This window comes from Macaca nemestrina, chromosome 8, assembly GCF_043159975.1.
Source record: "Macaca nemestrina isolate mMacNem1 chromosome 8, mMacNem.hap1, whole genome shotgun sequence".
Classification (NCBI taxonomy): Eukaryota; Metazoa; Chordata; class Mammalia; order Primates; family Cercopithecidae; genus Macaca; species Macaca nemestrina.
The window spans coordinates 120,150,861-120,439,218 of NC_092132.1; the positions used below are offsets into that span (position 1 = coordinate 120,150,861).

Consider the following 288,358-nt stretch of genomic DNA (forward strand, 5'->3'; position numbering starts at 1 on the left):
TCACAATGAGAATCCTACCCTTCATTAGAATGGGTCATGTGCCTATGGTCCCCCTAAGCCTCCTGGCCTTGATAGAGTCTCAGCTTCACTATCTGCTTTGAGTCTCTATAATTAATCTCATTATATTCTTTATTGCCACTTAAAAACTACAAGAAGCCCAGGAATTTTGAGTACCCACTCATTTCCTTTACTGTAATTTTCCTAAGACTCTACATATCCTACATTCTGTTCTCATCACCTATCATTCTCACGACCAAAACCCTTCCAGTGTGCCTTCTAGAATTCATGACTGCTCAACACAAAGAAATGCATTCTCAAATTCTTCTCTCAACGTTCCTTTCATCTTCTTACTGTAAAGTTACTGCTTCTCTAAAGTCCTCCAAATTAGTAAAACCTCAGCTCCAATCCCTTATCCTTGATTTTACTACCCATCCCCCTTTTAATTCATCGTTTTAGCCATCCTCCTTGGGTCACTCACCCTCACGGTTGCAGTTCTGGCTCTGTGTAACACTCTCCAACCTCACTTCAGTATGACATCACGGGGCATTAAATATCCATTTAGATGATTCTCTTTGTATTCCAGCTTCACAGTTTCTTGAACTCCTCTTCTGTCATGGTTCAGTCCTTGGCAAACTTCTTCTTCTAGGCAATTGATTACATCCTGTCTCTTCTACATAAGGACATGGCTTCAGTGAAAACTCTTCTTTCTTGCCTGAACAATATTTCTCTCTTAGGAGATAATTTTCATCAGCATACAAGCATTAAACTCTCTGAAAGTCCACTCCCAACTCCAATTCCCTTCTATCTGCCACCCCATTTCTCTTCTCTAATGTATTCCAAAACTTGTATTAAGTGGTCTATACCTGAAATTTTTAACTTTTTCCATTTCCTCTTTTATTTTATCTAAACAGACTTACTGCTTCACTGAAAGTGCTCTCGTCAAGGTCATCAGTGACCTCCAAGTTGTTAAATTTAACAATCAATATGCAGTTCTGAACTTATTACACCTATGAGAACATTTGACCCACTTGACCATACTCTCATCCTTGCATACTTTCTTGTTAGCTTCTGAGACTTCATTCTTCTTGTTTTCCTCTTATCTCTTTGGTCTCTCCTACCGTCTGTTTGCTGGCTTCTCATTGTCTGGCCTTTTGTATAACCTTGGGTCCATCTCTAAACTTCTATTTCTCTTCTCTGTTAATACTTCCTCCCTTGGTGATCCAAATTCTGTCATGCATACTCTGATGATTCTCTAATTAATGTCTTGAGTCTAGACCTCTCTGCTAAACTCCAGAACTCCCAATTCATGTATCTAACAGCCTACTCAACACCTCCAGTAGGATATCTATAAAGTAAATTAATTTAAACATGTGCAAAAATGAACATGAACCCCTGGCCTTGTTCACTACCTTTCTGCAGCCCCTTGCAGCCTATCCCTCCCCTCATGTGCCTTAATTGTAATTAATTATTACAGCTCCTTGGACCAAAAATGTTGGCCTTCAAAATCACCTTATCTTTCCTCTTTCTCTCACATCCCACATCAAATATGTTAGAAAATCCTCTTGCATCTACTTTCAAAATATAACCCTGACTTAACCTTTCTGTTTTGCCACCTTGCCTGCTACTTCTCTGATCCAATTCACTATCGTCTCTTGCTTGGAATATTGTAATAGCTTTTTAACAAGTCTCCCTGTTTTCACACGCATCTCTCGTACAGTGTATTTTTATAAAAAGGAAGACATGATCATTTAAAAACTTTAGCTGGCAGTCACTCCTCTGTTCCTATCCTTGCCATGCTTTCCTTTGTAACTCAGAGTAGAGCCAGATAGGGTGGTTGACTCTCTCTGCACTCTAGTTTCTCAATTATTCTATGCTTCAGTTCCTACTACTCTGCACATCCATCATGCTATTGCATCTATTGGCCTCCGTATGTTTCTCAAACAAGACAAGCACGCTCCCAGGTCATGACCTGTGCATTTGCTGTTATATCCATTTGGAACACTCTTTACACACGGGTCTTCTCTCTGATCATGGGCTTCTCTCAGATCAGTGAGGCCATCCTTGACATTCTATTCAAATTGTCTCCATATCCCCACTCCATCTCCAGTTTCTCTTCCCTGCTTTAGTTTTCCGCATTCATTTACCAGCTTCTCATATACAATATAACTTACTTATAATTTTTGTTTATCTCTCTCTCTAGAAAAAGGGCACAGATTTGGGTCTTTTCTTTTCTTTACCCTAACCAAAGCATCAAAAATAGTGCTTAGCACATAGTAAGTAATCAATATGTATTAAATATATGTGTGCATGAATGAATGAATACGTGAATGCATGAATAAATGAATGAATAAGATATTATTTGGCAGTTTCAACTCAGGAGCCGGGATGTAAATGATGACTGATACCAAAGCCTATTATGAGTGGGTCTATACAGCAAAAATCTCCAGATAGATTCTCAGAATCAGTAGGGCAACTCATGAACATCAAATGAACACAAGTTTTTGGAGATAGCAGGAATTCATGAGAAGGCCTTTTGGAGGAAATGGTCCTGAGATGAACGTCTTCTCTATACAACAGGGAAGCACGAGAAGGACACAGTGTATTTCCTGTGAAGTCAAAAGAGAAGAACATTAACAGGATTACTCACAGAAGTTGCTCTGCAACCTCTAAGTTCGGGAACCTGATAAATATAAAGTGATTGTAGCTATTTTTCTGAGGAATAATACTTTAAGAGCATCTTTGTGAAATCACTTATCAGACAAAAAAGAAAAAGAAAAGAAACAGGCTAAGGCAGTAGCAGCCACCTGGAAGAAAATGAAGCGCCCTGTCTAAGGAGTCAAAGGACAGTAAGTTTAATGTTTCTAGTAGGATCCTCTGAAAAATCTAAGAAAGCACCCACAGGAAAGCAAACTCTAAATACCAGATAGACCCAAAGAGCCAAAGGACCCCAAACATCACACAAGCCAAGGGGAAAAACTTCCTCTCCCACTGACTTCTACTCCTTTCCCTGACTCTGACCCTGGTGGGCTCTGCACAATAAGAAGAGGGAAGAGGGAGCCCAGCCCAGTGGCTCACGCCTGTAATCTCAGCACTTCGGGAGGCTGAGGCGGGTGGATCACAAGGTCGGGAAATCAAAACCATCCTGGCTAACATGGCAAAACCTCATCTCTACTAAAAATACAAAAAATTAGCCGAGTGTGGTGGCACATGCCTATAGCCCCAGCTACTCAGGAGGCTGAGACAGGAGAATTGCTTGAACCCAGGAGGCGGAGGTTGCAGTGAGATGAGATCTCACCACTGCACTCCAGCATGGGCGACAGAGCAAGACTCCATCTCAAAAAAAAAATGTGGAGGAGGGAAGAGGGGGAAACACTCTGTGAAGAGAGAGTGGAGAAAAACTCCTAGAAACACACAAGTTAATGGAAACACCCACAACAGGACCCAAATTAAGAAGGACAAAGATAGAATGTAAGGTCAGGGTCAGAGTCTGAGTTTTCTTTGGGACTGCAAAAATGTCTGTATCAATTAAATCTTTTTTTGTGTGTGTGAATTTGTGACCATAAGATTTTAGCCAGGAGTGACCAGAGGAGTCCCGGGGACCTGATGCATATGCATTCAGAGACCAAGGTAGGGATAGAACCGTCCTGCTTAGCAGGTTTAAACATACACTGCGGAACACATAAATTTGCCTTCATGCGCAGACCTGTGTCAGGCTCATTCAACATTTATTATCAAATAATACAAACACTCAAGCAGAACATTTACTTCAGTACAAGATTATCCTTGAAAACAGCAATATTCATCCTCTAACTGTGGCCTTCTGACAGTCCTGTACTCTCATATCTCATTATCATCATGGAAATAAACAGAATTCATCAAGAATACCAGTTTAGCTCCCAGGTTACGGAGATATCACAGTCCTTTATTTTTGTCTCCTTTGTTATAATTTATACTACAATTTATACTTTAGGACATGAGAATAGAAAATTAACTGTGTATAGTCATTTTTGTAAAATAAATTTTAAGTAATTGACTGATGGGATAGTAAACAACAGTATGATGATGTATTCACGTTCAAGTATGTCATAATTAAATAAGTAGAACTGAAATACATATTCAAATTAAAAGACAATAATTGTGAGACTGAGATGAAAATAACAACTGAAGGCAACTTACAAGAGACACACCCTAAATATAAGAATATGAAATGGTTGCAAATTAAAGGATGGAAAGATTTATACTATGAAAACACTAACCAAAAGGAAGTTGGTGAACCTCAAAGTGATTTTTTACATCTAGAACTTTCCTAGAGTGAAAGAGGGGTAATCTATGATGATAAAAGGAAACTATAATCATTTAAAATTTATATACCCCTAAATGTATAGCCTGAAAATACAAAAAGGAAAAATTGGCAGAAATCAAAATAGAAATAGGCAGATATACAATAACAGTGGGAGATTTTAATACCTGCTTAGTAATTCATAGATCAAGCAGACAGTAAAAATACAAAAATATTTGAATAATATGACTAACAAACACTTTTTTTTAAATAAAAACAGACAAACATTTATGGAAATTGACAAAAATAAATGTAAAATTCATATAAGTATGCATGGGACAAAGAATAGCAAGGATAACTTTAAAGAACAAATTTGGGATACCTACAAAAGTTAGTATCAAAAATATTATAAAATATAATATGTAAGACAGTGTTACATTAGTGGACAGAGAACAATGAGATCGTTGAAAAACAATCAAGAGTCCAGAAAAAAAAAAAATAGCACATAGCTGGTCATCTGACTTATGATACAAAAGGCATTATGTGGAAGTGAGGAAAGGATATTATTTTTAGTCAATTATACTGGGTCAATTTATTATTCATGTGGAAAAATACATCTTAATTTCTACCTCACTCCATACACAAAATCAGTTCCAAGTGCATTGTAAATCTAACTGTAAAAAGTAAACCAATACAGGTAGTAGAATGTAACAAAGAAGGATATCTTAATGCCTTTCACCTAGGCGAACATCGGGCTACATTAAAGAAATTCTGTTTTACCACTGCATGTTCTCACTCATAAGTGGGAGTTGAACAATGAAAACACATGGACACAGGGAGGGGAACATTACATGCCTGGGCTTCTCAGTTTGGGGGTTGAGGGGCAAGGGTAGGGAGAGCATTAGTACAAATACCTAATGCATGCAGGGTTTAAAACCTAGATGATGCTTTGATAGGGCAGCAAACCCACCATGGCACATGTATACCTATGTAACAAACCTGCACGTTCTGCACATGTATCCCAAAACTTAAAGTAAAAAAAAAAAAAAAGAATTAAAAAAAAAAAGAAATTCTGTCTTACAAAAGGCATTACTAAGAGAGTAAAATGGCAAGTCACATAGTGGTAGAAGACACTTGTAATATCTACCCGATAAGTGATTCATCAAATATATAAAGATCCACTATAAACTAATGAGAGGAAGATATAAAACAAAATTGAAAGCAAAATGGCAAAGGGGCTGATCAATTCCTTCAAAAAGAAAATATCAAAATGGTGAAAAATTGTGTAAAAAGTTAGTAACAATGACGATAAAATAAATGTAACTTAAAACCAAATGAGATTTCACAACATAATCAGCAGAAATGCTTAAAAACAAACATTCCTTGTAGAAAGTGCTGAGAGGACAGGAAGTCCCTGAAAGGTACTGGTTTGAGAGTAAGTTGATGAATCACTTTAGAAACTGTTTTAAAGTATCCACTGAAATACAACTTATGCATACTCTCATTTTCCTAAGAATATACTCAACAGATACACATATGGGTCCCAAAAGACAAGATCAAGAATGACCACAGAATCATAATTTGCAAGTACCCAAAAACTGAAACAACACAAATTGTCCATTGACTGTAGTGGTGTGGATAAATAATCACTTGGCATAAGTTAACCTTCCAAACCGAATACTGAGAAAAAGGAATCAGGCACAGAAGAACACGTTTAGTATGAATTTGTTCATATACATTTCAAATGTATTGCATTGGAAATTAGGACACTGTTTTTCAGTAGGGTAGTGGCCAGCAGGGTGCATGAAGGTGTTTCGTGTATGTGGGTGGTATTCAGTCTCTCCTGACTGTAAGTTACAGGATATGGGCACTATATGAAATCGCATCAAGTTATTAGGTTGGTGCTACAGTAATTGAGGTTTTGTCTTTTAAAAAAATATATATCTATAATTTGTGAGATTTTTGTTTATATTTGAATAACATTACTTGTTTTAGAATATTTGTATTACAACAAAACAGAAACCTAAATAGTAAAACTAATAAATAGATAAAAGAGGAAAGAGTATATAACAACTTTTGTCATACAACTTGACTGGCTTACTTTTATTATTATTATTATTATTTTAATCAGAAGGAAAATCCATTGAGCTGTTCTCCTATATTTAATGATCCATCAACTTATTGTCCTACAGAGATTTTCATAAAAATCCTATTGATATAAATGATACTAATATAAGATATCATAATATATGATATATAATATCTGATATATAATAAATCATATATATTATATCAATAATTATATGATATAATTATTATATCATATAATAATATATGATATATTATTATATATCATATATCACATGTAATAAATGATATATTAATATAAATTATATTATCTATGACTTTGTAGAACATATTTTTTCCACTATTTGAACTTAAGCTTACTATAGATATGAGACATAATCTCAGATTGTACAATTTCTAACTGATATCAAGTTAGTAAAAGAAAAATATCTATATCTGGAATAATGTTTATCTGAACTTAAAGCATGTCAAGTTTCTTAGGATCCAATTAAAGTAAAAATACTCTTAGTAACATAATTGTTTAAAACTACTTATGCCTATAAATATTCTTTTATTTAAAAAGTTATTTTATTATAAATTTTCTATTCAAAAGAGTTTCACTTTACAAGTTTATAAAGTAAAATATTATTTTAAAAATAAAACCATATAAAAACTTTCCTATTTTTAACTTTATTTTTACTTTTGCATTTATTCATTTTTTTTATAATGAGATTCTCCTGGAGTAAAAGCACTGTTTCATAACTTGTCTTTTGTCACTGAACAATATGGCTTAGACAGTCACAGAAGAACAAATACTACATAATACTACTTAAATGAGGTGTCTAAAATAGTCAAACTCGTAGAAGCAGAAAATAGAATGATTGTTGCCATTGGCAGGGGGAGTCATTCTTCAGTAGGTATAAAGTTTCTATTATACAAGATAAATAAGTTATAGAGATTTGCTGTTCAACATAGTACCTATAGTTAACAATACAGTATTGTACACTTTAAATCTGGGAAGATCTCATGTTAAGTATTCTTACCAAAACACATCACACACACACACACACACACACACACACACACACACACACACACACACAAAAGGACACATTGAATTTGTTGAAGTGATGGACATGTTTAGTACCTTGGCTATGGTGATAGTATCATGGTGTATGCCTATATCCAAACTGATCAAGATGTATACATTAATTGTGTGTAATTTTGTGTATATCAATTATTCCTTAATAAGCTAAAAATATATTTAATTTTAAAAAAGAAACACAGCTAATACACTTTCCTTCTCAGTACATAACTCTACCTCTTTCTCTCCAACAATCGCACCAAATTCCTAGATACACTGAACCATATTTGTTTAACAGTAATTTAGAATTGAGGGAGCTTCAATTTCACTAATACAGTTCTTCAGGGAACATTCTTACGTATGAATTTTTAAACACTTGTGCAAGTATGTCTATGGAACAGATTTATAAAGAAAACTTTCAGGAATTTTGTTCAGGGTTTGTGCCCGTTAAGCTTTGGTGGGTAATACCAAACTGCTCTCTGGCTTAATTCCAATAGCCTATTTACCAGTGAAGATCATGAAGCTTCTAAAATGGGTCTCGATGGTCCCCGCATCTCAATATTCATATACTGTGTAATCCCCTTTCCGTGAGTGTGGACTAGATTTACTGACTCGCTTTTAACCAATAGAGTATCTCTGTGACAGAATGCTATAAAGAGACTGTGGCTTCCAAATTTCTCTCTCTCTCTCTCTCTCTCTTTCTCTCCACCCCCCTCTTCCCTCTCTCTCACACACACATATAGGCATACATACAGACATTCTCATTCTCTCTCCCCCCACCCCTCCCTTTTCTCACACAGACACATTACCTTTATGTCTCTCACCCTTACCCCCTCCTCTCTCTGTCTCTCTCACACACATTCTCTTTCCCTCCTTCCTCCTCTCTCTCACACACAGATGCATACATACACACATTTTCATTCTCTCTTTCCCTTTCTCTCTCTCCCCTTCCCATCTCTCTTCCTCTCTCTTTCTCTAACACAGACGTTCTCTTTCTCCCTCCTTCTCTCTCACACACACATTCTCTCTCTCCCCCCCCTTCTTCTCACTCATCTCTCTCTCCCCTCTCTCTCTCTCTCTCTCTCACACACACACACACACACACACACACACACACGCATTTTCTTTCTCTTTCATTGGCAGGAATCTCTCTCTTTCACACACACACATGCATAATCTCATTCTCATTCTCTCTCCTCTCCTTCTTGCTCACACATACACATACACATACTTACACACACGTTCATTCTCTCTTTCCCTCTCTACCCTTCCTATCTCTCCTTCTCTCTTGCTCACATTCTCTCTTGCCCCTCTCCTCTTTCACACGCACATTCTCTCTCTCTTTTTCTCACTTCTGTCTCTCCCTCCCTGTTTCACACACACACATAATCTAACTCTCACTCTCCCCTTCTCCTTCTCGCTCACACACATGCAAATACATATACACATTCTCATTCTCTCTCCCTTCTTCCCCATCTTTCCTCCTCTCTCTCTCACAAACACACATTGCCTTACCCTCTCCCTCCCTCTCTTCCCCTCTGTCTCTCTCTGCCTCTCTCTCTCTCACACACACATTCTCATTCTTTCTCTCTCTCACAGAGACGCATTCTCACTCTCTCTCTTTCTCATACACACACACACGCACACACACACACATTGTCTTTCTCACACACACACACAGACACAGACACACAAACACACATTCTCTTTCTCCCCTTCCTTCTCTCTTCCTTCTTCTCATGCTGGGGGAATCAAGATGGCTATATTGTGAGCTTTCCTATAGACAGGCCCATGTGGCATGGCACACCCAAGGAACTGAGACACTCAGTCCAGCCTTCCACAAGAAGCTGCAGCCTCACCAGCGCCAGGTGAGTGAGTTTAGAAATGGCTCCTCCAGACCCAGGAGAGTCCTGGGTGACTGCAGCCCCAGCCAACAGTTTGACTGTAACCTGATGAGAGGCCTTGAGTGAGGAATGCCCAGCCAAGCACCTCTCAGACTCCTGATCCACAGAAACAATGAGGTAATAAACATTTGTTGCTTAAAGCTGTTAATTTAGGGGTAATTTGTTACACAGTAAATTATAACCAGAACACCTTGGCAGTACTTAATTGTTTATCATTTATTTATATTTTTGCTAATCTAATGTAAATACTACCAATGTTGACATCTGTATTTGTGTATGTGTGTGTGTAAATTGTTTCAAATCTTTTGCTTATTTTTCTATTAACCTATTTATTCTTTCTTGTTTTTTTGTAGGATTCTAATGTATTTAAGATTAATGCTTTATTTTTCATAGATGGTGCAAATATTTTCTTTCCATCTGTTTAACCACACATAATTTATAATTCATGTGCAGTTGAGTTTGCTGATTATGTCTCTCGTCACGTTTAGATTTGTATTATAATTAGAAAAGCATTACAGTTCCAAGATATGTAATATTTGCATGTGTTTTCTTCTAAAATTTCAGAGACTTGTTCAGTATTTAGCTTCTTAACCCACCCGTAGTACATTATTTCTAGTGAGGTTATACAGAGAGCTAAATAAAACTTTCCAGATTGATAATCAATTGTCAAATATCAATGTGATATAGTCCATCCATTTTTATAAGTTGAATCATATAAAAACATGAATATTTCTGAACTCTATATTACATACCATCAATTTTCTTACTGTTTCCTGCAATAACCACACTGTTTAAATTGCTATAATTCTATAATATGCTTTGATAATTGTTGGGATTAGTTTCTTACGGGTCTTCCTGTCAAATGTTGTCTTAGTGTTTTGCAAATATTTTTTCCATAATGAATTTAAAGTAATCCTATACATTCCTCAGAAATTATATTTAGAGTTTAATTTTCAGATTAATTTTAACAAGCAGAATAATTTGGGGGAGAGTTTACTGCTTTCAAATACTGAATATTTCTTAACCAAGAACATAGTATAACTTTTTCTTTTTTTCAAGGCCTGTGTTATGACCTTCAATAGACTTCTATTTTCTAAATAAGTTTCACGAGTTTTCTTGTCAGGCCTAACCATAAGTATTTAATGAGCTTTGTGGCTGCTCTAAATGGACTCATTTTCCTATTACATTTTAAATTCGTCATTGCTGGTGTATAAGAAAGCCATTGATTTTTTAATATTGATTTATTTTATTCTGGCTACTTTCCTGGACTCTTATGAGTTCTTATAGTTTTTTAATTGATTATTGATGATTTTTTTTATTTTGGTGGACAATAACTTTATCTTTGTCATGTGTGTATATATATGTGTTTGCATATGTGTCTATATATATGTGTGTATGTGTATATACACACACACACACATATTTTACTTTTATTTCATTGCATGGTATAGCATCTCCAACAAACATCAATATTGACATGGTACTGGGATCCTTTTCTTATTTCTGATTTACTGCCGATTATCCTTGTATTAGCTTTCCTGATACCACTATAACATATTACCACAAACTGTGTAACTTAACCCACCACAACTGTATTTCCTTACAGTTCTGGAGGTCTGACGTCAGAATGTGATGTACAGGGCTATAATCAAAGTGTCTGCAGGGCTGGTTCCTTCTGAGGGGAACATGCTCTCCCTTCTGCAAGGGAGGATCTGTTCCTTGTCTCTATCAGCTGCTGTAACCACCTGCATTCCTTGGATCAAGGTTTCTTCTTCATAACGCTCCAACCTCTTGCTTGCTTCCATCATCACATTGCCTTCACCTCTGTCTAAATTCCTATCACCCAGATAATTCAGAACAATCTTTTACTCTCAAGGTTCTTAACTTAATCACATCTGCAAAGTCTCTTTTAACACGTAAAGTAACACATTCACAAGTTCCGGGAATTAAGACACTGTTGCGGGGAGGGGACATTGTTAAACTTACCACACTTAAAATATTTCATTATTATTTATGCAGTTTTCTTAAGGCTTCTGGTAGATTTTTTAAAGTCAGTTCCAAGAATGTATTTCTATAACTTGCTTACTAAGAGCTTCTTCCTTCTGAGTCAGTAACAAATATTGTAATGAATCAAATGATTTATTCATCCATATTGAGATGTTTACTCACTGTTCTCCTTTGTTAATGTACTAATTAAATTAATGCACATGTTTCATAATTTGAAATACTTTTGTACTCTCAGTGTACGCCTTTTGGGTATAATGTATTAATATTAGTCTGCTAACACATTCCTGAAATTAATTTGCTAATAGTTTATTTATAATTTTCATATCTGTATTCACTAGCTTTCTTGTCTGTGCTTTCTTTGTTAAATCTTGATATCAGAGTTATATTATCTCATAAAATTATTTGAAAAAATTCTATTTCTTTATGTCAGTCGAAAAACATTACATAACAAAGAAGTTATCTCTATAAAGGTACAGTCAGCCTCACCGAAAAACAGCCTGCGCCTGATTTCCCTTTATGGTGGGCAATAAACTCTCAATATTTCACCTGACACTATCAATATTTCTGCTATTCTTTAGGTGAACTTTTGTCATTTGTGTCACTAGCAAATAATTCTTACTAAGATGCTTAATTTATAACATAAACCATACTTACGTTTGATATGGTTTGGCTCTGTGTCATCACCCAAATCTCCTGTTGAATTTAATTCCCAGTGTTGGGAGAGGGACCCGGTGGGAGGTGGTGGTTGGATCATGGGGGCAGATTTCCCCCTTGCTGTTCTCGTGATAGTGAGTTCTCATGAGATCTGGTTGGTTAGAAGTGTGTAGCTCTTTCCTCTCTGCTCTCTCTCCTGTTCCACCATGGTAAGATGTGCCTGCATCTCCTTTGTCATCCACCATGACTTTAACTTTCTTGAGGCCTCCCCAGCCATGCTTCCTGTACAGCCTACAGAACTGTGAGTCAATTGGAATTCTTTTCTCCATAAATTACCCAGTTTCAGGTAGTTCTTTATATCAGTGTGAGAATGGACTAGTACAAGGTTGCCTCTATATCTAGAATGGTATTTATTTTCTCATTCCTGCCATTATTTGTTTGTATTTTTAACTGGTGAAAGTATCCAAGTTTGGCCACCTCTTTGATAATTTTAAAGAGTTTGCTTTTAATTGTCTTGATCATCTTTACTTTTTATTTCTGTTTGCAATTTAATTAGTTTCTGTGTTTATCTCTAGTAATTCCTTTTATTTTTCTTACTTTTTTCTTTTCTAGGTTTTTACTTCACATGCATAATTTATTAGCTTTATTTATTTATTTTAAAGTATATGCATTTTTATGCTATAACTTTGCAGCTCAGTACCATTTTGGCAAGATAATATAGCTCTTGAAAGATGCTGCCTTTAATGGCTTTTAGCATTAAGATAGTTGTTAATTTTAGTTTAGACTTTGTCTTTATACCACAATTTATTTAGAGAATCATTTCTGAAGTTTTACCTACAGAGCTGTATTAAACTTCTAATTTTATTACATTATATTCGGGGAATGTGGACTATATTAATTTTGCTTTAGGAATTAATTGGAATTTTTCTGCAGGCATAATTCTTGATCTATTTTTATATGTTCTATTTGTTCTTGAAAAGCTGTGTGTTCTCTATCTCTGCAGTGCCAAGTTCCTTTCTTTCTTTCATTGTATCTATTATACCACACATATTAATTATGTTCATAAATTTTAACATTAAACCTAAAGCATATATTAAAAGAAAAAAGTCTCAGATTAAATAAAAGGAATACTGTCTATAAGAAATGTTGAATTAAAAAGAAGTTGGAAACAGATGCCAGAGAGAGAAACAAAAAGAGACAGAAATGTATAGTATTAATACCATACTTATTAGAAGTATTAAAAATTATTTAAAAATTATTCAAAAAGCAATAGTATTTTATTGAGAAAATATATTCTATAATAAAGACATAAATTTTATAAATATTTGTGCATATATATGCTGAACATAATGCACAAATATATATAAATATACATATATATGTGTGTGTGTGTATGTATATATATATATAAAAATGTTGACAGTGTAAGGAAAGGTTAATGGAATTAGGAGACCTTAATGTATTTTCCTTAATTCTCAAAAAATCAAGATTAATAAATCATAAAAGATTTATCTGGAAAACTTTAACACTTCTTCAAGGCACACAAACAGACCAATTAGAAATGGAAGGAAATTTCCTCAATACTATCAACAGCATGTACAAAAAAATCTACAGTTAACACCATACTTAATGTTGAAAACAAATGAATCCCTAAAATTGACAATAAGGTAAGGATATTTACTCTCACTACTTTTATTTAGTATTGTATTAAAAGTCCCATAAAGTGCAATAAGACAAACAAAAGAAGTCATAAACTTTGTGGAAGAAAAGAAGGAAGAAAAGAAAACTTTTGCTTGCATTTGACCTAACTGCCTATGAAGAATATCTAAAGATTTACCAAAAACAATCCGCTAGAAGTAATAAATAAATTTAGCTATGTAATACATAAATTTAGCTATATATATTTATATATATAAATATATATAAATTAATGTATTCCTATTAGCAACAAGTAACTGAAAATGAAATTTCTTTTTTTTTTTTTTTTTTTTTTTTGAGACGGAGTCTCACGCTGTTGCCCAGGCTGGAGTGCAGTGGCGCGATCTCGGCTCACTGCAAGCTCCGCCTCCCGGGTTCCCGCCATTCTCCTGCCTCAGCCTCCTGAGTAGCTGGGACTACAGGCGCCCGCCACCGCGCCCGGCTAATTTTTTGTATTTTTAGTAGAGACATGAAATTTCTTAAATAGTATTCATGAGAAAACAAAAAGAAAATAATAAAATTGTGCAATATCTCTACAATAAAAGCTAGAAAGTATCACTGAGAGAAACTAAGCATATCTAAATAAATAAATGGAGCAAATATTCATTTTATAAATTATAAGACAATATGAAGGCATTCATTCTCCTAAAGCTGATTTATAGATTAAACACAATAACTATTAAATCTCAGCGAGATTTATGTTAAATGTTGGCAAGTTGATAAGATCAGAGAATAGCCAAAACATTTTGAAAAATAACAGATGCTGGCAAGGATGAAAGGAAAAGTGAACTCTTGTAGACTATTGGTGGGAATACACATTAGCATAGCCACTATGGAAAACAATATGGTGACTTCTCAAAAAACTAAAAATAGAACTACTATATGATCCAGCCATTCCACTACTGGGTAATTATCCAAAGCAAAGAAAAACAATATATCAAAGGAACACCTGCACCCACCTGTTTATTGCAGTACTATTCATAGAATAGACATAGAATCAACCTAAGTGTCCATCAGTAGATGAATGGATAAAGTAAATGTGGTATGTATACCCAATAGAATATTTGGCCACAAAAAACAAAAACAAAAACAAACAAAAAAAAAACAACGCTATGTTGTCATTTGCAGCAACATGGATGGAACTGGAGGTCACCATGTTACATGAAATACGCCAGGCACAGAAAGACAAATATCACACATTCTCACTCATATGTGGAAGCTCAAAAAGTTGATCTCATAGGGGTAAAGAGTGGAATAATAAGTTACCAGAGCCTGGGAAACATGTGGCAGGAAGGATGAAGAGGGATTAGTTAATGGGCACAAACATATAGTTAGATAGAATGAATAAGTTACAATGTTTGACAGCAGAATAGGGTGGCTATAGCTAATGACAATGTTTTGTATATATCAGAATATCCAGAAGGGAGGAATTGAAATGTTCTCAACACATAGAAATGATAAATATTCAAGATAACGGATACCCTAAATGCCCTGACTTGATCATTTCCTATTCTATGCATGCAACAAAATATCACATGTACATATTTATTGACAAATATTATGTGTCAATATTGTTTTAAAAAGAACAAAATTAGAGGGTTTTTATTAGTTACCTGATTTCAAGACTTACAATAAAATGCTTATAATTAACAATATGCTATTGGTGTAAACACAGACATCTAAATCAATGAAAAAAATACAAAAGTCCAGAATACACCTGTACATATATGATTGATTTCAACAAAGCCATCACCATAATTGAATAATTTTTCCAATAATCTTCAAATAATCTTTTCAATAAATGACATTGGGAGGACAGACATCCATACGAAAGAAAATGGGCCTTGATTTCCATTTCACATTGTAAATAAAAATTAGAACAAAGGAGAATGTATAAATTTTTGTATGGAAAGATTACTTTGACTCTATTTTTTGTAAATAGCACTAACCAAAAGTTAAAAAATAATAAGAAACAGAAATTCAGCAATATTAAATAATTTTGCTTTTCAAAAGATATCATTAAACTCATTTATCTATGTTCAAAAATTTTTGGCAAGGTCATCAAGTTCATTCAATGGGGAAATAGTAGAACATTTAAAAGATGGTGCTAGGTCAATTGAATTTCCACATGCAAAAGAATGAAGTGGGATCCCTAACTCCCACAACATATGCAAAAAGTAACTCAAAATGGATCAATGACCTAAATGTATGAGTTAAAAACCATAAATCTCATGGAAGAAAACATAATAATGTAAATATTTATAACATTGGATTTGCTATGAATTTTTTGCTTTGACACCAAAGGCTTAGGTAAGAAAGGAAAAATAGATAATTTGGACATAATCACAATTAAAACTTTTATGCATCAAAAGACATTATAAAGAAAGTGAGAAATGTCCTATAGAATGGGAGAAATATTTACAAACTATATATCTGATAAGAGTTTAATATCCAAAATATGTAAAGAACTACTATAATGCAATAACAAAAAACAAGCCACCCAATTTAAAAATGGGTAAAGGACTTCAGTAGACATTTCTTCCATAAAGATATACTAACGGCCAAGAATCATGTGAAGAGATGCACAGCATCACTAGTCTTTGAAAAATGCAAATCAAAATCACAATGAGTACCACTTCATACTCACTAGATGGGTATTATCCAAAAACAAAGTAAAGTAATGAGTGTTGGTGAAGACGTAAAGAAATTAGAACCCTCATACATTACAGATGGGGATGTAAAATGGTACAGCTACTATGGAAAACAGTTTGGTGATTCCTCAAAAAGCTAAACATAGAATTACATATGAGTTAGCGATTCCACTTTTAGGTATTTACCCAAAAGAATTAAAAACAAGGACTCAAACAGGTATAGTATCAAACAGGTATAGTACTTGAATGCCAGTGTTCCTTGCAGCATTAATTACAGTAGCCAAAAGACAGAAACAACCGAAATGTTGAATGGATAAGCAAAATGTGATATTTATATCCATGTTATGTAATATACATATATATCTCACATAATATGCATATAATTTAGCCATTAAAAAGAAAGAAAGTTCTCAAAGATACTACAACATGAATAAACTTTAAAAACATTTAAAAACAAAAAAATGCAATGAGATAAAAAGGGCTCATCTTTGTTTGTATTTAAGAGAGCATTGTTGTTGCTATTAACTGTTTATGTTTCCATTCATTTCTGTATGAATATTTTGACATGTGTGATATTACATGTAGCTAAGCAAAAGAACCAGATATCAAAGCACAAATATTGTATGATTGCACTGACATGAAATATCTAGAATAGACAAATTCACTGGGACAGAAAATAGATTAAAGTGTAGCAGGGACTGGGAGGAGGGAAGAATGTAGAGTTATTGCTTAATGTTTATAGAGTTTCTGTTTGGGGTGATAAAATGTTTTGGGAATGCGTAGTTCTGATGGTTGCTCAACATTGTGAATGTAATTAATGTCTCTGAATTGTGCACTTAAAAATGGTTACACTTTAAATCATAAATTTTAATTTAAATTATGCTATCCAACAAAATACTAAAATCTAGAATGTATGGTAGATTCTTACAACTCAATAATACCAAAACTAATAAATAAATAAGTAAATAGACAAAGAATTGAGCAGACATTTCACCAAAGATGATGTACAAATTGCCAATTAGCACATAAAAAGCTGCTCAATTCTATTAATCTTCAAGGAAGTGCAAATTGAAATCATTTCACACCTATTAGAATGACAAAAAAAAAAAAACAGGTGATACCAAGTGAAGACAATAATTTGAAGCATCTGGAACCCATTTATTTCTGATCGTGGTGTAAAATAGTACAACCACTTTCAGAAAGTTTGTCAATTTCTTATAAAATTGAACATCTACTTACCATATATCTCAGTAATCTCTCTCCTGGGTCTTTTCCCAAGAGAAATAAACACACATTTCACAGAAACATTTGTATGTAAATGTTCACAGCAGCTTTACTCATAATAGTAAACACTGAAAACAATTCAAACGTCCAGTAACAGGTGAACGTATTCCTAAACTGCTACATTCATAATATGGAACAATACTCAGAAATAAAAAGAAATGAGCTACTGATAAATGCACTAGCATGGATGGATACATCTGAAAATCTCTATGCTGAGGGAAAAAATTAGACATAAAATAGTACATACTGCATGATTTCATTTACATAAAATCCTAGAATAGGTGAAATTAATCTATTCTTATAGAATCTATTCAGCGGTTGACTGGAGCAGGGAATAGCAAGGATTGACTTGCTATCAGATGCCTAGGGCATCTGCGATGATGGAAATAGTCTCTACCTTGATTAGGAAATTGGCTAAATAGGCATATATCTGTGTCAGAACTCACTGAACTACATGTTTAAAATGTGCATTTTATTGTATGTAAATTATACCTTAGTTGATTAAAAATACATATCACTCAAATACATGAATTAAAGAAGAGTTATCTATAATTATAGTGTTAAGTATCACAATAATCATAAAGGAAAAGATTAATATGTTTGAGACATTTGAGCACAGAAATCTTTTAAATCACTGCAAGGCAAACTGAAACAGGAAAAGGAAAATGTGGCAAGAAACTTGTTTTATATACATACACACACACATATATGCCATATATATAAGCCATATATATATATAAAAAACCATATATATGACCATGTATATTCTAATAAGTTAATAAAAAGTTAAAACCCCCAAATCCAAAAGGCAAACTGTAATAAACAGGTAATTTCCAGAACAAGACAAAAAAACATGATAAAAATATGAAAAGTTATTCAACTTCACTGATGATAAGGATAACACAAACTAAAATCTCAATGATAATAATTGGTTTTTATAAATTTGGCAAACATTGGGAAATTCTGTAAGTTAGTATTAGCAGTACATAGAAAATAAAGTACTTTTATTCTCTTTCTTTTAAATATAAATTGATAATTTTAAGGGCTATTTGATGGGACAATGAAAATTTAAATTCTGTGAACCATTTTACCAGTATTTCCCTTCTAGCTATGAAGTTTAAGGAGATGCGTGTGTGTATGTTTGTGTATTTAGTACTGCCTATAAAAGAATAAAAATAATATTGAATATTAGTCAAGATGAACGCTGTGAATTGAAAAAAATCCTAGAAAAAAATGGCAAGCTACATATAATATCACATATGTCAAAATATTCATACAAAAATGAATGGAAACATAAACAGTTAATAGCAACAACAATGCTCTCTTAATAGAAACAAAGATGAGCTCTTTTTATCTCATAGCATTTTTTTTTGTTTTGTCTTGTTTTGTTTTGTTTTGTTTTGTTTTGTTTTGTTTTGTTTGTTTTTGAGACAGAATCTCGCTCTGTCGCCCAGGCTGGAGTGCAGTGGCACCATCTCTGCTCACTGCAACCTCCGTCTCCCGGGTTCAAGCGATTCTTCTGCCTCAGCTTCCCAAGTAGCTGGGACTACAGGCATCCACCACCACACCGGCTTTTTGTATTTTTAGTAGAGACGGCGTTTCACCATATTGGCCAGGCTGGTCTGGAATTCCCGACCTCAGGTTATCCACCCGCCTCGGCCTCCCAAAGTGCTGGGATTACAGGCATGAGCCACTGTGCCCGGCCTCTCATTGCATTTTTATACTGAAAAATAGTAGAGTGATATTTGGTACTAAAATATTGATTCAAATCAGTGCTTGCTGCTGTAAGTCAAAGTTTATTGTCCTTCTTTTAAAGATGAATAATATTCCTTCTAATACTTAATGTATTCTATTATAATGATACATCAGCATTTCAGGTAAGATATCAAAGCTAATGAAAATAAATTTCAAAAAAGTATCAACTATGAATTTACACCATTTTCATTTTTTCTAAATTTGATGAAATTATAATTATCTTTAAATTTATAGATTCTCTTATTCTCTTCTGAGAGGTACACATAAAAATATCCATGAAAATATACACATTTCTAAATATTCTCCATGATGGTACATATATTTATTTTTCAAAATTTATATTATTGATTTCTGACACAATACGGAGTTCTTTTATGAAATGTCATTGATATTTTCTTCATTGCTAATTCTTTATTCATAAAATTAGTCATCTTTTATCATTTGCTTTTCAAATTTATTTATTCCATAATACAGCCCAATTTCAAGATTTGAGGGATGATATTTCTTCCTTTGTTGTACATACCAGAAATAGTCAATTGGCATATAACCACCTTCCCCACCCTCTTCTCTGCCTCTTCTTGAACTGCAGAGAAAAGTATATTTCAAAGATTCGCCTCACCTTTAGCTAGGATTTTGCATGTGGATAGGTTTTAGCCAGTATGCTGGTGCAGATACTGCATAGGCTAAGAAAAGCAAGGACAACTTCTTGTTATTTTATTTTATTTGTTTGTTTATTTATTTATTTTTCTTTTTTTAGCAACCAAGGTCAACACGATGTTTATCTGTACTTGTGGCATACTCAGCATTTGCATCTGGTCACCAGCTTTTCCTGTATTAACAGGCAGTGCTATGGCAGCAGCTACAGTCTCCTGATTTCTGGATTGCAGCTGTAACAGTTGTCCTTAAATTCTTTAAAGTAGTGGTAGCCCCAGACTCCTATTCTTCTATGTCTTTTGGAAGTATTGAGTTTTCTGTATTAAATTCTTTTCTTTTAAATTCTCACAATACCTGGAATGATTTTTCCTTCACTAAACATTAACATCTAGAGTATTTCGTATCCAAAATAGTGGAGCATAGGCTGGGGTCAAAATAATACATAAAATATGTGATACTGGCTAAGAAAGTGATTGGAATATTTATGTGTGTTACCTTCTCCTGATACTTTTAAGAAAGTAGGTAAGAGAAAGTCAGGAAAGTGTACCTGTACAAGCAGTAGTGGAAGAAATACAGCTAATCAAAGGAGACTTTTCTTTCACCTAACTTGACTGACAGGCTAGAAATTTCAGGGCTTAGAAGTTTGGATCAGTTAAACAACAAGAATAAGAGAAGCTCCCATTGAACATCCTCTGTCAGAGACAAAATTGTGTTGTTCCTTGTGGTAGATGTATCTATTTCCCTGTGTCCTTTGTCATGTGATTTGATATCCCTCATGCTAAAGGTGGGCATGTTCTCCCATCATTTCCCCTTGGGCTTGGTAATGTGACCAGCTTTAGCCAATGAAATGTGGATAAAAGTGATAGTGGCCAAATTCGTAATTGCAAAAATATAGAATGAGCCCAAATGCTCATTAATCAATGAACAAATACAGAATCTGTGATTATATAAATGATGGAATACTACTTAGCCATGAAAAAGAATAAATTAATGGCATTCACAGCAACCTGGATGGCATCAAAGACTATTATTCTAAGTGAAGTAATTTAGGAATGGAAAATCAAATCTCATATGTTCTCACTCATAAGTAGAAGATAAGCTATGAAGATGTGAAGGCATAAAAATGATACCATGGACTTTGGGGACTTGGGAGGAAAGGGCGGGATGTGGGTGAAGGATAAAAGACTACAAATTGGGTTCAGTGTACACTGCTTGGGTGATGGGTGCACCAAAATCTTACAAATCATCACTGAAGAATTTACTCATGTAACCAAATACCACCTGTTCTCAAAAACCTATGGAAATAAAAATAAAAATAAAAATTAAAAAATAAAGACTGTGGTAGGGCCTGTAGGTGAAATGAAGATAAATAAGATATGTGCTATGAATCAAGCTGTGACTACAAATTCCTATAACTAGAAGACACAAAGGAATATATAATATATATATAATATTCTGCCAAAAAAAAGTGATAGTGGCTAGATCTGAGCATAAGCCTTGAGAAGCACAGCAAATTTTTGAGGCTGTCTTCTGCACGTTCCATTAGGGGAACCTCAGCTAACATGCTACCCAAAGAGAATGAAATAAACATGGCCTCAACCCCATAGCTTAGATTTAAGTCATCCAGCTGAATACAGCCTAGATCAGCTAAAGCTCAGCCAGTAATAGACACGTGAGTGAATGAACGCTTCCTGTTGTATGCCACTGAGATTTTGTGATTGCTGGCAACTAGAGACTGATTAACCTCCATACCTAAGCCTACTGCTTCACATTGCTTCACAAAAGCCATCATTCAACAGAGAAAGACACAGGTGAGTTAAGCAGAGAGAACAGTTAGTAAATGTGCTCAGAATCATGACCAGAAAAGATAATGGCCATTTTAACTTTCACATAAAAGTGTCTGGGGATAAACAGACCAAAACTCTAATAAGTTTTGAGGAAATTACTTTACCAATGCAACTACAAGCCTGGCCTTCAAAGCCATGTAATTATTACATGAATAAAGCAACCTGCTTATCTCCCAAAGGCATGTGCAGAAAGTAGGCTGGGAGGCCGGGCACAGGGGCTTACGCCTGGAATCCCAGCACTTTGGGAGGTCGAAGCGGGTGGATCACGAGGTCAGGAGATGGAGAGCATCCTGGCTAACACGGTGAAACCTCGTGTCTACTAAAAAAATACAAAAAATTAGCCGGGCGTGGTGGCGGGCGCCTGTAGTCCCAGCTACTCGGGAGGCTGAGGCAGGAGAATGGTGCAAACCCGGGAGGTGGAGCTTGCAGTAAGCCGAGATCGCGCCACTGCACTCCAGTCTGGGCGACAGAGCGAGACTCCGTCTCAAAAAGAAAAGAAAGAAAGTAGACTGGGAATGCTGGGCAGAACCCAGGAAGAGCATTTTCTCTAACACCAATTTCAGACATAGCCACAGATAATAATAGACAAGAATCCCCAAGAGGGCAAAGCTGAGAGCAATGAGGATTTTTGGACAAAGAAATTCCTCCCAGAAAGCACAACCAGCATTCAATCAAGGAATTTAGACCAAGGCAGAGGTTTTTCACCCTTCCTTGCCAGCAGAGTTTTTTCATTGCTGTAAACTATGAGTACTGACTGGGCATCACATCTCACACCTGTAATCCCAGTACTTTGGGAGGCCAAGGCAGGAGGATTGCTTGAACCTAGAAGTTCAAGGTGAGCCTAGGCCACATAGCAAGACCCCATTTCTTAAAAAAAAAAAAAAAAAAAGAAAAATTAACGAAGTTGGCCAGTCATAGTGGCATGCACAGTAGTCCTAGCTACTCAAGAGGCTGAGGCAAGAGGATTTTTGAAAACCTGTGACTACTCTGTGGTGTGCCTCTAATTCTTCCTTTTATTTATGGGGCGAGTTTAAAGCAACTATCTGTTGCATACTGGGTATGTGTGAGGAGTGGGAACAGATATAGTTTATATCCCATTAGTTAACCAGGAGCCAAACCTGGAGCGTATAGAAAGGATTGCACATTACTCAGAGATCCTAAATTTCTAGTTGCGTATTGTAGCTGAATGGAATTTGGGATAGTATCCTTAGGGAAGCGGTCAGTGAGGGAAAGAAGTTATCATCAAACGAAATTGTGTGGAAATAAGGTATACAAATCCATGTGACTTATCTGGAAACATATGCTTGACATTCATTTTCTCTTTCCCCCTTTGTATAGGATGGAACACCAGGCTATAGTTTCAGGAAGCCAGCCTTGACCTTGCAAAAAATAGCACCCCCTTCAGAATTGGTAAAGCAATGAGAAAGAATTGCCCAGAACTTCATGGAGCTGAGCCATTCACCCATCCTGGAACATCCACCTTCCTCTGGAATTGTTTTTTTAATGTATTTTCTTCTTGTTTAATCCACTAATTCTCTCTCTTTTCCTCTCTTTCTCTCTCTCTCATCTCTGTTTCTTTCCACAGCAACATAGACTATATATGATTATATATTTGAGTATATTTAATTTTAAAAGTACATACACAAATATTTAAAGAACTGCTCAATCAGAAAAAAATACACTTAATAAATAATTGTTCAACAATGGCCTTGATGTGCTATAATTTGTATTTCCACCAAATGAGTCCCAGTTACTTTTAATGTGTATTTTCCATGCTTGTTCACCTATTTCATTTTAAACTAAATGTATATTAAATTTCCCTCTAATGTTTTGATTTTCTAACAAAATGTTGGTCATGTTTAGATGTTATCAAAATCAATAATTTTTTCTTTTCTTATCATAAGTCAGAGCAATCTTAATCTTACGTTAGAATAATGGAACTCTTATTCCTAACACAAAGTTATGGCCTTTCTTCACTTTATTTTTGAAGCAGAACTTACAAACTGGTGTTTTCGATAATGCTAGAAATTTGGAAAAGTGAGTCTTAGATAAATATATAATAATCTTAAGTTTAAATGTGAACTTTATTTTTTGTATTCGTCTTTTCCTCCTTATTTCTTTTATAATTGTTTCTAGCTCAAGAAATCCTAAGTTACTTGCAGTTTCAGACCAAGATAGAGTAGATGGAAATTTCCCTACTCCTCCCTCTAATTACAACTAAAAATCCAGGACGTTCTACATAAAACAATCATAAGAGGACTCTCAAAGTTGGAGGAACAAAACCTACCATTTGAGACCCTTTTACTCAAGGAATTATATGAGTTTCTTGATTTTGCTTTTTGCTTCATATATCTCAGACTGTGTGATGGAGGAGCCAGCAATCTGGGAACAGCAACAATAACACACACAAAAAAACACCCCATGGAAAACCAGCTCTCTCAAGCCAAAGTACAGAAAAGAGGAAGGCTAGCAAAATGAAAAATTCTTAGATAATAGGTACCCCACTTCAGGCCAATACCACAAAAAAATAACAGCCCTGTCCCCACGCCCTTCAGCAAAGGCCATGCTGATAGCCAGGACTCCCATGACTAATCCCTTTTTCCCCAGTACCTCTCTCGCAGTAAATAGAACCACCAATAACCCACTTGCTCTAAAAACAATTTCCAGTATTTCAACAACCAAGTTCTGTCAGCTCTATTTCTCATACATCCTTCAACATGTCTCCTCTTCCAATACTGTTGCCACCACTAATACTCTCTTCCTTTAAATACAGAAGAAGCTTCATCGTTCTTTCTGCACTCTCCATTCACAATCTTACCCCAATCTAGTCTTCACTGCAGCCAGAGTAACCCTTCTAATGTGTGTCTGTTATCCCTCCACTAAAAATCCTCCAATGGCTTCCCTGTGCCCAAAATACAAAGGTCACACTTCTCTGTATTCCCTTTGCTATTTATTTGTCTAAATATAGAAAGAAATTAAACTTCTCTCTGAAATTTTTCATAAGCAAAAAAAAAAAAAAAAGAACTCTCATTTCTTATTTTTTAACCTCCATTAAAGCCATCAATATTATGAGATGCTGTATTCACACTTAGGCACACTTCAGGAACTGTAGAAACAGAGGAACAAGTCATACTCTCTGATGTAATTTGAATATGAAATCTACACACTTTCTTTTTCTCCAAAGAGCAACAAATTAAACCAAAGTATTTTCCAGACATCACTGGGGATCCAATCCCCCACACTCCACATATACATTTATTTAATCTGACGACTACGTTTGCCAGACCTCGGATATAGTAACATCCCTAAATAGTATGCTTTCAGAAACCATTTTCACCAGATGAGAAGAAATTTCACAGCATTCTAAAGCTTCATCCAGAGTTAACTTTTCACAAACTGTGTGTTTATTAACTCAGAAATTGTACATGTGAAGTTAGGCAATTGTTAACAAGTTGATGCTCTACTCTCTCTAAGCTTCCTTGTTACTCTTTAAGCAATTGCAATTCGGCAAGTAGAATATTAATTTCTATCCATGCAATCACCAAAAGTGAAAAATAAAAACTATTTCTCTATTTCTACAACATAGAATTATTACCATTACGTGCAACTCTAAACATGCTCTCAGGTCTTAAATTAAAAGAACATGTCTGTCTTAACATCTATAGCGGTAAAATAATTTGTTCAGGCTACTTGCTACTAATCTCTAGGTGGAAACTTCTTACTTAATAATTTAATTTTTCCTGTTCAATGACAGCAGTGTTCACCAACACGTACCTTACTTCCAAAGCTCACGGTATCCCATTTTCAAGGACTGAAATGAGTAGTCTTTCAAATATTTGATGAGCAGACAGAAGGAAACCCCCTTTTTTTCCTCTTGGTCAGTAAACAAACCCAGAGAGAATAGCTTTCCAGCATGTTGAAGATGCTCTGGCAGGTCATTAATCCCAGAAAAATCTCTCCAAACTTACTGATGCGTGGATTCCATTTTCAAATTTCTCATTAGTTCCTCTTTATGGATTAAATGCTGATGTTCACGAGTGAATGCACACAGCTTCAGCTGATGGATGTAATTGGGTTGTAATGGATTTTAGCTGCTGTTCCTTCTGATCTAGCCAATTTGAAATGCAGTATCAATGTATTCTCCCCATCTCTCGGTAGGGAATGAGAAATTGAAACCTACAAGATGAAATTTATCAACTTTCATAAAGTCAGCTTCAACCATCATAAAACTGTTAAACTTCTCATTATCATTCCACCGCAGTTATTTCTCGAACTCTGGTTTGGCAGTGAAAGTATTAAAGTGTATTTGGAAGAAGTAGAGTTGATCCTTCAAAATTCTGTGTGTCCTCAGCATTGATTTGGGTGCTATAAATATTACCAAGTGAAGATGACATTAACACAGCAAAATTTAACACCAGAAACATAAAATGACAAGAAAAGATTTAAAGGTTGCAAAACCTTCTGCAATTTTATATTTAAAGCATGATTTGCAGCTATACTAGGTTCGATAACAAAGATTACATGTTTCAGCATCTCACAAATTGCTACTAAGCTGTTCTTTTGGTGTATTTTGGTGTCTCTTGGTACTGAAACATCTAGTGATGAATGGAAGACATGGTTTGGGGAGAGCCCCAAAAAGTTGTAAGCTGTCATAGTCACCCTTCATTTTCTACACTGTCATATGTATGTGAGCTTTTTAAGTCACAACAGTATTTTTTTCTTTGGTTCTATATTCATGAGCACTGTCACAGCAATGTCTAGAATATAATTAACTTCAAATAGACTGAATTTTCCTTTTATTACTAACAGCATTAAGTTGAATATATGGGAAAATATCTATTTAAAATTTTCAGTGAAAGGTACCAAGGAAAAACAATTCTCCATTCCTAACAGCCTTTTAGATTAGTGCATAAATTCAAGGTTCTCATACAATTCTAAAGTTTACTCAATGCCAAGAACACTGTAAAACACCACTAGACATGTACACACCCTTTATATTTTATTCTACGGAGACAACTTACCACTGCTAAAATTAGAGAACACAGGATAGCTAAAATGATAGAGCAACATATATTATCTAGTTCTTGTAAATTGTGTCTGAATTTACACAACATTTTCTTTATATTACACATTTTACAAATATATAAGAGGGCAACTATACTTAGGACTCATAGAAGTTAGCCAGCTTAGGTAACATACTTAGGAGGAAATGAAAAGGATTAATGTCTTATTTGCTTTTCATGAATAATATTAAGCAGCACATACATTTCATTTAGCATCCTCAAATCACTTGACAAACATTAAGTAATTAATTAATTAAACAGAAGACCACGATGAGCTTAATTAGAACCCATCCTCTCCTCCCCCGCAAGGACACACAATGTTTCTTGGTTCAAGCAGGTTTTGAAATAACAAGAATAACCTTTCTTGTGATATTTGACTGCCAGTTTGAGCCCGGAAAGTACCTGGGTGCATGACAATTAGATGTTTTTAAAAAGGTCAGTTGGATTTTGTGTAACCTCCAAAATGAGAGGTTAATATTTTATCTCCTCCAACCCCCTGGAATTGCTTTTCATGCTCACACACACACACCAATAAACAACTGGCTTAATGTTCCAAACAAAAATTCTCCCTCCTACTTGAAAGACTATGCCCAGGACCAAATTTATGGCAAATGATATTGCATTAACATGCAACAAAACCTGCAAAGGAAGATATCATTTCAAAGAAAAAATGATTTTATTTACTCCTGTAAATTAATATTAAAATTAGCACTTACTATCTACAAAGATAATCTCTTTCTGACCCATAGGAGAAAAACTGACTCAGAGCAGTAACCAATTTTGTTTGTCTGCAAAGGCCTACCCATTGACACAAAGTAAAATTTAAGTTATATACCACTCATTGTTTTTATTTGTACCTGACCTAAAGATTTAAAATAGAATAATTTTTCTTAATGGGATGACTGTCATTTCAAACATAACCAAGTTCAGAGGGAAAAAAAAATGATACACGAATTTTCATGGCCATCGTACAAACCTTATATTGCGAACTTATATTGCAGACTGCCCTAATGTCATGTACACTCCTCAAGGTAACTCACTGAAGAAGTATAACAAGAAAGGTGACCCCAGTAACACTGTCTTCTCTTTGCTTTGGAACTTTCCTTCTTAGCAACAAAAGACTTTCAAAGAGAGGAAGGCACAGTGGGTCTATGACGCACTTAACAAATACTCTTCATTTCAATCATAATTCAAAGAAACTTTTGAAATTGTCTTTTTGAACAGTATTTGTACTACTAAAAAAATCTTAAATTCAATACTAAATACTCAGCAACTATTTTTCATTAAAAATAATATTAGGGATCACTGATGCCATTATTTATACGTGGTAAAAAGGTTTTGGGTATTTCTGAAAATCAACTCGCTTGCTCAAAAGGTGAAGATTTGCTATCCTTAGGTTGAAATAATTTTTTAAAGTGTGCTCATTACTCTGAGAACAATTTCAAAAAAGAGATTTCCAAAACAAAATATTGTGAATTTAGATAGGCTTACATTTTGGTAATTTTATTAAAAAGGAATCTAAATCATTTTAGAGAAATTTCATACACACCTTCTCTAATGTTGTCTTTCCTTAAGAAAAAAGTAATACAATTTTATCTCTCCAGCTGATCCTCTACATTTGGAAAATTGTTTCTATCGTATGTAATTCCCTTTTTTTATCTCCGAGATATTAAGATTTGTTTCACACATCTGGCTCCACACACAATGCTGCAGGTGAAGTAAAGGATCACTTACCTCAAATCTCATCATAGTGATACCTGCGTCATTTGGAGGAGATGAGGACAGACCTATTACCTTCCATCTTGAGCTTGAAACACAAAGCTAGTGTATTACATTCATTAGGTGGACAATGCAAGTCAGTTGTCTGATTTTTATGTATTTACAAAATAGATCTGGGATGGTTTGTTTTGGATTCCAAGATGCTTTCTGCATCTTTAAAAGTAACTATGCAAAAAATAAGGTCTTCTCTCTCGTAGAAAGTCTGGATGAAGCTGGAAGCCATTATCAGTAAACTAATGCAGGAACAGAAAACCAAACACCACATGTTCTCACTTACAAGTGGGTGCTGAATGATGAGAACACATGGACATGTTGGGTGAGCGGTACAACACACACTAGGGGCAGGGAGAGCATCAGGAAGATGAGCTAATGGATGCTGGCCTTAATACCTGAGTGATGGGTTGATCTGTGCAGCAAAGCGTCATGGCACTTACCTATGTAACAAGCCTGCACAACCTACACATGTACCCCGGAACTTAATATAAACGTTGATTTAAAAAAGGAAAGTCTACATCTACAATGATCTTTAAGAGAGATTCTAAAGCTAAGGTAAATAGAGACAGAAAGGTGATGGAGAGGCAGCAGGGTTTAGGGGGTTAAGTGATCAGATAAAGATGTTATAGTTTTTTCAGCAATTATATAAACTTCAAGTTACCACTATTATGGTAAGTTATTAGGAAAATTGTATAGTAGCACCAATAGCAAAGGAAAATAACAGGAAAACATTTCTTGGTATAGTTTGTTTGTTGTTTCATTTTTTTTAATTTATCAAATCTCCTTTACAAATAGACATGAGATTATTGAAGTAACAAAACAAAGGAAAAGATAGATGAACACATTCAAAAAGTTAGCAACGTCAAATGAGCATAATAAAGTGTATGCTTTTTTGTGACTTTTTATTGTTCTCCTGTCTTCTAAAGGGAGGTTGTTTCATGTTGGATACTTCTCTGTATTGTAACCTCTTTTTCTATTCTGAACCAGACCCAGTCAATCTCTGCACAATAGTATTTAGTATTTCCTGGGCATCCAGTGAATATTCATCAATGTGTATAGATTAAATTATTAGCTTGTGCTGCTGAGAATCAGGTTCTCATTCTTTTTTATTTTTCTCTACTGCTACCTCCCACATAATTTAAGAAATCCTAAACTAATTATCCAATTTCAGCCAATACAGAGTCTAAATTTCATAGCTTTATTATCTTTATTATAGGCTCTTCAGCTCCACTTCAAAGGCAGTTAAAAGATTGGCATCAACACTGAATTGTACAGCAAGGACACTTGGCACTAAACTCTTTTCAATGCTCCTCAGCAATGAACCTGATTTTCTTATCTGCCCAGATTATGCAAAATTAACCAACTCTTTGAAATAGCAGTGAGATATTGTTTCCTTTGGTTAAGAAAAATGATTCAAAGAAATAGAACTGATCTTTCAATATATTTAGAGAGTAAAAATGCAGGGAAAATCCAGAGGGATAACAGAATCCCTTGTTCTACTTCTCCTGCCTTTCTATTTGATTTATGGACAATCTCTTAAGTTTTTCTGGTGGGAAAAAAAAAAGAAATCTTATAGGAAGGAATGAGCAGAATCAATTTCAGCTTCCAAGAAACTCTCCAAAATAGCAGCACCAACAGTGAGAGCACTGCCTGGGAACTGCATTGGATAATTCAGTGTCTCAAAGCATATTTGCCACCATATATTTAGCTCGGTCCAATGATATATTACAGATTTTATTAACATCTGGCCAAATCCAGCATTTCACACCTTTCTAATAAATACCACTACTCTCAATGTCTCTCCCTCTCTCTCTCTTACACATGCAATTACATACATACACTCACTCACATATCAAATTCTGGTATTCTTCGTTTAGCCACAATCCTCATTCCCTGAACTTTTCTATATATATAGAATATATATTATATTATTTTCTTATTATATTCTGTATATAGAATATATACATTATATAATATATATAATGTAGATTTCAAAATAACAAAGAGCTGAGACCCTTTATGATTAGAAAAACATAAAAAAGGAGAACTCACCAAAAGAAGTGAGCGAAGGTACTTATTACAGGTGTTCTTAATTAGATTGTGTACTTTACTTCCAACCCCTTCAGATATGGCTGCTAGACAGTACCGAAATTCAAAGAAGGAGAGTGGAAGATTTTGTTCCAAATCCTCTACCCAGCACTGGGGAATATCAATGAACAACAAGAACAACAAAAAAATACCTGTTTTCCCTGGAGCTTTCACTGGGAGAGAAAATAAAAAATAAACAAAGAAAGTAAGCTAAATATTATCCTATGTTAGAATATAAAAGTTGAGGAAAGTAGAACTGAGTAAAAAGGATTGAGGATGCCAGGGACTGCTTCAAGAGAAAATGACAGTGAACATAATCCTGAAGAAAGTCAAGGAGCGAGCCACTGGATATTGGAAGGGAAGAGAATCGTAGGCATCATGGCTACCATGTTCAGCTATCACGCATGTTGTATTGCACAACCTGAACAACCTCACACAGCATTTCCACCAAATGGAGAGAGCAGCAACTGAAAAGTTCTGGAGTGGCAGCATGCCCAGTAGGTTCATGATAAAGGAAGATCATGGCAGCTGGAACAGAGAGAGCAAACGGTAGAATAGGGAGAAATACAGTGAGAAGGGGAATGGGAGTCTAAATGAGCCTGAGTTTCCCTATTATTATCCATTGTGATTGCTTTTATGTGAGTTCCTTATAGCTGGAAGCCATGTTTGACAACCAAAGTCTAACCAGAGGAAATCTTACACATCATAGCCTGTCTCCCTCTCTCTCTATATTTTTAGCTGATATGATTCAACAAGTTATTTTTTTTTATTATACTTTAAGTTCTAGGGTACATGTGCATAACGTGCAGGTTTGTTACATATGTATACTTGTGCAATGTTGCTGTGCTGCACCCATCAACTCCTCAGCACCCATCAACTCGTCATTTACATCAGGTATAACTCCCAGTGCAATCCCTCCTCCCTCCCCCCTCCCCGTGATAGGCCCCGGTGTGTGATGTTCCCCTTCCCGAGTCCAAGTGATCTCATTGTTCAGTTCCCACCTATGAGTGAGAACATGCGGTGTCTGTCTCAACATTTGACTAGTATACTAACTACAGAAGACCAGGAGGCAGCATGATGGCATGGCGTGAGTTCATGGGTTTGTATCAGATGAACAGTTTTGAATTCTGGCTCTATCACTTACTAGATGTGGGAATTTGGGTTTGTTTCTTAATTTGAGGTCAACTCAGTTCAGCAAAAGTGCATTGGTGCTTACTAATCTAATATGATGGGTCCCAAAATAAAAGGAACATGCTTGGAGCTTTAAGCCTCAAACAGCTTGTAGTCTAGATTGGAAACCTGCAGAACTTTTCATGTAAAGATCCAGATAGTAAATATTTTAGACTTAGTGGGACATTTAGTCTCTGTTGGAGCTACTTAATTCTTGCATTGTTAACACAAAAGTAGCCAAAGAAAATATTGAATGAATAACTATGGCTGTCGTCCAATAAAACTTAATTTACATAAATAGGCAGCAGGCCAGATTTTGCCCCCAGGCCATAGTTTTCAACCCCTGATCTACAGAAGCACTGACAAATATATGTAATGATGGAAGTGTCCTGTGTCTACATAACCAATAGCCACAACTGGCTGTTGAACTCTTGAAATGTGACTTAGTGTTATCAAAGTACCACATTTTTAATTTAATTCATTCAAATAGCCACATGATACTTTAATGAACCTTGTCTAAAGAAAAGAGAGGCATAGAAAAACACAAAGACTACTTACTATATGTTTAAAAATGCCAAAAGTCCCATTAACTCAAGTAAGAAGTAACTAGCACTGACTAGGAGTTTAACTAAAGGCTTCACAGACTAAGCGGCATTTGAAATGGATCTTGAGAAACAGGATGACTTTGCTTAAGCTTTTCAACCTTGCTTGTAAAATCAAAATACAAATAACCAAAGTTGTAACAGGAATTTTTCAAATTTATTTCTGTTTATAGCAATGAAATATAACCGAAAACTGAAAAGTGCTCTATTCTTACAGTCACTTGTTTGGCACTCCTCTGTTTTCCAATAGTACTGTGGAATCGGTACAGGCTTTAGGACCAGTAAGAGCCAATTTAAAACTTTGTTCTGCCTTTTACTTATCTCATGAGTTTGGATAAGTCCCTTTAACATTCTCAGCAGCAGTTTTCTCATCCTTAAAATGGAAAAGGTAATACCAATCTCTTAGGTCATTTGCAGAAATCAAAAATTATCCAATTATAACACTTAGGATAACGCTAAGAAATTGGGATTCAGTTACTAAGTTATCATTTAATTATTGATATGTCATCAACATCATTTCATTCTAATTTCACAATTCTGTGTAAGGAAGAGTGGGCATTACCATCTTTTTAAATAGGAGGGTTATTTGTGTAGACATGTAAAGGTATCTTGCCCAAGACAACATAGCTCATAAATGGTAGAACCAAACTTAGAAGGTTCAGAATCCCTTAAATTTATCCCAGTGCTTTCTCCACTCCCTGTTATTAACTCTCTTATCAAGACAAGAAATATTTGGAATGTCAGTTCTAGAATGAACCTGTCATCTCGATGAGTTACAAGAGATATTCAGGCTGATGTGGCTTTGTCCAACCAGTCAATTATATTTGCCAGTCAAATTACCTGCTTTCACACAAAATCTGTCTGGATTTCATTATTTAAATAGTTTTTACAAGATAATCTCCATCTGTGCTATAGTCTAGAGCAATGAATCTTGGTATTTAGAAGCATTAGGCAAAACAAGCCAAAACTGCTATAGATCTCTATATCTCAAGCTTTGCTTGACATGGGTTTGTGCTAAGTTCTGTCCTTTTATTTATTTATTTATTTATTTAGAGACTGAGTCTCGCTCTGTCACCCAGGCTGGAGTGCAGTGGTGCGATCTCGGCTCACTGCAACCTCCGCCCCTCAGGTTTAAGCAATTCTCTGCCTCAGCCTCTGGAGTAGCTGGGTTTACAGACATGTGCCACCACACCTGACTAATTGTTTGTATTTTTAGTAGAGATGGGGTTTCACCATCTTGACCAGGCTGGTCTTGAACTCCTGACCTTGTGATCCACCCGCCTCGGCCTCCCAAAGTGCTGGGATTATAGGCATGAGCCACCGCGCCCAGCCAAGTTCTGTCCTTTCTATCAGTTTATGTTTAATTTATATTTTCAAAGTGAAGCAATAAACTGCTTAAAATATAAGCAATTTCATTACATGACATCAAATAACCCCACCTGGCTTCCTAACACTCACAAACACAGACACTGAGCAACACAATATAGCCTTTCTTATTTCCCAATAGAAAAGTAATAAATGACATAAGTAAATACAAATACGTTTTTCCTTATATCAAAGCAGTACTTAGATTAATAACAATTAATTAACTGCATATGTTGAAAAGTGAGAAATGTTTGTGCTCAATTTACTCCATTTCCTCATTCTACACATTTTTAAATCTTCCTTGGCAAATAGGATTCTCCAGCTTCAACTCATTCTTTAGGAATTGTGTCACACTGGGTATTTGCAAAAGGAAAACTACTAGTTAGAATACCTAATGTTATATCTCACTGAAATGATAAACTGCAAGTGGAAGAAAACGCTACTAGGCTCAGAGACCAAACTAATTAGATTTGATTTTCTCTTTCCAAACCTGACACTAAAACTCCTTAATATTCCTGTGTCTGTCTGATGTTAGCCTGATGATGTCTCTTCATGGGATTTGAGGTTGGGACCCAACCCACCATGCTCCTGGAAGGAAAACTGATAAGGGAAAGGAAGTAACAAAAGGATATCTATTTCTTGGTTGGAGTTCCTTTCACCATTCACTGGAACTGGGTATCTTCCACGTGTTCTCACATCAACATCAGCATGCAATGAGCTTTCCATATTCAAAACTTTTAGACCATGGGTAGTTCTATACTGTTTTTCTAAATACTTCAGAGAATTTTAGAAATGTAGAACAGAAAAGGAGCATTGAAGAAATTGGGAAATGTTACTTATTTACCTACTTTCTTCTATTCATTCATTATTACAAATGGCTAAACTGAGATCCATAGACGTGAAGAGTCTTACCAAAAGCTTGATGCTAGTTAATAGCAGAATTGTGTTGAGCAACCATGTCTTAAAAGTTTCAATTCAGTACTTAACTCTATTGCACATATTGTTTCCTTTATATATAGGCATCTCCATGAATATACAATAGCTTTATTTACTTTTTAAGAAAAACAACAACAACAACAACAATGTTCTACATTCTCTTTGTGTAAGTCTCTTCCTATAAGCAATCCCATAAAACTCTTCCTATAAGTTTTAGGGAGTTGAACATGCAGACTTTATAAATTTCACAGTATTGTGAAATGAGTGAATAGTCACCATTGCCTTAGTGACTTCCAATAGATTTCCCTTCATGTATAACTACCTACCTCTTTTACACATTTAAATGTGTCAGTTGTTCCTAACCCAACTCCATATTGGCTTCCCTAAAGAATTCAGCTTTCAGTGATTTCACCTTCTAGTCAATCCTACATGTTTTACCCCTTAATAATATACCTGTATTGCACATATCGATCTTACAGTTGCCATACAGATTGTATTTAACCTTCACCCGGATGAGGAATGGGTCCATGACACATAGCTTCCTCTCGTGCCATGGTGGACTTAACTCCTTCTCAATAATATATAAATTTGAAGGACTGAATTACTACTTTGATGACTTTAAAGAATGACTGTGACTTTCTAAATTACCCTGCAGTACTCTCTGTGCCTGATTTATTAATTAGGAGTTGAATCTCAAAGTCTCCTCTAGGTTTGAAGGCTATTACTTCATTGGGATTCTTGCCCCCAAAATGCCTCACTACATTTAGCTGATCCAACAAGCTTCACAAACATTGATGTTTCATTCACTTCACAGTTTAGGGAGCTTTGTTTCTCTCTTAACGACTGAGAATAAAACTTTAAAGAAAAACAACTCCATGGGAAGTCTAACATTGCTTAGGAATGAATAATCTGTGACTGCCAGAAAATATTACTTGATTATCAGTTTGAATTTTCTTTTGCTTCTTACTTCATCCCATTAAGTATTTCTTTTATTCCCTTGGACCACCCCAGACTGTGGTTCTCCCTCCTGGCTGTCTCTATATCTTTCAAATATTTGGCAAGCTGCAGATTTTGATTGATCCACCCTTTTTGTCTTCTCTGCAAGTGCTAATGTCTATCTTCAATGGATTCTTGCCTATTGTTCTTTGAGATTAAATCAATGAAAATTACAAAAGCTGAAGAATTCTTAAACAAGATATTTTGCCCCTCCCTTTACCTTCTCACAAAGGATTTTTTTTTCATCTTATCACTTTCCTTCCAAAAGTAGCATATACCTTAATTAAATGATTACCATTCTTTGGAGGATTATGAATAAATCTTCATTTGTTTTCTTTATTAGCATTTGATCTGTTTTTGCTAATTGTGTAAATGTTCCCCATAGGCAGAAAAGCAATATAACTCAAATGAAGCAGGGCTTTCTGTTAAGGATAGTTAATTTGATTAAAATCACTGTCAATATGATGAATGGAGGCACTTTGGCACAAGTTGCCCAGTAACTTGAAATTGACAATATAATGTGTGTGTCATTAGGACTAGAACAATAAATTCAACAATGTATCATAGCATTGATCTGGGATACTCCTTAGTTTAGGATAGAATAATGATTCTCTGCATTTACATAATATTCATTCTTGGACTCAATGCTTATAAATAGACTTTATCATCTTGATGCTTAAATGATGTGGAAACTAGTGGACTTCATCAATGCTGAGGGAGTAAAATGGTAATTCAGGGATCTAGATTCAGGGCTTAGAGTGATAGAAATTGATTACCACTGGATGGCTAACATGATGTAGTTTATAAGGAAGATTTATAGCAAATATAAGTAAATGTTTATGGGAACCACTTAAAATGCAAACCAAGAAACTACAGACTTCCAATGATAGACTTTTTCTATGCCAACAGATGCTTACCAATATTCTCCAGTGGGTAAATGCCTGATTAACAAATTTTCTTGTGATAAAGGATAAGTAGGTGAAAGTAAATGTACCTAAGGATTAGATTAAGATTGCTATAAAAATAAGCATTTTTAAAGGCTAATTCTCATTAATTTAACCATTGTAGAAGATGGTGCAGCAATTCCTCAAAGAGCTAGAACCAGAAATACCATTTGACCCAGCAATCCCATTACTGGGTATGTACCCAAAGGAATATAAGTCATTCTATTACAAAGATACATGCATGTTTATGTTCACTACAGCATTCACAATAGCAAAGACATGGAATCAACACAAATGCCCATCAATGATGGACTGGATAAAGAAAATGTGGTACATAGGCATCATGGAATACTATGCAGCCATAAAAAGGATTGAGAGCATGTCCTTTGCAGTGACATGGATGAAACTGGAAGCCATCGTCCTCAGCAAACTAATGCAGGAACAGAAAACCAAACACTGCATGTTCTCACTTATAAGTAAGAGCTGCACAATGAGAACACATGAACACAGGGAGGTGAACAATACATACTCCCAAGACCCACTGGGGCTTGTCAGGGGATGGGGTTGGGGGAGAGAGAGCATTAGGAAAAATAGTTAATTCATGCTGGGCTTAATACCTAGGTGATAGGTTGACAGGTGCAGCAAAGCGCCAGGGCACTTGTTTACCTATGTAACAAACCTGCACATCCTACACATATACCCCAGAACTAAAAATAAAAATTGAAAGGAAAAAACAAAACAAAACAAAACAAAATACATTTTAAATTTTGTTCTGTATTTTTTGTGGTATTTATTGTGTTTTGTGTATTGCTTTTTATTTCAAAGTTGTGAAACAAGTTTTTTAACTGGGAAAAAGAAAGTAATTTATAAGGACAAAATCCATCAAGTGAAACATAAATAAAGGAGAGAGGGGCAAATAGAAAAAAACCTTTTGTGAAATATTTATTTACCTCATAGAAAAAGTCAATCAGTATAACCATGAAACAGAAGTAGCGGTAACTAAATAAATCTGTCCTATGTGAAGGAAAAACAATAATTGAAAGAAACATATACAAAATCTGACTACTTTTTTCTAAGTTTTGCTACAAGGAGCAAAGTGATCCTATAAAATAACAAGTTAATATAAATATGTATCAAATTATCATCAATCAATAGCTGCTCTGCTCTTCATTCAAACTCTCTCAATGTCTCTTAATTGTCTAGATTTCTCAGATTTTTATTTTAATTTCACTATATTCTGTTCATCACCTCTAGGATTTATCATTAAGACTCTGAAGAAATGACTACATATTTCTACTTTGACAAATCAACATGCGCAAATAAAGCATAGGCAATTTACTTTTTTAAAAACCTCACAAAAATGTAATTTTAAAAAAGAATCAATTCTATTGTAAACCAAGAAATTTGTTCCAGACTATAAATTCTTGAAGGTAAATGCGGTTTTTAACACATCTATAAATTATATACAAATGCAGAACAAGCATTCTCAAGGAAAAAAGTTTTAAAGTTCTTTGGGGAAAAAAAGAATAAAACAACCTAAATCAAAATCTCCTACGAGTCTTTCTTCTAATCACAGTTTCTACCAACAGTTACTTTATTTTCCTTCTTTTCCTTCAATGGAGTATTTTTAAAAAATGCTAAAGAACAAGAAAATGTTGTTTAGGATATATCAGGCCTGTCTTGTTAGTGTTAAGATTAATGTAAAAGAAAAGCCTATCACAGAAGAAAAGCAACAGACTCTTGAATGTAGGCAAAATAAGTGGAGAATCTTGAAATGCATAGACAAGGCTAACAGCAAATTAGAAAATTATAGCCAATTTTAGTAAGAGGGTAACCTTGAGGAAATGAAACAGTGACGCAAACACTTAAATGCCTATATTCTCAAGTAAACATATTTCATTACATCATATTCTAAGTTATATGTAATAAGAAGGCAAAAGATGTCGTAAATATGTTTCTATGCTATTTATTAAAGTTGTCTTTTATCTACTTACTGGTTTTAAACATTTTCCCACAATTTGAGATAGCTGTGTAATTTTCTTTAGAAAAAAAAAAAAGCATAACTGTTTAGAGCAGTTTTAGGTTTACAAGAAAATTTTGATCAAGGTGCAGAGATTTCCCATATACCCCCTCTCTCTATACATGCATAGCTTCCCCAGTCATCAATGTCTTCTACCAGAGTAGTACATTTGATATAACTGATCAGTCTATATTGACACATCATGATCACCCAAAGTTTATAATTCACATTAAGGTTCACTCTCAGTATTGTACATTCTATGAATTTGGACAAATGTGTAATGGCAAGTATTTACATTATTATAGTACTATACAGAGTGTTTTCACTGCCCTAAAAATCCTCTGCACTCTGCCTATCCATCCCTCCCTCTTCCAAACCCCCAGCCCTTAATAACCACTTAATCTTTTCACTGTCTACATAGCTTTGCCCTTTTCAGACGTCTTAAACTTGCAATCACACAGCATATAGCTTTTTCTGATAGTTTCTCTTCACTTAGTGAGATGCAATTAAGGTTCCTCCCTGTCTTTCATGGCTTAATGCCTTGTTTAGTTTTAGTGCTAAATAATATTCCATTGTCTCAATGTACCACAGTTTATTTATTCACATACTGAAGAGCATCCTGGTCGCTTCTAAGTTTCAGCAATTACAAGTAAAGCTGCTTAAACATCCATGTTCATGTTTTTGTGTAGAAATAATTTTCAACTCCTTTGGGTAAATACCAGGGAGTGTGATTACTGGATCATACCGTAAGAGTAGGTTTAGTTTTGTAAGAAACTATGCCAAACTGTCTGCCAAAGTGCCTTCACCATTTCACATTCCCACCAGAAATGAAAGAAAGTTCCTGTTAGTTTACATCCTAACCAGCATTTGGTACTGTCAGTGTCCTGGATTTTGGTCATTCTAATAGGTGTGTGTGTAGTGGCATTTCACTGGTGTTTTAGTTTGCATTCACCTGAAGATGTATGACTTGGTGCATCTTTTCCTATGCGTATTTGCCCTCTCTGTATCTTCTATGGTGAGATGAGATTTTCTTTTTAATTTAAAAACAAGCAAGAGTGAAAAAGCATATGTCCTCTTTTGATTTACTTAACACTATACATAGAAAGCATGACTGCTCCTACAGTGAAAATCAAGATATGTTTTGTTTGTTTGTTTTTCACTTGTTTTCTGAGACAGGAGTTGCGGTATAGGCTGGAGTAGAGTGCAGTAGTGTGATCATAGCTCACTACAGCCTCAGAATCTCGGGCTCAAGCACTCCTCCTGCTTCTGCTTCCTGAATAGCTGAGACTACAAGTGTGTGCTACCATACCCAGCTAACTTTTTCTTATCGTTTGTAGAGATGGGGTCTTGCTATGTTGTCCAGGCTGGCCTTGAACTCCTGGTCTCAAGCAATCCTCCTGCCTCAACCTCCCAAAATGCTGGGATTATACACATGAGCCATTGTACCCAGTCCAAGACATTGTTTACCCAGTAGCATTGTACTTCAATTTCACATAAAGTAGCAAGAAGAAAAAATAAAGTCTGATTTTATAGGTTTAATATTAAAAGGGTATCTTCGTGGAGGTCAATACTACAGATTGCATTAGGACTTTTTCCAGACTACAATGTTTTCAAGGTTGTTGAATGAATTTGGGGTGTTGTCATTTTTCTTAGTACACACATTTAATATGATCCTCATATGGAGAATTCAGAGACCCTAAGAACAAGAAAATGAGCTAACAGTGAATAGAGCAAGAGAAGGAATCATTTGACCTGGCTTCTACGTTTCTTTTCATTGTATCCCTTCTCCCTTGCCAATAGTCTTTCCCCACATTGCTCAAGCAAGTGAAGAGACCCGATGCCGGAATCACCTATGTTGTAGTCCTGTCCTCAGTCTGGGTCTCTATCCCTTTGCTCTGAATCTGCACCGTGAGGAAAAATTTCAGAACAACGACCTTTCCTTTCTTTCTTACCAACTCTTTTGCAGAAGCTTCTTGCTGTCAGTACACTTGCTCTCCTCTTTAGTTCAAATGTGCCCTTTACAAAAATATCTACTGACCCTGACCTTTGAAAAGAGCAAAAGGGGTTTTCAGCTACAGCTAACAGGGAGGAGATGAAAGCCTTGACAATCTCTATGGAACCCAAGGATACTAAAATTTCTCAAGGTGCATCCCCTCTCTCAGTTGGCCAAATCATTGTGCTTCTTAAATAACTAGAGCTAGTAAATCCACCATACAGGTGAAAAGGGAAAATAGTCCTCAAAGTGTAAATTATAGCCTATAAAGGGGGAAAGAAAACGTGTCATCTTTCAACCTAACTTTCCTTGGCAGAAATTGCCTTTAAGAATTCTCTTCAAATGAGTACTCAACTTCTGGCAGGCTTCTTGCGATGCAGTTTCCTTTGTTCAGGAATGATTATTTAAGCTTCCCAGTTTAGCTTCATAACACCGTTTTAATAATGCATTTTTTTATTTTTTATGTTCTTTCTTCTTATCTCAAAACAAGTTTTTCTCCCCAGTATAACCTTGCTTTCCGAGGAACTGAACTAGCTCCAATGCTGCATTTATGACTGCCTTAATGCCTAAACTATTTAAGCTTATTACACACACACTCACATACACACGAAGCCATATATAAATTTTAAAACATGTTTAACTGTACCTTTCAAGATCAATGCAAGACTTTTTATGGAATATTTAATTAGCAGCAATACAGCAAAAGAAACCTACTATCAGGAATTGGAAACCCACATACAAGGGGAGTCGCCCTTCCCTCCTTATTATCTTTTGTGTGTGTATTTTTAATTAACTATCCCCAGGTTCTGGTGATACTGCAGATGTTTAACACAATACCCATTCAGTGGAAATGCTTTATACTTATCACATCTTGAAGATGGACTTATCAGCTCTTTCTTTCAACCACATGTCTCAGATTAATATGCATTGTGAGAGAACATATTTGACAGGTTCAGAAGGGTTGAGCAGCAAAGAGATAACATTACGAATCATACTAGAATTAGTAAAAAGAGGTAGAGTAGCACCACTAAGTCCTACTCAATAGTTTAGTCTGAATGAGCATATGGGCTATTATCTCACAGGCACATAATAGGACAGGGAAAAAGATAACAGAGCTGTATTTTCCACTTGTTGCCACATATATTGTTTTATTCTAATCCCCATATCTCTTCATGACCTTCACAAGGATGTACTCTTTAGCTCCAGCGGGTCGAATGAACTTGGGTATTTTAGATGACTATTAATGAGACAGTAATCCTCTTTTTTGAGGGTGTATCTCCAATTCAAAAAATATACATAGATGCCCCATTTCACCTCCTGTTGGACAGGTGGCAAACCATTCTTCCTTTGGGTCTGTGATGTCTTTCTCACTTGATAGCTCCATCTGTCCCTGCCTGGGTGACAGCAGGATCATCACAAAGAGAGTAATGAAGTGGAGGGACTTCCACCCAATTACTGCCACTCCACGTGTGCCACCGTCCTCACCCCTCCTACTCGTGGACTGTGGGAGAAGTCTCCTGAGTCCACTTCCTCATATACATCATCCTCCCACCACTTCTTCTTCAAGCATCCACACTCTGCCCAGCTGTGGTCAGAGACATCAGGAGAAAAGTTGAGTGCATATTGCAAGAATAAAGCAGACAATAATAACAGCCTTGGTTGGTGGCATCTAGAGCCACCCAGCATCACTTGCAAAATTTTATTTTCCTCCAAAGCATCTTTGCCATTGGTGCTTGCCAAAGAGGGATGCTTCTGGGATTTTTATGTAAAGTTCAAAGTAAAAACAGAAATGCTTATTAGGACAGGAAATGTGGTTCTAGGGAAAGAGGAACATTGGCCACCTGCTGCATACACTAGAACTAAACCTTCGTGATCCATTTTGCTTCTGTTTGTTTGTTTGTTTGTTTGTTTGTTTTGAGAGACAGAGTTTTGCTTTTGTTGCCCAGGCTGGAGTGCAATGGCACAATCTAGGCTCACTGCAACCTCTGCCTCCCGGGTTCAAGCAATTCTCCTGCCTCAACCTCCTGAGTAGCTGGGACTACAGGCACACGCTACCATGCCCAGCTAATTTTTGTACTTTTAGCAGAGACGGGGTTTCACCATGTTGGCCAGGATGGTCTCGAACCCCTGACCTCAAATGATCCACCCATCTCAGCCTCCCAAAGTGCTGGGATTACAAGGTGTGAGCCACCGCACCTGGCCCTTGCTTTAGTTTTTAAGGTCCATGTTCCCTCTTGATTTCCAAATATCAGTTCTATTTCTAGATTGTTGTCTGCACTATTACTTTCCTTTATGGTATATTCTCTTCTCACTTAAGGACAGGTATTTTTCTATAAAAAGGGGACTACAAAATCTATTCTTGGTTTGTATGCTAAGAATGATGAACATGAGGAGGTAGAAAAAGAAGCAGGTAGATGCAGTCCATGAAACCCTTCATATAAGAAGTGTTTTCTTTTCTCCCTAAAGTGTTTGGTTTCAGTTAGACTTTTAACTTTGCCAAGCATGATGTACAGTCACGTGCCATATAATGATGTTTCAGTAATCAACAAACCACATATATAATGGTAGTCCTGCAAGATTATAATGGAGCTGAAAATCTCCTATTGCCTACTGACTTTGTAGTTGTCACATCATAACACAGCACATTTCTCACATGTTTGTGGCGAAACTGGTATAAGCAAATCTACTGCACTGGCTGTCCCTTAAAAGTCTAGCACATACAGTCTGGGCAAGGTGGCTTACGCCTGTAATCCCAGCACTTTGGGAAGCCGAGGCGGGAGGATCACAAGGTCAGGAGTTCAAGACCAGCCTGACCAACATGGTGAAACCCCGTCTCTACTAACAATACAAAAATTAGCCGGGCGTGGTGGTGCATGCCTGTAATCCCAGCTACTCAGGAGGCTGAGCCAGGAGAATTGCTTGAACCCAGGAGGTGGATATTGCAGTGAGCTGAGATCGCACCAGTACACTCCACCGTGGGCAACAATAGCAAAACTGTGTCTCAAAAAGAAAAAAAAAGTCTAGCACATACAGTCATGTGCAGCAGAGAGAGACTACTTGATGATGATAATAAATGACTATTGTCGGCTCATACATTTACTATGCCATACTTTTTATTGTGATTTTAGAGTGTACTTTTTGTACTTTTTTAAAGTTAACTGTGAAACGGCTTCAGGCAGGTCCTTCAAGAGGTATCCAGAAGAAGGCATTGTTATCCTAGGAGATGACCACTCTAAGCATGTTACTGCCCCTGAAGACCTCCCAGTGGGACAAGATATGGAGGCGGAAGACAGTGATATTGATGATCCTGATCCTGACCCCATGTAGGCCTAAGTTAATATGTGTGTTTATGTCTTAGTTTTTAAGAAAAAAGTTTAAAAAGTAAAAAATAAAAATAGAAAAAACTTACAGAATCAGGATATAAAGTAAGAAAATATTTTCATACGGCTGTATGTTTGTGTTTAAGCTAAATTTTGGTACGAAAAGTCGAAAAGTTTAAAAAAATAAAAAGTTCGCAAAATAAAAATGTTAATGTTGAGGTGAATTTGTTATTGAAGAAATAATTTTGTATACATTTTACAAATTTACTATAGTCTAAATGTGCAGTGTCAATAAGGCCCACAGTCATGCACAATAATGTCCTAGGGCTTCACATTCACTCGCTACTCACTGACTCATTCAGAGCCACTTCCAGTTCTGCATGCTAAATTCATGGCATGTGCCCTATACAGATGTATCATTTTTAAAAATCTTTGCTACTATATTTTTACTAGGCCTTTTCTATGTTTAGACCTACAAATACTCATCATTGTATTACAGTTGCCTACAATGTTCAGTACAGTGACATGCTGTACAGGTTTGTGGCCTAGGAGCAATAGGCTATATCATATAGCCTAGGTATGCAGTAGGCTGCACCATATAAATTTGTGTAAGTACACTCTAAGATGTTTGCACAACGATGAAATGGCCTAATGATGCGTTTGTCAGAACATATTCCTGTTGTTAAGCAGTGCATGACTGTACTTAGATGTGGATACAAAGATCGTTCTTGACTTAGAGGGCCCCCAGGCTAGCAGAGGAGAAATGTGTGAAATTCAATGCAGCCTGTGATCATTAGGTCTATTCAAAGTACAACGCAAGATTTGTAGTTGAAAACCAAATGAATAAATAGCTCATCATAACTAGTATGAATGCTATTTAAAGTAGGGAAACAGCACAAATTCAGACTCAGAGGTGTCAAAGAACATGGTATGTCTAGGACAAGGGATGACCAAAGCAAAGTTATAGGAGTAGATGGGCATTGAAGGAGCAAATAGCAAATGTCACAAGGTACTTTGGGGCCAGGTTTCAAAGTCCCTCATAGTACAGGCTGTGTAATTTTCACATTATCTTAAAGGAAACAAGAAGATCTTTTAAAGTGAAGCAGTTGGGTGTGTCCTAGGGGATACCAAGTCCCAAGTAGAGTTTATTTGAACCCTCCATGGAAACAATTGCATTCCTAATGGAATAACACAGGCAGAGTCACTCTTCACCTCCTTGAATGTCACACAAACCACAAGCCTGGGCCAATGGGGAAGAGTCAGTATTGAAAAGCTGCCTGAGGAGGGACAGGGGTGGAGCGGTGGGCAGGGAAGGGAAGAGTCACAGAACAAGAGCAAGCACCAAATATCAAAAGAACAGATAACCCTTTTTCAGCAAATCAGAGTGGTCTGGATGCCATAATGCATTGCACATGGTCACCTTTGGCCCGCCCCATACAACCTGGTATTCTCCTTATTTTCTTCTTACTTAGCTCACTTTCTCTGAGTAATGTCCATTCTCACAGCATCTCTGTAATCACTATTACACAGCCAACCTCTGTGGGCACTCAAGCAATGGCATGTGTTATGTACTTGACATGAAACCAAAGGAGATGTTGGCATGATGGGTAGGGGGTAAGCAGTCAAGAGAATTGACAACCAATGATGAAAAACCACGAACAGATTTCCTTAAATTAAAATTTAAAACTTTCAGGGGAATCTATCAGTATATTGGTGATAAGCTGTCTTCAGAATTAAAAGAGAGGAAGTGCCTACTTTGCTATTTTACTTTTTATTTTGAAAATGAACATGAGACCCCTAGTGGCTGCAAGACAGCCAGATGGTTTCCTCAGGTCAGTTGAAAACGTTCACATAAGGGAAAAGAGGAAGGCTAACTAGCGAGTTGGGAAGATTGTTACAAAATGATCCACATGTGAAGAATTTATCCAGCAATGACAAGTTGTGTGGAGATGATGTGAGACTGTCAGACACTACTATATCCTTCCCTTCAGTCTGGCTTATGTACCATTTGAAAGAGCACGCACATGGCTTGATAGGGATGCAGCCTTGAAATCAATTGACAGAGCGGGGAAAACATTAATAGCATCTGCAGCCACAGGACACTCTGCTGCAGTGAGATTTGTTGTAGGACAGAAATGACAGCTATAGAACAGCATCTTACTGATAGGGGCTTCGTGAGTATGGATAGGAAAAAAAAAAAAAGCAATGGAAGTGTTTGTAGCACAAGTTAGGGGTTTCGATGGAACAAACTGGGCTACCAATAAAGCATTATACAAGTAAAAATGGAGAGACTGGTGAAGTAGAGAAAGATGGAAGATGGAGATGGATGCAGTGTTGATCCTGAACGACATTCTTAGCCCAGTCTATCACACACCAGCCACAGCTTAGACTTCTCATGGTCCCATTTGAAACATCAGTCGATGTTGAATGCTAGGGTGACTTTGCAGAGATGGTATGATTGCACAGGTGAAATTCACAGAAACAAATGCTGTCCTTTGACTCATGCTGCCTGTATGTTCATAATAATATTAACAAAAATTGATCCCAAAATTACTGTCAAAATTTGTTTTGTTATTTTTGAGTACACCAACCGATTTTCAGTTGAATTGCTTCATTTATTTTAAACTTCAAGTTCACAGATCCTGAAATATTGATTTAATTGTTTTCAGATGAGGAAAGCTTTAATAGCAATATCAGGCAAAACCGTGGAAATTAATACAAGATATTTTTCTATCATGTTACAATCACATTTCAAAATAGCCTTGATTTAGTGCTTTCCTATATATATTTTTTGCCTCTGGAGACAGTTTGGATGCTAATTCAAATTTTTCATGGCAGGAAATGAAGTGTCTGGTCTGGTAAAGGAAGTCGTTCATCAGAGTTACAGTTTTTCCTGGTTGGAGATGTAAACGGAAACATCTAAATAGTTTAAGAAAACTGATCTTATGATATCCCTGGAAAAGATGTCACAACACTGACATAAACCATCACTTACTCCCACTTCCCACGACATCAGTACTTCAAGGTTAATGAATATAAATTCCAGTTTTACAAAGGATGTAAAACATGAATGTTTCCTTATTTTAATTCCTGAGGATGCCTGTATATTTGGAAAGAGGGGAAAGGCCTCATTAGGAGAAAACACAGCGCCTCTTTCAATTTCTTTCCTATTTCTATGATTTGAAAATTTTTTTCCCTTTCTTAATGTAGTTATATCCCATTTGGATAGCTCTGTGGGGTGTTGCTAGGTTAAATTTGTGACATCTCATTTATTGTTAAATCTTGTCCATTTCCAAGACAATTCTAAACACCATACGAGACAAAAAAAATTATAAGACTCTGTTTCCTATCTTCAGACAACTTACTCTAGAGTTAAGAGACAATATATATCAGTATTTTAAGATTTATCTGAGACTTTGGGTAAAAGATAACTTAAAATAAATGCAGCTTCTATGCTCTGGAGTCAGTCTTCTCATTGGGTTTCTTTGGGTTTGGAAGACTGTGGCTGTGCAACTTAGTTATCACAGTTGCAAATGATGTTCATAGTACAATATACATCATAGGGTTTTTGTGAATATTAAATTAGTAAGTGTACACAAAGTGATAAAAATGCTGCCTAAGGAGATACCGCTATTGTTCATTTACTTTTTTCAGTAAATATGTACTGAGTATCAATTTTTGCTACATATGCAGACAACATCACTAACACAATTTCCCCTTCCTCCTAGAAGTGACATTCTCCAGCAGGGAGGCGAACTGGGAAGATAACTGTGAATAAGGAGGTGTTAGAGTGTAGCAGGTGCTATGGTTGAAACAGGATAACGTGGTAGCAAATGGGTTGGGAGACAACTTGTCCTAGCTAGATTAGTCAAGGGAAGCTTCCTTACAGAGGAATTATTTAGACTAACCCCAATTATTCACAGAAGCCAGGTGTGTGATCCATAGGTAAGGTAGATAATTCAAAATAAAAGGAAACCATTGAGCCCTAGGGCAATCTGAAGAGGCTCCTTGGAGGAAGAAACTGTCCTCATACTATTCAAATTAGCAGAGAGAAGAAAAATGGTTTCTCCAGGCAAATAAGTCGCCACAGATGCAAAACTCAGATGTGGGAAACTCAAGGCATAAGATGCGCTAAATGGGTTTTAATATGTCTACCTGTCTGTAACAGATGGTTTATGCAGAAGAGTAGGGGGCAAGGTGAGGAGGTAAACTGACCCCAGATGGCAGAGGCCATTCAACCTCAGAACCTTCTTAAAATCACACATAGATTTATCTGCATATAATTTGAGTTATTGATGATTTATTATATAAATTAATTATTTGACTATTTCCTCAGTTCGTGATTGCCCCTAGAGCGGGGCACTTGTTAAGTATTCATTGACTTGAGTGATTGATTGTGATAGAAGCAGGAGGCAGGTAAGAGGGAGGACCCCTGGAGAATCTTTGACCCACCCCACATCAGATGCTTTTATGCAGATGAGGAACCTGCCCAGGGTCTTGTCTGCACATGTTCGCAATGGACTGTGGGGCCACCTGGGCACTGGGAGAATGGGGTGAAGCCAGGGGAAGCTTACACCTTGTGCAGGAGGGAGGAGTCTGGCGTTTTCAGTTCCTGTGCGGTGGCTTAGTATTCAATTTGTCAGGTGGGGGGCCTGATAGCAGGACCCCCTCTTGCTTTGCTGAGAGTGTTTTTTTTTTCTTTTTTCCTTTACACCCAATAAATTCTGCTCTCTTCACCCTTCAATGTCTCCACCTGCCTAATCTTTCTTCCTCGTGTGACAAGAACCCAGTTTTAGCTGAACTAAGGAGCAAACTTCTGCAACAGTTGGTTAGTCTGTTGGGTCGTTTATTTATTGCACAAGTCCTAGAGTAAAATATGCTGAATAAATGTTTGGGGAAGAAAAGAATAAAGGAATGAAGGAAAATAGCAGTGACAACACAATGGAAAGACTTGGAGGTGAGAAAAACATGAGGGAGAAATCAACAATACCATGCTTAAAATGGAAGGAGATGAAGACCAGTCAAAGATGAATGAGGTGTCAAGCCTCCGTGACAAATACAGACTAATAAGAAAATGCCAAGAGATTTGGTTTAAAGGAGGAAAAAGATGGGGAGGCCCATGTTGATGTGCATATGTCAAAGAAACACTGTGATGATCAAGCAGAACACACACACACATACACACAAACACACACACATACACACAAACACACACACATACACACAAACACACACACAAAGAATAGTTAATTGACTAACAGGGATCCAGGATAAACTGGTGCAATGAAACTTCCAAGAAGAGCTCTCTCAGTCATTTACTAACATAGATTCCATGGAGAATTAAAGTTAAGGAAATGCTTTCAGATTTGTCAATTAGGAGGCCACCATTGATTTTTTTTTTAATTTATTCATTATTATTATACTTTAAGTTGTAGGGTACATGTGCATAACGTGCAGGTTTGTTACATATGTATACTTGTGCCATGTTGCTGTGCTGCACCCATCAACTTGTCATTTACATCAGGTATAACTCCCAATGCAATCCCTCCCCCCTCCCCCCTCCCCATGATAGGCCCCGGTGTGTGATGTTCCCCTTCCTGAGTCCAAGTGATCTCATTGTTCAGTTCCCACCTATGAGTGAGAACATGCGGTGTTTGGTTTTCTGTTCTTGTGATAGTTTGCTAAGAATGATGGTTTCCAGCTGCATCCATGTCCCTACAAAGGACACAAACTCATCCTTTTTTGTGGCTGCATAGTATTCCATGGTGTATATGTGCCACATTTTCTTAATCCAATCTGTCACTGATGGACATTTGGGTTGATTCCAAGTCTTTGCTATTGTGAATAGTGCTGCAATAAACATACGTGTGCATGTGTCTTTACAGCAGCATAATTTATAATCCTTTGGGTATATACCCAGTAATGGGATGGCTGGGTCATATGGTACATCTAGTTCTAGATCCTTGAGGAATCGCCATACTGTTTTCCATAATGGTTGAACTAGTTTACAATCCCACCAACAGTGTAAAAGTGTTCCTATTTCTCCACATCCTCTCCAGCACCTGTTGTTTCCTGACTTTTTAATGATCGCCATTCTAACTGGTGTGAGATGGTATCTCATTGTGGTTTTGATTTGCATTTCTCTGATGGCCAGTGATGATGAGCATTTTTTCATGTGTCTGTTGGCTGTATGAATGTCTTCTTTTGAGAAATGTCTGTTCATATCCTTTGCCCACTTTTTGATGGGGTTGTTTGTTTTTTTCTTGTAAATTTGTTTGAGTTCTTTGTAGGTTCTGGATATTAGCCCTTTGTCAGATGAGTAGATTGCAAAAATTTTCTCCCATTCTGTAGGTTGCCTGTTCACTCTGATGGTAGTTTCTTTTGCTGTGCAGAAGCTCTTTAGTTTAATTAGATCCCATTTGTCAATTTTGGCTTTTGCTGCTGTTGCTTTTGGTGTTTTAGACATGAAGTCTTTGCCCATGCCTATGTCCTGAATGGTACTACCTAGGTTTTCCTCTAGGATTTTTATGGTATTAGGTCTAACATTTAAGTCTCTAATCCATCTTGAATTAATTACAAACTACCATCAGAGAATACTATAAACACCTCTACGCAAATAAACTGGAAAATCTAGAAGAAATGGATAATTTCCTGGACACTTACACTCTTCCAAGACTAAACCAGGAAGAAGTTGAATCCCTGAATAGACCAATAGCAGGCTCTGAAATTGAGGCAATAATTAATAGCCTACCAACCAAAAAAAGTCCAGGACCAGATGGATTCACAGCTGAATTCTACCAGAGGTACAAGGAGGAGTTGGTACCATTCCTTCTGAAACTATTCCAATCAATAGAAAAAGAGGGAATCCTCCCTAACTCATTTTATGAGGCCAACATCATCCTGATACCAAAGCCTGGCAGAGACACAACAAAAAAAGAGAATTTTAGACCCATATCCCTGATGAACATTGATGCAAAAATCCTCAATAAAGTACTGGCAAACCAGATTCAGCAACACATCAAAAAGCTTATCCACCATGATCAAGTGGGCTTCATCCCTGGGATGCAAGGCTGGTTCAACATTCGCAAATCAATAAACATAATCCAGCATATAAACAGAACCAAAGACAAGAACCACATGATTATCTCAATAGATGCAGAAAAGGCTTTTGACAAAATTCAACAGCCCTTCATGCTAAAAACGCTCAATAAATTTGGTATTGAAGGAACGTACCTCAAAATAATAACAGCTATTTATGACAAACCCACAGCCAATATCATACTGAATGGGCAAAAACTGGAAAAATTCCCTTTGAAAACTGGCACAAGACAGGGATGCCCTCTCTCACCACTCCTATTCAACATAGTGTTGGAAGTTCTGGCTAGGGCAATTAGGCAAGAGAAAGAAATCAAGGGTATTCAGTTAGGAAAAGAAGAAGTCAAATTGTCCCTGTTTGCAGATGACATGATTGTATATTTAGAAAACCCCATTGTCTCAGCCCAAAATCTCCTTAAGCTGATAAGCAACTTCAGCAAAGTCTCAGGATACAAAATTAATGTGCAAAAATCACAAGCATTCTTATACACCAGTAACAGACAAACAGAGAGCCAAATCAGGAATGAACTTCCATTCACAATTGCTTCAAAGAGAATAAAATACCTAGGAATCCAACTTACAAGGGATGTAAAGGACCTCTTCAAGGAGAACTACAAACCACTGCTCAGTGAAATAAAAGAGGACACAAACAAATGGAGGAACATACCATGTTCATGGATAGGAAGAATCAATATCGTGAAAATGGCCATACTGCCCAAGGTAATTTATAGATTCAATGCCATCCCCATCAAGCTACCAATGAGTTTCTTCACAGAATTGGAAAAAACTGCTTTAAAGTTCATATGGAACCAAAAAAGAGCCCGCATCTCCAAGACAATCCTAAGTCAAAAGAACAAAGCTGGAGGCATCACGCTACCTGACTTCAAACTATACCACAAGGCTACAGTAACCAAAACAGCATGGTACTGGTACCAAAACAGAGATATAGACCAATGGAACAGAACAGAGTCCTCAGAAATAATACCACACATCTACAGCCATCTGATCTTTGACAAACCTGAGAGAAACAAGAAATAGGGAAAGGATTCCCTATTTAATAAATGGTGCTGGGAAAATTGGCTAGCCATAAGTAGAAAGCTGAAACTGGATCCTTTCCTTACTCCTTACACCATTGATTTTTGAAGGGGCCATATCCAATGGAATGTTGGGGGATAGAAGCCAAGTTGTACCTTTGTTTTCTCATCCGTCATTTTCTTGAGTTTTCAAGAAATATCTGTCAATCAGTAGGCAAGAAGTCATAATGTTGGTACTTTGTATAAATGCTGAAAATAAATAATTAGGCCACATTTATAATTATTAAAATGCCAGATTCGGCCAGGCACGGTGGCTCATGCTTGTAATCCCAACACTTTGGGAGGTCAAGGTGGGTGGATCACCTGAGGTCAGGAGTTCAAGCCCAGCCTGGCTCACATGGTGAAACCCTGTCTCTACTAAAAATACAAAAATTATGTAGGTGGTGGCACATATCTGTAATCCCAGCTACTCTGGAGGCTGAGGCAGGAGAATTGCTTGAACCTGGGAGGCGGAGGTTGCAGTGAGCCGAGAGCGCACCACTGCACTCTAGCCTGGGCAACAAGAGTGTGAGACTCTATCAAAAAAAAAAAGCCAGATTCTGCTTTTTAAAAATAAAGCAATCAAAAGCATTTTGAAGACAACCAAAGTGTCACCTCCCCCACCAAATAATATTTTAAATTTACTTAATAATGTGTAACTATAGATATATGACAACTGCATTTCCTGACATCTCATGCTGGTGAAGTCAATACCTTGAAGAGTTTCTCCAAAAAACCGAATGAGTAAATAAATAGAGTTTTTTAAAGATAACTTTTATTTACTTTATCTTAAAAGACAAATTTAATAATAAATAAGAAAGAAAAGGACAAGGGTTTTAAAGGTCAAGTTAAGCATTTTTCTTTAACAAGGTTATTTTGACATTACTAAATGGAACAGCCACAGAACTTTGAGCAGCCCTATTAGATTAATGATAGCATCAACGGCAAGAACAAGTACTATTTGTTAAGCACCTTTCCCCCTCAATACTTTAATTCTGCTTGGGACAGAGAAAATAGAGAAGAAAAGAAAGCCTAATCTAACCCTGGTCATCATATATTTTCTCTTTTTCATTTTTTTTTAAATTCAGTAAGAATCAACAGCACAAAAATAGCCTTTTCCAGACAGTATCAAAAAAATCAATAATCAGTCTTGCCAGAAGAAATTCAACAACACTTTCAGTACTGTTACCCATTAAACAGACTCCATTGATAATTTTCAAACAACCATATGTCCAGTCTTTTATATACTCTGAAAGGAAATATCTTTATCATTGTATAAAGCTGCCTTGACCTACACATACCCTTAAGCCAAAAATAATCCTTTTCTTCTCTGACCTCCTTAAAATTTTATATTTCAAATGGAAAGTAAGAACTTCTGGATAAGCACGGAGGAGTGACTACATGAAAAATTTTTTCTGTGCTGTTTCCAGAAACTGTATTCAAATTAGAGTAAAGTTAACCCATAAGGACAAAGAGAAAGAAAGGGAGCTATCAGGGAACAGAGTTATCAACAAATTATTGGAAGGTGGGTGATACAAGGAGAAGCAAGTTGCATCCTGCAGCAAGAACTTGGAAAGACTCATATATTTTGATACTAGAAACCAAGGAAGGCCAGGTGGGGCATAGACAGAAAACTGAAAGTCCTCGAGGGAAGTGTTTACATATTGGCCTCTTCCCAGCAGTTCATTTTGTGGAAAATTGAATTCGAGAGCATCCAGATTTGAGCACACCTGGCACAGAGGAAAGGTCGGGGAGAGGCACCATTCTGGAAAGTTACTGTTTCATCCAACACCTCAATCTTCTTAATTTCACTCCATTGCAAGAATACCCTCTGTTAAACCAATATGCTCAAGTAAGAGGTTAGAATAGTCTTTTCTGGGAAAACTCAACAGCACCCAACAAAGACATAAATACTGACCATTGATGGTCCCTCAATGAAGCAGTCGGGTCCTCACACAGTTTCCTACAATGAAGCCCACTAGTCCTTCAGACCTACAAATATATACAAAAAAAAAATTCAAGTATCAATCCAGGGGATCTATGCCTTCTGCATATTAATCTCCACCTCACAGTCCACTGTCCAGGGAACTAAATCTGTGGTATAATACAATTTTTAAAAGCCAACAATATTATTTTCCAGATTAACAGGGTTTACTAAGGTTCCCGCATAATAAAAGATAAATGACCTCAGTCACATCAAAATGCAATTTCAGAAAGAAAAGAAAATCCAGAAGTCTTCCAGAAAAGAAATAAATCAAATAACATAAAAAGCATCAAGAGATGTAATGGCATTGGACTTCTCAAAAACATCACTCAAGTCTAGAAGATGATGGAAAAATTTCTTCAAATGGCTTTAAAACTATACTAGCAAATGCTACTAAATTGTCAAACATGAAGGCAGAACAAAACAAGTTCATATATGTAAGGTTTAAAAAAAATCTCCCTTTCTCCTTTCTTCAAGAACCTGGTGAGTGTGTGTTTCTAAAACAAGGGAGTAAATGAAGAAAAAAGATGATTTGGTAAATAGAGAATCCAAGAAAGAAGAGAGGTAAAGTCTAAGGACAAGAGCTGTGTTCAGTCAGGCTTGAGCATGAGTCCAGCGGACAGCAAGGAGAGAAGTCTCTGGAAAAGGACTCCATAAAAATGATGGAACGGTTTCCATACCTGAAGTGCTTCAGTGTTCAGAGATGAGTTAGGATGCTGTTGAGAAATATGGAAATGAAATGTAATCAGGGTATAATAAATCAACCAGTTACAATAAGATAAAACTTCAGGCCAATATCCCTGATAAACTGATAAACATCGATGTGAAAAATCCTCAATAAAATACTGGCAAACTGAATCCAGGGGCCATCAAAAAACTTATCCACCACGATCAAGTTGGCTTCATCCCTGAGATGCAAGGCTGGTTCAACATATGCAAATCAATAAGCGTAATCCATCACATAAACAGAACGAAGGACAAAAACTGAATGATTAACTCGATAGATGCAGAAAAGACCTTTGATAAAATTCAACATCCCTTCATGTTAAAAACTCTCAATAAACTAGGTATTGATGGAACATATCTCAAAACAATAAGAGCTATTTATGACAAACCCACAGTCAATATCATACTGAATGGGCAACAGCTGGAAGCATTCCCTTTGAAAACCGGCACAAGACAAGGATGCCCTCTGTGACCACTCCTATTCAACATAGTATTGGAAGTTCTGGCCAGGGCAATCAGGCAAGAGAAAGAAATAAAGCATATTCAAATAGGAAGAGAGGAAGTCAAATTGTCTTTGTTTGTAGATGACATGATTTTATATTCAGAAAACCCCAACATCCCAGGTCCCAAATTCTTTGAACCGATAAGCAACTTCAGCAAAGTCTCAGGATACAAAATGTATGTCAAAAATCACAAGCATTAATTTACACCAGCAATAGACAAGCAGACAGCCATATCATGAACTCCCATTCACAATCACTACACAGAGAATAAAATACCTAGGAATACAGCTAACCAGGGATGTGAAAGAACTCTTCAAGGAGAACTACAAACAACTGCTCAAGGAAATAAGAGAATGTCAACAAATGGAAAAACATTCCATCCTCATGGATAGGAAGAATCAATATTGTGAAAAAGGTCATACTGCACAAGGTAATTTATGGATTCAATGCTATTCCCATCAAACTACCATTGACGTTCTTCACAGAACTGGAATAAACGATTTTAAATTTCATATGAAATCAAAGGAGACCCCATATAGCCAAAACAATCCTAAGCAAAAAGAACAAAGCTGGAGGCATCACACTACTTGACTTCAAACTACACTATAAGGCTACATTAACCAAAACAGCATGGTACTGGTACCAAAACACATATAGCCCAATGGAGCAGAATAGAGACCTCAGACATAACACCATACATCTACGACCATCTGATCATCATCAACAAACCTGACAAAAACAAGCAATGAGGAAAGGATCTCCTATTCAGCAATTGGTTCTGGGAGAACTGGCTAGCCATATGCAGAAAACTGAAACTGGACCCCTTTCTTACACCTTATACAAAAATTAACCCAAGGTGGATTAAATACTTAAATGTAAACCCAAGACCATAAAAATCCTAGAAGAATACCTAATACCATTCAGGACATAGGCATGGACAAAGACCTCATGACAAAAATGCCGAAAGCAACTGCAACAAAAGCCAAAATTGACAAATGGGATCTAATTAAAGTAAAGAGCTTCTGCAAGGCAAAAGAAACTATCATCAGAGTGAAAAGGCAACCTACAGAATGGGAGAAAAATTTTGCAATCTACCCATCTGACAAAGGTCTAATATCCAGAATGTATAAGGAACTTAAATTTACAAGAAAAAAACACCCCCATCAAAATGGAAGTCTAGTAAGTAACTGTTCAACATGAAAAGGATGGTGGAGGCAGAAATGAACTTGGAAAGTATGTGTGAGTTGAAGATGCTTACTTTGTGACTGTGGAATAAAGGCAGCTGAAGCAATAGTAAAATATGGCAAGTGTGGACTGCAGGCAAGTGAATCTGTCTGTCTTAATGCTGGAAGGAAGGAAGGAGGGAAGGAAGGAAGGAAGGAAGGAAGGAAGGAAGGAAGGAAGGAAGGAAGGAAGGAAGGAAGGAAGGAAGGAAGGAAGGAAGGAAGGAAGGAGGGAGGGAGGGAGGGAGGGAGGGAGGGAGGGAAGGAAGGAGAGAGGAGTGGGGAGGGGAGGGGGAGGGGGAGAGGAGCAGGGAGGAGGAGGAGAGGAATTCTTGGCAATGCAGAAAATATCTAATAATTTGAAATGGGCCACAAGTCAGGGCTAAACTAGCAACATGGTGATGGCCTGGCACTGAGTACAGAGGGCTGTTTTCTTTTTCTTTTTCTTTTTTTTGTTTTTTTTTTTGAGACAGAGTCTCGCACTGTCACCCAGGCTGGAGTGCAGTGGCATGATCTCAGCTCACTGCAATCTCAGCCTCCCAGGTTCAAGAAATTCTCCTGCCTCAGCCTCCCGAGTGGCTGGAACAACAGGTGCACACCATCACACCTGGCTAATTTTTATATTTTTAGTAGAGACGGGTTTCACCATCTTGTCCAGGCTAGTCTTGAACTCCTTACCTCAAATGATCCACCCGCTTCAGCCTCCCGAAGTGCTGGGATTACAGGTGTAAGCCACCACACCCAACCAGAAGGCTGTTTCAGAAGACCAGAAAGAATTGGTCCCAACAATGGAAGGAGACAAGTGGTGGGAAGTAGTACATAGGCAGGGTTTATCAACACAAAATCAAGTCCAAAACCTCCATTTTGTTTTTAGACACTGATATCTAAATTCAGTTATATTTTGAAGAAATATATTTTTAAAATCTTTTTTAGATAAATTTTTTAAAGGTGGAAGGACCATGGTGTCTATCAAATTGAGGAACACATATTATTTATCAGTATATATATAGAAATAGGGTTTAATAAAGAAAAGTCAAGTATCTCATATGTATAAAACAGGGGCATTTAAAAGACATGCAACCAAAGCCATTCTCTAATAGATGGTGTCAAATTAGTTTTTCCCATTATGTTATTAGCCTAAGTGCTTCAATTCATCTACAAAATGAAGGGACATTTTTTCCCCAAGTAACCTCAAGTCAATCTTCTTTCCATAAGTTGATTATTCAACTGGAAATGATTTAGCAGTGATCTCACCATAGCTTAAATGTATTCCAATAAATGGCGTGCATGAACATTAGAAGATTGATATATTCATTACAATGAAAAGCATTAATTCCACAATATTTATTTAAATTTTTAAAAATCCTCAGTGGTACAAATGTAGATTAGTTGAAATAGGAAATTATGTCTAAAAATGCAATACACATTCTTGCCATAGATATCAGACCAAAGATTCAGACTAAAACATGACTTATTTTCTTTGTCAGAAATTACAAAATGTGCATTTTTTAGCAGATGCTAATTGTACCAATGGGATTTGTCCAAACCACTCTCATCTGGGATGTGTTTAATTCTTACTACATCAGCACATCTATTCTTCCTCTGAGGCTTAACTAGAAATGTACATAATAAACCTTATTTTTACCATTACGTGAAGTGTAGTGAATACATGGAGCTGTTAGTTCTTTCAGTATCTATCAGGGACATACTGTGTTACATTGCACTGTTATAAACGGTGTGGGCAGGTGCCATGTGGTTGAGAAAATAATCTGAACTGTCATGAAATGATTTTAGGGTAAGACAACATACAATGATAGAATGCCATTTGGGGTAGTAAATAATGATAATTAGGGACCAGGAAAGCACTCCATAAGTTACCAACTATACAGTAAATATAAAACATTTAAAATGAGTTAGAGAATGGAGAGACAAATATCAGGTTTAATGTTCAAGGGCAAGAACACTGTTAAGAAAACCCAAGGATACCCCTTGCTTACAAACCTCTGTGTGTTTTTCTGGGACCATGTACCCTTCAAGAATATTAATGACAGCATAGATTTACGTTATACTTTACACCTTTCAAGGCTCTTTCACATATGACTGATAAGTCAGGGAGTGTTTTATTATCACCACTGCCCATACAGAGGAACAAGACTCAGTAACATGAGGTGAGTTTTTAAACATGAAACAAAAGCAAAGCATCAGGCCTCCAGTGGCCAAGATTCCGCTCCTGGCTGTTCCATATCACAGCAAGACGTGTGGCCCAATGAGAGCATGTGCAGCAAAAGGAAAAGAAGAGGGGAACAGAGAGAAGGATTTTACAGCACCTGAGTTGTCAAATAGGCTCCTGGGATGATGGTGAAAATCATTTTGAAGAAATTATCCATCATTTATTCCTTTGGGTGGCAGGAATGCAGGGAGGGGAAAGGGTCATATAGTTGATTACTATGAAGGCATCGCCCTTCTGGGTGAGTGACAGTAGCCCGTTTTAATGCATTATTTGGCCTAAGCAGGCACCCTCCTGTGGGTTGTGTGGATAGAGAGCCCCCCATGTATAAAATGAAAGAAAAAGTTGTAAACAACAAAGATCAATTAGGGAGTTAATAACTTGTTTGTATTTATAGTGAAGATATGAAAAGCCAGTTCCCACATAGGGAATGGTTCAACTGCACAGAGAAAAAAACTGTACTGTAGACAGACTTCACAAAGTAGTCACATACACACCGATTACTCCCTCTAGATCTGACTTCTGTCCTAAGTAAAACTGTAAAATAATTTGCATTTATCCTCTTTCTAACGCCAGCCAAACTCATAGGGGGAAAAGTTCCTTTTTAAGAAAATAAAATCTCTATTTCAAGAAAGACATAATTTTAATTTTAAAATTAAAAATTTTAAAATTTAGTCAGTCTAGTGTCTGGGCATCTTCTCTCCTCTAAATTATCTTGTTTATCCCTCCTTTTGCCTTCTATTTGCAACGAAAAAGAGTAAATCCATAAAGAATGCTGATCTGCTAGGAAGAATACACTACAGTTCTCTCTCATGTAGCTTTTTTGAACCTGAGGACCCAAAGAGGAGATAAAACGCATTTTTTCATCAGTAAAAGTCATCAAAAATGTCTTGAAGACTCACAGGGAACAAATATCCATGGTAAGATGATCATATACAGTCACTTTCTGACCACCAGTAAGCTTTCAGGAGAAAGAAAACTCTGGAAAACTCAAGGATACAACTAGAGGTTAAGGAATCCACTCATTAGAATACACAGCATGTCATTTCTGCACAGTGGCGATGCTTTTCCTTCCGCTGCACAGATCCATCTCAGGAGCCCTCTTGGAGTTGTCAATATAGTCATTATCAATTATGTAATGCAGGGGGGAGCAAAGATTAGTATTTCAAAGCTAAGACATCCCATGATTTATAATCTTACATGTAACTGTCTACAGCAAGCATTGGGAACCTGTCATTAAAAGGCATTAACTTGAGAAAATTAGAGTTCTGTATTGATCACCAAACATGTATAGTTTATTGTGGAGTGATGCTTTAATTTATATTCCAAGCAAGACACTAGGTGAATACTATTTGTGTAGAGAGGACTTCATCCTGAAGCCATCTGGTTCCACAATGTGACAGGAGCTGTGGGCAAGCATCTTCTCTTAATATGTGTATTCCAGTGTAGTAGACAGGCAGAGAATGAACCCAACACCACTTGTGCAGGGCAGCCTGTGGTTAAGGCACAATTATTCACCAAAGAGATAAGAAGTCATTTTGTCTTGAACCTGCTGAACTTGGGCTAGTCAATGGCTGGATGGACAATCTAAAGGAAATATTACCTTTCTACAACCCCGTTTCTAGGTAGGTGGACTGCCTCTCTGCTCTTTGCCCCCGCTACCTTTCTAACAATTGACTTTCCTTAATAAAATTAGATAGCGGTTTCTATGTTACTTAGCCCAATTCCTGAGTTTCTGGAAGTGAACACTAGAGGATTGCAACTATGTGGTATGATTCCTGGGAGAATTGCATGTGAGGGCACATTATGTCAGATAATAAGACTGTCAGGACCAACCTTTAGAGAAAGCATCTGACAGTTCAGAACTGAACATGGGAGAAAGTAAAAGGGCTTTTTCAAGCATTGCCTAATAGTAAGTTGGGCAGAAACCTCACAGCATCTAGGAAACCATGAGCTAAAAATGGTTTTCAACCCTAGCTGCATATTATAATCATCTGGGGAGATTTTATAGAACATTGATGTCTGTGCCCCATCCCCTGAGATTTTAATTTAATTGGCCTGGGGTGGGAAGCCAGGGACTGAAAACCTTTTAAAGTTTCCTAAGTGATTCCAACATGCAGCCAATTTTGGGAGCCGCTGGTTTTAGCATGTTGGAGTATATGTAAGTAAATGTACGATAGAAAGAATAGAACACGTTGAAATAGCTAAGACGTGGTATAGACATCAAAATGGTATATATGGTAAAATTGAGGAGCGAATAGCAAAGTAGTATATAACAAAGAAATATGGATACAAAATTTTGGTTTTTACATCAGTCTTGGCTGGTTGGCCAAAGAGTCTTAGAGGAAACATGGTAGTATAAGAAAGCACCCATCTGCCTCTTCTACTTATTTTATGTCATTTTTTCAGAGACGAAGTTTCCCTTTGTTGCCCAAGCTGGTTTCAAACTCCTAGCCTCCAGCGATCCTCCTACCTCAGCTTCCCAAAGTACTGGGATTATAGTTGTGAGTCACCACACCTGGGCCCCTTCTCTAATATCCAAGTCTTAGCTATTTCAAGGAGTTCCATTCATTCTATCTTACATTTACTCACATATACTCCAACATGCTACAACCAAATGACACAAAAGCACCACTGTTACTTGGAAACCCAGCAGCTGAACTGTGTGGTGGACATCAGCTGAATTTAGTGGAAATCAGGCATGCCATCTCTGGCTATGAAACACAGAGAGGAGTACAGGATAAATGTAGGATCAGAAAATCAGATTTTGCAGCTTTGAGATTAGAACTGGAAAATCATTCCTCTAAAAAAAAAAAATCTTTGAGGAGCCAGTGGACCATGTCTATGTCCAATGTGTGTTTCACAGGAGCTGCAGGGAAAATGTTCACCGTGTCCCATCCAGCTTTTATCTGCACATTCAGACTTGGATGTAAACAAAAAGGAGAGGGTGATATTAGGAGAGCTTGTAGCTAGATACAGAGCAATGCGATAAAGGGAAATTAAAAGAGTGTTTTTAAAGGCTTAAAACCTCAAAGATAAGCATCTGACAAAGAGCATTCAAGGCAAAGAACAATAGATTAGAGAGGTAGCTTTGATAAATTTTCATGCTGTGGAAACAAGAAGAAAAAAGAAATAAAACATCTAGAAGGAGTCCAAAGACCTCTTTGCCTATGCATTATTAAAAACTAAAGAGAAATAAAAAACAACTACTCTTGACAAATATAATGATGACAGCTTTGATGTTTCTGTGCTAGTCAAGGATGAATGAAGAATACGTAGCTTCTAAATACAAATATATGTGTAAGCTGCGATAAAATTACATTATGCAGGGCCTTATCACTATCTCTAGATCTAAATGGAGTCTAGTTTAGATGTTAATAAATAATTCTGGATGGATTTCAGGATCCCTCCAAGCGTTACTTGTGGTTTAGTCGTTAATATCATATAGACTTGTTCCCAAGTAATTAAAAGCCTTTGAGATATCTAGTCTGAACAAATCTACCAAACTCTGAATCAGCTGAATTTTCACCTTCCACCTCTTAGCATGTTCAGCTAATAGAGAACCTCTAGCTCTTGCTAAGCTACGGAAAGCACACAAAAAAGCAAACTTTTCTTCACCTCCTCCCTTGCGATAGCAGTAATATGTTTTTTTTTCTAATCCAGAGCCTGTGGAGCCTTATTATCTGGGGGGGAAACGTAATGAAAGAAGGGAAAAGATGTGCCACATGGCCCCATCAAATAAGGCATTGGCTATTATTTCTGGTGATTAGATTAAAGAAATCTCAGAGCACCTCAAAGCAATTTATAGAAAAACACATTCATGTTTACCTGGGGAGAAGTGACTCAGGTTACAGCTTCCAGATTCCAGCCTTAGTGCCTTAAATCTAATTAATGGAGCATATTGCTTGGTATTAAGCTGCATCAAGCTAGGCTGTAATGAGATGTGGTATTGACAGTGACTTTTCTATTTCAACAGAGCAGTTCAGATGAAAGCACTTGTTTGAAAGGAAATGCACTTGGTCTGAATCCCCTTCTACTCCCTTTCCTTGGAACCAGATGTCTGTATTCTCAAGATCCACTCTCATTTTCTGTGTCCCTTCCCTTTGTCTTCATTGCCAAACAATTTTATAAGTGGGTACCAGTCCATCAGTCTAAGAGGGAAAGATCTCAGTCTGGATTCTGTTATTATTTTGAGGAGTTCCCTCTGATGTCTTAAACTCCATTTTTTAACAACCCCTCCAGCCTTTGCACTCCCACACTCAACAAAATAATAATAGCTGATACTTATTGGACATATTTTCAACCAGAATAAAATTGAGACCTTTATGTTTAGCATCTTTTATGCTTGTAAGACACCTTGATAGGATATAAGTCTCTTCATTTTACAAATGATGAAACAAAGGCCTGAGAAGTTAAATTATCTTGCCCAAGGTCACATAGCTATTGAATAATAGAGAGTGGCATTCAGGTTTTTTTTTTTTTTCAATCAATGCAAAGTTGTTCAGGACCTACTAAGTGCTAAGAAGAGAAGCACTACATTAGGAGTAAGAAACACAGCCATGAGAGGTAACCTCACGGAGATTTTGTTACAGTGAGCCAAAAAGGTAAATACGGATTAAAATGTTGGCAAATTGTGATGTCATTAAATATAGAATAAAGGGAAGCCTCCAAAGAAGGTGGTCAGGAAAGGCTGTGCTGCAGAGGGCACATACAGCCTGAGTTCCTAAGGACAGTCAGTCAGCTACAGGATGCATTGGGGAGGAGCAGAGTAGAGCTGGAACTTAGGGGAGCGGTGGTCCAAGCCCAAGTTCCTAACTATTGTACAACATTTACTGTTTGACCTTCTCCAGAACAATCTGAAGCATTCATTTCTCTCAGCTTATTCTAACCAACTCACTCACCTTCTACCACCATTTTAGATGTTCCTATATCTTCTACTCACATTTAATTATTTTCAGTCTAAGGAAAAGAGGTGTCACTTACCCCATTTCCAATTTGTTTCTCTAAGGGATGCACATAGCCATGTGGCTTTCCTGGAGCCTTGTTACTCTGGCTGATTTTCATCTTCTGTCTCTCCATCCTCTCCTTCCTCTTGATTCCTTTCTTGCAGTGCACAACATGCACATGTTTCTCAGACCTTAATACAGCTCTCAAACAGGCAACTCCTTCCAGCTCCAATCCTTGAAAACTATTATCTGCATTTTATCTCCCCATTTTCATTTTTCATTCACTCCATGGACCCTGTGAACTGTTTTAACCTCTTTCATTCCACTGAACAGAAGAGGTAGTGGAATGGAGATAACATGTTTTGAAGTCAAACAAATGGATTAGAAACCCAAGTCCATCTTTACTTGTGTGACTTTCAGGAAGATACGTTACCTTCCTAAAATTGAATTTATAGATCTATAAAATAAGAATGTGATATTAATATCAGTCTCATAGGTTATAGAAGATATTAAAAGAGACAATCCATACAAAGCACAGCACAGCATAGAAACTCAGCGAGAATTACATGAATGTTAGCCATTATTTAAACTGTACCAGCAAAATTCACTAAATGTTCAACTAATTGTTAAATCCAATGGAATGCTTTCAGACCTAGTCTCTACAGCTTCCTTTTGCTATCTGACGTTATTGAACATCTTAAAACTTACCTAAGCCTTGGCCACCATAACACCACTTTATCCTGATTCTCATAGTCAGAATATCCTGACTATTCTTTCTTGGTATGCTGCATTGGTACTTCTTCCTCTACTTCCTCTTGTTTCCTTGGACTACTTCCATTATCATTCTAGACCTCCCTTCTGGTCATTCACAGGGCCTCAGTTGCCATCTATATGTGAATGACTCTCAAACCTCACTTTCACCAGCCAGTTGCTCTGTGAGCTCTAAATGTATACATGTATTCAACTGTCTGCAGGACTTCACCTCCGTGTTCCATGGGTACTTCAGTGTCAACACTGAGAAAACCGTGTTTCTTCCTTGGGTTCCCTGACTCATATTCTATTACCAAGATCTACCATATTTCCCAATAAAAAAAAAATTGGAAATATCTTAGGTTACTTGCCTAGCAGATACAGGACAAGTACCCAGATCTCTTGCCTCCAAACCCAGGACTGTGACTCAGTGCACCATATTCAGCAGTGCACAGCATGTGCTTTCAACTAGTAATAGCTTGATATTATTATCCTGTGATGGTCAATTTATGTGCCAACTTGGCTAGCACAGAGTACACAGTTTTTGGTCAAATGTTAATCTAGATGTTTCTGTGAAGGTGTATTTTTTTTTTTTTAGATGTGATTAACATTTAAATTGGTAGACTTTGAGTAGATTACAGTGTAGGTGGGCCTCATCGAATAAGTTGAAGGGCTTAAGGGAAAGAACTGAGGTTCCCCAAGAAAGAAGGAATTCGCCTCTAGACTGTCTTCAGGCTGAAGCTGCAATAGCAAGTCTTCCCCAGGTGTCCAGCCTGCTGGTCGGCCCTGCAGATTTCAGACTTGTCAGTCCCCACAATCACATAAGCCAATTCCTCAAATCAATCAATCAACTAATCAATGAATCTTTTTCTCTCTCTTCCTCTGTCTCCTATTGTTTCTGTGTCTCTTCGGAATCATATTGGGTCTGTTTCTCTAGGGAAACATAGTCAATTGGTTTTGTTTCTCTGGGGAATCCTAATACATACATTATACGTGTGTATTCTATCATTAGAAACATATCATTAGCACTCCAACCACTTAATTTTCCTTTTGCATATCTGTATTATTTAATTTTGCATAAATAAACATCTTGTATATAAGTTGTCTACTTAGAGAAATGGTGTCTGAAAATATGTTAAATCTTGTATACAGTAGGTTCTTTAGTCTTTAGAAGAAAAGGTATCTTTCTGCTTTTCTCTCCCACTCACTTCTTCTCTGCATCAGCCTCCTAATGCACTAACCCTGCCAGCCTCCTACCCAACCCATCAACTAATGTCAGCTACATCACACACCTTAGTGTTTCACAAAGATTTGCAATCCAAGTATTTTAGGCTCCTTGGATAGAAAAACAAACTCAATTGCTATCTTGAGATCCAGGTGGCAGAAAAAAATTCAAAGGTAATAAATCACAATTTTGTGTCTTTTTTTCCCTCTTATACTTCTACTTGATTATGTCCTAAATTGATTAATTTACCATGTATCATTGCTCTCAAGTGATAACTTAAGGATTGCAAGAGCTTAGCATGTCACCAGCAATTTGGCTTCCTAGAAACAAGGGACAAAAACCTGATTTGAGAAGAAATCTCTGAGGGATTAATTAACTCAGCAAAGGCATTTACAGCACTGGGTAAAGACTGGATGGTGAAATGAAGGTTGGGTTCATTCCCTGTGTGCCACTGGCTAAAATATCCAGTTAATCTAACATATTAGACAAATACTATAGGATATAAAAAGAAGACAAAGATGTTATATTTGTTGTTGTTGTTGTTGTTGTTTTTCCCTGCAAAAATAAAATAAAATAAAATAAAATAAATGATGTCTCTCCTTCCTTTCTCTACCTGGCAAAGGTAATAGTTAAGAAGTGCCTGGCAAGTACCACAGTAGGGTTCATGTTAAGCTTCAACTTTAAGATGATGTTCAAGGATTCTACTCACACTTGCTGAACTGCCAGAAATTTTAATAAATACAAATGCTTTGGAATTCTAGTTTCTGGTTTAAATGGATTACAGTATTTACCTAGGTTAGCCAGGCGTCTGTCTCGAACAAGACTCTACAACTATTTACTCAAGTAATCGATCTTAGGAGCTTTAACTTCTCCACAGATTCCATGCCCTGCTCCTTTGAATGTCCAGGCTGCTGGAATTGATACACAGAGGGGAATAGAAGAAATTTTTCATATAAAAAGGTAAATAATATATTATCACTCATGTCTAGGGAGAGGAATATAAATTGGGTCCCCACAAAGGCCAATTCTTTCCTGTTTCTCTATTGGTTTTTTTTTTTTTTTTAAGAAAATGCCTTTACTCATTATTTGATAAATGGTAAAATATTTTAATTTACCTCCTACCAATATCCCTCCTGGTTTTATTTTGACAATCTATAAGATACCAAAAATTTTTAAAGAGTAACATAAAATCTTAACACTTCTGAAATATTGAACGATTTAGTAAAATGTATGTTTCCATAGTGCACACATTGGCCATGGAGACTCATAATGTTAGATTAAAAAGTTCATTTATTTTTACAGGAAAAATATCAATTAACTTTAAAAAAAATAATATGCATATATCTTTGTAAATAACACATATCCTGAGAGGAAGAGGATGCATGAGGGTTCTTTAAAAATCGACTCTGGGTGTAGTATGTTCTATAGCCAGAGGAATGGATGAAATAATCTTTTAATCTACCTTTATCATGCTAGAATTTTAAAACAAAGGAAAATATATTCCCATGACAGAAATGAACTTTTTTTAGTATAATGCTCACCAAAGGGAAGAAAGACATGTTCCAATGTTTTTTTTTCCCCCTTTTGTCTGGTACTACTTTATATTTCTCTCTCCAACAAAATATTATCTCTGTGGATGACAGATTTTCAATATCTTGCTCTTACCTATCTTTTCTTTCCATGAGTTATTGGGGTATAGGTTGTATTTGGTTACATAAATTCTTTAGTGGTGATTTGTGAGATTTTGGTTCACCCATTACCCGAGTAGTATACACTGTACCCTATTTGTAGTGCTATATCCCTCGCCCCCCTCTCACTCTTCCCTACAAGTCCCCAAAGTCCATAGTATCATTTTTATGACTTTGCATCCTCGTAGCTTAGCTCCCACATATCAGTGAGAACACATGATGCTTGGTTTTCCATTCTTGAGTTAACTTCACTTAGAATAATAGTCTCCAATCTCATCCAGGTCACTGCAAATGCTGTTAATTCATTCCTTTTCATGGCTGCTTGGTATTCCATCATGTATATATACCAGTTTCTTTATCTGCTCATTGACTGATGGGCATTTGGATTGGTTCCATGATTTTGCAATTGTAAATTGTGCTGCTATAAACATGCATGTGTAAGTATCTTTTTCTAATAATGACTCCTTTTCCTCTGGGTAGATACCCAGTAGTGGGACTGCTGGATCAAACTGTAGTTCTACTTTTAGTTCTTTAAGGAATCTCCATGCTGTTTTCCATAGTGGCTGTACTAGTATACATTCCCACCAGCAGTGTAGAAGTGTTCCCTGTTCATTGCATCCACACCAACATCTACTGTTTTTTGATTTTTTTATTATGGCCATTCTTGCATGAGTGACGTGGTATCCCATTGTGGCTTTGACTTGCGTTTCCCTGATCATTAGTGATGGTGAGCCATTTTTCATGTTTGTTGGCCATTTGTATATCTTCTATTGAGAATTGTCTATTCATGTCCTTAGCCCACTTTTGGATAGGATTGGTTTTTTCTTACTGTTTGAGTTCACTGTAGATTTTGAATATTAGTCCTTTGTCAGATGTATAAATTGTGAAGGTTTTCTCCCACTCTGTGGGTTGTCTGTTTATCCTGCTGACTGTTCCTTTTGCCGTGCAAGAGCGCTTTAGGTTACTTAGGTCCCAGCTATTTATCTTTGTTTTTATTGCATTTGCTTTTGGGTTCTTGGTCATGAAATCCTTGCCTAAGCCAATAAGCATTTTTCCAATATTATATTCTAGAATTTTTATATTCAGGTCTTAGGTTTAAGTTCTTAATCCATCCTGAGCTGATTTTTGAATAAGGTGAGAGATGAGGATCCAGTTTCATTCTCCTACATGTGGCTTGCCAATTATCCCAGCACCATTTGTTGAAAAGAGTGGGAGAACAGCACCATTCCCCACTTTATGTTTTTGTTTGCTTTGTCAAAGATCAGTTGGCTGTAAGTATTTGGGTTTATTTCTGGGTTCCCTATTCCATTCCATTGGTCTATGTGCCTATTTTTGTACCACTACAACGCTGTTTTGGTGACTATAGCCTTATAGTATAGTTTGAAATCAGATAGTGTGATGCCTTCAGATTTGTTCTTTTTGCTTAATCTTGCTTTGGCTATGTGGGTTCTCTTTTGGTGTTATATGAATTTTATAATTGTTTTTTCTAATTCTGTGAAAAATGATGGTGGTATTTTGATGGGGATTGCATTGAATTTGTAGATTGCTTTTTTGCAACATGGTCATTTTCATAATATTGATTCTACCCATCCATGAGCATGGAATATATTTCCATTTGTTCGTGTCATCTATGATTTCTTTCAGTAGTGTTTTGTAGTTTCCCTTGTAGAGGTCTTTTGATTCCTTGGTTTATTCCTAAGTATTTTATTTTATTTTTTGCAGCTATTGTAAAAGGGGTTTGTTCTTGATTTGATTCTCTGCTTGTTTGCTGCTGGTTTATAGAAGAGCTACTGATTTGTGTGCATTAATCTTTTATCTGGAAACTTTGCTGAACACTTTTATCAGTTCTAGGATCTTTCTGGAGGAATCCTTATGGTTTTCAAAGCAAATGAACATATCGTCAGCAAACAGTGACAGTTTGACTTCCTTTTTACCGATTTGGACGCCCTTTATTTCTTTCTCTTCTCTGACTGCTCTGGCTAGGACTCCCAGTATTATGCTGAAGAGGAGTGGTGAGAGTGGGCCTCCATTTCTCATTCCAATTCTCAGAGGAAATACTTTCAATTTTTCCCCATTCAGTATTATGTTGGCTGTGGGATTGTCATAGATGGCTTTCATTACATTAAGGTATGTCCCTTGTATGCCAAGTTTGCTGAGAGTTTTAATGACAAAGGATTCTGAATTTGGTTTAATGCTTTTTCTGCGTCTATTGAAATGATCATGTGATTTTTTTAAAAATTCTGTTTATGTGGTATATCACATTTACTGACTTGCATATGTTAAACAATCCCTGCATCCCTGGTATGAAACCCACTTGATCATGGTGGATAATCTTTTTGATATGTTGCTGAATTCAGGTAGCTAGCATTTTGTTAAGGATTTTAGCATCTATTTTCATCAAGGATATTGGCATGTAGTTTTCTTTTTTTGTTATGTTCTTTCCTGGTTTTGGTATTCAGGTGATCCTGGCTTCATAGAATCAATTAGGAAGGGTCTCCTCTTTCTCTATCTTGTGGAATAGTGTCAAAAGTATTGGTACCAATTCTTTGAATGTCTGGTAGAATTCTTCTATGACTCCGTCTGATCCTGGACTTTTTTTCCTGGTAATTTTTTAATTACCATTTCATTCTCACTGCTTGTTATTGGTCTGTTCAGGGTATCTAATTCTTCCTGATTTAAGCTGGGAGGGCTGTATTTTTTCAGGAATTTATCCATCTCCTCTAAGTTTTCTAGTTTATGTGTGTAAAGGTGATCATAGTAGCCTGGAATGATCTTTTGTATTTCAATAGTGTCAATTGTAATATCTCCTGTTTCGTTTCTTCGTGAGGTTATTTGGATTTTCTCTCTTCTTTTCTTGGTTAATGTTGCCAATGGTCTATCAATTTTCTTTTTGAAGAACCAGCTTTTTGTTTCATTTATTTTTTGTAACTTTTTTTGTTTCAATTATATTTAGTTCTGCTCTGATCTTGGTTATTTCCTTTCTTCTGCTGGGTTTGGGGTTGGTTTGCTCTTGTTTCTCTAGTTTCTTAAGGTGTGACCTTAGAGTGTCAGTTTAGGCACTTTCAGTCTTTTCTGATGTGGGCGTTTAGGGCTATGAATGTTCCTCTTAGTACCACCTTTGCTTTATCCCAGAGGTTTTCATAGGTTGTGTCATTACTGTCATTCAGTTTGAATAATTTTTAAATTTTCATCTTGATTTCCTTTTTGACCCAATGCTCATTCAGGTACAGTTTATTTAATTTCTGTGTATTTGCACTGTTTTGAAGGTTCCTTTTGGAGTTAATTTTCAGTTTTATTCCACTGTGGTCTGATAGAGTACTCGATATAATTTCAGTTTTCTTAAATTTATTGATGCTCATTTTATGGTCCATCATATGGTCTGTTTTGGAGAAAGTTCCATGTGCTCTTGGATAGAATGTGTATTCTGTGGTTGTTGGATGAAATGTTCTATACATATCTGTTAAATCCATTTGTTCCCAGGTATAGTTTAAATCCATTGTTTCTTTGTTGACTTCCTATCTTGATGACCTGTCTAATGCATTCAGTGGAGTATATTGAAGTCCCCCACTATTATTGCATTGCTGTCTATCTCATTTCTTAAGTCTGTTAGTAATTGTTTTGTAAATTTGGGAGCTCCAGTGATAGGTGCCTATATGTTTAGGATTGTGATATTTTCCTGTTGGACAAAGCCTTTTACCGTTACATAATGTCCCTCTTTGTCTCCTTTAACTGCTGTTGCTTTAAAGTTTGTTTTGTCTGATATAAGAATAGCTACCTCTGCTCACTTTTGGTGTCCATTTGCATGAAATGCCTTTTTCCACCCCTTTACTTTTAGTTTATGTGAGTGTTTATGTGCCAGGTGAATCTCCCAAAGGCAGCAGATAGATGGTTGATGAGTTCTTTTCCATTCAGCAGTTCTGTATCTTTTAAGTGGAGCATTTAGGCCATTTACATTCAATGTTTCTATTGAGATGTGAGGTGTCATTGCATTCATTGTGCTATTTGTTGCCTGTGTACTTTGGGTTTTGATTTTGGTGTTTGCTTTTTAAACTGTATTTTTGTTTTATAGGTCCTGTGTGATTTATGCTTTAAAGAGGCTCTATTTTGATGTGTTTCCAGGATTTTTTTTCAAGATTTAGAGCTCCTTTTAGCAGTCCTTGTAGTGGTACCTTGGTAATGGTGAATTCTTTCGGCATTTGTTTGTTTGAAAAAGACTGCATTTTTCCTTCATATATGATGCTTAGTTTCACTGGATACAAAAGTCTTGGCTGATGCTTGTTTTGTTTGAGAAAGATGAAGATAGAGTCCCAATTCCTTGTAGCTTGTAGGGTTTCTGCTGAGAAATCTGCTGTTAACTTGATAGGTTTTCTTCCATAGGTTACCTGATGCTTTTGTCTCACAGCTCTTACGATTCTTTCCATCAACTTAATTTTGGATAACCTGATGACAATGTGCCTAGGCAATGATCTTTTTTGCAATGAATTTCCCAGGTGTTCTTTGTGCTTCTTTTATTTGGATGTTTACGGCTCTAGCAAGGCTGCAGAAATTTTCCTAGATGATTCTTTCAAATATGTTTTCCAACATTTTAGAATTCTCTTCTTACTCAGGAACACCAATTATTCTTAGGTTTGGTAGTTTAACATAATCCCAGAAATCTTGGAGGCTTTGTTCATATTTTATTCTTTTTTGTCTTTGTTAGAGTGGGTTAATTTGAAGACTCTGTCTTTGAGCTCTGAATTTCTTTCATCTACTTGTTCAATTCTAGTGCTGAGACTTTCCAGAGCATTTTGCATTTCTAAAACTGTGTCCAAAGATTCTTGAATTTTTTTATTGTTTTTTCTTTAAGCTATCCATTTTCTTGAATATTTCTTCTTTCACTTCTTGTATCATTTTTTGTATTTCCTTGCACTGGGCTCCGCCTTTCTCTGGTCCCTCCTGATTAGCTCCGCCTTTCTCTGGTCCCTCCTGATTAGCTTAATAACTAACCTCCTGAATTCTTTTTCAAGTAAATCAGGAATTTCTTCTTGGTTTGGATCCATTGCTGGTGAATTAGTGTGATTTTTTGGGAGTGTTGATGAGCCTTGTTTTGTCATATTACCAGGGTTGGTTTTCTGGTTCCTTCTCATTTGGGTAGGCTTTGTCAGAGGGAAGGTCTAGGGCTGAAGGCTATTGTTCAGATTCTCTTGTCCCATGGGGTATTCCCTTGATGTAGTACTCTCCCCCTTCCCTATGGATATGACCTCCTATGAGCCAAACTGCAGTGATTGTTGTCTCACTTCAGGGTCTAGTCACCCAGCAAGTCTACCTAGCTCTGGGCTGGTACTGAGGGTTGTCTGCACAGAGTCCTGTGATGTGAACTGTCTATGGGTCTGAGCCATGGATACCAGCACCTGTTCCAGTGGAGGTGGTGGGGTGGGTACAATGGACTCTGTAAAGGTTCCTAGCTTTGGTGGTGTAATGCTCTGTTTTTGTGGTGACTGGCCCCCTGCCAGGAGGTATCACTTTCCAGAGAGTATCAACTGAGGTACTATGGGGAGGAACTAGTCAGAGGCGGGGCCTAGAACTCCCAAGATTATAAGCTCTTTGTCTTTCACTACCACGGTGGGTCGGGAAGGACCCTCAGGCGGGTCAGGGCTAGGTGTGTCTGAGCTCAGACTCTACTTGGGTGGGTCTTGCTGTGGCTGCTGTGGGGGATGGGGGTGATATTCTCAGGTCACTGGAGTTGTGTACCTAGGAGGATTGGGGCTTCCTCTGCTGAGTCATGCAGGTTGTCAGAGAAGTAGAGGAAAGCCAGAAGTCACAGGCCTCACCCAACTCCCACGGAAACCAAAGGGCCGGTGTCACTCCCACTGTGAACCCCACAAAAGCCCCCAGCCCATTTCCAGGCGGAGAATGATAGGGGCTAGAAAACCTGCCCCAGGCTATCCACCTCACCTCCCAGCTGCAAAAGAAAAGGGCTTGGTTTTCCCCCAACTGTGGAGTCTGCACACAGGCTTGGCACCCTTCCCCAAGTTCTGGCCAGGAGGCTTCTCACCCTGTTCAAATTGTTACAAAGTTCAGCTAGAGATTACCTTCTCCCTTTGGAGTTTTACCCCCTGCTCCTTTCCCAATAGATCCCTGTGGTGCCAGGCAGGAATGATCTGCTTGGGGAACCTAGCGAGCTCCCACGGCCTTTCTGCTGCTTCCTCTACCCCTGTATTTCGCTCGGCTCTCCAGATTGACTCAGCTCTAGGTAAAGTCAGAAACTTCTCCTGCAAAGAGATCTTCAGGTTCTCCACAGTAGGGGTTTGTGTTCGGGAGAGGAGGGTCTCCTTTTCCTACTTCTGCAAATTGGGCACTCACAGTATTTGGGGTGCCTCCCAGGTCCCACAGGAGCAGTCCACTTCCTTTAGAGGGTCTGTGGGTCCTCTCTGGATTGCTGGTTTGTTCTTGCAGTCGATCTGGAGCTGCAGTTCACAATATGAGTTCCTGCCAGCTGCTCAGTCCGAAGCTGCAATCTAGTCTTGATAATAACCACTTTTGATGATGGCTGCAGTGGTGAGACCCTAGAAATGAGACATGTTCCAACGTTGTTGCAATAAAATTAACATGTTTTGCTCTAACTTTAAAATCCTAATCTTTTATTAAAATTATGATTTAATTATTCATTAATTATAATACACAACATTTCAATAGTGCTAACGATAATAGAAAAATTTTAATTTATTTTCACCCTTTAAAATATTTCATTGTTCTTGCCATTTTCATCTACTTCCTAACGTCCCAGTGACTACAAAATGTCAGAAATTATTTGAGTTTAAAGGTAAAGATTCCTTCTTTCTTTTAAATAGTCCCTGAAGAACAATAAGAATTGTGTTTCTATTCATTCTCTTCGACTCTGTCTCTGTCTCCCTTTGTCTGTTTTTCTCTCACTCTTTCTTTCTCCGTCTCTCTTTCTCTCCAAAGAGTATTTACGGCTTATGAAGATTCAAGATATTAAATAATATGATAATACCCAACACTAGTAAAAAAACACACACATACACACGTACATTTTCCTAATAGCTTTGATATACATAAATAGCAAATTCATACAGACAGAGACATACAGAAAGAGTTTATGTTATCAAGTCATGATACCTCAACAACTGGAAAAAGTTCTCTGAGCTGCTAAAAAGCTACTTTTAATAAGATAAGAACTCTCTTGTGTATTTCTGCAGCTCACCCGGCCTTCAAGTGGAGCTCTCCATGGTAAATATGATTCCAAAGCTCAATCATTAATTCTATTTAGGCTTAATGTGTCATAAAGCTAAGGAAAGCAGGGCCATTTTTCTCTCTGCTGGGGCACAAAAAGTGTATTAACTATTCCAACTAGTACTATAGATGATTTATTAATACAATTTTGAAAAGTGAGACTGTCAGATCATATAAGCACATATTATAAACAGATGATCTCTCTGAAAAGTTCTCTTAGTCTTTCTCTTGCTTCTTGTCTTAGCTAAATGACTGACAATGTACTTCACTGCTAAGATTCTTCTCTCTCTCCCTCTCTCTCTCTCCTTCCAGCCCCCAAACACACATCATTCAAATAAGCCAGGGATGGTCAACAATATTCTCTCATATTTGAGACACTGGAACTGACTCTGAATATAAATTTGAAGCACCTGGAATAAAAGGGAGACATGTTTTTCCAAACACAGACCTAAAAATTACTGAGCCAACTGTGATATGGGTAAAAGAACATTGGTGTAGGAACCCAGTGAGCCAGATTCTAGATCAGGGTGCTGTGCAAATCACAAATGACCTTAGGCAAGTTACTTCACCTGTGTCCTTATCTTTAAAGGGGGGTTGGGGGAGGGCTAAGTGATCTCTAGGTTCTTTCCAGCTCTAACCTTCTGTAAACTTATGTTGTAACGGGAGTGAAACAGGACGAAATAACGCTAGCCTAGGCTCAACTCAACAGCATAGTCTTCTCCATGTAAATTATGTGGTACCTGAGAACATCTCGATAGTCAGTCAATTTCTTCTGAATGATACATCATGAGGCAAATTTATATTTATATTACCTAACCTTAAAATCCAGATACTGGGGCAATATCAGAAGGAGAGTGTGTGTGTGTGCACGCGCGCGTGTATGTGTGCAACCTCCCAGCAAAAATGTTTGCCCAGGGTTCTGTAGGGTTCTGAAATCATTCTGAAATCAGTTTTAGTGTCGCTAGTGTTTTAGAGTTCTGAATCCATTTGTATTACCTCTTTAAGACCTCCAATCCCTTCTTCAATTCCTCTTTACATACAAAGGAGTTGGGTGTTACTCCCACTGGAATTCTGAGAATTAAAATATAGAGACAATTTAATCATGTGATGGTGATTCAATTCCTAAGATATTTAACGTGTAATAAATATGGGTGAAATCAAAGGATAATTTTCAAAATCAGAGAGCTGTTTGTAATTGTACATCATGCCAAAAGTACACTCATCTGTTTCCTCACCAAATTATGCTCAATGAGAAATGTTTACTTTGTTCCCGACTAGAACTTTTTATAGGGAATATGCCCATTTATATCTCAGGCAAAAATCTCAGGTATAAAGCAGTTAAAGTGAAAGTCAGGAAAGCAGTGGTGAAAAGGAAACGGCAGAACCAAAGTTGATTTTATAAAAGTAGAAAAAGAGCACAAGTTATTTAACATATTTTTAAAAGTTATTTATTTTTAGCAAAAGTTGTAATGCTGCTTTATGTGCAAGAGATATTTCAGTTATCAAATTATATTCCATGATACCTATTAACACTTCCACCTGGGGCACTCTTTATAGGTATCCTCAGAACTAGGTACATATTATATTATGTTCCACATGTTCAAAATGCAAACAAGATAGTCATTTTCAATATGTCTAGGACCTCCTTCAATTATGACACAAGAACTACATTCAAATTTGGTTTTCTAAATTCAAATGCAAGTTTATGACTTTATTTTTTTCTTTAAAAAAAAGGCAATATTTATTTTTGACATTTGCACATTCATGCTTATTTCAGCATTATTCCCAATAACCAAGAGATGGAAGGAATACAAACCAATACAATACCAATGGATGAGACCAAGAAAATGCGATACACACAAGTGGAGGGACACCATTCTGTCTTAAAAAGGTAGGAGATCCTGTCCTACACTGCAACATAGGTGAACCTTGAGGACACTAGACCAAGTGAATTAAGCCAATCGCAAAAAGACAAATACTGGGCCAGACACCGTGGTTCATGCCATGTAATCCCAGTACTTTGGGAGGCTGAGGCAGGCAGATCACCTGAGGTCAGGTGTTTGAGATTAGCCTGGCCAACATGGTGAAACCCCATCTCTACTAAAAATACAAAAATGAGCCAGGTGGCACACACCTGTAATCCCAGCTTCTCAGGAGACTGAGGCAGAAGAATTTCTTAAACCAGAGAGGCAGAGGTTGCAGTGAGCTGAGATCGTGCCACCGCACTCCAGCCTGGCCTGGGTGACAGAGAGAGACTGTAAAAAAACAAAAACAAAACAAACAAATAAAACAATAACAACAAACAAGTAAAAAGACAAATACTGTATGATTACACCTATATCAGGTATCTAAAGTAGTCAGACTCACAGTAACAGTAATAGAATGTGGTCACCAGGGGATGTGGGGAAATGGGGTCAATTAGTAGTTGTTCAATGTCTATAGACAGTTGTTCAATATCTGTAGTTCAGTTTTGCAAGGGGAAAAATTTCTGGAGATCTGTTGTGCAACAATGCACATATAGTTTAACACTCCTGTACTGTATACTTAAAATGATTAAGATGGTAATTTTATGAGTTTTTAACACAATTTTTAAAATGTCGTAGGAGGGAAACATTAGCACCGTAATATTAGCACAGTAATTATGAGCACAGGTTTTGGATTCTGACAAACACAGCTTAAGTCTGAATTCAGTCTCATACTAGCCATGAGGCCAAGAAAGTCACCTAACCTGTCAGCCAGGTTTTCCATTTGGCAAAATGGAGATAAGAACTGTTTCTACCTCATGTAATGATTATAACATGTTACGTAAGTGTGAAACATGAAGCTCATGGCTAGGCACCTGGTTAGCACTCAATCAACAGTAAATGATGCGATTAGTAGTCTGGGAAGGTGAAGTATAACTGAAGGATTGGGGATGAAGCCTGGTAGCTTCCTGAAAGCTTATGGGATGGTGGAGATGAGGAGTATTTGAAAACTAGTTATATTTACATTATTGTTGAGCCTAGACCTTGGAATGAAAACCTTAACCTAATGTCAGTTAGAGAGCCAGCAGTGCTGCCCAAATCCATCTATGTTTCACTATCCAAGGTTAAAGGCTATATTTAAATTACTTATTACATTCATACCTGGTGTGGAATGAATTGTAAACTTCCCGAAATTAAAAACGTTAAAGTCCTAAACACCAGTACCTGTGAATGTGACTTTACTTGGAAATAGAGTCTTTGCAGATGATATAGTTAAAAAGAGGTTAGAATGGCTGCCAGTCCAACATGACCAAGCCCTTATAATAGGAGAAATGTGAACACAGACACAGGCCCATAGGAAGAATTCCACGTGAGGATGAAAGCAGAGACAGGTGATAGATCGATAGCCAAAGAGTGATAAAGAGTGCCAGCAAACCATAAGAAGCTAGGGGAGAGGCACGGAACAGATTTTCCTCACCACCCTCAAAAGGAACCTGTCAACGCATTCATCTTGGACTTTGAGCCCCCAGAATGTGATCTAATAAATTACTATTGTTTAAGTCACTCATGTTGCAGTACTTTGTCATGGCAGCCCTAGGAAACCAAAACAATGCCTGCATTTATTGTTTGCATGGTTTTTTGTTGTTGTTGTTTTTCATTCAAACATGAGAATGTGTCAAATGCTCAAAACGAAGCACAGAGCTGAGGGAGACTGATTTCACTAATTGGCTGAGCTTCAGTTGAAATGGAGGGATGTTCACTCTGTTGTCTGCGTCTTTTGCTGTTGTCCCTGTTGCTTTGGGTTCAGTCTATTAATTTGAGTTGATAGCATTGTGTCCTTGGGCTTTAACAAAGAAATCTGAATTAACTGCCCATTAGACAATAAATAGATACCCCTCCCTGCCCATTTACTATTCCCTCTTTCTCCCCTTCTCCCATTCTTTCTCCCTTTTGCAGTTTACCCTTCAAATTTGTTTCTACATCAACAAGATTTTGGCAATGTGCTTCAGGAGAACTCAGCCCGTGTCTCCAAGACAGCTAGTCAGTTTCTTAGACAGGCTGCCATTCTTGCCGAGGCCTCACATGAAAAATACAAAATGGGGTTATCAGAGGGGGCAGAAGGGGTGATGAAACTGATTGTAACTCTTAAGTCTTCTGGAATATGGAGGATGGGCTTCCTGAACCCCTCATATCTTCCCCCACCTCTTCCTGTTTCATAGAGTATAAGATAACAAGCCCCCAGGTCAGCCATATTGTGCTGTCTGTCATTTCCTCAGAGGCCTGATGGGTGATTCTGTAATAAGACCACTGCAGAGACTTCTTTAATCCCAAAGCAGAAAGTAGATAATGAAATGCATGTTTCTATCATTCTTTGTTCATATGAGGTTGTGAATAGTGAATTAATAGCTCCAAAGATCCCACTCATAATGAAGTAAAACTGGATAAGAATTGATTTGTATCTACTGCTATTGTGCTTAAATCACTATGTTTCTCTATTTGCTTTTCAGTCTCAGACAGGAGTAGTCCAGGAAACATAAAAATAAAAAATTTTAAAATGAGAAGGATTTCCCCCAAATGCCTTTGTTTCCAGGACATTTTCACATTGATACATCATTGTGAACAGATTTTGATGGGTTTTCAGAGCCTCCTTCACAGTCAGTCCTCTGTCCCCCCAAACAAAGAAAAATTCCACAAACCAATAATACAGTGCAATTCTCATCTAAACCTACTGGGTCAGCAAAATTGAACTGTAAATTTCCCTAAAACTACTTCTTGGGAGATTTCTAGTATTTCTGAATGGGCCAGAAATCAGTGAAAATGGCCTCTCTCTTGCCATGTTTTGGCATTTGGACTATAAGAAAAAGAAAACGTCACAGATTTATATGGCACTTTTCCCACCATCCTTCATCAAGTGCACTTGGCTCAGCACCTGATCACATGGGGCCTCTGGGGCTCCGCCTTCACACTTGTGAACCTCCAGCAAGCTAAGGGAACTGGGCTTTATTCTCCCCAAGTTCTTACAGCAACAGTGGACAGTGGAGGTAAATGTTCCCTCCTAAGAATAGGTAAACAGGAGGGTTACTGTGTCTCTTCTAAAGTTTTTCATCCCTTGAGAATCTTACTGGAATCACTTTCATGAAAAGAATAAGTGACCATGGTTAAGTTGCTCATTGGTATTTACTCTCAAAAGTGCAGACTAGAGAGATGGAGCAGGAGGGAGGATGTTTGCATAGCACAGCTATGGACTCCTTCCTCATCCGCACCATAAGGCATGTGGGAAAATGTTTTAGTGTGGGGTGCTTGTCTGTAGAACTGTTTTACTCTCTCTAAATCACTGTTTCAGCACGTTTCTGTTGGTGCTTTCTCTGGAGAAAGAAATTAGGTACCTGCAGAGAGAATGATGGGCTGGTGAGGCTACCCTCCAGGAAGTGACATGGTTGCCTGATTTCCAGGGCTTCTCCAGGCATCTAGTTGAGTCCACAGGTGGGTGGAGGATTGGAGAAAGAGCTTATGCTCACATACTTTGCCTGGAAGGTCCTGCTGTACTAACAGTCGAAGGCTCAGCAGTGAGTCTTAGAAAATTACTAGAAATGTCTCCAAAAAGTGGGAGGGAGTAGGGGGCCCACACATGGACTGGTATCTGGGCCTTCTTTGCCTTCACCTATGGGATACTCTTTTGGGCCAATCTATGAATGAAGTTTGATTCAAATATGTGATGACAGAATTTTACAAATTGTGTTCAATTGATATTTAATGGCCATCATATAGCGTGAAAAAGAGAAAAAAATCACTTCTATTTTATTAAAATACAATGTGAATTTGTTCAAATATTTAAATGTCTATGCTTTTGTACACATGCATATGCTAGTCTATTGCTTGAGAAAATAACTACCTGCATAAATGCCTGTATATGATTGGGCAATTTGCAATATGTGTTTCACAAAGTAGAAATGAAATCACTGCATCATTTCAAATATTTGAACAACATATGTTGATGTGTAAAGTGTGGTAGAAAAATGGGCTATTTTTACAGAAGTCCAAAAATATTGCTGTGATTATATGTGTTGCTACAGTTTCAATTTATTTTATAATATTATATGGTAAGTTTTGGTCTTCACATAAACATTTTCCTTGTTTATTTTGAAGGAGAAAAATCAAGTGAAAGGAACTCCTATTTTTAGCACCATGACTAACTAATTCAAAGCAGCTTAAAAGGCTGGAAAAATATATAAGACATCTTTTTAAATACATATTTGAGGAATAAGGCCTAAAGGAAAGAAAGCATATCTCAGAAGTCAAATAAAGATGATATTGAGAACCACATTATAAACAGGAAATTGATAATTCTGCTGGAATAGGGATGAAAGCAGAGCAGACTCAGGAACAAAGGGACTTGGGTTCTAGTTGCCAACCGTGTCAAGAGAAAAGGCCTTGAGACTGGTCAAAGTAAAGTAAGAACCGAAAATCCTCCCTACAAAGCCAAGCCTGAAGAGCTATGTTCTCAAGGAAAAAGTGAACTATATATTTTTTAAAAACATACCAGCACAAGAAATTATAAACAAGATTGCCTGACTTCACCTGGAGTTCAGGTGCAAAAACAATGACCACGAACTCCTCCAAGTAACCACAGGTCTGCCCTCACATGAGTTTAAGGTTTGTTTGAACAACTGTCAAAACTTCTTCCAAACCATGGTGTCCCTCTTCGTCATAAAAGTCTCTCAAATTTGAATCTCAAATCATTACATTATTCTACACACACTCATTTATTTTTCAAGTCATATATACATCCCTGGATTTTTTCAGGATTCCTTAAAGATTTTAGCTAGTGGCTTGTTTTCACTTTCTCTAACCCTGTCAGCCCTGCCCCAATCATAATTCTTTATGACTTCAAATAAAACATAGATAATCTTCAGTGCAAGTGCAGCAGTATAATTCCTTGGTGTTCTGTCCTTCAATGATCTTTTTCTTTCACCCAAGCTCAGCTGCACCATCCTGTGTTCTTACCATATGCCATGTTGGTGGTGAATGAATAAATGAGCAAACGCTCCCGAATTAACGCAAAGAATTTCAAATGTAACTCAGTTCATAGTTACACTAACTCAATATCATTTAGATTAATCTATAAATTCAATGCAATTCAGAATAAATTACCCATAAGGTTTGCCATGTAATTTGACCACCCATAAGCCAAGAATGGTCATGACACTATCATGACATGAATCCTGGAAATTTTGAAAAACAACAAGTCAGAAGATTAGGTTTAATCAAATATCAAATTATTATAAGACTAATAATTAAGACAATGTGGAATCACGACAGTTATACAGAAGTAGACTAATGAAGAAGAATAGGGAGCTTAGAACCAGACTCACACATATAAGCAAGCTTGATATATGAAAAGGGTGACAATACAGATCAGTGAAAAAATTCAACAAAACATGCTGAGACATTTGCTTATCCAGATAAAAAATGGATTCCTTTATTATACCATAATTGCTTGTAAAATAAAACTCTAACTGTAAAATGCAAAATTTTACATGAAATATTAGAGAATATCTTAATATGCTGGGGCTACAGAAGGAAATTGCCTCATTTCTTTTTCCTCTAAATTTCTCCACCTATTGACAGCAAATGAATTGCCTTTGAGCACCGCTGTTATTACCAAGCAAACTTTCTAGGTTCTTAACTCTAGACTCCTCTGCCTTCTCCTCTCATTCATTTTCTCCAATGACCAGTTTATGTATATACTTTACAGCAGAGAAACCTGACAAACACTAACTCAGTCAGGTAATCAAGGGAACATCAACAGTGACAGCTAATGTTGCTCATATGTACCCTTGATAATGATGCACTGTAAAGGGCACTTTACCTCTGTGACCTTCATCCCCAAAACACATAACCCCAGTCTAATCATTTAAAAAATCATCAAACAAATCCTAATTGAGGGCCATTCAACAAAATACCTGATCAGTACTCTATAAAATTGTCAAGGTCATTAAAAACAAGGAAAGTCTGAGAAACTGGCAAAACCAAGAGGTCTCTAGGAGACATGACAACCGAATGTAATTTGGTATTCTGGATGGAATCCTGAAACAGACAAAGGACAGAAGTTTAACCTGAAACAGAAAAGGGAGATAAGTTTAAAAGGAATGAAGGGATTTAATCAATAATGTGTCAATATCGGGTCATTAATTGTGACATACCATATTAATGTAAGACATTAACAATATCAGAAACTGGTGAGGTGTAAGGGAACTCTATTATCTTCACAATTTTTTTCTGTAAATCAGAAACTATTCTAAAATACAAGGTCTATTTAAAATAAACAACAACAACAAAAAACCCTCCAAAGTGATCATTGAATGTCTTGACAAAGGACCTGGAGAGAGGTCTCTGGGATCAGGTACAGCTCAAATGTCAAGCTCTTAGTGAGAATTTCCCTGATGATTTGATCTAACACAGTCTCCAGAGTTACTGGTTGCCACCGTATCTCATTTTCTTCTCTTCTCAGAACTTAGTACTGCCTGAAAACCTTGTTTATTTACCACTCTCAAATATTCTGTCTTGTAAAGTGGAATGTAAGCTCCATAAAATGAGGTCCCTTGTCTGATGGAGCTTTAATCCTGTAGTTTGAAGAGTGTCTGACACTTAGTAGCTATCCATTAGATATTAATTGGATAAATGAACTCTAAAATCATTTGAAATATTAAATTACATGCCCACACAAGTTGAAACCAAACCACTAACCATTTCATCCTATGTACCCATCCAGGAATATTGACTCCCAGCCACATATTTATTGTCATAGAACTTCAAACGTGGGCATGTCCTAAAATACCATGAAGTTTAGGATTCACATTTTGTAAATGGTATGTATAAATGAGAAACCGTGGACTTAAAAGTCTTTGACTTTAAATACATGAATACACTGTAATTTAACTAATCGTGAGACATGGAATTCGAAGTGTGTTACTAACCATAAACTAAAGGGGAGAGAAAACTGTTTATGCACTATTTATATTTCAGTGTCCACATCAGTATCATATACAAAGAATAAGGTGGGACAAGTCCTATAAGATTGAACTACACAAACTCTCTAAGCTCAGTTATATGATTCTTTCGCTATATTGCCTGATAGCGGGAAGAAAACTTTATAAATAAAATAATTTAACCACTTAAATTTATAAACAGTTTTGTTGTTAGAAATTGTGTTTGTGCACTTAAAGTAAAAAATGTGTTCTGTAAGAATTAAATTTTTTCATTTAAGCTTTGAAATGAATTCCCTAGCTTTGGGTTAATTTATTTCTACTCGACATACCAAATAGATTCTCTTTCTAGCAAAAAGAAGCAAGCAAGGAATAAACAAACAAAATGCAGACCACTGGGTCTGGTTCTCTCCTTGCAGATTTGCAAACTACAACAAATTCAAGTCCAGACAAAATACTGAGTCTTATTTTTCTTTTTTCAAAAGGAGAAAACGTAATATCCTCAAATATTTATTGAAGGCTATGAGCCAGCTACTGTTCTAAACACTTTATTGGTATTATTTAATTTACTCTTGACAGCTGCCCTGTGGAGCAGACTCTGTAAATTTCCTATTTAATAGGTAAGTAAATTAAGGCACAGAAAGTATAAGTAACTTGTTCCAAGTCACACATCTATTAAGTGGTAAAATGACTTTAGAACCAAACATTCTAATTCTAGAGAATAAGTGCTTAACCAGTATATGAATAACTTCTTTGGGCCTAGTACTACTTCTGTGATGAGAAAGCTACATGAGACAAAAATAGAGCCTTGCTGAGGTTTAAATGCGACCTTCTTTGCTTTCCCTCCACAAGCATGTCTCTCATCAATATAACTCTGAATGTATATTAACTTGATGAACAAAAGATAGTAGTGTTATAAACATGGATGGAAATGAGTAATTTGCCTCTGACAAATTTCTGTTGATCAGTCAAGATATTTTAAAAGAGATGTCTTCTTCCTCCAGTTCATCTTATGAGATATCACCATATGAATTGTCTTATGGCACAATTAATCAGGTCATCACCCTATTCAAATGGTACAGTTTCCTCAACTTGTTGAAAGACTATTGAACAGAGTGCAGGCTTCTTAGCTTAGGATCCACTACTCATCTACTTGCAAATTATGTTATAGGTAAACCAAACTGGTTGTCACTCTCCAAATCTGCTGTATACTGAATACTAGTACACTAGTTTTACTTATTAGAGCACATATTATTTTTATTATCATTTCAACTTAAAATTTAGATAAAATGCTTTGGATGGTAGATCCCTTAGTAGATATTTTTTCTTTTTTTCATCTCACAAGTAATTCATGTTTGTAGTGGAAAAAATAGAAAATACAAACAAAAAGTACAAAAAAAGAAAGGCATTATTAGGCCTATCACACAAAGAGAATTGCTGGGCACATGTTATTGTATATTTTACACTATGCATGTATGATGTCTAAATGTGCAAAAACCATAATCACACTACAAATGTGGTTTTGTAAACTATCTTTCTCAGATAACACATGAACATCTCCCCATATTGATAAATACAGATTGACATTATAAAGACTGAATATTTATCCAATCTTTTCCCTAAACATTTAGAAGGCTCACAGCTTTTGACTATTATAACAGCACTGCTATGAACATCCTTATACACACACCTTTCCATATGTGTTCAAATATTTCTTTAAGAGAAATAATTTCATGTGGAATGTTGATTGAACATGTATGAACATTTTAACCATATCTGAAACATTGTTAAAACTCTTTGGAAGAACTGCACTAAGTTAACACCCACTAACAGGTAAACTGCCCATTTGTTCCTCACTACCACTGAATATTAACTCTAAATTTAATATCTTGGTATTGAACAAATAGTCTCTTCTGGCCATTTTAATTTTGTCACAGTTGTTTAGCCACGTTAATATCACAAGTGCCTCTAATTATGAAGGACAACACCAGCATCAGATCCTTCAGCAATCTTTATACTCAAATCCAGACTTTAATTAACCCTGCTAGAAAAACCATTTGATTTCTTTTTTAAATCAAATAACAACAAAACCAAGCCATGAAGGCTTGCCTCACAGCCCATCTCATTTCAGTGAGACCGCATGGATTCTTTCCTTCTGTGTTCTCACACTTTTGTGCTTCTGAGACTTCTTGTTTTACATGACTCTCATCCTTGGAACTTGCTCAGTTGGAGGGAGAGTTATGATTAAAAGAAAACTTGGCCCCTCCACCTTGTTGGCTGTGTTCCTTTCCTGATGGTGTTTCTCTACCTACTTTAATGATCTGCTCTTAGCAGGTGGGAGAGGGCAAAGCTAAGCCACACCACTGTGGAATTCAGGGAGCAGGATCTGTCAATATAATTGGCACCCTATCTGTCAGCGGATCTCTTAGGACTGACAAGTAAGAGACACCTAATTACTGGGCACAATTTTGTCCTCGAAAGTAAGATAGGACTTAATAAACATGATATCCACAGGGTACACAGACAAAACCATTCTCCTGGTACCCTTCTAAGTATTTTCCTTCCTCCTGCCACTCATGCAGCCTGTAATAAAGTGACCTCTCAAACAAGGATGAATGATTTATCACGTTCTTCAAGTTTCTATAAGGTAGAGTTGCCCGTTATACCTATTTCTGAGTGTCAGTCTGAAGTCTAACTTTGAGGCCACTAACTGTGCACTCAGACTTTGTCTCTTGTCCTTGTGTTTCAAGGCATTTTTGAACTCATCCTTACTCCTAAGCTTCCTAAAACTCTAAAAGAGAAAAAAACAACAGAAAGTTCTGCGCAGCAGAGAAGTGGGCACCAATACATTTTCGCTATGTCTGTTATGTTAAAATAAAAAAAGTGTTGAAACAAGCAAAGCATTGGAAATTGAAATGCAAACAGGACTAAATGAATGAGATATGAAGCCAGATCTAAGGTCGACTTCCTAGCTACGTCATTTTGGAAAAGTTACTTATCTTTACAATGCAGTTTCTTCATTTGTGAAAAGAAATGATCGCAGACAAACATTAAATAAGAAACTAGATGGGGAAAAATTAATGTCTTAGAGTCTATATAGTCCTTTATTGTGGATTATTTTTGACTTCTGATGGTTGGTTCTGTTCTTCTCTTTAATATTATTTTTTTTTGTAGATTATACATTCACATGGTACAAAACGAAAAAGGTATAAAAGGAAGAGTAGAACGTAGAAATGATCTCTCCCAATCCTAAACTCTAGATTCCCAGTTTCCCCACTCTGGGTCGACAAATTTTATCACTATAGTTTACATTCCTACAGAGGTATTTCATGCATATGTAATTAACTCTGAATATATATGGGTATATATACATTTACTTTTTTATCTCATATTACACAAATATTAGGGTACCAGTGCACCCATTTGGACTTTTTAAACCATTAATATGGGAGCCTTTCCATATCACACCATGAGAACCTTGGCTCATTCCTTTATATATTGTTGCATAGTGCTCCATTGTAGGACATTCTATAATTTAATCACTTCCCATTAATGGATAATGGATATTTAGATTGTTTCTAAAATTTTGCTACTTCAAAAAAAATGCCCTGTATAATAAACACACACACGTATAAAAGTTTATATAGGCAAAGTATATATTTAAAATATATTTTTTTATTTTATTTTTTGAGACAGAGTCTTGCTCTGTTGCCCAGGCTGGTGTGCAGTGCCGTGATCTCGGCTCACTGCAACCTCTGCCTCCTGGATTCAAGTGATTTTCCTGCCTCAGCCTTCTGAGTAGCTGGGATTACAGGCATGCACCATCATGCCTGGCTAATTTTTGTATTTTTAGTAGAGATGGGGTTTCACCAATGTTGGTCAGGCTGGTCTCAAACTCCTGACCTCGGGTGATCCACCCACTTTGGCCTCCCAAAGTGCCAGGATTACAGGTGTGAGTCACTGTGCCTGGCCAAGATAATTTCTTAGAGGTAGAATTGCCCACTCAAAGGGGATTTTGTTATTTTCTGTCTATTTTAATAGCTGTTTTCAAATTGCTCCATTAAAGCAAACTAAATATGGCCTGAGAAGGACTCTGTACTTCTATATTGAGTCCTTGTGGACGAACTGCAACCTAACTTAATAGGTAGGCATGGTAGAAAACCTAACTTAGGAGTGTGCACCTATAAAAATAGTTAAGTCTTGGCCAAGCCCAGCAGCCATACTTCAACCACTCATATACTACTGAGTGTTCAAACTCTTCAAATAAGGCCAATGCTGAGCTGTAACCAATCCACTTATTTCTGTACCTCACTTCCCTTTTATCGTCTATAAATTTGTTCTGACCATGAGGTATCCCTGGAGTCTCCCTGAATCTGCTGTGATCCTGGGGGCTGCCCGATTCACAAATCGGTCATTGTTCAATTAAACTCCTTTAAATTTAATTCAGCTAAAGTTTTCCTTTTAACACACCCCACCCCACCGCCACACAGATTACAGCAACTTACATTCTTATCCAAAACATCTGAGAGTGCCTGCTCCCTCAACCCCTTGCCCACAGCAGTATGCATGCCAAACCACTGTGTGAAATCGGTATCTTTGTATAGTTTGGTTTATATTTCTCTTATTATGAGTGAAGTTGAGCATCTTCTCATATATTTGAGCCATTTTTTTTTTCTGTGAAACATCCTTTTATGTCTTTTGCTCACTGTTTTCCTACTGGGTTATTGGAATTTTTTATTAAAAGAGCAATGTTAAAAATATCAGTTTTTCCAAGTACGTTCTCTTCATCTGTCATTTGTCTTTTGCATTTTTCCTACTGTGGGTTTTACATGTAGATCATGATGGTGCTGCTGCCGCTGCTGCTGATCTAGTAGAGGTTATCAATCTTTTTCCTTATGGATTGGGGCTTTATTTTTCATATACAAATTTTTACATATATAGTTTATATGCAAATTTATCTTACATATATAAAATATTCCTATATATTTATCTACATGCAATTCTTCCATAGTACCTTCTAAAGACTTGATTTCAGTTTTTTACCTTAAATCTATGATCAATCTGTAAATTTTGTGGTATAAGTTGTGAGGTTAAGATCTTATTTTATTTCTACAGATAGCTACTCAGCTATCCTAGTACCATTAATGGAATTCTCCTGGGATCATTTGACTCCAGCAGTCATTTCTCATTCAGTACCAATACACATAGTTGTAATGTGGAAGTGTAAATGAAACACATGGAAAACACACAATGGTGTATTAAGCAATTGGCTGAGATTTTTGAGACCCAGGAAGTAGACCTGAATTTATCTGACTTGGTTGAATTTATCAAGTAGTTTTGTTTCTCTACATCCATTATCAGCCTCTTCCAATACAGTCATCTTCTCCCTGTCTGCATGGCAGGTTCTGCATGGCAGATTCAACCAACTGCAGATTGAAAATATCCAGGAAAAAAATGATTAAAAAACAATAATTCAACAAAAACACAAATTAAAAATAATATAATATAAAAATTATTTACACAGCATTTTAAATGGCATTAGGTATTAAGCAATGTAGGCTGGGCACGGTGGCTCACAATTGTATTCCCAGCACTTTGGGAGACCGAGGCAGGTGGATCATTTGAGAGTAGGAGTTCAGGACCAGCCTAGCCAACATGCTGAAACCTCATCTCTCTTAAAAATACAAAAATTAGCTGGGTGTGGTGGTTCATCCCTGTAATCCCAGCTACTTGGAAGGCTGAGGCAAGAGAATCGCTTGAGCCTGGGAGGTGGAGATTGTAGTGAGCCAAGATTGCACCGAGCCAAGATTGCACCACTACACTCCAGTCTGGCCAACAGACTGAGACTCTGTCAAAAAAAAAAAAAAAAACCCCAAAGGCAATCTAGACATGATTTAAAAGGCAATCTAGATATGATTTAAAATATATGGGATTATGTGCATACTTGCGTACTTTTATATAAGGGACTTAAACATCTACAGATTTTGGGTTGGAAGGGGAGGTTCTGGAACAAATTCCTTGCTGATATAGAGGGATGACTGTATATATATTTTACACACATTGCCAAATTGATCTTTCTAAAACACAAATGGATTATGTTTCTATTTAAAATTTGTCATTAGCTCCACAACACAAAGTCTAGATTCATAATATAGTATTCTCCTTCTTATATAAATGTTCTAGACACTTGTTAGATTATCCCCCAATATGCATTTTTCAGTTTAAATTTTATCAAACTTAATTATATACCATATTGTTCCAGGAAGAATATATGCTCCATGAGAGAAAGGACAGAAGCTTCACATAGCAGGTTTGCATATACAGTAGGTAGGTGTATTGTTAGTCTGTTTTCATGCTGTTAAAGACATACCTGAGACTAGGCAATTTACAAAAAAAAAAAGAGGTTTATTGGACTTATGGTTCCACATGGCTGGGGCAGCCTCACAATCATGGTAGAAGGCAAAGGGGAGCAAGTCACATCTTATGTGGATGGCAGCAGGCAAAAAAAGAGAGCTTGGGCAGGGCAACTCCTATTTTTAAAGCCATCAGAGCTCATGAGACCCATTCACTATCACGAGAACAGCACAGGAAAGACCTACCCCATAATTCCCCACTGGGTCCCTCCCATAACACCCGGTAATTATGGGAGCTACAGGGTGAGATTTGGGTGGGGACACAGAGCCAAACCATATCATTCAGCCTCTGGCCCCTCCCATATCTCATATCTTCACATTTCAAAATCAATCATGCCTTCCCAACAGTCCCCCAAAGTTTCAGCTCATTTCAGCATTAACTCAAAAGTCCATAGTCCAAAGTCTCATCTGAGACACGGCAGGTCCCTTCCACCCATGAGCCTGTAAAATCAAAAGCAAGTTACTTCCTAGATACAATGAGAGTACAGGCATTGGGTACGTACAGCCATTCGAAATGGGAGAAATTGGCCAAAGTGGAGGGGCTACAGGCCCCATTTAAGTCCAAAATCCAGCAGGGCAGTCACATTTTACAGATCCAAAATGATCTTCTTTGACTCCATGTCTCACATCCAGGTCATGCTGATGCAATGGGTAGGTTCCCATAGTCTTGGGCAGATCCACCCCTGTGGCTTTGCAGGGCACAGCCTCCTTTCCATCTGCCTTCATGGGCTGGTATTTTCTGCAGCATTTCCAGGTGCACAGTGCAAGCTGCCGGTGGATCCACCATTCTGGAGTCTGGAGAATGGTGGCCCTCTCGTCACAGCTCTACTAGGCAGTACCCCAGTAGGAGTCTGTGTGGGGGTGCCCACTCCACATTTCCCTTCTGCACTGCCCAAGCAGGGGTTCTCCATGAAAGCCCTGCCCCTGCGGCAAACTTCTGCCTGGACATCCAGGTGTTTCCATACTTCCTCTGAAATCCATACTTCCTCTGAAATCCCAAACCCCAAATCTTGACTTCCATGCACTGGCAGTCTCAACATGACATGGAAGCTGCCAAGGCTTAAGGCTTGCACTCTCTGAACCCTTGGCCCAAGCTCTATGTTGGCCACTTTCAACCATGACTGGAGTGGCTGGGACACCGGGCACCAAGTGCCTAGGCTGCACACAGCACAGGGATCCAGGACCCCATGCATGAAACCACTTTTTCCTCCTAGACCTCCAGGCCTGTGATGGGAGGGACTGCCATGAAGAGCCCCCAAATGCCTTGGAGACGTTTTCCCCATTGTACTGGGGATTAACATTAGGCTCCTCCTCATGCAAATTTCTGTGGTCAAGCTTAAATTTCTCCTCAGAAAATGGGATTTTCTTTCCTATTGCATTGCCAGGTTGCAAATTTTCCAAGTTATTATGTTCTGTTTCCTTTTTGAAACTGAATGTCTTTAACAGCACCCAACTTACCTCTTAAATGCTTTACTGCTTAGAAATTTCTCCCACCAGACACCCTAAATCATCTCTCTCAAGTTCAAAGTTCTACAAATCTCTAGGGCAGGGGCAAAATGCCACCAGTCTCTTTGCTAAAACATAACAAGAGTCACCTTTGCTCCAGTTCCCAACAAGTTCCTCATCTCCATCTGAGACCACCTGAGCCTGGATTACATAGTCCATATCATTATCAGCATTTTGGTCAAAGCCATTCAACAAGTCTCTAGGAATTTCCAAACTTTCCCACATTCTCCTTTCTTCTTCTGAGCCCTCCAAATTGTTCCAACTCCTGCCTGTTACCCAGTTCCAAAGTCACTTCCATATTTTCAGGTATCTTTTCAGCCGGTCCACACTCCCGTTACCAACTTACTGTACTAGTCAATTTTCATGTTCCTGACAAAGACATACCCAAGAGTAGGTAACTTACTAAAGAAAGAAGTTTATTGAACTTACATTTCCACATGGCTGGGGAGGCCTCACAATCATGGCAGAAGGCAAGGGGGAGCAAGTCACAGCTTATGTGACTTGGCAGCAAGCAAAAAAACAGAGCTTGGGCAGGGCAACTCCTATTTTTTAAACCATCAGATCTCGTGAGACCCATTCACTATCATGAGAACAGCACAGGAAAGACCTGCCCCATAATTTAATCATCTCCTACCAGGTCCTTCCCACAATACCTGGGAATTATGGGAGCTATGAGATTTGGGTAGAAACACAGAGCCAAACCATATCAGTAGGTATTAAAAGACACTTTGTTGAAGTAAAGTTAGTTTTTTTATAAACAACTCATCCAATGCCTTCTAGTGAGACTCTCAGAAAAATCTGTCTAAACATTAAGTTCTATAACTGCAGAAAGGATTTAGTAAGCACACCTGCCTCCTACCCATCTTAGGAGGAAGAATATTGGCTAAAATATGTAGAACCTTGTACTGTTAAGGTATCAGAATTTCCAAAATCATACACAGAGACTAAAAAGGAAAGGCTCGTCCCTTAGATTTAAACTTTTAATATAGCATACTTAGACTGATAACATTTCTCTGTCTCCCAGTGTTATACAACACTAACCAGAAAATTACTTTCAGATAAGATAGATATGCAAATATCCTCAATAGACATTATCAGTAGCCCAACCGTTTGCTGAATAACCACAGAAATGTAGCAACTACACGTCGGATGTTCCGCACTTAGAATCTGCACTTAACTTTCCAGACTGCTGCTTCCAGGCAATCTCCAAAGGATGGTACCCTGTATTCTGTCCATAGGTTTGCCAGACATCATTCTTTCTTTAGAAGAAGAGGTGAGGAATACAGAAACATTTCATCTTTTTTTTTAATCTGTGAACAGTTTTAACTGAATGACAGTAAACCACGGAAACCCGTTGCTCTAGGACAGATGGCCACATGGTCTCTGCCAGCACGCCCGAGAGCACATGTTATTGCCAAGGAACACAGGCTGCAGGGGAAGTTCATGTGCTGTGTTTCCAGCAACTCCCACTCAAAGAACTGTCACCTTTTTGGTCTATGTCTTAGTTTCCATTCTAGCCACAGCTGCCGGTTAGTGAATAACTTCACAATTCATCAAATTCACTTGATGTTCACCTCCTCCTAGTAAGATAGAAAATGCTCCAATGATTGAACTAATATTCTGTGTTTATTTCAATTTCCACCTGGCATCAGACTCAACTGACATATGTGGGAAAACCATCAGGCCAGAGGGGCTCCACGCAAGCTTGATTTTTGCCATAACAAAAACATGAAGTCAAATCATGGGTTTTCTAGAGGGAAAAGGGCAAGCGGAAAAGATGTGCAAAATTGTTGTGCTGCCTTCTTCATAATTTACCTTTAAAATGATGCTAAAACACAAAGTTTAAATCCTCCATATTTTTAGACATTAACTCTTCATTTTTATCAGATCACATTATTCCCATGGTTAAAACTCTTCAATAATTTCCCATTGGAATTAGAATAAAATGCAAAATCCTCACTGTGACTGCATTCCTCTAAATGGTTGACCTCATTTTGAGCCCTTCTTCCCCTGTTTTGTCTATCCTAGCAATGCTGGTTTTCATTCTTTTGCTCAAATATTCTAAAGGCATCTGGTGTTCCCTCTGCTTCCAGCACCTGCTCCTTGCCCTTCTGTAATTTTTCTTACAACTCAGAACTCAGCTCAAATGTAATTTCATCTTTCTTTGATGACCCTGTCTAAAACCATTTTTGTTCTCAGCCCCTACTTGGTCTCCACCTCTTTTTTCATATTTCATGCCACTAACGGCACTGGTCTCTCTCTCACACACACACAAACACACACACACACACACACACACATGAATGTAAGCTATACAAAAGCAAAAACCTTATCTTTCTTTTTAATAACAGCAATAGGCAGATAGTGGATATTCAATAAATATCAAATTAAGTCAATGCACCCAGTAACAAATTTTAATATTCCCTTTAAACAAACATTATTTCCAATAAATGGAAATGGATAAGCACAGGATAACGATACCTTTAAGAAGAAGTGAACTGCTAGGTACAAAAACACAGATCCTGATGGATGAAGCTAAAGCAGCCACGGCAGCACTGGGCCAAGTGGTTCCCTTCCCTTTTCACCTTCTTTTGCACTCCCTTTTGGAAAGCTCATAACCAAAAGACACGTGTGAGAAACAAAATGCAATACCTGAATTACATATTTTTAAAATGTGTTTAAAATATTAAAACTTAATTTTAAAATATGTCAGCATGTCATTGCTTTAAGAGTAAATAAAAACAACCCGTATTTCAAAACTCAGGAGACATTTCTATTCTAATAACAATCCTATCATGTTCCTATTGTAAAGCATTTCAAACCATAACCACTATTTTCAGTTCCAGGGCTGAAAATAGAGTTCTGTTCTTTCTAATGTTTCTGGTTTCCATGATTTCAAAAGTGGATTAGTGTTTTTCTCAAATTAAATGTAACAGGTCAGTGAGCCTTTAATGTAGTCCTGGAGATGCCAGAAAGAAAATAGAAATAGACACGTTATTAATGACTGAAAATTAGTTCACTCTGTCTGCGTGAGAAACTTCTCTCACACTTCAAACACTCAAACCCATCTTCACATCAGGGTGATAAACCATGGAGTGATTGCTGAAAACATTAGGAAGCATCACATCAACAAGCAGTTCATTGAAGAAGCCGCCACAATATTCTCCGTGGGTCCCTGATGATTTCTCTCCGGAATGGGGATGGTTAGTTTTAAAAAACACAGCATTCTGTCTTCCTTCCTCTCATATGTGTGTCTATGTATTGATGATGACCTCTTGGTACACACATGAATAAGGACTCAAAGAGATGGCAGAGTAAATCACCAAAAGAGTGCTGGATGTGAAATCGGGAGACACAGGTTCAAATTTGGCTCTACTAATGATTAGATGAGTAGCCCAGAATGAGTGATTTAACTGCGCTAAAACTAGTCTGTTTCTACAGATATATTATGAAGAGTTCTAAAGAAAATAAAATAAAAGTAAACTACCTAACATAGTCTTGTAAACATATTGTCAACAAGAGGCTCCTTTCTCTTTTTTCCCCCTTTCTTTCCATGTCTTCTTCAAAAAATAGATTCTATGGAGTTAATGTAAAATTGGGGATTTAAAACAATATGTGGAAAATGAATAGAATTTTAGAAATTGGTGTTGAACAGTTAGAGCTGTACTTCTTATAATTCAATTATCTGCTTTTACCTAAGTAGAAAATAAATGTCATATCTTAAAATTATAGTTGTTTTTTCTTACTTTTTTGTTCGTTTGTTTTTTGAGGCAGAGACTCACTCTATTGCCCAGGCTGGAGTGCAATGGCATGATCTCGGCTCACTGCAACCTCCGCCTCCTCCGTTCAAGCAATTCTCCTGCCTCAGCCTCCCGAGTAGCTGGGATTGCAGGTGCCCGCCTCCATGTCAGGCTAATTTTTGTAGTTTTAGGAGATATGAGGTTTCACCATGTTAGTCAGGCTGGTCTTGAACTCCTGCCTTCAGGTGATCTACCTGCCTCAGTCTCCAAAGTGCTGGGATTGCAGGTGTGAGCCACTGCACCCAGACTTTATTTATTTGCTTATTTATTGTTGAGACAATCTCGCTCTGTCACCCAAGTTGGAGTGCAGTGGTGTGATCTCAGCTCACTGCAACCTCTGCCTCCTGGGTTCAAGTGATTCTCCTGCCTCAGCCTCCCGAGTAGCTGGGATTACATGAAGCCTGGCTAATTTTTGTACTTTTAGTAAAGATGAGGTTTTGCCATGTTGGCCAGGCTTGTCTCAAACTCCTTACCTCAGGTGATCTGCCTTCCTTGGCCTCCCAAAGTGCTAGGATCACAGGCATTAGCCACCATGCCCAACCTTTTCTTACTTTTGGCTACATTTTTTTTCTTATAGCACATTTAGTACATTTCCAAAGAGTATAAGTGGGAATTTTTTCCAAAACTCTGATAATATTTATTTGTGGCCCTTTAGCCAGTTGAGGACACAATGAAAAGATGGCTGTCCATGAACCAGTGAATAGGCCCTCACCAGATGCTAAATTTGTTCGCATTTTGATCTTGGACTTCCCAGCTCTAGGACTATGAAAAATAAAAATCTGTTGTTTATAAGCAAAAAATAAAAATAAAAAATTAAATTCTCTATGTATTTTTACCTTTGTATTATTTCAGCAAATACTGAAAGAACATGACTGTAGGGCCCAAGCTGTATCACAATCTGGAGACCATAAGGTCCCTGTTCTTAACTAGATCCTGGTCCAGTCATAAAAAGGATTCATAGATCAACAGTTTCATCACAATGAGGTGAACATTATAAATAAAGGTATGCAACAGTGATATTGAAGAACATAGAGCATGTAACTTTGCTCAAGTGCAGAGGGGAAGATTTAGAAATCTTCCTGAGATGGAATGACTTTTGAGTTAGGGTTAGAAGATGGAAATAAACATCTAAAGCTCAGAAGAAAGGTAGAAGTTTGAAATACGTACTTGGAGTCCTCAGTGTTCTAGAGGCAAGAGTATGCATAAGGTTGCTCAAGATCAGTGCGTAGAAAGAGAAGAAAAATAACCCCGGGTTAGATTATTTGTTTATTAGGCAACTTTTCCTGTTGTAACAAATAACTCTAAGATACTTGTAACTCACAGAAAAAGGAACTTCTTTCTTGCTTACTCACTTTGTAATGAAGCCTGTGGTTGACCTGACTCTGTTGGTCATTACTGGGCTGGGCTGGTCTTGGTTGGGACCCACGTTTTTTGTTTCTGTTTTTGTTTTGTGACAGAATCTCACTCTGTTGCCCAGGCTGGAGTGCAGTGGCATGATCTTGGCTCACTGCAACCTCTGCCTCCCAGGCTCAAGCGATTCTCTTGCCTCAGCCTCCCAAGTAGCTGGGATTATAGGCGCCCACCACTGCGCCCAGCTAATTTTTGTATTTTTAGTAGAGATGGGATTTTACCACGTTGGCCAGGTTGGTCATCAACTCCTGACCTCAGGTTATCTGCTCGCCTCGGCCTCCCAAAGTGCTGGGATTACAGGCGTGAGCCACCGCACCCAGTCCCCAATGTATTTTCTCATTTCAGGACCCAGAGTAAAGAAGAATCCATAATCTTAAAAAGGCAAGGTTAGAAGGAAGACAGCCATAGTCAAATAACACAAACACAGTTAATCTGTTCAGATATGGCAAATGTCACAAAGGTATGTCACATGCTGAAAGTCACAGGGGCAGAGGGTAGTGAACACAAATAAGCAGGACAATCACACGCAATGGGTGAAAATATAAAATCCTGTAAAGAGGAGAATCACTGGAAACAATAACTCTTTTAAAAACATTTTCAAATCTACCTTTACTTATGCTTATTTTCATTTCTGAAACTTTCCTTTTAGTTTTGTTTATTAACAATTCTGATTAGCCCTGACAGTGAGCATAGTGCTTCTGATCTACTTTTAAAAAAATGGATGCATATTTGTACATACTTATGGGGTGCATGTGATGTTTGTTACATTCACAGAACATGTAATGATCATATCAGGGTATTTAAGATATTCATCATCTTGAGCATTTATCATTTCACTTGTCAGGAACATTTCAAGTTCTCTATTCTATTTTGAAATATACGAAATATTGTTAACTATAGTCGCCCTACTCTGTTATTGAACATTAGAACTTATTCCTTATATCTAACTGTATCTTTGTACCCATTGGCCAAACTCTCTTTATCTCCACAACACACACTCCCTTTCCAGCCTCTGGTAACTAACATTCTGTCTGCCTCCCCAAGACCAACTTTTTTAGCTCCCATATAGGAGTGAGAACAAGTGATATTTGTCTTTCTGTGCCTTGTCTATTTCACTTAACATAAGGACCTTCAGTTCCATTCATGTTGCTGCAAATGACAGGTTTTCATTCTTTTTTATGACTGAATAGTATTTTATTGGGTATATATACCATATTTCATTGATGTATTCATTCATTAATGGACACTTAGGTTGATTTCAAAGCTTTGTTATTGTGAATCATGCTGCAACAAACATAGAGGTGCAGATATTCCTTTGATATACTGATTTTCTTTCCTCTGGAATAAATACCCAGTGGTGGTATTGCCAACTCATACGGTAGTTCAATTTTTAGTTATTTGAAAAATCTCAATATCAATTTTCACAATGTCTGTGGTAATTTACCTTCTCACCAAAAGTATATAAAGTTCCCTTTTCTCTATATCCACACCAGCATCTATCACCAATCTACTTTTTAGTGTCTCATCCTTAAATACCAACAGACAACCAAGGATCATCAGACACTGAAGTCTAACACATTTTTTAAAAGCACAAACACAGATAAGAAAAAAGGAACTCAAAGGAAATAAAATGCCAGTATTAGAAAACTAAAAAAAATAAAAATAAAAAATAAAAAAATTAAAGAGAAGATACCCTATTTACAAAAGAATGGGTGGTTTACAGACAAGAAAAAAAAACATTCAGAAGAAAAAAAGAGCTCTTAAGAACAGGTGTTCTGTAAATATTTGCTGAAATAATCTGAAGGTAAAAGTATATATTAAACACAAAAATAAATATTATCACTACTTTGAAAAAATTCTCGTATGCACATGTTGTTAAATAATAAAAACTCTGGAATAGACGGATTTACCTCAACTTGATAAAGTACGTTTAGAAAAAAACTTGAAACTAAAATTATACTTAATGGATAAAGACTAAATGCTTTCCCCCTAAGTCTTAGAACAAGGAAAGGATGTCCACTCTCATCACTCTTAACAATGCTAAGAAGTTATAGCCAGCACAAGAAAGAATATAGAGAATAAAATCATATAGATAAGAAAGCAAGAAGTAAAATGGTTCGTCTTCTACATGACATGGTTTATGTAGAAAATGTTAAGGAATCTATGAAAGTATCCCACAAATAATAAGTGAGTTCCACAAGGTAACAAAATATATAAGACAGAAAAATCAACTTTATTCCTATATACTATCAGTAACCAAATATGTAAGACAGAAAAATCAACTTTATTCCTGTATACTATCAGAGAACACACAAACTCTGATATTAAATATACAATACTATTTAAAATCTCTCAAAAAATTTTATTTGGGTGTAAATCTAAGAGAACATTTACAGGGTTTACATGCTTAACACCACAAAATACTTATAAAAGAAATAAAGTAAAATCTAAATAAATGGAGATACATGCCATTTTCATCAATTGGAAGACTCAACATAGTAAAGATGTCAAATCTCCTGGAGTTGATTACAGGTTCAGTATAATTCCTACCAAGATCAAAGCAACATTTTTGCCTATATAGACATTATTATAAATTTACATATATGAAAGGCAAAAATAAACTAGAATATCTGAAACAAGATTGAAAAAGAAAAATAAAATGTGAGGAATCTGTCTACTTAATTTCAAGACATATTGTATAGTGACAGTGATCAGACTGTGGCATTGGCAGGGGGGTAGACATATAGATCAGTTGAATGCAGGAATAGATCCACACAATTGCTAAACCGAATTTTTGACAAAAGTAAAAGAGTAATTCAATGGAGGAAAGATAGTCTTTTCAGCAAATGGTGCCGCAGCAATTGGACCTCTGTTGGTGGGGAAAAATACTTGACCATTGTGTACTGTTCGTTGATGGTATTGTTGAATTCATTCATGTTAGTGATTTTCGTGTAACCATTCTATTCTATCAGTTGAAGGAGTATAATTATAGACTTCTCTTTTTCTTTTTTCAAGTCTATCCATTTTTCTTCACACATTTTGTAGCTCTGTTGTTGCAGGATTGTTATGTATTCATGGTGAGTTGACCCTTTAATCATTATATAATGTCCCTCTATATCTCCAGTCATTTTCTTTGTGCTGAAGCCTGCTCTGTCTGATATTAACATAGCCATTCCTACTTTTTGTTTGCATAAACCTTTTTTCATTTTTTTTTCATTCAACCCGTGTAGACCATTATATTTGAGGTGAATTTCCCATAGTCAGCATATAGTTGAATCATATTTTATAATGCACTGTTTATGTTTTTTAATTGGTATATTTAGACTATTTAAATTTAATGTAATTATTGACTGGTTAGGGCTTACAGCTGACATTTTAATTTTGTTTTCTGTTTGTTCTGTCTAGTTTTTGTTTCTCTGTTTAATTTTTCCTGCTTTCCTATAGGCTACTTGAAAATCTACCATGGTATTTAAGAGATGCTCTTTGAATAACTTTTTCATGATTACTCTGGGTATTACCTTATGCATACATAACTTATCACAGTCTATTGGTATCACAATTTCACCAGTTTCAGTGAAGTATAAAAAGCTGTTCCTGATTTACACTCCTTTACTCCCCCTAAATGTTTCTCCATATACATTTATAACCACATCAAACACTGTTATAATTTTCACTTCAACCATCAATCACAGAGAAAATTCAAGAGGAGAAGGAAAATGTATTTATTCATATATTTACTCTTTCTATTGCTCTTTTCTCATCTTGATCTTCCTTATCTTCTTTCTTTTACTATTTTCCTTCCTTTTCAGAAAATTTCTTTTAGCCATTCTTTTTAGGTGAGGCCTGTTGGTGACAAAATTTCTTAGTTTCCCTTCACATGAGAATGGCTTTATTTTTCTGTCATTTCTGAAGGATATTTTCACTGGATATAGGATTCTGGGTTGACAGTCCTTTACTTTCAGCACTTGAAAAATGTCACACTACTACTTTCTGGCCTCTGTGATTTCTAATGAGAAATAGGATAGGTTGTCACTTGAATGTTTTCCCCCCAGATAAGTAAGGTGTATTTCTCTTTAACCATTGTTTTTAAGATTATTTTTTTCTTTGTCTTTAGTTTTCTGAAGTTTGACATGATATGTTTTGATGTAAATTTATTTAGGTTTATCCTGTTTGGATTTGCTTAGTTTTTTGACTCTGCAGATTAATATCTTTTGCCACATTCGAGAAATTTTAGACACCATTTCTTTGAGTACTTTTCAACCCCAACTGTTTCTCTTCTCATTTCAGAGCTCTGATAAAATAAATATTAGATATTTTGTTATACTCCCATAGGTACCTGAGGCTGTGTTGTGGTGTGTGTGTGTGTTTTTTTTTTCCCAGTCTATTTTCTATTGTTCAGATGAGATTATTTCTGTTGTTCCATCTTCCAGTTCACTAGTTCTTTCCTCCATTCTGCTGCTGGGCACGTCCACTGGTATTTTTTCTTTTTAGGTATTATATTTTTAGTACTAAAATTATCATTTGGTTATTTTTTATATTTCCTTTTTTTTGGCTGAGACTTTGATTTTTTTCACTTATTTCAAGTGTATCTGTATTTGCTTGTAATGCATCTTTTATGATGACTACTTTAAAATCTTTGCTAGATAATTCTAACATCTTTTTCATGTCTGTGTTGGCATTCTTTGTTGTTGGTTCAGTCAGTTTGAAATCTTTCTGTTTTTGGTATAACAACCGATTTTTTAAAATTGAAATCTGGAGCTTTGGGGTACTATGTAATGAAACTGTGAGTCTTACTTAAATCTTCTGTTTTATCTTGCTTTCTCTGACATGGCTCTAATAAACAAGTGGTAGGCACTGCCTCACTACTGTCAGGTGCTTGCAGAAGTCCGGATTTCCTACTTAGCTTCCATTGACTTGGGGCAGAGGTAAGCACTTTGTTTAAGGTTACTGCTTCATAGAGTGGGAGTTCTAGTTCCTCAGGAGGCTTCTACTGCATGACAGTGAGGAGGAAGATGACTTTAGTACTATTTTGTGGTGTTAAAAACCCAGATTCTCCAGTAGTTCTCTCTGACATAATCCCAACAGTGATTGGGAGGGATACCTCATTACTGCTGGCAGTGGTGGGAATTTAGTTTCCCCATTTGGGCTCCACTGACATTATAAAAAGGTGAGGGTTTATTAACTGAGGATAAAAGTTCCAACTCAGACTTCTCTAATACAACCCAGATGAGTGATTAAGGTACCTCAGTTTACCCTGGTAAGGATGGAAGTCTAGGATCTTTATGAGCCCTTTACAGGTGGGGCAGGGATATAGACAGTTTTACTATGCGGTGTTTGCTGGAGTAGAGTTGTTATTGTCTAAAAGTTTTATATTTGGTAGTCTCCCCCCTTTCCTCATCCTTTGCCTATAGAAAGCAAGCTCTTGTTGAAGTTTTTTTTGTCTGTGATCATTGATATTTGCAGGTTGCTGATTTCTTCAGCCTTAAGTCTGGGATACAGAAGGTGAAAAGAAAGGACTCCTAGGGAATTTACCACCAAGTAATTCCTCAAGTTCCAAAGGATCCAAGCTCATCTGCTTTCTTCTCTCTACCTTTCAGAATTGTACTATGACATAATCCAGAGTGTTTAGTTCATACTTATTAGTTTGTTTTCGTGCTGCTGATAAAGACATGCCTGAGACTGGGTAATTTATAAGGAAAAAGAGGTTTAAAAGACTCACGGTTCCACATGACTGAAAATACCTCACAATCATGGTGGAAGGTGAAAGGCACATCTTACATGGCAGCAGGCAAGAGAGAAATGAGAGCCAAGTGAAAGAGATTTCCCCTTATAAACCATCAGATCTCATGAGACTTATTCACTACCATGAGAACAGTATGAGGGAAACTGCCCCCATGATTCAATTATCTCCCACCAGGTCCCTCCTACAACATGTGGGAATTATGGGAGCTACAATTCAAGATGAGATAGGGGTGGGGACACAGCCAAACTATATCATACATCTACTCCACCTTTTAAGAAGTAAAAGTCTCTGTTGAGTTTTTAATTTCAGTTATTATTATTTTTCTCTTCCAACATTTTTTATTCAGTTTCTCTAATTGTTAATATCTATTCCATTGTTGCATCTTTTTATCTATCTTATCTTTATAACATTTTTTATCCTGCACTTCGTATCTGCTGATGTCTTTCCATTATAGTTCATTTCCTCCTATGACTTGTAGTTTTTGAAAGAGTTTTTATCTTCAACTTGAATATATTTTTTCCTGTGTGTGTCCCTTTCCTTCTGTATTGCAGAAGCCCTAAAGAGCTGTTTTCTTTTGCTTCTGTTGGGCACCTTTGAGAATTCACTTGTCCAAGATCAGTATTTACATTTCTAATTTATCAGCTTAGAATTCATGCCTGTATACAGAGTGTGAATTGGTATTCCATACCTAGGCATGGCATAAGCTTTCAGTTTCAGTTCTTAATTGGATTTTTTTTTCCCAAAACACAAAGGAAAGACATGCTTCTTTGTTAATTCTTAGTACTTACGATGTTTTCCTACCTATTTGACAAACAGGGCAGCTCTTAAGGGGTCTCAGCTTTTTGCTGGTGTCTGGTTTCAGCAATTAGCCTCACAGCAGTGCCCACTCTCCTTTATACCCCTCTCCTTTATAGCCATATATCTTATTCTGAGTGGACATTAAAATCTCAGCCACTATTCGCTAAGACCTGTATCTATTTGCATGCCTTTGGGTCCAGCTTGATGTCTTTTATTAGTCTAGGTGTAAATTATTTCTGGTACCTCAAAATTACAGTAATGTGTGCTGAAGCCAGCTTGTATAGGCTGGCAAGAGTTAATGGTTAAATGTTCAGAAATTTATGAGCTACTATGAACATGCTGATTAAAACATGGATATATAAATGTTTTTCATGTTGGAGGTTCTGTGTTCAGAATGTCATGATGGTGAAATTAGAATCTTGTCCTTGATTTAACAAAACTAGAAATTACTTAGAAAATGATTTTACTTTTCATTGATTTAACAAAACTAGAAATTACTTAGAAAATGATTTTACTTTTCATTCAGGGCAATACCCTTCCACCCACCCACTTACCCCACCCCCAACCCCACTTAAGAGATGAGATAACTAAGGCTCACTGAGATCAAATGAGATCAAATGGCAAGAGCCCGTGTGAGGGTTTTCCCCACTCCTTATCGCAGAACTGCTCTATTTCATCCTGTGTTCTGCCAGTGCTTGTTTGGCTGAAAGATTATTTCCCCATTTTTCTTCTAAAAGAGCTCCAATGAAAGGATCTAGATGCCGAGCCTCTTGGTTCCAGGCGGCATGGTGTTGGAAGGCACCACCAACAGCTATCCAGGCACTGGTATCTCCCTTGAGGGTCTCTGGCTGGATCAATCAAAAAACCACCCCTGAAACACAGATTTCATTTCATGTTTCCCCACAGGACACCATTTGTCAAACAGCCCCCAGGCCAATGAGAGACCCCAGACTCCTGAGTCATTAAAGCTTTCCAGAGCCAAACAGATGTCACATTGAGCCTGTTTTATTTTTTCTCATTCTCTATCTTTACCCTTGCCTTTCTTTTTATTGCTTTGTCTTTGTACCTCTCTTCATTACATTGTCCCATTATTATTGCTTTACTAAAGCAATCATCATTGAAATGCCTATCCAAACATCCATTAACATGCTTTCTGAACATACTGTTTTCCAAACGCTGCATATTGTAAGGAAACAGATTTTTCATTATCAGCAAGAAATGTATCTGACCTAAAAACCAGAAAAGTCCATGGTTCAAGACATATGAAGAACTTACAGAAAATCAGAAAAAAAGAAATACTGTCAATTCACGGTACATTTGTTATCCTTACTATGGATCATCCTTAATAGCTTTAGATCAATACATAACTATGATGCTGATAAGATTTAGCTTTTAGGATGTTATGATGTTATGTGACCAGAGATTATTCAGGCTAACTCCCTTATTTGGTAAATGAGGAAATAAAACTACAAAAGCAAGCAACAAGTTCTTCTATTCTGAAACTCAGTGATCACGCCAATCCTCCATACTACCTTTAGATGTAATAAAATCTGCTTATAGCTTTAAGAATACAAGCTGAATTCACTTGAACATCACTTATGTGAAAAACAGCTTCAAAGATTGTGTTCAGTGGTCCAAAGACCCAGTAATAACCAAATATTGATATACTGGGAATATTTAACCCTCAGTTCATATCTCAAAATAAGTATTCCTTAATACCTACCATGATGCAACTTACATTGAAAAAATTAACAGTATAATTTCATAGTTATAAACACAGACTCTGGAGCCAGATTGCCTGGGTATGAATATTATTTTACTTCTTCAATACTTCTGTGACTTTGAGCAAGTCACTTATGCTCTGTGCTTGTTTCCTCATCTATAAAATCTGAATAGCAATAGTAACCACATGCAGGGTTGTTTTGAAGATCACATGAACTATACAGGTAGAATGCTTAGAAGAATTTCTGGAATCACATACTACGTAAAGATTAGCTATCATAAAAGATTTTTTTTTCTTTTTTTATTATTATTATTATTATACTTTGAGTTCTAGGGTACATGTGCATAACGTGCAGGTTTGTTACATATGTATACTTGTGCCATGTCGGTGTGCTGCAACCATCAACTCGTCAGCACCCATCAACTCATCATTTACATCAGGTATAACTCCCAATGCAATCCCTCCCCCTTCCCCCCTCCCCATGATAGGCCCCGGTGTGTGATGTTCTCCTCATCTCACACCAGTCAGAATGGCGATCATTAAAAAGTCAGGAAACAACAGGTGCTGGAGAGGATGTGGAGAAATAGGAACACTTTCACACTGTTGGTGGGATTGTAAATTAGTTCAACCATTATGGAAAACAGTATGGCGATTCCTCAAGGATCTAGAACTAGAGGTACCAAAAGATTATTTTTTAATTGACTGCAATTACTCCCTTCTCTATCCCCAATGCCCATTACAAAGTGACTGTACAGCAACTCTCTGAAACCCAACCTGGCCTTGCTATTTGCTTTGGCTAGCAGAAGTAATAACTTGCCAACTTTAAGCCTACCCCTGAAGTGGCTGTCTGTGCTTCTGCACTCTCTCAGAATTTTTCACCATAGAAACAGGCTAGGGAAAACCTTCAGGAGGTTGGGAGATGACACAGACCACAGCCAAGGCTCCCCAAACTGAGGCCCCAGAAAGACCAGATAAGATAGGCAAAACTGACATAAAACTGACTGCAGATGCATGAGGGAGCAACACTCACCTAGCTGAGCCCAGCCTAAATTACTAACCACAGAATGGTGAGCTAAACAAATGGCTCTTATTCATATTTTATTTATTTTTTAGAGACAGGGATGCCATCATAGCTTACTGCAGTCTGGAACCTCTGTCTGGGTTCAGGTGATCCTCCTGCCTCTGTCTCTAAAGTAGCTGGGACTACAGGGGTGCACCACCACTGTAGCTAATTTTTTTCTTTTTGTTTTTGTTACCAAGGCTGGTCTTCAGTTCCTGGCTTCAAGCAGTCTTCCAGCCTCAGGCTCTCCAAGTGTTTAGCTTACAGGTATAAGCCATCATTCATGGCCCCTCTTATTTTTAACTTTATGATAGTTTATTGTGCCACAATAGCAAACTGATATAAGTATTACTACTATAATATACATTTTAATGTTATCGAAAATTCTTTGATTCTTCTCTCAAGAAGATGGGGGAAGATGCTCCTTTAATGTTCCTCCAATCAAGAAGGAGGATCTGTGCCCCTTCCTTTTGAATCTGGGTGGGCTTGTGACTGAGTAAGAGAACACACCATTAGTGATGCTGTATGACCACCAGGTTAAAAAAAGACCAGGCAGTAGCCCCCCAATTCTCTCGGAACATGAACTCTAGGGGAAGTCAGACATCAAATAAGCTGCCTCACTATACTAAGGTCGTTGTGCTGGAGAGGTCACATATAAGTGTTCTGTTCAATGGCTCCAGCTGAGCTCCCAGATGACAGTCAGTATTGATTCCCAGTCATGTGATTAAGCCATCTCATGCATCCAGCCCAGGCATGGTAGCTCACACCTGCAATTCCAGCACTTTGGGAGGCTGAGGTGGAAGGACTGTTTGTGTTCAGGTGTTTGAGACTAGTCTGAGCAAGATGGTGAGACCCTGTCTCCACAAAAAATGAAAACTTAGCCAGATGTGGTGGCTCATGCCTGTGGTCCCAGTTACAGGGGCGACTGAGGTGAGAGAATCATTTGAGTCCAGGAAGTCAAGGCTACAGTGAGCGCTGTTTGCACCACTGTGCAGTGAGGCTCAAAGTTGGCAAGTTATTACCTCTGCTAGCCAAAGCAAGTAGAACAAGACCCTGACTCAAAAAAAAAAAAAAGACTTTAGATGACACCAGCCCCAACTGAAATCTGACTACAACTTCACAGGAGATGCCAAGTAAAAACTATCTGTCAAGTCTTTCTAGAATTCCTGACCCAGAAATCAGTCAGCAAAATTAAATGATTGCTTTAAGTTGCTAAGTTTTGGAGTAAGAATTTATGCAGCAACAGGAACCAGAACATCACTATGGTGTGACTGATTCCTATTAGAAAAATCAAGTGGTGTTTGGAGGATGTACTTTCCCATTAGAAAATTCAAAAATCAAAATGATCCCTCAAAATACTCAGAAATAAATGCAGGTTTATCAACAATACATGAAGCTGGAAAATTACCTGGTCCTTTACCCACAAGCTCACCATTCCCTGACAGTTCCTACTGCTAAATTCTAAGAAAGTTACTTTGAACAGCAGAAGGTACCTACTTCTTTTGAAAACAATCAAGATTTAGGATTATGAATACTCTTCCCCAAGGTAACTTGGAGCTGAAGACCTTGTAGTCATATAGAACTGGGTCCATATTGTCCTCTGATTTGTGCTTGTCTTTAAAGTTCTATATTTTACAGCAACAAACACATTTGGGTCCCATGGGCTAAAGTGGAAGTACTTTTTTTTTATTATACCCTCAAAGTGTTTGCCTTGTATTTCCATAGAAACCTGCCTGAAGAGTTCTCTTGGGAAGCAAGGATCCATGGAGTAGAAAATGAAACACTAAATGTCATGCAGAGACACACTGGTGTTTGCATTTTAAACTTCATCCAATTCAATAAAGCGTATGTCTGTAGGTCACTTTTTCATGACCGAGAAATATTGGTGACCAAACATCAGCATGTGAGGGTAGAGAAGTAAGGTCACTTGATATTTCCCTTGCTCTTTTTTTTTTTTTTTTTTTTTTTTTTTTCCTCTTGTGATGATGTTTCCAAATCTCTCACTAGGGAAAAAAAAATTCCAAAAGCACTTTACTAGAAAGACAGGTATATTCTTCATAGCAGGCAATGCTCTTGGGAATTTGCTCACTAACGGAACTAACTTTAGGCATGGGCATGTCATGTAGGTTTGGACCTATTAGCTTAAAGTAGATGGTGCAGAACATCCATGCTATATTCGGGCAGAGTTGGGGTTTAGCACAGGCTGTAACACTAATGTGCTACAAGATTTTGGAAAAGTCATTTACTAATATTATGCCCCATTTCCTCATCTATAAAATATATGAAATAATACTTATCTGGAGGGACCCGAATAATATTGTGTATGCAAAGCACCTAGTACAGTGTTTAGTGCAGAGTAATTGTTCACTAAATGCTTGTTTCAGAGCTGACATTTAAAACCAATGTCAGGTTTCTTATCAAGCTAGTTATCTGTGCAATTCTGGGTAAATTATTCACTCTGGACCTTAGTGTATCCATTGTTGAACAATAGTTTTTTAAAGAAAGCATTATCTAGTTTAAATGTAAAAATATGTAAAGCATTTTTTTAAAAATATAAGGTATACTACAAATGAGAAGAAGGTTAATGGTGATTGTGATCATAATTGTGAAAACTGTTTATAATAATGACATTTACTTGGTAATTATTTGTGAGTCTTCTACAGGACTCTCAGCAAGCATACCTTAAATGTCCTTTTGAAGGATGCCCTTACATATCATTGTTACTAAATTAAAAGTCCAAGCCAGGATCCATCCTGAACAAGAATACAGATGTAAAGTTTGTCATCATAAGCAACCCTCAACGCATATGGACTTGCACCCAGGCTTAACAAATGTATTTCATGTTTTGCCCTATTTACCTTTTTTTCCCTCCATACTCATTCTATACCCACACAAACTCGAATGTGCCCAAATTTCTCACAATGCTCTGAGGCTCATCTATCTGAAAGCTAGAGTCACCCTTGAAATTAGCATGTGACTGTCTAGGGGTGATGTAACTTAAGACATCGTGGCTCTTTGTTGGGGCGTGATGTTTGTGAGCAGAAGATCCCAAAATACACTGCACTAGCTGGGGAACTGGGGACTGAACTGGACTAAAGATGGTGAAAGTGGAAATGACATGTTTATAGGTTTTCGTGGGGAGGATAAAAGAGAGATTCGAGTTACTAAGGAATTTCTCTTCCTCAAATGTTCATCCTGCTTTAGGTGTCCCCGTACCAATAATGGCAGAACATTGAACCCCTCTACATCTTGCAACTTTTCTTCACTGTCTGAGCCTCTGATTTCTCATCTATAGGACAACTATAATTATACACAGTGGCGTGCTGGTAAATGTTTAACAACCAACTCTACGAGGAATAAAAAAAGCCTTGATTGTAACACTTTCCTATTTCTGTGGTGTATTATAAATAGACCCACAATGGCCAATTTGAAACCATAATGTGACATAATTGAACACAGAGTTGGGAAGAGATTTGCTCTAGTACATTGCATAATGTTTTCACTATACAAAAACAATAGCTTTAAATAACCTCAGAAGCATAGATATTAGTAAATATAGAAAAATAACTATGAATTAATAAGTTTGAGTTTTTACTACCATTTTAATATATTTCATTGTTTCTATAATTTAATTTTGAATAATGTCTGTATTTTACAACCAGCTCTCAGAACTTCTGAAAAATGTGACAAGCAGCTCTTGCTAGCTGGTATGACCCTGTTGCAGCACACTACTGATTTTATTTGCTTAAAAGGCTCTTTTGAGAATTATCATGTTACATTTTATATTTAAATCTTAAAGAAACCATATTTAAAGTGATTATATCTTTCAAATGTAACAATCTCAAATAACCTTACCAGTAATTCTGGTAAAAATTTATGGTACTCAGATGTCAATTGCCTTGTTAGTATAGTTAAGTCTAAATGCTTGCCATCTTATCAAATAATGGTAATACAAACTTCAACAGCTGAAGAAGTGACCGGAATATATAAAAGTGACGGCATCAACAGCAAAAGACAGTCTAGGGGAGGAATAAATCATGATGGTCCACATCTGTGCTCCTTTTACTCACCCAATGCATGTCTCTCAGGCCTCATGTGGAACCAAAAAAGGATGTAAATGAGCTGGCAGTTCTGTGGCCTGGCTGGTTAAAGACAGGTAAGACATAATTGTTTGTGACTGTGTTTTTTTTTCTTTGTTTGTTTTGTTTTTTCTATTGTGTCTGGAAAGGCTTCTAGAATCCCCTTTTTCAGGCAGGTGGATTGAAGAAACCTGTTATCACAAGAAAAAGAACAATGTAAGAAATGAACTAGATAAATAATTGGTAACCAGAAAGGATAAATAAGAAGTTGATAGGGAAAGAGGGTGAAAAGTATGGAAGGAGGAGGAGGAGAGAGAAAAGGAGAGACATTTCATTTACCGCCTGTTCTGAGGCTGAAGTCTAACCTAGCTTATTAAACACAGGAACCTGTTATAGAAATCAGGTTTCCAGGAAAATTCTTCTAAGCCAAATTGCTACCTCTTACCCAAGCAATGCCTTTCTGTCTGTATTTAAAAATAAGCAATAACAAAAATCCAAAGATAGGAAACAGTGAAAGACTTTTAGTGAATGTAAGAGATTCCTTTCATCCTTCTACTATTAATACTGAAAAGATCTTTCTTTGGACAGGCAGAGGCTTAAGAATAACATTACAATTTTATGTTTTTTAAGAAATGCACTAAGCACTTTAAGAAAAAAGACAAACTCTATGACAGTTGTTGTAAGCAAGTTTTTATAATAACACAGTATGTGTTGAGTGTTGCTGTCAATTTGCTTCTGTTTCTAACCACCCAGATACTTTCCCAAGTCTCAAAAAAACAAAGCCTTGAGTTGATGGGAACCGAAATATCTCAAACTAAGTCAGCCTGGTACAGCCACTTGATCCAGCCAGCTGAAATGCAGATGGAGGACTCTGAAGACAGGGGCAAGCAGTCACTTTTAACAGAAAATGTATACAACCAAGTCTGAAGGTTAGACAAATCAGAAAGACAGGTAATGGTAGAAAAGAGCAAGAAACAGGAGATCCACAAACAAAGTTTTAGAAACAAGAGAAAATCATGCTCTGGAAATAGGTAAGGGTGACTGTTCTTAATGTGGTATGTGTGTACCTACATGCACATATGTGCACACACACACATATTCAAAATGTAACAGTTGAGATCATCAATTGGTAGTGATCAATTAATGCACTTTTCCTTTAGATAATACAAGGAGGAGACTTTCTTCATTTCTTTAAATAACGAAAAGAGAAAACAATTCAAGTTGTTCACGCATCATTAGGATTTAAGTAGAACTCCACACAACTAAGAAATATGGGGGGTGAAATATGGTAGAAGCACAGTTTGCTATTACCACTAATTACTCTGTGGTATAGCTCCAATAATGTTCCTCTGCTTTTTAAAAACCTGTTTTCTTTTGAAATCTTAGAAAATAATTCAGTCAATAACTAACCCCATATACACACAGAGAATAATGGCAAAATCTATAGCACAAAAAGGACTGTGTTATGAGGGAGAAATGCACAATATAATTCTAAAGAGATGAAGAATTTATTTATCAAACATGTTAAAGGCACAGTGTCTCCACCTACTGTAGAGTAGGAGGATTCAAATCTTCAGTGTCTTGGTGTTTGGTCTTTTTCCTGTGAATTTTCTTCCTCTCTCTGAGTGTGTCCTTCAGAGGAAGGCGCCCCTGTGTACATTGCAGGAATGCCACACGCTTATCCTTTATTTGTTAATGGACATCAACAATAAAGCATGAGGTAATTCCTTCCTTTCTTCTCCCCCAGTTAGTTGATTTCTAAGTTATAATCCTCTCTTTTTCTTCTGTTTCTTCTGCAATTTTCTCTCTGTCTCATCTCTGTTTCTTTTACATTTTCACCTTTTATATTACTCTGTTTTTACTTTTCAGAAACTTGTAATTTGGTCCTAGATTTGCTACTCTGGTTAATATCAGAACATACTGAAGCCAAGAATCCTTGGTTTGGTGTCTGATTCTGGGTTTAGCATTCAATTTCTTCAAAGAGGAGGACAGTAGAAAAGACAAGTTTCCTTCTGAGTGCAAGAAAACCAAATTTAGCAGATAATCTCCCCAATAAGGTATGTTCGGTCAGCTATGAGTTGGACCCACTAATTACTGTAGTGTAATTCTGTTGTAACCCAGCTTGTTAGTGCATAGAGAAATGCTTCAGGGCAAATGATGCTTCCAAAAATATGGTAGCTACTTAACACACTAGCCAGAGTCTATCAGGTTTATTTTTCTCATAGCTCTGACATTTGCTGAGTGCACACAGCGCATTTGCTGCTGTCCAGGCAAGAATGCAGTATGACTCCAGCTTTGTGGGAATTTGCAAGGGTCTCAAGGGTCAGCCTCACCATACTCAGAAGTTGAATACAGAAAAGTACCTCAAGGGCAGATTCTCATCAGACTCATTCTCCTGAGTATGACATGCCATTTTCGTAACAGAAATACCACTCTTCAGTAGTGCCAGAGGAAGAAAATCTATGCAAATATTTCCAATATGCTGAATAAAGCTGAAGGCTCGGGGCAAACCACATTTGATGCAGGGTATTATTTAACCATTCCTGTCTCAATGGGCTACCATTTACAGAAGGAGTCATATCCAATAGCTTTTCGGATGGAGATGGGGCATCGTGGGGATAAATGAACTCGGAAGATATCAGAGTGACTTTTAAGAAGTCCAGGTTTTTTTAAGAAGCCCTGAGCGTGGAGCTAGCTTACCTAGATTTAAGTCCCAATGCTATCACTTGAATATTAGCTGTATGATTTTGAATAAATAGCTTATCCTTTCTCAACCTCAGTTTTCTCATCCATAGAGTAGGAATGATGTTTCCTACCTCACAGAGTTATTTCAAGGTCTGAGAGAAACGTGTGAAATAATCCACAATTTCCAAAGCACTTTTCATTTCCTTATTGTTACAGTAAGAAAATTTGAGACCACCTACTACAACAGACCCTTGAACAATACAGGGGTTAGGAGCACTAACCTCTCACGCAGTCAAAACTCTTTGTGTAACTTCTGACTCCCCCAAAAACTTAACTACTAATAGCCTAGTGTAGACTGGAAACCTAACCAATAACACAACCAATAACACAAACAATCACTGACACATATTTGATATGTTATATGTGTTATATATTGCATTCTCACAAAGAAGGTGGAGAAAAGAGAATGTTATTAAGAAAATTATAAGGAAAAGAATACTTACTATTCACTTAGTAGATGTGGATCATCATAAAATCTTCATTCCCATCATCCTTACGTTGTGCTCAGGAAGAGGAGAAAAGGGGGGAGTTTTTCTTGCTGTCTCAGGGTGCCAGAGTTGGAAGAGGTGAAGGAGGGGAGACAGGAGAGGCAGGCATACTCTGTGTAACTTCTACTGGAAAAAAAAATGTAGAATGGAATTAATGCAGTTTAAATTCATATTATTCAAGGATTAACTGTATATAGGTTTTTTTTTTTTTTTTTTTTTTTTTTTTTTTTTTTTTGGCTGCCAAAGGCATTTCTTGATATAAAGCATTGAGGAGAACCAACAAATTCAACAAATGACAGTGTAACCCTCCTCAAAAAATAAAATAAAATCAGTTAATCAAAACATGGCTATTTTTTATATCAATGGAAAGAACAACTGTTTTGCTTCATATTCCTTGGGCAATACCTATAATTTTACCATTACTATTGGCAGAAATTAAAGCCTTAAGCTAATGCTGTTACCCAGGAGTACTTGTAGATTACTCATCATTTACACTTTAACTTAAAAGAGCTTCAGATCCTGTACCAGAAAAAAATATTGGGTATTAAGGGTCAGAGCCCCATCTAAGGTGCAATGCAAAGAATCTACCAGGCCCCATTAAATGTCTTTCTCGGGGACTCAAACCTTTGTCCCAGAGAATAGCCTCAATGGTGAAAACCTGATAGACACAGGAATCTTGTTTGTGTCATGCTCAAAGTCCTACCAAAGGAGGTGACACTGTCACCTGGGACAGCTGAGAAAGCTCCTTCAATAATGACCTTAAAACTATTTTTAGCTGCATCAGTATGTTCCAGGTTAGCTAGTCCCTTTTACACACAGTTAAGAACTACACAGTTGTGAGGTAGAGTAGGGCATGATCAACTAATTAAAAAGTTGTTCTCAGCAGTAGGCTTAGTTAGTACAACCGATCTTTGGGGGCATAAGCTCTCACCTCCAGCCTTGGCTCAGCTAGTACATGATTATATTCTCCTCTGTCCCAGGAGAGGATATAGGAGAAAGTCTCTGTCCTCAGAATGGTGTAGTCAGAGTAATTGCCCAGTTGAGTTGTACACTTAAGCCAAAGGCACCAAAGAAAAATTAGAAACATTGAGCCTATCCTTATTGAGAATTTTGATAATTGATTCACGTGGACTTTTTTGTCATTAATTTTTATTTTTAAAACAACTGTATTAAAATCTTGTATGTCTTGATAATTGGGGTTTTGGGGCAGCCCTGTAAATGCCTTACTTGCTTCACCCTGGTCACAGCCCCAACTCAGTGTCTCCATCCTTAGAGGAGAAAATGTGTGCTCTCAGAGAAGAACACAGGGCTGGCACTTGCCACTGTAGCTCAATCACCTTCCAAACAACAACATTCTGAACATTGGCCCTGGGAAAGGATTCATGACTAATTCCTCAAAAGCCATTGCAACGAAAACAAAAATTGACAAGTGGGACCTAATTAAATTAAAGCACTCCTGCACAGCAAAAGAAACTATCAAGAGAGTAAACACACAGCCTACAGAATGAGAGAAAATATTTGTAAACTGCAACAAACCAAGTTCTAATATCCAGAATCTGTCACTTAAACAATTCCACAAGCAAAAATCAAATAATCTCATTTAAAAAATGGGGAAAGGACATAAACAGATACTTCTCAAACCAAGACATACATATGGCCAACAAACATGAGAAAATGCTCGACATCACTAATCATCAGAGAAATGCAAATCAAAACCACAATGAGATACCATCTCACACCAGTCAGAATGGCTATTAATAAAAAGTCAAAAAACAACAGATGTTGGTGAAGCTGTGGAGAAACAAGAATGCTTACATACTGCTGGTGGGAATGTAAATTAGTTCAACAACTGTAGAAAGCAATTTGGAGATTTCTTAAAGAACTTAAAACAGAATTACCATTTCACCTGGCAACTAAAACAAAATAAATGGTTCTACCAAAAAGACATGCACTTGCATGTTCATCGCAGCACCATTTGCAATAGCAAAGACATGAAACCAACAAAGACACCCATCAGTAGTGGACTGGATAAGTAAAATGTACATATACACCAGCCACAAAAATAGAACTACTACACAGCCATCAAAAAAAAGAAAAAGAGTGAAATTATGTCCTTTGCAGCAACCTGCATGCAGCTGGAGGCCATTATCCTAAATGAACTAATGCAGGAACAGAAAACCAAATACCACATGTTCTCACCAAAAAAAAGTCACCAAATACCACATGTTCTCACTTACATGTGGGAGGTAAACATTGGGTACTCATGGACATGAAGATGGGGACAACAGACATGGGAGACTACTAGAGGCAGGAGAGAGGGAGAGGGGCAAGGGTTGAAAAACTACTGGGTATTATGCTTACTACTTGGGTGACAGGATCAGTCATGCCCCAAACCTCAGCATCATGCAATATATCATTTTAATAAACCTGCACGTGTACTCCCTGAATCTAAAATAAAACTTGACATTATAAATAAAACAAAACAAAATAAAATAGGAAAAAAAATTTAAATCATCTTCCAGGCTGGATGTGGGGGCTCACGCCTGTAATCTCAGCACTTTGGGTGGCTTAGATGGGTAGATCACTTGAGCTCAGGAGTTCAAGACCAGCCTGGGCAACATGGCAAAACTCTGTCTCTGCAAAAAATATGAAAATTAGCCTGGTGTGGTGGTGGGCACCTGTGGTAACAGCTACTCAAGAGGCTGAGGTGGGAGGATGGCTTGAGCCCAGGAGGTAGAGGTTTCAGTGGGCTGAGATCATAGCACTACACTCCAGCCAAGGCAACAGAGCCAGATCCTGCCTCCGATTTAAAAAAAAAAAAAAAAAAAATCATCTTCCAGATTCAGAGGTGACAGAGGCACCTCTTCAAAGGGCCAAGAGAGGCCGAAATGTGAAGTCTGCCTTTCGATAAGAATGCCACCACCTCTAGGGAAGGGCAAGAGGCTAAATGCCCACAATGTCTAGCCAGACTCATGGCCAAGTGAGAAGACTCAGGCCAGGGCCAACACCATGCCTTGTTATAGGACCACCAGGTTCAATTGCCTGTTGCACAGTAACATACCAATACATCAAAACAGCAGGAGTTGCAACAGAGAAACAGTTTAATAATTGAATGGCAGCCAAAAAAAAAAGGGTGGGAGAAACTTCAAATATTCTTCCCCAGGGAGTTTTGGCATGGGGTTTAAAAGGGAAATTTGGTGGGTAGTGGGCTGAGGGTCTGGGTATTGCTGATTGGTTTGAGCGTGAGGCATGAAATCATAAGAATATAGAAACTGCATTTCCGTGCTGACTGTGTTCTTTGGCAGTGCTCTTCAGACTGGCTGGCATCAGTGGACCCACTGGAATGCAGGATCTGGAAAATATCTCAAAAGGAAAATTTGGGGTTTCTTAATGTTAACGATGTTATCTATAGAAGGTAGGACTCTATGACAGGGGCTATGTGACTTCTAAACAGTAAGCAGCTATAAGGAAGTGGGCTATAGAGCAAGCTGGTTAATGCTTAGCTATGCTTCTAGTTGGAGTTTTATTAATTTCATAAGGACAGTTTCAATCTGATTTCTTGAACTGACAGAGCAACTTCTCTGTCAAAAAAGTGGTGCTCACCATCACCTGAAGACCAAGCCCTTCTGCTTGAAATTTTGCCTCAAGGCCTCTGTGAATCTACTCAGATAGTTTTGACTTTGAGTAATTCCTGAGCCAACTAATTCCTAGCCAGAGCCCATGTCTATTCATGACTTTACTTCCTCTTGCTCTTGCTTGTTCCTTACCCCCACCCACAGCCATGCCCAAGAGTGGTGGCCCAGTTCTCAGGTTCACTCTATGGCAGAATTAGCATGCCATATTGCTGCTTCTCTCTTCTCACAGCACAGAGCAGCTAACAGAGAGTTAAAAGTATTACTTGAAAGATGCACCTTATTTCATAAAATACACACATTAATGAACTTGAACCTCTTCTAACCCCTGCTAGGAGGAGGGGATCTGATAAAACATGCATAGCTACATCTCTCCCTATATTAATTCCCTCATTTTAGAAGCAAGGAGGCAGGCTGCAACACTTCAAGTTTCCTCCAAAGGTGAGTCCCAGCCCAGTGCTGCTGTTGATACAGTATCATTTATGCACCTAAACTACTTAATCTGTTGTACAGACATCCAAAAGAGGGGAAAAAAGGGAGACTCAGATTCTGTCTGATCACTCGTCCCAGACCACTCCTCCTTGACTTTCTCCTCTTCTACTGTTTGCTTCTGCTTCTTCTTTGACTCCTCTGTCTGCATCTCCCAGAGTGTAATATTTGATGAGGCAGAAAGTACACGTTGTACCAGTCTCGGACACTTAAGCTGCCAGATCTGATTTTCCTGGTAGATGTGGAAGATTGAGGAAAGAACAACTGTGACTGACAATTAGATTAATTTTTCTGCATGTGTCCCAACCCTTGACACGGAGCCCAGTAGTTCATAGGTAACCTACTATCTTCAGCAGAACTGGGAGGATTTTATTGGCTCCATGAGTGGAGAGACAGAGTTTCCCAGAGTCAGGTCAGACCCTCCCTGCTGGCTTGTCAGCTCACTCAGCATCAGTCACAACAAGTACGGCACATCCTTGAAGAAAACACAGGGAAGAAGGCAGTAGGATATCTCTGGGAGGCAGAATGTGCTAGAAGAGGCACATAAAACTTCCACTAAATGTTACATTTTTTTCTCTTACTCCTGACTCCATCATAGACTCCATTGGCCAAAGTGTTTTACAAGCAATACGACAGTGACTGTACTCCAGAGCGTCATTCCCAAAGTCCCTTTCCACTCCCCATTCTTGTCACTTGGTTCCTTAAGAACAATTATGGTTTGGGCAGTCATTAACACATTAGTGAGATGTCATAAAAATTTCCTTTGGGTTGGAAGGAAATCAGAATATGGAATATAGAAAAGCAACAGTACTTTTTTGTTATTTCATTTTGCCAAAGAAAGTGAAAAGGAAGAGAGAATCAATTTGTTGTTATTTACTCTGCATCAGGCACTGAAATGGAGGAAGGGGGCATATCACTTTTTTTTTTTTTTCAAAAAAAAAGGTTCCTCCTCAAGGAGAGACTGAATGTCAAACAGAATTAAAGAAAAAGAAAATGAGCAAAATAAACAAAAACTAATAAGGGTAAAATCAACCTGAGATGCCTCTGCTAGATGGATATAGTGCAGGGCCCCTTTTATTATTTGTTTCTGCTCCTTGATACACATTTTCTTTCCAAAATAGTCTCACATTTTGGCTTATTCATACTCAAATTTTATCTTAGTCTCCCTTAGAAAACCTAAATTGGGCCGGGGGGCCACGGGCCCTCCTTCCTTTCCCATACCTCCCTGTTCCTACCGGCATCTAGCTGGAGGTGCAGCCTGACTCACAGAGAACTCCTCCAGTGCCCCCCTGTCTCTGAATTTTGAGTGGCTTTGCCTCCTGCCAAGGTTAAATAGATTTTAGATCCAGATATTATATTTGAGAATTATAACTGGACACTAGCTCTGTGGCTCACATTTATCTGATCTGATACGAATCCGAAGGCTGAGGACTCCAAGGAAAAGGGCACGGTCAGAGCCTTGACACCAAATGCTGTAGCCTGTAAATGGACAACATGATATTGGTTTTGGTTGCTCATTTTAGACGGTAAACACACTTGCCCAGAAGACACAGGTCTTTTTATATACTTTTCCACTGTTATTTCATGCATCAGATGCTTCTGAAACCTAATTTGAGATGCTCAGATTCCTATTCATTTTTCATCTTTAAAAATCAAGTACCCATTAGAGAATTCTGCCATTGCTCCACAGAGACTGGAATGGAAATGAATAAATAAACTTTTAAGGATAATTGGCTTCTAAAATATCCTCATGTCTCTCCTTCTTTGTTTTTTTGACAACCCCTCTGGGAATTGCATGATAAAGCAATTTGGGATTCTTTGGGAGCATGATGTGTGAAAGAGAGCCAGTCCACAGAAACTAATCTCTTGGGAATTAGTGTAGTCTGCGACTTGGCTACTGCATGCTGGTGGAAATGCACTAGCTCTGCTCAGATGCCTGGTTCTGATCTGCTTCTGCTAGATTCTTCTTATCCACATCTTGCTCCAGTCTACACTAGCCACTTGTTCTGACACAGTTCAAAACACATAGTTTGAATCCTCAAATCAAAAGGCTTTCCTGCAGTTTATTTACCCTAGGATACACTTTCCATTTGTTCCTGTTTAACATGATGAAGTGAACGGTTTATAATCTTTTTTCAGGAAACTCTTAGGACACACAACTCATTCACTTAACACATATTTGTTGATTCATTATTTTGAGGCATTTTCTCTGATTGTTGAAGATACAGCAGTGAAAAAGCAAGTGATGCTCCTGCCATTAACAAGCTTGTATTCTAGAAGAAGTAGTCAGAAAATAATCAAGAGATCAAGGAAATAAGCAATAATAATTTCAGATTATTCAAAGTGCTACAACTAAAATGAACAGGGTATTATACTAGGAAGTGATGCTGAAGAGAAGTGATTGCCATATAAGACAATACCAGAACATTTCGGTTTTAGATCTGGTAGGAAAAAAAATGGCCCCTCTGCAAAGGTAATATTTTAATTAAAATATGAAAAATATAAATCAATGAGCTCTTCAAAGCACAGAGGACAAGGACTGTAGGCAAATGTTACACTAGTGCAAAGGATACCAGTCAGAACAGCTATTATTAAAAAGTCAAAAAATAACAGATGCTAGCAAGGTTGCAGAGAAAGGGAATGCTTATATACTGCCAGTAGAAATGTAAATTAGTTCAGCTGCTGTAGAAAGCAGTTTGGAGATTTCTCAAAGAACTTAAAACAGAACGTCTGTTTGACCCAGCAATCCCATTACTGGGTATATACTCAAAGGAATATAAATTGTTCTACTACAAAGACACATGCATGAGTATGCACAGCACAGCACTATTCACAATAGTAAAAGCATAGAATCAATGTAACTGCCCATCGATGGTGGATTGGATAAAGAAGACGTAGTACATATGCACCATAGAATACTATGTAGCCATAAAAAAGAGTGAGATCGGCCAGGAGTGGTGGCTAACACCTGTAATCCCAGCACTTTGGGAGGCTGAGGCAGGAAGATCATGAGGTTAAGAGATCAAGATCATCCTGGCCAACATGGTGAAACCCCATCTCTACTAAAAATACAAAAATTAGCTGGGTGTGGTGGCATGCACCTGTAGTCCCAGCTACTTGGGAGGCTGAGGCAGGAGAATTGCTTGAACCCAGGAGGCAGAGGTTGCAGTGAGCCAAGATCATACCACCGCACTCCAGCCTGGCGACAGAGTGAGACTCTGGTCTCAAAAAAAAAAAAGAAAAAAAAAAGAATTAAAAACAAGAAAAGAATGATACCATGTCCTTTGCAGAAACATGGATGGAGCCATTACGCAAAGCAAACTAACAGAGGAACAGAAAACCAAATGCCACCAGTTCTAACTTATTAGTAGGAGCTAAACACTGAGTACACATGGACACTAAGGAGGGAAAAATAGACAACAGGACCTACCTGAGGAAGGAGTGTGGGAAGGTGAGGACTGAGGATCAAAAAACTACCTATCTGGTACTATGCTCATTACCTGTATGATGAAATAATCTGTACACCAAACCCCCATTGCACTCAATTTACACATGTAAAAAACCCACACATGTACCCCCTGAACCTAAACTAAGTTGGAAGGATAAAAAGTGCAAAGGCACTGAGGTAGGGAAGATTGACAGTGTTAGGGCAAAAAGTAGGCTTCTCTGGCTGAAATATTGTGAGAATGGAGAAGTAGGCAGTAGATCTTGCAGGACTTTGCTTGCCATAATGAGGAGGTTAGATGTTATTCTAAATATTATGAGAAAATATTTTAGCAGGTATATAACCACCAGCACACACCCATGGTTAGCTGAAAGTATCTCAAATACACGTGCCTATAACCAAGTGCAGGGGAGCCACCATCTTACAGCAGAACTCTCACTGAAATTGACAAAAACTAAACGAAAAAGAAGAGGGGTTGTAAGACGTATAAATGAACATCTGTCTCCACATCATTTTCCATTTAGCCTGTAAAATGAGTTCGTCCAATGTGGCCAAACGTCTCTAAAATAACGTCGTTTTTTAGTGCTGAAAATCATAGAACATCCCTTAACGTTGACTAATTTAGATTGCTTTAGGGCATGTGTTATTGGCTAATTTTGTCAATAATAATAAAAAATTGCTGTTTAATTAGCAGGGAAAAAGCCAGCATTTGCAGCAAGATAATAAAGGAATCCAATAAAAGTCCATGATGATCATAATAGGAGACGGCTGGCCCCAAATGTTCCCCATCCTCGGTATTGTTATTGGCAAGCTGCCATGTACCTGCTGGGCAAGAGGAAACGCACCCTGGCCAGACACCTGGAGAAAGGTCTTGCTGGTGAAGATCAGCTACAAAGTGGGGAGGAATAAACTCACAGTAAGAATACTTTGAACTTTTGTTACGCTCTCTGACAGAACATACTCCCCAGATGATGTGAGTCAGTCACAGAAATGAGGAGCACAGGAGCTGAGAGTTTGGGCTTTAGGATCAGACAAACCAGGTTTACACCCTCACTAACCCACACTTACTAGCAATGTAAACTCATCTTTGCACTGCTCCTCACTTTAGCAAATGCCACCTCCATATTTCCAGGGATTTAGAGTCATCCTTGACGCCTCTTTGCATCCCACAACCAATCTGTCAGTAAATCCTATTAGGTTGTATTTTTACCATATATCCAGAACCCAACTATGTCCCCCTGCCTCCACTGTGCTACCCCAGTCAAAGCCACCACAATCTCTTTGTGCAATGAGATTTGTGCAATGGTTTCCTAGACTTTTCTCAGCACCACAGCGAGAACCATCCATCAAAAAGTAGGTCAGGGAGGTATAAATTAATTCACTTCCCTTTAAGTGTAGGCTGGATTTAGTGACCCAAATCCAAAGAATAGAGAAGGTAAAGAGACAAATAGTAACCTCACAGTAGAGAAATCAGGCAAACACCACCGTAACCAAACGATCAAGGTTCACATAACCAGTGATACATCATCTGGATATTACGTACCTTGTGATATGTTGTGATGAAAAGAGCAGCTTGCCTCTGTGACACTCTTCTCCAAAACCATAAGCCCAGAATAATCATGAGAAAACATTAGACAAATCCAAATTGAGGTATATTCTACAACATAACCAGTACTCTTCAAAAATCTCAGTCTTGAAGTAAAAGAAAATATTGAAGAAAGATCCAAAAAGACTAAGGAGACACGATTAATAAATGCAGCATGCTTTCTCAGAACAGATAAACAGCAGAAACATGGGTGAAGTCCAGATAAAGTCTGCAATTTTGGTTACAGTAATGTAACAATGTTAATATCTTAGTTTTGGTGAATGTATCATGGTCACATAAGATGTCAACATTAGGGGAAACTGAGCAAATTATGGGAACATTGTGCTATCTTTGCAAATTTTCCCTAACTTTCAAATTAACCCAACTTTTTTTTAAATTAAAACTATACAGAAAAGCTTGTTTCATTCCCCCACTCAAGTTCTCAAAGGCATCCTGTCTTACTACATAGTCTAGCCTCAGTAACATCTCTGACTTCATTTGCTCAGTCCTGTCACATTGGCTTCTTGTATGTTCTTCAAACACTCCTGGAATATTCCTAACATAGGGACTTTGCATTTACTTGATCCACTTCCTGAAATGCTCTTCCACCAAATGCATGCATGGGTGGTTCCCTCAGTTTCTTTATGTCTCTACTCAAATGTCATTTTCTTAGACCCTCCCTGGCCACTCATCCAAAACTGCAACCTCCCTCTGACACTTCCTAACTCTCCTGCCTGCATTATTTTTCTCCTTAGCACATATTGCATCTATTATACTATATGTTTTATTGATTTTATTTATCCTTTGCCTCTCCTGCTAGAATGTAAGCTCCAAAACGCAGAGATTTTTCACTGCCATATTGAGTGCTATATCCCCAATTTCTAGGGCACATGGTAGGTACTCCATCAATATTTTCTAAGAATGAAAAAGACCTTGGGTATTTACATAACCTCTGGCTCTGTTTTCATATATAGTGAAATAATTACCTGTACCACAGGCTTATTGTAAAATTAAAATGTGCTAGAAAATGGAAAGTGTTGTACACAATGTTTAGCATGTAAAAGATTTAGGAAATTATATATTACCACTAGTTACATTTTCATTACTATGATCACTACTATTACTAGCTACTATTTCCATTATTGATTATTCACAAGTGACTATAGATTTTACATTAAATTGGGACTCTGTTGGAAGATTTATAACCTTCAATTAACCTCTAATATACACAGGTCCATAAATGTAGGGAAAAAATCTATGGCTTCTTCCTCCATCAGAATAAATGATGGTCTGCCTGTGTCACTGCTACAGGAGAGAATGTTGAGGGAAAGGACTGAGAAATGCGAGTTTTAAGTGACGACTTTAGGATTTATTTCCGGACATGAAAAATAAGTTCTGTCATTCTTCAAGTGGTCTCATCCCCTAGGAAGTCCCTGAGCTCCTTTTCAAAATGGCAATGATGGTACCCACCCTGACTTCTAAAAATGAGTCCTAACTTGTTTGTGTCTGTCCATACCTACCTCATGCATAACTATCTAATTGGCATCCTCTGTTCTAGAGTGGCTTATAATCTAGTTTAGGGGCATACATGAGTGAAAAAATAAATTTAATGTTATTATACAAAGAAAAGATTAAACAAACTGTCTTTGTTTTGAGAAAAAGAAAGAGGAAAAATATCTCTGGGAGTCAGAAAGACTTCACGTCTGTGATTTTCTTTTAGGTCTTTGGAAAAACAGTTGTGTGTTTGTAATGACGCATTTTGTCTCACTTCTTGGCCCTTGATAATGACGATAATGATAAAAATGTTTATTATTGATATTCTTATTATTAGTATCCAGGGATGTAGATAAAAGATATCATTGCCTATTTATTATTAGTTGTTATTATGTTATTATTACTATTATCCTATTATTTAAAACTATGTACCAGGCCCCGTGCTGACGCTTTGCATGCTGTGTTCTCATTTAATACTCTCAAGAAAGTCATGAGACAGATACTACTTTTATCTTCAGTTTGTAGGTAATAAAACTGAAGTTTAGCAAAGTTGAGTAACAGGCCTAGAGGGAAAATGGAACTAGCACATCTCCTAGGCCCCAGTCTTCCCCCAGGATCTCTTCCTCTGTATTTAGGGAGTGTACAAAATTGAGCCCCAGTGCTTGGAGCACAACTGGTTATACATGCTAATTGGGATTAGGCTTATATTTATTCCGCTTAGGTCACAAATCTTATTGTCCAGGCACACATGTCAAGTCTGATCAGCAACAACTGGAGCTTGGAATTGAATTTCCTATCCTCTTTGCCCCCAACAGCTTGCAGGTTAAAGTTAAACGTATGTGTTATCCATCTCCACAGCTGGGATCCAGGGACATTTATTGACCTAAAGGTTAAACAGCACAGGAGACATTCTCATCCAAACCAGACTCTTTTGTCTTCTTTAGTCAGACTCGTGGTGACATTCAAGGAAACTGTGCCCCAAGCAAAGTAAAGGTACTTTTCCAGGGATCTTCTCCGGGAAGGAAAAAAAGGATGCCTAGACAGAAGCAGAATCATACAGCTTTGGTAGTCCCTTTCCCTTCCTGATAGAAGAAACTGAGAAACAAGGTGAAACTAATTTATTGATAGACATCAGATACAACCAGATTTATGTTGCATAAATGAACGCAGGTCTGGTGGTCCCGGCCCTTCCCTGCAGGATGGAAATGTTAGTCCACAGCTCACAGTGCCAGCTGATTGATTGCAAGGTCTCAAAGAAGGTTTTGTCAGGGTCAAGAGTGAGTTATAGAAGCAAAGTTCTATGTGTGTGCTCAGTACCAACGATGGTCAGCCCATAAACCTCAGGCAGCTCCAGCCCACATTTGCTCCCACATGTGAACATTGATTTCATGCTGGGTGATTTTATTCTTATGGGCCTAAAGAGAGGATAAGAATGAAGAAGAAACCATATAACTAGAACAACAGAAATCATAATTACTGGTGCATTCCACACACTATTATACACCCTAAGAATGGCAGAGAGAAGACAGAACTATTCCTCATTGGTTTCATTCTTCTCTATCAAGGTTAGTTTTTTAAATCCACGAAGTGTGGGAACAGAAAACAAGACTGAGAAGGAATTACAGCCTGATATGGTTTGGCTGTGTCCCCACCCACACTCTTCTTGAATTGTAGCTCCCAGAATTCCCCTGTGTTGTGGGAGGGACCTGATGGGAGATCATTGAATCATGGGGGCAGTTTACCCTATACTGTTCTCGTGGTAGTGAGTAAGTCTCACAAGATCTGATGGTTTTATAAGGGGTTTCCCTTTTCACTTCTCATTCTCCCTCATCTACCACCATGTAAGATGTGCCTTTTGGCTCCCACCATGACTGTGAGGCCTTCCCAGCCATGTGGAACTGTGAGTCCATTAAACCTCTTTTTCCTTATAAATTACCTAGTCTTCGGTATGTCTTTATCGGCAGCGTGAAAACGGGCTAATACATACCCCCAACTAGAATAAAGCCTCATAACATGACGTAAACTGATCTCCAGTCCCAGAGGAACCTCCTAGGTTTAGATGAGGTCACAGGAACATTTTTGGTTAACCTTGTTGACAGTGAACTCTGGCGTCTCTCCAATGCGGCATACTGATTCAAAGTTTGTCCCAATTCTTAATATACAAATTTAGAATCTAAAAATATTATTCTATAATCTCATTTCCAGAAATAATAGGAGATGTATTAATGAACAAGTGTGGGAACAGCGGAACCCTATACTGCTTTTCAATAATCATTACACTTTTTCAGAAACACAATCTATCCAAGTCCTGTCATTCCCTTTTGTGTGGCTGTGATGGAGCCAGCAAGAGGAATGCTGTGTGTGGACACCATCAAACATCTTGCTGAGATCTGGAGACAAGGAATCTCGCCAAGTGTTTTTGTGGAAAAAAAAAAAAAAAAAGAGAGAGAGAGAAAGGCATTCATGAAAGATAAATCACTAAGTTACATTTATTAGCAAACTTTGAACTGACTAGCAGTAGAACCTCAAATACCAAGACTCTGGCTTTTGCCTTATTGGGGTCTATGTTTCTTGTTTTGCATTTTTTAAAAAGTCTTTCAAAAAGGTATCTGTTGTCTAATTTGCAACTGAGACAAAGTTGAAAATCAAATAATAAAATATTGAGAAACAGGATGCAAAAAGGACTGCCATATTTAAAAGTAAAATCATGAATTAAAAACCTAAAGTTTAGGAAGGCTAAGTACCATCAAATAACACTAAGCTAAGAAACATATTTGTAGAAACACACAGGAAAACAGACAATATTCACGATATGTAAAGTTTTCCCACAAGCTAATAAGAAAAATACTAAAACTCCAGTAGATATAAATACATAATTCATAAAAGAAAAACAGATTACATACTAAGCTGTTCAGGAAATATATTGAACTATACCAATTAAATAGTAAAAATAGTAATATCCTATATTCTCCCATTAAAATATCAATAATCAGGAACTTATGAGTTTTATTTTAGTAAAGATTGACTTGATGAACTTATGATAGAGAAATTTAACAATCCCTATCAGTATACTTTTGGCACAGCACTCTAATCCTTTGACACATTTTTTCACTTCTAGGAATCTTTCCTAAAGATACATAAAACCAGGTCAGGATTTACATGCCAAAATGCCCACCTCCAGCATCATACGTGCAAGCAAAGAGAAAGAAGAGAAGGAGAAGGTTGTGGAAGAGAGAAAAGAAGAAAGAAAGAACAACAGATGAGAGGATGAAAAGAAGAAAAACAACATAACCAAACTTAAGAGTATGGTTAATTATAAGACATTCATTAAATGCAACTTTATAGATGACCATAAACCCAATGCTTTTCAGTATGTTAAATTACATGAGAAACTACTATGATTAAGTGTTATTTAAATGCTAGTGCCAAATTTTCATTAATCTCTATTAAAAATCATCTCTACTGATATCATTTAGCAAAGCTGTGATTTAACAAAATTTTATATGTAAAAGATGAATAATTTATTACTGCTACTAGACTGTGAGCAAGTTTCCAAGTAAGTGCCACAGCTTTTCGACACATTATCTAGACTGCATGAAAAGCACTTAGTTAAGTGTTTGTCGCATAAATGATTACAGACTCAGTATGTGGCTTAGCCTAAGCTCCCTAGAAGACAAAGCCCAAGACAAAGCTTAGATGCTTTGCTTTCATAGAAATACTAGGCAGCAAGATTGGAGATAGGGACATGAGGCAGGGAAGGAGAAAAGCAAATAAAAGGCTATGAGTAATAATGTCACCCATACCTGCACAAGAAAACTTAGCTGATTGTTCCTTCATGTAGAATGTCTCCATGCACTTTGAACTGATTAAACACATTAAAGCATCTCATCAGAAGGAAGGAAGGACAAAGAAATATACTGGCTGTCTTCTGTCTTTTTTCTGTCATTGGTCAAATTTTGTCCTGGGGGGCATTAATATTCTCACGCATCTATCTGTATCACCTGGCCCTTCAAGTGTCCACTGGACAAGCCAGATCTCATGCCCCAGGGTACTTCATCTGGGTCCTGAAGCCATGAGTTGAACCAGAGCTTCTCTTGCTGTAGATGGGTTGAGTCTGAGTATTTGAGGAGCTGAGACTTCTGCCACAGGGGAAACAACAAGGGCAGTGCTGGAGAGCAGCCTAAGAGAGGGGAGGGAGGGACAGCTGGAGAAGTCATGAGAGGTGTCAGCTGCATCAAGACCCTAAAGAGCAAGTGGCGGAGAAACCTGGAGGCAGGTGGAACCAAGCAAAACTGGAGAGGTACATAACTTGGGTCTGATATAATTTGCGTTATTATTTTGATATCACAAATCTGACATACTTAACTGCAACAGTAGAAACTATATCCCAGACAAATCTCATAATCAGCCTCTTCTGACTCTCTAAAGTCAAACCATAGATGGAGCATTGGGTTCCCTTCCAGATGTCCTAATGTAAGAAAAAATAAGCACAAAAAAGACATAAAAAGCAAATGACAGCCATAATAAGGGAAAGTCAAAAACACACTATTTGGGTAAATGTTGAAGGCACTGTGAGTATGTGTCAAGGATAATAAGAGGAAGAGGAGGAGGAGAGAGAAAAAGAAAAGAGGAGGAAGAGAAGGGGAAGAAAAAGAAGAGAAAAAAGAAAAATTATTAATAGTCTTTAAATTCTCTATTAGCTATTATATTATGAGGTTATTCAGATATTCCACTGTGAAGTATGGAAGTAAAGAATTTGAAGCCCGGCTAATTAAATGCAAGCAGGATGAACAGGATGTGTTTCTTATTCAGAGAAGCTAATAAAATTTTTACCATTGCTTTCCTTTACTGGGCATCAGTTACCTCTGACAACAGATAATGCTATTTCCAGAAAGAACATAAAAATAGTAAAATAATAAAATACTAATAACAACAACAATCACGAAATAAGGTGATTGTTTTGCACACGTACAGTATACCAGAGGTACAAAGAATATTGATGCCCTATATCTTTTGTTTTTTAACAATAATCCTGTCTCAAGCAGAAGAGATGAAACTTGGAGTGACATAAAAAGAGGAAGAATGATTCTGGAATACGGGGATTGTAAAAATGACTGCAGCCTCAGGAATGAGAAAACTAGAGTAATTATTTGTTTTGTGTTAATCTTACAGGCAGCAATATCTTTGTTCCTGCGTTAAATGTGAGAGTCTCAAATCATCTATTTCCTACCTTACCCTCTCAGGCTGTCAACTGTAATACCCATGCTGAACTCCAACTAGTCATTTTCCTAGGCTTCTAAGAGACATCAATCATTTCTGATGGGACAATTTCTGCAAACTTCCTTGAGTATTTTCATACAGTTTCATTCAAGTACTGATCACCTCTCGATCCTCACCATTTCTCTGAGCCCCATCAAGATTGGATTATATTCCTCTTTCCTTGACTATCTCCAAAGCTTAGCATCTCTTATCTGCCTCTTATCTAATGCTTTGGGAGAATTTTCTCCAAATCTGTTTTACCCAGAATCCATTAGATGTAATGTTAGCTTGCCTGATCTCAAATTTGAATATTCAAATTGAACCTATTTTCTTTGCTGCTGTTGCCTTTTTTTTAAATGATATATGGCATTTTTAGTGATAGATGACTGCAATTCAATTAACCTACTGTATTAGTCCATTCTCACACTGCTGCAAAGAAATGCCTGAGACTGGGTAATTTGTAAAGAAAAGAGGCTTAATTGGCTCATGATTCTGTGGGCTATACAGGAAGCATGATGCTGGCATCTGCTTGGCTTCTAGGGAGGCCTCAGGAAACTTACAGTCATGGCGGAAGGTGAAGGGGGAACCACACTTCACATCGCCAGAGCAGGAGAGAGAAAGAGAGTGGAGAGGCACCACACACTTTTAAACATCCAGATTTCATGAGGACTAACTGTTGCCACAACAGCACCAAGAGAAGATGATGTTAAACCATGAGAAATCATCCCCATGATCCAATCACCTCCCACCAGGCTCCAGCTCCAGCACTGGGGATTGCATGTTAACATGATATTTGGGTGGGCACAGAGATCCAAACCATATCATCTACCATGATTTAAATTTTGCAAGACATATCACCTCCAATAAACTACGTGCTCCTACTTGGCAGATAACTGGTTTTATTTTAACTTATATTTTAGGTTCAGGGATAGAAGTGCAGGTTGTTACCTAGGTAAACTTACGTCATGAGGGTTTGTTGTACAGATTATTTCATTACCCAGGTATCAAGCCTAGTACCCATTAGTTGTCCTCCCTGATTCTCTTTCTCCTCCCACCCTCCAGCCTCCGAAAGATCCTAGTTTGTGTTATTCCTTTCTGTGTGTCCATATGTTCTCATCCTTTAACTCCCACTTATAAGCGTGAACATGCAGTATTTGGTTTCCTTTTCTTATGTTAGTTTCCTAAGGATAATGGGCTCCAGCTCCATCCATGTTGCTGCAAAGGACACGATTTCATTCATTTTTATGGCTTTATGATATTTCATGGTGTATATATACCACATTTTCTTTATCTAATCTATCATTAATGAACATTCAGATTAATTCTATGTCTTTGCTATTGTGAATAGTGCTACAATCAACATACATGTCAATGTGGCTTTATAATATACCCAAAAGAATATAAGCCTAGTATAAAGAACTAGTTTTCTTTAAATACTTTCTTCTCATGGCACTAGTCAGGCAAAGCCTCTTATGAGGCCATTATACCTGCAGAATGACATCCCAAAGCCTGAGCTGGCAATTCAGGCCCTCTGCGACTCTTCTGCCCCTTCATAAGCACCCTCAACATTGCCCAAACTAAATATGTCTGATCACATTAGACCTGCCGCTGCTGTGCCTTGATGTGTGCCCTTCCTCCTTCTCATGGTGCCATCATCTTCCCATAACTGTCTAAAGTCTCCCAATTCTCCAAACATCACCGAGTCAAATGTCCCCCTGGCAGCCCTCCATGATTCTTTTATCTCACAGTGGTGTCTCTCTCTCTCTGCTTAAGATTTGTTACATTTATTTTTTGGACCATTTCCATGATAAAATGGTCAAGTTCTGCTTGGTTTTGCAAAATACCATTTTATGGATATGAGTTTCATTTTTGTCCACTACATTTACTATATGATATGTTTCCTTATAATCTCTAGAAGCCGTAGCACATATTTGTTGCATAGGATTCAATTTAGAATTATTCAGGTGTTTATTATTTTTATGCCAAAAGTTTAATCATTTTATATATGCCATGCAAACATACACACACACGCACACACACACACACACACACAAAAGACATATCTAAAAGTGCAATTTATTACTCCATTCTCTCACTACTATAAAGAACTACCTGAGATTGGGTAATATATAAAGAAAAGAAGTTTAATTGACTCACAATTCTGCAGGCTGTATAGGAAGCATGGCTAGAGAGGCTTCAGGAAACATTCACTTATGGTGGAAGGGGAAGCAGGCACATCTCACATGACTGGAGCAGGAGAAAGCAGAGGTGGGGTGGGTAAGCACATGCTTTTAAACAACCAGATCTCACAATAACTCACTCATTATCATGAGAACAGCAACAAAGGGGAAATCTACCCCCATGATCTAATCACCTCCCACCAGAACCCACCTCCAATATTGGGGACTATAATTTGACATGAGATTTGTGTGGGACACAGACCGAAACCATATCATGCAATAACAGTGATCTTTGGGAATGAGAGGGGAAAAAAATTCTTCTCCTTACCAAAAACGTCTGGCCTGAGAAAGTATTTACCAAATGAGTCAGTTCTTAATTGTTTTGTCTCTATATAGTATTATCTAATTTAACCCCCACTCTAAAGCCTAAAACCCAAGTCTTAATCTCTCCAAGATTCCATTCCTTCACCTATAAAATGAAGATAAGAATTTTGTTTATTATTACACAACCAGTATACAATGGAGTGAAGATCTGAACCAACTTTTGTTTGACCCAAAGTCCCTGCTCTGCACACCATACTATGCCACTGCCCGTGAGAACTAGGAAACTTAAATTCTAAACTTACCTTTGGCCACCAACCTTCTGGGTCGTGTCCTTGAGCTTCCGAATCCTGAATTCTAAATTAAGAGAGGCTAGACTACATCAACAGCTTTAAAATATATATATATTTTAATATGACCCACAATAAGAAATTGTACATTAAATTTCAATTCTCTCTCTATATATAAATACCTATAAATATGCATATATGTACATATACACACTATATTAGTCCATTCTCATGCTGCTATGAAGAAATACCCGAGACTGGGTGATTTATAAGGAAAAGAGGTTTAATTGACTCACAGTTCTGCATGGTTGGAGGGAAATGTGAAACTTACAATCATGGAAACTTACAATTATGGCGGAAGGCACCTCTTCAAAGGTGGCAGAAGAGAGAATGAGTGCCAGCAGGGGAAATGCTGGGTGCTTATAAAACCATCAGACCTTGTGAAAACTCACTCACTATCATGAGAACAGCATGGGGGAACTGTGCCCATGATTCAATTACCTCCCACCAGGTCCCGCCCGAGACAGGTGAAGATTACGGCGATTACAATTCAAGATGAGATTTGGGTGGGGATACAGTCAAAATTATATCACATGCATATGTAAAAATGCACACTTATATGGAGAAAATACAAACTTTTTATCAACATTTACTATATGAATACAATCTATTTCCTATTATTCTTTTTTTATCCTCTTCTTCCCATTTTTTAAAATGCTTATCTACAATCCACTAAATTCATTTTAAAATCACTTAGAATTTGACCCCAGACTAGAACACTTCTGAAATCCCTTTTTTCTGTACAGTGTAAGGTTCTGACTTTCACCTGGATGAGAGCTGCAGGGTAGAATCCAAGTCCATGGACTCAGTCTGTCTTCACTTACCAATAAAAACACAGGTCAACAAACTGATGGGGCTCTGGGCCATGAGGTTTCATGCAAGCTCAATCGCTGACATATCCTGTGGACTAAGGCATACCACCTGTATCTAAACCTTTATCTATAAATTGAGAACAATGAAAACCCTCACTGATCTCACAGAATTGCCACAGGGAAAACTCAGGATGTCTGCAAGCCCTTTGGAAATGCCAAATGACCCCTTTCGAAGTACCTCTTTCAATGCAACAAAAATGTTCTATAGCAGGCACCACCATAAAAGTGAATAGAAAATATTCTGTCTAAGGGCGGAGCAAGATGGTCGAATAGGAACAGCTCCAGTCTCCAACTCCCAGCGCGAGCGACACAGAAGACCGGTGATTTCTGCATTTTCAACTGAGGTACTGGGTTCATCTCACTGGGGAGTGCCGGACGATCAGTGCTGGTCAGCTGCTGCAGCCCGACCAGCCAGAGCTGAAGCAGGGCAAGGCATTGCCTCACCTGGGAAGCGCAAGGGGGAAGGGAATCCCTTTTCCTAGCCAGGGGAACTGAGACACACAACACCTGGAAAATCGGGTAACTCCCACCCCAATACTGCGCTTTAAGCAAACAGGCACACCAGGAGATCATATCCCACACCTGGCCGGGAGGGTCCCACACCCACGGAGCCTCCCTCATTGCTAGCACAGCAGTCTGTGATCTACCGGCAAGGCAGCAGCGAGGCTGGGGGAGGGGCGCCCGCCATTGCTGAGGCTTAAGTAGGTAAACAAAGCTGCTGGGAAGCTCGAACTGGGTGGAGCTCACAGCAGCTCAAAGAAACCTGCCTGTCTCTGTAGACTCCACCTCTGGGGACAGGGCAATAACAAACACAGCCGAAACCTCTGCAGACGCAAACGACTCTGTCTGACAGCTTTGAAGAGAGCAGTGGATCTCCCAAAACGGAGGTTGAGATCTGAGAAGGGACAGACTCCCTGCTCAAGTGGGTCCCTGACCCCTGAGTAGCCTAACTGGGAGACATCCCCCACTAGGGGCAGTCTGACACCCCACACCTCACAGGGTGGAGTACACCCCTGAGAGGAAGCTTCCAAAGCAAGAATCAGACAGGTACACTCGCTGTTCAGAAATATTCTATCTTCTGCTGCCTCTGCTGCTGATACCCAGGCAAACAGGGTCTGGAGTGGACCTCAAGCAATCTCCAACAGACCTACAGCTGAGGGTCCTGACTGTTAGAAGGAAAACTATCAAACAGGAAGGACACCTACACCAAAACCCCATCAGTACATCACCATCATCAAAGACCAGAGGCAGATAAAACCACAAAGATGGGGAAAAAGCAGGGCAGAAAAGCTGGAAATTCAAAAATAAGAGCGCATCTCCCCCGGCAAAGGAGCGCAGCTCATCGCCAGCAACGGATCAAAGCTGGACGGAGAATGACTTTGACGAGATGAGAGAAGAAGGCTTCAGTCCATCAAATTTCTCAGAGCTAAAGGAGGAATTACGTACCCAGCGCAAAGAAACTAAAAATCTTGAAAAAAAAGTGGAAGAATTGATGGCTAGAGTAATTAATGCAGAGAAGGTCATAAACGAAATGAAAGAGATGAAAACCATGACACGAGAAATACGTGACAAATGCACAAGCTTCAGTAACCGACTCGATCAACTGGAAGAAAGAGTATCTGCGATTGAGGATCAAATGAATGAAATGAAGCGAGAAGAGAAACCAAAAGAAAAAAGAAGAAAAAGAAATGAACAAAGCCTGCAAGAAGTATGGGATTATGTAAAAAGACCAAATCTACGTCTGATTGGGGTGCCTGAAAGTGAGGGGGAAAATGGAACCAAGTTGGAAAACACTCTTCAGGATATCATCCAGGAGAACTTCCCCAACCTAGTAGGGCAGGCCAACATTCAAATCCAGGAAATACAGAGAACGCCACAAAGATACTCCTCGAGAAGAGCAACTCCAAGACACATCATTGCCAGATTCACCAAAGTTGAAATGAAGGAAAAAATCTTAAGGGCAGCCAGAGAGAAAGGTCGGGTTACCCACAAAGGGAAGCCCATCAGACTAACAGCAGATCTCTCGGCAGAAACTCTCCAAGCCAGAAGAGAGTGGGGGCCAATATTCAACATTCTTAAAGAAAAGAATTTTCAACCCAGAATTTCATATCCAGCCAAACTAAGTTTCAAAGTGAGGGAGAAATAAAATCCTTTACAGATAAGCAGATGCTTAGAGATTTTGTCACCACTAGGCCTGCCTTACAAGAGACCCTGAAGGAAGCACTAAACATGGAAAGGAACAACCGGTACCAGCCATTGCAAAAACATGCCAAAATGTAAAGACCATCGAGGCTAGGAAGAAACTGCATCAACTAACGAGCAAAATAACCAGTTAATATCATAATGGCAGGATCAAGTTCACACATAACAATCTTAACCTTAAATGTAAATGGACTAAATGCTCCAATTAAAAGACACAGACTAGCAAACTGGATAAAGAGTCAAGACCCATCAGTCTGCTGTATTCAGGAGACCCATCTCACACGCAGAGACATACATAGGCTCAAAATAAAGGGATGGAGGAAGATTTACCAAGCAAATGGAGAACAAAAAAAAAGCGGGGGTTGCAATACTAGTCTCTGATAAAACAGACTTTAAACCATCAAAGATCAAAAGAGACAAAGAAGGCCATTACATAATGGTAAAGGGATCAATTCAACAGGAAGAGCGAACTATCCTAAATATATATGCACCCAATACAGGAGCACCCAGATTCATAAAGCAAGTCCTTAGAGACTTACAAAGAGACTTAGACTCCCATACAATAATAATGGGAGACTTCAACACTCCACTGTCAACATTAGACAGATCAATGAGACAGAAAGTTAACAAGGATATCCAGGAATTGAACTCATCTCTGCAGCAAGCAGACCTAATAGACATCTATAGAACTCTCCACCCCAAATCAACAGAATATACATTCTTCTCAGCACCACATCGTACTTACTCCAAAATTGACCATGTAATTGGAAGTAGAGCACTCCTCAGCAAATGTACAAGAACAGAAATTATAACAAACTGTCTCTCAGACCACAGTGCAATCAAACTAGAACTCAGGACTAAGAAACTCAATCAAAACCGCTCAACTACATGGAAACTGAACAACCTGCTCCTGAATGACTACTGGGTACATAACAAAATGAAGGCAGATATAAAGATGTTCTTTGAAACCAATGAGAACAAAGATACAACATACCAGAATCTCTGGGACACATTTAAAGCAGTGTGTAGAGGGAAATTTATAGCACTAAATGCCCACAAGAGAAAGCAGGAAAGATCTAAAATTTACACTCTAACATCACAATTAAAAGAACTGGAGAAGCAAGAGCAAACACATTCGAAAGCTAGCAGAAGGCTAGAAATAACTAAGATCAGAGCAGAACTGAAGGAGATAGAGACACAAAAAACTCTCCAAAAAATCAATGAATCCAGGAGTTGGTTTTTTGAAAAGATCAACAAAATTGACAGACCACTAGCAAGACTAATAAAGAAGAAAAGAGAGAAGAATCAAATCGACGCAATTAAAAATGATAAAGGGGATATCACCACCGACCCCACAGAAATACAAAGTACCATCAGAGAATACTATAAACACCTCTACGCAAATAAACTGGAAAATCTAGAAGAAATGGATAATTTCCTGGACACTTACACTCTTCCAAGACTAAACCAGGAAGAAGTTGAATCCCTGAATAGACCAATAGCAGGCTCGGAAATTGAGGCAATAATTAATAGCCTACCAACCAAAAAAAGTCCAGGACCAGATGGATTCACAGCTGAATTCTACCAGAGGTACAAGGAGGAGTTGGTACCATTCCTTCTGAAACTATTCCAATCCATAGAAAAAGAGGGAATCCTCCCTAACTCATTTTATGAGGCCAACATCATCCTGATACCAAAGCCTGGCAGAGACACAACAAAAAAAGAGAATTTTAGACCAATATCCCTGATGAACATCGATGCAAAAATCCTCAATAAAATACTGGCAAACCGGATTCAGCAACACATCAAAAAGCTTATCCACCATGATCAAGTGGGCTTCATCCCTGGGATGCAAGGCTGGTTCAACATTCGCAAATCAATAAACATAATCCAGCATATAAACAGAACCAAAGACAAGAACCCCATGATTATCTCAATAGATGCAGAAAAGGCTTTTGACAAAATTCAACAGCCCTTCATGCTAAAAACGCTCAATAAATTCGGTATTGATGGAACGTATCTCAAAATAATAACAGCTATTTATGACAAACCCACAGCCAATATCATACTGAATGGGCAAAAACTGGAAAAATTCCCTTTGAAAACTGGCACAAGACAGGGATGCCCTCTCTCACCACTCCTATTCAACATAGTGTTGGAAGTTCTGGCTAGGGCAATTAGGCAAGAGAAAGAAATCAAGGGTATTCAGTTAGGAAAAGAAGAAGTCAAACTGTCCCTGTTTGCAGATGACATGATTGTATATTTAGAAAACCCCATTGTCTCAGCCCAGAATCTCCTTAAGCTGATAAGCAACTTCAGCAAAGTCTCAGGATACAAAATTAATGTGCAAAAATCACAAGCATTCTTATACACCAGTAACAGACAAACAGAGAGCCAAATCAGGAATGAACTTCCATTCACAATTGCTTCAAAGAGAATAAAATACCTAGGAATCCAACTTACAAGGGATGTAAAGGACCTCTTCAAGGACAACTACAAACCACTGCTCAGTGAAATAAAAGAGGACACAAACAAATGGAAGAACATACCATGCTCATGAATAGGAAGAATCAATATCGTGAAAATGGCCATACTGCCCAAGGTAATTTATAGATTCAATGCCATCCCCATCAAGCTACCAATGAGTTTCTTCACAGAATTGGAAAAAACTGCTTTAAAGTTCATATGGAACCAAAAAAGAGCCCGCATCTCCAAGACAATCCTAAGTCAAAAGAACAAAGCTGGAGGCATCACGCTACCTGACTTCAAACTATACTACAAGGCTACAGTAACCAAAACAGCATGGTACTGGTACCAAAACAGAGATATAGAGCAATGGAACAGAACAGAGTCCTCAGAAATAATACCACACATCTACAGCCATCTGATCTTTGACAAACCTGAGAGAAACAAGAAATGGGGAAAGGATTCCCTATTTAATAAATGGTGCTGGGAAAATTGGCTAGCCATAAGTAGAAAGCTGAAACTGGATCCTTTCCTTACTCCTTATACGAAAATTAATTCAAGATGGATTAGAGACTTAAATGTTAGACCAAATACCATAAAAATCCTAGAGGAAAACCTAGGTAGTACCATTCAGGACATAGGCATGGGCAAAGACTTCATGTCTAAAACACCAAAAGCAACGGCAGCAAAAGCCAAAATTGACAAATGGGATCTCATTAAAGAGCTTCTGCACAGCAAAAGAAACTACCGTCAGAGTGAACAGGCAACCTACAGAATGGGAGAAAATTTTTGCAATCTACTCATCTGACAAAAGGCTAATATCCAGAACCTACAAAGAACTCAAACAAATTTACAAGAAAAAACAAACAACCCCATCAAAAAGTGGGCAAAGGATATGAACAGACATTTCTCAAAAGAAGACATTCATACAGCCAACAGACACATGAAAAAATGCTCATCATCACTGGCCATCAGAGAAATGCAAATCAAAACCACAATGAGATACCATCTCACAACAGTTAGAATGGCGATCATTAAAAAGTCAGGAAACAACAGGTGCTGGAGAGGATGTGGAGAAATAGGAACACTTTTACACTGTTGGTGGGATTGTAAACTAGTTCAACCATTATGGAAAACAGTATGGCGATTCCTCAAGGATCTAGAACTAGATGTACCATATGACCCATCCATCCCATTACTGGGTATATACCCAAAGGATTATAAATTATGCTGCTATAAAGACACATGCACACGTATGTTTATTGCAGCACTATTCACAATAGCAAAGACTTGGAATCAACCCAAATGTCCATCAGTGACAGATTGGATTAAGAAAATGTGGCACATATACACCATGGAATACTATGCAGCCATCAAAAAGGATGAGTTTGCGTCCTTTGTAGGGACATGGATGCAGCTGGAAACCATCATTCTTGGCAAACTATCACAAGAACAGAAAACCAAACACCGCATGTTCTCACTCACAGGTGGGAACTGATCAATGAGATCACTTGGACTCAGGAAGGGGAACATCACACACAGGGGCCTATCATGGGGAGGGGGGAGGGGGGAGGGATTGCATTGGGAGTTATACCTGATGTAAATGGTGAGTTGATGGGTGCAGCACGCCAACATGGCACAAGTATACATATGTAACAAACCTGCACGTTATGCACATGTACCCTACAACTTAAAGTACAATAATAATAAATAAATTTAAAAAAAAATATTCTGTCTATATCTTATCAAATTCTCACCTCTGGGTCCTTGGCAAAACCTAGGTAGAGGTTTTCATAGTGCTCTATCCTAAAATAATAATAATAATAATTCCTTTATGCTTAAAAAAAAAAAGAGTAGAAAAATGAGAAAAGGTGATCTCTATTTCAGAAACCTTATATATAAATCTCAGAAAAAAATTTCTTGTTAACTCTATTATGGAGTTGAATATCTTTTCAATATTTTATGAAAAACAGAGCTCCAAGGAGGTAAAGTAAGTTTTGAAATCTAATTCAGTCTATTGGATCCAGAGGAAGTAGGCTACAATTGAAGGTGGCATTTCCTATTGCATGTGATGTTCAAGCCAAGAGTAGGTGACCACTTGGTTAAGAAATTGTAAAGAGCTTCGAAATAAGCAATGATGGGGGAACTAGGTGCCATTTACTTCACTGGTTCATTTGGCAAAAATGTATTTAGCGCTATGCCAGTTGGAAAGATGGCCAGTTATTCCCTTTTCTGTAGTCACGTCCTTTGCCACGTGACTGTGCGTCTCTTCTCAACACAGCAAAGCCTTTCCCCTTCCTGTGCCCCTGAATCTGGACTGGTGGACAACATTGTGCCCATTCTGAGCCCAGGCTTTAAGAAACCTCACTCTCTTATAACCAGCTGCCATGAGAAAAAGTCTGGACCAGCCCGCTGGATGACAAGTAATAATCACCCTCATCACAATAGCTAATAGTCATCTGACCACAAGACATGTGAGTGAGGCCATCCTAGACCAGCCAGCCAGTCCCTATTGACCCACCAGCTGACCACAGATAGATTACCAAGCCCTGCTGAGATCAGCAGAGGCTTACCTAGATCAGCAGAACTAACAGACCCACAGCTTTTTTCTTTTTTTGAGACAGAGTCTCACTCTGTTGCCCACGCTGAAGTGCAGTGGCATGATCTCAGCTCACTACAACCTCCACCTCCTGGGTTCAAGCGATTATCCTGCCTCAGCCTCCCCAGTAGCTGGGATTATAGGAGCACACCACCATGCCTGGCTAATTTTTGTATTTTCAGTAGAGACAGGGTTTCACCCTGTTGTTTGGTCTCAAACTCCTGACCTCAAGTGATCCACCTGCCTCGGCCTCCCAAAGTGCTGGGATTACAGGCGTGAGCCACAGTGCCCGGCCTAGACCCACAGACTTTTATACAATAATAAATACTTATTGTTTAAGCCACTGAGTTTTGGGGAGTTTTCATATACAGCAAATAGCTTCCCAGCCAGACCCTGGGCTAGGCTAGATAGCATTGAACAGGATGAACAACTAAAATGTCTTTTCAACCCTAAGACTATGTTATTTTTAAAAATCCCAAGCCCAGTAACTTTAAGTGCCACCAGTACATGTATATTTGTCTTTCAAATGAGTTAAAAACTAACTATAAACCAAAGCTCTAGTGTATTCTCCCTGCCAGCCAGTGAGCGTGAGCACACTGTTGCAGAGACCATTGCTCTAGCTTACTTCAGACCTCATGTTTCCACAGGTGGCACTGTGATCCCAGCACCCAGAAAAGGCATGGCTGCTGCCCACTTTCACTTCTCCCATCAGGCTTCCAACCTGGGAAACCACACAGATCCTCAGAGCAGCTTTGCCGCTACACGGATGTCCCCTGCCTTCCCTGTGTTGTTGGATTCTGCTGAGCTCTGCCTCCATTTAAAAAGCATTAGTGCATGTCCACACTCTCCTGGAGGAAGACTGGGGCCTGGGAGAGGAGGTCAGCTGTAGACAGACTCCTTCATTTACATCTCCCTTGAGCCCAGGATGGTGTTCATTCAGGCTCTGAATGCTGTTACAGTATAATTAAGAGGATGGCTTAGGATGCTCTGCTTTCTAAATCAAACTAGAAATCTCCCCTTCTTTTTATCTCTGTATTATTCTTTCTTACTTATGCCAAGTTGGGAACATCAGAGAATTCCTTTTTAAAATGTGCTCTGTTCTGTAACAACAAAGACAAAACAGCCACTGAGAGAAAGAGACAGAGCTGAGTTCCTCCTGGTCCCTCCCACTCCAGGTGCAATGAGACAGCTCTGGGCTACACAGGCCTTCCTGTCTCCCATTGTTCCTGGCCGCCTGCATGATTTTACCTTCCTGACACCCTCTGTCTTTGACTTTTCATGAAATTATGAGGAATTAGCTTAAGTCTCAGTCAGATATAAAAACAATATCTGTCACTAAGTCTCTCTGCTATGTCTGAATGGGAAGAAATAACTAATATTTTCAGAGAGGGAAAAGGGAAAAATAAATGAACAGGATGGACAAATAAACTTTGTAGTTTAAGTAAATTCAAATCCACTTGACATTTCTCATATGCTCTGCAAAGGACAGGGCTTGCGTAATAAACCTGTTACCAGCCACCTTCCTGCCACTGCTTTACAGGAGTTTGTTCTCTAATGATATTGTAAGTGTTGAAATGGCAGTTGCATGCAATATTTTACAAAGTAAATAGTTCTAAGCTCTTGAATAGAGGGAGACGTTGATAACTGGAAAAAAAAAACTATTCACTCAACATTCATTCAGTTATTGAGCATAAATCACATACAAGTGCATTATAGAGGCTGAAGGCACTACAGAAAACAATATTCTGGAAAATGGAGAGAAAGGACCCATTCATCCTTAATTCTCCCCCCTAGAAGGAAGGCTTTGGGCAAGCGATATTTAGCTCAGGACAGACACAGGGAATATATATTTTGGCCTAATAAAACTAATGTCTTAGTTTATAAGTAAAGATATTAATAACATCCATATTAAATAGCTATCTCATATAATTATATGGCAGGCACTGCTCTAAGTAGCTATATTCATTTTATTAACAGGAAATCAGACCTTGTTCTAAGGGCTTCTGGTGGATTACTCATGTAAAATGAACACAAAAGGGAGATTTGGATAAATTTTCCATGCCCTGTTTTTTGGTGGAGTCCAGCCATGAACAAAGTCCAGGCAGCTTGACTTCAGAGGCTGCACTACACATTGTAACAGCTACAGTACACTGCCCCATTCTAGGTTTATTTGACCTAAATATTTTCAAAGATATAATAATATGAGAGATATTATTTTTTCCTATACATAGGAAAGGAAGGAGGTTCTCAATAGAAAATTAATCCTCCTGATAGAGAGATGTGATGAATTTCAGGGAGTCTAATGAAAAACTAACAACAGCATAGAAAAACAGACACCTTGGGTTCATCACTAGGTAACATATTCACAAAACCAGAGCTAATCTCCCATCCCTATCTGGCCCCCACACACCTCAGGTGCCAGACTAAATTTTGTCTCCATTAAGCAGCAGTGTGGTATCAGAATAACACCTGAATAGGCAAAATAAAGAAGGCACAATGGCTCTGCACATCAGAGTCACACAAATGTAAATTTGTGAAACCTCATAGAAGCACCACTAAAATTTATGACTATTTCAAGAAGTCTAACATGTTTAAAGACCTCATCTGCGAAGTTCTCTATCATATTTCCCCCATTTCTGACCTAGAATTCAATATTGGAGAATAATCAAGATTTTCTCCATCTGTCTGATTCGAAATATTCTCTTTTACATTTTGGGGCCTACTGTAATTTAGAGTGTTATCTCTGTTGCATTTTGCAAATGAAATTACTTTATAAATACCTCACAGGCTATTGTGAGAATCAAATTAGATAGCAGATGTGAAAGTATTTTGAAAAGTTCAAAATGTTATAGAAATATAAAGTTACTTGACATGCTGTTGCAATGATAACAACGGAAGTGTGCTAATAGGCATTGCTTTCTCATTATCGAGGCAGACTGGGGTAGAAATCACACTAGATTGAGTCAGCCTTGTCATGTTCAGATTCCTGCTCTGCCACTACCTAACGAGGTGACCGTAGGCAAGTCTCTCACCTACTCTCAACCTTGATGTTCTCATTAGTAAAGTGAAAAGGTGGAACTAGAAAACTGGTGAGGTCCTTTTGAGTTCTAAATAAAAGTTCTTGTTGACACTTTTTCCAACACAATTTTTCAATTATTTCAGGAAGACAAATTTTATATATATATATCTCTCTATATATAGATATATATATTGGGGAAAGAAAAAAGATATATGTCTTTTATATATATGGATATATATAAAATATGGATATTTATATATAAAATGTACGGCAATATATATATACGCACACACACACATATATCTTTTATGTATATATGGAAGCCACTTTTGAAGCCTGGTTCTAAAACAATAACACAGTAATTTTTATGTTGGAGTTAACTTCATTCCAGCCATTTTGAATCTACTTTCAGTCATCTGGGTACATTTCTTTGGGCCTATCTGGCCTGTAGCAACTACATCATCCACCTCTTCTGTGAAGCTTCCTTTAATCTCTCTAATCCTAGTTTTGGGCTTCCTCCTTGATTTTCCTATAGCTCTTTGAGCTGCTTCATCAGCAGCCTCACCATCATCACCATTACTATTTGCACAACAACAATCATTCCTGGGAACTGTCCACTCTATACTAGGCACTGTTGTAAGAGCTAATGCATTATCATCAATGCTCATAAGAACTCTGCATGGCAGGCTTGATTCTCCTTATTTCATAGATTAAGAAAATGAGCTTCAGAGGTTAAACACATTGTTCAAATTCGCACAACTCTGAAAGAGGTAAAAACCAAACATCACACTCAAATCTAACTGCAAAGACCTTTTTTTCTTACTAAATCTCAATGTCTCATGACCTCTAGTCTACCAAGAATGTTTGTACTGTAATAATTTGGAGGCAGAGCTTGCAGTGAGCCGAGATTGAGCCACTGCACTCCAGCCTGGGCAACAGAGCCAGACTCCATCTCAAAAAAAAAGAAAAAAATCTCCCTTCTAGATTGTAAACTCTTTGGTGGTTAAGAATATTTGTTCGTTTTTATGTTTCTAGTAAATGTTACCATCCCTGATCTGAAATGCTTGGGACCAGAAGTGTTTTGGATTTCCAATTTTTTCAGATTCTGGAATATTAGAATTATGCTTACCAGTTCAGTATTCCTAATTAAAAAATTCAAAATCCAAAATGCTCCAATGATCACTTTCTTTGAGCAACATGCCGGTGATACAGGAGCTAGATAGAAATTATTTAGGCAGATACAGTAAAGGAGTTGTCAGCAAAATTTCCCTTTTAATAAAAAGCAGCTCCTCATTTATTTGTTTTCTAACAAAGAGCAGCCTGAAAAACTGAGCTGCAGACATAGATAAGCAAGCTAGAAGCTTGCTCGGGTGAATGCCAGCAGCTGTGCCAATGGAAAAGGGCTACCTGGAGACTCAACATGGCGGTTCCACTTTCCCTTTTCTTTGTCACCACGTGTACAGTAAGGAACAGGCAATATGGTACTGGCCAGGTAGAGAACCCATCTGCATAATAAAAGATTAAAGTGGAGGTGGCCAGATTGTCGTGCACTATGCAAATGGTGCAACTGGTCTGACCAATCTTCTGTGCCCTATGTAAATCAAACACCGCCTCCTCAAGCTTATCTATAAAACTTCTTACTGTTCACTGTGGAAGCGGCAACCCATTTTCTCGGGGACCCCACTCTCTGCAGCAGAGAGAGCTTTTCTCTTTCTTTCACCTATTAAACTTCCCCTCTGAATCTCATCCTGATGTGTCTGCGTCCTAATTTTCCATGTCTGTGGGACAATAAACCTCAGGTATCACCCCAGACAATGACGCCACTTCACCAGCACTCAAAAAGTTTCAGATTTTGGAGGATTTCAGATTTTCACATGAGGGATACTCAATCTGTACCTAGCACAATGCCTGTAACATAGAAGATGCTCAATTAATGTTTGTCAGTTCAATAAATTATATCAAACACATGGCCATTTTCTTCTGAGTGTTATATTTAACACAGTAACATGATTCCCTATAATAATGCACCGTTTGATAGTGGCATTTTAAATCAAGTTCTTAGGCCTATAAATTAAGTAGTATGGGATTTCTAGCTGCAGATATTCTAAAAAGCATTCCTAAGTGCTTCAAAATAAATTCTTTAAAGTCTCAACATTACCATAAGCTCTCACTAGTAAAGCAAGATCTTCAAACAATTACATGCTTCACTGTAATATCATAAGCACATGAAAAAAAAAACTGTAGTACAAAGAATTATCTTTTATCTGTCATGGGTCTTATGGTTTCACCTTCGGACTTGCTTCACTGCCAACGTAACCTCTTTCGCAAGCTCACTCATCTTCTCCCAGGTGAATTCTGGACATTTTTATTCACCCTTCCGAGAATTATTTCAGGTCTAAAGCCAATCTCAGCAACTTCCTCCCAGCAAGCAGAGTTTGTGGAGTTTGTCTTTTATGGTTCCCTGCTACTTGGCATAAAGGAGCTGAATAGATACATGGTTTGATTAAATAACAACAAAATAACAGTACCGGCTTTGCTGCTGCTTATTTACCTTAATTACATCACTTATCAATGAAGAACAGTATGATTTATATCTATCGTCAACTTTCAGGACCTACCTAAGAAAACTTATAAGGACTACATCAGTACAGATATTTTTACTCAGTTGCATGCTGCACGTAAATCTGAGTATTTACTAATAGAATACTCTGTGCTCAGCATTGTCAAATACTACAGCAAATATGAAAAGCAGAAGACATGGTCCCTGCTCTTATGACCAGAGGGACAAGAGTTATGCAGAGAGAAAAAAATTAGAGAACAATGCAAGGCAGAATATAATCAAGTTCTCACTTGTTTAGAACAGATAATTATCCTGCAGCACTTCAAAAGAGGAAGAGATTATATTGTCACTATTGGAGCCCATGAACACATGGGAAAGCAATAAACTAATTCTTAGGCTAATGCTTCCTAGAGGAGGCCTATTTGCTATAAAACTATTCGGAATCCCTAGGCATAGCAAATGCTGTTGTGGTTGTGTTTGTTTTTCCCATGGATGCCTCTTCCTCCTCATAGCTTCAAACTACAGTAATTCTCGAGGCTTAGTTTCCAGAACTCCACAGATTTGTATCCTCTTTTCTCTCTCAAGGAACTACTCCGATTATAAGCCCATGCATTTTATGCCAAATCTTTGCTTCCATATTGTCAGTCTAACCTCTTTCTCAAGTTCTGCTTGTGTTTTTAAACATTATCATTCACACTTTCAATAATTATATGTAAATTAACAAGTGCAAAATCGATCATGATGTCTTTCTCCATACAAGAAGCCCTCCTTCCTCACATTTGTATTTCTATAAGCCAGGCAATCTGAGGTATTTTTTAGTTCCATCCACATGACTTCTATCCATGTTTTTCATACATTTCATCTTCCTCCTGTTGTTTTGTCTACAATCCTTACTAAGACATTGACCACCAAAATATACTCTTTAGTCTCCCTACATCTGATTTGTACCACTCTCACCCTCGTTTTCCCAAGTCGTCCATCTGTCTCCAGAAATTTATCACCTGTGATGTGCACCAAGGCAGGCAACGAGGTGGGACTGAAAAAGGACATGCCTTGACCCTGAAGCCAGGTAAAGATGCAATCACATCTCACCCCAGCTTCATTATATGCCCTGTAAAATCTCTGAGATTTATTCTCATCTCTCAGCTTGGAATAGTACTATGTATCTAGCAATACTATGAAGATTTAAATAAGATAACGCATAAAAGCCCAACACAAAAGAAGAGCCTAACTAGCAATCCTTACAATAATAATTATTACTAGAGGATGTACTAAGGTACTCAAAACCCTCCATGAGGTACCTTCAATCTACATGTCTGCATTAGAGAATAATGCAAAGCAGAATATAATCAAGTGCTCACTTGTTTAAAACAATAATTATCCTGTAGCACTTCAAAAGAGGGAGAGATTATATTGTCACTATTGGAGCACATGAACACATAGGAAAGCAATAAACTAAGTCTTAGGCTAATGCTTCAGTACATAAATCAAGAATGTCTACCTTCATATTTCTGCTTATATGTTTACCATAAGTGAGATGTTTCCCCTCATATTTCTTTCAACTAGAACAAATATTATTTATTCTTCAAGACACTTGTCACTGACATCCTTAATGAGGTTTCCATTCTATGCCCACTCTAGTCTAAAGTGAGCCCTCCCAACAGATGACTGGATCATTTGTATTTGCTTTCTATACTAGCCTTTCAACTTAAACACATAGTGACTTGTTATACATTTTTTTTTACTGATATTTAATGCATGTCACTATATTGGCTTCCCAATTAGAATAAAAGCCCATGAATGTATGGAATACCATTTGTACCCATAAGCCCAGTGCTCTTCTCAGAGTAAGCACTTGATAAATATTTGTTGAATTGATATAGGACTACATTAATAAAACAAAGAAGTGAGAGTTGGCACAATAATTAATGACAGGTAGAGTCATATTTTAGTGGGAGCTAAATGCTAAGAAAAGGCAGTGGCATGATTAAAGTGGAAAGTGGGGAAGTCTGATACATCAGTGCTCTCTACAGTAGATTCTGACTGAGGACTCAAAAAGCAGAGAGTCTTTGTTAAGAATTATAAGAAAGAAACTCAATCTAGAATAACAGAAACATGGTAATAGGATAATTCAGTGACTATTTTAAAGAAAGAAACAAGACAAGGTGAATCAATAAATGCATCTGAAATGTAAGCAAAAAATAAAGGAGTCAATGTTTCAAGATTGAAGAAAGCTGACGCTGTGAAAATAAATGGGAAAAGTCTAAAGACAGTCTGTAGTGAATGAGAACACATTTTTTAATATGCTGTGAGTATTGTAGGACATGCAAATATGGATGTCTAATGGGTAAGCTTTGCAGTCAAATTAAGAAAACTCCTTATAAAGTTTCAGTGTAATTGATGAAAACCCCAAAAAGATGGAATTCTGTCTGTCGTCTTAATGCTTCAGATTGTTGCATCATCTTTAAACTTGTTCAACTATGAGATAAGAAAAAGCCTCACAATCATGCTTATTAGTTACCCAGTTCAGACCTTCAATTTGTGTAGCTAGTCTAGAAAACTGTAAGAACAGAGAATGTAAATACAATAGTATCATTGTTAAAAGTAGTTCTCTCACTTTCAGATTTTCTCTGCCCTTTTCTACCGAAGTCACAAACGGTTGGGCATAGGTTTGCATGGGAAAAAAGAAATTTACCTAGGTAACTTCTTATGGCTAAAGAGAGTGACAAGGACTGCATTTATCCTCCTACCTGAAACAACCAAAAAATGGACAGAAGATGTGCAACAATCATTTTTAAATACTACATATGGACAATAAGGATAGTAATCTCTGAGAAATGAAAAACTAATAAGGTGAACCTTACAACTGTCCCAGTTAATGGCCTGAAACATGTTTTGAGAATACAACACAGGGAGTTTGAGACCAGCCTGCCCAACACGGTGAAACTCCATCTTTACTAAAAATACAAAAATTAGCTGGGCATGGTGGTGCATGCCTGTAATCCCAGCTACTCAGGAAGCTGAGGCAGGAGAATCGCTTGAACCCAGGAAGTGGAGGTTGCAGTGAGCCAAGATTGTGCCACTGCACTCAGCCTGGGCAAGAGAGCCAGACTCTCTTTCGGGAAAAAAAAAAAAAAAAAACCACACAGGAAGAAGGAACCCAAAATATGGCATGGTCCCAGGGACAAGGAGCCAGAGCCGAGAGTCCTTGGACATCAAAGCAGCTAGGAAAGAGAAAGTCATGCCAAAAAAATGCCAGAAACCTACAGATGATAATGAGAAAGTCCTCTACGGCCCAGGAAAGAACCATCCAGAAAGATGCAAGGAAACTGGACCTGGGCTCGAGCAGGTCCAAAATAGTGCCTGTTCCCATCATTCAGATTGAAAAACATGATGAGTGACAGGATGTTGTAGTACTCAGAATAGTCTTGTTCAGATAGTGGAAAATAGTCTTAGGCCTAGCATGGCTTACCTAACAAACCTTAAAAGTGAGAAATGAAAGGAACAAATTGTTTCCAAGTAATTTATCTGCAACCCAAAACAAAGCTTAAAAAATACATGTAAGAATACAAAAATACCTAGCATCCAAAAAAGCAAAATTCACAATATTGGATATGCAAAGAAGCAGGAAAATATGGTCCTGAATGAGAAGAAGAAGTAATCAATCAGAATGCAACCAGAATGGACACAGATGTTAGAATTAGCAGGCAAATACATTAAAAGAGCTATTATAACTGTGATCCGTATGTTCAAATGTTAAGTAAAGACATAGGAGATATTTTAAAAACCACCCAAATACAACTTTCAAGGTGAAAACTGCAATATGTGAGATGAAAAATACACTAGATGGGATTAACAGCAGATTAGATATTGCAGAAGAAAAGACTAGGGAATGCAGCAATAGAAACTAAAATGAGATTCAGAGAGAAAAAAAATCTTTTTAGAAAATAAAAAGAGCATCAGTGTGCTATTAGACAACTTCAACTTCAAGCAGCTTAATAGATGGATGATCAGAGACTGTGGAAGAGGAAAACAAAATATATCTGGAAAAGAATGGCTAAAAGTTTTCCAAATTTGATGAAAATTATAAACCCACAGATCCATGAAGTTAGATGAGCTCCAAGAACAAAACCATGGACAAAACTAAATAAAAGTGCATCATAATCAAATTGCTTAAAACCGGTAATAAGCAAAAAACATCAAAATACAAGCAAGACTTTTATAGAGATAGGTAAGATTCTAAAGTCTAGATGGAAAAGCAAACTAACTAGAATAGCTAAAGCAATTTTGCAAAATCAAGAATATAGTGGAACGGCCACTCTACCCAATATTAAGATTTATTGTGTAGTTACAATAATCAAGAACAGCACAAATATGCCCAACTGATTTTTGACAAATACCACAAAGGCAATTCCACGGAAGAAAGTCTTTTCGACAAATGGTGTTGGAACAATTGACATCCATAAGCAAAAAGGAAAATCTCAAGATCTTGTGAAACATACAAAAATTGAAAATAGATTATGGCCTTAAAGGTAAAATGTAAAACTGTAAATACTAATCGACCACTTCAAAACATTTACATGTGGATGGTCTGCTTCCTCCCACTCGGAGCATGTTCATTACAGGACGGCAGGAATTTTATGTTTTATTCACTGCTACACCCAACATCTACAGCTGCTGACACTTAAAGTGGCATTTAATAAATTATGTTTCAATATTACACAGAGACTAGAGTATTAAGAGTATTAAATTACTCTTCTTTGCAATGTTTTGCAAGGAATTCCAGACTTCTGAAGAACTGGATTCTCAAACAAAGATTAAGGCAGGTTTTAAGGAGAAAACATGTACTAGATTACCGAAGTCTAGAGGCCCAATCTCCCTTCCAGAGAACCAACCTCAGGGAACATAGAAGCTCCAGAGAACCTACTTCCCTTCCAGAAAATCTACTGCAGGAAATATAGAGGTTCCAGAGAACCTTCTGCAGGGAATGGTAGCCAATGCCACATCCTCTAATCCACTGTGGTGTTCACACCAGGACATGCTTCCCTGAGCTGTTCCTCACCAGTCACTGAGAATAAGGAAGTACTTGAAGCAGGCAATTTTTGTCTATGGAATTCTTCCAATGGACAGCTTTGGCTTGAGACTCCCCATCAGTCTGGCCAAGACTTTCACAGAGCTACACTGCGATATGAGGCGATTTCTGGCCATTCCTTCCTTCTCTCCCTGTTCTCACAGGTGTCAAATCTGCATAGTGGTCTCAGGGCTCTTTTTAATTCTTCCTGACATTTCTTTCCAGACATTCCCCCACCCCCACCCCTGCTCCCTGCCAAAAAAAAACAAAAACAAAAACAAAAAAACTCTGGCACCTCTAATCCTGTTTTCATATCTGATTCTTGGGAAACCTGATCTAGCACGGTAAGCCTGTTGGTGGTGGAAAAACATCAGTTTCTTCACATAATTATCCCAAACGCAGGCATCATCACGTGACTGCAAAAGGACGGTTTCCAAAAGTCAGGGAAAGAGTCTTCATTAGAGAGTGTATTAGTCCATTCTAATGCTGCTAATAAAGACAAACCTGAGACTGGGTAATTTATAAAGGAAAAAGGTTTAATTGACTCACAGTAAATTAAAGGGGACATGTTTGCTTCACCTTCTGCCATGACTGTAGGTTTCCAGGACTCAGGAAACCTACAGTCATGGCAGAAAGGGAAGAAAATATGTTCTTCTTCACATAGCAGCAGCAAGGAGATAGTGCCAAGCAAAAGAGGAAAAAGCCCCTTATGAAACCATCAGATCTCATGATAACTCACTAGCAGGAAAACAGCACAAGGGTGACTGCCCCCAGGATTAAATTACCTCTTACCAGCTCCCTCCCATGACATGTGGGGATTATGGGAACTACAATTCAAGATGCTATTTGGATGGGGACACAGCCAAACCATACAAGAGAGTTGGGAACTAACTAGACCACAGGGCTTCATTTATCTGGGAGATCAGTCCCAGATAGGGTGTTCCTGCTTTGAGTTTATCTCAGGATTCAGAATGGTTTTTCTTTCCATTCATGGTATGTAATGTGATTATTCTTTATTCAATAGGGCAAGGTCTAGGTTTTGCATTCTCAGAGGTACAGATACCTCTGAGAAGGTTCTTTGCCCTGGGTTTCTTCACACTGGTTCGTTTGCTGGTTACCTCTAACACACTCTGAGGCAAGTCCACTGAACATTTCTGGGCCACAAATATCATCTGATCAAAATCTCTACTGTTAGAGATGGGATACCCTAGGAGCCATTTTGCTGATGCTGCAATCTGTAAGGCAATAGAAAATAAAACAGCTAGTACCATCAAGATCTTGCCATTTTGGTAAGCATCTCAAAAGGGTAAAATTAGAAAAGTGTTTTGAAGCAAATTGTTGCAGTAGTGTACTCTACATTTTGTTACTCTGAAATGTGTGCATGTGTTTCTGGTGGGGGTAGGGAGAGGTGGGCATTTCTCAAAACAAAGTCCTCTCCAATTCCTAGTGATGCTTATGAACACAGGCAACCCAGCAAGAAACCCCTGAATTCATTTCTCAAGCGTTGTGACCCCAGACCGCCAGACTCTCTCTGCATAAGGCCCCAACTAGCATTCAAACGGCATTGTCTCTTGAACACGCTCACAGAACTCAGTATGAGGGCTTCAAAACCATTGTATTCCAGCCTTTGTTTGAATGGGGTTGTCTTTTCCTCATTCAGTCTGCGGTACACTGTCGGAGTGAATCCCACTGTTAGCCAGACAGGGGTCCCCAGAGAGGACATGTTGGGTTCTGTATGTTTAACTTTTTATCCTTTGTGTCAACCAGTTATGTTTCTAAAACATTTCCAATCCCCTAGCTTTGCAGAAAACAAATAACGGTGCGCAGCCCCCCTTCTTCCTTCATCCCTCATAAATAATCCCCAAGAAGGAGGACGGCTGCAGAGACACGGCCTGAATGCTGAAGAGCCAGCTCTAGCTCCACCTCAGAGAATCATTTTGCAGCCAGACCATGAAGCATAGGAATGAATTCCAAACTTTTCTAGTGTGATAGAAACAGAACAGAGCACTACCTTCCAGGCACAGTAGCAATAATTTTTTAAGTCAAAATCCTATGTCATGGGAAGAGCTCAGGGCATACAGTAACGGTCCCAATTTGGTCAAGTGTTTTATGTATGATTAGACAAGCTAAGATGATTACCTCTCTGGGCCTCAGAGTGTCTATGTGTTATGAAGCAGTATTACATACTAGTTAAATACGTGACTTTGCAAGCCGGACTGCTTAATTTTCAATCCAAGCTTTGCCACCAGGAAACCTTGAGCAAGTTTCTTGAAGTTTCTGTATTAGGTAGCTTATTCTTTCATGTGCTGTATAACAAGAACAAAATCTCAGTGTTTATCACAATAAAGGTTTATTTCTCAGTCATTTGCATTATGGCTTATAGATTACCTATAGCTCTGAGGCTTGGCTCCCTATATCTTCTTCATTGAGGAATTTAGCTGAGATAAAGCCTACATCTTGGCCACATAGCAGATATATGATATAAAAAAGCCAGGTCCAGCCACGTGACAGATCTTCCAGCATTTGGCTGAGAAGGGCCTATTGTCTCTTCCACTCACATTTCATTGGCTTCAACAATGATATCAAAATGCAAAGGAGTACCATTAGGTGTCACTTAACAACGAGGATATATTCTGAGAAATGCATCATTAGGAAATTTTGTCATTGTACAAACATCTGAGTGTACTTACACAGCTGTAGATGGTGTAGCCTACTACATACCTAGGCTGTATGGTGCAGCCTATTGCTCCTAGGTTACAAACTTGTGCAGCATGATACTGTACTGAATATTGTAAGCAACTGGAATACAATAGTATTTGTTTATCTAAGCATAGAAAAGGTACAGTAAAAGTACAGTATAAGAGATAGAAAATAATACACCTGTCCAGGCCTCTTACCATGAATGGAGCTTGCAGGAATGCAAGTTGTTCTGGGAGGCCAGTGGATGAGTAATGATATTGTTTGGATTTGTGTCCCTGCCCAAATCCCATGTAGAATTGTAATCCCCATTGTTGGAGGAGGGGCCTGATGGGAGGTGATGGGATCATGAGGGCAGAATTCCCCCCTGCTGTTCTTGTGCTAGTGAGTTCTCGGGAGATCTGGTTTAAAAGTGTGTAGCATCTCCCTCTTCTCTCTCTTCCTCCTGCTCCAGCCATGTAGGATGTGCCTGCTTCCCCTTTGCCTTCTGCTATGATCATAACTCTCCTAAGGCCTCCTCAGCCATGCTTCCTGTACAGCCTGCAGAACTGTAAGTCAATTAAACCTATTTTCTTCATAAATCAACCAGCCTCAGGTAGTTCTTCATAGCAATGTGAGAACAGACTAATGCAAGGGGTGAGTGAATGTGAAGGCCTAGGGTATTACTGTATACTGCTATAGAATTTACAAACACTATACTTAGTCTACACTAAATGTATTTAAAAAAATTTTCTTTCTTCTATAAATTAACCTTAGCTTACCATGACTTTTTTACTTTATAAAATTTTATTTTTTTTAACTTTTTGGCTGTTTTCTAATAACAATTACCTTAAAACACAAATACATTGTACAACAGTATAAAAAAAGTTTTCTTTATATTCTTATTTTTAAAGTTTTCTGTTTTAATTTTTCTATATTTTTACTTTTTAAACTTTTTTTGTTAAGCACTAAGACACACACCCACATACACATTAGCATAGGCCTACACAGGGTCAGGATCATCAATATCACTGTCTTTCACCTCTACATCTTGTCCCTCTGGAAGGTCCTCAGGTCAGTAACATATATGGAGCTGTCATCTCTTCTGACAACCATGCCTTCCTCTGAGAAACCTCCTGAAGGACCTGCCTGAGGCTGTTTTACCTGTTTTTCAATAAGTTGAAGGGGTACACTCTCACATAATGATAACAAGTATGGCAAACATATAAGCCAGTAATAGTCATATGTTATCATTATCAAGAATTACATACTGTACGTAATTGCATGTGCTAGACTTTTATATGACTGGCAATGCAATGGGTTTTTCTACACAAGCATCACCACAAACGTGAATAACACATTGCAGTACATTATGTTGACTATGACAGCACTAAGCAACAGGAATTTTTCAGTTTCATGAAAATCTTATGGGACCACTGTCCTAGATGCAGTTCATCAGTGGCACATGACTGTATATTCCCTTCATATGGAGGATAAACAAGTCAAACAGCAAAGGGCAGGGATCCTTGGTCCTCTTACATGAAAGGAGGTAAACGCTTGTGTACAAAATGTAATCTACCTCTTACATCTCACTTCCTCTATCTGTAAAATAAAACTCATAATAATAGTACCCATTTGATCAGGTTGTCAGAAAGATTAAATGAGTTTTCATAAGAAAAACATTTAAAACGGCACCCAGAATACAGTCAACCCTCATTCAATGTTAGTTATTATCTGTCCAATAGGAATAATGTAGCTTTTTTCTACCTCATGGGGATATCTAAGGAGCTTATTATTAATGTTTTTGTTAGAGATACTATGTGAGATGAGAGAAATCCTATTAAGTACCATATAAAACTAAGAAATTTTATTAAATCAATGGCAGTTAATAATGTAGATGTGTGCCCTTTACTCATCTCCATGGAGATGTTCATTGAGAAGGCTTCAAAGGGTGTTATTAACAGCACAATATATCTTGGAGATACCATCATCATCGTCAATAGCAAAATAAATCATTCATGAAGTCCCTATTATACATGAAGGCTTATACTCAGCATAAGAGATGTGAAGATAAATAAGGTCCAGCCCTCTATGTGCTTACAGCCTTCTTAGAGAGACCTTTTTTCTTTGTGTGCCTTAACTAAGTACCCGCAGAAGAGCTCCATGGCTGCTGGAGCAGGCCATAGATGCTACTGGAAGTCAAAGGAGGAATGACCCAGAGCCACAAGCTGGGAAATAATTCTCAGAGAACAAGATACTTGAACCAGTCCCTTAAGGAAAATGGGATTCATCTAACCAGACTAGAATAGAAAAGACAAATAAGAAGAGGAAAATATAAGGTAAAATGTCCCCATTTTCAGGAAAACTTGAAACCCTGAGAAAGTGCAAAAGATATTATCAATGGCAAAATGAAAAAAAAAAAAAAAGGGATAAAACAAAATTAGGTTCCCTGGCACCTGGTACTGGGTGAAATTCTCCTCTAGACCTCTGGGTTTCTGGATAAAAGTGTCTCATCTTCTGCTCGTTTACTTCATGTATTTATTTCAAGACTTCATCTTTCTCCCTGTCATCTGTCTTTTTATACTGTCATGTGACATGTGAAACACATTTAAATTCAGTTACAATAGTATTTATCACCTGTAGGCACCTATAATGTATCTTTTATAAATAATATTTTTTAATTCTCATAGAAACCAGTGACATTATCTCCAAATTCATCTACTAAAGGGCCACACGAGTTTTCAGACCCAGGCACTTTCTCCCCAGGGCTGGTGCTCTTTTCCACATCACTATACTCTCTCCTACTAGAACAGAAGGCAGAATGTACGTGTGTGCATGTGTGGGTGTGTACACATGCGTGTGTGTTTTGATCCATAAGTATGTTCTGCCACATATATGTGTGTCTTCACGTTCACCTGCTGTGACATGGCCACAGCGCCACTGGAAATGCCTTCAGTTGGTCAAATGCTTCTTCCCACTTGCTAAATGTCAGTGCATCTGACCCTGGCTCTTAATGCTGTTGATTGATTGCCAAGTCAATTGCTGACTCTGAATAATATAGAAAACCATAAGAATAATTTCCTTGTTAGTTTATTTCAAAGCCACTGATGATTCTGCATCATGCTCACATTTTGGAGGCTAATGAGCCTAAGTGATCTAGACAAGGGCAGTGGATTGCAGGGAGCCTGTTTGGAAGGCAGACAGAATTGTTAGGCCTCAGGTGTCTCATCAGGGATAATGGGGAATACCTCAACTCATGTGTGTCTCAGTGGTTCAGTCTCTCTGGTGAGAGCAATTTAGTAACAGCCAAGTAATTCTTGCTGTCACACGGCTGCCCCGTGATCATGCCTCACCCTTTAATATGAACCCAAGAGCATATGGGAGAAGATCTGAAAGTCATTTCTAATAAGATTCCCAGTACTGTCCACCTGCATCACCAAGCTCTTGGTGCAGTGAATGCATTGTGCAGACACATGCACACATACAGAGAATTCCATAGGTCTCTTCATCATACCAAGACCTCATAAGCTCATTAAGTTCATTATTCCCCAGAGTTTGTTATATACTGCCTGACTTTTAATTGGAACTTAATAAAAAAAAATTGTGGATGAAAGAATGAGAAAAAAAGGGGGAAAAAACTACCCACACAATGGAATTTGGAAAAAACAAAATATTTAGAACCCAGTGCTTAATCTACAGTGAGATTTTTCATTATAAGTCAAGTTCTTTACTCATGAAATTTTCTATCTCTTTCCCTCAGGCCACTGCAGATCTGCCCATCTGTTTTAATTTGGATTACCACAAAACCTGAACTTGATGCAGGGCATTTGAGTAGGCAGTTTATGGGGCAGGTAAGCCAGGAAGAGTGAGAAGCTGACAGAGTAAGACAGGGAAGGAGGTAAAGCTAATATAAGGGTGAGATATCAAGGTCACCCCTGTGTAATGGGAACTAGATTTTTCCAGGATCTTCTGAAACATACTATTGCCATAATTGCCAACCAGAAACTCAATGGAGCTCCATCACCAAATTGGATCCAGGTTTGATCATGCACCAGGAAGGTTGAGTGGGCTCCTTTAAGCATCCTACATGACAGTACCAGAAAGTTCCTAGGGAGTAAGCAAGAAACCCATTGTTTAATTGAAGCTCAGTGAGGTCATCAGAGACAGAAATCTAACCAGGAAATCTATCAAAGAAGTCTAACACAGTCCATTTCTTGAGCCACTTGGATCTAAGTTTATGCCCTAAATAGATTCTTGCCGTCAAAGAGCCCTTAGGATGGTAGTAAGCTTAGTCTTCACAAAAGACCTGACATGAAATGATTAAACGAGTTAGTCTTTACTACGGCAACTAGTCCCAAATCCATAACTTATATTCAATTTATCATCCTCTATTTTCACCATCCATTCCAAACGTTCCTTGCCCTCAGCCAGAATTTCAGTGGATCTAGATGTTTTCCTGTTAAGGTAACACACATATTTTTTTCCTGAGAAGTTTCATTTTCTAATTGACCTACACTCAGCAGGCTATGTTTACTGCAATTGTCCATTCATCCTTTTTACTGAGCATGAAAAATACAAAAAGACACTCCACTGTACCATTGAGATCCCTGGATAATGCTCCCCATCACTAAATGTAGTAACAAAGTTAGATCTTTACGATAATCAGGATCAATAACATCCTACTGGAAAACTTTATTCATCCTCTCACATAAATGTTTTATTCTCTGGGAACCAGAACCTCCAAACCAACGATGCCTAAGGTTGTTGCATGGATGCAAAAGATAAATTCCACAATACAATTATTGTAAGATGGACCCATCCAAATTTCACCTTTTAGTTCTTTGAGCTGTGTTCCTACCTAATGGGGACACAGTATAAGATATTGGTTTGTTGGATATACTGAATCCTAGAGGAGAACACTCCAACTCCACAGAATTTGTCTTTAAATTGTCATTTTATTTTTTAAATATAATTTTTAGTTTTTATTTGTGAAAATACTGGCAGCAAGAAAAACAGGCATAGGTGGGTTCAGGCACTGGGTACGGTAGCTCTCCTACAGGAGGTGTTCACATGGCTCACGGGGAACTGCCTGCGTCTCTACTTTTGCAGATAGGGAAGGGAGCAAGTCTGATTTTTATGCCAAGAAGAACTCCAAAGCCTCCTTCTCCCAGACATAGGGTTTGGAGATCTTTGCACCAATCAGCTGAGCTGGATTTTCCAGCTGGCCTAGGTTCAATATATGTCCATTAGGTAAATAAGTTGTTATTTTAACTGACCTTTTAGAAGCCTATTTCATTATTCCATAAAGCTAGCTAATTCTGTGTGATATGGAATAGGGTTGAGCCAGGGATTTCCATGGTTATGCACATCTGGTTCCATTTTCTCAAAGTGATAAAATGCACACTCATAGGAAAATTAAGTGTAGTTAGGACGAGAATGAGGGAGGAAACAAGTGGTCCTAAGAACAGATGATAATCAGTTGGAAAAGATACCGCATCCCCTGAAAGGAGGAATGATTGACAGACTCAGGTAAAGCAAATGACAAAAGGAACCCAGTTTTCCAATTAATATAAGGGAATTAAAAAGGTTTTCAGAGCATTTTAACACCCACATCTTGGTGTCTGCCACCACTTTCCAATAAAAAGAACTAGGACATCTTGGAGAAAGCAGATTTTAAGACTGTGGCAGAAACTTTACAAGATAAACTGGAACATCTTGTAAGGTAACAATGTAATACAACACACAACGATGGAGTTATGTGGAAAGAACACAGAACACAACTGAAAGAGCTCCAGTGCTCCAGGAAGAAACCACTTGTGCAAGAAAATAAAGTAATTTTGGATTACAACCCAAACTATAATAAATGTCCATGAGTCCATGGTAATATAAATAAATAACTAAAATAAACAAATGGAGCAGAATAGACCAATCTCCTGGTCAGAAAAATTTCAAATAATTTGTCCAGATAGTTTTGCCTCAAGGATATGGAGCATAACTTCTTATCCCTCCTATGTGGGCTATGCATAACAGCTTCCACCTAAAGAGCAAAGTGTGGAAAGCAGAGAAAAAGAGCGATGTTACAATGGAGAAATCTGACCAGTCTAAGGTGTAATGACCACTAAATGTAGTGAGGCATCTTGGTTGGGATCCTGGAGCAGAGGGAGCATTAGGTAAAAGCTACGGATATCCAATATACTGAAGACTTTAGTTAATAGTAATGTATATTCATTCATTCATTAATAGCAAAAAAAAAAAAATGTGCCATACTAATATAATAACAGGATAATCTGGATTGGTATAAGATGGAGCAAGGATACCAAGCATAAAAATAAACAAAAATCCTGAAATTCCTTCAAGAAAAATTCCAGGCATCCAGCTAGCCCCAGAAGTGATTAAGTAACTTGTTAAACAAGAAGGTAATAGTAGCTGAAGAACAGCCAAGGAAGTTAAAGCTCCAGAGACAGATGTTTGCTTTCCCCATAGAAACTAAAGATAACATCTTAACATATGTCCCTTGGTTGCCTTTCAGAGGCTCCCACTTAGGAACACCACCAAATGGATGGACCTGCTCTTCAATCCCAGGTATGGAAGCAATGAAGACTGAACTTTAACCATTGTTCTTTGTTCAGTTTCTTCCTGAGGCACTTGCAGCAAGTCACTCCCTCTAGCCAGTTAGCATTTTTTCTACAAATGTTACCCCAAATTTTGTAAAGAATCTTCTCTTTCTTCACCAATTGCAAATCAGAAAATTGTTAAATTTATCTCTGACCTGTAACCCCCATTTCAAGGTATCCCACCCTCTTGAGTGTAAATCAATGAGTAACTTCCATGCATTGATTTATGAGTTTGCCTATAGTTTCTGCTTTCCTGAAATGTACACATACCTTTACAAATCCTTGCCTTCAAGCCAGTTGGGAAGTCAGGATTTGAGCATTAGCTGTCTGGGTCTCCTTGCGTGGCACCCTGCTGTGAAAGCCTTTTTTTTTTTTTTTTTTCCTACTGCTGCAAACCTTGGTGTAGTTATCTGATTTTACTGTGCCAAGTGAATGGACCCCAGTTCAGTCCTGAAACAGGTATTTGACAGATTTGTGAGAACTCTTTGTGCTATTTCACAATTTTTCCATAAATACAAAACTGTTATTAAAGAGTTTATTAAAATAAATTATTTCTCTTTTCACAAAGCTTTTTACCAGAGAGGATAGAAAAGGGAAAAGAGCACCTGAACTTGGAAAAGGAGAATGAATGAAGGTCAAAACTATCTTAGCTAGATTTTCCTGACAAAGGAGAGAATGAGGCAAGGACTTATATTGTTACAAGAAAGTGGTCCCGATCCAGACCCCAAGAGAGGTTTCTTGGATCTCGTGAAAGAAACAGTTCAGGGCGAGTCCACAGTGCAAAGCAAAAGCAAGTTTATTAAGAAAGTAAAGTGGTGAAAGGACAGCTGCTTCATAGAGAGAGTAGGATGTTCCCGAAAGTAAGAGGAGGAGTGCGTCCACCCTAGGTACAATGCTGCTATATATGGGGAGATGTGTTTTGTGATAAAGGATTACTTTTCTTAATTACTATATTTGCAAGAATTGATATTATTATCTTTAAAGCAAAATTAGGAATGCCTTTGTTCTCCAGATATCAGGATATCTGGACACTCCCCAGTCTGGGTCTGTTTTAGTAAACATTATTAATTTTTTCCTTTAACCATCAACATCTAGAGGCTAGGAACACCTAACTTTCTGCGAATGCAGTTCAGCAAGTCTCAGCCTCATTTTCCTGGCCCTCATTCAAAATGGAGTCGCCCTGGTTCAAACGCATATGACATATCCCCCCTCCCTTTACAAGAGGACCCTTAATCCTAAGCGTTGCAGAGGGATGAAGATGCATCTTCTGTAACTTCTTCAGGCTGAACAGGGGCAGTGATATTCCTGCCTAACTATTAGGGTCTCTTGCATTCAGGGTAGAGCAAAGCTCAGTCAGAGCGTTGGTATGGTGAAGGTCGTTCATAACTCCGAGTTCTGAGAAAAGGTGATATCTGGAAGATTAATGTGTCCAATTTAAGAAAGCATTGAGTGAGCTTGTTTTGCATTCCTACACAAAGAGTATAACCACAATATATTCCATAACAGCAAAGCAAAATAAGTCAAATCATTCCAAGTAGAATAAACAGGAATGCTTTCCAAACACTGGGCAGTTGTTGGAACCAAGCCAATACACTATCAACTGATAGTACACCAATGGCAGAGATGTGAGTGTCTAAAGCTTTCATAGCCTGGGTAATATTGACCTGTGAATATTCTGGAACATACACACAACATTCAGTTTTGATCAAAGCACAAGTGCCCCCTTGGGCCACTGTTAAAATGCCCAAGTCATACGGTTTTGTAAGGCTACCTGCCTAATCTGAGGAATTTCCTCAGTTAGGAAGGTAAGGGCATGGGATGCATTATTGAAAACCATAGCCGTGTCCTTGGCTAAGGCTTAAACTCATAACTCAATACTGACTGTAGCTGCCAGTAGGGAAAATACAGCCATCAGACAGAACCACCAAGATCCTCGCTTTTGTCGCTTATGGCAAGCTTTTACAATTTGCCAGTTAGATGGGAGAGAGTCCAATAAGGTGAGGACACAACCCGGCAGATAAAGACAACCCCACATCCACCTTCCAGTACAGTTATAAGGTAAGTATGGCCAGCCAGGCGTTCCACAAGCCCATAACCATCCCCAAGGAGAAGGGTAGGCATTCATTTTTGGCAAATTACCTTGCCACCCCCATCCATATCTGGCCTGTTAGAAGAAGGTCTGATTACATTGTTGAAATGATAGCCATCTCATATTATGGGCTTCTGTCTGGTGGTGACTATTATTGTGCCTTTCAAAACACAGAGGCGCTTTGCCTGATACCTGCACTTCAACAGCTGTCATTCACCCAAATTCATTACATGTAGCATAACCTATACGGGGTGGAGTTTAGCTGTTTTCTAATTTGATTTAAAAGGTGCTTTCTTGCCGGAGCATGGTGGCCCACACCTGTAATCCCAGCACTTTGGGAGGCCGTGGCGGGCGGATCACGAGGTCAGGAGATCCAGACCATCCTGGTTAACGCAGTGAAACCCCGTCTCCACTAAAAATACAAAAAATTAGCCGGGCGTGGTGGCGGGTGCCTGTAGTCCCAGCTACTCGGGAGGCTGAGGCAGGAGAATGGCGTGAACCCGGGAGGGGGAGCTTGCAGTGAGCCGAGATCGCACTACTGCACTCCAGCTTGGGCGACAGAGCAAGATTCCATCAAAAAAAAAAAAAAATTTAAAAAAAGAGGTGCCTTCTTGTCTCTTCATAGAAAGGGAAGGGGCTAAGGCCCATGTGGCTATGATACATGGGAAAAGAGGGGCTATGTTTATAATGCTCAGTTTCCCAATCATAATAAAATCCCCATAAACTTAGGTTGGCTGGTTGAATATGCCAGGGCAACCCGGAAGTGGAAGAAAGTAGCAATTCTCCACATACCCAACAGTTTGTCTGATTATGTAGCAAGGCTAAAGTCTGTGCCCACTCAGTAAATAAGTTATTCTCTGCATGATTTCAGCTTATACCTAAAAGTAAAATGCCAATCCATATCTTTATGTTATGCAATCCCTTTTATTTCTTCTGAACAGGAGTCGGAGGTCACTGATTGGTTCACAGGAATAAATGGGATTATTCTCTTGTGTTCCGTTGGTCTGTGGGACTTCATAAGAGACAGGTTTAATTCGAGATAAATGGACCCAGCTGTTTATTCCCAGAAGTTTAACTGCAGTTGGGGTACTAAGGAGAACTTGATACGGTCCCTTCCGTATTAGGGAAAGTTAATCTTCTGGGGATCCTTCCTTCCAAGTTTTTAATAGGACCCAGTCTCCCACCTGTGTTATAAAAAGATTCTCTTCCTTAGTGGGGGAAGACAGTTTTTGATTTCCATATTCAAGGAGTCTATTTTGCCCCTGTCCTAAGTTGATCGCATAATTCTGTAGCTTGAAAGTATCAATGTCTATTAGGAGTTCTATAGTTAAGAAAGGCCTTCCACACATAATTTCAAAAGGGTTGAGCTACAGATTTCCTTTAGGGGCCACTCGAACCCATAATAAGGCTAAAGGCAATAAAGACAGTCAGGTTTCTGATGTCTCTTGGCATAGTTTAGCAAGAGTCCTTTTTAGAGTTTGATTAGCTCTTTCTACTAATCACTACTTCAGGAGGCCTGAAGACTGGCCTCCACGCTGAGTAAAGGTGGTACCGAATTCTTGGGGCTGAAGATGTGTTTTGGATAATTGTCGCTGTGAAAGATGGGCCATTATCACTCTGTAAGCTTTCAGGCAGCCCAAATCTAGGAAGTATTTCCTTTAGTAAGAGTTTAGAAACCTCAATTGCCTTTTCAGACCGGGTAGGAAAAGCCTCAATCCAACCGGTAAAGGAGTCAACAAATACTAACAAATATTTAAATCCTTTACATGGGGCCATCTGAGTATAGTCTACTTGCCAATCTCCACCAGGGTAAGTTCCCCTAAGCTGAACAAGCCTTACTAGAGGAGGAGGTAAAGGTTGGTTATTTGGGTTATTCCAGGCAGATAATTCACAGGCCCGAGTTACCTGCTTCATTGTTTTAAGTAAGCCTTTTCCTATAAAAAGCTGGGACATTAATTGAAATAGGGACTCTCTTTGCAAATGAGTCGAGTCATGCAAATACTGAACTATTTTCCACTGATTAGCACCTCGTATTAATAGTTTGTTGCCCTATTTCCCTGGTGCACAAAGCTGCTTCCTTCTGTAAACCAGGATTATCTAGAGGCTCATCATTTAAATCTGGATGGCTGGAGTAAACTTGCTCCATAACTTGTATACAAGAATGATCTAGGGTGCCTGTGGGTTCAGGCAAATAGGTAGCTGGATTCAAAGTCTGGCATAGTTTAAGAATTATATCAGGAGCGTCTAGCAACAAAGCCTGATATTTATTCACAGGAAAGAAGGAGGAGCAATTTCTCATCTACCTTGTGATTTCCAAAAGATACTACTGTATGCAGTTAAGTTAACAAATCCCTTCCCAACAAGGGGGTAGGGCATTCAGGAAAAAACCAAAGCCCCTGAAGAGCACCTTAAAGGAAAAATGGCATGTATGGGCTTGTCCATCTATCCCCTTGACCACACAGTTTTGAGGTGAATAGACCCATTATAACGGGTCAAAACAGAGTAAGCATTCCAGAAGGAAGTTAATATTCTTACCTGCCATGTCAAGTGTTACCCATGTCTCCTCGAGAGATATAGCTAGTTGTCTCACAGGAGCTGTGGCAGAAGGTCTCAGGTCCCGTCAACTCTTGGGCTTGCCTGGCTATTTCAGTCATTTTTGGTTTGGGTGCCAATGGCTCCCTTCAAAACACTGGGCAATCCCTCTTACAATGGCCAGTTTTCCTACAGTGTACACACTGATTTATGCCCAAGGCACGGTGACTCAAACACTCAACTTTGGGCTTCCCACCTTTCAGCTTCCCTTGCTCAGGCCAAGGCCAGGAGGGCAGCCCCATGTGGGAGGTGAGCTTAAGGCTGCAGCCAAGAGCTACACCTTGTGGGAGGTCCTTCTTGCTCTTTCTGCTTCCTCTGCTTTGTCCCTGTTATTAAAAACTAAAAATTCCCCATCCAAAAGCTGCTCCATAGGAGTTTGGGGACCCATAGCTGCTGTTTATAGTTTCCTATGGATATCAGGAGCAGACTGGGTTATAAAATGTACTCCCGAAAGGATTTGTCCTTCCCTTGAGGCAGGATCAGTGTTAATATATTTCCTCATTACTTAGATGAAATGTTATTGAAACAAAACTGGATTCTCATCTGTACACTGAGAAACTTCCTTAACCTTTTCAAAATTAACAGGCTTTTGCATACATTTCTTCAACCCTTCCAACAAACAAGTGACGCTATGATCTCTCCTCCCCAAGTCCTCACTGCTCCTTTGATAGTTCCACTCTGGGTCTTGATCTGGAACTGCTATACCTCCTGCCTGATATATATTATGGTGTGGGTTATGAGCCAATAACTTCCTCTGCATGCGTCCTCTCCATCCCCAAAATGCATTGTTTCTCTTCTACTGTACAACACAGATACAACAATATATGCAGATACTGCCAAGTTAAACTATAGGTCAGAATTAATTTCTCAAACTCATCTATGAATTTTCCTAGATCTTCAGAGAAATCACCAAGGTTCTCTTTACACAGAGTAAAATCGGACATAAAACAGTGCCTTCTTCCCCATTTGCCGCCTCTAAGTGTACAGAGGTTTTTCTTTGGAGGTTGATAAGAGGCTCCACTAAGAGTAGTATTCAATGGCTAAGTTCCCCCAGGGAGTGGTGGGTATAGAGTGGGACTAGATGGGTAAGCAGGAGGGGACAAAGGGTTCTCAATAGAACTTTCAGGGGAACTAGAGGGAGAAAGGACTGACACATCTGAACCTTCACAGCTGACAGAAGAAGGTTTTGCTCTACCCAAAACTGCCCACTGAATTGGGGAAGGGGGCTTGCATTAAAGGGTCATCCAGTATGTCTAGCTCTTTTTCTTCTTTTCCACTTATCAAACATGCACACACCTGCTGCAGGGCTATCCTGACTGAGCAGGAAAAATGCTTGGACATACGGTATTTCATCCCATTTCCCTCCTGCTTACAAAACAAATCAAGTTAAAGTATAGTATTAAAGGCCGTAGTTCAGGTAGGAGGCCATTTCTCTGGTTTCTCCAAGTAATACCGAGGCCAAACAGTATTACACAGAAACACCAGTTTTCTCTTAAGCCCATTCAGTTTAAACTGGTCCCAGTGTTGAAGAATATATCTTAGTGGCGAGTTCTTTGGAATCAATGCCATCATTCCCATGAAGGAGTCAGGTGATGTTGAAAGAAAAGTTCCAAACCTGTAAGATTGGATTGCCACTGGCCAAGTAAAGGATGATGGAGGTTTTTAGACCAGCTTCATTAATGAGGGGATCCCTGCTGAAAATTGGATTATCTTATTCACATTATCCAAATAATATAAGTGAGCCAAGCCATAAGTCTTAGATTAACTGAAACATGGACTTCAACAAAAATGTCAAATAATGCAAAGAAAATGAAGAGGATTCAGATGGGAATAACCAAAGCAAGCAGGTTCTGGAAAATAGCAGCAGTGTGGATTGGACAAGAAAAGCTGGTTTGCCTGAATCCAAGAAAAATACTTTTTTTATTTGTTTGTTTTTCGGTTTTTTGTTGTTGTTGTCATTGTTGTTTTAGTGTGCAAAATGAAAGAAAACAACAAGAAAAGTCCCCTGATTTCTATCCTAGTGCTTCTCGATCACACCTAGTCAGCACAGCAGCTACAAAAGATAATCACCTCTAATCTTATTGTTCATAGTTACTAAACACCAAATATCAATCAGCAATTTTAGAGACAGAGCCTTCAATGATTTTGTTCCCAATGTTTCACAAGCAAACAGGTGGGAAATGGGGAGGCACACAGAAGAATAAGTTAAAATCTCTAAGTCCAGTTAAATGAAGTCTCCCGAAAATGACAGTGAAACAGAGACAGCAACTAAGAAATTGATTCATGCTGCAAGGAGGACAAGGCAGGTTAATACAAAGAGCATAGCCTGTGGTGCCAAACCTGTTTTTAGCCCAGAGGTACTGTACTGAGAGGGGCCTCTAACCCTATGTCGTATCTCTAACCCGAAGCCAGTGAAGGATCCTTGCCTTTTATTAAGAGGGGCCTCTAATCCACTCTATATTAGGAGAGACTCTAACTCTCTTAAGTTCGGCCACTAACCCAATCTCATTCTTTACCTGGGTACTCCACCACTTACCCAAAGTCATGCAACCAGTGCTGCAGTCTATTTCCTTTGGTTTGGGGAGGCTTCTTTAGTATTTTCCTTTCTGTGGTTCACCAGAAATATGTTACAGGATCCCAACACTTACCCAAAGTTAGTCATTGGGTAAGAGTTTCTGCACTATAGTCCCTTCTGTGGTCACCAGAAATGTGTTACAGGAAAAGGGGTCCCGATCCAGACCCCAGGAGAGGGTTCTTGGATCTTGAGCAAGAAAGAATTCAGTGTGAGTCCGCAGTGCAAAGCAAAAGCAAGTTTATTAAGAAAGTAAAGTGATGAAAGGACCGCTAGGACAGCTACTCCATAGACACAGTAGAATGTTCCTGAAAGTAAGAGGAGGAATGCATCCACTCTAGGTACAATGCTTGTCTATATTGGGAGATGTGTTCTGCTACAAGGGTTTGTGATAAAAGATTAATTTTCTTAATTACTATATTTTGCAAAAATCAATATTATCTTTAAAGCAAAATTAGGAATGCCTTTGTTCTCCAGATATCAGGATATCTGGACACTCCCAGGTCGGGGTCTGTTTTAGAAAACACTATTACTGTTTTCCCTTAACTGTAAACATCCAGAGGCTAGGAATACCTAACTTTCTGGGAATGCAGCCCAGCAAATTTCAGGTCTCATTTTTCTAGCTCTCACTCAAAATGGAGTCACTGTGGTTCAAATGCCTGTGACAATATGAAAGCAGTTTATTTGGGAGATGATCCTATGGTGCAGAAGCAAGGAACCACAGAGAGTTAGACAAGTGAAAAAAGAAGTGTAGCACATTATTGTGATAACAGATTTTGGCAATGCAGTCTTGATTCCAACAAGGACTGTCTGAGAAAAACGCAGCTCTCCAAAAGTTAACTACTTGAGACAGAGACCAAGAGAGTGTTTGCCTTCCAACTTCCATCCACTCTTTGTCAAATGTTACCCCAGGGGGTGTTCATGTTCTCACATTTTCAGGTCTCCACATGCACTGGAATGGTCCAATGCCCTCCCATCAATCGGTGTTATAAGTAATGATGGCGAAGAATCCGAAGAGCAAAAAGCAAAAGATAGGCAGCGCATTCTACATTTGCAGTAGCCAGTTCCTGTAGCAACGGCGAGGGCAATGAGGTAGGCCAAAATTATACAGACAGAAAATTAAAAATGTCCAGCCCACCATTCTTAAAGTTCCAGTTAAAATCTCTCTCTGGGACTATTCAGGGTATACAGGAATACAAGATATTTTGCAAGAGAGTTCATGAGGGACATTTGCAGGCATTTTGTTTTTTGGTTTTTTGGGTTTGTTTTTTTTTGAGACAGTCTTGTTCTGTAGCCCAGGCTGGAGTGCAGTGGCGTGATCTCAGCTCACTGCAAGCTCCGCCTCCCAGGTTCACGCCATTCTCCTGCCTCAGCCTCCCGAGTAGCTGGGACTACAAGCGCCTGCCACCACGCCCGGCTGATTTTTTGTATTTTTAGTAGAGATGGGGTTTCACCGTGTTAGCCAGGATGGTCTCCATCTCCTGACCTTGTGATCCACCTGCCTCAGCCTCCCAAAGTGCTGGGATTACAGGCGTGAGCCACTGCACCCAGCCGGCATGCTCAATTTATGACAAAGACACAAGGCATTATGGGTCATTCTAGGTGAGAAGGAAATGAAGAGAAGGGAGGTAGAAACTGATTCAAGATTCATTCAAAAGGGTAGATCAAATGCAATGAAAGGCTCACTCCAGAGGTGTGAGTAGGTTGGCCAAGCACTGTTTGTTTTCATGGGGACACTATTTTCTGCCAGAGGTTTGAAAGCCATTGCTACAGTGGGCCAAGCAGAGTGACAAAAGACCCAAGCAGTTCTTTGCAGGTAGTTCATCATGTGCTAGCTAACATGCACAAAAGTGGCAGGAAGAAAGGTCAAGGGGCAAAAACTCCAATCCTTGATAGGCCTCCCAGTTGAAGTGCCGTCCTGAAATAAGCCAGCACACTAGGAAAGAGTCTGGCTGAAATCTAGAGCAGCAGCTGAGATAAAACTTGCAGTGATCACCAATTTCTCCAGTTCTATTCCTTCTGGATACATACCAGCATTCTACTGCCCCATCAGACTTCAAGTCATGCTGGCCATGTGTCTTAATTAAAGCAACATGGCCAATAAAAGCAACATGAAGAGAAGAGGCAGACACATAGGACTTCAAGGAAGAAGTCTACAAATACTAGTGGATCATTCAATATACTTTTTTCTTCCTCTGTCCCAGTGACTGATGACATTTCAGATGGCACTGGTGTCTGTGATATTCATAACTGAGTAAGATGTGGAGCAGAGCTCCCAGCAACCTGAAATGGGTTTTCCAGGGGAACAATAAACATATATGTATTTTACTAAACTGCTAAGATTTGGGGGCAGTTTGTTAAACATAACCTAGTGCATCCTGAGAGATAGAGAAAAGCAGGATATAAGCTCAACCAACCCAAAAAAGGGGAGCACAGTGATTTAGAGTGAGCCCTGTGTCCCAGGACTTAGAAACACCAGGTGGTTCATTTTCTTGGCAGCAAAACGTCTCCAAAAGAAAGATGAGAAGCCATCAATCATAACTGGGCCCCCGGAGCCCAAGCCTTATTCTGTGCTCCTGTGCATGTGTCCAGCAGGGGCATATGAAAAAGGTACCAAGGATGCCACTACATTCTCCATCTCTGGCCAACCTGGTGATACGGTTAGCCTTTGTGTCCTCACCCAAATCTCATCTTGAATTGTAATCCCATAATCCCTATGTGTCTAGGGAGAGGCCTCCTAGGAGGTGAGTGAATCATGGGGGCGGTTTCCCCTATCCTGTTCTTCTGATAGTGAGTGAGTTTTCATTCATAAGATCTTATGGTTTTATAAGGGGCTTCCCCCTTTGCTCAGCACTCATTCTGTCCTGCTGCCCTGTGAAGAAGGTGTCTGTTTCTCCTTCACCTTCCACCATGATTGTAAGTTTCCTGAGGCCTCCCCAGCCATGGGGAACTGAGAGTCAATAAAACCTCTTTCCTTTATTAATTACCCAGTCTATGGCAGTTCTTTATAGCAGTGTGAGAATGGACTAATATACCTAGCCATGAAACTAGGTTAGTATTTTAATCCACAGATGGGTACAAATCACCAGCTTACCCATGAGGACCTGGAAAAAGCCAGGTCAGAAAATAAGAAAAATTAGGTGGTGGTTGACATTTTTCCTCCACTGAATTTGGTCACCAGTCTGTTCTTGAGATCTTTTCTCTCTTTGAAGTTTGCCTTCCCTCCCTTTGGTTCCAATTTTCCATCTAAAGTGAATCTCATGAATGCCTGTGTGCTGCTGTCATCCTCAGGCCAACACCTTCCAATGACCAGAGGAAAACTGGATAAACTCTACTTTCAAAGCAGCCCACCTTTTTAATGTGCCCACCAAGTTTCTCCTCCCTGTGTAAGGATAACCTTCATGGAACAGAGATGATGGATCATCAGTGATCCCAACAATAAATCAAGGTGCTCATTCCACTCTGGTTACCACCCACTTCTCAATCTCTGTGTGAAAACCCACCACTCACAGGCATCTCTCTCCTTCCTTCCGTCTGCTACTTCACTTCACCCTTACACTTCTCTACTTTTTCAATATTAGAATTATGTATATAAAAAACAAGCTGTTTTCAAAAAATAAGAAGGAAAAGAAGGTCATTCATTCTTTCACAGGCCCAAGAGAGGGAGCTGGGGAAAATAGCCCCAAAGCATTTTACCTTGGATTGGCTCTCCTAGAAACCTTTAGGTTTTCTTGTTACCCATTAAGGACCTCTTCAAAATGGTAGTCTCCATCCTCTAAGAGTCACAAACAAAATAGGTTTCTCATATTGCCTGATTTTTCTAAGCTTCCCAGCTCCAATAACCTCCCTCTTCTCTTGCATCTGGAACCTTTTGACTTTACCTATTGACCATGTGACCTCTTCCATTGCCCATCCTCAGCCCATTAGAGACCCCGTCTCTCAAGAGCAGTGATGACCACTTTGGGTGACTCTTTCAGGCTTAACTTTGAAAGTTCACTTTTCTAGTAGGTTTCGTAATCACGACTCCAAAAAGACAAGCTGTTCTTTACATTTCAGTTTCTACGACATAAAAGCCAAAGACTTTCTGAGTTTGAGGTACGTCAGTCAGGGGTCACTTAGAAGCCCAACTTAACAAGATTGCTTTCCTCACTCTGTGAGCTATTTAATTCCTTTTAGCTCTGTTCTGCTGCTGACTGATTGGCAGAATTGTTTCAAGGTGACTTCCAACGGACTGTATGTACCCACATGCAGCATGTTTGCTGGAAATCACAAGCGACAAGAACTATGGTCTAGGTCCTTATTTTTACCCAAGTAAATATGAAAATACACATACCTATCTGATCTTTTTATTTTAATTTGGCTTCATATGTTTTACACAGCCCACATTACCATTATTTACTGTAGTTTTCTTTTGACTATTTCTCTCTAGCTGTACCTAAGTGCTGGAGTTTTCCAAAGTATATCCCTGTTCTGCTTCTTTTCTCCTTTGACATACCCTTCCTGTAAGTGTCTGCACTTATGTCGGGCCACTTATAAAATATGAATAGATTCATGTGTATCTGTTGCTTTCATGCAAACAGATTAAAGAACTGGTGCATAATTATCCATGCTGTCTCTTTTAGACTTAGTACATGAAGGGAAATGTTGAAATGGTAGCATGGTAGCAACCTCTCCCAACCTGGGTAACTTAGTGACTGTGATGCACTAATCTCCCTGCCAAATTGACTTAAAAAGAAATAAATATTTGGGTTTTAAGGCTCTGTGATTCGTGACGTGCTTGTTAGAACATAGTAAGCTACCCTACCCTGACTGGTTACTGGGATCCACTTACCTATGCAATCGATTATCACTAATGCTTTCCTTTCCTTGACTTTCTATACCCAGGTGGTAAGTAAATCCTGATAGTTCAAACTTCCAAAAGTTCCTTTGACTACTGGAGTATTTTTTTAAATATGGCTTGTTTATTCATTTTTTTTTAATTTCTAGAAAATCCTTATGAAGGATTTTTTATATAGTCACCTATTTTAAATAATAAATCTTTAAGAATATCGGCACTATTTTATTTATAGGACATGGCAGTCTTAGAAATTGAAGCATGTAAAAGCATATCCAAAACATAAGAAACTTCATCACAGAAAGATAGTAACTCTTCCCAAACCACTACTTTACAAAATAGATATGCCCATCTCTAGTATATACTTCTATCAAGAAAAACTGCAGGTAGAAAGGAAAATCAGGACAAGAGGATGACAGAACAGAAAACCACCTTCTTTCCCAAGCCTTTCAGTCTCTAGAATTTATGACAACCTTACTTTCCAGAGTGAGCCCAAACACTAAACCTAACCATAAGCTAACTTACCCTATTTTTCTCAGCACTCTTTCCCTCCTATAGTTAACCACTCACTGTGAAAGCAACAAGCCAATGTTATTATCCCTAATTTAAAAAAATAAATGTAAATAAGACAGAATGACCATTTAACCAGGTAAATTCTGCACATTTGTAGCCCAGCAAGGTTGCTTCCCAGGGATTCTGGTTGGCAGCTAATTTCTCCTTGCACATGGACTGCCTCCTGCTGTCTGCCTACCATTCATTTTGGTGTGGACCTATAAGTTTAGAGAAAAGTGCTGCCCAAAAATAATATTACTAAGCATTATTTTTATTAGTTCTCTTTTTATTCCTGTGAGAGTCTCTCTAGGGAACCCCATGTTATATTTGGAAGATAGTAACATGGACTAAGCAAAATGGAATGAGTGGTGGCTGTACTTTCTCCTCAGCTACTAAGCACCCAGGAGTCTTACCTGGAGCAGTATTTAAACTCGCATATTTAAATATAAAGAATGATTTTTAATGGCTGGTGCCCTACAGGATTCACCGACTGTTATTCCCACCTTAGACATAAATAACCAAGTGACAGGCAAGAGAAGAAAATTCATTGCTGGTACAGTCTCCATAAAAAAACTATAGAAATTGCTGAGATTATATTTTCCTAAAGTAAAAATTGAATAATAGTAAATTAATATTAATCATCAGTTGATTATTGTTTTAAGGCAAATTCTTCCAAGATCAAAATGCACTTAGGCACCTCAGATTGCTTTTTCTTCCCTATAATTTCATTTTTGAATACTTATTTAACCATTTTAAACAATTTGAAAAATTGCTAGCTATTAGGATTCTATAATTTTTTTCAGAATGACTATTTTTAAAGTTGTAGATTTAAAAACATAGAAGGAAAATGCTGACATTTTCTTCAAGCAAAAAGTTTTTTTCTCCTCTCTAGCTCCCTCTTCCTCAACACCTCCCCACCTTCCCAACTCTCCACCCCTCAGGTATCTGTATTCCTGAATAAGAGGGTGTGATTGAGGAAGGTCAGAATTTAAAAGATTAAGAGAAAACTCACCTGAAAAAAAATCTTCAGGAAAGTTTTCCTCAAGTATGCCTAGTTCCTGTGTGACATGCAGAACTAACTGGAGGTCTTCTGAAGAAAGCTGATAGAGTCCTCAGGTAGTCATGAAATAGGTGGGCTGTGGCCAGGGAATCACAGCCATAAATGCTGCCAGTAATAGGCTGAGCTTTGGAACTCTTTGAGTGGAATGGAAACCAAATATCCTATGTTCTCACTTATAAATGAGAGCTAAGCTATGAAGATACAAAGGCATGAGAATGATATAATGGACTGTGGGTACTTCAGTAGGGAAAGACTGGGAGCGGGGTAAGGGATAAATAAACTATACATTGGGTACAGTGTACACTGCTCAGGTGATAGGTGCAATAAAATCTCAGAAATTACCACTAACTAACTTACCCATATAACCAAAAATCACCGATACCCCCAAAATTGAAATTAAAATTAAAAATTTTAAATAATTCATTGTCTGAGTGATGAACTGGGGACAAGCTTGCATTACCACTAGAAGTAAACTAAAACCTGTACCCTACTGTATCTCCCTCTAGTCCATTTTGCCCTTGAACACTTGGAAAGTGATCACAGCTGCTTGAGGCTGTAGCTTCCACACATTCCAGGAAGCACTGCACTCACATCCACCCCCGCTCCCCTGTATGAGGAGTCCCCATACAGCTTCTAAAGTCTTCCTTTTTGAACATACAAGTGCCATATTATGAGCAGTGTTGGCCCTAGTTGTTCGCTACTCTGGGTGTCATTTTCTATCATGGTGCTATTTCAGTCATGGTTGTTTTCTCTTGTATGTGCTTGGATGAACACTAAGTAGAAGTTTCTAGAAAACAGAGGATAGAGCTATTTGGAAAATCTGGCAACAAGAAATTCAGAAATAATCATGAAAAGAATGGAGCAGAGCTAAGAGATGACATCAAGAGAAGAGTGACTGTCCAGAAACCTGGGAAAACACCCAAGTGCTCAGCATGGTCCTCCTGCAACACAACACAAGCCCAGGCTTCCTCCTCACCCTCCCTTTGTCATGCCACCTCTCTTATTTACTAGACTCAGGCCACTTCTTGTTTTTCAAATATGCCTGTTCTTTGTTGGGATATTTGCACGTCTCTGTGCTTAAAATACTCTTGCCCCCACAGTAATATTCTCTCGTTTCCACCTATCTTTCAGGTCCCAGATTAAGAGCCACTCCATGTGGGAGGCCTTCCATGACCCTCCAGTCTAAACAAGATTCCCTGACTTATATGCTCTCGTAGGCCTCTGCACATCTTTTCACCTATGGTTTATAATGATATGCGTGTCCTTCATCCACAGTCACGTAGTAGTACATGTAATTTCTACCTCTTCACTATGCTATCAGCTTCAAGAGGTGTGGGGCATTTGTTAGTTTTGCTAATGAATAGAGCTCTGTAAAAGCACAGTGCTTGGTAGTTACTAGGATGAGTCATGGTTGTTGAATGAAGAATAAACACTTGAGCAAGCAAGTAAAAAACTAGTAAAGCAACAAAGGAGATTATATTGGCAAGAAAGAGTTAGTAGGCAAAGACTATTTTAGGTGAAAGCTATAACAATAATCCTAGTGCTTATCTTTTTGTACTTCCCAATAAATTCAACCTCCTTCATTTCATTAGGGACCCAGAAAGAGGAGAAGCATGCTGAATGGGTACATGAAAGGCAACTGGCAGTTTCTGACCTACTCTGGAGATTCTTTTTGTGTGTGCTAAGTGGTTATTTTTAGTAACAACACCTTGCATTTTTGTCACATCTTAGGCTTTCCAACAAGCTTTTCTCTGACCTTTTTGACATGCTCACACCTGAGACACTTCCTATTCTGGTTCCAGCTGGATTTTCAATGTTTCTGTAATAGGTTTTGCAGACTTTTCCAAGGTTAATATCTCTTAGGCATTTAAATCTTGTCTGTATATTAGTTCGGTCCACTCCAATTAGCTCATTTCTGTTCTATTAATACTCATTTTTTTAAATGTAGAAACTATAAAGACAAATGATTTAATTAAAGGTGAAAGGTAGGGTGTGTGCCTTATTACACTAACATCAAACATAGATTTCTTTCTGCTATATCCTCACCTTCCCCAGGAACTGCTAAATCTCACTTTTGGTCATGGTCTTATGTGGCATCAATCTACACTAAGATCCTGTAATTACCCTTACCTAATTTTCTTTTTTAATACAGTCCTGATATTTTCTAGAGCCCTCTCCAAAAGGTCAGTACAGACTACCACTGCATTTGTTTAAGTCCACTTAGTAATATTTAAGACTTTCCACTTTTACTGCAGCTGCAATTGCTGCTACATTACTCTTTTCCTTTTCATCCATCTCTGTCTCTTTAAATTTGCACATCCATGTATTGTATTCCATTGTTGCAGGGAAGAGCAGTCTTTTTGTCCAATCTGAGAAACCACCACACTAATTTTTATCTGATGTACTGCGCACACTTGGTTCCTGACATTATTCTGTGCTGAGCTCAGTATTCTGCGCACTACAGTAACTGCTGCGGTTCCTTTGCAGTCTTCATTGCCACTCTCAGGTACGGATGATTCTTTTCAGTCTTGTTGGCCACCATGACTACATAGCAAGGAGGTATAGTTGTGCTGTCTGTTATGGCTTCACACTGTCACTGTCTCTGGTTTTACAAGACTCCTGGGTTTCAACAGTCACTCCAGTTTGGTTAATCCTTGGGTCCCAAGGATTTTTATAATATGATTTAAGGTAGGAAGGAACAACTTATAGGAAAAGTACTTTGGGAAAACTACTATTTTCTAAAGAAAAAAACATACGCCTCTTTTTTGTATGTTGTTTTTATACCGTGTGTCAACATGTAAGAACCTGGATCATGCTCAAATTGCTACTTTCATAACAGAAGTCCTTAGCTATTTTTTCTTTTGATTTTAACTCTTTCCTGAAGTGATCTCTAATTATATTTTCAACTAAATTAACATATTTGATATTTATGTCCATTCTATGTATCAAACAGGGCCAGTAATACTATTTTCTTTTTCAGATAAGAATACTGAATTCAGGATACTTATTTATTAGAGTTGGGGGTCTCACTCTGTCACCCAGGGCGCAGCGCAGTGGCATGATCATGGCTCACTGCAGCCTCGAACTCCTGGGCTCAAGCACTCCTCTCACCTCAGCCTCCCAAGTAGCTACGACTACAGGCATGAGCCACCATGCCCAGCTAAACTCAAGATACTTAACTAACCAGTGGTTACACGGCATGTTCAAGACAACTAAGAAAATGCAACTCAGTCCTAATTCTGAGCTCAGTGTTCTTTTGGCAACATTATGTAATCACTGTGCTAGAAATAAAATTACTCTCTTTATCAATGCCATTCTGTGCTTTTCCTCATGCACCCAGGCATTTCTTAGGCTTTGGGGATATGGATGGATATGCATGAAGGGAAGAAATTATGAGGTGCAAATAAAAGAAAAATAAAGCATGTGATTGTATTTTTTCTCATATATATCCAGTAAACACACTTAATTCAATGGTATAAGCATTTTGCAGGCAGAGGCTTCTTGACATCTTGAAAACTGATGAAGCTGGAATGTACTGATGAGCCAATAATTGTGTGCGGCATTTTGAACTCTAGTCCTAATTCTGTCACTAGATACATGTCTTCCCATTCTAAGATATTCTATTTTTAACACCTTTTCCAAGAAGGAGAAAGAGTTTTTTCTCCAAAGGAAATGCAGACATTAACAAAAAGTTTTGAACAAAACTAGAAAGTCTTTAACATCATTGCTATATCAATGGAGTACTCCTAAGCCCAATAACCATGAAACCATGAAATTATTCTGCCTAACTTATGTTCATCTCGAGAGAACTTATCACACACAAAGCCTGTGTGCCCTTGAAGAGCTTTTCTGTTGAAGTGGGTTGTACCGATTATACACTGCTCTCTTTCAAAGAAATATCTCAGTAAGGAAAAGATAATGACAATGGTAAGGGGTTTCTGTTTGTTTATTTCACTGTTTTTGAGTTATTAAAATGGTAGCTGTCACTGAAAAGGTGTGGGAAGTATAAATGGGGGGAAGTAGATTTAATAAATAAATGACTAACAGAAGGCTGTTAGAAACTGTAGCCATCTTAGTTAAAATATTTCTCAAGAGCACTCAAGAGAAGGACTGATCAAGTATTACCAAAGGTCAAAGACAGCCATCATCCTTCTTCTCATAGTACACTTAAAAATAAGCTTGATAGTGTACCACAAAAGTCAGTAAACAGGGATTTACAGACAGATATGACTCTGCCAGTTTTTCTGATTCATCAAATGAGATCCTAGACTAGCAAATGATTCTGTTGAGGATGGTCAGAACCTAGCTGGAGGAAACTGCCCTAGTCATATAGCTTCTTTGGATGACTTTTACTTTTTGTTTTCTATTGTCAGGTGTTGGCCGCAGGTTTGATGGTACTCTAAGAAACCTGCTGACTTAGTGTATGACTCTTAAGCAAAATCAGGATCATTTGGGATTTATTAATGCTGATTTCATGTTGGGCAGGAGAGCCAGGAAGAGTTGTCAACTCATGTTTGTGTCTGTCCCATGACTGAGTAAATGTATGTTATTCTATACTTACAGAAAATGTCACTTGGCCTGCTCTTGTGTTGCTAAAATGGATAAGGATGAACGGTACAGACAGTTCTGTCAACCGTACTTCAAGCTGTCTAAATGGTTTCTACAAATTCCCACCTATAAAGGACAAGGTCAAAAGCATTGAGGAGGTGTCACCTCATTAAGACTGAAATGCATCTGGCTCAAAGCCCCACGCAACTAACCCTGATGCTAAAATTAGTCATATATATACTTGAGTACTCCATCTTTCTATCTCACATTTGGTCCCATTAAGCACAGAGGACAGTTAATAAAGGAAGAAAAATTATTCCAGCTAAATTAATTGAGCTCTAGTACAAAGGAGGGTGAGCATTGCCTTTCAGACTATTTCTAAAAGAACAATGGAGCTTTTATTGTCCATAATGCTGAGTGCCTGAATTCTTATTTAATTCTTTCTTAGGCTTCAGGTATAAGATTCCCCCAGCGGAGGAAGCTCAGAAGTGTGTTTCTGCCTCAGTTCCTTCAGTAGAAAAGAGTGCTGCATGCATCTAAGTAAAAGACAACAAACACACATGCAACTCAAGCACATGAAAAAAAAACAAGATAACTCATGGTTCATCATATGCTATCAGCGAACTTGCACAGTGCCTTTTTCTGTAGCCATCTGGGGGCAGGAAGTTTAATTAATATGTTCATGACTCCTCCCTCAAAATATACAATACCTTCTAAGCATATTATCATCAAAAGAACAAGTTTATCTTCATGCTTACTTATGAAAAGAATAAACGAAGTTTAAGATTGGGAGAGACATGGGGATCATTTAGTTCAACACTGTCTCTCAAAAAATTTTAAGTCAGTGAGGTTTGAAGACTTACCCAGTGATCTGCTAGTTCATGAAAAAGCACTGGTCACGCGGCATGCGGTGGTTTGCGCTTGTAATCTTAGCACTTTGGGAGGCCGAGGTGGGTGAATCATGAGGTCAGGAGATCAAGACCATCCTGGCTAACACAGTGAAACCCTGTCTCTACTAAAAATACAAAAAATTAGCCAGATGTGGTGGCAGACACCTGTAGTCCCAGTTACTCAGGAGGCTGAGGCAGGAGAATGGCGTGAACCCAGGAGGCAGAGTTTGCAGTGAGCCAAGATCGTGCCACTGCACTCCAGCCTGGGCGACAAAGCAAAACTCTGTCTCAAAAAAAAAAAAAAAAAAAAAAAAAGCACTGGTCAAACCCTAGGTCTTCTGGAAGCTGTGGCACTGCAAATTTCTGCTATTTTCACTGAACTGCACTGCTTCTGGCCATACTAGAAAGAGTCCCTTAATATTTTTCTTGAATATAAAAATAATGCATTTTCTATGGCCAAGTTTTCATATTTCAGCAGGACTAAAAATCACCTGAGGTCTACAATAAAATTTCAGACTCTTGAGAGATATACCCCCAACTCACCCTGAGATATTCTGATTTAAGAGGGTGATGTCAAAAAATAAATAAATAAATAAACTACTTTGAAAAGCTACTTTAACAGGCCCTCAGATGATTTTAATGCAGGTAGACCATGAAACCCACTTTGAGAAATACAGTTCTACATGACTGATTATAACAATGACAAACAGGTTGAGAAACAATAAGATTCTTTTTCTATTTTATGAAATGCAATTAAATAACCTCCCTGTCTTGATCTCACTCCCTGAGTAAAAGTAATTTTTATCTTCTCAACAAAACCTGTAATTAGAAAGATTTCAAAGGACTTCTTGTCTTATCTTCTCTGCTTTCTTTCAAATTCTATGCCATTGACTCTATTTTTTTCAGTCACATTCTGATGCTAAATTGAGATTTAGGGATGATCAAAATACAAATATACCTGAAGCCATAATTTCACTTTATCACTCTATTTTCCTTGAGTTAGTTCAACCTTGCATACGAACAAAATAAGTTCAATTATCTGTGGTAGATTCTGTGAGGATATTTAGAGCAGGAGTTCCCAATCCCCAGGTACCCATCTGTGGCCTGATAGGAACCGGGCCAAACAGCAGGAGGTGAGTGGCGGGTGAGGAAGTGAAGCTTCCTCTGTAGTTGCTGCCACTCCCCATCGCTTGCATTACCACCTGAGCTCTACCTCCTGTCAGATCAGCAGTGGCATTAGAATCTCATAGAGCATAAACCCTATTGTGAACCACACACGCAAGGGATCTAGGTTGCACACTCACTATGAGAATCTAATGCCTGATGATCCGTCACTGTCTCTCATCACCCCCAGATGGGAACTACCTAATTGAAGGAAAACAAGCTCAGGGCTCACACTGATTCTACAATATGGTAAATTGCATAATTATTTCATTATATAAAACAATGTAATGATAATAGAAATAAAGTACACAATAAATGTAATGTGCTTGAATCATCCCAAAACAATCTCCTGCCCCCAGTCTGTGGAAAAACTGTCTTTCATGAAACCGGTCCCTGGTTCCAAAAAGTTTGAAGACTGCTTACTTAGAGACACTAAAAGTAGTCCTTTGCATAGCTTCAAGAAGTAGGTGAGGTAAAGCACCAGCATCTCTCAGGACATTTAACATTCTTATTGTTGTGATGGAGCAGTTGCAGTACAAAGATGTGAAAATTCAGAGTGGGAAGAATACTTTTAGCTCAGGGAAACAATGCAAAGCATGTAACAGCCATAGAATCTGAGCTGAGAATTGAAGAACAAGTCAGGAAGGGTAAAGGGGAAGTAGTAATTATTGAATGTGTACAATGTGCCAAGTATTTAACATGACAGAAAAAGGGAAAGGACGATGCAGTATTATTCCTCTGGGAAGAAAGAACAGATCTCCATTTAGTGATGCTGTATCATTGATGAACAATTTAGATACTGTGAAAATAGTCTATCTGTGCATGACCAGGATAAGCCAGGAATGGGCTCCTACGGAGAAAAAAAAAACACAGTTTTTACCTTTTTGAAAAATGCATTTGATATGGTTTGGCGTTGTGTTTCCACCCAAATCTCATGTCACACTGTAATCCCCACATGTCCGGGGAGGGTCCTGGTGGAAGGTGATTGGATCATGGAGGGAGTTTCCAATAGTTTCGCAACATAACCGTAGTGCTGTCTCATGATAGAGTTCTCATGAGATCTGGTTGTTTAAAAGTTTTGGCACCTTCCCCTTTGCTCTCACTCTCTCCTGCCACTATGTGAAACAGGGGGCTTACTTCCCCTTCGCCTTCCACCATGACTGTCAGTTTCCTGAGGTCTCCTCAGCCCTGTGGAACTGTGAGTCAATTAAACCTCTTTTCTTCATAAACTACCCAGTCTCAGATAGTTCTTTACAGCAGTATGAGAACAGACTAATATAGTATTCTTTAACAAAACCAGAGAAAGTTGATCAGCATACTGAAGTTTTTGTTTTTTTGTTTTTAATTTTCTCCAGGTAAGAACAGAAAAAAAGTGGGGGCAGCAGACCAAACTGTTAGGCAGATCTGAGGTCAACAGTGAGGCAGAACCAGGGATTAAGGCCAGAAGGGCTCAGGTAAAACATGCAAATACTCAGATCCTGAAAGATACCAGGAGGGATGCTGGCCTATTTAATGTATAATGGGTGATGTTAATAAACTAATATTGATTAATGTTAAATTTTAAAGGATGGGTTAATACTAACTGAATGACTTAATCACTTCCCAGGGCCTGACATCCAGGTACCATATTCTATATCGTCCTTAATACGAACAAACAAGGTAGCACTTATTGCTGTATTTTGGGCAAGAGGAAGCTGAGGCTCAGGGAGTTAAAATGACTTGTTCAAGCTCAAATAGCTAGTAAATGATGTCACTGTACAGTTAGAACCCAAAATGGTCTGATTGTAAACATCCTTACTCTTTCCATTATTTCCTGCCACCTCCTAAGATATTTGAACTTGTGGAAATACAAAGTGAAATATTTTGTTTTGCTTTATTAAGGTTCTGAGTGAGCAAAGCTCTGCCCAACACAGTAGCAACATCAAGAAGACCAGAGAGAAAATACATCACAAGTCGGTTAAACCTCAGTCAGCAGAGTTAAGACTATGGTGACACCAAGAAAAGGACATGGGCACATTTTAAGCACTTTTTTTTAGTCTCTCAAGAAAAAGAATTAATGGGTTGATCATTGCAGTGCTCAAGCTATGAGCTCCTTAAATGCAAAGGATTAAGTTCTCACACCTTGCAGGATAAATGATAATTTACCAGTAAAGAGAGACATATTAGACCTGTCACAAATGGGTTTTGTAATATTCAGGGCCTCAATGGCAAGCGAATGAACGTTCCACATTGTCGGTTTCAGCTTTTCTGGTTAAATTAACATCTCCAACAATACACCCTTCTGGAAGGAAAGAAGAAAGTACCGGAGGTTGGTGGGGGGGATATATTCTGATGATGAAAATGTGCTACTAAATTAATCTAACTTTATTTGTTATGAGTAAGAAGAAAACACTGAGACCAAAACACAGCTGCACATATTTGATTATCTAAGCTTGTCTCTGTGTTTCTTTTGCAAGTTTCTGCCACTTCTCTCTACTTCTGTCTACTTCTCCCACGCAATGGCATGACCCTGGAATTATCACTCTCTAATCTTCCATAAGCAATCCCACACTCTCCACTCTGCCTCTTCTTCCTTTTCTCCCAGAGCATCTGTTCAAACCGCAGCTTCCATATCCTCAAACCTTCCCTAATCACCTCAGCTTAACCATAACCTTTGCCCTCGTCCCTCAGCCACCTCTCTTCAGTTGCACTCTGATTTCTTCCTTACCTTTATTTTTCTTCAAATGTGCTTATCATTAGCTAGAATTGTTTTACAGCTCGATGTGTCTGTTGATAGTATCTATCTTCCAGTCACAAACTCAAGTGCCATGAGAGCAGGGACATTTTCTGAATTGTCCCAGAATTTAGAATATTTTCCAGGACTCTTCATGCCTAAAAAAATATTTTTGAGCATTAAATTGATAAGAGAGGTAAGTATGTGACTAGGGAAGGGAGAAGTCACATGCAGAGCCACTGACAACTTTTCTGTTTCCCTTCACTGTAATCTCCCTGGACTAAGAAGCCAGTTGGGCCAGCTGTTACCATCCCAGCCCCTAGAACAACATGAAGTTGTGTATTTGGAACATCTTAGTACACTGACAGTTAGCAAGGCTATTTCGTTACCTCTTGAAAAACCCATGGGCTACTTGTACATCTGTTGAGATAATTTTGCTTAGAAACCCCTGGCAAACAAAGCAAAACAGAATGGTGCCCAAAGAACATAATGGATGGTATATAAGCAAGGGAAAGTGTTCTTCATTTCTTTACTGGTCTGGCCACAGTCTGTCTTGTCTGAGGTCTATTTATTGTTTCCAACCCTTCAAGATTTAGAGAACTTTCCTTCCCCAAAACCTGTTTATAGCCTTAGATGACCATGTAGTGTTCCGATTTGTCCTGTGCAGGCCCCATGCAGCACTGTTTGCTGCACTTTCGTGGGCTGTTGCCATGGCCTCTACAGATTAATGGGAGCCTGGAACCTTAAACAGGCAAGCTAGGAAGGGGTCTATATGCAAATACTGAAGAAACTACCTTGACTATTCTGACAGATCTCTTTCAGCCAAGTCATCCTCCAGTGGGAAGAGAATACTCTTTCTTGATCCATTTCTTATAATCCCATGTCTAAAACATAGAAGCAGGTCAGGGAGGCAATATTAGAGAGGAAATTTCATCTCCCTTCATGATGTTAAATTTTTTTAGATGTGAATCTTAGTAAAATTAAATTTTCTAAATTTTAGGAAATTTATCTCCATTATTGATGTAATGATTTTTATATTATAGGATTGGGAGACTACAATGATATTTCTAACGTAACACATTATACATAGTAGCCACTGAATAAAAACACCTTTTTCATAACTTATTTGCCCAGGTGTTTGAAGTTAGGTGTACTCATTTATGAAACCTCTCCAACCCTGCTCTTGTGTTTAACTGAGAATCTTGGATTCCTCTTTCCATGTGTTCCCTTAAGTACCATGTTTCCTGAAATTGGTAGGTGCAGATAGTGTTTCCTTCCTGCACATCACAACTCTACCTATTCCAAACCCAGTATACCTTCTGTATTGTGTGGGAAGAGTGCATCATGCATGAATAGCTCTGCCTCTTGGCTACTTTCCTTATCAGAGATTAATAAAATTTCCTGCAGCAAATGAATGATCAAGAGACACAAACCCCAATAACCTCACTTTTCAAATTAATGCTTTATATGCATTTTCTCATTTAAGCCTCCCAACCCCATGAGGTAATTATGTTACTGGAATTGAGAATTTCTACAGTTCAAATAATTTGACCAACTCGACTCAGTAAATGACAGAATTGGCTTCAGTATAGGTCTGCCTGTCATTAAAGCCCAAATTTGAAGCTCTCACTCTATTGCCATTTTTGATAACTCACCATTTAATCATTCTCATGAGAAAACAGACCACATTCTCAAGAGAAGTTAATAACATCCATACTGAAAACAATATTTCAAATATTTTCGATACTATTAGGCCCTTATTATGTTATATAATGTAAGTAAAATGAGACCCATTTAAGACAAATAATCTCATTAGAATCACTGGTTCAAGAATTAGAAGTAGCCATAAGACACCAAGTTCCTGTCAGTACACACGTCCAAAGCAAAGTATTAAAACCTAATGAAATACAAGTTGCCTCATGAATGAAATAAAGATTTGACTTACTTGTGGTCAGCTAATCAGTTGAGAACATTCATTGCCTGAGAGCTAAAGATGTGCAATTATAAGCATCCTGCAGGGGTTATCTTGTAAGTAGATTGTAATAACAAAAGTTCTCTTTCCCAGAACTTAAAAATGGAATGTCTGCCTGACCTTGAAAAAAAAGTATACTTACTCACATCTAAAATACCTAGGAGGCATTCTTATGTCACTTCTGTTCCAGAGGCACTAAAGCTCTGAAATGGCTCCATATTTGATGAGTGAACAGCCGATTGCCTACAACAGCCACCATCAAACATTTCTGCTAGTCTTTTAATTCCTGGTTGTTTATGGACTCAAAAAGCTATTCAGAAAAGTCATAAATATAGTACTTAGAAGATATCAGTCAGATAATGCAAATTTTTTGGATATCCTTTTGGTAATGTACAGGGCATCTATAAACTAATGGAGAAATTTCACTATTCCTAAACTTCTGAAACTAACATCTGTTAGTCAGACTTGCCATAAACAGAACACTTCCTTTCATTACAAATTATGTCCATTTAAACTTCATCAGAACAGATTTTAAATAATTATAAAAATTAGGCTGGGCATGGTGTCTCATGCCTGTAATTCTAGTACTGTGGGAAGCCAAGGCTGGGGGATCACTTGAGCCCAGGAGTTCAAGACCAGACTGGCCAACATGGTGAAACCCCATTTCTACTAAAAATGCAAAAGTTATCCAGGTGTTATGGCACATGCCTGTAGTCCCAGCTACTCAGGAAGCTGAGGCACAAGAATCCCGGGAGATAGAGATTGCAGTGAGCTAATATTGTGCCACTACACTGCCGCCTGGGCAACAGAGCAAGACTCTGTCTCAAAAAAGTAAAAATAAGTAAAGAAATAGTTATAATAATTATACTCATGGCATTATAGCATAAAATGTAAAATAGTACTCCTAGTGTTCCTAAAATAATGTGATAATATGCTACACATATGACAAAAAAGATAATTAGTTTTTGAAATGACAGCTGCAAAAAAACTCTTCCTTTTAATATTGGAGAGAAAAGACACGTTTTTCAATTGTGATACATGCTGTTTCTACTTAAAAATTTCTTAAGAGAGAATAACACCAAGATTTCAAAGACAGAGCATGAAGCAATATACTTGCCAAAATCACTCTTCAACTGAGTACAACTGTAAGAGGCAGCAAAAATTGTAGGGTGTGAATACTGAACTATGGAAGTGCCCACATCATCCTATCCCCAGGCTTAATTCAAGCCTGAATATGGACTGAAAAAAAGAGACCCATGATGCTACAGCCCAATGGGTTCTTCCTGTGTGCTGCACAGAAAAATACAATACACCAAGACAGCAGGTATGATAGCAGAGAGTTTAATTATCACAAGGGAGCCAAGCAAGGAGAACAGGAGGTATTTCTCAAATCCCACTCCCAGAGAATTTGGAGACTAAGGTTTTCAGGGATAGTTTGGTGGGCAGGGTACTACATAATGGGCACTGCTGACTGGTTGGGATGGGGATGAAATCCCAGGGGGTTCAAAACTGTCTTTGTGTGCTGAGTCAGTTCCTGGGTTGGGGTCACAGAACCAGTTGAGTCAGTTTCTAGATATGGGTCCCTGGTCTAGGTGGCATCAGCTGGTCCACCAGAATGCAAAGTCTGAAAAATATCTTCAACACCAGTCTTAAGTTTCGCAATAGCAGTGTCATCTACAGGAGCAACTGGGGAAGTTACAAATCTTGTGACCACCAGCTATGTGATTCCTGAGCAGTATGCAATTATAAAAAGCAAGTTAGGGAACAATGACTAGTTATTGTTTAACTATGCCTATACCTTAGCAGAATTCAGGCCTCTATTATAATTCTAAGCTTGTGGCCTTGTATTGGTTCCACAAAGGCAGTTTTAGTCCCTGAACAAGGAGGTTGTTAGTTTTGGGAAGGGACTATTATTATCGTTGCTCTAAGGTAGAACCGTGAACTAAATTCCTCCCACAGTTAGCCCGACTTATGTACAAGATTAAGCAAAAGCAGTTAGCTTATGAAGCAAGATGGAGTCAATAATGTTAGATTTCTCTCATTGCTATAATTTTGCAAAGTTTCAAGGAATTTTGACATTCCCAGCCTGTGTAATGTTGCATTTTTACTAAGGCCCCTCAGGGGTTATAAATCTCTAATTTTATGAGATATCCATGGGAATTCACAGAATATTTATAGAATTTGAATTATTTCTTTCTCCTTCTTGAATGGAAGGCTTGTAATGGCCACAGCCTATGCCTTTTCCTCATTAAACGTTGATTGAGATTAATTTTTATAATAACTTAGAGGACATGCAATCTCAGGGAAGTGAATGTTCCTGTTTTTCCTCCAGTTTTCTACAGACAAAATAATCTCCCAAATCATCCAATGACCATAAATGCTCCCATCTATATCATAAGACTTTCTCTCCTGATCTCTAGAATATTTCCAGCTGTTTTCCGTACATTTCTAAAACTCAATTTTAGTGTAATGAACTCTTTAGCTTCCTCTTCTGGAAAATTGCCTCTCTGCTGAGGTTTTCTATCTTATTTAATAAAGTGCTTCTATTCTAATTACAAGCACACATTTTAAAGTCATCTTCAACAGCTTTCTATTCTTCATCCACTGCATCCAGATATTCAGAAAATCCTAATAATTCTGGGGGGTTTTGCAACATTTATTAATATCTTAAATATGCTCTTGGTTTTTTGTTTGTTTTATTTTAACCTAGACTAATTCAATAGCCTTCTAATCAGCCTGACAAACTCTAACCATTTGCCACTTTGCCCATAATATTCCTATCCCTTACCAACCACATAGAGCTCGTTATTTCATCTCTCTCCTCAAAAACTATATGGCCTTCTCATTGCTTCCAGAATAAAACCCCAAGTTCTTATCATGGGTTTTAAAAATAATCAATTGCAAATTATCATTCTAGTCTGATTCCTCTGTATGTAACACTGTATGCTAGTCAATTTCAAAACACACCTTTAGCTTGTGTGTCTTAACATTTTTGCTCCTGTTGCTCCTTCAATTCTCAAGTCTTTATTAAAATCCCTCTCATCCTTCAAAACCTAATTCAGTTGCCACCATGCCTTTGGATTGTCTAATCCCATGTCAGAAAAAATAAATGCCTCTTCATTTGGAAGCCTATAATTTATTTATACATACACTTAGCACTTATTTCTTTCTACTTCCATGCTATCTCAAAAGGCAACATAAAGAATTTTAAGAGGGCATGCTAATGATATTAGAAAGATGTGGGTTACAACTGCAGCTCTACCCTTACTAGCTGTATGACCTTGAGCAACATACTTAGTTTAAAGTATCTCAGCCTCTTTTCATCATCTCTAAAATGTGGACAACAATAGCTAGTCCATATAATTATTATGTTAATGAGAAATCTATATGCTTATAAATACCTGCTATCATTTAAATAATAGGTGTCAGAAGGAAATATTTTCTCTAAACAGTTTTCATTAAACAAATTCCTCTAATATTTTTACTCTAAAGGCATAAAGAGAAGAAACTTAGAAAATCTGAGATGATAACTCAACAAAAAAAGTTTGAATTTTGCAGACAAATTAGATAAGTTGCATAGATTATTTTATCCTTTATACACAGAGGTCACAGAAGATATTCTTCAGGATACAATGCAGGGCATGACATATATCTCATAAGAGAAACGGGTATAATTATCACTAGTTGTTTATGCGTGTATTTACCCATCTTCACTCCTCCCTGCTAGATTGTAAACTCCTTGAAAAAATGAATCTTGCCTTACTCATTCTTGGATAATCTCAGTGCCTAAGTGGAGTGCATTGCAGAGTTAATAATGTTGAACTGAGTTAAATTAAATTAAACTGAAGCTAATCAATTCTATGCTGTATGCATCAATGAGAAAAATTTGCAATTTGCAAGTCACTTCCTTCCTGCTCTGTTCCATCCCCTTGACCTCCTGCACTGTTTTTATTAGCACAAGAAGCATCTCATAGTCTCTCTTTTCCTTTTCCTCCATTAGCTTCCATCTGTTGCTTCTGCTGTATTGCATCTTCCTGGAAAGTGTTGCCTTCTCTAATTATTTGACTTTGGTATATTCCCCCCCACTTCGTGATGGACATGTTATTTGTACAATCTGTAAAGTGTTTCATTAGCAACGATGTGCACACCACAAAGGGGGCGTGCTTATTATTCACATTTGTCATTATGCTGGAACTGCAATCGCTTTTCTCATTTTAGTACTCCCGCACCTCCTCAATTTGTCTTCCTTTTGCTCATCTCCCTTCAAAAACAACCTGACTCCAGTTGTAGTTGTTTGAATTTGTAACAGATTAGTTGGGCCTTGTGATGTCTGTATAACTTCACAGAAAAGGGAAATATGCACCAAGACTTTTCAGCCAGGGGGCTTTTCATTGTTTTCCTCAGCTCCCAATACCAGAAAACACAAGGCACTTCCCAATATGAGTCCACAGCATGTTTGCTGACCTATTATCCATCTCCTGAAAGCAATCATTGAACTCATCCATCTGCTCTGTCAGTACATATTCCTCTCCTTTCCCCAGTGAAGTTAGGAAGACTAAAACCCAAGGGTAATTGTAACCTTGTTATCAATAACAGCTCTTTCATAGCATATTATAGTCAAAGTATTATTTCTACCAGCTTGAAAGTTGGTAGTCAATAGCAGAATTTTTCAATCATTTCTCTTAAGTCAGTATCTAAGAACCACCTACAAGGCCTAATAAGCACACAAAATTCTGTTCCACACCCCCAGAAATTCTAATCAGTGGGTCTGAAGTGGGGCCAAGAATGTGCATTTTTAACAAATTCTCCAGATGACTGTAAAGCATGTAGTCTGTATACAATACATTGAGTAATACTTTTAGAAATGTGATCAATATTCAACAGATATTTGGCTGAATGTGGTGGCTCACACCTATAATCCCAACACTTTCGGAGGCTAACATGGGAGGATCACTTGAGTCTAGGAGTTGGTGACCAGCCTGAGCAACACAGTAAGACCCTGTCTCTACAAAAAAATTAAAAATATCTGTACAAAAAAATTAAAAATTAGCCAGACATGGTGGCATGCTCCTGTAGTCTCAGCTACTCAAGAGGCTGAGAGGAAGGATCACTTGAGCCTGCGAGTTTGAGGTTACAGTGAGCCAGGATCGTGCCACTGCATTCAGCCTGAGTGACAGAGTGAGACCCTGGTATATACACACACACATACATACACACACAAATACATATATACATACATATATATGCATGTGTGTATATACATATATATACACACACTCACACAAATACATATACACACATATATACACATATATACATATGTACACACATATATATACACACACACATACATACACACACCGTATACACATACACCAGGTATCAAAACAACCATAAAATTTAGAGAAAAAAAAAAACGCATTCCAATAATCATTACGGAATAAGACAATAGGTAAAATTATTAGATTTGTAGCCAATTTTTTGTTAGATCATGAAGGCTAGAGTCAGAATCTAAAGTTCAAATTGTATAAATGAGTGTCTGAGACAACTCTTAATTTTCTAAATTTTGATGTGCCAATAAGTAGAAAACCATGACTCTTGTCTGAGCATCTGTTGCCGTGTAATACATTAACAAAAAACTTAGTGACTTAAAATCAGTTTGGGTGTTTCAGTTTCTGTGGGTCAGGAATTTAGGAAAGATTAGGGTGACAAACCATCTGGTTTTCCCACAACTTGGAGGATTCTTAGGAAACACGACTTTAAGTGATCACACCAGGAAAGTTCTAGGCAAACCAGAATGAGTTGGTAGATCACTTTAGACTTCACTGGATGGTTCTGGCACAGGCTGTCTCAGGTAGGTTTAGTCAGGATGTCAGCAGGATCTACCACCATCTGAAGGCATGACCGGGACCAGAGGATCTGCTCTCAACACAGCACACTTACATGACTGCTGGCCAGGTGCCTCAGTTCCTTGCTGGCTGTTGGCAGGCAACTTCAGTTCTTTGCTACAAGGTCCTCACCATAGGTCCTCTCCATAGACTCTTCACAACCTGAAAGCTCACTTAACCCAGACTAAGCAACACCAGATAGGTATTAGGAAGGAAGCTGTAGTGCTTTTTTATGTGATCTAGTCTCCAAAGTCGTACATTATTACTTCTGCTTTATTCCATTTGTTAGAAGACTATCACTAAGTCCAGCCCACAAGGGAGAAAAATTAGGCTGTATCCCTTGAAAGAAGTATCAAACAATTTTTAGCTATGTTTTAAAATTTCGATTTCAATAGTTTTGGGGGTACAGGTGACATTTGGTTACACTGATAAATTCTTTAGTAGCAATTTCTGAGATTTTGGTGTACCTGACACCTGAGAAGTGTACACTGTACCCAGTGTGTAGTCTTTTATCCCTCAACCCCTTCTCAACCTTCTCCCCCCAAGTCCCCAAAGTCCATTATATAATTCTTACGCCTTTGCATCCTCATAGCTTAGCTCCCACTTGTAAGTGAGAAGATATGATATTTGGTATTCCATTCCTGAGTTACTTCAGTTAGAATAATGGCCTCCAGCTCCATTCAAGTTGCTGCAAAAGACACTATTTTATTCCTTTTAATAGGTGAGTAGTATTCCATGGTGTATATTCACATATTTTATCCACTTGTTGGTTGATGGGCACTTAGGTGGGTTCAATATCTTTGCAACTGCAAATTGTGCTGCTACAAATATGCATGTGCATGTGCCTTTTTTATATAATGATGTCTTTTCCTTTGGCTAGATATCCAGTAGTGTGATTGCTGGATTGAATGGTAGTTCTACTATTAGTTTTCTTTAAAGAATCTCCATACTGTTTTCCATAGTGGTGTTACTAGTTTACATTCCTCCCAGCAGTGTAAAAGTACTCCCTTTCACCACATCCATACCAACATTTATTATTTTTGACTTTTTATTTATGCCCATTCTTGCAAAACTGAGGTGATATCTCACTGTGGTTTTAATTTGCATTTCCCTGATAATTAGTGATGCTGCAAATTTTTCATGTTTATTGGCTGTTTGTGTATCTTCTTTTGAGAACCATCTATTCATGTCCTTTGCCCACTTTTTGATAAAATTATTTGTTTTTTCTTGCTGAATTGAGTTCCTCATAGATTCTGGATATTAGTCCTTTGTCAGATGCATAGTTTCCAAATATTTTTCCCAATCTGTGGGTTGTCAGTTTACTCTGCTGATTATTTCTTTTGCTGTGCAGAAGCTTTTTAGTTAAATTAGGTCCTGTTTATTTATTTGTTTTTTTTTTTCTTTTTGCATTTGCTTGTGTGGTCCTACTCATGTATTCTTTGCCCAAGACAATATCTAAAAGAGTTTTTCTGATGTCATCTTCTAGAATTTTCATGGCTTCGGGTCATAGACTTAAGTATTTGATCCATCTTGAGTTGAGTTTGTGTAAGGTGAGAGATGAGGATCCAGTTTCATTCTTCTACATGTGAACTTCACAGATTTTCCAGCACCACTTATTGAATAGGGTGTCCTTTCCCCAATTTATGTTGTATGCTTTGTTGAAGATCTGTTGGTTGTAAATATTTGCCTTTATTTCTGGGTTCTATATTCTGTTTCACTGGTCTGCCTGCCTATTTTAATACCACCATGCTGTTTTAGTATCTATAGCCTTGTAGTATAATTTGAGGTCAGGTAATGTGATGCCTCCAGATTTGTTCTTTTTGCTTAGTGTTGTTTTGGCTATGAGGGCTCTTTTTGGTTACACATAAATTTTAGGATTGTTTTTCTAGTTCTGGGAAGAATGATTATGGTATTTTGATGGGAATTGCATTGAATCTGTAGATTTCTTTGGGCAGTATGGTCATTTTTGCAATATTGATTCTAGCCATCCATGAGCATAGGATGTGTTTCCATTTGTTTGGGTCATCTCTGATTTCTTTCAGCAGTGTTTTGTAGTTTTTCTTATAGAGATCTTTCACTTCCTTGGTTAAATATATTCCTAAGTCTTTTATTTTATTTTATTTTATTTTTTGCAGCTGTTGTAAAAGGAATTGAGTTCTTGATTTGGTTCTCTGCTTGGTCACTGGTGGCATATAACAGTGCTACAGATTTGTGTACATTTATTTTGTATCCTGAAACTTTACTGAATTTATCAAATCTAGGAGCTCTTTTTGAGTCTTTAGGGTTTGTAGGTATACAGTCATATTGTAGATAAAAACAAGAGGGTGACTTCCTCTTTTCCGATTTTTACGTCCTTTATTTCTTTTTCTCATATGATTGCTCTGGCCAGGACTTCCAGTACTATGTTGAACAGAACTGGTGAAAGTGGGCATTCTTGTCTTGTTTCAGTTCTCAGAGGAAACACTTTCAACTTTTCCCCATTCAATATGATATTGGCTTTGAGTTTGTCATATATGGCTTAGCATAACTTTTGCTGTATCCCAGAGGTTTTGATAAGTCGTGTCACTATTATTCAAAGAATTCAAATTCAAAGAATTTTTAAATTTCCATTTTGATTTCAATATTAACCCAAAAATCATTGAAGAGCAAATATTTAACTTCCATGTATTTGTATGGTTTAGGGCTTTTTTTTTTTTTTTTGGAGCTGCTATCAGCTTTATTCCACTGTTGTCTGAGAAAATACCTGATACAATTTTGATTTTCTTAAATTTATTTAGACTTGTTTTGTGGTCTGTCTTGGAGAATGTTCCATGTGCTGATGAGTAGAATGTATATTCTGCAGTTGTTGGAAAGAATGTTCTGTAATTATCTGTTCAGTCCATTTGTTCTAGAGTATAATTTAAGTCCATTGTTTCTTTGTTGACTTTCTGTCTTGATGATCTGTCTAGTGCTGTCAGCGGAGTCTTAAAGTATCCCATTATTATTGTGCTGCTGTCTATCTCATTTCTTAGGTTGAGTAGTAATTGTTTTGTAAATTAGAGAGCTCCAGCATTAGGTACAAATGATTTGGAATTGTGATATCTTCTTGTTGGAGCAATCCTTTTATCATTATATAATGTCCTTCTTTGATTTTGTTTTTTACTGTTGTTGCTTTAAAGTCTGTTTTATCTGATACAAGAATAGCTACTTCTGCTCACTTCTGGTTTCCATCTGTGTGGAATATATTTTTCTACCCTTTACCTTAAGTTTATGTGAGTGCTTATGTGTTAGGTGAGTCTCTTAAAGACAGCATATATTTGATTGATGGGTTTTTATCTATTCTGCCATTCTATATATTTTAAATGGAGCATTTAGGCCATTTACATTCAATATTAGTATTAAGATGTGAGGTACTATTCTATTCATCATGTTAGTTGTTGCCTAGATACTTTGTTTTTATCATTGTTATTGCTTTATAGGCCTTGTGAGATTTATGTTTTAAGAAGGTTCTATTTTGATGTATAATTAGTTTTTTATTTAGACTTAAAACTCCTTTTAACGTTTCTTGTACTGCTTGTTCAGTAGTGGCAAATTCCATCAGCATTTGTCTGAAAAATACTTTATCTCTCCCTCATTTATGAAGTTTAGTTTTGCTGGAAACAAAATTCTTAGCTGAGAGTTCTTTTGTATAAGGAGGCTAAAGATAGGACCTCAATCCATTCTGGCTTATAAGGTTTCTGCTGAAAAATACACTGTAAGTCTGATAGGCTTTCCTTTATAGATTACCTAATGCTTTTGTCTCACAGCTGTTAAGATTCTTTCCTTCATCTTGACTTTAGATAGCCTGATGACTTTGTGTATTGGTGATGATCTTTTTGGAATGAATTTCCCAGGAGTTCTGTGAGCTTCTTGTATTTGGATGTCTAGATCTCTAGTAAGGTCAGGAAAGTATTTCCTCAAATATTCCATCAAATAAGTTTTCCAAACTTTTAGATGTCTCTCCTTTCTCAGGAACACTAATTATTATTAGGTTTGGCTGCCTGGAGACTTGATTCTTTTTATTTTTCATTCTTTTTTGTCTTAATCTGATTGAGTTAATTTAAAAGCCTTGCCTTTGAACTCTCAAATTCTTTCTTCCACTTGTTCTAATCTATTGCTGAAACTTTCCACTGCATTTTGCATTTTCCTAAGTGTGCATTTTATTTTCAAAAGTTCTGATTGTTTTTTCCTTATGGTATCGATTCCTCTGGAAAATTTTCCATTTATATCCTGGATTTTTTTTTTTAAATTTCTTTTCATTGGTTTTCACCTTTCTCCAGTATCTCCTTGAGTAGGTTAATAATCAAGTTTCTAAATTCTTTATCTGGCATTTCAGAGATTTATTCTTGGTATTGATCCATTGCTGGGGAGCTAGTGTGATCTTTTGGGGGTACTATACAACCCTGGTTTGTCATATTACCAGAAGTACTTTTCTTGTTCCTTCTCATTTGGGTAGACTATTTCTTCAAATTGTCCTTGGATTTATTTTTGATTGAACTGTTTCCTCCTCCTCCTGTTCCTCCTCCTCTCCCTCCTCCTTCTCCTTCCCCTCCCTCTCTTCCTCTTCTTATTCTTCTGACTTCGATGCTTATAATTTATTTTAGCCTAATTTGATTCTTGGTACTTGTAGGGATGAAGGTTCTATATAAGTTCCTTAATTATATAGAATCGTTGTGTGCTGGCTTTCCAAACTGCTGGTTGTAGTAGTTATGTACGTGTTGTGTGGACAAGTTCATCGTCTTCTACGGGATTGGAATGACAGGGATCTCTTGAAGCTTATCTCATTCTGTCATGGTGTATATTTATATATTTATTTACTTAATTTTTCCCTAGTATTTTATTTATTGTGTTGATGATTCAGGCTTCAGGCCAATAGGGGAGATATCTCTGGGTAGGCATTGGTTATAGCTAAAGTAAGTGGGTAGATGTAATACCCAATGGTGAGCAGCGGTCCCAATCCTGATGAAGGTGGCTGGAGGAGCTCTCAATTAGATGTACTGTGGTTTTGTCAGGGTAAAGGTTGGGAACTACCTCAGCTCCCCTGCCAGGTCAGCAGAAAAGCTATCTACCTCCCAGTTTCACTCCTGTTCCAGTGTTCTGACTATTCAGATTACACAGGCACCTCCTTTCACCTGTAGGGATATCGATGTTCCAAGTAGAGAGGAATTGTGACTGCCTCTCATGCAGACCTAAATCTGAAGAGCATCTCTCTTGTGGGTCTGCAACCACACTGCATTCTCACAGGAGAAGCCCCAGCTGTGTCTGCAGTGGTGTACAATGCAGGGAACAAGAACTCTTTCTCCAAGACCCTTCACCATCACAGAGGCTGCCTGCCTGTTGGGGTAGAGATGCAGACTTTCCCTACTGTGGCCAGCACTGCAATTGTGTCTCTGCTATAAGAAACTTCCCACCAGCAAAAATATCTGGAACTCAAGTCCTGCTATTCAGATTCTATTGTCCCACAGGGTATTCCTTTGATGAGGTACTCTCCCCCTTTCCCTAGGAATGGTACTTCCTGAGAGCCAGACTACAGTGATTCTTATTCTGGGTCTAGCCACCCAGTGGAGCTACCAGGCTCCAGGCTGGGGCTAGGTAATGCCTGCAAAAGATTCAGTGATACGACCTGTCTTCAGGCCTCCTAGCAGTGGATACCAGCAGAGGCTCTACCGGAGGTGGCAGGGGAGTGATGTAGACTCTGCGAGATTACTGGTTGTAGAAAGGATCTTAGTGTGTGTGCTGGCTTTCTTGAAGGCTGGTTAGACTAGTTGTAAACCTGTCCTGTGGACAGACTCAGGATCTTTTGTCAGCCAGGGTGTTTCAGGCAGTAGTGTTAGCTGAGATCCCACAGCCATTTTCTCCTTCCCAGGTGCAGTGTTATTCTGCCAAGAGGTGCTGTAAGGACCTGAGTCGGTTGGCCTCCAGCCAGGAGGTGGTGTTTTCAAGAGAGCACCAGCTTTGGTGGTAGCAATGGGATTTGAGCTTGCTGTAAGTTGTCCAGGGGTAGTATTCTGGTTTCTCAGGTGATGGGCAGGGCCACAAAGCCCCCAAAAGTTTATGTTCTTCATGTAAAGCTACAGGGTGGGTAGAGAAATGCCATCAGGTGGAGGCAGGATTAGGCAAGTCTGAGCTCAGACTCTCCTTGGGCAGGGCCTGTTGAGGCCACTGTTAGGGACAGAGGTGGTTCTCAGGCCACTGGGGTAATGTTCCAGAGAGGATTATAACTGTCTTTGCTGTGCAAAGGGAGTGGGAAGTAGTAGGCAATAGTAAGCCTCACCCAGCTTCCACACAGTTGGTGAGGCTGGTCTTACTCCTGCAATGCACCACCAACAGTGCCAGGTTTAGATCCAGGCAGCATATTCACAGAATTCAGACCTGCCCCAGGCCATAAGCTCCCCTGCAGATATAGCAAGCATGTCTTTCAGCCCTTGTCCCTCCCCATCTGCTCACAAGACCAGGCACTCAGCTCCTGCATTCATGTCTGCAGTGCAATTGCTGCTTACCCTGGGTTCTGTTCAAGGGAGTTCTTACCCCTCAAAATTATATCACAAAATTCAATTGGAGGCTTCTTTCCCCCTGCAACCCCTCCCTGTGTTCATCTGCTGACTTCCCTGAGGGTCTCTATGAGATATAGTCAGAAATGGCTTCTCTGGGCTCACACTGGAGACTGGGAATGCCTACAAGGCCTTTTGTGCTGTGGTTCTACTTATATATTTCATGCCACTCCCTAAATCTGTTCCAGCTCTGGGCAGGAATAAGATATTCTCCTCTGATTTGGATTTTCAGATTCCTTGGTAGGGATGTCTGCTCAGAGGCAGGCTCTCCCCCGTCCACACTCTGTTTTTTGCCTGTCTGACAGAGTAGGCTGCAGTCTGCTGCTTCTTTCAAAGGTTCTGTGGATACTTTCAGTTTTCCTGGTAAGTTTCTGTGGTGGTTTTGGGGGCAAAAAATCCAGTGTGAATCTCCCCACTATTCTGTCCTTCCAAGTGGGAGAGGCACACTCACACTGCCTCCTATCTGCCATCTTGGAAAAAAACACCGTAGTTACATTTTAAATAACTACAGTTCCTAATATTTTCTTCAAAATCACAATTTTCCGAGCTGTTTTAATGACTGCTATTCCTACCCTCCAAAACTGAAAGAATTTCATGTTAGAAAACAATAATCTTTTCCGAACTTTTCTTTTCATAGTTGCACTATAACTGACCTTTCTGACTTTTAGGAAATATGTTCTTGTGCTTTAATAAAATAAAATAAACTTTAATGCTATTTTACTCATAGAAAGCTCATATTTCTAAGGTAAATGCCAGCAGGTTTCCTTCATAGCTGAAGGTAACATAGAAACTTGGCAAGTTCACAATTAACTAGATCAATGTGGTCAGTCAAACCAGAAAATGACAGTACCAAATTTATTTTAACATATTTCCATTTTCATTTTATTTTTCTGTTGAATGTTAGCTGAGCAGAGACAAAAGCTAAACTCTAACAAATTAGCTATGTGACCTTAGGCAAGTATCTTTTCTTGGCACTTCCTGTACACATAAAATGAAAAAAAAAAAAAAAAAAGTCTAAAAGTTCTTTAAGGTTCTTTGTATTTGTAGTATTGAACGATGATCTGAACCACTAGGAAATCTGCCACATTTTAAGGCAAAATGAACCAAACCTATTTCCCTTTCTCTTACTGCATCTACAAGGGTGGAGTATATATTAGTGTATCTGCCCACCCAATCGATTAATTTGTATACTATTCCAGTTGCCCCATGAAGGTAATACAGTGCCATAGAGATAATAAAATTATCTGATGACAGCCAGGCACGGTGGCTCACGCCTGTAATCCCAGCACTTTGAGAGACTGAGGTGGGAGGATCATGAGGTCAGGAGATCAAGACCATCCTGGCTAACACGGTGAAACCCTGTCTCTACCAAAAATACAAAAATTTAGCCGGGCGCAGTGGTGGGCGCCTGTAGTCCTGGCTACTCAGAAGGCTGAGGCAGGAGAATGGCATGAACCTGGGAGGCAGAGCTTGCAGTGAGTCGAGATAGCGCCACTGCAGTCTGGCCTGGGCAAAAGAGCAAGACTCTGTCTCCAAAAAAAATAAAAATTAAAAAATTATCTGATGACATGGATGAGTAATATATTATCAAAACATGGCTCTAGTAACAGTACTCCTAAAAGCAGACCAACCATCTTTGAAAACAATAAATTTATGAAAAGTGTGACACAGTCACAGATGCTGCAAATCTTCCTTACTATCCAAATCCTGAAGTCTACACAAAGGTATGCACTGTGAAGTCCCTTTTGTTCATTACCCATTTTCTATGCCACATAGTACAAACTGATATTTCATACATATCCACTCAATTCTTTGGTCAAAGCTCCTCGGCATCATCCAAGAGAGTTATAACCTTTACTTAACAATAAGTACTAACCGCCTTAGTGCTGTGATCATTTTAAATTTTGTTTTAAAATCTTCTTCCATATTGATGCTCCTTCTCCTTTGTGTTTGTAAAATCTTCCTAATATTGTCTAATACAGTTAGTTGGATTTCTTTTTCCTTTAATTGGTTTTTCTTAAAATGGAGTAGCTTGTTCTAATATTTAGAAAAGATTTTCATACATAGAAATATCAATAAATAGTTCAAAATAGTATCCTAAGCTGGGTGCAACAGAAGGCACCTGTAGCCTTAGCGACTCAGGATGAGGTAGAAGAATCATTTGATCCCAGGAGTTCAAGACCAGTTCAAGACCACCCTGGACAAAACAGAAAGACCTCATATCAAGGAGAAAAAAATAGTGTTATAAAAGTATAACAAAAATTCATATATTCATCATAGGAAATTAAACATCTCAGCAGTCCCACTCATTTCACATAAGTGTTTTGCCACATGTTGTTTTATTTAATCCTTACAACAAATATAAAATTTACAAAGCAAGTACTTGTATCTCCATTTTACAAGTAAAAAAACAGAGCAATGACACAATGAAAAAAGCTAACTAGAGGCCAATGTCCCTGATAAACATAGATACAAAAATCCTGAATGAAATACCAGCAAACCAAATCCAACAGCACATCAAAAAGTTCATTCACCATGATAAAATAGGTTTTGTTCCTGGGATGCAAGGTTGGTTCAACATATGCAAATCAATAAATGTAATTTACCACATAAACATAATTAAAAGCAAAAACCATGTGATTATCTCAATAGATATGAAAAAAAAAAAAACTTTTGATAAAATCCAACATCCTTTCATGATAAAAATCATCAAGGAACTAAGCATTGAAGGAACATACCTTAAAATAATAACAGTCATCTATGATAAGCCACAGCTAATATCATAATGAATGGGCAAAAACTGGAAGCATTACGCTTGAGAAATGGAATGAGACAAGGGTGCCCACTCTCACTACTTCTATTCAATATAGTGCTGGAAGTGTTAGGCAGAGTAATCAGGCAAGAGAAAGAAATAAAAGGCATCTAAATAGGAAACAAAGAATTCCAACTATCTCTCTTTACAGATGCTATAATTCTATACCTAGAAGACCTCAAAGACTCCTAAGCAAAAAGAACAAAGCCAGAGGCATCACTTTACTCCACTTCAAACTACATTACAAGGCTACAGTAACCAAAACAACACGTTACTGATACAAAAACAGATACATAGACCAATGGAAGAGAATAGAGCACTCAGAAATAAAACTCCATAGCTACAACCATCTAATATTTGACAAAGTTGACAAAAATAAGCAATGGAGAAAAGACTCATTATTTAGTAAGTGGCAATGGGATAGTTTGCTAGCCATATGTAAAAGAATGAAACTGGACCCCTAATTTTCACCATATGCAAACAAACAAACAAACAAACAAAACAAAAACAAAACAAAAAAAAACTCAAGATAAATTAAAGGTTTAAATGTAAGACCTCAAACTATAAGAATCCTAGAAGAAAATCTAGAAAACAGCATTCTGCACATCAGCCTTGGGAAAGAATTTATGTCTAAGTCTTCAAAAGCAATTGCAACAGAAACAAAAATTGGTAAGTGGAACTTAATTAAACTAAAGAGCTTCTACACAACAAAAGAAACTATGAACAAAGTAAACAGACAACCTACAAAATGGGAGAAAATATTTGCAAACTATGCATTTGACAAAGGTCTAATGTCCAGAATTTATATGGAACTTAAACAGTAATCAAAGAAACAAGTAACCCCATTAAAAAAAGGGCAAAAACATGAACAAAAACTCAAAAGAAAACATAAAAGTAGCCAAACATTTTTTAAAAAGTTCCACATCACTAATCACCAGAGGAAAGCAAATCAAAACCACAATGAGATACCATCTCACACCGATCAGAATGGTCATTATTAGAAGGTCAAAAAACAATAGATATGGAGAAACAGGAACACTTAAATACTGTTGGTGGGAGTGTAAATTCATTCAGTCACTGTGGAAAGCAGTTTGGAGATTTCTCAAATAAAACAGAACTGCCACTCAACCCAACAACTTCATTACCGGGTATACATCCAAAGGAAAATAATTTGTTCTACCAAAATGACACATGCATTCACATGTTCATTGTTGTGCTATTCACAATAGCAGACATGGAATTAACCTAGGTGCCCATAAATGGTAAATTGGATAAAGAAAATGTGAGATATATAGATATAGAATATAGATATATAATGGAATATTAAGCAGCCATAAAAATAAAAATGAAATAATGACCTTTGCAGCAACATGGATGCAACTAGAGGGCATTATCCTAAGAGAATTAATGCATGAATAGAAAATCAAATACTACATGTTCTCACATATAAGTGGGAGCTAAACACTGGGTACTCATGGGCAGAAAGATGGTAACAACAGACAGTGGGGACTACTAGAGGAGGGCAAGAGGCAAGGGATTAAAAACCAACTATTGGTACATGCTCAGTATTTGGGTGATGGGATCATTTGTTACCCAAACTTCAGCATCATGTAATGTACCCAGATAACAAACCTGCACATGTACCCCATGAATCTAAAATTATTGTTGAAAAAAAAAAACTTCAACAGCTCTGAGTCAAAGAGTGATTCAGCAAGGATAGATTCTGAATAGAAAACACTTTTAAGAACACCTCAATTTGTATTTTCCTTTTTATATATGCACAAGAGTGTTATACGATGAAAGAAATGTCTAGCTAAGTCTAAAACAGTTCTTTCAATATGTATGCAAGAAAATTCTATTTGATAACAAAGCATTTAGCAATAACAAATAAATAAAGGAATAAAGGAATTGAGGCCTAAAAAGTTTGTGATGTCTCCAAAGTCACACTATCTAGAGTTAAAAAATAAGTGGCATATATTCTAAATCCACACTGAAATATGTAAGTCTTCTATATCCTGATGCCTTTACAAAATGCAGGCATACAGTATTTATATCTCATACATAAACACAATCCTTCATAAACACAGAGAACGTAAATTTTCTCCCCACAAATAAAGAACAAACAACTTTGAGAGAGCTGTTACTAGGCAGAGTAAATGAGTCAATGGTTAATGACAGAACATGATATACTATTTTATCTATCATGTAGCAAAGGAAGTTCAGGGAACTCTAATGCAAGAGCTGTCCAAGCTGCAAAATGCTTCTACCCTGTAATTCCTCCCTACTGTGTGACATCCTTGGCAGTACACAATAGCCTAACCCTTCTGCCTTAATCACAGGATAACTCAACATGTTCATATCAGTTATCTTCAACATGTGGCACACATACCAGGTACAAAGTAATGACATTAAACCAGTGCAAATTCAAATATGCAAGGCTAAGTAAAAATAATAAATAAACCTATTTAGCCCACATGGTTCTAAACACTAGCCAGCCACTTCATCTGGCAGAAAACTCAAAGAAACAAATTTCTTGCAACACTGAAGGAAAAATCTGGTTTGCGTTGGACTTACTAGGTTGGTGCACTATGCATAAACTCATATAGTGTGTTCTTTATGGGAGAATTTGAAGGACTGTTCTAGAGTAATTGTTACTACATGCAAGTTGTGTCACATACCATGACTTTGAAGCCTAACTCAAGAGGAAGAGAACAGGTGGTGGGAAAGGTGATACTCGAAAAGTAGTCAAAGACAGTGTCTATCTTTCTAGGGAGTTAAGCTTGGCTCTTAGAAACACATCTAACTTGGGGGCATTAACAATATAGAGGGAACCCAGGTACCCCGTATTGGTCATGATGACCATCATCCCAGTTAGATAGACTCATAAGAAGACCTTGCTCTGACCAATGAATTATGGTTCACAGACACACCTGACTGTGTTTTCTGACACCAAAGTAGATGCAGAACTTCAGTCAGTTAGCTTCCTCTTTATTAAACAAAGCATAAGAAAAGAGCATATTGAGTTACACAGGATGACTTCACAAAAACTACAAAGATCAAGGAGTCATGTTTTCAAAGGGTTTCCCATAAAAAATCTTGCACATTCGTCTCTTCTCTGCACCCCCACCCCCATCCTATTCCCTTTTCTTACTGGAAAAGACAATCATTGCATTAAGTGATTAAGTGTTTCTTTCTTCTGACTCATAGTTCATAAGACCACAACATGAATTTCAATTAACTTTTCTCACTGTGTGAAGGGGAAAAAAAGAAAAAAGAAAAATCAGACCTTGGAGAACAGGGTTGTTGGAAAGCATTTTCAATGCCTGTACGTAGTTTTTTCACCAGGACAAAACTGCAATAAGATGGAGAATGGGGCCAAGAATCAAATGCTCTTGAAGTTAGCAGTTCTGATATTCATTCTCTATTTGAAGAAAAGTGCTACATGGAGAGATTATTTGTGGTTAGAAATCTTAGTTCCAAGTTCCAGCTGGATGACTACTAGCTGTGCAACTGAAGAACTAAAACTTTCTGAAACACTGTTTCCTCATTTATTAAATGAAAAAATATTGATACATACATCACAAGCTGGCTGTGAGAATGAAATAAAATTGTATATATAAACTGCTCAAACACTATGGATAAAAGACAATTGTGCATAGTGGTCAAGACTGACGAATCTAGAGATGGGCTGCTGAGGTTTAAAATGTGGCTTCACTACTTGCTAGCTGTGTGACTGAGGGATGCTTACCTAACCTCTCAGTGCCTCAATCTCTCTTCTGCAAAATGCCAATGTTGTGATGCTGTGAAGATTAACTACACACTTAGAATACTGCCTGGCACACTGGACACACTACTTAAATACCAGCTACCACTCCTATGTAGCTAGTATTGATGCTTGTGTTGAGTCACAATAATGACAGCAGCAAGAGTAAAGGGAGAAGATATAAGGAATAGTGCTATGGTTTGGATATGATTCATTTGCCCCCCCAACCCATGTCTCATGTTGAAATTTGATTCTTAATATTGGAGGTGGGGCTTGGTGGGAGGTGTTTGGATCATGGGGGCAGATGACTCAAGAATGGCTTGGTGCCATTCTTAAAAGGAGTAAGTGGTTTCTCACTCTTAGTTCCCACAAGAGCCAATTGTTAAAAAGAGCCTGGCACATTCTCCTCCTCCTCCTCTTACTTCCTCTCTCACTGTATGATCTCTGCACACAGTACCTCTCCTGTGCTTTCCACCATGAGTGGAAGCAGCCTGAGACCCTCACCAGAAGCAGATGTTGGTACCATGCTTCTCATACAGCCTGCAGAACCATGAGCCAGATCAACATATTTTCCTCATAAATTACCCAGCCTCAGGTATTCCTTTATAGCCACACAAATGGACTAATATAAATAGAAAGAAAATAATGGCACTGCCCAAAGTAAAGTCTCTCTTAAGAAAGGAAATAGTGTATGTAAATAATCCAGATGTATTAAGAATTTAATAATTCAGACCAAGTATTTAAAGTAAGGCCCAATTGTTTATAACTGCTTTACAAGGAGGAAGGAAGGGAGTGTTTTCCATTTAGAACATTGCCCAGTTCCTCAACACCAATTGTTCAGTGTCTTTTTCTAGTGACTACATCTCAATACACAGTTTTAGGACTGTCCTGTGAACACTGGGGAGGAAGGATGGACCATACAACACTTAGGCAGGGTTGATGAAACCACAAAATATAGATAGAGTTAGCTTATGATACTAACTAGGGCAAAGAGGCATAATCCTTTACTTATGAGTCAGCAATCCTACACCACCCCTCAAAGAGCTATTTAAGAGGATAACATATATAAACATTCTCATGGTATTTGTCTAGTAAGCACTTCAGATCTATAAACGGTAACAGTGTTTGCCTTACAGGATGAAGAGTTTAACCTTCTCCAACTACTGACAAATAGTGCAGAGGGGACAATTTCTCCATGAACCCTTCTGTGCTTTGGAATTTTCCATTTAAATTAATCCAAACCCCAAAGGAAGGGAACAGGCTATGGCGGATCAGGACAAAAGTGATAACAGTAATAGTAGTAATATTTTCATGTACGGCACTGCTACAATGTGCAAGCACTGTGATAAGTGTTTTACATGCATGAGCTCATTTAATCCTCCTAAATACCCTATAGAAGTAGGTCTGTAGAAGGAAACCAAGACTTGAGGAAAGAAGCAACTTCTACAAGGTTATATAGTTAGAAAATATTGAATCTTGGATTCAAGCTCAGTTCTCCCTGACTCCAGAAAAGGGTTCTTATGCCCATATGTTATGTCAAATATAGGAAAGTCCTTGTTTTTTTTACACACAAGAGGTCATAGTAGGGACTGGTCTGGTCAGTGAATCAGTAACATTTGCGCTCACTCTTGCACAAATTTGTTGAATGAGTAAGTTCATATGGGAATCTGCTTTTGTTGCTTCTGTTGCTGCTATTGTTTTTTTTCTTTGGTAATTGATGACATGAAAAAAACCACAAAGAGTGAAAATAAGCCCCTTTTCTGAGAAAACTTAAACCCCTGAGATGCAAATGAGATATTCAAGGAAGAGAAGGTGCATTTAAAGAAAAGCTAAGGCCCTGCCTGCTGCAAGCAAGCGTGCTCCCTGATGGGTGGGCTGCTGCCCAGCAGAAACAGAGGTAAGACATTGGTTCCTTTAGCAGCAGCCACAGCACAAGCCCTTTGGAGGGACTGTTGGCTGTGGCTTCCCCTGCAATCTACCATAATGCAGGGAGAGAGTGTCATTAATAATCATTAGCGTAAGGCTTACAGGTGCTACAGCAGATGTTGCCTGGCAGGAAAACTGGCAGCATCTGAGAACACAAACGGGAGGTAATTTTTATCATGGGACAATTCTCAAAAGATGTTCAGCCTAATTCAAAAGGTGTTCACTCTCTCAGCCTTCACATATGATGGGATCTTCACCTCATCTGACCTGCCCAGGAGTTAGATGCCCCTCCTATGGGTTCCCAATACTCTACAACCTACTTCCATCGAAACCTTGATTCCACTGAATTATGAATTTTTGTGTGTTTATTCCTCTCACTAGATTGTGAATTCTTTGAAGAATGAAGGCCTCTTTCATTGATCTTTGTGTCTCTAGCATTCAGCACTTGATAAGTGCTCAGTTATTGTTGAACGAATGAGTAAGTAAATGAATGAGTGAACAAATGGATGGGTGGATGGATGGATGGATGGATGGGTGGGTGGGTGGATGGGTGGGTGGGTGGATGGGTGGGTGGATGGATGGGTGGATGGTGGGTGGATGGAAAGGGTAGCCTACATGCAAAATGTTTCAACCAACCTTCACTCTCAGAAGCAAACCTCTCAAAAATGACCTTGAGAGCACTCTACATTCACAAGAATATCACCTTACCTTAGGAAAACCTTTTATTATTTTACCATTCTTGCACAGCCACAACCCTATTTAATTCTCAAAAACAGCCTTTTATGACACATTGGGAGAATGTAATCAACTCATTTCACAAATGAGGAAAGTAGCTCACAAAGGATAAGTGACTTTCCCAATGTCAAGCAGTAGGAAGGTGGCAGAGTTGGATTCTCATCCACACTTCCTGATGACCACCCTGTGGGCTCTTCCTGCCACTACACCACACCGTTTGCAAGTATTATTTCCCTACTACTAGGGAAGCAGTCTTCACTTAGAATGAGGCTCTACCATGTGATTACCAACCTGAGCAGACTTCTGTATACTTGCAGCATAGAACACAGAATCCTTAAGCCCTCCTGCCCATTCACTGTTAGAGGAAACTGGCATTTCTATTCCCCTAAAACTGGTGACTAGAGACCAGAGATGAGGACAAAGAGGCAATAAGCATCCCATATTATACTGAGATTCTTTAATGATGGGAGCCAGGTACCTTCCTGAGGGGACAGGAAAGACTGTGTTCTCTCTAATCTTCAGAGTTAAGTGCCCTAGTAAAGACTAGCAATGATTGCGAGTAGAAGCAAATGGTATTCAATCTTCATTTGCTTATCTAATTTAAACAGATAACTTTTTATTCTGCTCTATACCTAGATAGACATGCGAAGCTTCACATATTAGGACACAGAGAAGGAAAAAATGTATAGCAGCTCTATGCCCAGTAGCTGTATTTGGCATAGCAAGAATGACAGGGTTTCCTGTGAATCAAGTGGAAAAGTAAAATGATAGCCTGATTTTCAAATATAAGTGGAAGTTCACAAAAGGCCAGGTTGTTATTCTAAGGTTAGAGCCCTAGTTGAGGAATGTGGCATCCTGACACATGGGAAAGCGTGATGGTTAATGTTAGGGGTTGATGTGACTGGAAGGGGGAATGGCTATTTCTGGGTGTGTCTTTAAGGTTGTTTCCAGATGAGATTAGTGAGTGAGTCAGTGAACTGAGGGAGACAGTCCTGCCCTCAAAGTAGGGGGCAGAGGCATCCCATGGGCTAGGGGCTCCACCAGGACAAAGCAGGTAGAAGACAGGAGATACTCAGCTCCCTCTTGCTTCCTCTCTGTCTCAGAGCAGGATGCCTTTTTCTCCTCCTGCTTTTGGACATCACACTCCAATTTTGCTGGCCTTTTGGCACCAGAGGACTCCCAGGGCGTTTCAGGCCTTTGGCCTCAGACTAAGGGCTGCCGCATCAGCTTCCCTGGTTCTCAGGCTTTTGGACTTTGAACCATGCCACCCACCTCTCTAGTTCTCCAGCTTGCAGGTGGCCCATCAGGAACTTCACCTTTGTGATTGTGTGAGCCAATTTCCCCTAGTCAGTTTCCTTTCATATGTATCCCAGTGTTTCTGTCCCTCTGGAGATGTCCCCTTAACACAGGTAAGTGGATGACCTTGAAGATACTGGCTTCCAAACTCTCCTGAACATTCATAGTTGTAAACCCAGAAAATCTGAGAGAGACCTCATTTAATTTAGAAGGTTTATTTTGTCACGGCTGAGGACACATGCCCGTGACACAGAGTCAGGAAGTCCTGACGACCTGTGCCCAAGGCGGTGAGGGCACAACCTGGTTTTATACACTTTAGGGAGACATGAGACATTAATCAATATAGTAAGAAGTACACTGGTTTTGTCCAGAAAGGCAGGGAGAATTTGAAGCAGGGAGGGGTCTTCCAGGTCACAGGTAGGTGAGAGACAAATAGTTTCATTCTTTTGAGTTTCTAATTAGCTTTTCCAAAGGAGCCAATCAGAATATGCATTTATCCTAGTGAGCAGAGGGATGACTTTGAATAGAATGGGAGGCAGGTTTGCTCTGAGCAGTTTCCAGCTTGAATTTTCCTTTTAGCTTAGTGATTTTGGGGGCCCAAGATATTTTCCTTTCAATAGTCTATACATATGTCTCATACCTCCCTCTTAAGAACTAGCGGCTGGGCACAGTGGCTCAGGCCTGTAATCCCAACACTTTGGGAGGCCGAGGCAGGCAGATCACGAGGTCAGGAGATCAAGACCATTCTGGCCAACATGGTGAAACCCCGTCTCTACTAAAAAATACAAAAAATTAGCGGGGTGTGGTGGTGCGTGCCTGTAGTCCCAGCTACTCAGGAGGCTGAGGCAGGGGATTCGCTTGAATACGGGAGGCGGAGATTGCAGTGAGCTGAGATCGCACCACTGCACTCCAGCCTGGTGACAGAGCGAGACTCCATCTAAAAAAAAAAAAAAAAAAGAAAGAAAGAAAAAAATAACTAGCACTGATTTGGCAGTTCCTCAAAAAGTTAAAAAGAATTACCATAAAAGTCAGCAATTCCATTCCTAGATATATACCCCCCAAAAATGAAAACAGACTCAAACAGATAATTGTACTTCAGTGTTCATTAGAGCATTATTCACAATAACCAAAAGGTGAAAACATCCCCAAAATCCATCAACTGATGAAGGGATAAATAAAGTAAGGTATATGCATATAATAGGTTATCCAACCATTTAAAAAATGGAGTCCTGACCTGTGCTACAACATGGATGAAACTTTTAAACATTATGCTAAATGAAATAAGCCAGACATGAAAGGACATTTTGTGATTCTACTTATATATGCAGAATAATCAAATTAATAGAGACATAAAGTACATTAGAATTTGCCAAGAGCTGGTCAGGCGTGGTGGTTCACGCCTATAATCCCAGCACTTTGGGAGGACAAGGCAGGTAGATCACTTGAGGTCAGGAGTTAGAGACCAGCCTGGCCAACATGGCGAAATCCCTTCTCTACCAAAAACACAAAAATTTGTGAGGCTTGGTGGGCACCTATAATCCCAGTCACTCAGGAGGCTGAGGCTGCCAGGGGAATCACTTTAACCTGGGAGGCAGAGATTGCAGTGAGCCTAGATTGTGCCACTGCACTCCAGGCTGGGCAATAGAGCGAGACTCCATTAAAAAAAAAAAAAAGAAAAAAGAAAATTTGCCAAAAGCTTGGGGATGAGGGACTGAGAAGATTGCTTAATGGGTACACAGTTTCTATACAGGGTGATGGAAAAGTTTTGGAAATAGTAGTGATAGTACAACATGGTGAATATACTTAATGCTGCTGAATTGTACACTTAAAAATGTTAAAATGGTATGTTTTATGATATGTTGTATATTTTTATAATACTTAAATTTGAGTTTTTAAAAATTAAAAATAAAACTACCACTTCCCTGTGGCCCTGTACTGGGAGATGCTGCAGAGGCTCTGTCCTGCAGTTAACAAGGCCATCTCTCAAGATGCTTCCACTTCCTCTCCTGGCTATTAACTAGAGTTAAATCTCAGCATAATATAGCCAGAATTAAATAATCTAGCTTAAAAAAAGGATTATACTTTAAAAGAGTTAAGAGTTTATTATATAAAGTTCAAAATTATGATTGTGTTCCTTGGAAATCTCAGAGAACACACCATTTACCAAAGCTATCAGGAACACATTGGGAAGAAGGCACAAGGCTCCCTCCCCTCTGCAGGCCAGAGATGGTGGTAGGTGGGAGAGGCCATTATGGAATAGTGCTTCTGAAGCAATAGAGTTTAGGTGGCAGAAGCCAGGAGTTTGCAATTATTATAACAGCATACAAGGTCAGGGCAGTAGCCAAGAGTCTTGATTTCAGAGTGTTTTGCAGATGTTTAATAAAGCATCCTAGTGGCAAAAAGGGTCAGGGGAGGGTCAGGCAGCCAACAAAGTCACTGCTTGAGACATACAATCAAAAGAAAGCAAGAATGAGTGAACAGGAGGAGTCTGAGGAAGTGAGTCCAGTAAAAAGTCACCATCTCTTGCCCAGATACCATCCCTAAGCCAGTTTTCAGAACAAGAACTGATTGCCCATATACTGGCAACACCAGGGCAAGTATATACCCTAATGATTCCCCTAGTCCTTCTTCAAATGGACCTATAGCCATTTAGTTAGGCTAGAGTTACCCTCACACTGGGATCTTGGCCTTTGAAGTAAGAGCTATAGAAAGTGGAGTACCACATAGAAGTCTCTGCAACTGTCTCCCTCCCTCCTGCCTTAGACATGAATTAAAAACAATATTGCATCCTGGGGGAAATGTCAGAGATTAGTTATACCCTTAAGCATCTAAATAATGCAGAAATGGTAATCCTTATATCTTCATTTAATTCCAGTTCATCCTTGCAAAAGCTGGATGATTGCTGGGGAATGAAATGACAGTATACCACATGAACTCAATCATTAGCTCCAACATTGCCACCACACAAAAGGTTATGTTGTTGCTGGAGCAGACTATTATGGAATCAAATAAATGATACATAACCATGGATTTGGTGTATGCATTCTTTCTACTGCAACTAGAAAAGAGGATTCAAAACAGTTCACATGGAATTGACATGGAATAGATAATAATATACATCAACACTTTTGGCCCAGGGCTATGCTAACTCTTCCACTTGTCTCATGGTCTGTTCCAAATGTACCTGTACTGCCTGAATATCACACATAATATCACATTTATTGATACATTATATTGATGACATTATGCTTACCCAGCAAACTGAGCAAGAGGTAGCTAGTATGCTAAAAGCTATGTTAAGACAACTACATCCTGAGGTCTCATTGACCTTTCACTGCAATAAAGTGTTTAGGGGTCCAGTAGTCAGGAGAATGCTGAGATAATCACTCCAAAGAAAAACACAGAGTACATGCAAGGGAAGAAAATTTGACCTTATCTTCCATCATACACAAAAGTCAACTCAAAATGGATTAAACACTTAATCCTAAGACCTGAAACCATAAACCCTCTAGAAGAAAACAGAGGGGGAAAGCTTCTCAACATTGGCTTTAGCAATAATTTCTTGAAAGTCAAAGGCAACAAAAGTAAAAAGAGACAAGTAAGGCTACATCAAACTAAACAGCTTCTGCACAGCAACGAAAACAATCAGCAAAAGGAAAAACCAACCTACAGAATGAGAGAAAATATTTGCAAACCTTTTACATATGATAAAAGATAAATAGACAAAATATATAAGGAACTCTCCTACAACTCAATTGCAGAAATAAAAATAAAATAAAATAGCCTAGTTTTTAAAATGGGCAAAGGAATTGGATAGACGTTTATCTAAAAGAGAGACACAAATAACAATAGCCAAGATGTGGACTCAACCTGAGTGCCCATTAATGGATGAATGGATAAAGAAAATTTGGTAAGTACATACAATGGAATATTATTCAACTTTCACGTAAAAAGGAAATTTTGCCATTTGCAACAACACAGATGAACCTTGAGAACATTATGCTTAGCGAAATAAGTCAGACAGAGAAAGACAAATACATGATATCACTTACATGATGAATCTAACATAGCCAACCTCGTGGAAGCAGGAGTAAAATGGTGGTTGCCAGAGGCTGGGGAATCAGGGAGGTATTAGTCAAAGAATACAAAGTGTTGCTTATACAAGATGAGTAAGGTAGAGATCTAATGTATAGCATAATGCCTATAGTAAATCATACTGTATTATATACTTTAAAATAAACCAGAAGTGTAGATCTTATGTTAAGTATTGTTATCACAAAGCAATAATAATTTTAATAAATAAGAAGGCCAGGGGAACTTTTAGAGGTGATGAATAGGCTTATGGCACACATTGTGGTGATGGTTACATGGGTATATGCTTATCTACAAACTCAAATTGTATAAATTACATATGTACAACTTCTTATATGTCAAACATACCTCAATAAGGTGGTATGTTAAAAGAGCAAAAAGAAAAGACTAATCACTGCAGCTTTTCTATCTCTATTTCTATATCTACCATTACAGAGTGAAGCACACACCTGCTAGGCCTCTGTTGAGTTTTGGAGGCAACACACTGTACACCAAACAATACTGTTCCAGATCAAAAATTGGGAGTCATGGAAACTGCTGAATGTAAATGGAGCCTGAAGGAGGGAAGTTTTCATCATCAGGTTCACGTTGCAGTATAAATAGCCCTGCCACGTGGAGAATAGGTTCTCACGAACCCTCTGGTGTGTGAGGTGCCAGGGATGGAAAAAGATGTGTTTATGGCAAGCCCAGGGGGAGAATTACAAAGCAGAATCTGGGTTTCTGGTACAAAGCCTTGACTTCTGCTGTGGAAAATCATGTGTTGGGGGAAAAACAAAAAAAGCTCTTGACATGCTCCTCGGCTCTTGTAGAGATGGAATACTTAATCATGAAACACCCAGGAAATGGACATGCAGAGCTCCCCATCATAAGCTGGGTCCTGTCTCACCCACTAAGTAATGAAGTCAAGCTGGTCCAAAGGCAGTTCAAAGAGAGTTTTATTGGGAACACAGGACACGGACAAGCTGTATGAGCAGGGAGCACTATGTTATCCATCATGGTTACACCACCATCTCTCTCTGAGCTTACACAGCCAGCCATGGGAAGTCCTGTAAGATGACCTAAGGAAGGAAGAAAAAGCCCAAGTCTGGATTATGGATGGAAAGACTTGATAGGAAGGTAGAAGCCAAGAATGGATAAGAGCTGCCTTACTGTCTCACTCAAAGGTAGCCTTGGAAGTCAGTGGACAGAATATCTTCCCAAAGGGTGGATTGGGTAGTGCCCTGATCAACTATTTTGCATGAAAAAAGAAAAGACCACACAAACACACACCACATACATATTTATACACATACATATATACACACACATATACATACATATGTGTGTGCATATACATATCTATATATGTATTTATATAGAAACTCATGTCAAGGCCAAGAAGGTAAAAGACTTGGGGAACAAAGATTTCTGACAGAAGCACGTAGAAGGTAATATAGGCACAAGTATTAAGTGTGATGACATGCATTTCCCATTAAGACCCATCAGAAGGCATCTACCATAGGAAAGGCAGTAAATTTCCAACCAGATGAAATGAATCAGTCTGTTGATATCAGTCAGACTTTGTCAGCTGCCACCCTCAAGTACTGGAAAAAGAGGCAAACAAAGTGGCAGAGAAAGAACTTTGCATGGAACAAACACCGTAGTTTCCCGGTTGATCTGGCCATTGTCACCTCTGAATGTCCAACCTACAAGCAACAGAGACCAAAGCTGAGACTGGCACTATTCCTTGAGGAGACCAACTGGCCACATGGTGGCAAGTTGGCTACAATGAGTGCCTTTCAGCCCAGAAGAGTCAATGATATATTCCCATGAAAATAGATACTTACTCTAGGTATGAATTTGCCTCAGCCAGCACCATCATCCAAGGACCAATAAATAGCCTGATTTACAGGCAAAGAATCCCACACCAATGTAGTGTTTAACCAAAGGGGCCACTTCACTGTGAAGGAGGTAATGAGGTATGCCCATAATCATGGGACTTGCTGGTGGTACATGATCCTGCACCACCAGAAGCCCCCATCTTGATATAGTATTGGAACAGCCTGCCCCCACACCTCCCATCTCCCTGGCTATAAGCCTGACATATGATAGCAAGGAAAGCTTGGGATGATATATGAGATTAAATTTTAAACTGGTCTTTTAATAACTGAAAATATCTGTAAAAATTATGGAATCTTCCCAAAATGAATAAAGGGATTTGCTCTCAACGGGGAAGGGAGATTTGGCATAGCATGGACAGGAGCTATAACCATAGAGAAATAAAGCCATTTCATGTTCTTATCTTTCTTAATTGAGAGTACTCGATAAACTGGTTGTATTTACTGTTGTCTACCCATCAGCAGCAGGGCCCATCTGGGAGGGCACAGATGTTGCACCCATACTGTACAATTTGGTGTCCACAGAATGACATTCTCCCAAGGTTTCCTTTTCTCTAATGGCTGCTGAATTATTCACATCCTCAAGTGCTTTCTGAGCCTGCATTGTCATTATTAAACGTCCTTTCTGCAACACCCATCCTCTCTCCCTTCATAAAAGAACCTTCTTCCCTATTGTCTTCCTCATTTGCAATTCATTCTCCTAATCACCACAGCTTTGTCTGGACCGAAGAGCATCCTGGACTCTTTCCATATAATTCTCCCTCACTTCAATTATGGGAGGGAGAAGCAGCGGCTCTCTCACTTCAAAGATTCACTCTTTAAAAAAATATTTATTGTTTCCTGATTGGAAAACACTTTAAATAAAGTGTCCTAAATATACTTAACTGCTCTTTCATGTTAATTTAATACCAGAAGGAATTTTTTTTAAAAAAAAGACTAATTGAGCTTTAACAATATGCCTTTGAAAAGTCAGAAATTTTTAGGTGGCTTTATAGTGCTATGGAGTTTGGAAATCTCTCAGAAGAATTCATTTATTTGTTATTGTTTTCTACCTTACAGAGAATAAGACTACATATGCATGTATATGTATATATACCTATATGTGTATATCACTAAATATGTATGTGTGCATACATGTGTGTATATATCCCAAAATAACAATCTTCGTATTGTATAGTATACATTTGTAATACATATATATGTACATATATGTGTCAAATATATATGCATGCTTACCTCACAGCTATTATTTACACACACACACTCGTTACAGAGAATATACATATATATCACCAAGAACAAAAAAAAATTTGAGCCATCTTTGGCCAAAGAAGGCCAAAAGAGTCAGTACAGATGCACTTGGACTTCCTTCTAACTATTTATGAACCACCTCCTCCATATTTGCACAAGATCCCATTCCCCCGTTCTACACAATGACATTTAAACTGCATCTCTCTTAAGTCTCCCATTTTTCATCTCTACTGGTTTTTCCTGTCAGCATAAAGCATGTTATTACTTCTCCAACTTAAGAGATGATAATAATAATAAACCTCTCCTTAGTTCCTCTTCCCCCTCCAGATGCTGCCCCATTTCTCTGCTCCCCGTTACATTAAAACTCTTTGAAAGAGTTATCTCTGTTCAGTATCTTTCATTTATCTCATCCAACCTTCCCAAAACTCATTTCATTTAGGCTTTTGCCACCAAAACTCCACTGAAACTGCTCTTGTCAAGGTCACTAGAGATGTCATATTGTGAAATTCTGGGTCCATTATTCTCATCTTACTTGACCTACCAGCAGCTTCTAACAGTCATTCTTTACTTTCTCTTAGATACATGATTTTATTTTATTTTATTTTTTACTTTTCCTCTAGGACCCTATGTTGTTCTGATTTTTCTCCAAACTGTAACCATACTTTATTAATATTTTTGTTAATTTTTATTCTTTTTTTCTGGCTTCACACCTTAAAGGTTTAGTCCTTGATCTCTTTCTCTTCTTGATATCCTCTTCTGGTCTCTCAGTTTTATCATCTGAGACCCCAAGGTAGATGCCCCTTTATCAACTAAGAAGAACCCTAAGGTTAAGGAAACAAAAGGTACCTATGGGTTGAGGGTTCAGGGTCTGGCTGGCAAAATTTCCAAATTCCTACAGCTACAAGAAAAACTGCACTCTTGCTAAACTCCCTAACAACAGGAGCTATCAGGAAAATTATCAGACCCTTCCTAACTCTGATTCACAACCCAGACCACTACAACTCTGCTGGACAGAAGACTGGCCTTAGATTCTTTTCTAATAAGCAACTGCAGACCTTAAGCTGATTTCAGCCAGCTTTTAGAGGTTGCACACAAATCGTTTTGTGTCCTATAATTTACCTTTTGACATAAGGAGTCCAATTCCACTTCATTTTAATGCTAAGTACCTACCCCCAAATTGCCATGAGATGTATGTTACATGTTTATCCATTGTACATAACTCACCGTCCCTCATAAATATGTATAGCTTCTCCAAATCTGCTGAATTTGTAAGACTCTATTTTGTAATGCAGACCCTGTGAGGCATAAAACCCAACTGGTTCTTCTCCTCTTCAAAGAAAGAACACCTTTGGTTAACACCAGAGACTATATCTTTTCAGTTTGTGAACTGATATTCCCAGTAAAGCTGTCCTTTTTATCTTTTAGCCATACTGGTGGTCTTTTGGATGAAATTTTTTAGTTCTACCCAGAGGCTGATCATTCCCAATTATTATAAAAATCTCCAGCCCAATCCTCTCCTCTGAATTCCGTGTTCTCATATCCAGCTGCCTTCTAGACACATGCCTAATCAACATCTCAAATTTAACATGTCTAGGATTCAAATCCTGATCTTCTCCCCAAAACCTGCTCTCTTAGCAGTCTTCCCCAACTCAGGTTATAGCAGCCCCAACCTTCCAGTTGCTGGGCATCATCTTTGACTCCCCTCCTTCAAATCCTGTTGGTTCTCCTGCTACTTCCCTGGCTCCAACCACCATCATGACTTGCGTGGATTATTACAATGCCCTCCTAACTGATCTTTCTGCTTCTAGCATTTTTTACTTTAGAGTCTGAGCTCAGTCATAGTAGTCCTTTTAAAATGTAAGTCAGATTGTTACACTCTGAAACCTTCAAAAAATTGAGCCTGGAAGGCCTCCAGGGGCTTTCTGTTTCATCAGAGTAAAAGCCAGAGAGGTCCTGTGCAATGCACATTCCCAAACTCTCTGACCTGATCACCTCCTACATTTCCACTTGTTTATTCTGCTCCAGCCATGGGACCTCCTTGCTATTCCAGAACAGGTTAGGCATGCTTCCATTCCACATCAGGGCCTTCTTTCTGCCTGGAACATAATCATAATGGCTACTACCTTCATTCTTTCAAGTGTCTATTCAAATTCCATCATTTTATTGAACTCCCTTCACTCAATTTTTCTTCCTCTTTATCCTGCCGTATTTTCTTATAGCACTTACCATTTTCTAACATGTGAAATAATTTAATTATATTTTGTATTAGGCTCCTCCTAATAGAATATAAACTTCATGAAAACAATACATTTTTTTCCGTCTTTTGTTCTTCTACCACCCTACCTCTTGTGCCTAGAAAAATATCTATCACAGAGATATTTTATAAAAATTTAGTCAGTAAATTAAAGATTCAGTTCAACTGTCCTTTACTAAGGACTTTGTGCAAAGCACCATGCCAGGCAGTGATGAGAACATATTGGGATGAATAGAACAAGCTCCCTGCCCTCAAAGAACTTATTGTGGTCAAGTATTAATAGAGTTAGCCAAGCAGACTGCCCGTGAGGCATGATTGTTGGAGCCCTACAGAGGTTCCTCTTTCCCCAATTTACCTCACATACAAATTCACTGATGCTTAAAATCCCATAATTACAGATAATCCACTCTACCTCTGTGATCTTGAACAAATTATTTAACATTTCTAAGTCTCAGATTTCTTATTTGTAAAGTGAAATAATAGTGCCCGTCTCATAGGTTGTTGTGAAGACTAAATGAGATAATCCTTTTATAAAGGCTTAGTGAAGTCTCTAGCATGTAGTAAACATGAAAAGATGTTAGCTGTTATATCTATTCTCTTGACTCAAAATCCTGATCCTTATTAAAATGCAAAACCTTTTCATAGAGATACTGGATATTTTTGAAAACCAAATACAGCAATTGCTGAAACCATGATCCAGAGTTTCTTTTAGGCAAGAAGAGGGCAAAATAATCATATTTATCATGTTAATTATCATCCTCAAAGGGAGGATGTTTGTTCTTGACTAAGTTCTCCAGCAAGGGATTCACTAAGGACCAGATAAGGTACAGGAAAAGAAAAAACAGAAATCCCACCTCCTTCTGTAGAAGCAATGGACATTTTCACATGTGTCCTTGGGGCTGCTGTTTCTCATTTCTCTTTAAAATTAAGAATAAACAGAAGAAAACAATGATAGACATTACATTACTAAATTATTTGCTTATAGCACTTACCATTTGCTCACATGTGAAATAATTTACTTGGTTCTAAAATATTTGTTGAGCCACTAATAAGTGCTGGCTTTTCTCACATATTTTATATATTTCATTTTCTGAACACCTCTGAGAGTTATGTATTATTATTTTGTAGTCAAGGACAAAAAGGCTCACTGATATTACATTGTCCAAAATCACAGTAATAGGGAAATCCAGGATTCCAAGCCAAGGTTCTCCATCTGAACCCTATCACTACCCTATCTTACAGTCAGTAAAGTTAGCCATGAAAAAACAAATGCAAAAAACATACTGGACAAATTCCCTAAAAAGGGCTAGGGAAAGACTCATAGTGGCTCACAGCAGAGAAATGTGAACATCTCTTTCCAGCCTGGTGATCAATGTCTTTATGTTAGTACCCTGAAATCGGTAGTCATGGGAATTGTTCTACCACTGAAATCAGCAGCAGCTACAAATCAGAGCCAGTTTACCAGCACGCTGTAGAGAGTGCTTAGGCATTCTTGGAATCCAAGAATGCCTGATACTAGTGTCTCTGGGAGCCATTCACAGATTTTAAACAACTAGAGAGATAGGCCCAATCAGCGTTCAAGGTGTAACAGTCTTCCACTACCCTAGAAGATTCCTGCTGTCTGTATTACATTATAAACAATCTATCAGATCCCCTCCTGAGAGCTGATCTCAACAGGGCATAAGGAGAGAGGATCTGAGGACCCATGTTTAACTGAAGGGATGAATGGAAGAAAACCCACCTGTGCAGCAAACAGACTCAAAAAGGGGAACCTGGGAGCCACTGAGGACCAACATCACTAGCCTCAGCATTGCCTGTGATGGCTTTGGCCACATAAGAAGCCAGCATTGACATCCCAGCCTGGCAAGAGTAGGGAGGGGCCGGGAGTCATGCCCTACACTCCATCCAATTATGCCTTTCATCACACCTTTATCTTTCTTCTATTTTACCTGTAGGAAAACTGAAGCATGAATAAGCATACTCAATAAAGCCAACTTAAATGCCTGTAGATAGGGATTTAGCTAGAAAAAGTGATCTGAGGTTCCAGAGGACTGGAAAACTGGCAGAACTGAGTCATTTTCTCTTCTGGTAAACAGAGGAAACGTCCCTCCTCAACCCAATAGGCACTCTCTGACTATCGCTGGATAAATGAAAAAAGTCTTTACAGAAATATTATCCAACCTAGCCTCCAAATATAAACAGGTTTTGCTGTTTTTTGTTTTGGTTTTGTTTTTTTCTGGGGGTGGTGGCAAGGGGAGGGTTACAGTTTTCTAAGATGCTGTTTCTTCTTGCACTAAGGAAAAAGAGAATATCAAAAGAGTTTGGTTGGTTAAAATCCACTAGGGACGTATTTCTTCCTGACACCTAGTATTATTCAAATGACAGCAGATATGACTAAAAGCATTTATCACACTCCCTGACTTGCTTTAATCTCCCACAAAGGGAAGCTGTGCTCATTGCACCGGGCAGGGGGGATAATGAGGCAGCCGCCCAGGCTGCCAGAGTGGGGCATTGATTTTAGGTACCAAAAATAGAACCTGCTGCAGTTTCCAGCCGGCTGCCCTGTGTCTAGAAGTGGATTATCAGCTGAACAGCACAAGTACAGGGAGATGTTTCCAAGCAATCAGATTGGCTTATACACAGAGCATTAATTCTCCAGAAATATGACATGTTGACCAATCAAAATGGCTTCCTCTTCAAATAAAGTCTGTAATCTCTAAGGCAGCATTTGCAGCTTCAAATAGCAGTAATGACCCCTGCTTACAGGGCATGTTCCAGGAATTAGCACCTGGGTCGGGTTAATGGTATAAAGCACAGCTGTTCCTAACTGGTCATTAATCCCAAGTAAATACCCAGCAACTCGATTTCTGTGGCTTTAGGATAAACCCGAAATCAAATGGCCTAGTCAGACCAAGCAGCTTTAATACAGAAAAAGCTAATGACCATAAAAGGCTTTCCCTCTGGGTATAGTGGGGGTGCAGTTGAGGGGGGAGCTAATCCAAAAAGCATTTTTTCTTTCATGATGTTCGAAATACTGATTTCCAAACAGATGCTTGTCACCCTCACTAAGTAGAGAGACGTCACCAACCCGCAGTCAGTGAGGAATGAGCTGTAAGTTGTTTTTCTAGTTAGTGATGATGGATTTTGAACTGATTCATTCACATCCTCTGACCTCGCTCGGATCGTCCCCCACGCTAGGATCAAATAGCAGATGTCTACAGAGCTACTAGTTCTTCTTAGGCTGCTGTCTGTAACTAAGTGGCCAGCCAAGTTAACAAGGGATAAAGACCTGGCTGGAGTCCTGCACTGTGCTGATGGGGTCAGCAGAGCTACCCAACTGAAACTCAACACGTATGACTGATCCTTGTAGAATGCACTTCTTTTAGCTCTGTAATTCTCTTCGATCATCATGCCTGATCATTTTCAGATTGTATCCTGTGATCTTTGGGGTTTCAGAGAGATGCATTATAAACTCTGGAAGGGTGGGGAGCAGTGAGCAATGGAGAGACAGACTGGTGAGGGAAGATCAAGTGAGCTGACTCCAGGTTTCAACTTCAAAGAATCTGCGCTTTCACCTGTTTCGTAGACTAAAGGTCTCTGTAAAATTTCATTTACAAAAATAGTTCTGCTGCTAAAATTACAGTTCAAAAACATCTGATTGTAGCTGGCTTTCTCATCTTCCAGATGAGGAAATGGCTTCCCCACACTCGATGGTTTCGGCAGCCCTCCAAGCATGTAAAGTTCAGCCATTCCTCCTTCCCTTCAGTTCCATCAGCTCCTGTTACCTGTTTCACTCTTGAAAAATTTACATCGCTGCCTTGTTTTGCTAATTACCATTTTCTCAAAAAAGCTGTATCTTCCTCCAGGGCAGGATAATAGCTAACATTTCTTATCCTCTTTAGTGCTTAGCATAATGTCTCATACAGAATAAACATTGAGTTCTTGGAGAAATGACCAATGGCAATGGTTTTGAAGGCATTTATCAAAGAAATATAAGACCTAGCTAACAGTGGCTTAAACAGTTTTATTTTCGTGGGTTTGGGGATTTGTGTTGGTTTATGCTCATTTGTTTTTCTTTTGTCTTAACATTATCAAAAAGTATTAAGGTGGTAAGGTACTGACATTTGTTAAATGGTTCAATGACATCAGAATTCATCTTTACCTAATGACCTCAAGATAGCATAACTCCAGGCTTTATTTACAACCACGTGCAAGGGGAGGAGGAAAGCAAAAAGTTATGTCAAAAGTTGTTCCTCTAAAAAACAAAGGTCAATTTGTTTCCAGAAGCTTTCTAGTGTAACCTCTTGTAAATCTCTGTCAAGAACTACAAAGTGTCTGAGATTTCACCCAACTTGCAAACTAACATGTCAGCATGCCACAGATGCATGAATGCAGGAAGAAAATATAAGACTGCTGGTCAGAGATAAAGAAGTTTATCACTCATCACAAAGCATGCAGCATGTGTGATATGTTTTGGCTCTGTATCCCCACCCAAATCTCATCTTAAATTGTAATCCTACATGTCACAGCAGAGAGGTGACTGGATTATGGGGGTGGTTTCCCCCACGCTGTTCTCGTGATAGTGAGTTCTTACCAGATATGATGGTTTTATAAATGTTCGGCAGTTCCTCCTTCACATGCTCTGCCTCCTGATGCCTTGTAAAGAAGGTGCCTGCCTCGCCTTCTGCCACGATTGTAAGTTTCCTGAGTTCTCTCCAGCCATGTGGAACTGTGAATCAATTAAACCTCTTTTCTTTATAAATTACCCAGTCTTGGATATTTCTTTATAGCAGTGTGAACACGGACTAATACAATGTGCATCAGCATATTTGTGTCAGAGCCCACTGCTCCCAAGTCCCACAAGGGTGACATCAATAGGCCCAGAGAGATGCCTACAGCAGGAGTGGTTTGCATTCCGAGAGAGGAAATCTGAGCTCAGAGAACCCACATTTTTATAATGTGCAGTAAGAATGCATATTGTTTGCTCCAGAAAAAAGACACTGTCCCTTTTTCCATGACTGATTACTACACAATCTGGAAAGGATAATCCAGAGAAAAAGGGAGAGTCAGTGCCTCTGCTCTTAAGATGTTCAGAAACATGAGAACCCTATGAATTGTCCCTCTATATTGTCTCATGAGCAAAGACTAGAACCTATGGCCATACCTGTCTGTATTTTAATGTGATGATAGAATAATTATCCTTTGAGTGACATAGTGGCAATGATATTGCATCCAAAAATAAATTCTATCTTATCAGATGGCTCTGAAGTAAACTTTCTCTATGTAGCTGTAATAATATCAATTGCTTATTAATTTTCAACTTTCATGATTAACCAACAAAAACATCGAAGACTTCATTGTAAACTAGAAAGAGTAACTGTAGCCACACTAGGCCAATCTGGTTGAACTTTTACGTAATAGAGTTGTGAGTTGTTTTTCAGCTGCCACAGACCCTCAGACTGAAGGTCACATAACATGAGTAGGCCCAAATGAACCAGGCATGCAACCACAGCAAGAACCTAAGTGCTTGGGCAGAGAAGCATAGACTGAATTAAGAAGTGGGTGTTGCATGACAGGGCAGAGAAGCATAGACTGAATTAAGAAGTGGGCATTATATGATAGGATTCAGGATCCAATAAGATTGAGCTCTGGCATCACCCCATGGCAGGATCCAATTAGGTAACACTCCTTCACTTCACCTCACTGCAAGATCCAATCAGATCATCCTCATTACCCTATGCTTATAAAAACCAACCCAGGCCCCAGTTCAAGGAGACGGATTTGAACATTTCCTCCCATCTCTTTGCCAATTGACTTGCACGGAACCTTTCTCACTGCGAAAACCCAGTGCTTTGGGGTTTGGCATCGCGCATGGACAAACAGATCCAGTTTGGTTTGGTAACACAGATATCATCAACCAAAATATTTCTGGAATGGTGTATTAAGTTGATGGAAAAATATATACTCAACACCACTTCAAATGAATTGAGAAAAACTGAATAAAATATAACATTTAAGTTTTCAAAACTATAACTAAACTTGGCACCAAGAATAGAAAATTCTCAGGTGATAGAAATAAAAGGAGACTGAACTCAGAGTAGCTACTGTGGACTGAAAGCAAAATACCTCACAGTATTTTGGAAACCACAGTGGGTTTTAAAAACTAGGGAATGGGATACTTTCTGTTCCCTGCAGAGAGGGGGAGTCCAGGCCACTGCCCTCAAGAGCATAGGAATCCAGAGACATGATTCCTGCATACGGCCAGGAGTCACAAAGCCTTGTCCCAGCTGTAAATAGGGTCTAGAAGAACCCCACGTGACACCCTGGGATTTGACAAGGAAGGCTCCCATCCATTCAGGTTCATGTTTATAAAAAGTCTGAATGCAGGCCAATGCCATTTGCAGGGATAGGATCTGAATTCATACGCTCCAAGGACACGTGAATTCCAAGCCAAGGAATCTGCATAAAAAATTGATTCAGAATTTATCAGAGACCAGTACAAAATCACACTGTAAGAATGCTTCTACAAACAAGATTTGTAGCAAGGACTTCCATGGAAAAAGGCCATCACCAAAAATGGGTTCATAGCCAAACATGATAAAGTATGTGAGGAAATGAAGTACACTAAAGAACCATTAGGAAATGCAAGTAGACAGGAAAATGTACAGTCTAGAACTAGAAATAGTAATGCAATATGAGAGAGGCTTTGAAATTAGTATGTTTAAAATGCTTAAAGAGATAAAGAAGAAATAGAAACAGGAAAGTATAGGACAAGTATATTATAAAAACTGGCAGATTTTTGTAAAGACTAAGAAGAATGCCATAAATAAACAATACAATCAGGGAAATTGAAATATTACGGGTAGATTTAACAGTACAAACAAAAATAAAATGATTTAAAAGAAAAATCCGAGAAAATACATAATTCAGCACACAGAAAAGGAAAAAGTTATGAGATATATAAGCTAGAAAGAAAAGGCACAACACACATCAAATAAGCATTCCTAATGGGGGAAAAATAGAGAAAAAGGAAGAATTATTAAAAGGACTAAAGATAGATTTTTCAGAATTTAAGACATTAGAAAAGCACACCAAATCCTCTGCAGAATAAGTCAAAATAAGTCTATACCTAGCCATACCATAGTGAAACAATAGAACATCAAACACAAAGAAAAAATTGTTAAAAACAGCCTCATTTGTTTTGGTATATATATGTTTAGCTACAAAGTAAAAAGAAATACAATGCTTTCAAAATGATTGAAATTCATTTTCTTTTCTCATGTAATAATCTAAAGCACCTCTATCCAAAAGAAGTATAAAGCAAGCCACATATATAATTCTAAAACTTCTAGCAGTCACAGTAAAAAAGTTAATGTTAATATTTTACTTTCTTTAATGCAATATATCTAAAATATCAGTTTAGTTCGACGTATAATCAACACAAAAATAATCAGATACACTAGTCCTCCCTTATGTACAGTTTCACTTTCCATGGTTTCAGTTCTCACAGTCACTCTTAGTTTTACTTCATAATGGCCCTAAAGCACAAGAGTAGTTTGCTGGCTATGTGGACCTGCCAGAAGAGAAGCTGTGATGTACTTTTTATTGCGGGGCAGGGGGACGGTGGCGGTAGGGATGGAGTCTCGCTATGTTGCCAGGCTGGAGCGCAGTTGCCAGGCCGGAGTGCAGTGGCACAATCTCAGCTCAGTGCAGCCTCCACCTCCCAAGTTCAAGCCATCCTCCTGCCTCAGCCTCCTGAGTAGCTGGGACTACAGGTATGTGCCACCGCATCCAGCTAATTTTTGTATTTTTAGCAGAGATGGGGTTTCACCATGTTGGCCAGGATGGTCTCAATCTCTTGACCTCTTGACTCGTGATCCACCTGCCTCAGCCTCCCAAAGTTCTGTGATCACAGGCATGAGCCACCTTGCCTGCCCGAAGTACTTCTTTTAAATGAAAACATGAAAGATCTTCACTTAATAGGAAAAGAAAAAAAATTGTGCCCTGAGGTTGCTAAGATCTACGGTAAGAACAAACCTTCTATATATGAAATCGTGAAGAAGGAAAAAGAAATCTCTGCTAGTTTTGCTGGCCCACCTCAAACTGCAGAAATTACAGCCACACTGTTGTCAGTGGTAGTCTCTAAGTTCCCAATCACAGGCTGTTCGTCCCCTCTCCCTGCTTCACTCTTTTCTCTTGTCTGTGCTTTAGGCTTCAAACTGGTCTCCTGGCAGTGCTCAGAGCATGAGGCTAGACCCCTGCCCTGTGACTTTCCCATCTTCATGGTCTGCCAAGGCATACCATGGGGAGGTGGAACAAAGACCCAGGCCTTCACTCACTAGGCAGTCCTACCCCTCCAGTTGTCTTTTTACCAGTTCAAGGTGGGAGAGAGAAAACTGCAGCACTCCAGCATTTGAGCTACTCAGGTGTTGGGAGCCAGAAGGGACAATGTGTTTAAACAACCTTCAGAGCTCTGACATTAAACCTGTGGCCACCCCAAGTCTGGAAGCCTCACCTCTTTCTGGCAGTTATGTGGGCAGGGGGTCCTCAAAGGGAAAACATATTTAGACAGCTGTCTCCAAGTCTACTAGCCATCTGCAGGGGGAGTGATGTGGCCCTCATCCTCCTCTAGAATGTTCCCCATGAGGAAGAGAAGACTCAGCTGTCCCTCAGCAGCTTGTGCCAAGATCCCAGGCAGAGGCCAGTGCAGAAGCTTCCACAGGAGCCCCTTACCCTTGCTCAAAGCCACTTTGTGAGGTGATGGGAGCCAACACTGTTTGGGGGAGCCCTAGTGCTGCTCGACACACCCCAGCATCAGGTCAGATCATCATAATCAAAATATGTTAATGAAGTTTAGACCCACTTTTGGGGGAAGCAGGACAAACTACCACCTCACCACGTGTGTGACTTCAATATCCCACTGCAATTTGCATTTTTTAAATAGGAATTTTCAATCCCTTGTGCTTACCTAATAATCTGCTTTAAACAGTTCTAGACACTGTTAGTGTTTTAAAATGCATCCATGTTAAGATGAATCTCCAACCTGAGGAAAAAAATAAAACTCAAAAAGCTTTATGTGGAAAAAAAAAATACAACCACAGTGCATGGTAAGTGCTTAAGATGGAAACGGCATTACATTTGTGTGTGGAAGATATGACAGCAATGTGTTCCAATTTCAGGCATCCACTGTAAGTCTTGGAACATATCCCTCATCCATGGATAAAAGGGGGGATTACTGTATTTTACATGTTTTTGCTAAGTCTTTAAATTCTTCACATTTATAGCAGATCTCAATGTGGACATTATATTTTCATTTACTGTGAGAAAAGTACATTCACATACCCAAATTGTTACAAACATTTTCAAAAGTTTTCAACTCCCAGAACAAATATTAGCATTTAAATTTAAGTTATTGAAAATTAAGTAAAATTTAAAATTCAGTTCCTCCGATGCACTGGTCATATTTTAAGTAGTCAATGGCCAAATGTGACTTTTGGCCACCATAGTGACAGCATAGTTCTGTAGGTAAGTATTCTAGGACTGGCTGGGTATCTGGGTCCAGGATAGCTTCTGCAGTTCTTGGCATCCCTGGAAGTAGGAAGCAAGGGTCCATGTATATTTTTTAGAGCCCCTTACTAGAAGGTGCATACATATACACCTTGGGATAACTTAACCACATAGTTAAACCAAACTGTGAAGGTGATATCTGTGAACCCATATGCTAGTGTTTTGTTTTGTTTTGTTTTGTTTTGTTTGAGACAGAGTCTTGCTCTGTTGCCCAGTCTGGAGTGCAGTGGTGCGGTCTTGGCTCACTGCAACCTCCACCTCCCGGGTTCAAGCAATTCCCCTGCCTCAGCCTTCTGAGTAGCTGGGATTACAGGCATGCGTCACCACGATTGGCTAATTTTTAGTAGAAACAGGGTTTTAGTAGAAACAGAGTTTCGCCATGTTGGCCAGGCTGGTCTCGAACGCCTGACCTCAAAGGATCTGCCTGTCTCAGCTTCCCAAAGTGCTGGGATTATAGGCAGGAGCAACCACATCTCGCTTAATTCTGTTTTTAACTAAGAAAAAAATAGCCACAGACAACTCACAGGATCTGCTATCACACCAGAGATTAAAAAATCAGAAACACATCATCTAACAGGAACAACAAATTGGCAACAGATACCCCATTGATAAGACAATGCAATCATATTTTCAAAGTGCTAAAAGAAATAACTATTATCCTTGATTTCTACTCTAAGTCAAACTATCACTCAAATGAAAACATAAAAAATATATTTTCAGAAAAGGTTAATAATGTACTACTCTCGAAGACCTCATAGAAAAAAATACTAAGTGGTTTACTTTAACACAAGAAAGGTAAACATGAAAGGAGCAGGCTACAAGAGCAATAGAAATAGGAAAAAAACATTTTTTTTCTCAAAATCTTTTCTATATATTCACTTTCTAAATCCCACTTTTGTTGAGAGATAAGGTAAGTGAAGAAATTAATGTTATTCATCCTAACAATAAAAAAAGGTAGAGGTAACACAGGTTACGTGAGTGGTGGAAACAGGGACTATCAATATACCTCATGGTGTAACCCATGGAGAAAATAATTGTGACTTAAGTCACGTTTTTGTAGTTGTAAAGTTAACCAGTGAAGATGGTTAAACTCAGAATATTTGTGTAATTATATGGGAGAGAAGCCATGTAAGTGAGATTATAAGGTTAGGGTTAGCACTAGGGTTGATGCTGAGGTTAGGTTTCCAGCAGAAAGTCTAACAACATCTATAGTAAATATACCAATAAATAGATACCAATAAAGAATGGTATAAGGGCCAGGCATAGTGGCTCATGCCTGTAATCCCAGCAGTTTGGGAGGCCAAGGTGGGAGAATCACTTGAAATCAGGAGTTCAAGACCAGACTGGCCAACATGGCAAAACCCCATCTCTACTAAAACTACAAAAATTAACCAGGCATAGTGGCAGCCACCTGTAGTCCCAGCTACTCAGGAGGCTGAGGCAGTAGAATTACTTGAACCTCGGAGGTGGAGGTTGCAGTGAGCAGAGATTGCGCCACTGCATTACAGCCTGGGCAACAGAGTCAGACTCCATCTAAAAAAAAAAAAAGAATGGCATAACCTTACTATTTTGAATTTGCACATTCAGAAAAACTAAAAGGGAGTATTGAAAGTAGTTCATTCCAGGAAACAAGACTGGGATTAGGTCAACTGGAGCAAGAGATTGCTGCTTTTCATTGAAAATTCTTCTGTACTAATTTTTTACATATTTGTATAATTTTATTATATATAATTATAATTTTATTTTAAAAATTTTTAATAAGCTGGGTGCTGTGGCTCACGCCTCTAATCCCAGCACTTTGGGAGGCTGAGTCAGGTGGATCACAAGGTCAGAAGTTCAACACCAGCCCAGGCAAGATGGTGAAACCCCATCTCTACTAAAAATACAAAAAAAAAAAAAAAAAAAAAATTAGGCGGGCGTGGTGGTTGGTGCCTGTAATCCTAGCTCCTTGGGAGGCTGAGGCAGGAGAATCCCTTGAACTTGGGAGGCGGAGGTTCCAGTGAACCAAGATCGTGCCACTGCACTCTAGCCTGGGTGACAGAGCAAGGCTCCATCTCAAAAAAATATATAATAATAATAAGATATACATTTATGTATCTTGAATATTTGAAATCATTACATTTGGTTTATTATGCTAGCAGTCCAGCGTTGGGAAACGAAAACAAAGATTTCTCTGTGAAATTAACTACCCGTGTTTTCTAAGCAATAGCCTTCTAAATCACTGATTCCTTTATATAGATTTGTAATGCTAAACTGGTTCTGGTGGTATATCTCCTTAAAGAGATGTGAATGATCTTTTGTCTATGTAATCCATTATAATTAGGATTCATGATGCTGCTGTCATGGCTAAAATGACATGTTGTTCTTTTATCTTTCCCTCACAAATGTGTTACCTACTTGAGACTCTGACCCAACCTAATCCAAGCCACCAAATAAATGCTCACATAACGTATCCCAAGCCCCAATCATCTCCAGCCCAGAAACTAAGATGAAATCTTTACTGGTCATATTGTTTCTCTTTACTTTCCTATAAAGAATTATCCACACAGAACCCAGAGAGATCTTTCACATGTTTTCAGTAATATGCCAAAGCTGAAGATATTGATCTCATAGAAATAAGTAGAACAGGGCCGGGCACGGTGGCTCACGCCTGTAATCCCAGCACTTTGGGAGGCCGAGGCGGGCAGATCACGAGGTCAGGAGATCGAGACCATCCTGGCTCACGCGGTGAAACCCCGGCTCCACTAAAAATACAAAAAATTAGCCGAGCGTGGTGGCGGGTTCCTGTAGTCCCAGCTACTCGGGAGGCTGAGGCAGGAGAATGCTGTGAACTCGGGAGGCGGAGCTTGCAGTGAGACGAGATCGTGCCACTGCACTCCAGCCTGGGCGACAGAACAAGACTCGGTCTCAAAAAAAAAAAAAAAAAAAAAACAAAGAAAGAAAAGAAAAAAGAAAAAAGTAGAACAGAGGATATTAGTGACTGGGAAGGGCCGGGGAAGGGACTGATATGGTTTGGATGTGTGTCCCTTCCAAATCTCATGTTGAAACACTATCCCCAATGTTGGAGGTGGGCTTAATGGGAGGTGTTTGGATCACGAGGGGTGGATCCCTAGTGAATGGCTTGGTGCCATCCCCATGGTAATGCGTCAGCTCTGCTTGGTAATTTTGTTAAAGGATACAAAATTACAGCTAGATAGGAGAAATAAGTTCTAGTGTTTTATAGCACCATATGATAACTATAATTAACAATAATATATAGTTATAAATTGCTAGGAGAATATTGACTATTTCCAACACAAACAAATGATAAATGTTTGAGATAATAGATACGCTAATTACCCAGATGTGATCGCTATACATTGCATATATGAAAACATCACTGTCCCTCATAAATATGTATAACTATTTTGTCAATTTAAAAATCAAAGTTAAAATAAATATCAGACTGCCTCACTTCCTAAATTAATCCCCTTCAATGGCTTCCCATATCACACTAAGAATACAATATATTATTTCCATGGCCCAGCCCATCCAGGAGTTGGCCTCTGCTTCCCTGTATAACTTCCTCTCATTCCATCCTTGCTTACTCACCTATTTTTCTGTTTAATAACCTAAGTTTTTTCCTGCCTTGGGATGTTTCCCCTTATTCTACTCCATGCCTGGAAATCTCTTCAACCCATTTCCATATGATTTGTGTCTTCCTGGCATTTAGGTCTCAGCTCAAAATTTACCTCCCAATCGTAAGTAGCTACCCTGACACCCAAGTTATTTTCTTATTCTGGTTCTTATTTTTATGAAATTTTCTACTTTATAAATAATTGAAATAATCATGTTCACTGTTTTTTTCTTTGTTTTTTGGTGGTGGTGTTTATCTCTCTATCACATTCTTGGCCCACAACCAGCAGGGTTTCTTCCTGTCCAGACCCTAAAAGTGTTGGACAAATAGTAGGTGCTTAAATAATATTTTTGAAACAAATAATGTTAGACAGACATCTTCTCACCTACCACTAGATTATAATCAGATTTAAAAATTCAATGTTCTTATCTATAAAAACTAAAAAACCTACTGGATTATGTATCTCATAACTAAATACTGCCTTGCACAGCAAATAAAGTACAAATTCCTTAATATACCTTTTAATGCCATCAACAATACACCCTCTAACTATTGTCTGTAACAGGAAAGAACCTGCCTCAGATTTTCCAATATAAAACTTTGGGAGGATATCTATTTAAAATGATAGGAAATGCCCTCCTTTGGTAAGATGATTCCAAAAAGTAGTTGCATCTTAACATTGTTGCCAGTAACATAAGAGTAATACACCCATGAGAATAAATATTTTTACAAACAATTCCATGTAGTTCTGTTAGTTTCTATAGATTTAATTTTTAAACAGAATGAGCCTATGAATGATCGATTATGCCAACACAAATCCTCACATGTATCTGGTTAAGGGTACTTACTGTCAGTTTTTTTATCTAATTGAAAATAGAAAATAAAACAAGGGAAATTGTTCACAGTACTTTAAATTTCCCTCCAACCATTCCCTCCTCCACTGGCCACAAACTAACCTTCTGCAGTTCAGCCCCTAGAAATCAGTCATATTCTTAAACATGTTGCCTGCTTTCTTACCTACATACTCTGACAAACGTATCTGCTTAGAATTTTCTTCTCTAGAAACCTTTTTTGAAGCTATATAGGGAACTCCTTGCCCTTCAGATCTGGGCAAAATATTCGATCATGTTGGATTCCATGTCCCTCCCCCATTGTCTCCCAACATTTCATTATTTTTAGTAATTTTGTTAAAGATATGCAGGCTGATGACTGACAGATGGAGGGATACGTCAAACCTTCAAAAAAGATTTTTGACTGACTGGACAAAAAGCTGTCTCTTTTTGGTCGTCAAATGTTTTTCCCTTCCCCAAAGTCTCCTCTGGTTTATCAGATCCAAAGTAATTGCTATCTAATCTATACTATATTACACTAGTTATGCATACTTTAAAAATTGTCTTTTTTCATAATTTATAATGTATATGTCTTCTCTCCTTTATTATAAATTCCACTAGTCCAGATAATATTTTAACAGTTCTATGTCTATAAGGTGCAGATAATAATGCCTATATTATTATCTGCACCTTAAGAAAATTAAAAATATCAAAAGGCCATGTAGATTCATGTGTTTTATAAACTGCAGAGTGTTCTCCAAGTGTGGGTTAGGTTATTATTAATATAATTTGAAGGATAAATCAGATGCACCAAAATTTCCATTATGAAGTGAACTGTATCTGCTTAAAAAAGGGCTGAGTGTGCAAGATACAATGCCAACAAGGCCTAAGGATAGAATTGATCCAAGAAAAATGGAGGAAAAATTGCTAGTTACTCTGGAGAAGGAGGGAAGAGAAAGAGAGAAGAAGTAGATTCTGTGAGATGTCAAAAAATTGAATATTTGTTGACATAATCCCTCCATCTGCCTGTCATCAGCCTGCATATCTTTAATAAAATTACTAAAAATAATGAAATATTGGGAGACAATGGAGGAGGGGCATGGAATCCAACATGATCGAATATTTTGCCCAGATCTGAAGGGCAAGGAGTTCCCTGTATAGCTTTCTGGTTACTTGACTGTAAGCTTTAATAGTGGTCACAATAGTAGTGATACTTGCCCAAAAATAAGCTCAGTGCTATCCATATAGCAGATTCACATTTTGTTAAATAAAGAATATACACTTAGAAATATGGACACATTCTTGAACAAAGTGTTTCACTAGGGCATTAATTTTCCAATCTTCATAAAAGTGTAATTCTTCACAATGGAATTCTTGCAGGTCCCCATTCTATAAAAAGTTACAGATAATGAAACTCAGATTTAATCCTGAGGGATTAAATCTTCATACTTTGATGGAAATGATTTATTGTTTTTGTAGTAGGGTGTGATACTGAAGTTTCAACAAAAGCATCACTATAAGACATATCAGATACCACTGTGAATGTGGGATGATTCTCATGTGAAAAATTTATAAGAGATAGTTGAGGCATGAATTCATAAATCTTGGACCTTTCAGAAGGATCAAGGATATAAGTCAAGTTAGAAAGTAGAGAAACTAGAAGGATTTGTAAGGTTTTCCTTAGAAAGAGCTGTTGAACTGCAGAGTCCTAACCAATAAAGGTAGGGGTTATGGGGAGATGCAGTGCTGGTGAGAGAGATGCTAAAATTTAACCCAATCACAGCAAGAGGGAGCTTTGGAAGAGCTTTCCATGTGGTCCATGCAATCCTGATATGACTCTAAAGTAGCTATCCTATGACAGCAGAATAAAGTGACATCATTGGAATCCCCCTACAACTTCTCAGTCTTGCAAGCAAAATGGTTACAAAAGTACAAAAGTACTTTTGTACATACAAAAGTCTTTGATGCAAATATAGACTGCTCATGAGAAAGAGACCTGGGCCATAGTCCTTTAAAATCCTATCCCAAGTCAATAAGAACACAAAAAGAACAGCAATTGGAGTAAACCACCAGAGAATCAGGTGCTTAGAGTGTGTGGCAGCCTGAGAAATAATGATACCTATGTTTCAAGAGTTGACAATAACTGGAAGTTGTGAAGAATCCACTGAAGTACCAAGAAAGAGTCTGTTCTAACCATTGTCCAAGGCCCAGAGAATTTGAAGTAGCCCAGTTAAAGTAAGGTCTGCTTTATCCCTTCACCTCTCAGTCTCGCATCTCCCAAACCAGAGGCCCAAAAGAGCAAAAGTTACTTGCTTGTGAAGCAAGTAAGTGAGAGAAAAGAAACAAGCCCTGAAGGTACCCTGCAACCCAAGCACATATCCAAGGAAAGGAGAGGAGGACTTTTAATGGAAGATTGAAGAAGACTGATTAATATCTTGAATGGAACACTGAACAGTTACAAATAAAACAAACAGAACAGAGTTAGTGCTTTGTGACTCATGATCTTACGACTACCAGTTACCTAAGAATGAGCAGAAAAATTACAGGATATGTCAAATTTCCCACCTAAAGACAAAGAGAAATAACTCTCCCATGGATGAAATGTAAATTGGACGGAGTTGGTTAAAAAAAAAAAAAAAGTATTACACCCTGAGAGTTCTAGATTCACTATACCTGTTACATTTATAAAAACCCTAGAGCGTATCTTTAAAGCCTCTAGAAGATTAGAATCCAGAATATTAGAGTTTCAGTTTAGGCTATTTAACAGTCATTTATTCTAGAACCATTTGTAAAGCATCCCTACTTTGGGCTGAACACTGGACTGGAAGCTGTCTCCCACGTTACGTCCATTATCCTCACAGCAATACTCACTCTCCAGTAATATAAAAGGCCAAGGCCCGTTCACATTCTCAATATCACTTAATCCCCCCAAACACATTGCAATATGGTCAGGACAGGATTATTATCTCCATTGTGCTCCAAGGAAAATAAAGCTAGAGGCATAGGACAGCTTACCAAAGACAACAGCACTAGTGAGCTATGCAGCTACCCCTCCTCATCACAGAACCTGACTGTCTCCTGAGCTCTGTTCAATACAGCTATCACGCTCAACTTTTTCATCTGGCACTTCACATGCTTTTCTCAGAGATTCTGTGTAATATATGTTTATAGCTGACTGCATTTATTTTATTCTATCTTGATAAATCTTCATATGTAAATTTCAACCATTTTTATATTAGTGGCCTTCGTGGTTAACATTAGTGCATAACTTTAGGCCTTCATCTACAAGGCAATGTGATTAAAAAAAAAAAGTTTGGAGACTATTTTTTCTTTGTTTACAGCAATGTTTTCTTACATTTTTTTTCTAACCCAAATTTAAAAACTATTTCAAAGAGCCCCTTTACAAGAAAGTAGGCATCTAACACAACGCAAATTTTTAGAAAGTAATCATTTTAATTCTAGGATCTGTCAGTCACTGTTGAGCTAGTAAACTCTTCATCTCTGCATTGCCAGTATATTTCCTGAAATAGGTGTAGTGTATTAATCTGCTTGGGCTGCCACCACAGAATGCCACAGAAGAGTGGCTTAAACAACAGAAATTTATTTTCTCACAATTCTAGAGGCTGGAAGTCCAAGAACTTGAAAGTCATCACTCCCATCCTCACAACAAGGAAAATTCTGAACAAACTGAAAATCAACAACCTTATTAGATCTATCAGAGAATTAAGGCCACAGGAAAAACTGCTGTCACCAAAACTGAAGATAGAGAGGCAGATACAGAGATTCACAACTTAACAGATCAGAAGCCCAGGAGGAGAAGTGCACAGCAAAAGCCATATTGGTGGGAAGATTTTAAATTATAATTGACAAATTACTAGAGGATCAGTATGGAATAGTTGGAGAATTAAAAACTCAGAGGGGGCCCAGTTTTAGGGGTCCCCAACACTTTTGTGAATTTTACCTCTAGTAGCTCTATCATTTATTCAGTGAGTATAGCTTATAGGTAAGTGAAATGAATGACAGAAATGTTATAAGTGACAGGAGGAAGAAATTAGGGATACTGTAGTATAAGGTACTTGTACTATCTGTGAGGCATGTGAAAGAAAAACAGAATCTTGGGGCCACAAACTCACATGCCAAAGGGAAAGTTAACCATGAGAACTGAGCCACCAACACTATTTCCCTTTTGTTTTCAAACAGGTAGCTGTAATTTCACAGTCCCATGTCACCGCCTCATTTCCTCTACTCCCTCTTTTTACATGCTTACTTTCTCTTATATAAAATGTAGATTTACTAAGTGCAAGAAAATGCATAATTGACACGCTTCTTTTTTCTCATATAAAATGTAGATTCACTGAAGCTCATCAGAGCCTCACTATAATGTAACCATCTGCCTCACAGCCTATACTCCCCTCCCTTTTGTCTCCCTTCTGCTTGCTCTTTTCCCTTTAAATACAAAAGTTCACAAAACCCTCTTTGGAAAAAACATAGATCACAGACAGATGCTCTTGTGATTTGAGTTTTGTCCTGGGCTTCCTCAACCTTGGTTAAATAAACCTCTAATTGATTGAGATACCTGCCTCAGTCAACTTTTTTTTTTTTTTTTTTTTTTGAGACAAGTCTCCCTCTGTCGCCCAGGCTGGAGTCCAGGGGTGCGATCTCGACTCACTGCAACCTCCACCTCCCGGGTTCAAGCAATTCTCTGCCTTAGCTTCCCGAGTAGCTGGGATTACAGGCACCTGCCACCATGCCTGGCTAATTTTTTTGTATTTTTAGTAGACACGGGGTTTCACCATCTTGGCCAGACTGGTCTTGAACTCCTGATCTCATGATCCACAGCCTCAGCCTCCCAAAGTGCTGAGATTACAGGCATGAGCCACTGCGCCCAGCCCTCAATCACTTTTTGGTTTACAGGGAGTATAATGTTATTTGAAAGTGGGTTTTGATTGGTCATTAATGTATATTGCAAACTCTACGATAACCACTAAAAAATATTTTTTAAAAGGGAATTATAATATGTTAAGAAAGGAAATAAATGAAATCATATAAAATGCTTAAAATCAAAGAAGGAAGAATATGAGTAAAAGTAATAAAAGGACAACAAATAGAAAATACATACAAATATGGTAGACATTATTTCAACTAGATCAATAATCACTTTAAATGCAAATGTTCAAATATACCAATTAAATGATGGAGATTGTCAGAGTAGATTTTTTTTTAAAAAGACTCAACTATATGTTGTCTAAAGGAAACTCATTTTAAAGATCCAGACAGATTAAAAGTAGAGATGAAAAAAGATATATCATGCTAACCCTGACCAAATAAAGCTGAATGACATATATTAATTTTGGACAAAGCAAAGTAAGTATGACAATGTTACAGACTTTCATAGAGAGAATATTTAGAATCCTAATCTTGAAAAAGAAAATTATTGTGGGTTTTATATAAAGATTTTTCTCCTAACCCTACTTTGTCCTAATAGAATTATTTTTGTCTGCTTATTTTGAAGTACTTTTTAGATCTCAAGTTCCAATATAGAAGTCCCAGAGGGTATATACTGATTCCCCAGGATATGGCATGATTCAGTTTTTAAACTAGTCAGGTTTATGACTTCAGCAAATTTTCCAAAGCACTCCAATCCTTGTCCTACCTAGTAAGTAGCTAATCCAGGATCAACAAGAAGGAATGGGGATCATACTGCTACCAGGGAGTAGCCATCACATGGCTAGAGTTCCATTCCCCAGAATCTGAAGTTGGCTCTAAGCTTTTAATCTGGGTACCTCAGTTAGTCACATTCAGCTGATGTACAGAAAGTATCAGCTGGTTACAGATAAGTCAGATCAAGGATGGATCCAGGTTTTGTAGGGCCTAAAAGCTTTCACAATCTTGAAGGCCCTCTCTAAGAAAAGTAACACGAAATTTCAAATATAAAACTACGGTACAAAAATAAATCAGAAAAGGATCATAAATACAAATTTTTAAAAGCTGGCAGATGCCACAAACATGACAAATATTCAGAAAATAGCATAACATTTTCACTAATTAACTTTGTGACAAATATCTATGATATTTTCTTCACATTTTTGACTGCTCATACTTAGATCACCTCTTCAAATAGAGTCAAGCATCTCATAACATTTAAATCAACCAGGGACCATGTATATGATGGTGATCCCATAAGATTATAACATCATTTTCACTGTATCTTTTCTAGGCTTAGATATGTTTAGATACACAAATACCATTTTGTTACAATTGCCTACAGTATTCAATACAATAATATGATGTACAGATTTACAACCTAGGAGCAACAGGTTACACCATATAGCCTAGATGTATAGTAGCTATATCATCTAAGTTTGTGGAAGCATACTCTATGATGCCCTCACAACAAAGAAATTGCCCAATGACACATTTCTGAGAATGCATCACTGTTGTTAAGCAATGCATGATTATAATAATTTTATAAAAATAATTTTCTATTAAGAAGATTTTAAATATCTCATTCAGCTTTAGTTGTTTAAGTTTGCCTTTTATTATCAATAGTTTAGAAAAGGTTCAACATCACAACTCAATATTGGTCGACGTCACATATATATTTAGGATTGCCAAAGATAGAAAAACCTTCCTTTTATGTTCATTCTTGTGTGTGTGTGTGTGTGTGTGTGTGTGTGTGTGTGTGTGTGTGTATGTGTTTTAATTTTATTTCAATAGTTTTTGATGTACAGGTAGTTTTTGGTTACATGGATAATTTCTTTAGTGGTGATTTCTGAGATTTTTAGTGTACCCGTCACCTGAGCAGTATACACTGTACCCAAAATACAGTCTTTTATCCCTCACCCCCACATCTTCCCCCCAAGTTCCCAAAGTCTACAGTATCATTTTTATGCCTTTAAAATATCCAACTTACACATTTTTTCTCATGTTTTTGTTTTCCTATGTATAATCCCTCCAAACTCTTCCCTGTGGAGTCTTAAAATCCCCCCTACTCTTCTTCACACTCTACTTTAGTAGAGCAGAGCAATGAGTTTTGTTTTTTTAAAATGCAGACTGTTGATTTCCAACTAAGGTCGGGGGGAAAATGAAAACAATGGAAATAAAAGGTCAAGGAATCCCTCAGGTGAGTCACACAAAGCTATTTATATATTTTTTCAACTTCGTGTCTAAGAATTGGCTGAAAAGTGACAATTCAGAATGGTTGAGTGAGAAGGAATGAAAAAAAATCACAATTCTGTGACATGACTGAGGCTCCACACTCCGCCGGTCAATGATTTACAGAATTAGATAGCAACCCAGAGAGGGAGAAATTAGCCAAGGCTGGCACTGAAAAAGGCAAGACTGCACAGCAAAAGAAAACAGGAGAGATAAGACCAATGAAGTAGGAGAATTTCCAGGGATAGTTACAGATCACGACTCCACACTTGGTCACTGCACAGATCCTGGATGAACCACAGGAAGGAAGGGGACAGAAAAAGGCCCAGTTGGAACCCTCTATGGTGTGAATCAACAGGGAGAAACTCCAGGCACAAGAGTCAAGGCCCTAACTCTCATCTGAAGATGATGCTTTTGTGGAAAAAGAGGCAGCAAAGCAAGAAAACAATCTCCTCTCACGAATGACTACATTAGCATGCTAACACAAGAACAAATACCCTCTCCACAAAAAAAATAAACTACAGTGGTGCCTCAGTTCCACAGAGATTGGTTCCAGGAACCCCCTTAGACACCAATATCTGCAGATGCTGAAGTCCCTGATATAAAGTGGCATAGTATTTGCACATAACCTATGCACATCCTCCTATAAATCATCTCTAGATTATTAGTAATACCTAATACAACATAAATACTACATAAATAGTTGTTATACTGTATTTTTATTTATATTATTTTTATCTTTTTTTTACTGTGTTTTTTATATCATTTTTGTTTTATCATTTCCTACCCTCCCACCTCAGAATATTTTTTATTCTTTGTTGGTTGAATCCACTGATGCAGAACCCATGGATACAGAGGCCAAGTGTAACTAAAATTCAACCAAAAAATGCCCACCATTTCAATGCTGTTTTTTTTTTTTTTTTAAGATTGAAAGATAAATTCACCTTCCCCAACTTCTGTTTTAAAAAAATACTTTATAGCCTTAAGGAGTTGTGAACTTATATATACACCAGAGATTCCCCATAGATACACAATCTATAATTTACATAGTTTACGAGATAAAAGATATTTAATAGTTAGAAAGGCAAGAAAAGAAAGGCAAGATTTAAATGTAGTGGTAACAAATGTTTTTTGTGGTAATAAATGCTTCTTTCTTCCCCCCAAGCTTTGTGGAAGTGTGGAGATTCACATTCAAAATGAAGAATTGAAGAATTGTTTTGTGAAATAATTTGCAGAGGCTCAATCAAGAGAAATGAAATTACTTAAAGAGCAATTTCAACACAGTGAAAGCCTGCTAGGGAGGTAGATTCAGGTTTCTTAGTCACCAAATGCCACGCTGACCCAGATTCAGGGCAGAGTGAGCACCAAGAATTCTGAAAGCTGATAGAATGGATAGTCTATTTTAATTTTTTTAAGCTGCCATTTCTCAAAAAAAACCAAAAAGCCCCAGGGCATGCAAAGAGTAATACTGATCATTAAAATATTTAAATTCACCAACAGTAGTGGTTAATAAAACATCAGAATGAAAGTTTACAAAAAGTAGTCTCAACTTGTCTAAAGTAGCACACTCACCCAGCCAACTCATTCTTCTCAACCTCTTTCACCTCTCACCCTCCAAACTTCAGGGAAACACAGTTCTCCCAAAGTTTTTGGGAACTTTCCCCAAAAGTTTCATGCAATTCAACAAAAACATATAAGTTACTCTACAAAAGACACTCTAAGGTTAGAAGGATGATCCCGTAGAGTGTTCACTCTCTGTAGATATTTCATTAATGATGGACATATTATACTCTGACTTGTACTGTTTATTTGTCCCCAAATTCTATAGAGTAGGGTCATAAACTAGGGAAATGGGCCACACATAGTCTTCAGGACAATTTTTGTTTTGTCTCCCCAGCTTTTCAAAAAACATTTGAATTATTTACCAATATTTTTTAAACTAAGAGATCTCTCACATACAAACACACACACACTCACACTCACACACTAGTTTGGGTGTAATGCCTAGAACGTAGTGGTAGTTACCTATTAGATAAGGAGCTCAAAAATTCACCATAATCTTAATAGCTTTTTTACACTCAACTACCTCCCTTAATTAAGGAACCAGGCTGGCTCATGCACATATTTCAGTTTGGAAAGCCAACCTAATTGTCCCATAGAACTGATATTTACAGGGTTTTTTTCCCAATAATAAATGTAGAAAGCATACTTTCCTGGTCTTAAAACTTGAAACTTCCATTTGTCTCATTTGAGTTCTATCCTCAGGAAACTGACCTTCAGGAAAGGAACTGGAACTCACACTAATGCATCCAGACAATGAGATGCCCGATACCTCACCCATCTTGATTGCTTCTTTACCCCTCCTTAATTCTTGTTTTCCCACCTTCCCTGCTATATAAACTCCCCGATTTTAGTCCACTGGAGAGAAAGATGAGAGATTGAATCTCCTGTTCTCCTTGGCTACAGCACCAGACTAAAGCCTTCTTCCCTGGCAATACTTTTTGACTCAGTTATTGGCTTTCTATTCTGTGAACAGCAAGACCTAGACCAAAATCCCTGGCTTTTTAGTAACTTTTGCAACCTGTGCTATAAAGAGGAAACAAAATGCCATAGGAATACAGAGAATCAACAGCCAAGTGGTGGGCAGAAAAAAAAAAGGGGGCCATCTCATGGAAGAGCAGCACATGAAAAAGACATTGACAGACAAGCAAGATTTTATAGGTAGAAATGATGGAAAATGTCATTCCTAAAGGAGAGAACCACATCAGCCACATGACAAAGATAGGAAACGGCAAAGAATGGAGAGTATGTCTGGTAGTCTGGTCTGATTTCATGACCCATATATAAGATGAAAAATAAGAAGGCTGACATGGCAGGCGGCAACCACAGAATGAAATGCCTCAACCACAATTGGTAGTCTAAGTTTTAGAGTATAGAAGCTTTGAAGCCAGAGCTGTTCTTTAGGATAACTTTGCTATTAAATTCTAGTAACCTGTAAGAACCCTTGAGTTACTGTGACAACTATCCCAAACAGCAGACTCATTATCCTTAATCATATTCTGTGTCCCTTCTGCAGTATGAACTCATCAATAACATCACATTCAACTGACAGTTTAGAACACAAGAAACTGCCTTCCTTCAGGGTGAAGATAGAATATGAATGTGGCAAGGAGGGTATTAAAGATCAGGGTTCTCTTATCAAAGCCTCCCATAGCTATGTGCTCTTGGGCATTTTCTGTAAAATATTAATGATAATAATCTTCTTCCTAAGGTCATTGTTACAATTAAATGAAATAAGTGGTATAGTATTTTAAAACACTTTGCAAACAACACAATGTAATGCAAATAAAAGTTATTATTATTATAGACACATGGGGTCAGATTCTAGCCCCTTTCTAGGGCAGTTCTTTGCCTTCTGTGTTCCGCAATCTACCTCTTACTATCTATCTCTTACTTTCAATCCAAGCCGGGGCCCTTTTATTCTGTTAATATGGCCTTTGAAGGGTCATATTATATTGGTTCTCTTGATGAAATCCCAGTTTTTAGTCCTAATTGTTGTTCTCAACTGGTGTTTCTGTAATAGAAAAGAAACACCTATTTCCTGGGGAGAAATTCAAATCTTCCCCCAAAAGACCTACATATTGACTAAAAATCATTCTTTAAAAGCTGTGAATATAACTTAAAATGCAGTTTTTCTTTTATCAACATGATGGCTTTATCAACATAATTATTGATGTTAATAATACCAACTTTCTCTAACTTATATTCATATACTCAAATTAAAGTGCTGGGTAAAATTTGTCCAAATAAATAGAAACACTAAAGATCTTAAAAATACAGGGAGATACCTCAGGCCAATTTTTGGGGGAAGAAAGTCTGTAAGAATAAAGGTAAGGTAAAGACCAGAACACCAGAGCTGCATTTTCCCTGAGGGCAGTTGCTGATACCACAAACATTGTGTTCAAGTAGACAGCATTAGCCACATGTGGCTAGAGATTTAGAGTTCAAGAGTGATATGGTTTGGCTGTGTCCCCACTCAAATCTCATCTTGAATTGTAGTTCCCAAAATCTCCATATGTCATGAGAGGGACCCAGTGGGAGGTAACTGAATCATGAGGGCAGTTACCTTCCTGCTGTTCTTATTAATAGTGAGTGAGTTCTCAGGAGATCTGATAGTTTTATGAAGGCTTTTCCCTCTTTGCTCAGCACTTGTCCTTGCTGCTGCCATATGAAGAAGAATGTGTTAGATTCCCCTTCTGCCATGATTGTAAGTTTCCTGAGGCCTCTCCAGCCATGCTGAACTGTGAGTAAATTAAATCTCTTTCCTTTATAAATTATCCAGTCTTGGGTATATCTTTACTAGAAGTGTACAAAGAGATTAATACAGTAAATTGGTACTTGTAGAGTAGGGGGCTGCTGTAAAGATAACCAAAAATGTGGAAGCAACTTTGGAACTGAGTAACAGGCAGAGGTTGGAGTAGTCTGGTGGGCTCAGAAGAAGACAGGAAAATGTGGGAAAGTTTGGAACTTCCTAGAGACTTGTTAAATGGCTTTGACCAAAATGCTGACAGTGAAATGGACAATAAAGTCCAGGCTGAGGTGCTCTCAGATGGGAGATGAGGAGCTTTTTGGGAACTAGAGTAAAGGTCACCCTTGCTATGCAAAGAGACTGGCAGCATTTTGCCCCTGCTCTAGAGATCTGTGGAATTTTGAACTTGAGAGAGATGATTTAAGGTATCTGGTAGAAGAAATTTCTAAGCAGCAAAATGTTCAAAAGGAAGCACAGCATAAAAGTTTGAAAACTTTGCAGCCTGACGATGTAGTAGAAAAGAAACACCCATTTTCTGGGGAGAAATTCAAGCCAGCAGTAAAATTTGCATAAGTAATTGGGAACTAAATGTTAATTGCCAAGACAATGGGGGAAATGTCTCTAGAGCATGTTGGAAATCTTCCTGGCAGCTCCTCCCATCACAGGCCTGGAGGCCTAGGAGGGAAAAATGGTTTCCTGGGAAGGATCCAGGGACCTCTGCCATGTGTAGCCTCGGGACATGATGCCCTGCATCTGAGCTGCTCCATCTGTGGCTAAAAGGGGCCAAGGCATAACTTGAGCCATGGATTCAGAGGTTACAAGTCCCAAGCCTTGGTGGCCTCCATGTGGTGTTTAGCCTGCAGGTGCACGGAAGTCAAAAATTGAGGTTTGGGAACCTTTGCCTAGAGTTCAGAGGATATATGGAAATGCCTGGATGTCCAGGAAGAAGTTTGCTGCAGGGACAGAGCCCTCATGGAGAACCTCTGCTAGGGCAGTGTAGAAGGGAAATGTAGGGTGATTTCAAAGTTGCTTCCACATTTTTGGTTATCTTTACAGCAGCCCCCTACTCTAGCAGTACCAATTTACTGTATTAATCTCTTTGTACACACAGAGTCCCCACTGGGGCACTGTCTAGTGGAGTTGTGAGAAGAGGGTCATTGTTTTCCAGACCCCCAAATGGTAGATCCACCAACAGCTTATACTGCGCACCTGGAAAAGCCATAGATACTCAACACTAGCTGTGAAAGCAGCTGGGGTGTGGGGCTGTACCCTACAATGCCACAGGGGTAGAGCTGCTCAAGGCTGTGGGAGCCCACCCATTGCATCAGTGTGCCCTGGATATAAGACATGGAGTCAAAGGAGATCATTTTGGAACTTTAAGATTTAATGACTGCCTTATTGGATTTCAGATTTGCATGAACCCTGCAGGCCCTTTGTTTTGGCCAATTTTTCTCACTTGGAAGGGCTATATTTACCCAATGCCTGTACCTCCATTGTATCTAGGAAGTAACTAACTTGCCTTTGATTTTACAGACTTATAGGTAGAAGGTACTGGCCTTGCCTTAGATGAGACTTTGGACTTGGACTTTTGAGTTAATGAGGGAATTAGTTAAGACTTTGAAGTATTGTTGAAAGGGCGTGATTGTGCTTTGAAATGAGAGGACATGAGGTTTGGGAGGGGCTGGGATGGAATGATATAGTTTGGCTGTGTCCCCACCCAAATCTCATCTTGAACAGTGGTTCCCATAATCCCCACATGTTGTGGGAGGGACCCAGTGGGAGGTAACTTAATCATGCTGTTCTTATGATAGTGAGTGAGTTCTCACAAGATCTAACAGTTTTATAAAGGACTTCCCCCTTTGCTTGGCTCTCATTCTTCTACTTGTTGCTGCCATGTAAAGAAGGATGTGTTTTCTTCCCCTTCCACATGATTGTAAGTTTCCTGAGACCTCCCCAGCCATGCTAACTGTGAGTCTGTTAAACCTCTTTTCTTTATAAATTACCCAGTCTTGGGTGTATCTTTATTAACAGCATGAGAACAGAGTAATACAAGAGGAGCTTTATGAGACCCTCCTGACACAGAGCTTGGGCCCCAGGTGTCACTCTATCAAGGTAAGGGTAAATTAGATCTAAACAGTTCCTCTTCTTTCCCAACCAATGAAAATTCAGAGAGGGCTGTCTTAGTGACAGACCTGAAAGGGAGAAGAAAAGTGAAAGGCATAAGTCATACCTAGTAGCTGCCCACTTGCCCTTAAGAGGTGTTCAATGGGCCAGGCACGGTGGCTCATGCCTATAATCCCAGCACTTTGGGAGGCTGAGGCAGGAAGATCATCTGAGGTTGGGAGTTCATGACCAGCCTGACCAACTTGGAGAAACCCCGTCTCTCCTAAAAATACAAAATTAGCTGGGTGTGGTGGTGCATTCCTGTAATCCCAGCTACTTAGGAAGGCTGAGGCAGGAGAATCACTTGAACCCAGGAGGCAGAGGTTGCAGTGAGCCAAGATTGTGCCACTGCACTCCAGCCTAGGCAGTAAAAGTGAAACTCGGTCTCAAAAAAAAAAAAAAAAAAAAGGGTTCAATGATCCTGGGTGTCCTATGCATAGGCTGCATGGGCCAGAGACTCTTCAACCCTGAATTGGTCCACAGCAGTTCATTCTGGAGATGTCTATCAATGTCTAGCAGAAACAAACACAAAGCGTCTCTATTCTCACAAATAATTTTTCAAGAATATCCAGGAACTGTCATATATTACCATTTACACAAGAAAACAAGACCGCACAAGCATGAACAAAGCCACAGACAGACGAAACAGACCTACAATGATTTCATATATTTGAACTATCAGTCTAATAGGGGATGACAAGCATGTACACAACCAAAATTCAAAATAGAACAACATTCAGAATGAGAGAAGAATGGAGTGTTACTGAGACTAGGTGACTATTGCCTTGCATGCAGCAGGGTTCTTCATTATAGTCAAAGCTCTGCCATTTGTGTTGTTTCAGGAAAAGGAGGCTAAAAAGCCATCTGGCATTTAAAATAGAGCATTGAGCCAGGTGGAGCCACAGGAAAGGGTTATAACCCTGTCACTTACTAGTGTTACATCTTTGAGTCATAGGTTTCTCAACTGAAAAAGAGACAATGACTATTTCAAATTAAAATATGAAACTTAAATAAGTTGGCTCATGTAAAAACCTGACATATTGCCAGTATTTAATAACATCAGCTCCTTTTATTAGAATTGTTCAGGCAAGAGTAAAATCACAGGGATCTTACTTCTGTAACATAGGATGCTGTTTTAAAAAGTGGGGCAAAATAGATTATCCTACCCAACCATAAAATCTCACCCAACTTCTGTAGCCTAAAAAGGGCACACTCAAGCCAGCAGGCAAGTTATATGGGAAACACAGAAAAATATTTTAGCTCCCAAATGCAGATCTCAGAAACTCGACACAAACCAATTTCCTATTGGATAGCATTAGATCTGGGAGAAAAAAAAAAAAAAAAGTCTATAGGAGGGACAATCTGAAGCTATCCCAACAAGATTAAAGTCTCTTGCAATTTCAAATGGCCAGGAAACTTACAAAGCACAGAGACAAGAGTAATCCAAACTGATTATCCCAGGAGTCCCTGTTCTTTTGGAGAACAAGTCCTCTTCCCAACTGTAGTACCCAATCAAGTAAGCAGAGTCAACATGGCTACAGGGTTCCTTACACCTGTGGTCACCATCTACCTGAGGAGAAAGAGTGAACTGCAATCAAGGTAACAGAGAGTGAGCCATTTCTAGTTGGTGCCCTTATAAATATGCTTCAGTTGTCCAGAATAATTGCTTCCAATAAAGGCTAAGCAGACAATTCTGACAGGAATGTCCTTATGAGTTTGTGCAGATTGTAAACCTGTCAGAATAGATGCCTCCTTGTATTTCCATCTTTACCAAGCTAACAAGTCAGGTTATCTTTTAGGAAAACATTTCATATGTTTTATTAGAAGACAAGTTTGAAAGCTAGATGAGCCCCCAGTGACCGACAGTTTTAATTAGACTGGTTTCATGATTTCCTTCCATAACACAGGGTTTCACCATCTCCTTCACAGTTCTCTCTCACCCAAAACTACTTCTCCTTTTGTATTCCCTAACTTGTTAAAAGCTAACACTATTTATCTGGTGGTGCTGGAACCTGAGAGTTATCCTCTAATAGTTCCTGTTCTAAAATACCCACAACTAACTGGCTACTTCTCCTAACAACACTACTTTCTAAAAGTCTCTATCTGTGACTTCATTTTCATTTGCATGATCACTGCCCATTCAGGCTCTCAGCAGTGCTCACCTGGAATAAATACAAAAACCTCGGCTGGCCACAGTGGCTCACACCTGTAATCCCAGCACTTTGGCAGGCTGAGGAGGGTGGATCACCGGAGACTGGGAGTTCAAGACCAGCCTGACCAACATGGAGAAACCCCATCTCTACTAAAAATAGAAAAAAAAAAAAAAAATTAGCCAGGCATGGTGGTGCATGCCTGTAATCCCAGCTACTTGGGAGGCTGAGGCAGGAGAATCACTTGAACCCCAGAGGCAGAGGTTGAGGGAAGCCAAGATCATGCCATTGCACTCCAGCCTGGGCAACAAGAGCGAAAGTCCATCTCAAAAAAAAAAAAAAAAAAAAAAATCTCACCAGTGTCCCACACTTCAGCCTCACCCCATTAGAACCACCACCTTCCTCCCAAAAAAAAAAAATCATTAGAAAACACAGATTTGATCATGTCACTCTATTTTGTAATATCATTCACTGGATCACCATTACATCTAAAAAGTAATCCAAGCTCTTCAGTATTTTAGCCAAGACCTTGTACCCTATCATTCTGTCCTTGCAGATCCTACAGGTGTTCAGGCTATAAAGAACCACTTGCCAATCAGTGATGATGCCAAGATCTGTCACCCCCAAATCTGTATGGCTTCTCTCCTTGGAAAGCTTTTTTACATATCCTCCTTCTCATTCTCCACTAATTCATCTGGTTAATGTCTACTCATCTTTCATAACTCAACTGAAACATCAAACCATTGGGATGCTTTTTGCCGTTGCCCTTTCACACTCAGGTAGAATTGATTTGAAAGCTAGATGAGCTCCCGAGGACTTACTGTTTCGATTAGGCATTATGTTTTTTTATTCTATAACCAACTGTTTGTCAACCTCAGTACTATTGACATTTGGGGCTGGATAATTCTTTGTCACAGGGCACTGTTCTGTAGGATGTTTAGCATATTTCCTGGCCTCTACCCATTAGTTGCCAGTACCACCCTTCCCCGGTTCAGACAACCAAAACTGTCTCCAGACAGTGCCAAATGTCCTCTATGGGGCAAGTCAATCCCTGTTGAAAACCACTGCTAGAGTACTATATTAACATCATTTCACAGCTCTGTTTTGTAGCATATTTGGCCATTTCACCACTGAAAAGAATTTTTGTTGGCAGAAGCTATCTTTTTCTCATCAGTGTAATCCAGTGCCTACAACAGTATCCATCACATGAAAGATAAGTGATAAATATTTCTTGAATGAATAAAAGTAAATGAATTATCAAACATTAAGTAAGCATCATGTGGAATGGCTCTGCATTCTCAAACATACCTCCAGCAAATCCCAGGGTATAAAATGTGCCCTTATGGGTCAAGAAAATAGTCTGTAACTTAGAATTCTCAGCTCTAGAGTTATATATAAAATCAAAATGGATTTCAGGAATGAATGAGTTCCACTACAAATTTAAGAAACACACCAGATAAAGTGGCTGTGCATATGCCACACAGCATATATGCAATAGAAAGTCATCCTGAGGTCAGGCACAGTGGCTCACACCTATAATCCCAGCACACTGGGAGGCTGAGGTGAGTGGATCACCTGAGATCAGGAGTTTGAGACCAGCCTGGCCAACATGGTGAAACCCCATCTCTACTAAAAATACACAAAATTAGCTGGGTGTGGTGGCAGGCACCTGTAATCCCAGCTACTTGGGAAGCTGAGGCAGAAGAATCGCTTGAACCCAGGAGGTAGAGGTTTCAGTGAGCTGAGATCACACCATTGCACTCCAGCCTGGGCAACAAGAGTGAAACTCCATTAAAGAAAGAAAAAGAAAAAAGAAAGTCATCCTGTAGCAGGTCTCTTTAATCTATCCTGACAGTGTAGCTGAGACTTCTCAATGATAATTTTGAGATGTTTTACCTTGCATAAAACCTTAGCTGATACATTGGGGCCTATCACTTTTCATTGGTAACTCTACAAGCTATTTATAATTCTAAACCATCTTGTCCTGAGCTCTTTGTCCCAACAGCATGTTCTGGTTTAAACACAATACTCAAGGATACTGGAGATGAAAGGCAGGCTCTGAATATGACACTTCAAGAAACTGATGCTCAGCCAGAAGAAAATAAACCAATCTAAACAAAGCTGTAAAATGCCCATTAGACTGGAGATTTCTACCCCCACATCCATAACAATGATATTCTGCCCCGAGCAGCTCACTTATCACTGCACACTGTAAGAGCAGCTCCATTTCTGCCCTTCTAGTATCCAGCACTGCAAACCAAAGCCAAGCTGTAAGAGTGATATACTTTTAAACTTCAAATGGACTGGTAGAACCATTAGGCATTTTCAAGACCATACAATTCATATTCTGATAGCCATGGGGATGAGGTAACCTTAGTATTCACTAAGTGCTGAGAACAGAGCCGCGTAACTGAGAGAGTGGTCCACTGAACAGTGACCTCTTTTATTTCATCTCCTCTGGTATAAAAGCATCCTCTCCAGTGTGCTAGCAAAAAAGACAGAGATTGTCTTTCATTTTTGCTTATACAAGCTCCCTGAAATGAAAGGAGAGGGGATTTTGTTACCTAGAGGGCTTGACTGCAATAAGATAATATATTTCCTCCTCTTCATTACTGGGAGAGAGAAAAAAATTAAGAGCTAATGGCTATAGAAGTCCATGTACTTTTTGAAAGAAGATAACATAAGGAAGTATGGAGCTCAAGGAAACTTTCAGACATTGCTTGGGTCAGTGATGATGAAGATAAAAGCAGGTGATGCAGAACTTTTCAAAACACCTGGGTTTTGTTCAAGTCCCAAAACAGGCTTCATGGCCTAGCTGAGGCAAAGCTGCCTTCATCAGAACTCCAGAAATGTCTGAAAAAAGTTCACCAATTGCGATTGCAGTCATTTTACCAATAAAGAGTCAAATAGACCTTGGAAACAGGCACAGCACCGGTATTTCCGAAACACCTCCTTTGCTCAAACACTTCCCATTCTTCTAACATTAACGCTTGAGGTTCTAAAGCCGACTCTAATTGAAGTGAGAGCCACATCTGTGATGCATTAGTATGTAACACATCTTCATAACTTTGTATTTGAAAAATCCTTGGAACCACGTGTCTTTAGAGGCAATGCTACTGAGGCAGGAAATTAATACCTTAAAGATGCTCATATAGGTAGACAAAGTTCTCTTAGACGTTTTTCTTCTTTGGATTTGTCATGCAATTATCATTCTATTTTCAGCTCTCATTTGGTTCCTTGACGGGCTTCGTCTAATGCTCATATTCTTGCTAAAATGAAGACAACAAATTGTGATGTGTACTGGTTATATAACTGATTATATAAGATCCTTCAGTAGCATGTCTGATTTAAGCTCAGTTCTTACAGAATTACAAAGCTCAGGTAATTATGTTTGCAATTTGGTTCACAGTACTGGATTGTGAGAAAGGAGTTACTAACCTTGTTCTAGGGCTTGGGATCTGAAGAGCAGCAATTCTTTGTTTGCATGCTTACAAGGATTTTACTTATTGTTTATATACTAACAGTATGTAAATAATCACAAAGTATTATTTCCCTCTTATCTTTAGCAAGATTATTTCCTTTTTTCCAAAGTAATCCTAAGTATTACTTTAGAGTTCATATTATCTACATGTCTAAATTGCATTTATGATATTAACATGTTGAATATGCCACACAGCATATATGCAATAGAAAGTCATCCTGAGTCTCCCACTGACCTTGACCAAGCTACTTACTTAGTACCTTAATAATTTATTTGTATATAAAGTAATGGACTCCTTGTTCTTTAGAAATCTCCATTATAGGACATGACTATCTTTGCTTTAATGGAGAATTTCAAATCTTAGCTACATATACAAGCAAAGTGAGAGAAGTTTTGAGACAGAGCAAGGTCAGGAGTTCAATTTAATGTATCGAGGGTCTCCTTCTCCAACTTTGCTTCCTCTTTCAGCCCTCTTCTCTTCCAACTCCAAATATTCCCAGGACCTCTGTTATTATCTATCCACTGGTAAATACCAAATGTATATCTCAAGCCCAGATCTCTTGCTTTTAAGTGCAAGCTTCTCCATCACACTTGGATAACCAACAGGTACTTCAAACTTAGCATATGTAAAACCAAATTCATCTGTCCTTTGGTTTACAGATGTTCTGTGCTCTGTAGCTCAGGGAAGGACGTATTATTCCAGTCCATTGTCCAAAGGAGAAGACAGAAAGTCATCTTTAACTCATTCTTTCCCTCACTCCACACCCAACCAATCACAAGTCAATTCTCCCTCTTCGGCATTTCTCAAATCCGTATTCTGTTTCTACTGCCATTATTTAAGTTCAAACCACCATCATCTCTTGCATTGCATGAGAACTGGTTTCCCTTCCTTCACCCTGACCACTTCTAATTCGGCCTTCACATTATTTCCAGGGCAGTCTTCCTAAAAGGCAAATCTAATCTACCTTTGCTTTGCTTCAAACTCAATTACTCCCCTTGCTCTCTCAATAAAGTTTAACAATTTGGCCCTCATTTCCCTCCCCCCGTCAAGCATCATCACCCTCCATTTTTAACTCCATGCACCAAACATATTGTACAACTTGTAGTTCACCAAAAGGCCATACTTCCTCTTTCTCAGGGCCACTGACAACTGCTCTCTTTACCTGGAAAGCATTCTCTTGCTGCCCTCTCCCTTACCTAGACAATGACAAATCATCCTTCAGGTGTCCACGCAAGCTTTACCTCCTACAAAGGCATTTCCAGGCCACCAATTTTCCCTTCCACTCTTACCTCCAGAGCTGGATGATCTGGCGTCCCTCTGGAGTCTACTCCATCACAGCATTTTTCACTGACTAATAACAATTTAAGGAAAGCTCATTATGTGCCAGACCCTGAGCTGATGCCTACATGAGTTATATCAGAGGTTCCCAACCAAAGGCTTATGGGCCAAATATAACATATAGGTGCTTTGTTTCAGTTAAAAGGATTTAATATTAAATGTAAAATTTTTAATCAGGATATTTCTGAGAAAACACCCCTAGATTTACAGCATTTAAAAAAAAAAAAACTGTCAAATCTGGCAGCCCTGAATTCACAGCCCTGAACACACCAACAGTAAGACATACCTGAATCATGACTACTCCTCTTAGTGGCTGTATTAGTTTGCTAGGGTTTCCATAACTAAAACCACAGATTGGGTGTCTTAAACTATAGAAATTTACTTTCTCACAGATTTAGAGGCTGGAACTGCAAGATCAAGGTGTCAGCAGGTTTGGTTTCTTCTGAGGCCTCTCTTGTTGGCTTGCAGATGGTTGCTTTCTCACAGTATCTTCATATAGTCTCAAAAAAAAAAAAAGACAGAGTCTCACCCTGTCACCAGCCTGGAGTGCAGTGGCACGATCTCGGCTCACTGCAGCCTCCTGGGTTCAAGTGATTCTCCTGCCTCAGTCTCCCAAGTAGCTGGGACTACAGGTACATGCCACCACACCCAGCTAATTTTTGTATTTTTAGTAGAGACCAGGTTTCACCATGTTGGCCAGGATGATCTTAGTCTCTTGACCTCATGATCCACTCAGCCTTCCAGTGTGCTGGGATTATGGGCGTGCATCACCCATAATCAAGATTAGAGACAAGATTATTGTCTTTCATCTGTGTACACACATGCACCTCTGGTGTCTGTGTGTTCAAATTTCCCTTTCTTATAAGGACAGCAATCAGATTAAATTGGGGCTTGCCCAAAAAACCCTCATTTGACTTAATTACCTTCTTAAAGGTCCTATCTTCAAGTCTAGCTACATTCTGAGGTACTGAAGCTTAGGGTTTCAACATATGAGTTTGAAGAGATGCACTTCAGCCTATAACAGTGCTTTATTCCCTCGCTTGTACACAGTTCCCATCATACTATCTAGTCAATCAGACAAGCACTCGAATACTCCACCTGCATTACTCATTTGAGGTTATCTTCCCTGACCCTGTAGTGCTCTGAGTTCATGATTCTATGTTATCCTCTCACTTTTATTTGTCAAACTTCTGTGAAATTATTTCACTCTTTTTTGAAGCAGGTTCTCTGACTCCAGGTCCTAAGCTCTTAATAAATTACACTACCTTTCATCATGCTGTACGAATACTTTTATGTTTGCCTACTCCTAAATTTGAATATCCCTTAAAAACAGGGACTTGTCCTTATTCATCACAGTAGCCTTAGGACCACAACAAAGCTTCAATGGTAAAGACAGAAAGCTCTGGAACAAGATCGCTAGAGTCTGAATCATGGCTCTCCTCCCTGCTAACCGTGTGGCTTTGAATAACTTATTTAATTTTCTTGTATTTCCTCTATAAAATGGGGATAATAATGATGCCTATTTTCGATGGTTGTTGAGAGAATGACATGAGTTAATGCATACGAAATACTCAAAACCTGACACATGGTAGTTTTCCAATAGATATCAGCTAGTATTAGCATTATAAGGGCCTCTTGTAGTAACTGCATCCATTCATTTAATAAATATTTACTGAACACATACTATAAGCCAGGCACTCCACCAAACACAAAAATCATAAATAAAACAGATTTAAAAATCGAGAGAGAGGTCAGGCACAGTGGCTCATGCCTATAATCCTAGCACTTTGGGAGGCTGAGGTAGGTGGATCACCTGAGGTCAGGAGTTTGAGACTACCCTGGCCAAAATGACAAAACCCCGTCTCTAATAAAAATTTAAAAATTAGCCAGGCGTGTTGGCAGGCACCTGTAATCCCAGCTACTTGGGAGGCTGAAGCAGGAGAATCGCTTGAACCCAGGAGGTAGAGGTTGTAGTGAGCTAAGATCATGCCACTGCACTCCAGCCTGATCAGCCCGGGCAACAGAGGGAGACTCCATCAAAAACATAAAAAAAAAGAGAGAGAGAGAGAGAGAGAGAATATTAAACGCTGAACTCAGACCCTAATGGCAGCTTTGAGTTCAAAAAGCCATGCTTCAAAATACTCACTGAAGCTCCAAAAAGTACTTTCCATATACCTATGGCCCTTAAAACATACCTCAATCACTCACTCATCATAACCTCAGCATCTGAAAAAAAAAAAAATTGGGACACCCCCTCCAACTTTCCTCACTAGGTAGTTCTAAATTTGAATGATTTCTACATAAATTTTTCTTGAACTAGTAAGTCAACGGTACTGTGATGTCAACTTTCTCCTCTCTGGTCTATTTCTAAATAAGGATTCTCAACTGTCTTTCACATAAACGATTCACCTTTTGCCCATGCAGTTGTTTTTTATTGATGGATCAGACAAAACAAAAGGCTATGCCCAAAACAAAAGGTGTGAGAATTTCCCATCGTCAGCTTTGCCTTATGCCTAATCTTAGTCTAGAAATCCTGTTTTTCCTACCAAACTAGCAGTGTCTACTGGGACTAAGTTTCAGAACTCTGAGCTGTGACTTCAGCTGACAATCAGATTTTTATGTGGGCCACGTGTTCAGTTGTTAGAACATGCTGATGGTGAAGCCCAAAGCCAATTCCTGTAGGAACCAGAGCGTTCACCCAGAGAGATCCCTGACGGCATCCTGTCCCCAGCCAGCCATCTCAAATGCCTGCTCCTGGGGTCAAAAAGGAGATCAGTGTCGAACTGAAGCACACTCTCTAAAAAAAAAACAGAAAAGCACTAGCTGTGCCATCTTAGTCAGCAATCATAGTAACTATCACTTACTGCAAATTCACTTTGTGCCAGCAACTATGCTAAATGCTTTTCATATATCATCTTATCTTCACAATGCTATGAGGTATTAGACTAACTTAACCTTGAGAAAACCAAGACAAGTAATATGCCCAAGGTCACAGTGGCAGAGTGGAGTTGATCCCACATAAGACTTAAGACTCCAGGGCCTGTGTGGCTCACTCCCAACACACTCTGCAATATTAGCACCATAAGGAGGTAGAAAACAAGGTGATCTAGGGTCTTGTCCATGACAAATTGATTCTGCTGCGGGAATACATGAGGATGCCATTACTTTTGAAATTTTACACAAACCACTCTTTCAGTCTTGATGTCTCTGATCTCATTTTTTCTTCCACATGTAGGTTCTTAATATTCTTTTAGGCTTTCTCTGCTTGAAGAACCAGCTGGACATATTCCCTATTTCAATCTGATATTCTCCCTTTATCTCCACTTCCAGCCAGCCTGGGTCTCCTGCATGTTTCACAATCCCATCCTGAGAATTGACTTTTAGGAAAAGTCAATTTTCCTAAATATCAGTTAACTTATCTACTGAGTAAGGTATTTCAATTATATTACCTCTAATGTACTTTTGAGCTTCTATGAATTATCACTCATAAAATGATTAGCAGAATTTTTACTGAAAAAGTCTTCCCTTCACCGGAGAGAAGCACACCCTCCCAGACCAACTCCCAGGTTTTACTTGATCACAGCAGTTGTATAATTGCATACCCACCTGTGAAGCACACAGTGAAAATGAAATTCCAAAAACAAAAACAAAAAAAGAGACATCTTAATCCACCAGGATCACTGTCTCTGTTCACCCAAATTTTAAAAACAAACCCTATTGTTACTCTTTAAGATAACTTCTGTCCTGAATGAGCACTCCCCAGGAACATAAAATGGAATAAAAAACAACGAGGGGAAGAGAATCAATTTGGAGCAATTCTACTGTTATATAATTGTATTTACCTAATTTTTTTCCTACTCATTATTGCACATTCAACTCAAAGTTTTCATGGTTGAAACAGGAAAAATGCTAGAACTTGTTCCCCTTGTTCTATTAATGCAGCAATTCCCCACTTGTCATTCTGGATGTCTCAAGAGAGGCAGCATGTTCCAACCATAATCAAGTAGATGTAGAACTGGTTGGGGTGTACGGGAGATAGTAGGGTGTGAGGACATCCACTGTCTCCACAGAGTTCCACCTCACACATTACTCTAAACTGCAAGTGCATTCTGGAGTCCTGTATCTATAAAAGATATCAGAGACCTGGAGTCCCCTTGGGAGCGTCTGCACACTTTCTTGCAGACAGGACCTATACCTACCTATTCCTCCAAAATCTTTAAACATGAGTAGCAGAGAAACAGTAGATTTATCACTTATCAGCTGAGTGAACATGTCCAAGGGATATGCCATCCTGAGCTTAAGTGTGTGTCTTTAGAATGGGAATGATAATAAATGTTTCACAGGCTTGGTGTGGGAATCAAATGAGATCATGGTTTGGACCTACTTTGTAGACAGTACAGTAGAAAGGTTAAGAATCTGGACTACTGATTCATGCTTTCTAAATTTGATTCCCAAACTCATCCTTTATCAACTCTCTGTACAATCTTGGGCAATTTTCTTGGACCCTCTAATCCACAGGTTCCTTGTCTAGCAGATGGGAATAATAATAGCAGCGCCTATCACATAGGTAGTTGTGAAGATTAAATGATGGAATGCTGTCAATGCCTGGGATAAAGTAAAAGGTGAGTAGGTCAGTACATTTTAACTATTATTAATGCCAGCATGGAACTGGATAATGAGCACTTAAACCTATACAGTCGGCAGGACTTTTGCATGAGTTTGTGCATCCTTAGTATGTATATTAAGTGGCAAAGAAGAGAGAAGAAGAGGGAAGAGAGAAAATGCATATTTCCTTGAATGGAGAAAAGAGGGAAAAATCAGAATAATTTTCCCTTAATCGATGTGCTTGTCAAGGACAAAGAAAATAAAGATACTTCTTTTATCTAATGAGGCTCTAGGTAGCCAATGCTTGCCATTCATCATTTCCTAACCTGGACCCTGTCCCTCTTAGTTGAGTGGATTTTGTTCACATTTCTTTCTCGAAAACAATCAACTGAGGAAATGCAGATGGAGTCCCTTTGTGAGTATGTAAGGGTGCATCAGGGCCATAAAAACAGAGTGGTTCTATCTATATGGAAATGTAGATTTCAAATATATTCTTTCTAATAATCAAATTATAAGGAAAATGATCCTCTAATAGGGAGTTAATAAAAGTTGATTCTTAAGGCTGCCTGGAGCTGTAAGCAATAAGGAACAGATTTATAATATGAAGCATTTGTGTTTTCTTCTCTTTTTTCCATTTTCATGATCTATTCCATTAACTAGATGGCCCACGCTTGTATTAAAAGAAAATAGATTAAGCAATCAGAGTCCTCATTTGATCAACCTGTTGCCCCAGCTTCCACGTACACACAGTCTTTTAAAAATTCACGTTAAGGGTTTGCCTAAAGATGCCAGATTTACTTCCTTGTTTGACTGGAGTTTTCCCCTTCTGTACCATATGCAAATGTTCCCTGGGGGACAGCTGATTAGCCATTGACGGTGGGCTTTAATAATGAGGAAAATTATCAGAGCACAAAAACACGAATTTGGCAAAACAAGCTTTTTATATAATACATAGGGGAGGGAAAGGCAGATTTTTTAACCTCTTAATTTGCTAGATGCTTTCCCTGAAAATATGGCATTTTAAACCTAATGTAGCTTAAGGAACTATGCACTGATTACTGCAGAGAAACAGGGAAAAGCAAGCTGGAGAGAGGGAGAAATAAAAACACATCCCTGTCCTGAGGGCTACAGTGAATTGTTTCCCAAATGAGAAAATATAATAACCAGCCACTCACCTCTGGCTGTGACCAAACACAGATTTTTCCCACTAGTTTATAGTCACACTGATAACAAGGCAAAGAGTACAAGCTGGGACAGGAGAACATAGGAGATAACTTAGCCTTCCACTCAGCTAATTTTCCTAAATGCTAAGAAAGAACTCCCCCACGAGGTCACAAGGATAAAACCTTTTCATCCAAGGAAAAAGACCTTTCCCACTTTTATCTGTCACCACGATAAAAACTCTCACCATAATTAAGGAAGGAAAATATAGCATTACCCACAGGATGATCTCTAGTCTATGTATTCTCACATATGGTGTAAGGGGAATACTGTAATCTTGAATTTAAATGGCAATGCCCCAAGCTATTGATACCAGAAGGTGAGGCTGGCATAATAGTATGGTGTAAGAACATTAAGACACTATTATCAATAAGCAAGGGATACATCAATAGATCATAATAGACAGTGATACTTGCAGTCAGGAAAGATATAATATAAAATATTCCTTTGCTTTTCTTAAATAAAATGTTGCCCCTGTGAAATAAGTCAGATACCAAAGAGAACACAGGCATATCAGTTGGATTGTCTTGGGGTTAAATACTGTCCTAAAAAATATTTTGGACTGGCACAGATGCTTTTTTGATTTTGGTTTTTAATTTTGAATTTAAGCAGGGCCCACACTCAAATTCCTCACCAGTCCAAGCATTTCTTTCATCTTACCTGTAGCCAAATTCACACATTTGCATGACGTATTGCTTCCTTTGAGATTTAAGTTTGAAACCAGGAGAGAAACAGCCTATAGTTGGATACTTTTTAGAGCACATTTAAGAGCACCTATGCCTTCCGTTGAAATCCACTGATGAAAGAGTTGGGGTGAGAGCTTGCTTTCAGCAAGTACACAAGTAAAGATTAAGACGTAGTTATCAAAGCTTGAAGCAGGCAGTCATGTGAGACACACAGATGAGAGTCTAGGCCTTCAAAACAACAGCCACTTATCACTAGTGGCTTTGGAGCACTTGAAATGTGTCGAGTCCAAATTGAGATGGGCTGTAGCAGAAAACACATGCCAGATTTTGAAGATGTAGTACAAAGAAAGTAAAATAGTTTCAGTAATTTTTATACTGATTACACGTTGAAACAATAATGTTTGGAGTATACTGGGCTAAATACAATATATTATTAAAATTTATTCTGCCTGTTTTTATTTTTAGTGTGGCTACTAGAAAAGTTAAAGTTACTTTCATGGTTCACATTATATTTCTATTGACAATGCGGGTCCAGAGACAACCATAACTATTCCTTTAAGTGTACAGACTTGCTAATAATCGTCAGAATTTCCTTATGGAAGAGAAATCAGAGATGGATTGGGAGAAAATTTAAAAAAAAAAAAAGAAAGAAAGAAAATAGAAACCACGATCTACAGCTGTTATGGACTAAACTGCATTACCTGCAAAATTCCTGCATGGAAGTCCTAATACCCAATACCTCAAAATGTGGCTGTATTTGGAGATGTATCCTTTAAAGAGGTAATTAAGGTAAAACGCAATCATTTGAGTAAGCCCTAATCCAGCATGAGTGGAACCCTTGTGTTTATAAAAAGAGAATAAGACACAGTGTGTGCCCAAGGAAAATTATCATGTGAGAAGGCGGTCATCTGTAAACCAAAGAAGAAACCAGAGGAAACAAGTCCTGTAGACACCTTGATCATCAACTTGCAGCCCCAGACTGTGAGAAAATAAGTTTCCGCTGTTTAAGCCACCCAGCCTGCAGCATTTTGGCACAGCAGCCCAAGTAGAATAGTTTATAGCTTACAATATAAGTGTGTGTAGTAAACCATATATGGCTCATTATGTAGAATAGATTCAGGCATTCTGTACTTAGTATATAGGATCCAGGAATTAGATGGACTCTGCAGGGCTAATTATTAATAATTACACAATCCTAATAATTCATTTAATTCCCATAGAGCACATGTCATCCACATTTCTGTAGGTTCTCTGGATTTTGATCTGGGAAGAGATTTTGGTTTTTGAAACAACCCCCATGATTGCTCTGCAGAAGGAATTTTGGAGGAGAGGCAGCACTGAGCTTTCATTCAGATGATTGAAGTTTATGTATTGGCTTTCCACCGACTGTGTGACCCAAGACACCTTGGTTAACCGCTTCAACACTCAGTTTCTTCAAATAGAGAATAAGGATGATAATGGCTGTTTCATCTGTGAGAATTACAGGGTATAAAGTATGTGAAGGTACTTTGTATACTGTACAGTTTCACCTAGAAGCTTGGTGTCATGAGTGCAGTTGGATATTGCAGTCACATCTGCCTCTAGGAGCAGAGCCTCAAGCAGGTGTGAATCACCGTTATCCTAGTGTCTTGGTGGATGGTGCTTCTTTGTCAGGTGCCTTCATTCAGGTAGCAAGTCATCAAGACAGTGTCTGTGCACCACCAAACAAAGCCTGCTAAAAAGTTTGAAATGCTGCAAGGTGACTAAGTAGTCTGTCTTCAGTGTGAGACAACTCATGAGATGAAATTTTTACTGAGTTAGACAACGTTTAAGAATGTTACCCAAGTTGGTTAACATTGTTCAGCAAGGTTGCTTGTGACAAATGTCACTACAGCACTGCTGGCAAAAGTGTTCAAAGTGAGACACCGCTTTATACTCTGTCTTGGCTGCTTTCAATCCTTTAAGTTTAGGAGACTCTATTCTCTGCCTGTTTTTCAGTCTTCTTTCATTAAAAAAATTATAATCTACAGTGATTCTAAGTTGATTCTTCCAGCTTCTTCACTGCAAAACAATTGTCCCCTGACACAGGCAACATTCTCTTGACAGAGACACTAGTGGTTTTACAATCCAAGTTCTTACAACATAATGCTTATGTGGGTGGGTTCTTGTCCTTTCTTCTGAATCTACTGGCTATAACAAGTAATATTTCACTGATTTTTTTCTAATTAATTAATTTATTGGCAACTACTTTACACAAAATGCTCTAATAGCCCCTATGTGTCATAAGAAAGAAGAATAGATCAAGTCTCCATTCTAAAGGAGTTTCTAATCAAATAGTCATCTTACCCCAACCCCCACAGACCCAGTATGGGTCTCTTTCTCTCTTTATTTCCATGGCCCTCCACTCCTTAAACATATCCCTTTACCCCCTTGACAGGAGGCAACTTGCCTCCTATGCCCCAATTTACCCAGTTACCAATTGTCATGTATACAGGGATTTGCTGATATGTCCAGTAGGCATCCCTTTTCCTGGAAACCTTGCCTGAGCCTTGCAAGAAGCTGGGGAATATTATACAAGCTACTCAACCTCTCTGTGTTCTCAGATTCTTTGTGAAACAGAGACAGCAATCGCACCTACCTTAAAAACTCGTTGTGAAACATATAGTTAGACAGAAGGAATAAGTTCTAATGTTCAATAGCAGAATGGGGTGATTATAGTTAACAATAACCTATCGTATATTTTAAAATAGTTAGAAAGCTTAAAATGTTCCTAACATGTAGAAATGACAAATACGTGAGGTGATGAATACTCCCAATACCCTGACTTGGTCATATACATTCTATGCATGTAACAAAATATCACGTGTACTCCATAAATATGTACAAATATTATGTATCAGTAATTTTTTAAACTTATTGTGAGAATTACACATTTCCTAGCATTCTGTAAGCACTCAACCATTAGGCACTCCTAAGACATCAATGGGATCCATGAGCTACCTTTGAGTATCTATCCGTCTAATTAGAGAAGGGTATCTGTTGTGACCATGTGCTAATGTTCATCTCTAATATTAAAATTTACTTTATTATAATAGCCTATATACTTGTCTAGCATATTAAACAAAATAAATTGTTATTATTTACTAAAAGTTTATTACATATGCCAGGCACTTTGCATATACTAACTCATTTCATCCAGCCCAACCCTATGAAATAGTTACCACAATCATTTTCGTTTCTTCAGCTGAAGAAATTAAGACTTAGGCCCAGGTCACATACTCAAGGACACACACTTTGTAAATAAGAGAAGCGGGACTTGAGCCCAAAGTTCACACTCTCAACCAAACACTCTACTCCACCACCTCCGTGGAGGACTCAGTCTACTGTCCCTGTGCCCCTGGAGCTAGTATCGTGCCTGACTCATAAGCAGTTTCCATTTTCACTTTGGTTAATTAATATAACACCTTTCCAAGGAAAGGGATAAATATTTTTTGTGTTATAATCAACTATACTAAGATACAAAAAAATGATGTGATTGTCACATGGATCTGTGGGTAGCTTTTTGAAGAATCAAGCTGACCTAGCTTTCTCATTTTAGAAATGTTGCCATTTCCTTTTCAGGGAGGAAAAGATATAACAGGAATAAACTGCAGGCAGATGTCTCATTTCTCCAATTTATTATTCTGGAGTGAAAACATTGAGTGACATAATGCATCACAGGACTGTCACGACTAAGTGTGGGACAATATATCAAACAGGCATGGTTCTTGGAAACACTACCAAACAGGTCTTTGCTAATGATGGATTAATTATTGGTGTGTTTTAAAGTTATTAACATTATGGAAGATGGGAGAAATGTTTAAGAGCAGAATATAGATTCCTAAGAGGTAACATGTGTTTCAAATCAGCTTAATAGAGATCCCCAAATCCCTAAAGAAAATTAGAAAATTATGAAATCCGGCCAGGTGCGGTGGCTCACACCTGTAATCACAGCACTTTGGGAAGCTGAGGTGTGTGAATTACTGGAGGTCAGGAGTTCAAAACCAGCCTGGCTAACATGGTGAAACCCCATCTCTACTAAAAAATACAAAATTAGCCAGGCGTGGTGGAATGCACCTGTAATCCCAGGTATTCAGGAGGCTGAGGCAGGAGAATCATTTGAACCCAGGAGGCGGAGGTTGCAGTGAGCCAAGATCGCACCATTGCACTCCAGTCTGGGTGAAAAAAGCGAAACTCCGTCAAAAGAAAGGAAAGGAAAGAAAAGGAAAAGGAAATCCTTCAATAATTAATACAATTTATTACGGTTTCTTCCAGCAGTTTCTGAAGCAAGGACTTCAAGGTTTATGGAATAGAGTGACAAAAAAATTGGTCTGTGGTTTAGGCATGGAAAAGTGTCTAAGGGGCATTGCATATCAAGGAGTTCAGCCTTCATCAATGGATGGCAAAGCTTCATGTCAGATTTAGGGGGAAAAGAATGCCACGAAGGCAGTACTTAACACTAAGTGAAGTAGGAAGGATTGAAAAAGAGAAACCTAGTAGCATGAGGAATAGATAGAAAGGAAGAGATTTAAAGAGATATACACAGGAAGAAGAATCAAAAAGATTCATTCGCCACTTGGATGAGAGAGGAAAGGAGAACAAGGTAGTAGAGGGAAGACAGGAAGAGAACAGGTTACAGACAGAAGGAAAGATAATAACATATTGGTGTCAAGGAGGGGATGGAAGATGGATACAGGTTGAGAGTCAGTAGGTTACAAGTCCCAAATATGGTACTTTCTACACTCCTTTTAGACTGAGGAGGAGGACCATCCCTTCAGTCTGATGTCATGTCAATGAGGACATGATGACTGATTATTAACTACCTTGATATCACTTGTATCTTTGTGTTATATGGTTATCTGTTTTGTATTTGTCAAGGCCTTGCTCCCATCTATGAAGTAAAATCCTATGGGCATCATTGCCAAGAACTCCGTCCAGTACCTTCTTGTATCCTTCAGAGATAAGGCTTGGATTCATGGATTCCAGTTCCCTACAGTTCCCTTTCATTGCTTACCTGGTGAACTAGCCTTTCCTCTAAGACTCCTTCACCTCCCTCCTCTATCAATGCTCTATCACATCAGTCTTTGGTCCCTAGATGCTTTTTCTTTGGCCAAGAAGAATTAGTAGATGTGTCAAACTAACTTGCCTTTTTCTTCTTCTTCTTTTCAATAGTTACTGTTATTACTACCATTTATAAAATATCATCCTAGCATCATATTTCCTACACAATCGAGGAAAACACTTTCAACATTCCAAATCTACCTACCAATCTCTTCCCCAAACCAAGCTTCAGGCTAGGACTTCCACAAGCTTTGCTTTCTTCAAAAGAAAAATGCACTGCAAAATATAGGGATTAGTATACGGAATAGTAGTCCATCCTGCTCCAAACAAAGGGTCTGGGGAAGAAAGGTGAGTAAAAACATGGCTGAAGACAGCCCAGGAAGAGAATGTCCTGAATGATCTGAAACCTAATTCCTCAGGATTTATCAGCCTTGGGACAATGTGATGCCTCATTCAATCCTGAATACTGAAATAAAACGTAGTTGGTTTGAGATGCCCCTCCTAACTTACAGAATCCATGTCCTCCAAGGGCTTAAAGACAAAGAGGCCCCAGCAGCACCTCAAAATTTCCCTTCCCCTCACTGATGGGAGACAATTTTATACAGTGTGAAGCTTCAAAAAGACTCAGATTGGAATATAAGCTCTGTCATTGAGCTTTGTGTGAACCACAGCACCATCTTGAACTGTGCTGAACCTCAGTTCCCTCACAAGTAAAATGGAGATGATATATACCTTCAGAGTTGAGTACCTAATATGTATCAGGTACAAGCACAAGATCTAACCTAGAAAGGACCATAAGAATTTAAAACTCTTTTTCTTATTATCTGGAAGTCTGAGCAAAGACCAATCAGTGTTCTCCCTACACTGTAGGACTGGGTGGACAGGGGTTGGGGGGGGACAGAAACCAAGGCCTGCCTCTCTCTTTCTCACCCGTGCCACCCCGCCCGCCACAACCGCCTGCCCCAGTCCCTCCACCCCAACCAAGTAGAATGTGTGCTGGGCAATACCACTAAAGATATAAAGCATGGAACCTGCTTGGCATGAGAGAAAGCACTACTTTTTTCTCTCTACTCTGGTTTTCATGGTCTCATGGCTCTAACTCTAAGGAACACTATTTCTCACAAGTTACTGCCTCTAACTTTTCTTTTTCTCCCCTCATTTTTCCATTAGTTCCAAAGTCAAATGTCCCACTCACATCCTGCCCAGCAAAGATGACCACTTTCAAGGGCCTTTTTGTACTTCCAGTTACCTTCTTAGCCCTGACTAGTCAAACTGGTGTTGATTCCAGCCCCCACAGTTCTGCCTCTAAGCTGCCTCTAATATGAAAGTCCTTTCTTAAAAAAATAGATGCACTTTACATATATTATTAGTAAACATTACAATGCTCTGAGGCAAAACTATCATTGTCTACCTCTCGTGCACGAGGCATCTGAGACTTGGAAAGGCAAGTATCCCAGGTTCACAGATTTTTACAGGCAGTAGGGAACTGAGATAAGAAGGCTGTTCAACCTCAGGGCTCACATCCTTTCTCCTTTTAGAGGCTGCACAGTAGCAGCCCACAGTGGTGTTTGGTTTAGCCCCCATAATCTTGGCCCTTATGGTGTTTTCTCGTTTTGTTTAAAAAAAAAAAAAACAAACAAACAAAAAACAAAACTTAATTTACTTCCAGCATTTAGGAAAAAAGGTAAATTTACTTAAAAAAAAAAAACAATCTTTTACTTTCTTTTTTAAAAAAATATCAGAAGAGCTGGCAACATTGGGCTTGTCACCTCTGGGTAACTGTTTGCTGGAGCTGAGAAAAAGCGGCTCCCTTTAGACAGACAGAATGCATGTGGCTTCCAGCTGGCCCTGGTCCCTGCTGTGAACTGATTTTTTAAAAATATTATTCCTCACTTTCCTCACTCTTTAATTACCCACCCATCCCGGTAGTAATTAACTTTGCCCCTGTGTTGAGTCCTGTTCCTCAAGAAGAACACATCTTCCTCTCTGTGGTGGGTTTCAAAAGGCAACTGGGGCCAGGCGCGGTGGCTCACGCCTGTAATTCCAGCACTTTGGGAGGCTGAGGCAGGTGGATCACCTGAGGTCAGGAGTTTCAAACCAGCCTGACCAATGTGGTGAAATTCCATCTCTACTAAAAATATACAATTAGCTGGACGTGTTGCCGCATGCACTATAATCCCAGCTACTTGGGAGGTTAAGGCAGGAGAATCCCTTGAACACAGGAGGTGGATGTTGCAGTGAGCCAAGATTGCGCCATTGCACTCCAGCCTGGGCATCAGAGCGAGACTCCATTAAAAAAAAAAAAAAGGCACTGGTTTCAGTCTGCACCTGAACATAGTGCCTTTTCTATCACTATTACTTCTGCTGTGGTGTCTTCCTGGTTTTGTCTGCGGCTCTGCTTTCTGACACGTGCCTATCTATAACTCACCATCACTGCAATGAGCCAAGACTCTTTGCCTGTGGCCAGACTCTCATTCTCCAACTTGCTCTCATCATCCATGTTAGTGGGAGGTCCAATCCGAGTTACTCACTAGATCTGCACTAGATCTCATCCACCTTTGACTACTTCCATTCTACCAAACCAGTCTGAGATTCCTCTGTATTCCCAGCCTGCTCCCTCCTTCCTGCCTCACACTGCAAGCATGAGAGAGCAAGTGAGTTGCTGGCTGATACAGAAGTACTTTCCTTCTTTGTCGCCCCCTTGCTCTCCTCCTCCATCACTATGGTCCTTCCAGCACTGACCTCCCAGCAGAGCACAGAGTGGCCCTTAAGGACAAGAAAGGATTTATCAGGGTTCCCTGTACAAGACGAGTACAAGATGAGAAAAATTTTAAAAGCCCTCTGGACTTTGCGTATCAAGGATATTTTGTAGAGAACTTGACAGAGACTTGTAAAATACATTTCATATAAGAAAGAAGTTGAAAAGGGCAAAGAATGCTCCAAGTCGGACAAGAAAAAGAAAAAAAAGGTGTACACCAAAATATTTGGACTGAAGAATGAACTGAAAACAGACTGCCTACAACCTTTGTGCCTCCCTAAGTGAAAAGCAAACTTCTCCTCCTCCCTCATTGCCGGTTTTGTCTGGCATGATGGATGATGCGGTTTTTGCTGGGACACTGCTGAAACATTCCCACATATAACACAAGAGCTCATATAGCACTTCTCTGAAGAAGAAAACACAAACTATTGTAAAAGACAGAAGACTGGTAAATGCAAGGTAAACAGTTACTGGTAGGACCACATGCCACCTAACTGATGTTCCCCATTACACTTCACAGTGATCTGTCTTTAAACCTTCCAAGGCAAAACTCAAAGCCATAAGGACACATTCTCTACCACTCTCCAGATAAACTCTCCAGTGTTAGAAAAGCCCATTGTCGCCTTTCCTTGCCAATCCTATCATGTATTCCAGATACGAAGCCTGTATTTCCCCTCCCCTAGATTACTCTTCACCCATTTAAATCCTACCCACCTCTTAAGATCCAATTCAAATTCTGTATCTTTCCTCAACTCTGCCAACCTATGATAATCCCTCCCTTCTATAAATTCTATAATAAAACCTGTGCCCACATCATTCACCAACCAGATTATAAGCACCTCAGAATCAAAGCAAAAGCCACCATTTTATGCTTAATTTGATGACTAACATTTAGTAGGTGCTCAATAAATATTGAAAATGCTACTATGTTGCATTCTTCATTCCTTATTTCATGTTTCTTTAAACTCCAAAAAGATTATAAGCTCCTTAAGGTCAAAGATCGTAACAGTATTTCTTTGGCAGTCTACATGATGCCAAGCCTGTAGTAAGAAAGAAATATTTACTTGGCCAAGTTGGTTGACTGAAAGGAGTCTAAAGCTTTCACACAAGTTACCAATTATAGTGCTAAACGTTCATTCACTCATATAGGAAATATCACTTTATGACCGGAACAAAATTGTCCAGGCTGTGGAGAGCCCCACGGCTGTTCAACACCATGATCTCACTAAGCTCCAGGGAAAAGCCCCGAGTTTGCCTCTGGGATGTTTTAAATGTCACCTCAGAATGAGTGACTGCCATCTGAGCAACCATCCTGCAAGTGGGATAGTTCTTCAGAGTTCCGTGAGCTTACCCTCGCAGGGAAGGGCATATCACACTTAATCAGTTCACACGTCAAAGACAGTTTTGTTTTTTAAATGCCTTTGCCATGAGTTCCACCTGGGACTTGCAAATCCATAAGAGATCTTGATTTGCACATTATCACTGGTTGCAAGACTCTGATGAGAGCTCAGCTGTCAGTGGGAAATGAAGCAGGATGTCAGCCTGCTCCTCCTTCCTGCCCCCCTTCCCTTGAACCTCCTAGGCAGATTCAGGGGAGAGCAGTGAAGATAAACAGATAGGATTTGCAGACTCCAAATAAGGGATAAGAATGCACATGGAGGAAGAAAGGCTGTCATTAGGTTGTTTTCCTGTCTGTAATAACTGCTCTAAGACCATCAGCTTTAAGTAAGAAGTTTTTGAAAACCAAAAAATTTAGATACAATTTTGTATAATCAAATCATTAGTGTGCGCAAAACTCAGTATTTTTGTGCAAACAGCATTTTTACATGGAAATCGAGCTATTAGTGTTTTCGCTAATTGAGTAGTGTATGGAATTCAATGTTTTTCGCAAGTGCAAATGGGAAGCGATACTGGTATAGCTACAGAGAATGTTGAAGAGAGTGGCTGGCAGTCAACTGCACCACTTTCCTATAAGTGGATGGCTCAGTTGCTTTGGGATGCTCAAACTCTCTTGAGAAGTAGAGTGGACACACTGTCTGAAGTGAATATATTTTCAAGCAAGTTACTGGTTGATTGACCACGGCCAACTGTCCTCTGCATCAGCTAGTTTTACTTCAGGCTCAAACTCACATAGGCTAACTCAAGTTAGCCGCTTCAACATGGCTGGGAAGAAATGGTCCAAAGGGCCACTCTGAGTGCATGGGACTACTCCCAGCTCCTCTGCCATCCTTGAATCTGCATAAGACAGGAAAAAAATTGGCAGCACACTGAAGCTGGGTAGAGGAGGGTGCAATAAAGGCAATATTTACAAAAAAAAAAGGGGGGGCTGAGATTAGGAAAAACAAGGGTTGGAGCAGTGCCACAGGACTAGTAATAGTGGTTGCAATTCCAAGAACTGAAGGAGCAAGAAAGCAGGTCAGGTAACAGAACCTGGAGAGAGAGCTACAAAAAGAGGACCATCTGACAGGCATTGTGACCTTTCAATCAACTGAGGCAGCCAACCCATCATAACCCCCAAAGAGTAAGCCAGAGAGATCAGTACTCTGACTTCATTCTTCTCCCTCCCTCTGGTATCTCGCCAGAGTCCGCCATTGTCCCAATCCAACTGGAAGACAGAAGCAAAGCATCTCTTGATTATATCTTTACTGGTTGAGCTTCCAAGCACAGTACAGGGCTTAGAATAGACCTGGAAGGACAAACCAAAGACAGTCTGCACAGATGCCCCGAAGTCAATGATTCTGCAGCTATTATACATTTTACTTTATTTCACATTTCAGTATTTCTGGGACTTGGGCTTCAGACTTCTCTGAGAGCTACATCACAATGATACCTGTCCAGCACTAATTTCCCATTCTCAATGGGATCTCATGATTAACAAGAGTTGTCTTATCCCATGAGATATAGGAGTTGTAGAAAAAATAGTTGTCTTAAACCTATAAGAATCATTCTTAATTATTTTAGATTATAACACTTATATAGAAACCAGGCATGGTGGCTCACGTCTGCAATCCCAACAGTTTGGGAGGTTGAGGCAGGCAAATCACTTGAGCCCAGGAGTTGGAGAACATCCTAGGCAACACGGTGAAACCCCACCTCTACAAAAAAATTCCAAAAATTAGCCAGGTGTCGTGGCACATGCCTGTGGTCCCAGCTACTTGGGAGGCTGAGGTGGGAGGATCACCTGAGCCCAGGAGGTCAAGGCTGCAGTAAGCCATGATTGTGCCACTGCACTCTAGCCTGGGTGACAGATCGAGATCCTGTCTCAAAACAAACCATAATAAGACTCACACAGAAATGGCTATGGAATTCATCACAAATAAGAACCAAATGGTTTGGTTTATTACCGAAATATAGTCCAAAGCCTTGCCTGTATAACATAAGCCAAAAAGGAGTAGAAATTTTTTCAACTAATTCCTTATCTCTACTTCTATGAGTGTGTTTTTCAACTCCTCCTCATCTCATTAGTTTCTCACTTTTTAAATACCTATTTGTATTTAAAATATCACCATCACACAGTTCAGATTTAATTGCTGAGTAGTAATTCATGTCCACTATTGTTTTTTTCTTTCCTGAACTATAAGCTCTCTGAGGGTGGAAGGTATGTATGATGTTTATTCAGACATCTATTAAGGTCTCAAATACTTTCCATTGATTAATTCACAGTAATATGAAAGTTTTGGTGACCAGTATCTATAGAACCATTTTGAGGCACCTATAACTCTGATACATTACACTACTTAAGGGCAAAATCAAACTATGCTTTATCTAAGGACCCTTGACAGTGGCCTTTGACAAAAATGCACAGAGTACTTCTACATAGTACTTAGTCTTGAAAGATACAGGAAGGAAGGAAATGGAAGAGAGAGAGAGAAGAGGGATAGCTAAACATGTTTCTTGATTGTAAAGACGCTACATTAGGCACGTGAACAGTTGTTAAGTACAGAGTAAGCAGGGTTGCTGGGAAATAACTTGATCCATAACCCATATAATGCTGTCTGCATGCTATGAAGATAATTGGCCTCTGGGTATTTAGAATATGGTCTTTGCCCTTCCTTTTACCATGATTCTGTACATCTTTACATATAATAAGCCAACTTGATTTGGGTGAAGCCATGATTCAGATATCTTTGTCCTAGGAGTTGTAAAGGGATATTAAATACATCCATGAACACCCAATAGAAATTGTGCAATAAAGATAGCTTCCTAAACAATTAATCACATCCTCAAAATACAAAGCTAATAATATATCAATTCACCCTTTTCCTCCAGAAAACACAGGGGGAGAACAATAGTGTTAGATTGAAATTAATCAATCTAGCCATCTAACATCAACAATCCAGAAATATCAGGAAAAAAAGTATTTTTCTTAAAGAACACATTTTTAAATGTATTTCTTAAGAAATAGCCTTGTCTATCTATCACACTTTGGTCCTACTGACAGTCTCCAAATTAAGAGCAATATCTTTCTTTAGGCACAAGATTTGTCAACACAACCAATATGCTTTCAATCAAACTACATTTGAAGACAAAAGTTTTTGGAGGAGAGTGGCAAATAGCTTAAAGTAACTATGATGATCACTCAGCAGGTATCCTAGAAGACAACCAGAGTTTCATGCAATTGTATTCATTTCAGTATATGCAATAAATGAAACACACAGCCAATGTGCTTCTATTTATACATCTTGGAAACACTTTACAGAAATAAACTATAAATCAGAAGACAAAATTTTTCATTAGACTCAATCATCAGAAGTAGTCATTACTATATATAAAGTTCACTCAACTCAAATGAGACATATACACCACCAGCACCCCACCACCACCAACCCCCACCACCACCATTTAAAATATGTATTTGGAAACCTACCTTTTTATGAGGCAGGTATCCAAATTTTTTTTTAACTCTCACATTCCCAACACAAAACATTTCTTCTTGTGAGTTAGATATCCAATTCAATCCAGGTTCAAATGGCCAAAGAAGAGACCCAGATAAGCAAACAAGTTATGGGTTTTATCAGGGGCTTACACACAGGAGACAGAGTTTGCCGGCGGTGGGTTTTTTAGGAAAAGCACACAGCCAAGTGGTGGTGGGCTGGGTGGGAGAAACACAACCACTTGCGAAAGGCATGCAGTTTATACGGCATCTTCACCTGACACCTTCCCCCTAACAACCTCCACCTGACAAACTTCCCTTACTCCAAAACAAAGGGCCTCAATCTCCTGTAAGGTCTACATCTCACAGGAAGGGCTGGGGGCTCAGATGTTCCTCATAGTTAAGGAATGGATCTCCAGGTTGGCCAATCTTGGATTCCCTAACTCAGAGCTCTGACCACACATTTGTCTTTATGGCAGGTGCGTCTGCTGTAAAGGTCATCTCAGGGTATGCTTGGGTCCAGTCATCACTGTCAGGAGTGTCTGCTATACAGGACAATGCTGCACTATAGTATGTGACCTACCTTGCTGGCAATATATCCTCATGGCTCAAATTTCCTCACCATTTACATCGATAACAGTTTGTATTCTGCCTGGCATCATTTTCCTTCATTGTGTCTCAAAAGACTATCATGTTTATGAGCAGCTAATGCTTTCACTTGTTCCTCTGTAAGAAGTTTGTTCTTAAATATTACCTGGGATACTAATTAAGTGGGATTTGAAAGCGAGAACATGTTGGCATTGTTAAGGTTAATGGCTTAATCCTTCAGCACAGGAGACAACTTCTCGAGCTTGTTGGAAAGATTTTTATTGAAGCACAGGGACAGCCCTGTCCCACTATTCATGAGTCTTGCTTATTCTGTTCTCCTTAGGATTGTACCATCTATATGTCCTTTGAGTAGCTGATATTTAGAAAATGTTTCCAGATGTTAGCATGTATTAAGAAGATAACTGCTAGTAAGGGACAGATGGTTATTTTCCCAGATAATTCTAGGCTCGCCAATATCCACACTTGGTTTTTAACCTATTTCTTAGAAATTAACTTGAAGTAAATAGTTAATTTTTTTATTTAGGAAAAAAGTAGATAAGAGAAAAATGAAAAATTGATAGAACATCAAAAAATAACTTCACAGTGGATTGTTATAGTAATTTTGATTGAGTCCACGTGATTGAAACATTTCCAAACACTTGATTATGAAGGACAATGATTTAATGGGGTGAAATCAATAGTTTGAAATAAAAAGAACTGACTGGAGTTTTTACAATGCCTTCTCTCATTTTTCTTTTCAAAACTATGCCTACACACAGAATGCATGTGGTATGTTAATCATGATGGAGATCTGAGATGCTTTCAAAGGTAAGGCTTGTGGTATAGACGAGTAAAATTTTCCAAGTATCAGCCCCACGAAGACTGACGGGAATCAGGAGGTCCATGTCCCCACGAAACAAACACACACACATACAACACACATTTAGTGTACTGGCTGCCAATTTGTGAGCTCCACAGCATCCACTTATTGTTCTGTATGTGTTCATCTTTGCTCTGCAACTAACTGGTGTGTATATTAAAGAAGAACAGGCATCTTGTCTTATTCATCTCTTACATCTTTCAGGGTGTCCAGCACAGACAAAGTAACATACCAAATGCTCACCAAAGATCGTTGTTAGTTAAAGTAAGAGGCAGAATAATGACCCCCCCACCCCCACCCGGGCAACCACAAAGATGTGCCCATGGTAAACTCCAGAGCCTGTGAATGCGTTATATTACATAGAAAAGAGGAATGAAGGTTGCAGATGGAATTAAGATGCTAGTAAGCCACCATAAGATAGCAAGATTATTCTGGTTTATTCCACTGTGCCCACTGTAATTACTGAGGTGTGTTTTCTTCGGGTTTTTTTGTTTGTTTGTTTTTTGGTTTTTTTTTTGAGACGGAGTCTCTCTCTGTCGCCCAGGTTGGAGTGCAGTGGCGCGATCTCGGCTCACTGCGAGCTCTACCTCCTGGGTTCCCGCCATTCTCCTGCCTCAGCCTCCCAGTAGCTGGGACCACAGGCGCCCGCCAGCACGCCCGGCTAATTTTTTGTATTTTTAGTAGAGACGGGGTTTCACCGTGTTAGCCAGGATGGTCTTGATCTCCTGACCTCGTGATCTGCCCGCCTCGGCCTCCCAAAGTGCTGGGATTACAGGCGTGAGCTACCGCGCCTGGCCAATTACTGAGGTTTTTAAAAGAAAAAGAAGGAGGCAGAAAAGGAGTCACAGCCATAGAAAGAAAAATGAAGATAGAAGGAAGGGTCAAGATGACATGATATGAGAAAGGCTTTTTTTTTTTTAGATTCGGGGGTACATGTGCAGATTTGTTACATGGTATATTGCATGATGCTAAGGTCTGGGCTTCAATTGAACCCGACACCCAGATAGTTAACATAGCACCCAATAGATAGTTTTTCAACCCAAGTTCCCTACCTCCCTCCCTGCTCTAGTGATCTCCAGTGTCTATTGTTTCCATCTTTATGACCATGTGTCTCCAAAGTTTAGCTCCCACTTATAAGTAAGAACATGGGGTATTTGGTTTTCTACTTCTGCGTTAACTCGCTTAAGATAATGACCTCCAGCTGCATCCATGTTGCTGCAAAAGACATGATTTTATTCTTTTTTATGGCCATGTCATATTCCATGGTGCATATGTACCACATTTTCTTTAACCTATCCATCATTGACGGGCACCTAGATTGATTCTATGTCTTTGCTATTGTAAATAGTGCTGCAGTAAACATGTGCAGGTATCTTTTTGGTAGAACAATTTATTTTCCTTTGGGTATATACCTAGTAATGGAATTGCGGGGTCGAATGCTAATTATGTTTTTAGCTCTTTGTAAAATCTCCAAACTACTTTCTACAGAGGCTGAACTGATGTGAGAAAGTCCTAACCAGTTGTTGCTTCTTTGAAGAAGGAGGAAAGGGCTATAAGCCAAGGAGTGTGGTGGCATCTAGACACTGCAAAAAGCAAGAAAATGAATTCTCCACTAAAGCATCCAGAAACACAGCTCTAAAGATCCCCAGTTTTAGTCCAGTATGATCCATGTTGGACTTCTAATCCACAGATTTGTAAGATACTAAATTTGTGCTGTTTTAAACCTTTTTGTTTGTGATAATTTGTTATAGTAGCCTTAGAAAGTTAATATAATTGAGATACTTCTTTCCACTTGATTTCTTTATTTTCTTTGATTTTTTAGAAGAAGTGACTATCAACTCATTATACTTATTGCTCCTAACCATCACCAAATATTCAGTTGTCAGCAGAGAGGACAACAGTGACTGAGGCATATGCTAAAGGGAAATTTGGAACATATCCAAAGAAGACTGTTTCATCATTTAAAATAGTTGAGTGTCTCACCTCCAGTGACTTTCTTATTTAAGAAAATCAATGGTCCACTTAAAATTCCCTTGTGCGTGGGAATGTGGTGCCATGTAAACATTTGTTTGCTGCTCTCTCTCTCTCAGAACCAAGCACCAGCTTTGCAGATGGGATTACTTAATTGACAATTATTAAATAAAATTAAAAGAGCCATGATTAGCAGACTAATTGCTGACCAGCAGTTCTATTGAATCTGTTTCCAATGCAAATGTCTCCTCTTCTCTTGGCTCAAGGTAATCAGGCTTTTCTTTGCAATTTTTCAGAAATCTTTGAAGTGTTTCTGAATACTCCAAACAGTCACTCACTAGTATGAAAGTTTTCCCTTGAAAGCTGGAATCAGGCACTTTTGCCTCTGGAAAGGGAACGAAAAGTGGCAGACCTAGTTGTATTGTATTGTTTTCTTAGTTTCTCCAGGGAGAAAAGGGAACTGATCAACTTAAAAAGAAATGGTTACCCAAGATAGTTATTTAATGCAGAAAGACAAACCTGGCAATCAAAATAGACTGGTATATTCAATACTGAAGGATAAATTTCTTTATAAGGTGCTGTACTGTACTGATTCTGTCTAAGATCTCTTTAGTGGAAAATTTACTTGAGGACTACCTCTAATCACCAGAAAATCAAGTATTTCATGACATCATCTGAGCATCCTTACCTGGACTCTGCCTCTCTCCTACCTAGCACTCCCTTCACCCACAGCTCCGCTCAAACCTGTCCCTTTTTAGTGCTGCGACTGCTTCAAGTTGCTGCTCATGCAGGGGTACATCCCCCATTCTTCCTTAGTTCTTTTTATCTTTTCTCACATTTCTAAATAACACCACTTCTTTAGGTAGAAACTTCCCACCACCTGGCTGATCTGAACCTCTAGCCTATATCCATAGAATTATATTGAGTAAATAGCCTGCCCCTATTACTCCTACTCTGCCTACACTCATAGATCTGCTGTGGACGACATCCATTGACCTACTCCAATCAGAAGCCAGAAGGCAAGGGAGCTAGGTGATTGTAGAAGTCAGCCTCCTGTAGCAAAGAGCAGGGCAGAAAAGTAATGAATGAATTCAGAACGGTGGGGATGAAACAGAGAACAGCCAACACAGGCTGTCTCTTTTCAGGATGACCAAAAGTCATATACATCGTTCTACTTTCAGTCTTTATTGAGACTCTAAGTAACGTTGGTTAAATTCCCACTATGTGTGGTGTGCATCTTTCTTTGAAATAACAAGAATATCAACATTCTTCAGTTGCCCCCTCCCTCTTTCCTTTTTGTTTTTTCTTCAACACTTTGCTGAACGGCTACTTTCCCCTGGATTTCTTAATTCATTTATTTCTACTAAATAAATAAGCCTGGTGCCTCCCTTCACCGATATAATAGATTTCCCTTTGCATCTTTATTGTCTATTCAACACTGACAAGTACATTTGGCAAATGGTAAGCATGCAATAAACATTAACTATTTTTATTTTTATTCCTCTCCTAAGAAATTCTTGCCTAATTAAATAAGGGCAAAAGGAGGCTATTGAGATAATGAGAAAATTTATAGATTTTTTAAAACTTTCATTAATCTAAGATTTTAAACCTAACTTCCAGTTTTAGAAACAAGGAGGTAAAGAAACAAGTTGAACGACACCCCTCCACCAAAAAATAAAAAATCTAGAACAATGAAATTAAAAATGTGAGTCACTCTACAAGAAAACTGCCTACTTTCTTCAATAAGTCAATGTGCAGTAAAAAGGGAATGGGGGACTTTGTATACCAGAGTTTATCTAACTTTTCTGTAAAAGACCAAATAGTAAATATTTTAGGCCTTGCAGACCATGTCATCTCAGTTACAACTACTCAGCTCTTAAAATCATAGGTAATACTTAAATGAGTGGAATGGCTGTGTTCCAATAAAAATTTATTTACTATAAAATAGGCTGCAGGCTAATTTGGCCAGCTGCTGATTCCTCTTCTATATTTAAGGAGCTTAAGAGACACAATGACCTAACGAACAAGCACACGATGGGCATTTTTAACTCAAAAGTTTTTAGCAAGGTGTGGGAATAGGGGAAGGGGAGTTGAAAGAAGTCACAGGTTTGGGGGGCATGCGAAGGCCAGCAGAGAAACAAGTCCTGGGCAGTACATTGTTTTAAAAAAGTACACACACAAAATGGCACCACCTGTAGGCTATTTATATATATTTATTTTATGTCCAGCAGTTGTCTTTTTGATATGGATAGGAGGCAGGAGGGTGGGGTCCCTGGCAAGAGGACTGTACCCTCAAGCCTGAACCCACGGTCCTAAATGAGAATGAGAATTCCAGTTTTTGCACCCAAATGTTGCCTTTTGGCCCAACACGCCCCCCTATTCTGGGCATATAAACCTCAAACCCCAGGCTCCATAAGCAGAAGAGCAGCAGAGCAGCAGGGAAGGAGAGAAGAGAGGAGGCATCTGAACATTGAGAGAAGTTCAGCTGAGCATGGTCGGAAAGGAGATCGACCGAACAGAACAGCTGAGCTCCAGGGGAAGATCATCTTCCCACCCCACCCCATCCCCTCTCCAGCTCCCCATCCCACTGACAGCCACCTCCACCACTCAAAAAATCCCCACATTCACTATCCTTCAAGTCCATGTGACCTGATTCTTCCTGGATGCTGGACAAGAATCCGGGATTCACTGGGTGTGGGAACCCAAAAAGGCTGTCACATTGACTCTTCACTGAGCTGCTTAACACCTAAACCATCCTCAGACAGCAGGACTAAAAGAGCATTGTAACACTCCTAGACACTGCCATGGGGCAAGGGCCCAAAAGCGCTTGCCCTGGCTCTTGTACCTGCTCACCCGTGTGCTCCGGATCCTGTAAGGGGTTTGAGTATGTGGCAGCCAAATAAATGAGCCACACCCCTGTTGCAAGTCCCATGAAAGGGTCCAGGGAACTCTCCCATTTCATTTTCACACTACTTCCTCTGACATCCTTTCATCATGGCACTCAAATTGTAATGACAGTACATATCTTTTACATATTTGTTGCAAATGCAGCAATTTGGACAATATAATCAAGAGCGCCATCAGTCTCCCCAGTCTGCATCTCCCAACCACCCTCTCCTCAGGCAATTGTGCTTTGGGTGGTGAGGTGTCATCTGCTATTTATTCCCTTAAGTAGTCCTCAATATTATCCTGAATAATTCTTTTTTACATTACCAAAAAAAGTCAGTTAAAAGTTACAGAATTCTAAACTGATTCGTTTCAAAAAGAAGAGTGGTACATTATGGAATATGTTAAACTCATAGTTCCATTTTTTAAAAATATTAACCATAATCTTTTTATTTTAAATTCAATTTAGTTTTATAATTGACATAATAATTGTGCATATTCCTTGGGTACATAGTGAAGTTTCAATACATATAATGTATATGGGTCAGAACAAGATAATTAGCATATCCATCATCACAAACATTCATCATTTCTTTGTGTTAGGAACATTCAATATCCTCCTTCTAGCTATCTGAGACTATAAAATTTATTATTGTTAACTATAGTCATCCTACAGTGATATTGACCACTATAACTTATTCCTCCTATCTAGCTGTAATTTTATATTATAATTCTATTAAAAAGAGTAAGGTTGGAGCCCCAAATGGTGAAATTTTCTCTTTTGGCTCCCGGAGAAAGCTGACCACCAGTTTTAACATATCTAGGCTTCAATTTTTTTTTATTAACAAAAGGACAACTGTGAATTAGAATATACATCCAACATTCTGACATTGACCAGAAATCTTTCGCTTCCTATAATTATCAATAAGAACCATTCTTGTGGCAATAACTTAAGACTGCACTATTTATACTTAGATTTTTGTGGAACGTTTCTGATAAATAAAGTGTTTTTTTAAATTATTTAGACAAAAATTTAAAAAGTCAAATGGTAGGCCAGGTGCGGTGGCTCACGCCTGTAATCCCAGCACTTTGGGAGGCCGAGAGGGGTGGATCACAAGGTCAGGAGATCGAGACCATCCTGGCTAACACTGTGAAACCCCGTCTCTACTAAAAAAATACAAAAAAATAGCCGGGCACGGTGGCAGATGCCTGTGGTCCCCGCTACGCGGGAGGCTGAGGCAGGAGAATGGCCTGAACCTGGGAGGCGGAGCTTGCAGTGAACCGAGATCGCGCCACTGCACTCCAGCCTGGGGGACAGAGCGAGACTCCGTCTCAAAAAAAACAAAACAAAACAACAACAAAAAGTCAAATGGTATTAAACAAAAAGCAAGATATGTAAGTCACCACTTAAAAAATTGTATCTGTGATCTCAGAACTAAAGAGACAACAAAAAGAGAGTTGCCTCCAAAACAAAGGAAAAAAACATTTTCAGGCAGTTGAGAAAATAATTCAGTAACAAGAGCAATCAGGATTGGAGGAAATATCCTTTGCCCAATCTAGTCTGAGGATAAGAAAGAATGAGAAAGTAAAGAATAGAAATCACTCAATCAAAGGAAGATGGAATCAAAATACTACAGGAAAAACAGCATATGATGTCCTGAGTCCCATTTCTTTTACACCAAACTTGCTGCTTTCATATCACCCATTTTATCATAACCATACTTTAATTATCAGTGAGTTTTTCTAACAAAGTTTTTAAGCAAAGTGAGCCATGCTTTTCTATATTGTACAGGTTCTGAATCATTTGGAGGAAAAATACTATGCAAATCTAAGATGTAAATGAATGCCATCTGTGCGTTTTAAGATTAGAAACAAGTGCAATTCACCACTGAGGGAACTAACCTCCCTGTCTAGGAGACGCTAGTGTTATTTAGAAATGTAATGTCCATTTCTTCCTACCTTCTGTTGCCAGCCTTAATTTCAGGTCCAAAAGTGCCTGACTTAGGATGGTTCAACTTACAATTTTTTTACTTTACAATAGTGTAAAAGTGACACACATTCAGTAGAAAATATATTCCAACTACCCATACAACCATTCTGTTTTTCACTTTCAGTACAGTGTTCAATAAATTACATGAGGTACTCAATACTTTATTTTAAAATGTGTTATGTAATTTTCTTGGCCAATCTAAGTGTTCTGAGCACCTTTAAGGTAGACTAGGCTAGGCTACAACATTCAGTAGGTTAGGTGTATGAAATGTATTATCAATTTATAATATTTTCAACATATGATGGTTTCGTGGGAAGTAAGTCTATTTATGTAAGTTGAGAAGCGATTGCGTGTCTGTGTGTATACATATGTGGGTTGCATATATACACAAATACACATACAGAATCTAATTAAACAAAAACCCATAATTAGGTACAAAGTGGGTGGTTGGTAAACCTGTGTTTGGTTTGGTTTCTATGATTCTTATCTAATAACAAAATTGGTTCTTCTTCTATGTTCAGGGCTATTTTTCCACGACCCTCAATTTCTCATTACCCTTCTTCAAGGCTTTAACCCATTTCCCATTTAGAAAAAAAAAAAAAGTGCCGCTTGCTGCCAGTGCTGATTTGATTCTACATAAGCACACTCTTTGAGGCTGAAGCAAATCTGACTGATTTTCAATGTGAAAATAAAATATAAAAACTGTTATTGCAGTGATTTCTAAACAGAACGTGTCTGCAATCCTAATGTAACAGAAATTACGTGATGTTATATTAGGATTAGACCCAAGTATTTTCAGGGCAAACGGGAAATGGGTTAATAGAATTTAGCAGCTATCAGTCATCTTCACTGTCATTCACATGTGTAATCACATTCCCCACCACCCAACCATTTTTCAGTCTTACCAGTGAACTCTTTTAAAATTAGGCTACCACCTTGTATCATGGGCTTCTATGGCCAACCCACCACTCAAGATGGTGGTGTTTTTGCCACCAGTAAGTGGGTTAGCCAGTTCCAAATCTCCACCTTACTACCTGCTGTCTTGGAGCACTCTCACTAACACATTAGGTTGGGTCTTCTGAGGAGCAAACATCAAAACAGGGTTAGGAGTGCAGCGTAGAGGATTTACTAGAAAGAAATGGGATAAGGTGGTATTGGACTACAATGCAGGTCTGACAGCTATGGAAGGAGAACTTAGCAGAAAGAAACTTCAAAAACAGCACTATTGAAAAAAAAAGCCTGATGGGATGTCCAAAAGCCAAAGTCTTTGGCTGGAAGAATTATTTAATATTGCCAAAATAAGCCTGCCATAAAATCTTTGCCATCTTCACTTATCAGCTGGGAGCAGCCCACAGAAACATCAGATTGGCATGGATGTTGCAGTAGAACAAAAGGGACAGGAGCTGGAACCATCACTATGCTGCACACAGCAAAAGATCAAAGTCACCTATTTTCTCCTTTTTTTTCCCTGGCTCTTCCCCCAAGACTACCAGCACCACCACCAAAGCGTGCAGGAATTTTCACAAGTAAGCCAAATGAAGAAATCACCTATCAGGGAGGTGGTATTTTGGAGATACCTGAAAGATCCTCTTGCGTTTAGCCAAAAGTCTCCAGTCATCTATTTTCCTCATGGAATTCCATTAACCCAAGGAACAGACCATTTTTCATATTAAATGTTTATGTAGAGCTTATATCTTAAGGTTATTCACATTTGATCTCTCAGTGAACCAAGGAATAATAAATGTGGAGGAAAGATCTTAGAAAAAGAAGTAATTACAAAATTGGACTCAATTTTGCATTGGCACAAACATACTATCCAACCTTGGGAAAAGGTAAATAATATCTGTGGAGCTCACCAGGCATTCAACAGTGAGCTTACAAAACTAAGTTAATTGACACTCTGCTCATTTGGGGGGATATAGTCCCTGCCCTTCAAAAGCACAGATAAGATAGAGCTTTGAACGAAATATCCTCAGCTTTAAAATGATGTTCCCACAGCTTTTCTTAAAAATGAATTTTAGGCTGGCCAGGATGGCTGACTGGAAGCAATTATGGGAAGCAGTTATTGTGCACTGCTCTTATGGAGAGAAATAGGTGAGTAAATTCAGCTCCTTCAACTGAAACACCCAGGTGCACACATTGAGATTCATCAAGAAAATTCCTTGACCCACAGAGAATGGAGAAAAGCAAGACAAGATAACCACCCACCCAGGAGCAACACAGAGCCAATGGAGCCTCCCCCACCCAGGAAGTGGTAAGTGAATGAGCAACCCCGGGGACCCACACTTTTCCCATAGATTTTTGCAACCCTTGGGTCAGGAGATCCCCTCATGAACCCATTCCACCAGGGCCTGCAGTCTGACACACAGAGTTACATGGAGTCTTGGTGAATCAGCTGGCTACTAAGGCACACGAGGAGCCCCAAAAGCTTTAGACATCTGCACTTCCCAGAAAAAGTGGCTACTCAGGCAAAGTGGGAGTTTAGAGTCCCATTCATACCACTAGAAAAGGGGCTGAATCCAGGGGGCTGAGCAGTGATGGTCTGCGGGTCCTGCTTTCATGACACCTTTCAGGGTAAAACCCACTAGTTTGGAACTGCAGCCAGCCACCAGCAACAATGTTACTCCTACCTGAGACAGAGCTCCCAGAGGAAGCAGTGAGCCACTATCTTTGCTGTTTTGCAACCTTAGTGGTTGTTGCCTTCAGTGCAGCTGCCCTGTGGAAAAGTGTCCAGACCACTTTTTAAATATGAATCCCCAAACCTGCTTCTTCTCACTGGGTGGGACCTCCTAACCAGGGTCACCAGCTACCCTTGCCAGTGTTTTCCAGCTGGCAGTGGTTCCAAGACTCCCTGGCACAGGGCTCCCAGGGGGAAGAATGGACTGCCATTTTTGCTGTTTCATAGCCTTTGTCAATGTTGCCCTTGGGATCTAGGGAATCTGAGGCAACTAGGGACTGGAGTGGTCCCCCTGGCACAGCACAGCAGCTCCATGGAGAAGTGGCCAGATTGCTTTTTCACGTGGGTCCCAGATCTCATTTCTCTTCACTGGGTGGGATCTCCTGACCGAGGTCTACAGCTACCACTGCCGGTATGTTCAGGCTGGAAATAGATATATACCTCCCTGGGATGGAGCTCCCAGAGGGAGGAGCAGGCCGCTGACTTTGCCATTTCACAGCCTTCACAGTTGATACCTTCAGGTGCTAGAAAAATCCAAGGTGCCTAGGGACTGGAGCAGAACCCCAACATATATGCAGCAGCCCTACAGCAAAGTGGTCACACTTTGCCAAGGAGAAACAATTGTCCCTGATCTCATATCTCCTCACTGGGTGGGATCTCACAGCCTGGGTCTCCAGTAGAAGCCCTGCAACTCCCTGAGTCAGAGCTCCCAGTGGGAGCAGGGGTTGCCATTTTGCAGTCTCATGGCCCCACCCTTGCTATCTCCAGGCTCTGAAGAATCCATGAGGACCAGGAGCTGATTCAGATCCCCAGCACAGAGCACTCACCTCATGGAAAAGTGGGTGAACTGTTCTCCATGCAGGTCCCAGTCCTCACGCCTCCTCACTATGCCGGGCCACCCAATATGGGACTGCAGCACAATTTTCCTGGCCCCACCTGACCACTTCAATCGGAGGCATTCCAGCAGTTAAAGGAAAATCCACTTGCAGAGATTAGAAAGAACCAATGCAAGAACTCTGGCAACTCAAATGGCAGAGTGTCTTATATTCTCCAAATGACTATACTAATCCTCCAAACGAATGCACTAATTCTCCAACAAGGGTTCTTAACTAGGTTGAGTTGCCTGAAATGACAGAAATAGAATTCAGAATATGGATAAGAATGAAGATCATTGAGACTCAGGAGAATGGCAAAACCCAATACAAGGAAACTAAGAATCACAATAAAACAATACAGGAGATGAAAGATGAAACAGCCAGTATAAAAAAGAACCTAACTAATCTGATAGAGCTTACAAACACACTGCAAGAATTTCACAATGCAATTGCAAGTATTAGCAGCAAAATATACCAAGTGGAGGAAAGAATCTTGGAACTTGAGGACTGGCTCTCTGAAATAAGACAGCAGACAAAAATAAAGAAAAAGGGATGAAAAGGAACAAATGAAACCTCCAAGAAATAGGATATTATGTAAAGAGGTCAAATCTACACATCACTATCATCTCTGAAAGAGACAGGGAGAAAGCAGGAAAACTTGGAAAACATATTTCAGGATATCATCCATGAAAACTTTCCTCCTAGAGAGGCCAACAATCAAATTCTGCAAATACAGAGAACCCCTGCAAGATTCTACACAAGAGGATCATCCCCAAGATATAATCATCAGATTCTCCAAGGTCAAAATGAAGAAAAAGAACATTAAAAGCAGCTAGAGAGAAAGGGCAGGTCACCTACAAAGGGAACCGTATCAGGCTAATAGCAGACCTCTCAGCTGAAACCCTGCAAGCCACAAAAGATTGGGGGCCTAACTCAACATCCTTAAAAAAAAAATCTTCAACCAAGAATTTAATATACAGCCAAACTGAGCTTCCTCAGTGAAGGAGAAATACGATCCTTTTCTTATTTGGGATTGGGAGAGTTTGTTACTACCAGACCTGCCTTAAAAGAGATCTTGAAAGGAACACTAAATATATAAGGGAAATACTGCCACCAACTCATACAAAAACATACTTAAATACACAAACCAGTGACACTATGAAGCAACCACACCAACAAGCCAGCATAATAACCAACTGATAACACAATGACAGAATTAAATCCACACATATCAATACTAACCTTGAATATAAATGAGCTAAATGGCCCATTTTAAAGGCACAGAATGGCAACCTGGATAAAAAGGAAGACCCAATGATATGCTGTCTTCAGGAGACCCATGTTACATGTAATGACACCCATTGGCTCAAAATAATGGGATGGAAGAAAATCTACCAAGCAGGTGAAACTCAGAAAAAAGCAGGAATTGCAATCCTAATTTCAGACAAAGTAGACATTAAACCAACAAAAATTAAAAAAAGAAGGGTATTACATAATGGTAAAATGTTCAACAAGAAAACATAACTATTTTAAATATATATGCACCCAACACAGGAGCACCCAGATTCATAAAGCAATTTCTTAGAGTCCTACAAAGAGATTGAGACTCCCTTAACAGTGGGAGACTTCAACACTCCACTGATGGTATTATACAGATCTTCTAGACAGAAAATTAACAAAGATATTTAGGACATGAACTCAAAATTGGACCAAGTGAATCTAATAGATTTCTACAGAACTTGCCACTCAAAAACAACAGAATACACATTCTTCTCATTACCATATGGCACACACTCAAAAATTGATCACACAATTGGACATAAAACAATCTTTAGCAAATGCAAAAGAACTGAAATCATACCAAACACACTCTCAGAACATAACAAAATAATAGAAATAAATATGTAAAAATTGCTCAAAACTATGCAATTACATGTAAATTAAACAACCTGCTCCTGAATGACTTTTGGGTAAATGATAACATTAAGGCAAAAGTCAAGAAGTTTGGCTGCACGCAGTGGCTCAAGCCTGTAATCCCAGCACTTTCGGAGGCCGAGACGGGCGGATCACGAGGTCAGGAGATCGACACCATCCTGGCTAACACGGTGAAACCCCGTCTCTACTAAAAAATACAAAAAACTAGCCGGGCGAGGTGGCGGGCGCCTGTAGTCCCAGCTACTTGGGAGGCTGAGGCAGGAGAATGGCGTGAACCCAGGAGATGGAGCTTGCAGTGAGCTGAGATCCGGCCACTGCACTCCAACCTGGGTGACAGAGTGAGACTCCATCTCAAAAAAAAAAAAAAAAAAAAAAGTCAAGAAGTTCTCTGGAAGTAACAAAAACAAAGAGGCAATCCTAAGCAAACAGAACAGAGCTGGAGACATCACATTACCCAACTTCAAACTATACTACAGGGCTACAGTTACAAAAGCAGCATGGTACTGGTACGAAAACAGACACATAGAACAATGGAACAGCATTGAGAGCCCAGAAATAAGGCCACACACCTACAACCATATGATCTTTGACAAAACTGACCAAAAGGAAAAAAAAGAAATGGGGGAAAGGACTCCAATAAATGGTACTAGAATAACTGGCTAGCAATATGCAGAAGACTGAAACTGGACCCTTTCCTTACATCATATAAAAAATCAACTCAAGATAGATTACAGAGTCCAATGCAAAACCCAAAATTATAAAAATCCTGGAAGACAACCTAGGCAATACTATTCTGGACATAGGAACTGGCAAAGATTTCCTGCGAATGGGGGGAATAATCAGTGGAGACTTCAATTCTGCCATCTTTCTCCACTCTTCTTCTCTCATTGGTAGTTTCATAGGAATTGCATTGAATCTGTAAATTGCCTGGGGCAGTATGGCCATTTTAATAATACTCATACTTCATCCTATCCATGAGAATGAAACGTTTTTCCATTTGTTTGTGTCATCTCTGATTTCTTTGAGCAGTACTTTGTAATGTCAATAAATTTCAATGAACCAGAAAAAAAAAATAAATTTTAACTAGTTGAAGAGAAAGCTATATATAGAATGTCACATAAAATCATTTAAGTCATAGAAAATTTTGTTTTGGGGTAATTGAGATTTGTTATCATCAAGCCAAGGTTCTCTAGAAATCAGCCATAAATTCTTGAGTAATTAGCTCTTACTTCATTTATTACTGCTATATAATGGGTTGGTTGAAATTTCTTTTTTTTTTTTATTTTTTTATTTTTTTTTTTTAGTTTTCTATGCAAATTAGCTCTTTTTCTTTTTTTTAATTTATTTATTATTATTATACTTTAAGTTGTAGGGTACATGTGCATAACATGCAGGTTTGTTACATATGTATACTTGTGCCATGTTGGTGTGCTGCACCCATCAACTCATCATTTACATCAGATATAACTCCCAATGCAATCCCTTCCCCCTCCCCCCTCCCCATGATAGGCCCCTGTGTGTGATGTTCCCCTTCCTAAGTCCAAGTGATCTCATTGATCAGTTCCCACCTATGAGTGAGAACATGCGGTGTTTGGTTTTCTGTTCTTGTGATAGTTTGCTAAGAATGATGGTTTCCAGCTGCATCCATGTCCCTACAAAGGACGCAAACTCATCCTTTTTGATGGCTGCACAGTATTCCATGGTGTATATGTGCCACGTTTTCTTAATCCAATCTGTCACTGATGGACATTTGGGTTGATTCCAAGTCTTTGCTATTGTGAATAGTGCTGCAATAAACATACGTGTGCATGTGTCTTTATAGCAGCATAATTTATAATCCTTTGGGTATATACCCAGTAATGGGATGGCTGGGTCATATGGTACATCTAGTTCTAGATCCTTGAGGAATCGCCATACTGTTTTCCATAATGGTTGAACTAGTTTACAATCCCACCAACAGTGTAAAAGTGTTCCTATTTCTCCACGTCCTCTCCAGCACCTGTTGTTTCCTGACTTTTTAATGATTGCCATTCTAACTGGTGTGAGATGGTATCTCATTGTGGTTTTCATTTGCATTTCTCTGATGGCCAGTGATGATGAGCATTTTTTCATGTGTCTGTTGGCTGTATGAATGTCTTCTTTTGAGAAATGTCTGTTCATATCCTTTGCCCACTTTTTGATGGGGTTGTTTGTTTTTTTCTTGTAAATTTGTTTGAGTTCTTTGTAGGTTCTGGATATTAGCCCTTTGTCAGATGAGTAGATTGCAAAAATTTTCTCCCATTCTGTAGGTTGCCTGTTCACTCTGATGGTAGTTTCTTTTGCTGTGCAGAAGCTCTTTAATTTAATGAGATCCCATTTGTCAATTTTGGCTTTTGCTGCCGTTGCTTTTGGTGTTTTAGACATGAAGTCTTTGCCCATGCCTATGTCCTGAATGGTACTACCTAGGTTTTCCTCTAGGATTTTTATGGTATTAGGTCTAACATTTAAGTCTCTAATCCATCTTGAATTAATTTTCGTATAAGGAGTAAGGAAAGGATCCAGTTTCAGCTTTCTACTTATGGCTAGCCAATTTTCCCAGCACCATTTATTAAATAGGGAATCCTTTCCTCATTTCTTGTTTCTCTCAGGTTTGTCAAAGATCAGATGGCTGTAGATGTGTGGTATTATTTCTGAGGACTCTGTTCTGTTCCATTGGTCTATATCTCTGTTTTGGTACCAGTACCATGCTGTTTTGGTTACTGTAGCCTTGTAGTATAGTTTGAAGTCAGGTAGCGTGATGCTTCCAGCTTTGTTCTTTTGACTTAGGATTGTCTTGGAGATGCGGGCTCTTTTTTGGTTCCATATGAACTTTAAAGCAGTTTTTTCCAATTCTGTGAAGAAACTCATTGGTAGCTTGATG

The 288,358-nt window shown here is 38.5% G+C and overlaps 4 long non-coding RNA genes across 5 annotated transcripts; all 4 read right to left on the reverse strand.

Moving 5' to 3' along the window:
- Nucleotides 1–2,340: 2,340 nt before the first annotated feature.
- On the reverse strand, nucleotides 2,341–64,379 carry LOC105476605 (uncharacterized). 2 transcript variants are annotated; one of them, XR_011606549.1, is made up of 3 exons: nucleotides 63,969–64,379; nucleotides 25,659–26,249; nucleotides 2,341–2,606 (listed from the first exon to the last, which is right to left on the reverse strand). It is a non-coding gene; the product is annotated as an uncharacterized lncRNA (long non-coding RNA). The 2 variants fall into 2 exon arrangements; XR_011606548.1 differs by lacking the exon at nucleotides 63,969–64,379 and adding an exon at nucleotides 27,150–27,233.
- Nucleotides 64,380–66,696: 2,317 nt separating this feature from the next.
- Nucleotides 66,697–115,069, reverse strand: LOC105476606 (uncharacterized). The gene is made up of 6 exons (XR_011606550.1): nucleotides 114,474–115,069; nucleotides 113,498–113,665; nucleotides 110,301–110,500; nucleotides 75,824–75,898; nucleotides 73,937–74,139; nucleotides 66,697–66,817 (listed from the first exon to the last, which is right to left on the reverse strand). It is a non-coding gene; the product is annotated as an uncharacterized lncRNA (long non-coding RNA).
- Nucleotides 115,070–116,050: 981 nt separating this feature from the next.
- LOC105476607 (uncharacterized) lies at nucleotides 116,051–128,646 on the reverse strand. The gene is made up of 4 exons (XR_984161.2): nucleotides 128,554–128,646; nucleotides 127,991–128,367; nucleotides 119,059–119,142; nucleotides 116,051–118,138 (listed from the first exon to the last, which is right to left on the reverse strand). It is a non-coding gene; the product is annotated as an uncharacterized lncRNA (long non-coding RNA).
- Nucleotides 128,647–145,194: 16,548 nt separating this feature from the next.
- LOC139355689 (uncharacterized) lies at nucleotides 145,195–251,010 on the reverse strand. Its single transcript, XR_011606551.1, has 3 exons — nucleotides 250,752–251,010; nucleotides 145,744–145,937; nucleotides 145,195–145,363 (listed from the first exon to the last, which is right to left on the reverse strand). It is a non-coding gene; the product is annotated as an uncharacterized lncRNA (long non-coding RNA).
- Between the last annotated feature and the right edge of the window lie 37,348 nt (nucleotides 251,011–288,358).